Source organism: Papilio machaon, chromosome 28 (genome assembly GCF_912999745.1).
Source record: "Papilio machaon chromosome 28, ilPapMach1.1, whole genome shotgun sequence".
In the NCBI taxonomy this organism is placed as follows: Eukaryota; Metazoa; Arthropoda; class Insecta; order Lepidoptera; family Papilionidae; genus Papilio; species Papilio machaon.
In genome coordinates, this window is record NC_060013.1 from 3076803 (window position 1) to 3298512 (window position 221710).

A 221710-nucleotide genomic window follows, 5' to 3' on the forward strand; every position below is an offset into this window, starting at 1 on the left:
TTTTATTATTATTATTTGTGCTATAATGAAAACTAAATGTAGAATTTAAAATAGATTTGAAGTGAATATTGACAAATAATAATAGAAAATTACGCATAATTATTATTTATTATAAACGTGTAAAATTTAGGGTGACCATAAATTTTAATATAAAAAGTATTTATTAAGAATAGATTTTTCATAAGACTTAAGATGAATTAAATTTACTTTGTCTATTTATTTTTATTTGACGCGTAATTCACTTGACATCTAGTAATGCCTCATCTCATGCTGTCGTTTTCCGTTGCTAATCTTGTATCGGTCTCACAAAGAAACTACGAGAAGCGATTTTCAATAGATATGGAAGATTGGCAGGTTAATGTCGGATAAAGTACGTGTCTGATATGAATTACTTGAAATAAAAAACTACTTGACCTCGTATGACCTGAAATATGTCTAATAATTTTTACTTACATTTCTTCTGAGAATTATAAGTAAAATTATTAGAACAGATCTTTATCAACGCTATAGAACTCAAAGGAATGATTGTTAGAATATTTGTCTATTTGTCTGTGAGTTTGTACACGCTAATCTTAGAAACGGCTTCGCCGATTTAGGCGCAGTTTTCACTAAAATATTGTGGTAAGCAATATTTAACAGTAACTATTGTTTCATATCAAATAGTGTTATTAGTGATAGGTTATATGAGAAATTGACATTATAAGAGATTTTGCTTTCTATTGTAAGATGTTCTGTCATTTTTTGACAGAACTTAAAGACTGTAACAGTAGATTTTTACTAACGATTATTTGTAACTAGCTGTCGCCCTTGAATCCGTCAGCATGAAATTAATAAATCTTAATTAGTAGCCTATTTGTTCTTACAGACTATGTTCTACATCTGACAAATTACATCAAGATCCATTAAGTCATTCCGGAGATACCTTCCAACAAACATACAATCATTTAAACTTTCGCATTTATATTAATAAGATAGTTGCCGCGTATAAAGTTAAATACTTATTAGATCCGTCATTAATTTGGTACAGTATGTTGCTATGGCCACACGATGCCCTCTATCCAGGACACATAAGCAGTGACCTTGGTGTAAACTCCGGGCAGACCGACTGTACCACAACCGCTGCCGAATGACGTCACACCAATAACTGTGTACATACAGTTTATGTGCGGATTCTTCACTTGTAGAGGTCCTCCACTGTCGCCCTGTATCAGTGGAAATACTGCGTGCATAATGTAACTTTTTTAAGATTAAAGATGCCATCTTTGTGTTGATGTATAGTGTTTGGTACATCAATAATCCAAAACAAGTGTAGACTGTTTATTAATATTTATATTGAAGTGTGAGCGTTGTAAAAGGTAAGGGGGTAATAAGAGGTGAAGTGTCGCAGAATATCAGGGGTAATTAAATTTCAGAGAGCGGTAAAAGGTGAAGGTTTATTAAATGTATAGTACAAGATGAGGTAGTAAATGGTGAGGGGTGGTAAAAAGCTATGAAAAAAAGAAAAAAGATCTTTACATCGGTTTATGGATTAAGAGTTAAAATTGATTCAAGTTTCAATATTGATTTTCTTAGATGAATTTGTGATTCAAGTTTTACAGATTCGATTACCAAATCAAGTATTTAATGTAAAAATTGTCTGGTTGCTATAGCAACGTGTCTGTCAAACTCACCTGACACGTATCTTTGGACTGATACTTGTCCCCGTAGCAGATCTGTGTGTTAGCGTCAAAGCCTCGCTCCAGTTTCCTCTGCGGACGATGTGAAGATGAACATTCCCGCTCCGAGAACTTGGTCAATGTTACCTTGAAAATGTTAACACAAAATTTTAAATAGAAATGACCACAATCTATATATCTATATATATAAAAGAAAGTCGTGTTAGTTACACTATTTATAACTCAAGAACGGCTGAATCGATTTGACTGAAAATTGGTGGGCAGGTAGCTTAGAACCAGGAAATGGACATAGGATAATTTTTACCCCGTTTTCTATTTTTTTTTATTCTGCGCGGACGGAGTCGCGGGTAAAAGCTAGTATATATAAAAGAAAGTCGTGTTAGTTACACTATTTATAACTCAAGATAGGTCGAACTGATTTAGCTGAAAATTGATGGAGAGGTAGCTTAGAACTAGGAGACGGACATAGGAACTTTTTTATCTTGTGTGCATTTTTTTTATTCCGCGCGGACGGAGTCGCGGATAAAAGCTAGTTCGTTATAAAAAAACCGCTTTTAAATCAATTAAGTCAAACTTATGGATCATCTAATACCTTCTCTAGTAGATCAGAGTTGTCTCCCTTGTTGCGTGTGGCGCCCCAGCCCGTGGCAACTGCTTTCTCATCAGACACAGTGTCCACAGGAAGACATGCCGGCACCGCCTCATGACTTAACTTCATTCTGAAATTAATAATTATGCTAATTGCTAACACCCGCCATTCCAGGATAGTTAAAGTTGTGAGGTTGATGAAAGGATATAAGATGTGAGGTAAAAAAGATGTCAGAAAATAAAAGGTAAAGGGACTGTAAAGGCAAGGAGTGGTATAAAAATGTGAAAGACAAAATATGAGATGTAGAAGTTTAGAGGTGGTAATAGGTCAGGTGTTGCAATAGTTCGGGGGTAGTTAAATTTATGACCGCCAACCTTCGTTAGTCGGAAAGACACCACAAGAAGAAGAAGAAGAATTCTGAAGGGGTTAAAATGTGGGAGAGTTAAAAATGAAGGGTAATAAAAGATCATCATCATCATCAGTTCCCTATACGTCCCCACCGAGGGGCTCGGAGCCTACCCCAATTTAGGGGTGACTATGTCATATTCAACTATAGCCCAGTGCGAGTTGACTTCACACAGCTCGGATCCAGCGAACTACCGGCCCATTGCCATAACCCCTTTGTTCTCCAAGATAATGGAGTCTTGCATTAATTGCCAGCTTATGAGGTACCTGGAGGAGCACCAGCTCATAAGCGATCGCCAGTACGGTTTCCGTCAACGTCGCTCTGCTGGTGATCTTTTAGCGTACCTCACTCACAGATGGGCTGAAGCCATTGAGAACAAAGGGGAGGCCCTAGCGGTCAGCTTGGACGTAGCGAAGGCCTTCGATCGGGTGTGGCATAAAGGGCTTCTTTCGAAGCTTTCTTCCTATGGGCTTCCCGAGAGACTATTGGCCTGGATTGCCAGCTTTTTGGAGGGTCGGAGCATCAGAGTCGTTGTAGACGGTGCATGCTCAGACCCTAAACCAATTAATGCTGGCGTACCACAGGGCTGTGTACTGTCGCCCACTCTCTTTCTTCTGCATATCAATGACTTGTTACATCATAGTAACGTCCATTGTTATGCAGACGATAGTACGGGCGACGCTTTGTACACGGCCCGAGCTAATGTTTCTCGGGATAGCGTCATCGAGTACCGGAATAAACTTGTGTCCGAACTGGAGACCCTTCTGGGTAATATCTCTGATTGGGGGCGACAAAACCTTGTCGAATTCAACCCCAAAAAGACACAAGTTTGCGCGTTTTCCGCCAAAAAAGAACCCTTTGTCGTCAACCTTAGCTTTGAGAACACTCCCCTGGTTGCCTCAGCCAACATTGGTATCCTCGGCGTTGACATATCGAGTGACGTCCAATTCCGTGGTCATCTGGAAGGGAAGGCCAAGCTGGCCTCTAAGAAGCTTGGTGTCCTAGGGAGAGCGAAGCAGTATTTCACGCCAGCCCATCGCTTACAGTTATACAAAGCGCAGGTTCGGCCACATATGGAATACTGCTCGCATCTCTGGGCTGGAGCTCCTAAATACCAGCTTCTTCCTTTTGATCGCGTGCAACGACGTGCCACTCGAATCGTCAATGACCGGGGTCTTACCGACTGGCTTGACTCACTGGCTTTGCGAAGGGACGTCAGTTCCCTTTGTATCTTCTACCGCCTTTACCACGGGGAGTGTTCCGAAGAATTGTTTGGAACCATACCTGCCGCCGAGTTCCGTCATCGCACGAGTCGACAGAGCGCCAAATTTCATCGCTACCATCTCGATGGGTGGCATTCCACAACGACGAGGTTTTCACGAAACTTTTTACCTCGCACAGCCGCGTTGTGGAATACTCTGTCCTCGGCGGTATTTCCAAACAGTTACGACTTAGGGACCTTCAAGAAAAGAGCGTATACCTTCCTTAAAGGCCGGCAACGCATCTGCGATTCTTCTGGCGTTGCGGATGTCCATGGGCGTCGGATCAAATAATTCTCGGTCCGTTGCTCGTTTGCCCCCTTCTCCTATAAAAAAAAAAAAAAAAAAAAAAAACATATCATTGAATTTCTTCTCAGATATGTGCAGCATCACGATGTTTTCCTTCACTGTAAGAATGTCAGATAAATGTACATATGTAAATCGAAAAACACATTGGTACATGGCGGGATTCGAACCCAGGATCTGCAGATTGCAAGTCAAGTGCTTAACCCCTGAGCCATCGACGCTCTTATAATAAAAGATATGTGGTAATAAATGGTGACGGGAAGTAAAGTGGTGTCCAGATAATGTAGCACTATACTCACTCTATTGCAGTCTTCAGTAGTGCGATATCATTATATTTGGATGGTGATTTATATTCTGGATGTTTAATTATATTTTGTATCTTGTAGAGTTGGCTGTTGTCAAGTTGTCTCTTATCTAGAACTCCTAAACGTGCATAACTTACAAGTCTGAAACAATATTGCGTAGTTAAATATAAAAAATCCTACAGAATCTATGAGAAAAAGAGTCGAATTCTTGCTGAAACCCTCATTTAAGTTCATCTACGTCAGATGAAAGTAGCAACCTTATCCTTGTATCCACCAAAGTTGATGTACCTTTAGCTTTGACACACATTTTATGACACTTCTTTGCACATCTTTATGGGTTTAAGTATACATACACGCGATTTGAAGAAGTACAATGTCCAGCGGTGAGAATGTACCATTCACTGATGAGGGTACCGCCGCAATCCCACGTCGCTTCTGCTGGACTACTTCCGAAGCCGAGTAGAACCTGTATTGGATACATCTTTGGAACCTGTTCTTATTGTCACACGTAGACATGCGTGCGTTTATTGGGACAGATACTTAAATACTCTGAAGACGGTAGTAACGAGTCTGCTGCAACCGCAACAACAGCAAGGCGACACATAGCAAGTAATTGTTGTACGCATCGATTAATATTTTATGACTAACCTAGCTAAAAAAAACTTATTAAGTAGTCTATGTTTTCTTTAAGACTTTGTTCTATATCTGTGCTAGATTTTATCCATATCCGTTGAGCCGTTTCCGAGATATCTTGTAACAAACATCCATCCATCTGAACATTCACATCTATCTATATATATAAAAGAAAGTCGTGTTAGTTACACTATTTATAACTCAAGATCGGTCGAACTGATTTAGTTGAAAATTGATGGGGAGGTAGCTTAGAACTAGGAGACGGACATAGGAACTTTTTTATCTTGTGTGCATTTTTTTTTATTCCGCGCGGACGGAGTCGCGGGTAAAAGCTAGTTTATAACATTAATAAGATTTGCAGTTTTAACTCGACATTCGCGTTCCATTATTCAATGACCAAACTCCAAATGGTTTACCATATGAGGAAACTCTCTCTTAGCAGCATCTGATCCACCAACAATGAGAGCGTCGGTGTTATGATGACAGCGACGAGCGCGCACCATGCCCGAGTACCCTGACCCCTTAACACACGGGTATACCAACTGCTCCTGGTAGTCTATGCATTCTGAAAGAGGACGAGTTTCATAGAAAAGTGAGGCAGCAATCGCTGTTTACTTAAGTCTGAAACTAGCAGCTATTTTCTAGTTAGTGTACTACTAAATAGTGTTTTATGTTTTTCTGTTTGCTGTGGCTGTAAATGATTTTGGTTAATTTTTAATTTTAATTAATTAAAAAGCACTCATAACGCACAATGCAACTATTTACGAAAATTTAATATTGTTACTTTTTTTTCATCATCAACCTGCCCTTATCCCTATGTAGGGTCGGCACAGTATGTACTCCTCCATACATCTCTATCAGCCGTCATATCTGAATTTACCCCCTTCTTACGAATATCCTCTTTCACACAATCCATCCATACTTTCTTTGGTCTTCCTCTACCTTTATAGCCATCCACATTCAATCTCATTACTTTTTTGTTTATATGATTACTTAATATTGTTACTTTTTTTAATTATTAAAAATGATGTTAAGTTACGTACTATCCCAAGCTTTTCTGCCAGTTTTGCGCGAAGTTAACTCTGGTGACACAGCAGGACATCCATTTTGATTAACTTGAGGAGTTGTCCTGCAATATTAAATATACTAAGTAGTAAGTCCCACTAGATAAAACAGACTACAATCTTACTAATATTATAAATGCGAATGTTTGGATGAATGGATATTTGTTTGAAGGTATCTCCGGAACGGCTTAACGGATCTCGATGAAATTCGACATAGATGTAGATCATAATTTGGAAGAATACATAGGCTATTTATTATGTTTTTTAAAGCCTCACGGACGAAGTTGCGGGCGTCAGCTAGTATGTTTATAAAGAAGTGTTACTGTAGTCGAAAACCCTTGTAATATAATAAAAATTCTACCCTATTTGTGTTTTGAATGACAGACTATTAAACATACCATATATTTCCTTCGATTTTTTTTTAAAAGGAATATAAAATGTCATCGTTTACGCAACTCGCTGCTACTAGGTATCGTAGGTGTTATTTTGTAAGAAGAGGTGTGGTTTGTCTCGTTGCAAAGAACAAGTCAATATTTTTCTAAGTGGAACACCGCGAAGGCATCTGACTGTATATGAGTGCAGTAGACACTCACTTTAAGTTTATTATTTTATAACATACCGTTGTGTTGCTATTGTTCTGTCAGTGGTTGTCGGTTGGTATCGAGAGATGGCGCAGCAAACCAATCTCTTTCTACGTCCATTCGGACAATCCTGGTTTCAAAAACGAAAACATCAAGTACTCGACAAATGGAAATATTACAAAGAGAACAATTTAGAAACTAAAAAGATTACCCTGTGAGTTTCCACTGTCGAACTGTTTGGATAAAAACATATTGTCCTATCGCATTGTATTTATAAAATTAAAGACAAGAATATCTTTTAACACGAGCGTTACGGCACTAGTATTCCACATTTTTATTTAGTTAACTTTTTTGTAATTCCACGAATTTAATAAATAAAAAAACAATAATAAGACAACTAATAGATTTACCGGTAAATTTACAGATGATTGACATTTTCTTGGAGTCGTACAAACGCCTTTGTACTCATTATAGTAACATTGAGAACCTGTAAATAAAACAAAAAGTAAATTAAATACCCGCGGGTTGACGGAGCATTACCCTGTTAAACAAATAAAAAATAAAGTCATTTGAATTAATAGCAAAGTAAAAATTTTATACCCTGGAAAATAATGTCTCGAAAATATTTGCCAACGAGTACCTAAATGTTGTGGTCGGTCATCAACGTTATATTGAGAGTCGAAATAAAACTCACCTTCAGAAAATTGCGCCTTAATACGTACAATAAAACACATAAAAAATAAACAAATAAAAACTCTACTTAACATTACGCAATTAAGCATAAAGCACAAAATAAGAAAAACAAAATACGGTACACTAAAAAAAGATACTGTGAAATTTATGGTTGCCCTAACGAGTCAAAAAGTGGTGTAAAAATTAAATGTGGATTTAAAAATAGAATGCGTATTCCGGCGCCGATACATCAAAAACAATAACTAACAAATTTTTACGTTTCTTTTAATTATAAATGAAGATTAATCTACATTTTTATCAATTTGTATTCAATATGTTTAATTACTAAAACCATTAGATTGTTCCCTTTACACTGCAGTTTTATAACACGTAAACAAATTACGAACTTCGTAGAAATAACGGCAGAGATATTTACAAAATAAATATGTATAAAATATTATCAATTGTTTTATTTATTAATGTTAAAGCTAATATATTGTTGGTTGTCTTAACATCGACAGTTATTTAAAATTTATTGAGAAAATTGTGACGTAAGAACATTAAATTGTCTGTGAAATCAATAAAATGTCGTATATTTTTTAATATTACTTATTGTTCTAGAATTTACTATGTAATAAATATTAAATTGAATGTAAGGATTAAAATGACAATGGAAAGATAATTTAATATTCTTTATAATGTTTTTAGTAAATTAAACTGAATAAAATATTTTTGACAATGTCTTAGGGAAAGTAAAGCGAGCGATAAAACAAAGCTGTAAGTCAGTTCTTTACCGTTACTTTATTTTTTATATTGATTTAGACCAGTGTTTCCCAACCTTTTTGGATCCATGTCCCATTTTCAAGATGAACATGACTATTGCCCCCTTAAAAATTTTGTTTAGAAATAAATTTCTCTCGAGGCCTAAATTTACAATGTTAGAGAAATAATTAAATACTACTTTTGGCTGACTAGACCAATTTCATATAAAATTTTTAAACACGAAAACACATATAAATAGTTTAAATGTAACGGATTTTTGTCTCTAAAAAGTTTTTATGTACTTTTTTACTCTAAATTTTAGAAGGTGTCATGTGTGCATGGCTACTTCGTCCTGATTGGTAGCAATTGGTACAACCAAATGTCTTTATTGGGTATTTCTTAAACTTTTCATCTTTTTATTTTACTAATATTATAAATGCGAAAGTTCGGATGTATGAATGTAATAGAGATCTCAATGAATTTTGTCACAGATGTAGAACATAGTCTGGTAGAACGCAAAGGCTATTTACTAAGTTTGTTTGTTCGCGCGAACGAAGTCGCTGGCAAAAGCTATTCAAAGTATAAAACAGAAGAGAAATAAAACAAAAATTTGATGGTTAATGAATAATTTTTATTTGAAAATAACTGAAAAACAAACATATGCTCCAAACATATATTTTCTAGGATAAACTTACAATAAAATAAATCTTAGAATTATACAAACTAAATTGGAGAAAATCACATTTTTTACAGCCTACGAATTTGTACAACTGACATTTAACAGTGTTGCAAGGATTAAATGCTGAAAAAAACTACTAAATTGGTAGATATCTTTGATTATATGTTAAGAATAAATTTAAATAGTGGAGAAATTCTAAGGATTTTTAGTTTTTATTAGTTAATTATTTAGACAACCTTCTGCAGGTATTCATCAAAGAGATACAAGGCAAGGGAAAGATCTTGTCCGTTATTGGCTAAGATGAACTTCTTGAGGTCAGCAGTGTGGCCGGCAAGGTTCCTGATGGTGTCAGCTTGCTTCTCAACAAACTCCTCTTCCAAGTATTGAGCGATCTGGAGACAAAAGGCATAGATTATAAAATTCACTTCTAATTTAAGAACAGGATTGTTGCCATCGGTGCAGTGGGAATTTATATAAGCTGACAAGGTTTATAAATAGCAACCCTAAAAAATTTATGTCTATGGTATCCCTTTGTTCAAGTCTTTAACGTCGTTTGATAAACGATGAAATGAGTTAAAAAAATTACTTGTTCAAGCTATTCATGTGGACAAAACTGGAAAACAAAGCAATGCTAAATAACAAACAGTTTGACAGAGATTTATTGTTTACTGTTAATCAATATTGCCATATAAAATTTTTTAATTTCTACTATTTTCAATATATTTCAAAAATACCATACCTCAGGATCATGTGTATGAGGGCTGTTCCTTGTAGCTTCACGGTGAATGTAGAAGGCTCTTTCAGCGAGCTCCTTCTGTGTGTCCAGAGCTTTAGCAAGAGACTCCAACTCGTGCAGTTCTACTGTGTAGTTCTTGTCTGTCTTCTCTTCTTGTGTGCTGCGACGGGCAAAGTCCATTGTGTCACCTGTTAAATACGTCTTACGTTGAATCTCCACTGTCATTTAATAATATTGCTATCTTTATCATTTTATTATGGAAAAAAAAGGAATAGAAATAATGTTCATATACAAGACGACATATTTAAATTAACTATCAACTGATAAACTCAATAAAGAGATTTTCCAATGCTACATGAATAAAAACGTAAATTATGTCAGTTTTTCAAGGAAAATGTAATTTGTTTCGAGTTATTTTTATGGTAACACTTTTTTAAATTTGCTTTTTTTTACTTTTTTAGGCTTACTTACGAATTACTTTATTGTTATCTGGACTAAATATTTGTTTAAACCCTCACCTCTCTTGGTAATATGCTTGATAAGTTCAATGCTCTTCTCCCAAGCTTCATCGGACAACTTTCTGAACAGTTTACTGAAGCCAGCGCGATTTGTCTGGTAGTTATTATAGTAGGAAGCTGATAGAAGATACTCGTATGATCTTTCTAGATGGAGATTAGCGTACGCCTGCATCTCAGTTGCGACGTTGCCGTGCCGGCCGTAGTTACCAAATACCGCATTACACCTAGGTAGAGCTGGTAGGAATTGGTAGAAAATTAATAAATATTTCTAAAATGGTTACAATAAAAATTTTAACTTTAAAATATGTCCGAGTTATGTGAAAATAAAAAATAAATTACAACCACGATAACTCATTGAATTAAATGGTAGAAATTATAAGCTTTCACATGGCAATACTGAGTGCCAAAGATTCCTTTTATTCCTTTTTTTTTTGGAGGTTGTTATTGTCATTGGCTTTGATTATTTTTATATTTATATCTGTGTTTTCACATGATGCATTATTATCATAGTCAAATGATTGACAGATTATATTGCAATCGATTGAAATTTCTAACATCATCATCAGGTCACTATATGTCCCCAACGAGGGGCTCGGAGCCTACCCTAAGTTAGGGGTGACTAGGTCATAGTCAACCACGCTGGTACAGTGCGGGTTTGTTGACTTTACACATATTTATGTTGATGTTTTCCTTCACCATAAGAACGTCGAATAAATGGACATTTATGTAAATCGAAAAAAAAACATTGGAATATAGCGGGCTTCGAACCCAGGACCTGCAGATTGCAAGTCAAGTGCTTAACACCTGAGCCACCAATGTATAAAAATAACGATGAAAACAATGATTCAACTCTTTTTAATGTAGATTGGATGGATTGATGTCTTTAAACAAATATTGATACTTACCAAGGCTGTTAGAAGCTTGTCCACAATCCATAGAGACATCCTGGTAGCAGGTGTCAGCAGCGAACGCGCCAGACGCGAGCATGCACGCGAGCAAGAACGCAAACATCTTCATTGTTCTATAACAATTGTAATAACATAAATCAACCAATCACATGAAAAGAGTTACACTTTTAAAAATATATAAGACTAGCTGTCGCCCGCGATTTCGTCTGCGCGAATTAAAAAAAACGTAATAATTAGCCTATGTGTTCCTCCAGATTATGTTCTACATCTGTGCCTAATTTCATCAAAATATGTTGAGCCGTTTCGGAGATATCTTCTAACAAACATCGATTTTCATACAAACATTCACAAAGAAGTAAGATAAGATAGAATTTTATTTTGGATCAGTTGCAATAAGAGGTTCGAAGTTACATATGTAACTACAATTCTTTCTTAATATGAAAATAAAGTAACCAGGCTAGTTATTTGAACATTTTAAATTCTATAAGAGGGATGACTTGTTCTATAGAAAAAAATCTGTAATGCTGCCTCTATTTGAAGTAATTGCTAGATTAAAACAAAATTTTTAACAACCATTGCTTTTACTTCTATAAAAGTAATTTAAATTATGTTGAAAGCAGTATGTTATAAAAAATAAAGATATGTAATGTAAAACCTACATTGTCAGATTTATCATATTACAATAGCCATTTGGAATTATTTAAGCTTGTATTTGTTATTTAATTAATACCTAAACCCTTCTTAGATGTATAGTGCCATAATTTAATTTTGACAAAAGAAATGGAAATTAAAAAAAAAAAAACAAATGAACATAATTACAAAGAACAGCGATTTATCTTCTTAATTGATTTACAAAAGGATTACTGGCAATTGAAACAATTAAAAAAGATTTAAAAAAATAATCTATGATAAGAAAAAACGTAGAGCACTTTTGAAGACAGACACATCAAGTTTATTTTTTTCTCGTTAATAATCAACAAAGAAAACAATGTTTATGCATATTAAAATGAATATCATAAAGTCTAGAACAATCAATCTTGGCATAATACCTAAATCCAAAAATACCCGCAATTAATAAAGTCGCAGTAATAATCAATACGCTATTTATTAGTAGAAGTTTTTGTACAATTTGACACAACGGAAGCATTGGTAATAAAAAACCTAACTCACCAGAATTATTTAACAAATGCAGAGAAAGACGAAAAAGTAGTTCCGTCGAAAGAGCAGCCTTTACACACACTGGCGCAGAAGGCGACTTTCAACACAAAGAGCTCGATTAAACTGATAAATATCCCGAGACGGGACAAAATCAAATGTATTATTTATCACTTATTTTTCCGCGTAGTCGATGAGTGACAGTGTGCGCGATTACAAAGGTAAAGTATTATTGTCGTGTCGTCATCTGAAGTTGGTGATTTTAAGTTAGTGTAGCCAGTTTTCATTTAATATTTTCCATTTTATTCTAGAAATTATCAAAAAAATCTCTTTTACCGCAAATAAAACAATACGTACTTACTTATTCACGAACAATAAAGTCGAATGTGTATTAAATTGTAGTAAACACTTAACGTTAATACTTTTAACAAGAGCGAAGTGCTTCCTTTAAAGTACGGTAAAACTTTGTGATGGTATCTCTAAATCCCTGCCCCGCACCGATTCCCTCTACCAACGACCTATCAATGACGTATATCCCTCCTTGTCATCAAAAATTCAAGGTTTTGTGTTCCAAACCATTACGACATATTTCATCAAATTCGCTGATTTTAAGTATTTTATACGACTAGAAAGCAAAACGCATTTACAAAAGCCTTATCTCAGCCACTCAATTGTCATATGAAGGTGGATAACTTGCAAATAAGCAATTTGAGAACAAAAATATTCCACGCACTCGGAACACAAAACCTTGTCCGGGCTTTGCTTCATCATCTATCTCATTCCCGCATCGTATGTCATTTACTCCGAAGCGCCTGTCAACACGACATGCTTTTGTTATCGCTGCGTAGTGAATATTATTCTCGTATAATCTAAACCTTCTGCAGGAATAGCCCTTGTTTTTCATTTATTAGTGTTAAGAGAAGTCGCCTTCTGCACCAGTGAGTGTAAAGGCTAGACTTTCACAAGGTTTCGTACGTTGCGGTTCTGCTGAAAATCTTTTTCTGTCGTCAAAGTATCTGTGATTTTTTGTAGATTTAAAATGAAGGCTGTAATTTTCGCCGTCGTTGCCCTACTGGCTGTTTGCATCCCCATCTCTGCGAAACAATGTAAGTATTCTATTTTTAAAATTTTCTTTTTCTTTTTTGTCTATTGCGTATGGAACGGTGTCGAAGATCGAAGCGGATGACTTTGATTTCAAACAAAATTTTAATACCTTTGTCTTAAAGTCGACTTTGCCTTGTTTCTATTGATTTTGTTTTACCCTCATTTGTTTGGGTTATGATATATCGGAAGGGAACCCTATAATCATTATGTAATAACCAATGACAAAGCAATATTACAAACTTTTTAATTTTTTTTTTAATTTCATAATCTTTAAATAAATACGGATATTGTACATTACTCTGTGCAAATCACCTTGTTCTAATAGCTGTCCAAAAATATACATATTTTTAGAGATCTTAATCAGATTATGAGTGTTTTTTTTTATTTTAACCTTATTTAAGTTCTTTGTTCATCTCACTAAATAAAGTTTAAATATTCAACTAGTGAGCTATGGTTTCTTTTATAGTTAAACAAAACTTCATCAATAAGATTAATTACACAACAATGAACAAATGTTTTTAAAAATGAGAGCTAAAAATAAAATTTATAGTCATATTAATTGTTAGTGTTATTTAATATCACACATGTTTTTTTTTATATTACTGATATGATTAGCAAATAACATCAAAACAAGGAAGTATTTAAATTACAGATAAGCAAATCTAAAAAAAAACTCAGAAAGAGACTAAAGATACATGAGTTTAAATACTATAGATAGTCTTTCATACAATTTTAACATATGATTTTCTAAATGTAATTTTTACTGTAAATTAATATACTGAGGGAATTTCTACAAACAAAGGGCCTTTAAAAGGCTTTTTGGCCTCACTTTTGTGCTCTGGATTAAGTATCTATTGCTAATAACTGCTTGAGATCCATTTCAAATCGTTGACAGAAATTTAAAAATAATAAATGCCCATAGTTAATGATATTTAAAAGTAACAGAGTTATTTGAGTACAGTAGGACTGTCATAAAAAAAAATATTATCTCAAAATTTTCAAAGTGAAGAAATGGGATAACAAATGTTTGTGTAAATATATGTTACTCTAATGAGGGTAGATTATAAAGTTTTTCATATCATATCTTTATTAAGTAATCTTACTTATATTATAAATGTGAAATTTTAAATGGATGGATATTTGTATGTATCTCTAAAATAGCACAACAGATCTTGATGAAATTTGTCATAGATGTAGAACATAGTGTGGAAGAAAACATAGGCTAATAATTAAGTTTTTTTAATTCCGCGCTGAGTCGCGGTCAACAGCTATATAATTTTATAATGTTGTCATAAAATTATTTAATACAGATTTTATTTAATTTATATATGTTTAAAAAGCCAAGTATTTCACATAACAAAAAATATATCATTTAATTTTAAAGTATCAGGTAGTTACTTGAATGGTATTATTTATAGCAGTTGTTGACGACTTCGTACGTTCGGAATTTAAAAATAAATCTATTAATTAGTATAACCTATGCCTATGTCACCTGTGGATAATGTACCTTCCCAACACTGAAAGAATTTTTCAAATCTATTCAGTAGTTTCGGAGCATATTCAATGCAAAGAAACAATCAAATCCTCTCAATTTCCTCTTTATAGTATTAGTTTAGTTCATACATTCATAGTACAAGTTGAATATTTAATTAATTTTATATATTATACAAATAAAAGCAGACATTGTAAAGTGGAGATGAAAATATAGTTGACTAGCTGTTCTTCCAGACTATGTTCTACATCATCATCAGCTCACTATATGTTCCCACTGAGGAGCTTGGAACCTACCACAAGTTAGTAGTGACTAGGCCATAGTAAACCATGCTGGCCCAGTGCGGGTTGGTTAACTTCACACATATAGTTGCATCACGATGTTTTCCTTCACAGTAAGAACGTCGGATAAATGTACATATGTAAATCGACAATCGAAAAACACATTGGTACATGGCGGGATTCGAATCTAGTATCTGCTGATTGCAAATCAAGTGTTTAACCACTGACCAACCGACGCTCATCAGATAGTATGTTCTACATCTGTGCCAAATTTCATCTAAGTCAGTTGAGCTGTTCTGGTGATACCTTATATCAAATATCCATGCATTCATCCAAACATTTGCATTTATATTAGTAAGATAATTACGATATGTTCTTCACATACTAAAAAACCAGTTATGCTTTAGGGAAATAACCTAAGTTTATGTAAGTAGGAAAATGAAATCAAAATAATGTCATACATGGGTAAAGTCCCTTCACTGAATGTTACATACTTGGGGAGGTACCAGAAATGTAACAAATACTAGTATTAAAACTAGTTCTATCAACCTTCAAAACTAAAAGGTAATAAATTGTACTTTGAAATATTAAATTTGACTGACAGCGGATATAAAAATATAAATATTTGTAGCTTATGTGTTATTCCATGCTGTAATTTCTCTCCATATTCCAAATTTCATCCAGCTGTTGTGGAGTTACATGATAAAAATCCATCCAAATTTTCGCATTTATAATACATATATTAGTAAGATTCTTGGCAGATTTGTTAATACAATTAAGCTTTAAAGTAAGATGTCAGGCTTATAACAGTTAAATTAATTTCAACCCATTATGTAGTCTGTATTAAATTTTGTCACTGTTTTTGTTAGGGAATTAGAGAGATGGCAATGTCGTTGATATAAAATGCAAGACTCGCTGTAAAAAATAATAGAAATCATTACGAAATAAAGTACTAATTTTTAACCTTAAAATGTCTACTTCATATCATTTTCGTCTTCAATAACATAGAAACAATTGACAAAAGCCGATAAAAAATACGTGTCCTTTTATCATCCACTTGAGATGTCTCTTCAGGTTGCAGATAAAAAAAGATCAATTGATGTTTATGTTGAGTAATTTTTTTTCTCTCTGATAAACAAGACAAAGGCTTTCAATCTTTACAGCCAGGATAAAGAACTTCTTTGTTTGCTTAATATTTAAAAGATTGTAATTCACAAAAACTTTATGCCAATAGAACTGGATAAAAAGTAATAAATTAACATAATAAAGTAAAAGATAGGCAGAACACTTGTAATCGAAAGGAATAGGCAGTAATTCCAGAAGACAGAGATTTGGTACAGATTTCTCGTTCTTTGTATATATTTGTCTTGTTCTACTAATACATTCTCTTTCTACCATATGATTCATCGTTACATTATCATTTATTTTCCATCTTTGTTAATTTTATTTACAGCTAAAAGTATTGATTTTAGCAACATGCCTAGAAATATATTTATATGTACATAAATAATTGGAACAATAGATTAAAAATTAAACAATGTGTGCAGTGCGATGTTGCGTCGTCGAGTTGGCGGCCATTTTGTTTTGCACATTGACCCTTGGCAGTGTAAATAAACATGATACATTTTAATCATTGTAATGTCGACGTATTGGCATCAATAACTAATTACATTTTAACGATTGCAACAACTAATTATATTCGTTGAAATCGAAAACGAAGGCATAACTAACAAATGAGAAAATATTGAAAGGTTTTAAATCTGTTATATTAAAAATAAAACAGATTAAAAACCTTTCTTAGTATTCCGTCGTCAACTTTTTTTTAATCTTTCGACTGAGAGTTTTTTTTTATTCTTGGAAATATCAACGAAAAAAGAACACCTACGTTTTAACATTCCATGAACAGGTTTTTGACGCTTAGATTTTTTTTCACAAAAAGGATATTTCAAGCTTCATAAGATTTGACGCAGTTTTTTTTTATTTCCCTGCTATTCCCCAGGCAATGTAAACCCGGTGAACATTCCAAAGGGCTGGATAACAATGCAGCAGAGCTGTCGCGGCAGCATGCGGCGTCAGATTCAGACTGAAGTTGGCGCATCGCTGCAGTATCTGGCTATGGGAGCCCACTTCTCTAGGGATGGTGTAAGTGACATTATCACTCTTTATAATAGAAAGTCGTAAACGACCAAGCAGCTAAAATAGTGACAGCTACCTGAAGATAAATCAAAAAGATGTTGATGCGTCGCCTTGACAGAGGAGAGGACAACGAAAAACAGGACATCTTCCCATCCATTCTATATTAGGAATAAAATATAAGGAATAAAATATAGGAAGGGTAAAAGCTGTAGAATTTATTCTTTAACATACGCATATGACAAAGCGCGAATATTACTAATTGAACGAATTCAATTTTTAAATTGATATAAATTTTCGTTTTGGTGGTGGGCTAGCTTTCGCCAGCGTGTTTAAATGACAAAGCTAAGGCCTAGTCACCTCTAATGTGGGTAAGCTCCGAGCCACTCAATGGTGACATATATGTGGGGAATAGGATTAAAATACTTTGGATGCAATGACACCTTTATTTCAACTTAACACAACTTTAATAAAATGATTGAGCACAACTATAAACAACATACCCAAAGACCGCCATACCAACGAGAAAGAGATTGTTCATAGAGTATGTCTGTCAACACGTCAAAGAGAAAAAGTATTGTGAAAATTGTTTAATACCTAATTTAAAGTCACACATATATGAGCGACACAATTTTCACCTTTCCAGATTAATAGGCCAGGTTTCGCGAAGTTATTCTTCGACGCGGCGTCCGAGGAAAGGGAGCATGCGATGAAGTTAATCGATTACTTGCTAATGAGAGGTGAATTGGAAACTGACGTCACTTCGCTGATACAGATTAGGGTGAGTTAATTTTATGACTGGCTGTACTTTAATGCTTTCATGTCAAAACCTTGAATTTATACGTGTTTTTCGTCTTTGAAACTATCAAGTTCACACATTAAAAAATGTCTGCGGTTACTTGCAAGAGTTAATCGAGCTTTCTATCTTATTTATACCTTAATATTTTTTTTTCTGTCGTAGGCCCCTGAACGTAAATCATGGGAGAGTGGTGTGGACGCGCTGGAGCACGCTCTGAAGATGGAGACCGAGGTGACGAAGAGCATTCGCTCTGTCATCATTGCCTGCGAGTCCGATCCCAAGTTCAACGACTACCATGTAAGTTAATTGCAAACATAGACAAACTTGTCTTTTTGTAACCAAAGTTTTTTTTAAACCATAGATAATGAAATCTTTTTTTGATAAAGACAAACAAAGGAATGATCACCATTTTTATGGAATTTTTGCTAGCTTTGAAGGAAATTATTTTGTCAAATTACAAAAGGTTAAAAACTTCCCACCCTATTCATTCAAGGAAAAGATGGGAAAGGGAAGTGGATTTGATGGAGGAGGGGATGCATAGCAGGAGGATATATCCTCTTTCTGTGCATCCTCTGACGACTAAAAGTTGGCAACGCATATGCAATTACGGATATCTATGGGCAGCGATCGCTTTTTAAGCGTATTCAGGTGGCCGTTTGCTCGTTTGCCACCTTATGATATAAAAAAAACCATTAAATTGCTCGCATAGTTTTATAACTGAAATACAGCGAATTTAGAAATAATTTTCTTTTGAAATCGCTACCAAATAACAAGATATTTTTTTGGATATATTCTGGAGAGACTTGCCTACTGAGTGGGTACCCTTATGACTTATGACACTCGGATGAAGAATACAAATCAAATTACACAAATAAAAATCGGTTCAGTCATAATGGAGTTATGAATGTTTTTTTTATTATATCATAATTGGCAAACAAGCAAACTGCCACCTGGATTCGCCGAAATAGCGAGGCGACCGTTGCCCATAGACATCCACAAATGCAGATGTGTTGCCTACCTTTAATTAACGGAGAAGAGGATGCACAGAAAGAGGATATTTCTCCTTCCTATGCGTCTCCTCTTCCGACAAATCCACTTCCTCTTCCCATCCTTTCCTATAAAGAAAAGGATGGGAAGGGAAAGAGGACTAAAATTATGCCTCCTGTACCACACTCATCAGACTGTATATGGAATTACTTCCACTTGACGTCTGTCTTCTGTGTGGTTGTGGTATTTCACTGAACGAGGACAATTCGTGCATCCAACAAATATTGTTGTTGCGGGATCTATTACTGTTAAATGTTTCATTACACCATCCTATGTCACTCGGGTATTATAGATTTAAAATATAACTAGCTTTATTATTAATTAAATTACACAGCTTGTGGACTACCTGACTGGTGAATTCTTGGAAGAGCAATACAAGGGCCAGAGAGACCTCGCGGGCAAAGCGTCTACACTCAAGAAGATGCTCGACCGTCACTCCTCACTTGGAGAATTCCTTTTCGATAAGAAACTCCTTGGAATGGATATTTAAAAAAATATATTATCTAAGATAAAAATTAAATTCATCATTTAATAAAAAATGTTTTTTTATATTCTTGCAACACCATTTGTCTATGTTTAGAAAACTCAATATCTTTAATACCTTTGCCTTTTCATCTCTAAAAAAAATTAAAAACAACGCATACATTTTCAATTAGTATGAAACGCATTTAGACATTGTAATGTACAAAAAAACAATTAATTAGACTTGTAAGTAGTGTTTAACTCCACTATTATGTGATATGAATAAGTAATGTAGAAAGTAGCCATCTTTTTTCAATGTCAATTTTGGCGCGTCTTTATCTGTCAGTTAAAGACGCTTATATTTATTGTTATAAAAATTATCCCCAAACTTTTGTAGTTATTTCGGATTGAGTTTTTGTTTATCTTTTTTTCTTATAATAAATTATAATCATGTAATATTGTGGTTTTATTTTTAATGATAATAAAAAAATTCCTCATAACCTATAAAAAGTTTTCTTATGTAGTAACACATATTTAAAGAACCATAGATAAATAAGCACAAAAGAGAGACGAAAGAAACCCCCGAAAAACATTTTGTTGGGATAATTGTCCTAAGTTTTGTCAGAACACAAAATAACTTTTGAAAAATCGACTCACGAACGTCAAATTTGTATGAAAAGCACTCCATTTATAGGTTATCCTATATCTATAGAAGAAATCACCATATCCAATATAGCGTTTGAATAAAAAATAATAAATTGATTGAATAATTATACTTGTTAATTAGATATCAAATAAATCTTTAACAGCTTTCCTATTCAACTTAACACCTTCGACTTTAGGTAGATTATCAACGAATTTTATACCACCGTCCATACTGATCGATGTCAACTGAAAATAAAAAATCTTACTAATATTATTAACCTAGAGGAGGGCGTCAAGGGGCCCAAAAAATGGGGGCGTTGAAAAATAATTGATTTTCAAAGGGGGCAGTAAAAGAAATAGTATTAGTATAAATATTAGTAGTAATAGTATGGATGGATGGATGGATGTTTGAAGGTATCTCTGGAACGGCTCAACGGATCTTGATGAAATTTGGCATAGATGAAGAACATCGTCTGGAAGAACACATAGGCTACTTATTAAGTTTTTTTAAATTCGCGGACACAATCGCGGGCGACACCTAGTAAAATAAAAAATATCTTGTCATATCCTTGTGAAATTTTAACAGGAGGACTCTAGTAAGTAATTTATTGCTGTTTATAAAGTCTGATATGTTTTTAGTATGATATACCTGTTCAGTCACAAAGGTCATAAGTTCCTCTGCAGTGACGTCATCCGCTATTACCGCTGCGGCGGGAACTTCGCCATATTGTCTATGCTCAATTGCTACCACACAAGCTTCTCTAACTCCTGGATACTGTAGGAGTACTGCTTCTATCTCATTTGGAGACATCTGGATTATAATAGAAACATGTCTGTTCCAAGGAAATTTTTAACAGTCGCTGCACGAAAGTGCAATACAGCCACCCTGTGTGCCAGAGGACAAAGATTGGAAAGGGGATGTGTATTTGGCTGGGTAGGGTAACTTATAGGAAGAGGAAATACTTTTCCTATACGTTCCCTTTTTTGTTGATTAAAAGAAGGCAACATTTTAACTTGCAGATGTCTCCGCGCTTTCACTACCTTACAGGTGACCGCTTGTTTGTTTGCCAACGTACATATGAAAACTACGGTATATATTAACTACAGAAGTGACGTTTTGAACTCGAAAAAGCAAAGAGATTAAACTGTAATATCTTACTTCTTACTAATATTATAAATACGAAAGTTTGAATGTATGGATGGATGTTTGTTTGAAGTTATCTCCGGAACGGCTCAACGGATCTTGATGAAATGTGGCGTAGATGTAGAGCATATTCTGAAAGAACGCATAGGCTACTAATTAAGTTTATTTTTGTAATTGTTCTTAAAGGGATTCGAAGAAAAAAGCTAGTTAGTAATAAAACAACTACCGTGGCTCCTTTATACTTGATGATGTCTTTTATTCTATGAGTGATGTAGAAGTACAGATCTTCATCGTAGTATCCAATGTCGCCGGATTTAAAGAAACCTTCCCCATCTAAATAATTTCGTGATAAGTCCCCTAAATAACCTGTTAAAAATATTGTACCGTTAGTTCCTAATGTATAATTAAACTGTCTATCGCCCGCAACCCAGTCTGCGTCTGCGTGGAATTAAAAAAAAAACGTAATAAGTAGTCTATGTGTTCCTCCAGACTATTTTCTACATCTGTGCCAAATTACCAAGATCCGTTGAGTCGTTCCGGAGATACCTTCAAATAAACATCCATCCATCTAAACATTAACATTTATAATATAAATGTGAAAGTTTGGATGGATGGATGTTTATTTGCAGGTAATAGCTGAAAGGATCTGGATGAAATTTCACACAGATTCTTTTAAGATCTATAGATTACTGTCTGGAATAGATTCCATATAAAAAGCCAGTGTTACTAATATAAAAGTTTAGATGTATGGATGGATGGATGTTTGTTTGAAGATGTCTCCAGAACGGCTCAACAGATCTCGATAATAGGCATAGATGTAGAACCTAGTATGGAAGAACACATAGACTACTTATTTTTTTAAATTCCGCGCGGACAGAATTGCCGTCGACAGCTAGTATTATAATAAAGTAATGGTTCGATTTTTTTAAGAGGCTAAGCTAAGCTTTATTGTGAAATGAATCTGTCAAAAATTACACCAAAAGTACAGATTTCAACAAAATATTTTTATCAAAACTTTTCCTTCTCATAGTTATGTTCGGACACATTTTATTTTATTTCATATATTTTTTTTTTAATATTCACCTGGCATCAAAGATGGCGTCTTAAAGCATATTTCCCCTGTCTCATTCGGTCCTACAGGTTCACCTGTCTTAATATCTACCACCTAGAAATATTTTAACTATAAACGATAAAACAATGTTATGTTTCTGCTCAGAAAACCGATAGAAATGTTTTCTTTGTCTTGAAAGAAAATGAATGGGACAACAACATACACAGTGCCGGCGTTAGGGTAGGGCGGGGTTTAGCGACCGCCCAGGGCACAGTCTCACATAACCTTGTTAAATCCCATCCCTAAAGGCATAGTAAAAAATAGGATGCAGTAGACATCTCGCCCACTCCGACATAGGACTATATAACGTTGGCCGTTGGTTTATGAGACCAAAATCTCTGTATAACATGTCCTCATCCTTCTCCATCTTTGTTAAAACAGAGATAACAACATGTTTTAAAAGGGCACAAACCCTTTTGTCTCAGAGACACCAAGATAAAACAGTTATTTAAAATTAATATGTAATACAAGTGCAGTGGATTTGTCAACATCCGTTGTCAAATCTTTAAGTTAAACAATACGTTTTAAATTAAAATCTTCATAATGAATTAAAAAAAAACTAACTACGTTAAAATTATTAAAAATTACTAAACAAACTCTAATCTTACTTCATACGAATATTATAAATGCGAAAGATTAGATGGATGTTTGTTTGAAGGTATCTCAAGAACCGCTCAACGGATCTTGATGAAATTTGGCACAGATGTCGAACATAGTCTGGAACAACACATAGGCTACTTATTAAGTTTTTTTTTTATTTCCTTACGGACGGAGTCGCGGGCGACAACTAGTAAAATATAATTCCGAAAACGTACCTTAATAACAACTCCTGGGTTGACACAACCAACGCTCCCTGGTTTGGGACCTTTAGGTGTGTTTAAATCATCACACAAACAACCAGCTTCTGTCATACCGTACATTTGGGAGACTTGTTTGAGTTTTGGGAACCTATAGAAAAGTTTGTACTATTTATTTTTTTATTTTATTTAAAGTTTTAGCAGAGTTAAAATATAGCATATTGCTGCAATGTCGGGAGGTGCAACACGACCACAATTTAGGAAAGAATCGAAAGGGTAGGGGACATAAAAAGGGAAATATTGTCTTTCTGTATGTCCTTTAAAAGTAGGAAATGCAAAAGTAAGCATTGAAACAATAAAATAAAAAAATCATAGACAAGTGTTAAAAGTACTCTCAACGTAAAAACTAACTTACTTCTCCTTAGCAGTTTTCACTAAATCTGCATCTATCGGAGTGCTTGTAGACATCATACAAATTAATGAAGATACGTCATAATTTTTTAGGTTAGAATTGACGAGGTCTCTGATTGTGGTAGGAACAACTTGTATGAAGCTAACCTGTTAATTAAACACATTTATTTACATTACAATAATACATTATTCCTTTAGTAATATAGTCTATATACGACATAATGTTGTGAATGTTTTGAATGTTGTCTTTACAGTAATATCGTTAGCTTTTAGATATCCCCATTGAAGGGCAAATACGGTGCCACTTAACCCTAAGCACACATCGCATAAATTCCTTCCCGGGTATGTGCAGGTTGCAACGCAATGTCCACGATAAGAAAGATTTACCCTTCACTACATAAGCTATAGACGTTCTTACGGTGAAGGAAAACATCGTGATGCAACCTGCACATATCTGAGAAGAAATTCAATGATATGTGTGAAGTCAACCAACCCGCACTTGGCCAGCGTGGTTGACTATGGCCTAGTCACCCCGAACTTGGGGTAGGCTCCGAGCCCCTCGGTGGGGACGTATAGTGAGCTGATGATGATGATGATGACATAACCTATGTAATAATTTTACGTAAATTCTAACCTTGTAATCCTGAATTGCTTGTAAATAGTCAGTGATCTGATCTCTTGTGTAGACCACAGTAGCACCTACCAGCAATGTCCCAATTGTGTGATTTAGTCCGTATGTATAATACCATTCTCTTGTACTCAGCATCATTGTTTTTGTGAATCGACTGTGGAAAGAATTCTACTTAATAATTAAAAAATCAAAAATGTACTCTAATACTGAAGGGCGACCGCACGAGGCACTGGATAAAAGGGCACAAGGCTGCGAATTACACACACTCACGTAACTCCAATCCCGCAAAAGACATGGTAAAAAAAGCACCGTAGAAATCTCGCCCAGGGCGCTGGTAGCCCTTAATCCGGCTCTGCATTCTCGTCGATTTCTGTTGCTCTTAATATCGCTCTTTCTTAGTATCCAACTAATTTTGACGATATGAGTCCTTAGACGACCCAAAACGGTATTAAATCATAGTACAAACAGATGATAAATATAACTATTTTTATATATATTTGGCTAATACACAGTTATATAAACCCATCGTGGGTTTGTCCAGACACTTTGTTACTACGCTATGAAATGTAACACAAGATAAGCTTAGATTTTTTTTAACAGCAACTGAGATCGCGCCTAAACTTTAGATTACGTAGCGTCAAGTTGGCGGCTGCAATTTATATGGCGAACAGAGTTATATTTAAGGACTTACTAGCCAAAGTTAAAAGCCTTTGCCCATTTTTTAAATAAAACTATCAAAGTTACGTCATATGTAATGGAAAATCTAACCTAAAATAAGATTATATTTATTCAATAACTAAAAATCAACGAGTTTCCGCAACTTTTAACTTTGGCTAGTAAGTCCTTAGATATAGCTCTGTTCGCCATAAAAGTTACAGCCACCACATTGACGGTACGTAATCTAAAGTTTAACCGAGATCGCTCATATATGTTACTAGCTGTCACCCGCGACTCCGTCCGCGCGCAGTTAAAAAAAAATGGGGGGGGGGGGGGTTATGATAAATAGATGTTGGCCGATTCTCAGACCTACTGAATATGCTCAAAAATTTCATGAGAATCGGTCAAGCCGTTTCGGAGGAGTATGGCAACGAAAACTGTGACACGAGAATTTTATATATTAGATATAAAGGGTGCACATCGGTTTTAGAATTGTTTAGTTAGGGTATGACTAAGATGAATGTGGTAATCACCTGTTACAAAGTCCATGTTGATGACAAAGAATGTAATTAAGGTGGGTAAGTGGTACGGCTTTTGGTTGTCCCGTCGTGCCGGAGGAATACAATATCAATGCTGTATCACACCAACCGTTTACTGGTGTTGCTAAAAAATCTTTAAAAAAACAATTAAAATGGTACTATATATCTTACTAATATTATAAATGCGAATGTTTAGATGGATGGACGGATGGATGGATGTTTGTTTGAACGTATCTCCGGAACGGCGGAACGGATCTTGATGAAATTTCGCAAAGATATAGAATATAGTCTAGAAGAATACATAGGCTACTTATTAATTTTTCTTTTTAGTTCCGCGCGGATGGAGTCGCGGGCGACAGCTAGTATATATGTGTAACAAATCGTGTCGAAATGTGACGCGTTAATTTTTGTAATCCTACTGCGGTCAAATAATCAATTTAAATAGAATTAGGACAAATAAAATAAAATGTTGTTTGTATTTGTAAAAGTACCTTCCAATGGTGCATGCTCCGTCAGAAAGTCCTTAAAGAGTGTAACTCCAACCAAAGGCTTTTCTCCATACACAATAATTTTCTTCAATGTTGCCACAGACTTGAAAGTTTCGTCGTGTATTTTATATACAGTAGACGAACAAAATATTATTCTAGGCCTTGACATATTTATACGATAGAGAATTGAAGCTGGAAGAATTATGTAGTTCAGTTTTTTATTAACTAAAATAAAATCTGTACTATCGCTTATAATCTAAATTTTAAAAATTAAATTCAATGACATATCAAAGCATGGAAACAATCCAAATTTTTTAAGGTGGTAAACTAGGAAGTAGGCAATTTATTTCGCTTAAATAACGAATTGCCGCTACACATAGACATCAAGTTAAAAAGTTACAGATGTGTTGATTTAAATGGAGAGGAGAGGTGACTTATAGAAACAGGATTTTTTTTTTATATTGAAAAAGTTAGCGCTTGACCACGATCTTATTATTATTAGGATATTTCCTTGTTCCATACATTCCCTCCATCAAATCAATTAACCCTTTCCATTCTTTCCCAATAATGAAGGGAAAGAGGACTAGATAACGTGGAAATACTTCGCAGTAGATAATTACTATCTGTGCAGTCGTGATGAGACATACTGCTACGGATCACTATTTAATTACAAATTAATTTAATTTACTAAAATATCTAATTTTATTTCTCTTACCATTCTTACAACTTATATCGGCAGTAGTGAATGTAGCTCCAATGCACAATACTCCTATCATTGTTGGTATAAACTCCATTCTTTTTTCGGAGCAAATACAGATCACATCTCCTTTTCCCACTCCTATGCGAGATAGGGATAATGCTATATCCACTGACATCTGAGCCATCTCTCCGTAAGACATTTCAGCGCCAGAATATGCATCTAACTGCGGTAACAAGTGATTAATTTTAAAACTGCTACCTCCCTTCCCCGATTCCGCACCTCTTCTGTCATATCAGAAGTGCCCTTCCTGGTGACGTCCCGTCCCGTGAAAATCTTGTAAACACGGGTGCGCCCGGCCCGCGAGTTGATTTTTCGGTAGCGCTTATTTTTTGTGACCGTAATAAACTTTACTGACCGCAGAAACAAATTACCCTCCGTCGAGAAAAAAAATACTTACCAAAGCAATCTCTTCCTTAAATAATTTAAACTTCTCCAACATTAGAATACCGAAGTGAACATGAGCCGGCACCATCGTCGCATTTGAGCCGTACACATATTTTTTATTTCGTAGCATTATTTTTTTATATTAACCTTCAACAAGGAATACCATAGACAACAAAAAAAAAATTAAAAATAATACTGTCAAACGTATAAATGGCGCTGCTTTCACACGTAGATAAAATGAAAACCGTACATAAAATGTAACTGATAACTTTTGAAGGGACTTATATAATATCCGAAAGTAATATATTAAATAAAGCAATAAAACAAAAACTTTGTTTTAACATCTGATTACATATTAGTGTTATTATACAGATGTCCGGGAAATATGTTTACAACGGAATACCACGGAAACCTTGGTTGAAAATATGATTCAACCCAAAGTTGGATAGTTAAGACATAGTTAAATATCTCTGAAAGTTATTTAATATATTTTATTCATATTATAACTATGGCCTTTATATGTCAAACTATAACTTTTTATGCGACAAATCTGTATATATAAAAGAAAGTAGTGTTAGTTACACTATTTATAACTCAAGATCGGTCGAACTGATTTGACTGAAAATTGGTGGGCAGGTAGCTTAGAACCAGGAAACGGATATAAGATAATTTTTACCCCGTTTTCAATTTTTTATTCCGCGCGGACGGAGTCGCGGGTAAAAGCTAGTATCTATATATATATATATATATATATATATATATATATATATATATATATATATATATATATATATATATATATATATAAAAGAAAGTCGTGTTAGTTACACTATTTAGTATTTATAACTCAAGAACGGCTGAATCGATTTGACTGAAAATTGGTGGGCAGGTAGCTTAGAATCAGGAAACGGACATAGGATAATTTTTACCCCGTTTTCTATTTTTTATTCAGTGCGGACGGAGTCTCGGGTAAAAGCTAGTTTGTTATAAAATCAACAGGTGGCGCGAAAACGCGAGTACCAATAAAATATTTAATAATATTTTTGCAACGGTCTGTATAATGTAAATTTTTTTACGTTTTCAGTAAGTAAAATTATAGAAGATTTTTGGTTTCCTCTAAAATTTATTTTCCGAACAGTTTTCACGTTTATTTTGTGTATTTAAACAGGTGGAAGAAATGTGATTTTTCTTTGTTTCCGTTAGTGTAATAAATTTAATTTTAATTATTAAAACTCTATGCCAATGTGTACATTGTTCAGGTTAAATACACACGACCCCACTGAGGGGCTCTGGATCTAGACAAATTAAGTGACTAACGCAGTGCGGGTTGACTTCATACATATCTTTGAATTTCTTCCCACATATGCAGGCATCACGATGTTCACGCTTCATAAGTCGATGTATTTCCACTATCTTTAAGACCAGCTGCTTTGTGAACACGAGTAAATTAAATGTATTTCTGCTGTTTGGATAATAAAAACAATATTTGAATAATAGAATTTATATTTTATATTTTAAATACATTGATATATTAATAAAAAAATTATAACAAATCTTTTTTGCATTAATCGTAAATTATAACAAAAGAATAATACAATTTGTACAATATTTTTCGTCGGTGTATAGACAAATGTAGTCAAAGAATTAAACATCCCACTTAGGATCGAAATTCGTACAGTACTTTTCAGATATCTTGGCCGCTGTAAACTTAAGGTGTGTTGAGGCGTAGTCGGGATGATGGGGAGGGTACTGCGCAGCGCGAACATGACCTTGAGCCGCTAAGATATTTGAAGAGAACCATACAAGCTGTCACCATAAGATTTATAGTTTAGCACATATTGTGCGACAAGCTTATCTGGGCCGGTATAAAGCGGTTTGTGGAAGTAGGCTTTATATATATATTTTGATAAAAGCAACCGCGATAGCAGCGCCCCTCTTACCGTTTCAGTGTGCCTAGTACGAATATATGTGACAACCGCTATGGTAACGATATCGATTTTTTTTTTATTTATATTTGTGTAGCGCCAATTTCGACACAATTGATGATGACGATACGAAGGCGATTGTCGCAAATATTCGTGTTAGGTCCACTGATAGGGTTGCCAGGTCGCCAAAACTACTAGCTGGACAGACCAGCCAGTTTGACCGGACATTTGGGTATAAAGGTCGGACACCCTATATTATTTAGGATTTTATCTCAGTATTAATAGGTTAGTACACTCTCGTTTGGGAAATGTGAAAAGCCTAACAAAAGCCGGACAACCGTTTATTTTGACCGGACACGCAATCAAAAAGTCTACAATGTCCGGCTTTATCCGGACGCCTGGCAACGCTATCCACTGATATCCTTATTTGACTACATTATTTTATAAATAATATTATATTTCTTTGAATAAAAAGTATGCATAATTTGAAAAAAAAAAAAACAATTTGATATAAACAATTTTTTTAAACAGCTTTCTTTTGCTTAGACTATGACGCATAAGACAGACAAGTCAAATGAGTGTTAAATAAAAAAAATATAAAAGCATAATTTCTGAAATGTACATCGTAAATAGGCCCTTATTTTTTATTAAAAACAAAAGTTGATATTTGCACAAAAATCCCGAAAATATAATACAACTTGAACACAATAATATTCGAACTCAATTAAAATATAATTCAATCCACCAATAAAATAAAGTACACAAATAAACGTCAAATTAAATATGGCGGCCATTACTGTATTAGGCTTACTATAGCTTAGTGAGTTAAAGTGAAATAACATTGTGATAATAATCTTACATAGTTTTTGAAAAACATTTTTACATCAATATAATTTCGTAATTTACTAGTTGTTTACACAAATGTGTATACAGTTTATCTTTATCAAAAACATTTCATGTTTGGTTTGGAATTAAACACATAGCCCATTATTCATACAAACTACAAGAATTTCATATAAGATATGACTTTTTTAAATCATGACATCATCTATCTCTATCGTGTTATTGTTATTAACCATAGATACATCTAATATATAAAATTCTCGTGTCACAGTTTTCGTTCCCGTACTCCTCCGAAACGACTTGACCGATTCTCATGAAATTTTGTGAACATATTGAGTAGGTCTGAGAATCGGCCAACATCTATTTTTCATTTTTTTTTGAACTGCACGCGGACGGAGTCGCGGGCGACAGCTAGTAATCTATAGAATATAGATGGAGTGTTTCTATTGACCGCTATAAATGGACTGGCTATAAGACGTAGTATTTTGTGACGATTTGATTTTCATTTTGGCGCTGATGGTAGCGTTTTGTAGCGGTGGTGTGGATTCAAACTATTAATATAGATAGAATTAACTGTCACGTAACATGAACTTACTTTTAAATCGAATAGAAATCAGTGAATGTTTCTCATACAAGTTTTACGTATAATAAAGAGTCGATTTTCCAAATATCATTTTGTACTGTAAATGACAACACTGAGGGAGTTTACTCCAACAATAAGACCTTTTTTCACCTCACTATTGTGCTCCGAATTAGGTTTTAATATTACTAATAATATAAATGCCAATGTATGGATGTTTATTAGAAAATATCTCCAGAACGACTGCATGAATCTCTATGTAATCTATATATATAAAAGAAAGTCGTGTTAGTTACACTATTTATAACTCAAGAACGGCTGAATCGATTTGACTGAAAATTGGTGGGCAGGTAGCTTAGAACTAGGAAACGGACATAGGATAATTTTTACCCCGTTTTCTATTTTTTATTCCGCGCGGACGGAGTCGCGGGTAAAAGCTAGTTTGATATAAATGCAAAACACAATCTGGAAGATTACATGAATGAATCCTGGAAATATGTAAGTTCCTGTAGGATATATTTTATTTACATATTTACTAAATAACTTCGCTACAGATATAGAACATAGAATCGAGTTATTTTATATACATTTAAACTTTTTTTTTTATAATTATGTTCACTTAAACACCTGTAGTAGGTGCTTCTATTCTACATATAACAAGAGCTCTACCTGTGCACATATCATCCTCAACTCTCGTATCATCTATTTTTCTATCATGTACTTTGAGATGACCTTTCAACGTGCATTTCTGTGTAAAAGCCCTTCCACATATAGGACATATAAAACGTTTATCATTATTATGAATTCTCATATGTTCCCTTAATGTTTTCAATCTTTGATATGATTTCTGACAAATATGACATATATGTATTCTTTCGCCATCATGCTTTATCATATGCATCTTTAATGCATTCTTTGTATAAAATGCCAGATCGCATTTATCACATTTATGATTCCTTTCGTTCAAATGATCCCTTCTTACATGACTAGATAAATGTCCCGGTGTTATATAACTTTGTGTGCAAGCTTTGCATTTATATCTTTTCAACTCTTCATTATGTACTTCAGCTAAATGTTTTTGTCTTGTATAAAATGATGATAAAGATATATTGCAACGTTTACATGCATATCTAAGACCAGATTTGTGTTCTTTTGATACGTGATTCTCCCTTTTGGTCACTCTATCGAACACAGCATCACAATATCTACATGGGAAGTCGCCATATTCATGTGTTCTCATATGACCACGTAATCTCGCTTGTGATGCGAAACTTTTGCCACAATTCTCGCAAATATGATTCGGATAATGTACATTCATATGTGTATTTAAATTGACGAAATTTAAAAATCTTTTATTACATATCGGACAATCTAATTGATCTTTTTCCAATTTAAATGGCAACTTACTCCATCTGTTCGATTTTAAACGTGTACATACATCTATATGTTCTCTTAATTCATTGTAATCAGATATATCTGTTTTACATAATTTACATCTTAATTTGTTTGAATTTTTATAAAACGTTTGTAGTTTCGATGAGCTTATCTTTTTAAAAGCTATATGTATATTTGAAATATTATGTTCTGATACATGTTCTTTTATATCATCTAATGTTGTCGATTTCTTTGGACAAATTACACATGAAAATGTTTTATCTTTATATATTTTGAATGGGAATAAACCAGATTTCAACATACATTCAGTTTCTGTTGTATCTGAGTTATTTTTTATTGAATAAAGTTTCTTTTTGTGTGTTAAAGTTTTACGTCGCGTCCTTTTAGGTATATATTCATCGGAGTCTTCACCTTTTATTAACATTTCTACATCTGAAATATAATCAATTTAAATATAAACTACAGTCGAACCTGAATAAACGTGAATCTAAGAGATTACGATATTTTTCTTGCTTATGGAAGTCCATCAGGATCGACTAATGACTCTTGGTTACCTGATTACACCAACCAAGTAGAGTTGCAAGACAATAACCTCGATCGAGCGCTCAACCCCCACTTCTCCGCACTGTATCCCACTCACACTCGGCGACCATTCACCACTCTATGCATATACGTCAATTTTTCCCTCGAATTTTTGCTTGCACGTTTACTTTAGTAATATATATCTATAGGGTATAAACTGCACTGATTATCTCGCCGCAATTTTAATAGTGTATAATATAAACTCTCACTTGGTCACAGCACTGTCTAGACCAGTGTTTCCCAAAGTGAGCGATAACGCCCCCTTGGAGGCGTTTGAAACCTAGGAGGGGGCGATAACAGGCCCAAAAAATGGGGGTCATTGAAATTAATTAAAATATTGAAATTGTGGTTTTTAAGTTTTAGGGCTGAATAAAAATTAGTGGCGCTCTGAAATATAATTGATTTTCAAAGGGGGCGGTGAAAGAAATAAGTTTGACAATCACTGGTCTAGACTCATTTTGCTGTCTTGCCACTCTACTCGGTATGTGTAATCAAGCTATTTTAGAGATCTCTCACTTATTCAGGTTCGACTGTATACATAAAAATATTTCTATGTTTGCCTGTTTATGTCCAGATTTGTACAGTGTACAGATTTTGCTGAAACTTTGGTAGGAATATCTGAGGACGCCAGATAATGTTTTTGCACTAAACAATATATGACAAATAAAGAAAAAATTTACTTTTAATATGTGATTTTGAATTATCATAGTTCCGTTCAGACATTGCGAATAAAATTGTGCTTCATACAATTGAAAAAAAGGTCTTTTATATTAAGAGCAAAAGTAAAAAAATACACAAAAAGTTAAATTAAACCTTGTTTCAATCATATAAAGCTGAATTTTATTTGCGATTAAAATTAACTCTGTGACTTAGATTATAAAATCTGTCAAGTGGATTTAAAACAACACACTTCCCTAAAGGGGTAGGTAGAGATCTCTACCATACATTTGTGATCCTGACACACCCCTCTCTACTCATCCACATTCATACATCTTCACATACATAAATATTAAAAACACAAAGGTAACATAAATATTAAATATATAATTTTATATATAAATACTTAAATACATACCTGTCTCATCAGGCATTAGTTCTTCCAACTCTTGTTTCACATCACATACTGTATCCAAGGAATCTAATAATAAAAAGAAAATGCATATTAAAAAACAAACATAAACAATTAAGCATCTATCCTATTAGATGACGCTTGTGATTGTCAGCACGGAATTTAAAAAAAAAAACAAAGTAAGTAAGTCTATGCGTTCTTATAGACTATGTTCTACATCTGTGACAAATTTCATCAAGATCCATTTAGTTGTTCCAGAGATAACTTCAAACAAACATCATACATTTACATTACACACATAAACATTTACATCTATATCTATATATATAAAAGAAAGTCGTGTTAGTTACACTATTTATAACTCAAGATCGGTCGAACTGATTTAGCTGAAAATTGATGGGGAGGTAGCTTAGAACTGGGAGACGGACATAGGAACTTCTTTATTTTGTATGTATTTTTTTTATTCCGCGTGGACGGAGATGTGGGTAAAAGCTAGTTTATAATATTAGTAAGATTTGAAATTAAATTATATTTAATGTAAATAAATAAACGTAGTTTCATCGGCCTTTTACTATACATATAAAGGCACTTTTTCAGTTAGTTTTTGAAAATCTTACTAATATTATAAATGCGAATGTTTAGATGGATATTTGTTTGAAGGTAACTCCGGAACAACTCAACGGATCTTGATGAAACTTGTCACAAATGTAGAACATAGTCTGGAAGAACACATAGACTACATATTCCGCTTTTTTTTAATTCCGCGCGGATGGAGTTGCGGGCAACAGCTAAAGATGATTATAAATGCGAAAGATTAGATGGATGTTTGTTTGAAGGTATCTCCAAAACGGCTCAACGGATCTCAATGATATCTTTCTATCTTACTAATATTCCTTTATATTTACCGTTGGTTTCTAAGATCAAAACTTCTATAAAACATCGTCATCTCTGTCATTATCTTTGACAAAACCAGAGATAGCAATATATTTTAAATGGACATTATGGTCTCCGAAATCCACAATTATTAACAAAATTGACACTTACCCAAATGATTATCTGAATCATTGTCATCCACTTCTTTTATCAAATCTTCAATAACCAGTTCCTCTTTTACACCGGTCAGTTTTTGTTCTGGAATATAATTATATATTATCACATCTCCTACGAAGACTACAGTAAATACAATTTTACGATTAACCCAGTGTTTTATATTTTGGAACGAAGTTCCTTATCGCGCGTTGTGAAAGGGGGCTAGACGGAAAAAATTCTTACGAAAAGTTGTCACGACACTTTTTTTATAGTAACCATTGCAACGACGTGACAATATATAACGAAAATTCATAGAAATAAAATGTACTTCTTGTGAAGACTTAAGTTTTTTATTTATAGAATAAACATTGGTTCCTTCACTAATTAATCGAAAGGAACTTCGTTCCATCCGGGTGTCCCTTGACACCTCTCAAGTTTTTTTTTAAATTATCTCGTTCAATACTTATTTCTGTGTTTTTTTAAATATTACAAGGTGGCAAACGAGTAAGCGGCCACATGAATTCGCCGAAACAGCGAAGCGACCGCTGCCCATAGACATTCGCAATTGCAGATGCGTTGCCTACCCTCAATCGAAGGAGGAGACGCACAAAAAGAGAATATTTAGCCTTCCTATGCATCTCCTCCTTCATCAAATCCACCTCCCCTTCCCATCCTTTCCTTATTATAAAAGGGGGTAGGAAGGGAAAGAGGACTAAAATTAGGCCTCGTGCATGTACACTATGAGCACATGTACCTCATACATGGCGGGATTTGAACCCAGGACCTGCAGATTGCAAGTCAAGTGCTTAACCCCTGAGCCACCGATGCTCTTTAGTATTTACAATTCAACCTTAGTACATGTGGCTTTTAATTTATAATAACAATTGAAATTTATATGCAGGATGCACTCACATAATATAAAACCAAGCGACAAACAGCCTAATGGTCATGAATTCGGATCTTCTGATGGTTAGTTTGAATCCGGTCATTGGCCTATTGTAGTAAACCATATCCTAGCACAAGCTTGGAGCTTATTTGGAATGGTTACATCAAATGTGTGCAAAAATCTTATATATAAAATTCTCGTGTCACGGGATTTGAAATTGAACTCCTCCGAAACTGCTTGACCGATTCTCATGAAATTTTGTGAGCATATTCAGTAGGTCTGAGAATCGGCCAACATCTATTTTTCATAACCCCCCCCATTTAGTTTTTTTTAACTGCGCGCGGACGGAGTCGCGGGCGACAGCTAGTATTATTGTAACTGTGTTTATACTTGTAAAGTGTAACTTATGTGTAAAATTGTGTGTTAATCCAATAAATTATTGTTATTATTTACAGGACGGATCATCATGGCAATCATTGGGGTAGGTCTATGCCCAGCAATAGGCGTTACGAGGCTGAATGGATGGATGAATTATTATTTTAATAGATATTTCAATTCAGTTATTTAAGTTCAATTATTTATCTTGCAATCTCATAAGGATACAGTCAGTCAGTTTTTTCAATATTTCTCTAAACAAATTATTACTTTTATCAAGATAAATATGGTCACTTACTTTGCAGTTTTACAGTAGCTTCTAATGATTTCAATGATGTCTCAACCTTCTCTCTAAACTTCATGAAATGCAGTAACTCATCAATACAGGAATAACAGATAAGCCGCTTTGTATCTTCTAGATCTACTGAAAGTACCTGAAAATATAATTTTTATTGGAACAAAGTTCCTTATCGCGCGTTGTGAAAGGGGGCTAGATGGAAAAAATTCTTACGAAAAGTTGTCACGACACTTTTTGCTATAGTAAGTATGTTAACGACGAATGAGCGCTACTTCACCATGGCAACGACGTGACAATATATAACGAAAATTCATAGAAATAAAATGTACTTCTTGTGAAGACTTAAGTTTTTTATTCATAGAATAAACATTGGTTCCTTCACTAATTAATTGAAAGGAACTTCGTTCCATCCGGGTGTCCCAACACACCTCTCAAGTTTTTTTTAATTCACTGACAAATCAATGATTTTTGATGACTATTTTATTACTTAGGCTAATAAGGGTTACTAATGACTACTAAACTACCAAAGAAATATCAAAAACATGCAATTTGCAAAGTCTATGATTTCTACAATACTTTATTACTGACTCAATTGGCCTAATGGGATTTTTTTCCCGTCAAAATCGAGATTGAAGCAACACCCGACTAAAATAATAAACGTTGACGAAATTCTCGCGTTACCAATTTAATATAACGATAACTGGCAGTTAAGAAAATTAGTTGACAATTAAAAAAAAATTAAACAATAGTCATTGTTAGCTCTAGCTAGTTTATGTTAAAGGTTATAATATATACTTACATCTATACAGAAACATTTTAACAGCATTTCAATGTATGTTTCAGCTATTCCATCATGTTCGTATTTTATTAGCATACTTTTAACTACTCCATCGTGCAAGCAAAGGTTACAGATGCCCAGTAACGGTAGAGGCTCTACCATTATATCTGTGTTATCATCCATATTATCTAAGTTAGTTTATTTACAAGACAATAATTATCTCATTGTAAACTAAATATATATAAGGGAACACTTATGAATAATAAAAACATCGAATTCAGAAATCTTATGATCTGTCAATGTCAAAATTATCAAATTACACGAATAGGGATGTGCTACTAATTTTTTTCGGATTGACGATGTTTGAATCGATTTTTCATCAATAAATATTAATAAATGGAATTAAAAATGCACTCTACTTATTTATTTAAATGCAAAATAAATGTGTTTTGTATGTTCAGAAAATTATCTTCCATTTAGGAATCTTTATTTATATCGTCTTGGTGCTGAGTCAGGCAGGTAGACTCATAAAAAGTAATAGATGTAAAAGCGAAATTTTAGATGGATGTTTATTAGAAAATACCACCAGAACGATTAAAGCAATTAAGCAAAAATTTAGCACAGATGTAGAAAATAGTCTGAAAGAACACATAAGCTACTAATTTTTTTTTAAGTCTGCTCGGACCGAGTTGCGGGCTACAGCCAGTGGGAAAATAAAACCAAAAACTCTTCAATAATCTCATTTCATTATATTGTAAAACTTAATAAATTAAATATTACAAATACGAACTTACAAATAGTAAGCTTACTTGTTGAGTATATAAAATTAATAAATTACATGAGTCATAAATATATTGTACTTCTACATTATAATAAGAATTATACTAATCAAATCGGTACATTGTAAAAATACTTGTCTGTTTGTTTCAACTAAATTAAAAAAAAAACTACTAAACAGATTTTGAAAATTCCTTTACTATAAAAAAGCTCTTTCATCAGTGAATAATATAGGCTATTGCCTGGTTTCATTATGCCAGTACATGGACACTAGGACCGGATTAGCTTAGACTGTTTTAGCTCACTGGCTTTGTATGCCAGCGCTGTATTGTACTCGCAAGTAAACCAGGCATAAATGATATTTGTTTATATTTAGATGACATAAAACTATTACTTAATGATCTCTATAAATGGAAAGACGATTATTTGAAAATAAAATTTTTACTTCGGTCCGATTTAAACGCGTCTGTTGATGTCACGTTACGTTACAATTCTATCAATATTATTAGTTCTAATCCTCCGCTAAAATGACAATCAAATAGTCCCAAAATATTACGTCTTATAGCCAGACCATTTATAGAGGTCAGTATTTAACAATATAACTGTTTACTCCTTGTGACAACACAGATAATTTCATTTAAAAAAATTCTAGAAAAGTTTTCTTGTTTTGTCAGATTTCTAATTTTCACAAATTAATCTGTAACTGAATGCTTCGTATATCAATGATAGTGTATTGTTTATTTCAAATCACGTTCTAAAGTTCGTAAACAATATAAATCTCACGTTACAGTTACTTATCTTAATTATTCTTAACTTCGAGAGTCGCTGCGCAATCAATTTTAGATGTAACAAAATGCAAGGGGAACGCAACCTCTCCTTGTGTAAATACAAAGCCTACATCCCCACATATAACCCAAATGAGGTTAGCTTGGGTTTATCGTCCCCTATGCATGCTGGACACAGCGGGGAAAGTACTGGAGAGAATAATCCACAACAGAATGGAAGCCGCAATCGGAAACGCCATCCACAACAACCAGTATGGTTTTAGAAGAGCCCGCTCTACCCTGGACGCGGTAGAACGAGTAGTAAACATCGCCAAAAACGCCACCAGGGGCCATCGCTGGAAAGGTGGGGATAAAAAGTACTGTCTGATGGTAGCACTCGATATCCACCGGCTAGATGGCACAATATCTGCAAGGCAATGGATAGATTTGAAGTGCCACGGCCAGTCCCACGGCAAAAGAAGAGGATGTCGGCAAGTAATTCCGTTCGATTGTATAGGGTTCCTATATGGGCGAACGCACTAAGCAACAAAATAAATAGGAAAAAGATAGAATCAGTGTAATCGGGTTAATTCCATGAGAATCATCAGCGCGTTTAGCACTGTATCGTTAGATGCAGCTTGTGTAATCGCCGGCGCTATACCCGTGCATCTACTTGTAGAGGAGAGAAAACTGTTGTTTGGCAGAAGAAGCGATCCGAGCGCAACGCGAAGAAAATCACGAGATATAGCCAGAAGACAGATGAGGCCTCTGGATGAGGATGAAGGGCCTCTGGGCTCACAAGTAGAAAAATGGATAAACAAAAATGGATGCTACCGTGCTACACCGTTTTGAGCACGATATTCTCCCGGATTGCCCACACGGATGCGGCGTACTAAAGGATGCAGAGCACGTGTTCTTTGCCTGCTCAGCCTACTCCTCAGAGCGCGAAGAACTCCGGAACAGTATCGGACCTACTGCGGTCGCAAATTTTTTGATATCAAGCTTGCAACAGAAGAAGCATGGAATAAAGTTAGCGAATACGCTACCTCAATACTAAAGAAAGTACGGCGGGTTGAGCAAATACGGCGAAGAGCCAATGCAAAGGACTCAAGGAGCTAAAAAGCGCAGAGAGCTGGAAGGAAAAGCATGACTGCTGAGACCACCCCTCCGATGTAATACCTGAAGGTAGTCCCGGAGGAGATACCAAAAAAGTCCGTTGAGAGGGTGGTTTTACTCGGTAACGGGACTCATGTTAGGTTAGGTGAACACTTAATCAGCCTAAGCCCGACACACCAGGCATATAGCTCCCATGTCTGACGGTGCCCTAAGGCATTTTATACCTCTATAAAAAAATGGGGTTGGAGAAAGGAGTCCCCGTGGAATAGTTAATGAGTGAGCTTGTTGAATCTATGGAACTTCCCCTCAAACTGTGATGAGGTGCTCAAAGCCCGAAGGTTGAACAGAAAAACATTTATGAAAATGTCATAATAACTCAATCTATTGTCCTGAAGTTTAGGGGTAAAATCTTTCCATCTAAGGTCTACTCTTACCACATATCCTTACCTGTCGAGACCTATAAACTCCCTTTCATAGATTAGAGCTGGGCCGCCGTCGCCTCGTATGCACACGAAGTGATGGTGGCCAAAAGAGAAGCCCTGCGGGTACGAGAACGCGCCAGCGAAACGCTGCCGCCCCGCACGGCCCTTCAACCAATTTGAGGTGGCCACGCGCGGCAGGCCGGGGGGCCTGCTGCGCCGAATGTGGCGGATGCCCTCTCTCGTGTGTTCCGAGGGATGGCATCATAGGGTGATGGGAGGGGGTGTTACATCCGGCCCCTCCCTACACGTGTCGAGCCCCTACCAAGGGGCTCCCCTAGCCGGGTCGTGGATAAACTAACGTAGATGCCACGGCCCGGTCAGGCGAAGGAGAACACCGCGGGGTTTAGTGGGTAGTCCGGCCTTATAAGGCCGGGAGTCCCACACGAAAACGTCCCTGCTGCCCCCGCAGACCTATAAACTCCCTACCATACAATGCCTAAACTGCAACTGATCTGCAGATCCAAGCCCAGATGTTATAAGTGCTCCCAATCCCATACAGGGGACTCTTGTGAAATAGGTAAGAAACTAGGTACAAGTCACCATTGCTCAGGCAAACATTTTGCCAACGAAAAGGTCTACCCTAAATCCACAAGACAGCAATCAAATCGAAGTAGTTATGTCCCAAAACAATATACCTTACATGAAAGCGGCAGCTTACGACAAAAAGTAAAAAGTCTGACAGACGACAGCAGACTTGAGGCGCTACTTAGAGTTAACAATTTTTCTGGTTTATTCTTCATGTAATCTTAATTGTAATGAATTGTATGGAGATTCATAAATCTAATTTATATATGTATATTATACATATATATTTTAATACATTCACTAAATCACTCACAAAACTATCACTCGAACAATATATACAAAATTATTGTGATGTTAACTTCAACTATATGTCTATAGTTGTATCCAAACTTAATGTCGGCTCGCAATTTCTAAAGAGACAACACAATTTTAGCTATCGGTGGGACACAACAATAGGTCTTAGCCATATTGAGTGTCTAAGTGTCTTTGAAAATCAGTCTGACACTGATATAATCCACCGCCGGAGCCCTCTGCTTCTTTTTATAACAGACTAGCTTTTACCCGCGACTCCGTCCGCGCGGAATAAAAAAATAGAAAACGGGGTAAAAATGATCCTATATCCGTTTCCTGATTCTAAGCTATCTGCCCACCAATTTTCAGTCAAATCGATTCAACCGTTCTTGAGTTATAAATAGTGTAACTAACACGACTTTCTTTTATATATATAGATCTGCACACCATTATGTTATTCTCCACCCGCAATAGGTCCAAGACATTCTCTAGCTCCGAGCCGAGCAACAATAAAGTTTGAATCTTGTAATACTTAATAATGTTAGAAATAACATCCCTCAATATCACATTCGGGATGATGACTCTTTATATGTGATTTCAAACTTGCATTCTGTATGAACGCTTGGCCACATATATGACATCTGTATCTTCTGTCATTTGTATGCGTTCGTATGTGATACTGCAAAGACTTCAATCTGGGATAACTCTTCTCACAATACTCACAGCGGAAATTTCTTTCACCTGTGTGAGTTGCCATATGTTCTTTCAACCTTGATGGCAAATAAAACCTTTGATCGCAATATTCACATTGATGTTTTAACACTTTCTGATGATTCCTACGCTGATGTTCAGTCAATGTCTTCTGTCTATTATAAACTTTATCACATAAATTGCACGGATATGTTCTCTTTTGTCCGTGAGCTTCAGTTAAATGTTTATTTTTAAGTGCATACGACATAAAACATTCATCACACCTCGGACATCTTATTATAGCTTTCTTCTTATGTACTATATCGACATGCATATCTTTATAATGATTCGATTTAAACACTTTACCGCACACTTCACATGTATGTCTCTCATCGTCCTTATGCCGTTTCAAATGTGCATCCAAACGTGGCTTCTCAAGGAAACAAACACCGCATACATCACATGTATAATTACTAAAATGTTCCACCATATGCGTATTTAATGAATTAAAATCTTCAAACACATCACTGCACATAACACAAACTAAATCGTTCCACGTTAACTTGTATAATAACATTTTATCTGGCGCTTCGAAATATATCTTCTTACCGTGAACTTGATCTATATGTTGTTTAAACATACCTAAATCATCGATTTTCACCGAACATAATTTACAATCGATTCTAGTTATATCGATTTTGGGCATTTTCTTATAACCCATTAGTAATTGGAATGGTTTCGTATCATGGGATACTGTATGTTCACGTAAATCTTCAGGTTTTGGATAATAATCCTTGCAGTAGAAACAATAATAGTTATTCCGTCTGTTTTTGAATGGACAGACGTATGAATATTGTATGATTGTTAATAAATTTTCCTCAGACATACAATCTAGATCTCTATCGTAGGTATTTTTCTTTTCCACTGGTGGTTTTTTATTCTTTATCGATTGCTTTGAACTTGTACCTGAAAATTTGAAATTTGAAACATATTAGTAACTTAAAAAAAAAAGATTTATGGCAAAAAAATATAATTTTGTATGTAAATTTGTAACCTTCTGTAGCGTAAACGACTGAACTGATTATGACGAGTGTCATTCGAGTGACATTATTCCCCTAAGTGTCTATGGGTATTTTGGTCTTTATATATTTAACTAAAAATATTACAAGTGCAAAAGTTTGGATGCATGGATGGATGTTTATTAGAAGGTATCTCCAGAACCTCTTAATAGATATTGATAAAATTTGACATAGATGTAGAACATAGTCTGGAAAAACACATAGGCTACTTATTAAGTTTTTTTTATTTCAGTGGGGACGGAGTCATCGGTAATAGGTAGTATAGATTTTATAATATAATAACATAAATATCTCTTACCAGCTTTTTGTTTCTTGATTCCCTTCTGTTTCTTCTTCTGTGCACCATTTGCTTTATCCTTCTTCTTTCGAGTTCCATTCTTCTTTCTCAAGATTGGTTTGTCAGAATCCGATGATGAGACAGAATAATCACTGTCATCATCCATCGGTTCATCTTCTGATGCTATTGATGTTTTCTCATTGTCTTCCTTTTTTGGTTTAACATCTGTAATAACAAATACTTTCACTACTTGTAGTCAACGAAAAAAACTACATCTCCATCTTTAATAATAATAATAAAAAAATGTAATAATTATGAAAAATCGTAATCAATTTTCTACAAATTTTTAACACAATCTACCCCAAATACAACCATTATATTTACAATAATTTTCTCCCATTTTTTTTTAATATGGAATTTGGGGACATCCACTATATCGAAATTTCTTATTTATATGTGTAAAAAAAGTCTGAAAATATTCATTCACATTACTTGCACAGGCTGGGTCAACCGGTGTAATACCACGACTACACAGGCATTATGTGGAAGAAATTCTGCATTTCGTCCGATGAGTGTACATGCAAGAGGCTTAATTTTAATCCACTTTCTACTCCTTACTTTCCACTGAGAGGTGAATTTGATAGAGGAGGGAATGCATAAGAAAGGGAAATATCTTTGTTCATTTACTTCTCCATCTATTAAAGATAGGCAACACATTTGCAATTGAGGATGTTTATGGGCAGCAGTCCTATTCTGGTGAATCAGATGGCCACTTGTTCCATTGCCACCTTATGATATAAAAAAACAAGATATATACAGCATTCAGTGGATCTATTATGTTTTAGTTGAAATAAATGTTTTATACCTTCTATATCATCTGCGGAGTATTCATCAGCCATGCTATCATCCTGAGGCTCCGGACCTATTGAGTTATGTTCACTGACATCATCTTTTGGCTCCGCTTTCAATTCCACGCCATCTAATGCAACATCTTTTTTCGTCTCTGCAATTATGTTAATATTCTCATCCCTTTCATTCATATTGACAAAACAGAGATAGTTATGTATTTCATAGTGGCATTATATAACTAACTAGCTTTTACCCGCGACTCCGTCCGCGCGGAATAAAAAAAATGCATGCAAGATAAAAAAGTTCCTATGTCCGTCTCCTAGTTCTAAGCTACCTCCCCATAAATTTTCAGCTAAATCAGTTCCACCGATCTTGAGTTATAAATAGTGTAACTAACACAACTTTCTTTTATATTTATAGATATAAAAAACAGAAAATATTTCTTTGTACCAGACAAACTTAAAAACTACACAGTTTATAGGAGTTAAGAAAGGTAAGGTTCAGAAAATTCTATCATCATGGTATACCACAGCCAATAAATCTATAAAAATACATTGTCTACACCTTTTACATAAATAAAAAAAAAAACTAAATATATTTGCAGTCAAACCTCCATACGCAAGAAACCTTTACTAGCAAAAAAAATAAATTTGGTCCCTTAGACACTGGCTTATCTACTCTGGTTCGATTGTATATACAAGTGTATCAGCATTAAGAATTTACAGGAGACCAAAGTTTTATATATATATTTAAATTAATTCTTACCATCTTTATCTTCAAGCTTAGCATTTAGGAATAGTTCTTCACACTGCAACACTTGATGTCTAAATGCACAAGCATCTCTTAGTCTTACAACGCAAGTAGCACAAACCCCAGCATCTTTCATGTCTTCATCTATATGTGACAACTGGAATAATAAAGAAAAAAATCTAGTTTGAACACCAAAACTATAAATTTACGTTTAGGATACAGTAACTCGTAAACAAATTCGTCTTGCTCAAAGTTTTTTTTTTTAAGGCAAAGACATGAGAAATAAATGTAACTAATTTGAATAAATAAATTTTAATAAATATTCTGCTAAGTTTTTAATTCATTGTTAAGTATTAATTTGGTGAGGGTTTACATTTATGAATATTTAAGTATGTAAAAGAAATACTAACAACAATTCCAAAGCAATCCATAACCATATCTGCGTATACTTCTTTCTTTTCCATCCAAGTGTACTCAGCAGTCAACAATCTACATTTTTTTATAGCTCGACAGAATCGGCACAGAGCTGGATCTATTATGGGTCCGTTATTTTTCACTGTAGCCATTGTGATATTAATATATATGACAATATTTCATTCACAAGTTGTTAACAAATTTCATCAGGAACACATAATTCCAGTTTGTTGGTAAAACAATTTAAAGACGAAGACAACACACAACCATAGGGAGGAGGGCTCGCCATACAAATTGACATGTTGGTGTGTTTGGCAAAGAGTATAAGTCTATGTGGGTGACCAGCAAAGAGCCTTTAAACAATATTTTTTTACTCTTTTCAAATAATTTCTCTTTTATCAAAGGAATTGTCAAATTAATCATCATAAAATCGTTTGTAGATATTAGTGCATTTATATGTCCATTTAAAGGTTTGAAAATATGTAAAACTTTTACATATTTTTTTTACGGAACCGACAGGTTTCCTGCCGGCCAAGAAAACCTTGTTTGACTATATTTTCTCTTTGCGCGTAAGAAATGTCAAAATTTAAATATGGCGCTTGTTTGTTGTCATTTGTTGCTTCTCTTACGTTGTTGTATTGAAAATTTTATTTGAAATCAATAAAAAAATAGTTTTTGTTAATTAACAATCATGGAAACGAATACTGTAACTTTTATGTTCTTGGCTAGATGTAAATGCTGTCTTAACGAAGGTGAATTACAAAACTTGTGGGAGCCATACGTATTTGATGGAGAAACGGAAATATACGGGGAAATGTTAGCAGAATGTTTTTCGCTATCAGTAAGTAATATTACAATTAAAAAACAACATGAACTAATATAATATTGATGATTGCTAAATAAAAAAAAAACTTTGAATTTTTATTGGACAAACATAACCTCAATTTTATTTTATAGCCACAAGCTGAAGACCATTTGCAAAGTATAGACATGATATGTAATTCTTGCATTAAGAGGTTAAGAGATGCTCTCAGTTTCAGAAGAGAAGTAATAGCGAGCGCACAAGTGCTAAAAGAGCATCAGGATAAGAGTAAGTTTTTTTTGTTTAATGCCTGGCTTAAAATAAAAAATGGTAACAGTAGTAGACAACAGGGAATAAGCCAGCTCACCCTGAGAAATACCACAACCATTGTCGTGAACTACATTTCTCTGTATGCTGTAGTCACGAATTGTCTACTGTGAATATACGTACCTACACACGCATGTGCACACGTATCTGAATCTAAGTACCTACGTACTTCGTCGATCTAACTCTAAATCGGGCTGCACCCGTCACTGAATCGAGATACCTACGTATCCCGTCGATAATAACTCTAAATCGGAATGCATCCATCACTGAATCGAGATACCTACGTATCCCGTCGATAATAACTCTCTGAATCGAGCTGCACCAGTCACTTCATCGAGATACCTACGCATCTCGTCGATCTCTATGTAAGATGAACATTCTCAAACAAGGGTTTTAAACCCCGCACATGTCTATCTAAAATAAACATCTTAGAGCAAGGGTTTTACAACCCCCCAATGGCCTCCACCACCCCTTACAGCCATCCCTGTCCACACGGTCTGAATAACTCTGATTAATATGAACAAACAACTCACCGCAGTGATACTTACACGACGCAGTAACATCGCATATAAACTGTACTTCTGATATTTATGGCAATTGTTTAATCGCTTACCAACTGGTTCTCTGAATCATCTCTTACCAACTGTAACTCTGAATCAAAACTGAATCTCAATCTCTGTGTGTCCTTTTATATTATTCAGCCAAAGTGAGTAAAACATTACCCTCCACAATCAAAATATTCTGAAGTTGACAGGAGCAAAAATGTTGCTAGTTCAAATACTTAGTTTTTTACCGAACTAATTCGCGTGCGTTCGCGACACTCCCGCCCCTAGGCAAGGGACAACAACATGAATTAATGTTAAAGCGTAATAAAACAATGTTTACAATCACAGGAGTTTCTTACTGACTTTCTAATTTGACTACTAACTTTGTTCATCAAGAACCAATTCTATTAAAATGCTTACACAACAGCTCACCCTCATGGCTGTTGTGAAATTAATTCCACTAAAAATGTCCATACAACAGCACACTATGTCTTGAATTAACCAACACTTGTCAAGATTTGACCTTTGAACTTTGAATTCTTGTCTAACATTTTTGAACATACAAATATTCAACATTATTGTTCTGACATCTTAATGGATTTACTAGATTTTACATTTGTGCTAAATCTACTGGCCTGGTAAACATGCTTTTCAATATCAACATAAAGTAGCAAATGATAAAGAAACAGATTTCTAGAAATAAACATACTTCTTGAAATCATCTCTATAGTCATAATAATGGCAAGGTTATCCCTGAAACCCTTTTATCAAGCAACCAATATTATGGGTACTGGCAACAAGTGTAACAACATAAACAATTATGTAAATCTTGATATTTCTTCTCCAGTGCAAGGTGTGCAAATGCACATTAAATGTAATGTAAACTACATTCTATAACCACACAGTTGACTTAACAACAGATTGATATAAAGCAGTACAAATTACCAAAGAATGTAATTTTGTCTGATGATAATTTCAATGTACCTGAAAAGCTTTCATTACTTATAGGAGCTGATGTATATTTTACCATACTTTTGAATGGTAATATTAAATTGTATAATGGCCCTGTCTTACAAAATACACTCTTGGATATGTGGTGGGAGACACTGTCTCTAATAACTCATCAAGTAAAATGAAGTTTAGTGTCAAATTTTGCTATTTGTAATCCTGAAAAACTAGAAAACATTACAATTACAATTTTATTTTTAATATATAAATTACATGTCATACAAGTAAAAGCTATAATATCTATTATACAACAGTTTTGGTTGAATGAAAAAGTGCCAGAGGTATCAATGTGTAATCTGGAATAAATACCAGCAAAAGATATTTCTTTTAAACACAAACTAAAACATCATCATTAGGTGACTATACTCATTACACATGTACATTAAACTGTGACCTGTATCTTTACAAATTGGTTAAAGATATTCATTTGTACTTTAAGGCTATGATTTCCTAATAAGTAGTTATAGGTATAAAAATGGATTGAGCTCACCATGTTTCCTATGTTATAGTCATCGTCTGATAGTCATCAACATGATTTCTGGTTTCCTGCTTATTAAGGAGACTTACATGACAGGAGCATCGTTTCAAGTTCAGTTGCTATTTACTCACAATTCTTCAACCAAAGGTATTTCCTTGGAGTCGCTCAACATCTTTAAACATGTCTCTCATGTTTAGGGGTAACTAAAACCTGTACAACTGAGCTGAATATTACAACAATTCCAATCTTAAAGAAACAGCTATAGTAGATTGAGATAGAACCCACAAGGTCCTACCCCATTTCTGATTTACAATGAAATTCCAAAAGTATTCAAAAAATACATTCTAACAGTGGAACATCTTTAACAACTTCACAAAATTTTACACAAAAGCACATCTTCATGGCTTATTAAACTAATTCTAAAATTGTCATATAGTAGCACATCTACATGATTGTTGGAAGGTCTGTTCCTTGGTCCTGTTTGGTCTGTCTGTTCTGAAATTGTTCATATGAAAGGTCACCTATATGACTGTTAACTGTCTATACAATGGCACACCTACATGGCTGTTAACTGTCTGTCTAACAGCACATCTACATTGCTGATAACTGTCCGTCCAACAGTACACTTACTTGGCTGTTAACTGTCTATACAACAACACACCTCCATTGCTGTTAACTGTCTGACCAACAGCACATCTACATGGCTGATAACTGTCTATACAACGGCACACTTACATTGCTGTTGTGACATTAAATTAAAACAATATCAAGGATAACCAACTCTGTTAATGATTATTTCAAACTGATTGAATTGATATCTGTAAATTAAAACAATATAATAGATAGCTAACTCTGTAAATGATTATATCAAACTGATTTAATTGACATCTGTTCCTGGGTTCCATCTGAAAGATACCCGGCGCCTCCACCATGTCGTGAACTACATTTCTCTGTATGCTGTAGTCACGAATTGTCTACTGTGAATATACGTACCTACACACGCATGTGCACACGTATCTGAATCTAAGTACCTACGTACTTCGTCGATCTAACTCTAAATCGGGCTGCACCCGTCACTGAATCGAGATACCTACGTATCCCGTCGATAATAACTCTAAATCGGAATGCATCCATCACTGAATCGAGATACCTACGTATCCCGTCGATAATAACTCTCTGAATCGAGCTGCACCAGTCACTTCATCGAGATACCTACGCATCTCGTCGATCTCTATGTAAGATGAACATTCTCAAACAAGGGTTTTAAACCCCGCACATGTCTATCTAAAATAAACATCTTAGAGCAAGGGTTTTACAACCCCCCAATGGCCTCCACCACCCCTTACAGCCATCCCTGTCCACACGGTCTGAATAACTCTGATTAATATGAACAAACAACTCACCGCAATGATACTTACACGACGCAGTAACATCGCATATAAACTGTACTTCTGATATTTATGGCAATTGTTTAATCGCTTACCAACTGGTTCTCTGAATCATCTCTTACCAACTGTAACTCTGAATCAAAACTGAATCTCAATCTCTGTGTGTCCTTTTATATTATTCAGCCAAAGTGAGTAAAACATTACCCTCCACAATCAAAATATTCTGAAGTTGACAGGAGCAAAAATGTTGCTAGTTCAAATACTTAGTTTTTTACCGAACTAATTCGCGTGCGTTCGCGACAACCATATTGAAGACAGACGTAAAGTTGAAGCAATTCCACATATCATCTGATGAGTGTGCTTGCCGGAGGCCTAATTTAAATTCTCTTTCCCTTCTCCCCCTTTTCTATGAGGAGAGGATGGAAAGGGGATGAGGATTAGACGGAGGCGGCGATGCGTAGTAAGGGGAAATATTCTCTTTCTATTTGTCCCCTCCTTCATCAACTATATGTAGGCAGTGATCGCCTATTTCTGTGAATTCATACAATATTTGCTAATTATTTATAACTTTTTTATTTTAGTGTTACTACACACAACTGAAAAAGAAGATGAGGTACAATCAGAGAAAGAAACAGATTATCAAAATATTGAATATTTGGACATCACAGAAGTTAGTAAAGACCAGTCAAGTGATGATAATTCCAGAATTGGTATGTTTTTTTTAATTACAATTCGACCACCTCATGTTGTTAATAATTTAACAGTTGCTGCGACTTCGTCCTCCTGGAATTAAAAAAAAACTTTACTAATATTACAAATGTCAATGTTTGAAGGTATCTCCAGAATGGCTGCATGGACGTAGCTCAAATTAAGTATAGATGTAGAACATAGTCTTCAAGAACACGTAGACTACTAATAAAGTTTTTTTTTAATTTCACGCAGATGGAGTCGCAAATTTCATCAAAATCCATTTAGACGGTCCGGAGATGCCATCAAACAAACATCCATCAGCTTGCCTTAAAAAAATAGTCTATTGCTTTCAGATGAATCGCTAAATCCGAACAGAAAAATGTTCAAAAAAGAAGCTAGGAAATGGCCAAAAAAGCTACCGAAAGAATATAGGAATAAAACATACAAACAGTATAGTGTTGCCGCACTAAAATTGGCTATTGATGCTGTATTAGACGATAGAATGACAATTGCCCAAGCTTCTCAAACATATGGTGTACCACGGAAGACGGTGACTGCAAAGATTCATGCAGCCAGGAACAAAAAGGAGGGTATGTTTAAAAAATATTTATTAACATCTTACCATTTTAGATGCACATTTTCTTTCATGATAATTAGACCTCCATTGAAAAACGTATCTAAAAATACAGATTTTTCATTAAAATGTCTAGTGGTTAAGGCACATAGAGCATTTTATAAATGCATTGTCACCTTATATATAAAATTCTTGTCACAATGTTAGTTACCATACTCCTCGGAAACATCATCATCAGCTCACTATATGTCACCACCGAGGGGCTCAAGGCTTACCCTGAGTTAGGGGTAACTAGGCCCCTTTCAATGGCCAAGTGCATGTTGACACATATCTTTGAATTTCTTCTCAGATATGTGCTGGTTGCATCAAGATGTTTTCCTTTTCCATAAAAACGTCGGATAAATTGACATATGTGAATCATAAAACACATTGGTACATGGCGGGTTTCGAACCCAGGACCTGCAGATTGCAAGTCAAGTGCTTAACCACTACTAAGCCACAGACGCTGTTTTGAAACGGCTTGACCGATTTCATGAAATTTTATATGCATATTTAGTAGGTCTGAGAATCAGCTACTATCTATTTTTCATACCTCTATAAAGGTTTTTTTAACTTTTTTTTGAACGTAGTCGCGTGCGACAGCTCTCGACTCAGTCCGCGCGACATTAAAAAAAACTTAATAAGTAGTCTATGTGTTTTTCCAGATTATGTACTACATCTGTGTCAAATTTCATCAAGATCCGTTGAGCCGTTCCGGAGATACCTTCTAACAAATACCCATCTAAACATTCGCATTTATAATATTAGTAAGATGTTATTTATTTTATTACAAATTATGTTTTATTAATTTTCTTTCAGAAAAGGATGAAGAGCCAAATAAATTATACGAAAAAGAGAAACACGACAAACTTATAGAAGAAATAAAAACGATATTAACCTACACAAACGCTGTACCATATAAATCGAAAGCTTCCAGATATTACTGTGTGTATTGTTCAAATGGTACAGGCTTTGAAGACGGTCAAGATTTAAGAACACACACAAGAACGAAACATGTAGCTGAAAGAACGGCAGGAATAGACCAAATTATGAGACCACAATGGATGAATGAAGTCATCAAATTGGATATACATTGTCTACATTGCACCATTTGCTTGACTTCAATACCAAATTGGAATGATATGTTCCGACATCTTGATGAAGTGCATCAAATTGTCTTAGACGAAGCATATACAAGAGTTATACCTTATATACTAAATAGGGAGTTGAATTGTGCATTGTGTAGTGAATCTTTTACAAGTTATCATTATCTTGATGGTCATATGAATACACATTATAGTAATTATATTTGTTACGAATGTGGTGATATATTTTTAGCAGCCAGTCGGTTAAATAAACATATTGAAATACATCAATTGGGTGAATATCCATGTCCTGGTTGCGGTAAAGTGTTTAAATCGAAGAAATATATGAGGAAACACTTTGATTATATACATAATATTGAAAAAAAGATAAAATGTTATTATTGTCCCGAAAGATTTTTTGCTACATTTGAAAGACATCAACATAACCTCAAAATGCATAAAGAACAAGTGAAAATAATGACATGTGAAGTTTGCGGGAAGACATTTGATTGGCCACCATATTATACGACTCATATGAGACGGATACATCGCACTGAAAAGAATTACAAATGCAATGATTGCGGTAAAATGTTTCTCACGAAATATGAATTGAATAATCATAGAGTGAAACATAAAAATGAAAAGAATTATGTCTGTGATGTTTGTTCGAAACAATTTAAAAGCAAACCTGGTTTATCGAAGCATTATCAAGTGTCTCATGTTTAAAATTACTTTACATGTGTCAATAAAGTTTTGTGTTTATTAATAACTTTATGGAGTTCTATTTTGACAGCATAGACTCTTTGTTGAAGTTAGATTATTCATTAAAAACTTGTTTCGTTGGTTGTGGGGTATTTTTTTTCAAGTTAAGTGTAGTGTGAGTTCATTTTAACGTAAAGATGAGACGGGATGCCCCCGATAAAGGAACAGATCAGGCAATTTCAAGAAAAGCAAGGTATAAAAAGACCAGCAGAAGATACAAGAGCAGACTCTAAGAAAACATCCCCCTTCCGGTTAAATCCAGTCTATTTTTACCAAATCCGGTTTCGAAAATGAAGTGTATAGTGAAAGTGATAAGGGTCCATATACAGTGTTCGTCTTCCGTAAAGAAACAGATCCTCCATCTGGTTCCTCTTTAAAAACTTTAAGAGTAGCACAGCTCTTGCACAAGCATAATGTCTCCGGTATTGTTGAAGGTGGTATTAAGGAAACTGGCAAAGAAAAAATCGGTTACTTTTAATAAACCAGAAAATGATAATGCTTTCCTGAAAATGCTTGCAAATGCTTTCCCATCCTCGAGAATTGCAATTTGGTTGGCCATATCTCATGGTTCCCCATCTTCCACTTAGGTGTTGTTCGGAATATACCCACAGAGTGGACACTGGAAGAGTTTTTATCTGGAATTTCTACACCTCCCAATTTTGGAGAAGTAATTAGAGCTAGAAGGCTCAGTTTCAAGTCAAGGAGAGAAGAATCTGGAACATGGGTCCCCTGTACTACAGTTGTTTTAACATTACTGGCCTTCCTGATATGTCCAATGCTTGCCTTCCAGTGCCATTGTATCATCTTCCCACAATTCAATGCCACAACTGCTGTAGATTTGGTCATATTGCCAAACAGTGTAGCTCAAAGCCTCGCTGCTTCTGATGCGCTTAGCCCCATTCAGGAGAGAGCTGTTCTATTTCCGATTCTACTTCAACCTGTTTCCTTTGCCATGGTGGCAGACATATGGCCACTGATTCTAAATGCCCTGGACATTCCAGACAGAAGTCTATCAAGATGCTTATTTCAGAGGAAAATCTCTTATTTAGAGGCATCTAAAAGATTTCCTGTAGTTAGGCCCCTTTATGCAGATATTGCTGCAATTTCTACTTCGGTTTCACACCAAATTTCTGCTTTCTCTCCTCTCAAAGCCACATTAAGCCTTAAGATCCTACAACAAAACTGTGTTTCTCCCCTCCCCTCAGACCTAAACCGGTGTTGAGCTACTATTATGATTTTGTCTCACACAATTCTATTATCCAAACACCAAAATCCTGTCAATCCAATGGCTGTGCTCTAGATTCTTGCTCTGACTCCCCCCCTGTCCCTACACCTAATGATAACCTTGTCGAATTACTACTTTGCTAATTAATTAACATGTTTTCAAAATTGTCAGACCACTACCGTCCAATGTCTGCCCTTGCAGATAAGCTTTTTGCTATCCTAGCTAGAAATATCCAGCAAATTCCCCCCTCAAATTCTCCAATGGAATTGTAGAAGTATCTGCCGTAAAATACGAAATTTGTCATCTTATAGGCCAATATTAAGCCATTATTTTTCTATCTCAGAGACGTGGCAGGCGGGTTGAGCCCTTTTGATCAGTAGATCTATTACTTTTTCCCAGATTAACATCTCCCCCTCATAACCCAGGATTACATATTGTAGCAGTTAAAGTTTTAAATGTTTCTATTATTTCAGTTTATATCCCTCATCCCAGTATAAATCTTATTGCCGAACTACAATCCATCCTGCCATCCATCCCCGGTCCATTCATAATGTTAGGTGATTTTAATTGCCATCACTCTATGTCTGGATCCCACTACAATGATCCTTATCATCATTATCATCATCATTGATATATCTGATGGATGATATTGGCCTTTGTGTTCTTAACGATGGATCGCCTACACAGTTTACAGTTTCCCCCCCTACAGAATATTAGTATACCAGATGTTTCTTTGGCATCCCCTACACTGGTCCCCAATTTAACTTGTTCTGTCCTTCCTAACACGTTTGGAAGCGACCAGTTTCCCATTCTGATTTCCATTCTTCAATCTTCCATTCTAAATTTATCATTCAATCTTCTTCGAAAACATCACACTTCCCACGCAAATTGGAATATGTTTTCTGATACAATTAATAAAGAAATTTCCTCCCTTCCGATAACCAATAGCCTATTGGTCCTCCTCCATGGTGTGTTTCAGAATGTACAGAAAGTATCCGTCTTCATAAAAAAGCCTATTATAGGTATGCATCCAATTTTACAATGGAGAACTTTCTGATTTTAAAAAAGATCACTGCCCGCACTCGTAGAATATTGGCTACGAAAAAGCGCTTGGGATAGCAGATATTCTGCAAATTTCTCTCCCCTCGCTCGTCTCCCTCTTTAGTATGGAAAAAAATCAGGGCTTATCGAATGTCAGTTTTCGATTCTAATATATCTTCCAATGATTAAAGCACATGGTTAGAAATCTTTTTTAATAATTTGGGCCCTCCCTTTGTTCCAGAATTTGGCAATTTCCCCACTCCTCATCCTCCTTCTTCCGAGAGGATGAATGATCCTTTTTCCGTATCGGAGCTCGGAAAATCTTCTTAAAAACAGATTGGAATGGCTTCTCGAAAACCGCAATGTACTGCTCAACAACCAATTCGGTTTTAGAAAAGGCAAAGGTTGTTTGGATAGTTTAAGCAAACTTATAATATTTACTGATGCTTCAAAATCATCTCCCGATAGTGCTGTAGGGGCAGCAGTTTAGTTTCCTCAATTTTTACGACAGAAGCAATAGCGCTGTTAGAAGCCATCTCTTTTGTTGAATCGCACAAACTAAACAAAACTATATTTTCGGACTCACTAAGCTGCCTTAGAGACATTTTAAAAAGTCCCTTCCGTGCTCGTGATAATTTTAACATCACTTAAAATTAAACAAATGCCACTGTTCTGGTATTGAAATTGTCTTGGCTTAGATACCCAGTCACTCGGGTATTAGTGGTAATGAGACAGTGAACTCATGTGCAAAGGCCGCTGTCCAATCTGGTTGCGACACCTTTAGATCTTGCTTCACCCGAGACTTGCGTATCTCTGCTAAGTCGTCTTTACTAAACACTTGGAATAATACCTGGCAAAGATCTAGCCAATCTAAAGATAAATTCTTTGGGTCGATTCAACCTTTTCTTCTCTCCAAACTTTGGTATCTCAAATATACAATATTAATAAAGATACAATTTCAGGAATATCCTGATTACGACTGGGCTTTGTTGCTACACCAGTTTTCCTGGCCAAAATTCGCATTTGTGACCATTCCTTATGTGAGTGTGGTATGGGTGAGGGATCCTTAGAGAATTTTTTTTAATTGTCCAAAACTTAAAATTCATTTGTATGACATACTTCCTTCCCGAATTCCCAGACCCGTTAATATCCTATTTTTGCTAACCCTAGTTCACTCACACCTGGTTAAGGTTTTATTTAAATTCTTAAATACTAATAATATTAAACTATAAGTCACCGTATATACTGGATATCTTAATTTTTAAGTTACTTTCTAACAATTTTGTTGTCCTTTTTCAGTCTCTAAAATGATCAGCTACCGGTAATTTGTCAGAGCATACCCGTTATCTTAATCGTCTCTTGCTATTTGATATTAAGATCACATACATTTTATATTTTCATTTATCTTCAACCTTGACGTTGGTGAAATCATCTAAAAAACGACGGGGTCCACTATTAATTAAAAGAAGTAAAACAGAATAAATGGAAAATAAAGGATTTTTAATGGCATTATTTCGTTTGATTAATTCACGTAGATGTAAAAAGCTGCAATGTCGATAGAGATAGTGGCGCCCTCAAAACAGTTTTTTTTTTTCATTTTGTTGGCCAGGCTTTAAAGGGTCCCACACATTAACAGACCGCCGCGCTGGCCGATATTAGTTTGTCAGTTAATCGCAATAGACCACACACACAGTTTTTGAACTGACGACTTATACCAACTATGAGTTCGTGGCCGCTTGCCCTATACAGCCTGTACCGTACCTATTTCGAGTTCCGCATCTGAGCCGTGTATGATATTAGCGTATGCTCGCGTGATCGAATCCCATTGATTCGATATAATTATCGAATCGATCATATTCCATTGCATCGATTCACCAAAGTTTGGGATCTGTGATCGTTTTGTGAATCCTTAACCTGAACTGAAATTTGACAGCTAGGCAGTATGGTCAAAAGACTATAGCCTGCGCCATGGGCAAAAAAATGAAATTTGACAGATGTTTGACAGTTTTATTACAGGTTTGTTTGTTGATATTATTAGAAAAACGAAAAATATAACTTAAGTAGTAAATATTAAATAAAAAAAATGGAAAAAAGACATGGAACATGTCGTTTCTGCGTAGAAATAGGGGAACATCAAGATCTATTTACAGAATACTGGTCGAATGGTAACAAAGAAATTTACATGGATACAATAATGGATTGTTTCAACATTTACGTGAGTAAACAATATAATAAAATACATAAAATAATATCTACCATGTTATATACACAGCTAGTTACACTGCGACCTTTTGTTGCATAAATGAATTTAAATTATTTGGAATCATTCGTATAACTTCGTAAACTATTTTTATTTTCTTCCAGTTATCAACCGACACTTCACTGAGTACTCTGATCTGTTCGTCATGTGTACAACTGCTAAGAAACGCTAATAACTTTCGTACGATGATTGTAAAGTCGGAACAAAAACTTTTAAATTCAATTACTGACAAAGAAACTGTGTTCATAAATGGTAAATCTGGTATTTTACAATACTATAAAGTAACAAACGAGTAATTTACAGATTTCGTTAAAGTAGTTTAGTGACTCGCCCATAGACAATTGTAAAAAGTTAAAATGTAGCATATGCATTAACAACTAAGAATAACAGTTAGAAAGGGGATTAAAATCTGACCTCAGGGACCAATTTTTAGATCAGTTGTCCCTCAAGGTTTCATACAATATCTACTATAATGTTTTCTAAAAGAAATATTTGTGTTTAGTTCCAGCAAATTCCCATCAATTAGAAGATGTTGAGGACATAAAGACTGAGGACCTGATTGATGTGAAAGTGGAGAACGAGGGTGAGGAGTCTATGGACTTTGATTCTGAATATTTTGTAGACAACATTGAAGATGTTTGTGGTAAGAATTTGTTTATCTTCATAATATATAGTCAAAGGTACCTTTAATTTGTAAACACTTCTTTTTTTTTTCTCTTTTTTTTTTATAGGGACTTTGGTTCATATGAACATGTCAGTCCCATAGGAAACAACTTACAATATAATTACACATAAATTTACAAGAAAATAACAACAACAAAAAAAAAGAAAATAATGATAACAAGAAAAAGTATTTACAATTTTATAAGGCCTTCAACACCATGCTGCGGACTCCGTCTGCTAGGTCCGACAATGGTTGGGCCAAGGCACACAGAAGTTTGCCAACATTGAGTCTTGACAAATTGTGCTTTCTAAATAATTCTTTTCTCTCCTCCTCATTCAAGATACACTCAGTAAGCATGTGTTGCACATCTTGGATCATGGCGCAAGATTCACAGTTAGGTGATTGAATTATTTTCATCAGTAAAGCAAACTTGGTACACGGTATATGTCCAGAACGAAGGCGAAGAGTTAATAAACACTTCTTGAAATGGTTTAAGACAAACAAATGGCAGGTTTAAAACCTGAAACCATTTGATTGTATGTCCATACTTCTAACCTAACATATAAACCTTCGTACATCTATATATATAAAAGAAAGTGGTGTTAGTTACACTATTTATAACTCAAGATAGGTCGAACTGATTTAGCTGAAAATTGATGGGCAGGTAGCTTAGAACTAGGAGACGGACATAGGAACTTTTTTTATCTTGTGTGCATTTTTTATTCCGCGCGGACGAAGTCGCGGGTAAAAGCTAGTTTGTATAATATTAGTAAATAATTTCTATTTTATTTTTAGACATATCAACAAAAGATGATGCACCAGAGGAACCTTTAGACCCTGAAGCAGCTTTATTGGCCAGATTCCCAAGACGCAGTCTAAAACTACCCACAAGAGAATCATTGAAAATTGCATGCCCTGCATTCTTCAAACATCTTGAAATGTTGAAAGGTATGGTTACATTATAATAGAGCTGTGATAATCTGACAAACGTTATTCAGGGTAGTGGCAATCTATAAACTTTTTTGGATTATACAGTACTGCCTAAATCCACTATAGACCAGTTTTTATTTACTAAAGAATAATGTAATCTCTTTTTATTTTCTTCTATACAAACCTAGCTAAATATTTCACATCTAGTTTTTGCACGTGATTCCGTCCCTGCAGAATTTAAAAAAAAAAATAAGCCTATGTATTCTTCCAAACTATGTTCTACAACTATGCTAAATTTAATTTAGGTTCATTCTGGAAGTACATTCTAACAGGCATCCATACATCTCAACTTTCACATCTTATCTATCTATATATATAAAAGAAAGTCGTGTTAGTTACACTATTTATAACTCAAGAACGGCTGAATCGATTTGACTGAAAATTGGTGGGCAGGTAGCTTAGAACCAGGAAACGGACATAGGATAATTTTTACCCCGTTTTCTATTTTTTATTCCGCGCGGACGGAGTCGCGGGTAAAAGCTAGTTTATAATATTAGTAAGATTTGACTTTCTCAGTTTATGAACTGTCCGGAAATGTCAAGAGGGGGAATCCAAGTCCAAGACTAATAGGAGATGGTAATGGATCGAGGAATGTGGAGATTTTTATTATCAGAGACTAACATACCCTACAGATCACTGTATTACTGCGTCATTCGAGATATAAATGTTACGTCAGATTGAGAGATAAGATCTTACACTGTTTTTTTAACTGATTTCTAACTTTTTTTTTTAGATAAAATAGTATTACCGAGAATGATAGCAAAACTTCTTGAATCCGATGATCATCCACCACCAGTGAAGAAAAGAAAACTCTATATATCAGAGAAAATGGGTCATATATTAAACGCAGCTGTTTTATTAGAAAACAGTAATGCAACACCTTTCAAAAACAGAAATTGTTCCGGATACCCATGTTATTATTGTCGAAAACTATTCGAAAATTTGGACAAATTACGTGAACATTTGACACAACACAAGAAAAAAGAAATTAAAAAAATACTTTCTACTTATGGGGCGGAATATTTTGTGGTGTACGTTGATGTGACGGACTTAAAGTGTACAATATGTGATGAAAAAGTGTCAAATTTGAACGATTTAAAATCTCATTTAATTAAAGTGCATAAAAAAAACTATTACAGTGAATATACAGACCGTGTTATTCCGTTCAAATTATCACCAAACAATATATTCGAGTGTCAAGTTTGTGGTTTCAATTTTGAGACCTTCGGTTCAATAGAACGGCACATGAACATACATTATAGGAATTATGTATGTGAAGAGTGCGGTTCCGGCTTTATAACTAAATATAGATTAAGAGTTCATACAAAATCTTTACATGAAGCTGGAAACTATCCTTGCGATATATGTAAAAAAGTTTACACAACAGCACAGAAGCAGAAAAACCATGTTGCAGCTGTTCATATGAATTTAAAAAGATTCAAATGTCCAAAATGTCCGGAAAGGTTCTCCGAATACTTTAAAAGGCATAAGCATTTGGTTGAAACACACGGTATGACACCTTTGAAGTACAAATGCAACGTTTGTGACAAATCTTTTGACAGAAGGTATTCATTATCACGTCATTTGAAGAGAGACCATTTGGAAGAACGGGATTTTCATTGTGACATATGTCCTTATACTTGTTTTACGAATAACGAATTAAGAGTTCACATGATAAAGCATAACGGTGAAAGAATATATGAATGTACGGTTTGTAAAAAGTCTTATGCGAGGAAAAAGACTTTGAAAGAACATATGAGGATACATAATAATGATAGAAGGTTCGCTTGTGCTGTTTGCGGACAGGCTTTTGTACAAAAGTGTAGTTTGAAAGGACATATAAAGACACACCATTTAGAATATAGTATGCAATGATAGCACTGGATTGGCTCACTGGCGCCAGTTAGTGTTTAAATTATAACAGTTGTGTGCTAGTGTTTATTTGAGCGCTACTGGCTTATTGTACTGGTATAAATGTAGCATGTCGAATGTTGTGTAGGTTTAAATGTATTTAACTATATTAAACTAACATATAATACAAAAAAATGGGTAGAATGCTTGGAAATAAACAACTTTTTCTTTGTTCCGATTTAAATGCATCTGTTGATGTACTGATAGTTAATTCTATAGTCGAATAAGGATATTTAAACAGGTGAAGAAGTAGTTACTATCGCAGTTAGTTCTGTCATATATAAAACCTACTTATACATAAAATAAAAAATGACGACAGCTACTGTAAAAAATCTTGTGACAGTTTTTTTGACATTGACAGGAAGCATTAAAATCAGCGTATTATTCGTACTTACACATTATAGATATTTTGTAAGTTATGTTATATTTTTTGCACAATAAACGGGTTAAAGGACAATGTCTTTTATTTCTTAATACAGTATTATAAAATAGAGCAGAGGACATAAGATTCTAGTTCAGATAAGCTTTAACATTATTTTTAATTTCATTGAATTTAAAAAAAAAAACACTTAATAGCGCCATCTATCGCTTATTTAATACAACAAGATTCTTTTCTTTACGATAGATGTCGCTTGTAATATTTTATAAATTCAAAGTCGCGATGTTGAAAATCTTTCACAGGCAATGAGGTTCGCGGGCTGCCGATTCGAAATCATACTTACCTGGCGTAGGGGCTACCGTGATCACGAAGGCGGTTCCCCCAGGGCGAGGCCCCTCCATTGCACTGCGGTTGGGTTGACCCCTGCGATTATCCCTAATGCGGATAACTCGGACGCGTAATTTTTGGTAGTGGGGACTGCGTACGCGCCGTCCCCCATAAAAACTTAGTAATTATTGAGAGAAAAGCAGAAAATGATTGATTCTTTTCATGCATAAATGTGTTTTGTTAACTCTTTACAATAAACCTAAAGATGTTTCTTGTGATCTCGTCTTCGTCTGTTTTAAAAATAGATATCTAGAACAGAGCTCTGGAAACTTAAATAGATTTATGGCAAAATATATTGTGATCTCTGTTTTGTCAAAGATAATGGAAGCCACGGTTAGAATTCGACTGCAGTGATATCTTACTAATATTATACATGCAAATGTTTAGATGGATGGATGAATGTTTGAAGGTCTTCCAACATCCATCCATCTTCGGAATGACTCCATAGACTTGATGAAATTTGGCAAAGATGTAGAACATAGTCTAGATAGACATAGGCTCACTTAAGTTTTTTTTTTAATTCCGCGCAAACAGAGTCGTGGACAACAGCTAGTTTTGTCTTTATTGAAAATGGGAATTTGTAGGATAACAATGTATTAAAACAAGTGTACTTCAATGGAGTTCCACTGTAATCTACAAAGCAAAACAAAGTTAGGTAGGTAGAAGTCCTAAGTGCTTTGCATTCACACTGCATGAGTAACACAACAAAGAAACAAATTGCACTTGCAGGTCCTTAGTTATTGAAACATTGAATCTGCATTGCATTTGGTCTAAACCAATTTTCTAATGTTCTCAAATATCTGCAGTAAGTGTATACCAACAATTGTCAATTGAAATAAACAAGGCATTAGAAGACATGTGTTATTGACATCCTTTGCTCCCTCTCAAATAATCATTATACATATCAAAATTAAATGAAAAACAAATATTATATCACATTTTTATTAAAAAAAAAATTGCTATAATTAAGTTCAATTCAGCTAGAGTTAGTGAGGAATTTAAATTAATATGATACTTTTGGAAATTAATCACAAACCAAGAAATAAAAAAAATTACAGCTAATTTTAACAATATTATAGTTTTTCCAGTAAATCCATGTATGCACCTTTAATTAAATCTTCATTTTTAACACCTAGTTTATTCTGCAAGTCTTTAGCAATTGCCTCTCCTTCCTCTATGGTCTGTTCTGCTTCTAAAACTACTTCCAATTCCATAAAATTTCCCAGATCTTGAACATTATCTATATGTATTCTTGTTTGTCCAACTAAATATAGTTTACTGAAAAATAAAATAATGTGCAGTTGAAAAACAGTAGAGTACTTAAACTTACTTCACACATCTTGTGATTCAATTACATAATAAATTTATTTTGTATGAATGAACAAACTTTTTTAACATATTAACTAAACAATTGTTTTCAAATTTCAAACTTTCATATTTCAAATATTCATTTGAAAGAGTACAGCATTTCACTTTTTTTAATTTACTATTAAACAAATAATAATTTGATGAAATTTACTTACCGTTCTTTAATAACACGACCGCGTATCCCGAGACATTTCTGCAAAATGTTATCCAATTCTTCAGCTTTTTTATTCTCATCCGCTGAAAACTCCAATAGATCGTAGTTACTTAGTTTTGGACCTCCTTCATCATCTCTACTGTATCTAACCAGAACTGCGGAAGAGTCAGGAAATCTCCTTAATTTGAGACGACCGTCGTTAACTTTGTAAAAAACATCATCTTGTTTTATAACAACACAAGGACCTCCGCTTAATTCTTCGGCTTTTTTACAAATCTCTTCTACGTTTTGTACTTTCGCTTTAATTTCAATATTTCGCATTGTAATTACTAAAAATTTAACCAAAGAGCATATAAAAGGTTGGTTTAACGAAATTATACTTAATGCTTATATTGCTTTTATATTAGGCGGGTAAAAAGTTAAAAAGACATGTTGCAAAGTAGTGTAGTGTTGTAACTATAGTGATGTTCGTATCTGATGTATTTGATATTTAAATCGGTATTTTGTAATTTTTATTTTACTGTAATATTTGTTTATTGAGATTCATAATTATCTCAGTGAAAGATGAGATGAAATAAAAAAATTTATTTAAAATCGATATAATTAAATCGATTTGACTAACTTTGCCTGTTTCGTCCTTTACAAATTTTGTTATCTAACCATCTGTCATTTTAATTTATTATGAAAAAAAAACAAAACATTGATTGTGTACTGATTACTACTAATCTACTGGATCTTAAATTAACTTTTTCAACAGTTTTTAAATGAAAATGAATTTAGATTACACAAACACGTGTATTTCGCAGCCTAATATATGCCGATGCTGTCTTGCGGCCAGTGGAACTTGCGGCATGACAATTCCTTATTTTTCTGATACTGGAGTTAAAGAAATTTATCTTGATAAGTTACAAGAAACGTTTGGAATTTCAGTAAGTATACATCTACATAGTCCTTAATTGTTTGTAGCCAAAATCTTAATGCATTTTTCTTTCTTTCTTTTAATTACCTAAAACAATCTTTTCAAATATGTACTGTGAAAGCTTTGATAGAAAGCCTTACATAGATATTACGACTCAAAGTACAGCTAATTGAGTTAAATAGATAATGACAGTGTTAGTAAGTTCATAGCATGAATTCTCAAGTTAATGCGAGACTCGGGCAGAGAACTGATATGCGAGGTATGCATCACCCAGCTGAGACTGGCCAGCAGTTTCAAGAAGCAGGTATTGGATGCTGAGAGGCAGTTTAATCTCTACCTAAGTAAAACAGGTACATTGAAATATTTATATGTGTACCTTTCTATCATAGACTCTTAAATACCTAACCCGGAGCTAGTGTTGCCAGGCGTCCGGATAAAGTTGGATATAGGTAGGCTTTTTGACTGCGTGTCGGGCCAAAATAAACGGTTGTCCGGCTTTTGTTAGGCCTTTTACATTTCCCAAACAAGAGTGTACCTATTAATACTGAGACAAAATCCTAAATAATATAGTGTGTCAGACCTTTCTACCCAAATGTCGGGCCAAACTGGCTGGACTGTCTGGCTAGTAGGTTTGGCGACCTGGCAACCCTACCCGGAGCAGAAAGGTGAGGCCTAAGTTACCTCCAGAAGCCTTGTGAGTTACAATACAAAATATTTGGAAAACTCTATTAGATGTCAAACTTAAACTTATATGAAATACTCCAACTATAGGTTGTAAATCTATAATAAACACATTTGAAACTAAGTATACTATATCCAGGTACATAGTTTTGGAACGAAGTTCCTTATCGCGCGTGGTGAAAGGGGGCTAGACGGAAAAAATTCTTACGAAAAGTTGTCACAACACTTTTTGCTTTAGTAAGCTATTGTAAGGTGTGCGGCGTCGCATGTTTCTCTCTCTCTCTCTCTCTCTCTCTTATAGAAACAAGCCAGATATTTTTATTTCTATTTCGCATTGAACAGTGTGGTGTCGCGACTTAAAAAAAAAAAAAAATAATTTTAAATTCCTTCACTAATTAATCGAAAGGAACTTCGTTCCATTCGGGTGTCCCTTGACACCTCTCAAGTTTTATTTATTAATGTCTTTCTTCATTCACTTCTTAGTCTTGTTTTCAGATGAAATTATAAAAAATAAGCCAACAATAAAAGAAAAAGAGATAAAGAAAGATGTGGATTCCAACAAAACAGGTTAGCAGTTTAAAATTTTTGAGTACAATTGAACTTGAATAAGCGAGTCATTGTCTGGTCCTGTAGTAGAAAAAATATCCTACTTATACCTTAGACCAGGGATTCCCAAAGGAGTCAATATCGACCCCCTGGCGTTGGAATTGAACTTAAAGCATTGCTAATTCTCACTCTGTCTTCTATTGACCTAAGTCAGAATAAAAAATAATAATAATAACAATAATTTATCTTAAAAGTAGATAATTTAGCCATGTGGAGGTCTGTGGAAACAGTTCATTTTGGAAAAGAGGGTCACTTGTCCAAAATAGTTTGGGAATCCCTGCCTTAGACTCTTACTTATCCAGGTTCGACTGTAGTTTCATGTGCTAATATATTTGTTAATTTTTATTCTTACCATGAGTTACCCCTTGTGTAATAACTATATAAAAATATTGTTTTTTTTACGACAATGATGGCAAAATCAATTTTTTTTCGGTGTTTTTTATTGTCTGTGCATGTCATTTATATTTATCACATTTTATTTACGTTACCTGTTATTAATAGCATTTAGAAATTATCCAGTCTTGTCCTTTACAGAAACCACAAAATCTGAAAACTGCAAAACAAAATCACCTATACAAAATACTGAACCATATTCCAAAATGAATGACATAAGAAAAAGAGTTAAAAAGAAAAGTAGAGTATTCAAGACATTTGTGGAAAGTGAGAATGGAGAAATTACAGATCCTGGATACAACTCTGATATTCCTATATCTGAATTAGTAAAAATTACTCCACAAGAAAAAATAGTTGATGATGTTGCAAGTTCTGAAAAGGCTGTAAAGAATAACAAAAATAATGATAACATTGATGGTAAATATAGTTAACTAGCTTTTACCCGCGACTCCGTCAGCGCGGAATAAAAAAAAATGCACACAAGATAAAAAAGTTCCTATGTCCGTCTCCTAGTTCTAAGCTACTTCCCCATCAATTTTCAACTAAATCAGTTCGACCTATCTTGAGTTATAAATAGTGTAACTAACACCACTTTCTTTTATATATATAGATTAATACTACATTTAAAACTAATTGCCTAAATTAAATTGAGATATGAGTTTCGTGTATAACAGCCATTATGCTGTGTCATTTTTTTAGTACCTTTTGCCTGGTACTTCATGTCAACAGAATTAAAAACTTGTTATATAACCTATGTGTTCTTCCAAACTACTACTAAATCTATAACCAAACTTCATCCAGATCTAGGCACTCATTTTGTAGATACCTTCTAACAAACATCCATCCATCCAATTCACATTTTTAATTTTATAGTATGTTTTTTTTTTAATTTTTATGATATGTAATAGATAAATCAAAAAGATTTAGCAAAGAATGTACAGTTTGGTGATAATTTATCGGTTTTCAATCTTCAATTAATATTATAAATGCAAATGTTTAGATGTATGTTTGTTTGAAGGCATCTCCGGAACAACTCAACGGATTTTGATGAAATTTGCCACAGATGTAGAACATAGATTGAAAGAAAACATAGGCTACTTATTTTTTTAAATTCCGCGCTGATGTTTATAAAGTACATGAAGGTAGATAGAAACTAATTTATTTATCTTTTTTTTCAGTATATAAATTGAAAAATAAAAAGATATCAGAACGAAAACGCATCATTTTAACATGTGGCATTATATTAAAAGATACAACTGCTTGCCCGTTCAGACATCACAAGAGCTGGTTCCAATGTTTCTTCTGTCTTCAAGACTTTATGGATATAAATACATTAAAAAAGCACACATTTGACAACCATAAAGATATTGATATGGAATTAAAAAAAATAAAATGCTTCCCAAGGTCACTACAAATTGACATATCCAAACTCCAATGCCGCCATTGTTGTCTGACATTGACAGATGTCAATTCTATGCGACGCCATCTTGTCGAAGTGCATAATAAATTTATTTATACGGAATACGTAGTTGACTACAAAGTAGATTCAAGTCCGTACACATGTCATATATGTAATCGTGAATTTCACGTTTTCAGAACATTAACAACACATTTAAACGAACATTATCCAAATTATATATGCGATGTTTGTGGTAAAACATTTTTAAATACAAAACGTCTTAAAGTACATAAACGCATACACGAAAATGGTATTTATCCTTGCAAAGAATGCGGTAAAGTTTTAAAAACTAAAATATCTATATTAAATCATATGGAAAGTCATTCTAAACGTATAATAAAATGTCAAATATGTTACAAACCGATGAAACATTATAATGCAAGAATAAAACATATGTCCGAAGAACACAATATAATTAATAACTTCAAATGTCATATATGTAATCGGGAATATAAAATAAAGCATTATTTAACTACACATATAAGACAGACACATGGACATAAAAATAAAAAATGTACGGAATGTGATATGGCATTTATAACAAATCACGGTTTGAAAAAACACATGTTGAAACATACGGGTGAGAAACCGTACATTTGTACTGTTTGTTGCAAATCTTATGCAAGAAGTTATACGCTGAAGGAACATATGCGAGCACATAACTCTGATAAACAGATATGTACGTAACATGTTCAACAAATACGAGGTCTAAAAGACCCCGTGTTATTTTACAGGGTTTTAAGAGCCTCGTAATTTATTTTACGAGGCTTTTAAGACCCTGTAATTATGGATTTGATAATTTACATATATTTCATAATAAATATTTTTATTATATTTGATGTTTTATTCGTACTATGACCAAATTATATGGTTTTAGACCTTATGTAGTTGATAGGGTTGTCACCCAACATACATAATTATAATTTTTATTTAGTTCGACTTTTATATTCTTGTCAGGTAAAAATAAATACGTAATCTATGGATATCTCTTTTATTTCTTAATTTCTATACTTAAGGTTGTCACACAATTTCCAGGGTTGTCACAACATTTTTCATTTAATATTATCTCAAAATATTGCATTTAGGGTTGTCACTTTTTAAAAATAGGGTTGTCACATACCATCATACAAAGTATTTAGTGTTGCCACTTTATTCTGAATCGCTGGAATCAGTTTGTGGAGCATCATCCACGTCTACAGTAAACTTGTACTCCTGATCAGCGCCAAGATATGAGTCTGACATGAAGTATAACGTATAAGTATGTCTGCCGGGTGCTCCGCTCACAAAGTCCAGACGCAGCCGGGCGGAGCGCCCTAGCGAGACACGTTTGATGGACAGCAAGCTATTACTTTTAGGCTCTCCGATGACAACCCACCAACCTTCTTCACGTTTCTGTAAATATATAAGATAAAAACATCTGTTTATTTGTTTTTAATGATTTGAGCGAGTATATTTGTAGAAAAATCTTACAAAAAATTATGAAAATCCTCAAGATTATCTATATCTATACCAATTTAATAAAAGAAGAAAGATTTGTATCTTATATATAAAATTCTCGTGTGACGGGGTTCGAACTTGAACTCCTCCGAAGCGGCTTGATCGATTCTCATGAAATTTTGTGAGCATATTCAGTAGGTCTGAGAATCGGACAACATCTATTTTCATAACCCCCCCCCCCCATTTAGTTTTTTTTTAACTGCGCGCGGACGGAGTCGCGGGCGACAGCTAGTTTTTCTATAAATTAATCTTACTAATATTATAAATGCGAAAGTTTGGATGGATGTATGTTGAAAGTAATCTCCAGAACGGCTCAACAGATCTTAATGTAATTTGTCACATATAGAACATAGTCTGGAAGAACACATAGACTACTAATAAAGTTAATTTATTATTTCCGGACGGAGTCGTAGGCAACAGCTAATAATATAATTAACTCAAAATTACTGGACCGATTTAATGATTTTTTATGCCTTTAAATAGTTACACTAATCACTGATTGAAGGCTATATTTAATACTAGAATTTTCTAATAAGCCCAGATTATATCTTGGGAAAAAGATAGTATATAAAAAAAACTGTAGATTTCACTGCTTAAAAAGAAATATGACAGTATTGGGGAAAAAAAGTTTTAATTTTTATAAAAAACTAGCTGTCGCCCGCGACTCCGTCCGCGCGCAGTTAAAAAAAAAATGAAAAATAGATTTTGTCCGATTCTCAGACCTACTGAATATGCTCACAAAATTTCATGAGAATCGGTCAAGCCGTTTCTGAGTACGGGAACGAAAACTGTGACACGAAAATTTTATATATATATAAAAAATTAAATGAATAAAAAAACTAGTCTTTTACAAACCTGCGGGAAGAATGGTGCAATAACAGGTCCTACAATCTCGTCTTCTCTCTCCAGCGACACTTCAACAACTATCGGCTTGCCTACGCGTAGACGACGTTCGTTCTTTACCTAAAAAACAAATTTAATGTTGGTTTCTGAGAACACAAATCTCTTTATAAAACATATTTGTCATCTCTGTGCTTTACAAAACAGAAAAAAACAATATAAACGTGGATTTAAGTCTTAGAAACACAGTGTTATACTACAGATATTAAATTTTAAGGATGTTATAAAATGGTCTAGAGTTTAGACAAATTTCATTACCAAGTATCAAAATACTAAAGACTGATAATATTAAAATTATATGAAAATAAAATAATTCAGATTAATTTCTGTTTCTTAGCTATTTAAGTTGTCATATTGTTAAAAGTATAGAATAATTTACAATTTTTCAAAGTAATTTGCAATTTCCGGAAAAGCTAGAAACAAATAATTACTTTTTGCAATTACTTTTTAAAGTCCAATCAATAATAAAGAAAATAAAAAAGGAAATATTATAAAGAGAAAAGATTTGTTTGTTTGTTTGCATTGAATATGCTTTGAAATTACTGAACAGATTTAAAAAATTCTTTCACTGTTAAGAAGCTACACTTTCCAAATTCCACACGAACAAAGTTAAGAGCGAAAACCAGTTAATTATAAAGTTAAATAACACAGTATTTAATATGTTCATCATCTCTAGCTCTCACTGAGTGGCTCGGAGTCTATCCTAAGTTAGATGTGACTATGTCATAGTCAACTATAGCTCAGTGCGAGTTGACTTCACACATATCATTGAATTTCTTCTCAGATATGTGCAGCATCACGATGTTTTCCTTCACAGTAAGATGGTCACATAAATGTACATACGTATATAAATTGTATATAGAAAAAACACATTGGTACATGTCGGGATTTGAACCCAGGACCTGCCGATTGCAAGTCAAGTACTTAACCCCTGAACCACCGACTCTCAATTAACCTAAATATATTACCTCATAAGTAAGTTCAACATTAGGATATCGGTTACAGAATCTTGCTACATCTGCCATCTCAGTCGGGGAGAGCTGCAACAACTTGGCTCTAGCGTTGTCTTCTAATTCCATCACATCAAAGACAGTCTCCACACCCTGGAATTAGACCAAAATTAGTTGGTAATATATTTAATAATTAAATAAAAAAAACAATAGTTTATATTTTATACATTTTAGTTTTTTCCCTTCCCATCTTTTTATTATTAGGAAAGGATAAAAAGGGGAAGTTGATATGGCGGAAGAGGGGACGAATAGGAAGGAGAAATATGAAGGATGGTCCACGCATCTCCATTAGCGAGGTTATGGGCAACAGGCGCATCGCTATTTGGGCGAATTCAGGTGGCCATTTTCGAATTTAGGACAGTGGGGGGTCTGACTTAAGTTAGTTCTCCCCACAGTAACTATTTCTGAAGATATACCTTTTCTGAGCATCTCTGCACCATCTCCTGAGTGAAGTGAGGCAGTTGACGTAAATATGAGTCCTTTGCCCACATCGCTTGTGTCACCATCTGGGCCAGCTCCATGGCGGCAACACCTGGTGACAACCATCCGCTACTGGACACCACGTCCACGCACGCTTGGATGAGACGGATCGCCTGAAATATATCAAGTCAGTTTATAATAAGACTAGTCTAGTCTTACTAATATTATAAATGTGAATGTTTAGATGGATGTTTGTTTGAAGATATCTCCGGAACAGCTCAATATATCTTGATGAAATTTGTCACAGATGTAGAACATAGTCTGAAAGAACACACAGGCTACTAATTAAGTTTTTTTTTAATTTCACGCCTACGGAATCGCGATCGACAGCTAGTATATAAATAAATAAATATAAATTGATAAGTTGATAATTACTGATCAAGGTGATTTGACTTATTTTTAGTGAAACGGCATTAAGAAAAAAAAAAGAAAAATTTAAAATATAGAAAAAAGAACATATTCTTAATGTCACTGTATTTTTAGTTGTCTTTTCTATTCGGAGGCCTAATTTTAGTCCTGAAAAGGATGGGAAAGGGAAGTGGATTTGGCGGAAGAGGGGACGCATAGGAAGAAGAAATATCCTCTTTCTGAGCGTCCCCTTCTCTGTTAACTAAAGGTAGGCAACGCATCTGCATTTGCGGATATCTAAGGGCAACGGTCGCCTCGCTATTTCAGCGAATTCAGGTGGCCGTTTGCTATTTTGCCATCTTTAGCCAAAAAAAAAATCATGTTTCTTAATATACACTTCTACAAAAAGTTAATTTTATTTTAAATGTGTTTATCATATACATTATATTAATAAGGTTTAAGCCTCAATTATCGTATAATATAAGGAGATTCCACCTACTTCAAATTTAATAATAACAAGCTATCTCTTGAGTTAAGCATTTTTCCTATTGGACCAAATAAATTCTTGAAAAAAAAAAAAAGATTCTATGAATTAAATCAATCGAAATGGGTAAAAAAAAAAATACCTTAGTAAGTACAATAGCTGTATCAGCTTGTAATTCAGCTGGAAGCTGCATACGTGAGAGATGAGCTTGAAGTAACACGTGAGCTTTAACATGAGGGTCGTTATAACGTACTGTGGCTCCGGGAGCCGCGCCCGCACCAGCTGCAGGTTTGTGCGGCACTCTGAGGGTTAAAATACATACATGTATTTTCATTTTCATACATTTACTTTCTGAATGGAGGATTAAACGATATTTTATACATTTTTCTCAATATAATGTAAAACAATAAATATAAAAAAAAAATTAAAAAAATCTAAATACGTTGGCAGCGGAGCCTTGGGCCCAAGCTACCGGCGGTTAGGCCTCCAGAGACAGAAACCTCCTCACAATACGTGCCGTGCTCAGGAGTACCGCCTTCCTAGAGAGTAGAGTCTCTCTAGGTGGTGATCGAGGCTCTTCGCAATTAGTCCGTTCACGGATAGCACTATCGGTACGATAATTGTTGACTCCATATGCCACATGGCTGTAATCTCGTGCGCGAGATCCAAATATTTAGACATCTTGTCTGTCTCTGCCTTCACGAGATTACTTCAACAATTATCGTACGCAGATCGATCTATTATCACGATATCAGGCTTATTGGCCACAATAGTCCTGTCCGTGATAAGAAGTGTAGAAATTAAACACAAAAGACATACAAGTGGAAACAATTCCGCCTACAATCTGATGAATGTGGCACCGGAGGAGTCATTTTAGTTTTCTTTCTTACAAGGAAAGGACATAGGAATAGTTTATGAGTTGTAGACGTCAGCAACAACAGCATCAATTTCACAAATCTCGTTCAGTGAAATACCACAACCTCACAGAAGACAGACGTCAAGTGGAAGTAATTCCAAGTACAGTCTGATGAGTGTGGTGCCAGAGGACTAAATTTAGCCCTCTTTCCTTTCCCACTCTTTTCTTATAAGGAAAGGATGGGAAGGAGATGTGGATTTGATGGAGGAGATGCATAGGAAGGTTATATATTCTCTTTTTGTGCGTCTTCTTCATCGATTGAGGGTAGGCAACGCATCTGCAATTGCGAATGTCTATGGGCAGCGGTCGCTTCGCCATTTCAGCGAATTCGCCACTTACTCGTTTGCCACCATTATTGTGCGTCTCCTCCTCCGTCTATTAAATTTCAAATGTCTATGGGCAGTAGTCGCTTCGCCATTTCGGCGAATTCATGTCGCCACTTACTCGTTTGCCACCAATTATTGTGCGTCTCCCCGTCTATTAAATTTCAAATGTCTATGGGCAGTAGTCGCTTCGCCATTTCGGCGAATTCATGTCGCCACTTGCTCGTTTGCCACCAATTATTGTGCGTCTCCTCCTCCGTCTATTAAATTTCAAATGTCTATGGGCAGCGGTCACTTCGAAAATTCGCTGATATAAAAATATAATTGAGTGACATAAGTTGGTCAGTTTACAATATAACAGTACTAACTTGGCAGCCAATGTCTTGATGATGTTCTCCTCTCGATGCCGGATGCAGAGGTCCGAGTACTCCGCGGCCGAGGATATGATCTCCAGAAGTCCTCGTATCTTTGTCTTACTTGTGAGTGACAAACTGAACAGTTCTGTGGACAGATTTTGTAATTTTTTAAAAACAACAAAGTTATTTACGAACACTTCATTATTCGAAACGTATTATGTACTTTTTTTTTTTTTACTACTTTCTGCCCGTGACTTCGTCTGTGCGGAATTTAAAACATAACAATTAGTCTATGTGTTCTTCCAGATTATATTCTACATCCGTGACAAATTTCATCAAGATTCGTTGAGCCGTTTTAGAGATCTAACATCCATCCATACATCTAAACTTTCGCATTTATAATATAAGTAAGATTAGTTTTTTTGAGCTTTATATAAATTCCTTAAAGTTACTTAAAATTATATTCACATTTTATACAATTATTATAAACCCGCGACTCCAGCCGCGCGGAATAAAAAATAGAAAAAGGGGTAAAAATTATCCTATGTTAGTCTCCTAGTTCTAAGCTACCTCCCCATCAATTTTCAGTCAAATCGATTCAGCCGTTCTTGAGTTATAAATAGTGTAACTAACACTGACTTTCTTTTATATATATATAAATAATAAATTGGCAAGGCCCACTTTGGGTCACTGCGTCACCCTAGTTAGTTAGTTAAATAATAAATTATAATCTTGAACCCTGACGAATAAAAGCCTCCTCCAACATTGTCCAGTGTTCCCTATCATTTGACATTTCACAAATATATTAAACTTTTGAAATTTAATTTATAATCCCTGCCACGTAAATTTTAAAGTCTTTACGCAAAAACGGTTGACAATTTGACGGCATTTTAAAACTGTAGATCGACTGCACACTGCCATAATTCATAATTTATCAGTGGCATACTAACATGTCAATAGTGGTACAATAAAATGTGTTTAAAATCAGTCGATATAAGTATTTTCATAATAAGACCGACTTTAAACTGTCATAAATCACAATTTGTCATTGATATTCTGACTTATATATAGTTGTACAATTCAATGCCTTTAAAATCAATCGATATACAAAATTTTCAAAATTAGACCGTCTTTACACTACCATAATTCACAAACTGCCATGGACATACTGTCTTGTCTGTCCTATATTGGTACAATCCAATATCTATAAAATCAATCTATTTTACAATTTGTCGGAATTAGACCGACTTTACACTGCCATAAATCACAATTTATCAGTGACATATCTATAGCTCAAAATAGTATTACAATTTAATATCTATAAAATCAATCCTTTTAAAAAAAATCAAAATTAGACCGACTTGAAACTGCCATAATTAACAATGAACCAATAACATACCTATAGTAGTATAATTGATGTAGTAGTAAGACGCGATCATGCCGAGGTTTAGCGGACGGACGTCCATCTCATCTTCAATAGCAATGCATTTAGATTGCTCCAGTTCTGATAGAGTTGTTTCTACCAACTCAGATAGATGATCAGAAAGATGTCTGTAAAAAAAAAAAAACAAATTAATATCTACTAGAAACATCATCATCATCATCATCATCAACCAGTCCATATCCATAACAATACGAACATAGGATAGTTAGTAATAAGTTTTTTTTTTTTTTATAATTAATGTAATCCTTCGGTTGTGACAAACATAATTAGCTTTTAAATAAAGCAACTTTTTTATATTCATAGTTAATAATTTGAAAATTGTTATATATTTTTTGTCATCATTCTATCTAAAATCTAAACAATTTAAAAAATAGTATGAAATTAGAATCGTCTTTCATTGATGAAAGACTAAAAAATAAGTAATTGACATAATATAATTAAAAAAAAATTATGAATTGCAATAGTTCCTGTTAAAGTCCAAAATTTATCCAAAATCTGTGATCGTATTGTCTTCTAATTTTAGTAAAAAAAAACTTATAGATATGATTATTTTTGTTACCTATGTGTGACTCCTTGCAAGTTATAGTAATTAGGATTCTGTGTCAATCGCCTGTAGAGGAAGGTCCAGGTGAGATAGTCAACGGCGTCCTGCTTGTTCTCTATGGTCTTTGTCACTATCTCAGCGTTCATGTGATCGTGTAGTCTATGGTCTAAGTGACTCTGTGGAAAGTATTTTTATAGGAATATAATTATGATTCAAATAAAAATGCAGTAATTGAAAGAATATTGAGGTCAAAAAATCGTTATAGTTGAATATAAGATTATAAATGAAAAATATATTAGTTTGTTTCATCAAATTATATTATAAACTAAAGATTGCCCGTGTCTTTGTTTGCGTGGAATTAAAAAAAATATCCCATAATATTCCCGCTTACATCAGCTATATTCCCGTAAAAGTACCATTAAAATCGGTCCAACCGTTCTGTAGATTACCAGTAACAAACACGGCCTTGCATACAACAAAAGACATACAGATAATAATGTAGGTCTATGGTTTCTGAATTAAAAATAATGTTAGATGGATAAGATTGAGATGCATGAACGATTGGTTAAAACGAGATGGATGTATGAGAACGAAAGGGAGCGACTCACTCTGAGGGAAGTAAGAAAAAGATGAAGATGTGGACGGCAAGTGTTTATCTATATATATAAAAGAAAGTTGTGCTAGTTGCACTATTTATAACTCAAGAACGACTGAATCGATTTGACTGAAAATTGGTGGGCAGGTAGCTTAGAACCAGGAAACGGACATAGGATAATTTTTACCCCGTTTTCAATTTTTTTCCGCGCGGATGGAGTCGCGGGTAAAAGCTAGTAGTTAATAAATTAGTAAGTGAAGAAGAAATCTTTCATTTCTGCCCTCCATTAAGAGCACATTAAAAAGGTAGTGGAAATATGACATTATTTTTTCAATGACTAGACCGACTACACAATGCCCAAATTCCAAATCTATCAGTAACATAAAGAAATACTGACCTCTAGCGGTAAACAATCATTTAATAACTTAGTGAAGAATGTCTTGTGATGTGCAGCACACATTAACACTGCAACAGCTCTGTCATCTTCCAGAGGTCGACACGCGCGTCCCAACATCTGTAGCACTGTTGTTATCGGATATTGCTCGTAGGAATGCAATTTGCCATTGTATCTGTTAAAGACAACAAACAAAAAAAAACTAGATTTAAAAAAATACATATACCACTTTGACATGCAACACCTGTCATTGTAGTTTTATATAATACTAATATTATAAATGCGAATGTTTATATGGATGGATGGATGTATGGATGTATGGATGGGTGGATGAATGGATGAATGGATAGATGGATGGATGGACGGTTGGATGGATGGATAGATGGATGGACGGACGGATGGATGGAAGGATGGAAGGATGGATGGATGGATGGACGATCGGACGGACAGACGGACGGATCTTCGATACGGCTCTATGGATCTTGATGAAATTTATCACAGATGTAGAACATAGTCTGGAATAACACATATTTTACTTATCAAGTTATTTTTTTTAATTCCGCACGGACAGTTTCGCTGGCGTCAGCTAGTTCTAAATAATTTTTCGTTACAAATGAACAATTAAATACAAATCAGTAGATATTAATAGTAATTTCAATTAAATTACATGTCTGAGTGAGAAATAATCACTGAAACACTAGCAAAATAAAGAAAACAAATATAAATCAAGATAAATAATTGAGTTCGACAGTTCATTGTTAACCCTTTGACAACTTACACATGTGTATCAGCTACGATCACAGTATGCACATGGGCCGCAAAAGCCCAGGCCAGCTCCGCAGCTACTACACACAGCTGAGCAGCTCCAGATTCCAGCAGCTGCTGCACTAGACGTCTATCGGAAGGTTCTACACCCTCATGTAAGTATGCTACTCCAGCTGACAGCGTTTCTTTTAGCATCTGGTGATAAAAAAAAATATTATTGAGCAGCTGTAGGTCAGGGGTTAAGCAGTTGACTTGTAATCTGCAAGATACTGGGTTTGAATCCCGATTTACATATGTAAATTCTTACAGTGAAGGAAAATATCTTGATGGTGTACATATTTGAGAAGAAATTCAATGATATGTGTGAAGTCAACTCGCACTTGACTATAGTTGACTAAGACCTAGTCACATCTAACTTAATTGACACACACAGAGAATGATCATAAAAAAATGGGAATTAGTATTATGTTTTTTTTAGATATAAAACTGAAATAACAGTAAAAAAAAAGTAATAAACAAGATGTAGAACTTTTTTTTATATTACAAGCTGGAAAACGAACAACTGGCGACATGAATTCGCCGAAATGGCGAAGCGACCGCTGCCCATAGACATTCGCAATTGTAGATGCGTTGCCTACTCTCAATCGACGAAGGAGGCACAAAACGAGAATATTTAACCTTCCTATGTATCTCCTCCTTCAAATCCACATCTCCTTCCCATCCTTTCCTAATAAGAAAAAGGTGGGAAGGGAAAGATGACTAAAATTAGGTCTCCTTGTTAACAATCTTTTCAACTATTATAAACTTCGAACTCTAAATTAAAATCAGTGAGTCAGTGACAAAGAATGTGTATGTATCTTACTAATATTATAAATGCGAATATTTGGATGGATGGATGTTAGAAGGTATCATTAGAACTGCTTAGGATCTTGATGAAATTTGTCACAGATGTAGAACATAGTCTGGAAGAACACATAGGCTACTTATTAAGTTTTATTTTTAATTCCACACAAACAGACTCGCAGATGACAGCTAGTTATGTATATAAAGCTAGAGTTATTACCAAAAAGGTTTATTGTGTTTGTGACAAAAAAAAGAAAAATGCCATAAAAAGTGTTATTGACAAAAGATTTAACTTATTACAGTCGAACCTTGATAAATAAGAAACCACCAGAAGCGAGAAACTCCAGTTAGAGAGAAATATATTGCTTTAACAACTCTCACCTTATCTTTGACTCTATCGAGGAATGGCTTCACCAGATCCTGTCTGGCTCTCAGGAACCTGCCAGTTCTTCCAGCAGCTGCTGCCAGCGCCAACAGATCAGCAGCTAGTAGTCTTGCATGTCGTCTTGAAGGTACAAATACTGCACATGGTCGTGTTCCCGCGAAACGACAAATGGCGTTGTATATCGGTTTCGTCATTGCTGCGAGACGAGACGCGGCGTGAGATATGTTGAAACCCTGTTGTTAATTAAAAATTAGTACAATCTATATATCTACTAGCTTTTACCCGCGACTCCGTCCGCGCGGAGTAAAAAATAGAAAATGGGGTAAAAATTATCCTATGTCCGTTTCCTGGTTCTAAGCTACCTGCCCACCAATTTTCAGTCAAATCGATTCAGCCGTTTTTTAGTTATAAATAGTGTAACTAACACGACTTTCTTTTATATATATAGATATAGATATATATAAAAGAAAGTGGTGTTAGTTACACTATTTAAAACTCAAGATCAGTCAAACTGGTTTAGATGAAAATTGATGAGGAGGTAGCTTAGAACTAGGAGACGGACATAGGGACTTTTTTTATCTTGTGTGCATTTTTTTTTATTCCGCGCGGACGGAGTCGCGGGTAAAAGTTAGTTCTTTGATAAAAAAAAGTGCATTATTATGCATATGAGCGTCAATGGCTCAGAAGTCAAACAGTTGACTTGTAATCTGCAGGTCCTGAGTTCCAATCTCGCCATTTACCAATGTATTTTTTTAATTTACATATATATCTATCCAACGTTCTTACAGTGAAGGAAAACATCAGTGATGCTGCACATATCTGAGAAGAAATTCAATGACATGTGTGAAGTCAACCCACACTGGGCTATACTCCGGGCTGGGTAGACTCCGAGCACCAAGTGAAGATGTATGAATAATAAACCAATATAAATAGAGCTATGACCTGTATATGCAGCTCTAGAGGTAGAGGTCTCACGCTCGGATGGAAATTGAAGGATGCATTAGAGTTGCAGCCGAGCCATTGCGACACATCACGAGCGTCTGCAAGCGGCAGAGATAACGCCACTATACGGATCGGACGACCTGGAATAGATTTAAAATCTTGGCTTAATTTTAGACAAAAAATAAAAAAAATGGTGTGTACATTTTATATTCTCTCTTTAATCGAATTAAATAATAAAAAAAGATCGATGGTATAACTTTTATTTTTGTCGATGACGATTGTCACTAATATTCGTAACAGTCAAAGCCAAAAATGACGAAAACCAAATTGGCACAAAATACCACGATCCATAGCCTGTCCATGTATAGAAGTAGGGGTATGTTCCGATATATACTGCGAGCACTGCACAGTGCTATCACTGTAGAAAAATTCGTTCTGTTATGGACTGCCAGTATACTGCCGCAGTACCCTAGGGAAATATATGACGTTATAAATCGCCGCCATATTCTACAGTGAGCACTGGCGTTTTCGAGGTAAGGTACTCGCAGTACTTTGATCACGTGATCAGTCAAAACCACCCGAGTGCCTGACATCTTATAAACAAAGCTACAGTTTAATCAGAAAATGTTAAAGTTCTGTAATTAGTTTGGATTAATAAATAAAACAATGGAAGAATTGCAAAAATTAACCTTATTACACTGTGTTGATAATGAAAAACATATTCTTTTTTATGAAGAAGTACTTATTTTTATTACATTATAAATTCAATTTATAGTTAATATTAATCAAAATATTTTTAATTTGACAGTACTCCAAAACAGTTTTTTTAATGTACTAGAAAACTTGAATACACTCATTTGAATGTCGCGTCAAAAAATGCGGCTGACAGTATACGAGATTGCGTTCCGTTTTAAATCGTAACCAGTATAACTGGCTATAAAGGAACGGCTTCACAGTATACTGAATTGACGTCACACTCTACAGTGGTCGCAGTGCATATCGGAACATACCCCTAATACATTGAGTTTAATTTTTTTTTTAAAAAGAGACAGAGGCAAAGGTCTGTGAATCGTAGAGCCAATAATTAAACTTTTAAAGGGTGATAGAGGTAAAGGAAGTTGAGTCATAGTGAAAATATTTTTTTAGGATGAGTGAGACAAAGGCAAGTAGCTAAAAATTATTGCAAAAAAAAATGTTTTTTTTTTATATGTCAAAATCTAGTAAGATTCGACACAGGCGAAACATCTACAGCTTCATTAATCTTTAAAATTTAAATTTTAAAAAGCCTTATCTTGTACTGACCTATCTGTGAGCTGATGTACCGCATCCTGGAGCAGACCACCTCAAGCACGGGTCCCTCCTCACCGCCCAGCAGCTGCAACGCATCCACTATCACCAGGGATACGTTCTGAACACTCTTGCGCACCTTCCATCTACATAAGGAACATAAATTAAATTAACTAGAAAAAAAAACATTTCTAAGAATAAACAATTTGTTTATTTATTAACAAAATTGATTCGTCAGTTCATCATCAGCTCACTATACATCCCCATTGAGGAGCTCTGAGTCTACCCTAAGTTAGATGTGACTAGGTCATAGTCAACTATAGCCAAGTACGGGTTGACTTCACATATATCTTTGAATTTCTTCACAGATGTTTGCGGCATTACTGATGTTTTCCTTCACAGTAAGAATGTCAAATAAATGTACATATGTAAATCGAAAAACACATTGGTACATGACGGGATTCGAACCCAGGACCTGCAGATTGCAAGTCAAGTGCTTAACCTCTGAGCCACCAAATCTCACCGACTTCGGTAACCAACCTTCTAGACAATACGTCCCACTTCTCCGCTGTGGTGATGATGATCTGACCCTTGTTCAGCAGTTTGTGGTCAGTCGCCGTCTCACCAGTAAGTTGTACCACCTGAAAAGGCGAGAGTTTTCTATTACCTTACTTAATATTATAAACTAGCTTTTACCCGCGACTCCGTCCGCGCGGAATATAAAATAGAAAACGGGGTAAAAATTTTCCTATGTCCATTTCCTGGTTCTAAGCTACCTGCCCTCCAATTTTCAGTCAAATCGATTCAGCCGTTCTTGAGTTATAAATAGTGTAACTAACACGACTTTCTTTTATATATATATAGATTTGAATGTTTGGATGGATGTTTGTTTGAAGATGTCCGGAACAACTCAACAGATCTTGATGAAATTTAGCACAGATGTAGAACATAGTCTGAAATAACACATAGACTACTTATTTAGTATCTTTTTTTAATTACACGCTAACAAAATCGCGGACATGAGCTAGTATAAAATAGCTTTTTTATATTGTTTCAATGATATCCTATATTGCGAAACAGGATAAGCGAGAATCAAAGCAACTGCGATATTTATCTCGTTTATAGAGGTTTCTTACTAACTGGAGTTTCTCGCTCATAAACGGTCTCTGTCAGGACAATATGTCTCTCGCTTATAGAGGTTAGACTATATTATCACCATACCATAAAAGAACTATGATAAAAAAACTGAATTTTTTACACTCCATTTGTATTAAAAAAGTTGTATTAAAACATATAAATAGGCTACCATTTAAAACCAGATAGAGGCATAAATGTTTTCAAATATCTCAACCGCTCTTTAGTTCACCCTTGTCTCTGCACAGAAAATGGGGTATTAAGCAACTCACCGATCACTTTGAGCCGCCAAGATATTTGAAAAGGGTTATAAAGAATTTTTTTAAATTAAACTTTACCAAAATAGCACATACATCTCCTTAACCTTAACCCACTTACGTAAGGTCAGTGCACCAGGTTTCCGTCCTCCAAATCAAGTCTTCCATCATCTCCACTGTCACCTCCTTCTTGATAATGTCACCTTTCACACAATCCATCTCTTCCTATGTCTACCTCTACCTGTGTACCTCCACACTCATACTTAACATTCTCTTTGTCACATGTGATTCTTCCCTCCTCATAACATGTTCGTACCACGATAACATTATACCAAAATATTAAACTTACCTTTAAATTAAACTTAGTACCAAACTTGTGATACCAATCAGCGAACACTATATCAGCTAGAGCGTCTTTAGGCAGAAGATAAACCGCACGCCCGCCCGCGTTACTCGACAACAGTCGTAGTAGTGCAAGTTCTGCTATCACTGATTTGCCCGACCCAGAGGGTGCGCCCACAAACACGTTGTCATCTGAATTGTACACCGCATTGAACACCTGTTGACAAAAGAGTTTTCAAATTTACCACCTAAATTCGCCGTAATAGCGAAACGACTACCCATAGACATCGGACTGAAGAGATGCACAGTAAAAGGATATCTCCCCTTCATATGCGTTCCCTCCTCCGTATAAAAAATGGTGGGAAGGTAAAGAGAACTACAATTGGTACTCTAACAAACTCATCAGATTATAGTTGAAATAAGTTCTCACTTGAGACGTGCTCTGTGAAGTCGTGGTATTGCAAGATGTTGCTGGCGTCTTTTGGTTGCTTAAGATGGGCTGCCAAAAGACGCAAACGTCATTTGGCTAACAAAATCGAATGAAACGGCCATTTGAATTCGCCAAAATAGCGAATCGACCGCTGTCTATAGATATACGCAATTACAGAAGCGTTGCCTCCTTTTAATCAACGGAGAAAGGGGACGTACAGAAAGAGGATATGTATATTCTCTTCCTAAGCCTCTCCTTGATTTTTAAATCCACTTCCCTTCCTTTCCTAATAAGGGAAAGATCTAAAATGAGTCCTCCGGCATCAAACTCATCAGACTGTACATGGTATTGCTTCCACTTGACATCTGTCTTACTGACCTGAGTCTGCACAGGATTGAATTGCGGGAATATATCACTGTATAAAGCTTCATAGTTATTATTTCTCAGCGCTGTGACAGGCAATGGCTGTAAGTCCAGCAGCTCCGTGGGAGGTAGATTCTTCTCAGGTAAGATGAGATGACGGAATGAGACCGGCAACTGTGTCTCAGCTCCTATCCAACTGGAAGGTAATAAAAAAGGATTCGTTAACTGTCGTATTTAGAATTGTTAGATTTGAAGGTTACGTTTAGTATAAACTATTTAAAAAAAAATTAAAAAAAATCTTAAATAGACTATGTATTCTTACAGACTATGTTCTAAATCTGTGCTAAATTTCATCAAGATCTGTTGAGCTGTTACGAAGATATTTAGAAACAAACATCCATCCATCCAAACATTCGCATTTATAATATTAGTAAGAGAAATTAATGATGACTATCCCATATAGAATGGAATAAAGATTAGACTAGAAGGTTATTTTTTCATCAATTTGGAATAACACTATATTGCAATTGGAAATAAATAAACTCACACTGGAACCCAAACAATACATTCCAGTATGGATTTATATATTTCATACTAGCTTTTACCCCCAACTCCGTCCGCGCATAAAAAAAATGCACACAAGATAAAAAAGTTCCTATGTCCGTCTCCTAGTTCTAAGCTACCTCCCCATCAATTTTCAGATAAACCAGTTCGACCGATCTTGAGTTATAAATAGTGTAACTAACACGACTTTCTTTTATATATATAGATTACAATAGTGAGTTTCTTTTTAATTATTTTTTTTAATATCCTTCATCACTTTTTTTATTCTAATTTCACACAACATGTTGCGATCAATGTAAACTCTCACCGGTCAGATACAACGCGCAGGAAGTATTGCGGAGGCAGCGGCTCGAATACAGGTACAAACAGTTTCACATGTTGCTCATCGCGGCAGTACTTGTGCTTCAGCAGGAAGTATTCGTGGTGCAGCACCACTTCGGAATCCACGTCTTCCACCAACACCCAGAAAGCCTCCGATTGACCATGAATCTGGAAATAGGTATAGTATTTTTCAAATATCTTATCGGCTCTGAACATCGCATGTGTCGCAACTTCGAGCCGATAAGATATTGAAATTTTTATTTATCTTTATATATAAATATTTATGTTTGGTTATCCACCGCTGCAACTGGCGTGCGGATAGTCGTGAGGGTTTTCGCGGAAGATCAGCGCTGAGTGTTCCAGAGAGGAGCACCCAGCATACAAAGCTGAGTGAGGACCCTATCCGGTCAGCATTGCAACGTTAATTATAAATGTTTCTTTATGCTAGTGTAATTTTAATTTTATTCTGTTTTATGTATTTATAATTATTTTGTAATATGTTAGTTTTTTATTGCGTTGTAATGGTGGGAAGGATTAAATGTTATTTTATTTTTTTATTTTATTTATTTTTATTTTTATTTGAAAAGACTTATACATGTCGCAGTCATATTGTATAATCCGCCGTATTACACATTACGGTTAGCTGTTATTAAAATCAGGGCCGTTTTAAAATGCGTCGGTACAACGACTAATTCGTAAAATAAGCAACATTTCGGTCAAAGTTTATAATAATCAGGCACTTTGTGACTTGGCATAGAAAATACTAAAGTACAATTTAATGAAATAATCATTTAGGGAGATCTTAGACAGTCGTATTAACATTTATTACATTATGGCTAGTCTAATATTGAATGTCGCGTGGGGTCGAATACATTCCTGCGGATTTTTTATTCAGCCACATTAAATCCGGTTACTCGTTGAACCGCCGCATTAACAACGGCCCTGTTTTTGATAACAGCTAGCCGTAATGTAATACGGCGGATTATACAACAATAGTTGGAAATTTAAAAAAAAAAAAACGAGATATATAAGTGAAATATATACAGTTATAAAACATTAGCTGTGGTCGGAGCACGAATATTTGTAACAATCGCCAATTAGGTCAAAATTAATGAGATTTTTAGTGTACTCTACGCCCGATAGGGGGCGCTGCACAAATTTTTGTCTTTTGGCTAGGGTTGCCAGGTCGCCGAATCTACTAGCCGGACAGACCAGCTAGTTTGACCGGACATTTGTGTAGAAAGGTCGGACACTCTATATTATTTAGGATTTTATCTCAGCACTAAGGTACACTCTCGTTTGGGAAATGTAAAAAGCCTAACAAAAGTCGGAATACCGTTTATTTTGGCCGGACACGCAATCAAAAAGCCTACCTATGTCCGACTTTATCGGGACATAGGTAGGCTTTGTCAGAAATATTGGTACCAATCAAATTGAACCCGACATACGTTAGTTAATGTCTTTCTCTCTTTTACTCCAAACGAACCTTACATCTTTTATCTCTGTCATGTAACGAAATTTAACGCATGGTACTTTATATACAACATTATTTGACTATTTTTAATTTCTCCATACCTTCTCGTCCCACTGGAAGTCTGGTGTGATGGTCAGCTCCACCCTGAGGGTTGATCTGGTGATTGGCTGTATGTGAGTCGCCAGCTCCAGTCTGGGGAACTGGTGCACATATTTGTGTATCATCTTGCCCAGTTTGGGAGCTCTGACTAGTTCACCGATCTCGTTAGGTCCCAGTTCGTATAACTTCTCCCATGGGAAGTTTTTCTTTTCTAATTTCTTTATTACCTGTGGTGAAAATGTTTTTAAATTTATATTATCTTACTAATATTATAAATGTGAATGTTTGGATGGGAAGTTTTTTACAAGTTATCTTCGGAACGGCTGAACAGATCCTGATGAAATTTGGCACAGATATAGAACATAGTCTGGTAGAACACATAAGCTACTTATTAAGTTTTTTATTTAATTATTTCTCGCAGACGGAGTCGCGGGCGACAGCTAATTTTAAATATATGTAATAATTATTTTACAATTTAACAATTATTATTTGATTTAAAAACCGATGAAAATCTATGATTTTTCACAATTATCTTAGTAAACAAACAAAGTACAAAATAACCAGAATTTAATTTTCAAATTGATTTCAAACAACCAATGTTGCCTGAATTGGAAATAACAAGAGTTCGGGAGATAATTTGTTTTTAACGCAATAACGAAGTACTGCAGTGTTATTAAATTTATTAGTATGTATTTTTTTAATAATAACAAAAATGTATTATCCAAATAATAAATTACCTCTTCTGGCATTTTTCTGAATTGTCTCAACGGAGACATTGACTGCCACATACGACGATCAACCATTTTACAAAGGGCCAGAGTTTTATCCACTAATTGTGCCCAACCTTGAACAAACAATTACATATTACTAATATTATAAATGAGAATGTATGGATGGATGGAAATTTTTACATGGTATCTCCAAAACAGCCCAACAGACCTTGATGAAATTTGTTACAGATGTAGAACATAGTCTGGAAGAACACATAGGCTGCTTTTTATGTTTTTTTTTTAAATTCCGCGCGGACAGAGTCGCGGGCGACAGCTGCTAATCATTAATAAAGGTATAACTCGTGAATTTTGAATAACATTAAAAATCTGTGGCAGACATATATTGATATGTGAAAGTCTAGCAAGAAAATTTGCGAGAAAGTATTTTTAACATCATGGACTCTATCAGCCCTAAAGTACAGTGACAAATCTCATACAAATTAAGACAAAATATCTCAAATATTCATGTTAGACAATCTGATATACTTATTTGACTATGGATATAGGTAACAAAAAGAAAAAAAACATGCCAAGACAGCTATAGACAAGTATCCCAGTCAAGATAAGTCAAATTAAATTACGTCAGCTCACTAGCGCTATCCAATTAAAGTAAAAAAAGCATCACAAAATCCTTTTCATAATGTCCCCTGTCATGTAATTTCTTTCTTTTATGCTATTTCCTATAGCCATGTAGATTTTACATATTTTGCAATAGAAATAACCGCGACAGCAGCGCCTCTCACCGACAAAGATCCATCACTTTGACAATGAAAGGGTGGCGCTAGTGAGCTGACGTAATTTAGTTTGACTTATGCCCACCAATTATCCTTGTCTATAGCTGTCTTGTCATATTTTTTTCTTTTCTGTTACCTATATCTATAGTATGTATAAATTTAGTTTAACTTATACTCACTAGGAGGCTATAACATCGACAAGCGAAGTCGCTAATCAAAAAGTTAAAAAATATAAAACTTGAGAGGTGTGTTGGGACACCCGGATGGAACGAAGTTCCTTTAGATTAATTAGTGAAGGAACCAATGTTTATTCTATGAATAAAAAACTTAAGTCTTCACAAGAAGTACATTTTATTTCTATGAATTTTGTTATATATTGTCACGTCGTTGCCATGGTTACTACAGCAAAAAAGTGTCGTGACAACTTTTCGTAAGAATTTTTTCCGTCTAGCCCCCTTTCATAACGCGCGATAAGGAACTTCGTTCCAATATAAAAGTGACAATAACTTTTTTCCTATACATTTTGACACATTTTGTAGTAGCATTATATTGTCTAGACTTTACCTCTATGTAGTACAATTTCAAAGATGGCTCTGAGCAATCTACAAGCTGATTGTGTGACATAAACCATGTCCGCCATCAGAGCGAATCCTTCCAACTTCAATTGTGAAATATACGCTTGTAGTAAAACGTTGATTTTAGCTGACGGTTCTTCAATACTTTCTTTTATTGGAATCGGCACCTGTGGAAGTAACAAAGTAAGTACCAATATCATGTATTCGTGGGTTCGAATCCAGAATCCAATTATTCGACTGTGAACCAATTTAATCTTACTTAATATTATAAACTAGCTTTTACCCGCGACTCCGTCCGTGCGGAATAAAAAATAGAAAACGGGGTAAAAATTATCCTATGTCCGTTTCCTGGTTCTAAGCTACCTGCTCACCATTTTCAGTCAAATCGATTCAGCCGTTCTTGAGTTATAAATAGTGTAACTAACACGACTTCCTTTTATATATATAGAAGATGAGAAAGTTTAAATGGATGGATGTTTGTTAGATGGTATCTCTTGAACGTCTTGATGAAATTTTGGACAGATGTAGAATATAGTCGGGAAGAAAACATATGCTACTTATTTGTTTTTTTTTTTTTTAATTCCGCGCGGACGGTGTCGTGAGCGATTGTTATATCATATATGTCATTAGATCAAAACTGAACAAAAACCTTGTCACGGCGAAAAATTTTTTTTAAAGTTGTTAAAAATGGAGAGAAAAATTGCCCTTTATAGATGTCAGCATAATCAAGAGTGACAGAAACACTAAATATACCATAGATATACAAAAAAAAATACTTCATATACAAAATACTCTATGGACTGAAGTCATAGAAACGATATCCTTCAAATTACTCAAAAAAAAAATTTAATTTTAAAAGTAAGTAATCATTTCACTAATTATAAATGCAAAAGTTTAGATGGATGGATGGATAGATTGAAGTATAGATGGATGGATTTTTGTTAGAAGATATCTCCGGAACAGCTCAACATATCTTGAAGAAATTTGACACCAATTTAGAACAACACATTAGCTACTTTTTAAGTTTTTTCAGTCAGAGTCGCAGGCTACATCTAGTCTAATACATATAACCAACTTACCCTTTCCATCAACTTATGTAATTCCAATTTCTCCTCATCTCTTACAGCGATATGTTTGAATTCAGCTGACAATGAGAAGACTCGGAACAACTCTATCTCTCCCAATGTCGGTTTCAACAACTGATTGTAAGATTGCATCGTTTCATATGTACAGTAATAATGTGATGCAATACGACCGAGCTCTGTAGGTTGAAAATGTCCCGATTTACGTTCATATTTTATCAATCCGGCCCTGGAATTAAAAAAATATATAAATACACATTAATAGATGAATTCAAGGCCTTTATTTGTAGAAATCAACTCATACTACACCGGATTCCAATCAAAACCAAATCAAATTAAAATTTGTCTATGTTGGAACAGTGGAAGATCCCGCAACAACAATATTTGTTGGGTGCACGAATTGGCCTCGCTCAGTGAAATACCACAAACATACATAAGACAGGCGTCAAGTGGAAGTAATTCCAAGTACAGTCTGATGAGCGTGGTACCGGAGGCCTAATTTTAGTCCTCTTTCTCTTCCCATCCTTTTCTTTATAGGAAAGGATGGGAAGGGGAAGTAGATTTGTCGGAAGAGGGGGCGCATAGGAAGGAGAAATATCCTCTTTCTGTGCGTCCTCTTCTCCGTTGATTAAAGGTAGGCAATGCATCTGCATTTGCAGATGTCTATGGGCAACGGTCGCCTCGCTATTTCGGCGAATCCAGGTGGCCGTTTGCTCGTTTGCCACCTTATGATATAAAAAAAAATTACACCAAAACACATTAATTCCTAATTATTTTCCAGTAAAATACTTTTTCTTATATAATAATGTAACATTATCTACTCTAATTTTACAAAATAACTTTAGGTCACAATTTTCACAAAGTAATTAAATAAAAAAAAAAACATCTTTTGCACTTAGATGTTTTGTGTATTATGTTAATTATTTTCTCTCCCTTTTTTTATAAATTAAACGTTGGTTTCTGACACCACTGAACATCACACTGAAATCTCTATATATATATATTTTTTATAGGAGAAGGAGGCAAACGAGCAACGGACCTTCTAAAGTTATTTGATCCGTTGCCGGCCTTTAAGGAAGGTATACGCTTTTTTCTTGAAGGTCCCTAACTCGTAACTGTTTGGAAATACCGCTGAGGACAAAGTATTCCACAACACGTACATGCGTGGTATAAAGTTTCGTGAAAACCTCGTCATTGTGGAATGACATCCATCGAGATAAAACATATAGTATAACAATTAGTTTTAAATAGAAATTTTAGTCTGAGAAACCCACATTTAAACAATTTAATTATTTTTGACAACCATAGAGATGTTTATGATTTAATACAAATGAGTGCAGTTGAACTTTAATTAGTACTAACTTGTCAAGTAGTGATGCTGCCGTGTGTATCAGATCAGCTCGATGTAACTCCAGTAATGTATCTTCTTGCATCTTATCTGATGATATACCATACAAAGATGGTGCTCGCAACATACGAACATACAGATATGTGTAACCTGTAATACATACTAATATTATAAACTAGATTTTACCCGCGACTCCGTCCGCGTGGAATTAAAAAATAGAAAACGGGGTAAAAATTATCCTATGTCCTTTTCCTGGTTCTAAGCTACCTGCCCACCAATTTTCAGTCAAATCGATTCAGCCGTTCTTGAGTTATAAATAGTGTAACTAAAACGACTTTCTTTTATATATATAGATGTGAATGTTTGGATGGATGTTTGTTTGAAGTTATCTCCGGAACAACTCAATGGATCTTGATGAAATTTGGCATAGTTGTAGAACATAATCTGGAAAAACACATACTTATTAAGTTTTTTTTAATTCAAAGACAAAAGCTAGTACATGTGGAATGTAACCTATTTAATAGTTTATACACGACATATACGTTGTTTATACGCGTCGTATACGCGTTAAACTGACCTAGCCATGTGACGGCGTCGCGAACGCTCTGCACTGATCCGAGCACAATCTCAGCGTTGAGCATGTCCGGCAACTTGCTCACGAACTGCGACTCTATCGGCAGCTGTTGATTGAGTAACGACAGGTAGTACTGCAGCTCAGAATGATTCGTTATCAGGATACCTGCAATGATTAAATTACGTCTAATCTTACTAATATTATAAATGCAAATGTTTAAATGGACTTCGCCATTTCGGCGAATTCATGTGGCCGCTTGCTCGTTTGCCACCTTGTAATATATTTAAAAAAACTGCTCGACCAAGTAGCTGAAATACACAAGAGTGACATAGGGTTTTTTTTTTATTTCAATGTCTGAAGCAAACAAAATAGTAAGAAAGTTTCCTTACCCTCTCCCTTAGTATCGTACTGAGGTCTTCCAGCACGACCCAACATCTGCAGCACATCTAACGCACCCAGTTCACTCCAGCGACCCTTGTCCGGTGAATACACCTGGGTACCCTTCACTATCACAGTGTGTGCTGGTAAATTGACACCCCACGCGAGGGTAGCTGTTGACACCAACACCTGGAAAACGACAGAATACTTTTTGTAGCATTTTTGATGTGAAACATCTACAGGATCACTTGTAAACCGAATCGTTGGCGTGGCGACGCTTGCCGTGGCGACGGGTCGCCACGCTATACTAAGGTATACATGTATACATATTTATATTATTATTATCATGATTATCATCATCATCAACATCATCGTCATTATCATTATTATTATTAGTATTTATTTATTTAATTATAATATTTACTATTTTATGCATATTATTTGTACACACACGATGTTTCACATCTGCCATGACGGCTCACAATTTTTTCATACTACCTTCAAATATCAAGGTCATCGCCATGTCTTCTACACTCTTAACACTGTGCTCGACCATTCTTACAATTTCGAGCAGCCAAGATATTTGATTGACACTATACCTGTATATGTCTATCGGCGAATAAATCTTCAACCAACGTTCTGTCCACTCTGCTCATACCAGCATGATGTATCGCGAAGCCATACGGCAATAATTCCCTTAGCTCTGGATTCTTCACTTGCTCGGCTTCGGTACGCAGCACTTCAACACTCGCTGACCCCTCTCTGAGAACAATGTATTACGCATTAGAGGTCATTATAAACTGGACTTGTGAAAAAATGACCCCGCTCTGAGAAATCGAATATGAATTTTGACACTTCACTGGTCAATTTCTATCCTACTAATATTATAAACTAGCTTTTACCCGCGACTCCGTCCGCGCGGAATAAAAAATAAAAAACGGGGTAAAAATTATCCTATGTCCGTTTCCTGGTTCTAAGCTACCTGCCCACCAATTTTCAGTCAAATCGATTCAGCCGTTCTTGAGTTATAAATAGTGTAACTAACACGACTTTCTTTTATATATATAGATGTGAATGTTTCGATGAATGGATGGATGGATGGATGTTTGTTTGAATGTATCTCCGGAACGACTGAACTGGTCTTGATGAAATTTGTCACAGATGTAGAATATAATCTGAAAGAACACATAGACTACTTATTATGTTTTTTTAAATTCCGTGCGGACAGAGTCGCGGGCAACAGCTAGTAACTAATAATTACAATACAAATTCCCAAATATATCGATTTGTTAATTATTTCACTGTAAGTACAATTTGACGTGTCTTTACTATTTTTCTAGGCAAATTACAAACTGAAGTCATAAACGATTTTAGGGTGACAGATAAATTACATATAAAGTTCTTATGTTATATACATTACCATGATTTTAACTGTCATAACAATTTTTTTTTGTTTTTAAAAAAAAATGTGAGCCGTCATGGGACGCCTGGTAGATGTAAAACATCGTGTGTGTACAAGTAATATGCATAAAATATTAAATAAATAAATGAATGAATGAATGAATGAATGAAGGAAGGAAGGAAGGAATGAAGGAATGAATGAATGAAGGAAGGAAGGAATGAATGAAGGAATGAAGGAATGAATGTATGAATAATAAAAATAAATAGTATAGCTTGGCGACCCGTCGCCACGGCAAGCGTCGCCACGCCAACGATTCGGTTTACAAGTGATCCTATAGATGTTTCACATCAATAAATGAGCGATTGTGGCAACACTGTTGTTATACAGACAAGATTACAATGTAGACTCATAGTGTTGTTGTTATAAAAGACAGACAGACTCACCTCAGAAACTGTCCCAATGTATCTTTCTCTAAGCACATATCTCGAATCGCACGCGCAGTTTTTCCCGTCTCTTTTCGAGAATGCACAAACACCAGGATCTGATAAACAGACAAACTGATATATTAGTGGTCGTTTGTGACAACTTATGGTAGATGTTGACAACTCTTGGTCGTTAGTCGCTGCCTTGGGTCGGTGATGGCGAGTTTTGGTCGTTAATGGCAACTTATAGTCGATGTGTGGGCAACTTTTGGTTGTTAATGGCAACTTATAGTCGATGTGTGGGCAACTTTTGGTTGTTAATGGCAACTTATAGTCGATGTGGGCAACTTTTGGTCGTTAATGGCAACTTAGTCGATGTTGACAACTTTTGGTCATTGATGGCAAGTTTTGGTCGTTGTTGGCAACTTATGGTAGATGTTGACAACTTTTGGTCGTTAGTCGCTACTTTTGGTCGTTGTTGGCAACTTATGGTCGTTAATGACAACTTTTGGTCGTTGTTGGCAAACTTATGGTCGATGTTAGCAAGTAATGACACTCACCTGGTTCCTGCCAGCATGCTCCATTGTCTTTTCGTATACGATATCATTCATAACTTGGAACCTTTTTAGAGCTTTTTTCTCGGTCACTCCAATGTACTGTTGTTCCAGTGCTACTGGCCTGGAATTAAGATAACATGAACCGTTTAATATGACATTAGTCGAAGTGATTTCTTAAAAAATATTTAATATAGCTTTAGAATATTTGTAATACAACTGAATGAACAAATTAATATCCAAACATAATTGAAATTATTTACTGTATGTTTAAAAAGAAAATAGGCAAATCATTTCTTGTCTATGTGTGTTACCTGAAAGAGTTATCGAAATAAAATAGTCCTTTTTCAGGTCGCACGCGCAAGAAGGCCGCGACATCTGTGTAGTTAGGCAGCGTGGCGGACAGACCGACGAGACGTACCTGAAAAAGTTATATTTATTCAACACTGATATCACGTAATCTTTAACTTTAAAGTGACAGGATCTGTCAAGTGCATGCATTTCCTTCTATAAAAAAATAAAAACAAAAAAAAATCCCTATATTGCTTGTTTGTGTATTTACATGATATGCACATTGCACACACATCTGAATGTCATAATTTCACCGCCTAGCGAAAAATGGCAGAATTTATTTAACACAATGGCGTTTCTTTGCCTAGTCCTTTTCTCTATAGTCAAAGGTAGTATACAAATTTTATGTTATATATTGTCAAATATCAATGTTTGGATGTATGAATAAATGGATGGATGTTTGTTAGAAAGTATATACAAAACGACTGCATTGAATTTGCTGAAATTTGGCACAGATGTAGACCATAGTCTGGAAGAAAATATAGGTTACTTAACAAGCCTTTTTTAATTATGCCTAAACAAAGTCAAGGGCAAAAGCTTGTATGTTACATGTGAATGTTTCGGCAGTGTGAACACAAATATACCTCTTCCTGGGTATGCTCCACAGTACGTAAGGTCCGTGCCACCAGCGCCTCCAGTACAGGTCCTCTCTCATCATGCAGTAGATGTACTTCATCTATTATGATCAGACGTACTAGATTGGTGAATGATCTTTCACCACCTGGAAAACAAGATGTCAGTTATTTAAAAAAATACATAAATGTCCCTAACATCGAAGATTAAGTTAACTGATATAAGTGCCTGGAGATATATACCAGTCTTACTAATATTATATAAATGCGAATGTTTAGATGGATGTTTGTTTGAAGATATCTCCGGAACGGTTCAACGGATCTTCATGAAATTTGGCACAGACGTAGTACATAGTCTGGTATATGACATAACCTACTACGTAGTTAGGTTTTTTGACAACTAGTTTTCAAAAAAATATGCACATTGTTTAAGAGCAATTCAGTTTTAGAAGATGTCGCCACCAACGATAACGATACATAGAACTGGCACATATTGGCGCCGTTACTTATTTACGAAAAAATGTTTGAATAGAGTTCTCCACTCTTTCCCTTCCCACCCTTTTCCTATTAGGAAAAGATGGGAAGGGGAAGTGGATTTGGCGAAAGAGGGGATACAAAAGAAGGGGAAATATTCTCTTTCTGTGCGTCCCCTTCTCCGCTTATTAAAGGTAGGCAACGCGTCTGCATTTGCCGATGTCTATGGGCAACGGTCACCGCGCTATTTCGGCGAATTCAGGTGCACGTTTGCTCATTTGCCACTATTTGATATAAAAAAAAAGTGTTGTCTTTTCTTTATTTTCATTATTACTTCGTGTGTATGTTTTTCATCATGTTTTAACTGTAGTTTGTTTTGTATCGTTTTTACGTTTTGTAGTGTATTATTATATATTAAATAGTTGTGTATAAAAAATAAACTATATCTTTTATCAAGGTAAAGTGTCGTGTTTCACTGATGTCAGATGTCTTCGCTCTAATAAAAATCACTAAATAAGTATGGATTTTCACAAATCTATTTACGTGAATATTTTTAAATTGGAACACCTCATACACTTTAAACCAACTTTTAACCACTTTAAATCTTTTCTCCCTTGAGTAAAACTCACCTTTCCTAGTAATAATATCCCACTTCTCTGGAGTGCAGACAATCAGCTGTGTAGCATCAATCTGCTCCCTCGTCAGCTGATGGTCTCCGGTCAATTCTGACACTTTCATATTATACGCTGCAAGACGTTTACTGAAGTTACCCACCTGTGGACAATTTTCTCTTAATTATAAAATACGTCAGAAATTAAATAAAAATGTAGTCTATGTCAACTGAGGATAGTGTACCTTTCGAATAGTGAAAGAATTTTTCAAATCTGTTCAGTAGTTCCGGAACATATTCAATACATACAAACAAATCTTTTCTCTTTATAATATTAGTATTTTGTAAACTGACCTTTACTTTACACTGTAGCAAAATTATTGTTAGTTTCTGAGACTATATTCTACATTTAAAACAAAAGTTATCTCTGTTTTGACAAAGAAAATGACAGGGATGACAATATTATAAACTCTAGACTCCGTCCGCTCGGAATTAAAAAAAAAACTTTAGTCTATGTGTTCTTCCAGACTATGTTCTATATCTGTGCCAAATTTCATCAATATCCGTTGATTCATTCCGGAGATACCTTCAAACAAACATCCATTCATTCATCCAAAAATTCGCATTTATCTATATATATATAAAAGAAAGTCGTGTTAGTTACACTATTTATAACTCAAGAACGGCTGAATCGATTTGACTGAAAATTGGTGGGCAGGTAGCTTAGAACCAGGAAACGGACATAGGATAATTTTTACCCCGTTTTCTATTTTTTATTCCGCGCGGACGGAGTCGCGGGTAAAAGCTAGTTTATAATATTAGGAAGATGTGAATGTTTGTTTGAAGATATCATCGGAACGGCTAGACAGATCTTGATGAAATTTCTCACAGATTTAGAACTTAGTCTGAAAGAACACACAAGTTACTTATTACGTTTTATTTATTTCCGCACGGAAGTCGCGGGCGACAGCTATACGTTTCATACAGAGATTTTAGACTCAGAAACCAACGATTATTATTAAAGTGTACTTACCATTTCTTGCACCAACGACCGCATTGGTGCTACATAAATAATCTTGAAGTCTGCAACACTAACTGTGCCATCATCATTCACGTGTTTGCCAACTTCACGTAACGCGCACAACAACGCAACGTTCGTTTTACCAGCACCAGTCGGAGCACACACTAATAGGTTCTCGTCACTCTCTAACGCAGCTTTTGATATACGACTCTGTAAATAAATTGTTATAATAATTAAGCTATTTTTATAAAAAAAAACCAAAAAAAAATAGTAGCATATGTGTTCTACCAGACTATGTTCTACATTTGTGACAAATTTCATCGAGATCCATGCAGCCGTTTTGCTTTACTTTCAAATGACCGCTTACTCGTTTGTCACCATATTTTATATAATATCTTCTTACTAATATTATAAATGCAAAAGTTTAGATGGATGTTTGTTTGAAGTTATCTCCGGAATGACTCAACGGATCTTGATGAAATTTGTCACAGAAATATAACATAGTCTGAAAGAACGGATGGACGGAGTCGCAGACGACAGCTAGTCAATTATAATCTCACCTGTATTCTATTTAAAGTTTTAAATCCTTCAAACGCAGGTTGCACATACTTCGGCAACTTCTCCACGGCCACTAGAGTCTCATCCTGTTCAAATGGTTTTGGTTTTAACGCTGGTACATGGACTTCTTCGTAACCTGGAAGAAAATGTATGATGGAATTTCGTATCTATATATAATATGACATCGTTGAGGTTTTAAAATACAATTCATTACTTTAAAAAAAAACATGATTGACTGAGTGTACACTAGACTATGACACTCTGGGAAAGGATACCAAATGACACCTCATACGTCAAAATCCGTTCAGTCATTTACCTTACAGAAGGTTACAAAGTAATTTACATACATACAAACTTATATATCGATGGATCCTACAAACAAGAGTCAATGTGCAAATTGACAACTTTACAAGAGGCTCTCAAAGTATACCATATAGGAAAAATGACCGCATGAGCCCTTTTATTTAGCAAAAAAAAACATGTTTACACCTATAAATGTGTATCTGTGTTTAGTGCATGTTAACTAAACTAAGAGGTAAATTCATTCATTCAAAATCATCGCCTATAACACAAAAATGGCGATGAGAAATCGAGACGCGGCGATCGTAGAAGGTCTCCTAAAAATGAGAAACACTATATCCGTCGCCACAGTTTAAATATATAAAAAAAAATATAATATAAGTAATAGTATAAATAATTTAACTAGTAAGTTTAGTATAGTAAATGGTTAATTATAATTAAGTTAAATGATATGTATTTATAAGTAAGCAGGAACAAACAATGTAGCACAGGGCATATTAATTAAAAAAAAATAATAATAATAACATAACTAAAACCTGTGCAGAAAAGAGTACGGACCAAGCGTCTGTAGATGTAAAAAAAAAAAAAAAAAATTGACATTGACTAGACGCCTACAAGCTTTAAAGGTTACCAGTAACCGAAAATTTAAATTCTTCCCAAAGTCATCCGAGATGCAACTCCAAGTAATTCATTAGGAACTTATGAATAGACCCAATCAGGTAATAATGATAAAGCAACAACCCGAGCTGAGACTGCTGAGGGAGCTGTCTGTCTAGTTGTCTAGAATCCGACCACCTCAAGTCCGGTGAAACTGTAAATGCCTTATCAAGACAAATAGTGACTACTCAGTCACAAAAAAATGATGAACTGAATTCTTGACATATACAAACATGAAAATGGCAACATTAAACTGTATAGCTGCCGCTCCCTCAGTTAAAGTGTGTCAAGATGACAGTTCACATATTCCACTACTGTAAGATCCTTGTCAAATTGTATTGTATTACAAGAAAATTGTGACATTTTGATATTGACAAGGTGGCACTACCGAGCTTTCACCTTTTATCTTATTTTTTCAAATATCTTTGTTGGTATCTTACCTTTCCTTTGCTTTCTAAAAGATCCGGGTGGTAATTGACATCGTTTGTTAGCCATGAAGTGTGAGCCAGCTGCAAACACCAGCTCGTCCAGTGCCAACACTTTCCTCGAGCCTGACACTTGACCACCACCTTCTGTAGTCTCTGTTTCCGTCTTCTGACGTTTACGTGGTGCTTCCGATTGCTGCGCCATCTGTTAATAGCAAGAGGAATCATACAAATTATGAGCTTTAAAAGTTATATATACATCAATCTATGAAAAAGTGCAAAGTGCGGTTTCCAACAACAAAAAGAAAGTTCCGTAAATATTAACGGCTCCTACGTAAACTATCGTAAGTCACAATTTTGCGATTTTCCTCCTATTTTATGTTTTTTTAAATTAATTTGACATTTACTAATTTCTGTGTAGATTTAAAAGTAGGTATTAGACAGATATTCACCTCCTCATCTCCCTTGCCAGTTTCTAGCTGTGCCAGAATCTTCTGTAGATGCGGCTGTCGGGACATCTCCTCGCGGATGCTCATCCTCTCATTCTCAGATTGTGATGATGCCAGCTTCGTGCAATATAGGACTGGAATATTAACATTTTTGTAAGTAAAAAAAAAATTGTGCATATAAATTAATTTTATAAGCAAAAAATAAATTATCTACTAATTTTATGACACTCGGTCAGATGTTATTTTTTAGCTTTTTTTACCTTCAAAAAGGAGGTGATCAATTCGACTGTACTTTTTTTATTATAACAGTTTATAAACAGTCAAATCTAGATAAGCGAGAGTCAAAGGAACCGGGATATTTTTCTCGCTTATAAAGGTTTCTCTCTTACTTCGAGATTTCTCGCTTTTCAAGGTTCAATTTATATATTTTAAAATGACTTCTCATATTCATAATAACAATAAAATCTTCAAAGATAAAAAAACTTACTTGTATATCTATATTTATTGAGTACTTTAACAAAGTCAAAGCAATCATAACCCAATAAAAGCACTAGTCTGTTTTCAAGATCTCTGTCATCTGCCGCCTCAGCGAGTGCCTTCATCACCTGAAAAAAAAAAAAATATTAATAAGTCTAAATATTCTAACTTTTCTACAACATTAATTCATGGATAATTTAACATAACATTAATTAGACACGATTAATAAAAAATCTTCATTCAATCTATTTCGTGTTTAATTAAAAAAAAATCAGAGTTACATCACTTCTCCCAAGGATCCTAGTCCCAATGCATTCCTTTAGGAGTCACAGTTGCTCTTAATAAATAAAAGGGATTAAGGTGGTCAAGTCACCCAAAACACTATAATTTGAAGATTACTCCGAAGCACAAAGTCTCACCTCGCTGGACTTAGCCTGTGACAACATGGCATCGGGGAAGTGTCTAGAGAGTCGACGCTGCAGCCAGTAGGCATCAATATCCATTGGATGGAGTGTGGCATCTCGTCGCTTCTGTGTCTGTTCCTCGGATAGCTAAAAAATACAAGATTTATGACGACATTCATGTTGTTATTACTCGTTACAACTATAATTAATATCTAATATAGCAGATTTTTTTAATTTTTAAATAAATACAAACATTTTTTTTGCAATTCAAAAGCTACATTACAACTGAGTAACATAGACATATTAATCAGTATAATTTAATTTTTGATTCCGCACAGACAAAGTAGCGGACAAAAGTTAGTATATAATATTTTAACTCACATTAGCATGTATACTGTTCTTCTTTCCTTCAGTATCACTATCATCTTCTGCACTACTCTCTTTCCCCTGCTCATTGTCTGTACCTTCCCCTTCCTCTTTATCATCATCTCTCACCTGAAAAACAAAAATATATTAAATAAACCTTTATAATAAAAAATTAAGCGAAACACAGAAAAAAACTATTCAACTTTTGTCTACATGTAAGATACTAGCTATCGCCCGCGACTCTATTCTCGCGGAATTTAAATAAAACATAATAAGTAACCTATGTGTTCTTCCAGATTATGTTCTACATCAGAGTTAAAATTCATCAAGATCCACTGAGCCGTTTCGGATATACCTTCAAACATCCATCCAAACATTTGCATTTAAAATACCTTTTGCCACGTTTTTAATCTTTTTGTTTAATTTTAGTTCATAAGTCTCTTTTGTGTGGCAATAAACGCTTATTCTATTCTATTCTAAATATTAGTAAGATATGAATGAATACCATAAAGTGGGTTCACTATAAAACCAATATAATATGTAAATCAAAATTAATATTCACCTCTCCATATGCATCTTCATCATCTTCTTCCGAGGATTCTTCAAACTGTACATTAATTCCATATGTCTCATCAATCTCGGTATTACCCTCCGCTGATGTTACATTAAAATCAGTAATCTTCTTGCCAAGATTCACCAATAAGGCAAACCGTTCATCTGCTAAAGCACCAATCAGTGCTTCTATCTCTTTTTTTCTTTCCGGATCTTTCAGTTTGTCATTCTTGAGTACCATTAGGACCTGGAAAGGTAATAATTGTCATACAGATGCCTATTTAATTGTCTACAAAAAGACATTACTGTTAGTGATGCAACGGATGTCTGTTTCTGTTTCCGCAATTTTAGATTCGAACCCAGGACCTGCAGATTGCAAGTCAAGTGCCTAACCCCTGAGCCAGCGACTCCTAATAATTATATCTATTTTTTATCTAGATTTAGTGTATTTGATACTTAATAAAGAAATACATTAGTAATTTTTTTTTCATATTATTTACACTTCTGTTTCTCCATCCGTTTAGATTTAAGTTGAAATTTTTTTTAACATACTATAAGGTGGCATTTGAGCAAGCAGTTATCTTAATTCGCCGAAATGGTTAAGCTACCCTAGCCCACAGACATCCACAATTGTAGATGTGTTGTCTACTTTTAATCAACAGGTGTAGTATGCACAAGGCGTTCCCCACTTCAAAAAAAAACTAACAAATTACCCACCTCATCACAAGCCCCACACAGCAGTCCTCTAGGTTGATCACCGAGTGTACTCTGCATGAACGACAGTAATAATTCATATGCATGCCTCGTGTGCTGTGTCCGAGGACGGTACAGCACGCCCGGTGTGTCATCAGCCCATGCTGCACGCGATGTCTTCGATTTTGATAGTTCATATGTAGCTTCGTCACGTTTCTGACGTCTGGAACGTTATAATGTTTACTTACAAATTATTGATTTTTAAAGTAAGCTTATTATTTTAGAAGATGGAAAACATGCAGGCCAGATGTATTATTGTTTAAAAGACAGAAGAGATAATTGAACCTTCCCATTTATCTCTTCCCCTGCTTAATCTACTGAACTGCACTGCAAAGAGGACTCAAATTGAACTCTGATACACACTGGTAAGATGAAACATGAAGATAATGCCATTTGAAATGTGTCTTCTTTGTCTACAATGATTCAAACTATTTTTATTTTCAATCTTTATATATCTATAGGGTATCTATATCACTTACTTAGCTTTCCTCTCTTCAGCTTTGTCTGGCTTGGTGCGTTGTGCTCGGTCGCCCATCCTTGTCCCACCGAGCTTGCCAGACAAGGACAGCACCTCGCCTGTCGCCTCATCTCGTCCACGACGCTCTATCAGACGTACATCAGCTTGGAGTACGAGATTTGAATTCTAGAAAATATTATAGATTAGTCTTAGTCAATTTTTTTGGTTTCGATATTTTAAAAAAAAGTCTAGACTTTAGGGGATCAATGTATCATAAAGTCTAATAAAATGCGTGTCAAATTTAGCGTTCAACAATCCTGTATAATTTACAATAGGAATTGCACCACAACAACGTAATCAACAAAACACTTACCGCCTTATATTCATATTGCAACTGTCTGGCAGCTGCGTCCGCCATGGTAAATTATTTTTTAACTTACTCCCCAATTCTCACCTATACACAAACAAATAACAATTACAAAATGCTACAAATTGAATTGAGGTTATGCGTAGCGGTTAAAAAGGAGCCATTTTTTATTTTGGCCAATATTTGTCAACTTGCCCACAGAGTATAACCAAGTGTTGTTATACTTAAAAATATTTAGTAGGAAAAATGTAAATGTTCGAACATATCAAATTTTTTAAATAACTTTAATAATATTGATACTATCCACTTTTAAAGATCACTTTGTGATTTAGAGTCCTTTGTAAAGATGTTCGGAGTATTTTGTGTTTTGTGTCAATTTCGAATGTCCCACTTTATTTATTGTAATGTTGGCATATTGTACAAACAAATAGATAATGAAAATGTAAGCATAAGAGCATAAACATAAACAGGCAGAATTAAAATTTTATAAAACAGATGTTATTATCAGCATTTAGGGAATTGGTAATTTCTTGTTTTGTATTAATTTTTCATATATCATAGTGCACAATGCCTTTACTTTGTTTGTGATTATAATTATTTCAAGAAAAGGTTAAAATATGTGCATGAATATGAAATTTAAACCTTACTAGTCCTTTCATAATATTACGAATGCGAAAGTAACTCTGTTTCGCTTTCATTTCAAAACTACTGATCCGATTTAAATAAATAGAGCCTGAGCTGATATACCCTACTCTTTAATGTGAGAATAGGGTTGAAAAGTTGTATAGAAGTATCGTCACCTTTACAGTTAAAAGCTTAAAACGTATTTTTTAGGCTGTTAACTTGATATAAATAAATATGACTACGACATTCAAAGTTTGTAAAAGTTTTATCTCAATGGCGCATAATAACAATTGGGAATGAGGGATGAAAATTTATATGGAAATATGTAAACTTAATATGAATATTTTGTAATTTAAATATGTTTTGTTGTAATTTTTATAAGTTTAAGTAAAATAATTAAAACGCTACGCGAAGACAGTATTTGACGCGGTGAATTTAAGTCCCCAAACGTAACCATTCCACTTTCAAGGTTTCAAAGTCACGTGGTTTAGCTTACATCACAGTTCATTCACATTTGGATCAGCTGCGAGGTTACCGTTTCGTTGTTTGTGGTAACAAAAACAGTGGGTTTGCGCGTGTGCGCCGAATGATTCATTCGTCTTTAGCTGAAAACATGCACAATATCTTTGTATATAATAATCTAATTGACACCGGTGATAGACAACTCAACATTTTTACAATACTTTTTTCGCAAAATTTTGCTTTCTTATCTCTAATCTCAATAACGAGGATCCTAGTCCGGATATGCAGAATACGTATAAACAAAATCCAACTTTCTAAATATTTTATATCAGTTTCCATTGTCGATACAATCTAATACAAACATATTGTCACTTTTTTTTGTAGTTTTTGACAAAACCGCGATGACGATTTGTTTCAATACAAGTGTCACTGTAACCGAACTCTACGATTAATTATTTCCACATGTGTAATATGCAACGATCTAGCATATTATTTTAAATATAAACGCAAAATAATTGAATCGGTCATTTCAAAAACCACTTAAGTCAACATTTTTTCCAACATGCTTTTTTTACAGAAAATGGTTTTTCAAAGGTAGATTATCAGTATTTTCCCATACGTGGTCACTCCTTCTTACCAAATGACCGTGATTTTGGAGTCATAAAAAAAAAAAGTTCGGAAGCATGATCGTATCTACGTCCCAAGAGAATACATTGATTTGGTTTCGAACTCTAGCTCAACATTCACAGTTATAGAGCTAAAAACTGAAGATGTTTTAGAATATAAGAAATGGTGGCCAAATTTGTACAAAAAAAAAATGTTTGTCAACTGAATCTTATGGAAAAAAAGTCCCAAAGGACCAGAAAAAGTCTTTTGCACCTTCGACATACATGAGTTTTTCATATGATTCAGATCGAAAAGGAACTATCATAGCCGAGGAATATATTGATGGATTGATTGAACATTCATTCTCATTATTGAAGAAAATAACAACTTCTGTTTCACTTCCATCAACGAAAGCCTATAATTTGAAAGTGCCCATCAATAAAAATAAAATAGACGATTTAAAACTAGTTCAAGATAGCATTCCGGAAGAGCATATGCCATTTTATAACAACATTTTTAGCCAACTGCAAATGTTGAAGATAATCCAGATGAGAATGATGGAGAATATGACTATGTACCATAAAGATATTAAAACATGACAAATTAATACATGTGAAATATTAATAAGATTATTTTTAAGTGTAATTCTTAATTACAAGCAATAAAAAATATGATTACTACAATTTTTTTGGTTAAATTATATACCACTAAACCTATTTCTCGCTAAAACAACATAAGTCAAGAACTGTTTATCAGGTTTTTTTCATTATTTCTATTAATAAAGCGAAAAGATTATACGCTATTTTAATTTTTTACCCCTCGAATACTAAATTAACCATAAAGAAGCTCTTCAAAACTCATTTGTTTGTGTATGAAACAGTTTTTATTGATTTCTGAAAAATTATAATTTTGTGACTTATGAGGTTTTTGAAATGACCGATTCAATTGACAAAGTTATAAACTTAAAGAGATTGATATTTATACAAGTTTGAGAACATCTTACTAATATTATAAATGCGAAAGTTTATATGGATAGATGGATGGATGGATGTTTGAAGGTATCAACGGAACGACTCAACAGATCTTGATGAAATTTGGCACAGATGGAGAACATAGTCTGAAAGAACATATAGGCTACTTATTTTCTTTTTCAACTCCGCGCGGACGGAGTCGCGGGCGACAGCTTGTAAACTACTAAATCTAAAATAAACATACACTATAACATCGTTTACAAAATTATTGCGTAGGCAACAAAAGTGAAAATGTAATTTTTTTTATTGGTATCCTAGATGTTCTTTATCGAAGTTAGCGAAAGGTAATTTTTTGTACTGTACCAGAATTTCTGGTTTCGTTTACTATTGATTTTTATGTTGAAGCGATGAGAAACTAAGAAATGCTTGCATCTCTTTCCTAAATACCTATGTGTGAGTGAGTGACGCACTTTGTCGTGTTGAAATATTAACACCACACATCACTAAAATACAGTACGCCCCGAACGTCGCTCCGGCATCTTGTCGATTTCGATAGTGACATTTCGGATAACAAGTGTCAAAGTGTTGTGTTTTTAAACCTTAAAATGGCGACCCCATCAAACGGGAGCGGTAATTTAGTGGAAGAATTCGAGGAGGCTTTTCAGGTGATAATAGTCTTAATAATACATATATAAAAATTTATAAATTTTCGTCTTAAATAACCTTACAAAATAGAATACATTACAATTTATTTTGTGAGCTGTCAAAATAACGTAAAGGAATACCAACATAACGATAATAAAAATCATAGAGTTTCACATCAGCGTTACCGTAGTAGTAGAAGCTTCATAAGTTGAACCCGAAATTGAACACGAAAAATAGTCGGGCTGTGTGTGTACGTGACCCAAATCCACTTATGCGGCTTCTACGGTGTCTAGAGTTTTTGATTGCAAGCGCATCTCATTCATGTCGGCCATTTTAATGATAATGTTTTCAATTAATTATTTGACTTTATTCTCGTGTGTATTTATGTAATAATCAGATCAAAACGTAAACGCGATCATATTATAAATATTCAAAGACAATCTAACGTAATGTTGTGAGAAATATTCGTGTTTCTCGCATGATGAAATATTGTTGACTTTATGTGAGTTTGTTATTAAAAACTACGATGTCTGTGACCAGTGACGATGTATCGGGTGGGTCCGGTAGTGGGATATCTATCCAAGTGTTTCGGCCCACGTGGGATGAGTTTAAAGACTTTAATAAATACGTTCAGTACATGGAATCGAAGGGGGCACACAAGGCTGGTCTTGCTAAAGTAATACCACCGCCGGAATGGGTGCCGAGGAAAAATGGATACGATTTAGACGAGCTCAACATCACAATACCGTCGCCTATATGTCAAGTGGTCACCGGAAAGCAAGGTTTGTTTCAACAAATTAATATACAGAAGAAGTCAATGACAGTGAAACAGTTTGCGGTTATGGCCAACTCCGCGAAATATTGCACACCTCGGCACACGAATTACGACGATCTGGAGAGGAAATACTGGAAGAATGTTACCTATGTGGCACCTATATATGGCGCTGATGTAAATGGCAGTATCACAGATCCAGAGGTTAAAGAATGGAATATAAATCACCTAGGAACCATCTTAGACTTCGTAAACTCCGATTATGGTATAGAAATAGATGGTGTTAATACTGCTTATCTGTATTTCGGAATGTGGAAGACGACATTTGCGTGGCACACTGAAGATATGGATTTATATTCAATTAACTACTTACACTTTGGAGAGCCTAAAACTTGGTATGCTATACCACCGGAACATGGGAAACGGTTTGAAAGAATAGCATCCGGTTTCTTCCCGACGTCAGCTAAAACTTGCCAAGCATTCCTACGTCACAAAATGACATTAATATCACCACAAATCTTAAAGCAATATGCCGTTCCTGTTAATAAAGTAACACAAAAAGCTGGTGAAATCATGATAACATTTCCATATGGCTACCATGCTGGTTTCAACCATGGATTTAACTGTGCGGAATCTACAAACTTTGCGGCTCCCCGTTGGGTTGAATATGGTAAAAGAGCACTGCAGTGTACTTGCAGTAATGATATGGTAAAGATTTCAATGGATACATTTGTAAAACGTTTCCAACCTGACCGTTATGAGTTATGGCTGAAAGGAGAAGATGTTGGTTGTCACCCGGAACAGCCAGAGAAGATGGTGCCAGCCCCCCATCCCTCGGGTCAAGATATTCTCTGCAATAAAAACAATACTGAACTTCCCGAATCATTCATTGAAGCAGAGATTGAGGGACTGAAGAAGAAAAAGAGACATCCACTGCATTTAAAAAGAGCTATGGCAAGCAAGAGTATTTCGGAAGGTGCCATTGCTGTATCCATCCTGGGTCATGATGTTATGGATGATGACGAGATGACTATGGCTGAGGGTGACCTTGACATGATGACTTCAATGAAGAGACAAATGATGCCGCTGTCGCCAAATGATACTCAACTTGATGCTCTTGAAGATATTTGGTTAAAAGGTGATGAGATGGAACCCTCAGAAGCTCAGCAACCTGATGTTGGGTACATGGACTCTGATAAAGACTCTGATTATGAAGACCCAAGTGTAAAAAGGATTACAAAACCTAGAAAAAAAAGAAAGGAAAGCATAAAGAAGGAACCTAAAGAGAAAGTAAAAGAAGGGGATGAAGAAACCATCACTAAGTCCAAGAAAACACCACCAGTAAATAGGACTCAAAAGAGAAAAATTAATACTAAAAAGCTATCCGAAGAGCAACTGCAGGACATGGCAGCTGTGATTTCAAACTGGGAATCACCACCACATGAAGATGAGTCTACTAAAACAACCAAAACAGAACCTGTTTCTAACCCAATATTGAAAAGTTTACTTAACAAAGACAGCTCAAGCCCATCGAAAGATAAGAAAGAACCCAAAAAACGAAAATCATCATTAAAAGATACAGAACAAGTGGAAAAACAGAAGCACGAAAAGGCAAAGAAAGAAAAGAAGAAAGAGGACATTGTCAAGAAAGAGACTTCAACAGACAACAAGACCGAAAAGAAACCAAGAAAACCACGGACTCCGAAAAAGAAAGTTATAGTTGAATATAACAATGCTCCAGAAACATTTATACCAAGTCAGACAGCCACACGAGTTTTGGATCTTGATACAAAGGAAGCAAAAGATACTAAAGAAACAAAAAAGACTGACAGAGATTCCTCCATGGCATCTAGTTCAAAAAGCCCAGTCATACCAAAGTCATCCTTGCCTACAGAAATTTACTCTGGTCTATGCGTCAGTGCGAAACCGCGTCAAACAACAATTTCACCTATCAACAAGAATCCAACCGCATTCCAAGGAGAATTTCATAAATTTATGGTCACTGCAAAACTTAAACCGGAACCGTTACCCTTACCTACAATGCGCATACCTAAGAAAAAGCCACCGAAAACCAAATACACAGAACCAACACGAACTGTTCCAACTCCAGTATTAACAGAACCACCAATCCCTAAATGTCAATACAATGATGACATTTTTGTTAACAGACCATTAGATTTTAGAATGAATTCGATCCCACCAGGACCTCAGAATGTACCTACTCGTGCTGAACCAATAGTTCAACCCCAGTTTAGAGATGAATATTCCGCTCAGCACACACTCTTACAAAATGTACAACCAAACTATGGTGACAATTCAAATTATTACAGGAGTCCGTACCAAACACCATGGTTCGGTTATAGGAAATAAATTACTTTACAGTATTCTCTTAGTATAATATATTTAACGGCACAGTTTTCTTTTAATTAAATATAATTTTAAACAATTTAAGCATCACAAATTTTTTATTACAATTGTAAGAAGATTGAAGGATTTCTTAAATTTACATAGACACTTAGAGGTAATTTTATAGGTTTTATCGTGTTTATTTAATAATCAGTTATATTCAACAACTCAATTATGTATATAAGTGTTTAAAAATTAGTTTTAAACATCAGAAATATTAAGTAAATAGGATAGAATTTGTAAAATCTCAACTATGGGGAATTTTATTTCTTATCGACTTTAAGATTTGTATTGGTGTTTTGATTGTGGTAGTATGTCTTTTGCGGTTATGAAAGAATTTTTATCACTGTCTTTTAAATGTGCATGTGTATGAGCAGCTGTCTCTTCTCTGTTTCGGTTGCCACTTACTCTTTTGCCAACATATACATAAAAATGTATTGAAATTATAATAAGTGCATGTAAATATTCCTACTTTCAGAATAAATTGAGCCGCAGATTTAAAAAAATAATTATTGGTTAAGAATTTTAGTCAAAAATTTTATTGTCCAATTAAATCATCAAGAATTGTATATATTTATTTTTATTCATTATAATTTTAATTTACTAATTAAAATGTGACTGTTTGATTGTAAGTTTCATTTCATAAATAAATATAATTAGTAAAATGGTTATATATTTATTATTTTTAACTGTACTAATCTAGTCTGAAAAAATTCTGTCCTCCGTCTTTAACAAACTGAAAATTCTAATTAATAGAAAGGCTAGAACTCAGAGCCATAAAAAATATTAATAAAAACATTAACCTCTTTATTAGTTGGGTAAAAAAAAGAATGCAATACAACAATCTACAAAGTTAAAAATATAGAATTTTGGAAATTACAGTCTTATTTCTGATCTACATAATATCTTGTATGTAAAATTACATAGAATTTTTTTTTCCTTGAAGCCCTAAGAAATGCATCAAACAATATATATATAGTGGATATAGGGTTGCCAGGTCGCCAAACCTACTAGCCGGACAGAACAGCCAGTTTGGTCGGACATTAGGGGTAGAAAGGTCGGACACCTGTATTATTTAGGATTTTGTCTCAGTATTAATTAGTACACTCGTTTGGGAAATGTAAAAAGCCGGACATCCGTTTATTTTGACCAGACACGTAATCAAAAAGCTTACCTATGTCCGACTTTATCCGGATGCCTGGCAACGCTAAGTGGATACAAAGAAGCAATTTAGTAACACTGGATAAAAATTAGAATTATAAAATGTACGAGTGTTTGAAACTCGTGATAGGTAGTCGTTTCTAAACTTAATATTTTACAAATATAGCATATTTATTTTAATTTAGGGTTATTTTGATTACTTTGAAGTTATATTTACAGTGCAAATGTACTTATTCCTTATTAATCCATTACTGAATACTCTAAAGAGGAATGTAGACAGTTGTAGACGCCAGCAATATTTTTTACACGAATGGGCCTCTCCCAGTGAAATATCAGGAACATACAGAAGACAAGCGTCAAGTGGAAGCAATTCCACGTACAGTCTGATGAGTGTGGTGCCGGAGGTATAATTTTAGTCCTCTTTCTGTACGTCCCCTTATCTGTCAATAAAAGGTATAGGTACTGGTCGCCTTGCTATTTCGGCGAATTCAGGTAGCCTCTTGCTCGGTTGCCATCTAATTAAAAATATATATAATTTTTATAAAATAAAATAAGGTCAAATGTCGACGTAACGTCTTTTGTGGTCATACGATTTTGTCTAAGTTTATGGCAAAAATAAGCAAATCTAGAATTGTATTTATAAATGTTGAAGTGGTAAACTAATCTTACAATATTATTATATTAGGAGATTATTGAATATTTATTGTTAAATAAAACAAACTGATTTTATTTCAGTCAGTTTAAAACTACATAGTACCTTGTGTAATTATAATTTTATTGATACATTTTGTTATGAGCGACATAAAAAGGCATTGCATTTTTGAAGTGTTGTAATTTTTAACAGTATTTTAGATTATAAATAAAAGTTTGGTAAAAATAATTTCTTTGTTTACATAACCTATAAAATCCTTTTGTAAAAAACAAGTCCTTTTTCCTTTCAAAATTATACAGTTCAGGAATTTGAAACGTTTTGCATTATTTTTATAGTAAGTAGACTATCGCTAGTAAACTAACTACGACCCTTCTTGAAATGATGTGGTAAAAAGATGGAGAGCGCTTTAGTAAGTACCTATAAACTCAACTCTTGAAGGCACCTACGTCATATTTAGAATGAAATATTGAATGAAATCAACTTGTTTGAATCCATTCATTTTTGAATAGTGTCACAGTACGTTTTACTCTTCCATACATATCTAATATCTATTAGTTGTCATATTTGAATTTACTAACCTCTTACGCATATCCCCTTTCACATTATCCATCCATACTTTCTTAGATCTTTCTCCTTTTTTGGAGCAACCCAAATTCAACCTCATTACTTCTTTATGTGATCATAACCTTAATAAAAATGCTGAGAGACAATGATCATGCCTTGCTCACCTTTTATTTCTCAATTTCACGATCACTGACCCAACTTGTTCCAATCCTTTGCTGTAACACTTAAATAATTTCCAATAACCACCTGCAGGCTTGTCTGAACGTGCTGACGAAGCAGGAGGTTTCGCCATGCGTGGAGAAGGAGGAGGTGAAAGTGGAGGTGGAAAGGTTTATAGACCACGCCCGACAGATGGAAGCGTTCTTTTTACAGAAGAGGTAATACTTTAGCAATGTAAGATGGTACAATAAAATTTATTTATACTATATTTGTCCGGTTTTCAAGGAAAACATAAAAATAGTATGTTTTTCTTTTATTATATCTTTACGTTTTTTCTTAAAAATATTATCTTTTTATTCGCCTTTGCTACAAAATATATATTTTTATACAATGGCGTCTTGACTCTAATTTAATTGACATTTGCAAGTTAGACCTGGTGTGTTCATCTTGTAGGTATTGTGGAAATATCTTGTCTACTATTTCTTTCTTTCCCATAAACCATTTGTTCTCCAACTACTCTGTTAACATCTAACAAGCATCAACTGAACCGGTGTAGGCCTTTCAGTGGATACTAAACAGTTTTCTGGTTTCGTCCAGGTTCCTGCTGTCAGCGATGAAGCCAGAACTCCTTGTGAAAGAAGACAACAACGAACTGAAATGCGAGTTGCAGCGCAAGGATGAGTTGTTACGTCGACACTATGATAAAGTTACGCAATGGCACGGATTGCTTGCTGATTTACAGGTTATTTCGTTGTTCCTGTCGCTAGATGGCGTTGTATATTTCTTGAAACATGCCATTGATGTTTCTTGAAGTTTATAAAACTAAAGAATAATTAATAAGACAGTTTATTTTTAATGGAGGATGTAGCAAAATAATTCTCAGCAAATTCATGATAGCTTTAGAATTGAGAACATAGTCTTTGGGAATGGGATAAGGCACAAATCACAGTTTTCTAACATCTTATGCTATCTATAGCTGATAATATAATTTTCTTTAGATTTCTTAATTTACTGTTACGCTGATTCTTTTATTATTCTTAAAGCTTCTTTTCATACAAATTTATACACAAAAGTAATGTGAATTCTTGTTCTTCTACACTTGTTTACTATATAGGGTCACACTGTGTACAACAAGTGTCAACAGCAGAGCGCACCGCCCGCGCTCCAACAAGCCGCCTCTCCCATGCCGCAGCCATGCGCCGTGCAACAAAGTGTTCAGGTCAGTGAATTTATCAGCCAATTTAGATGATGTAAACTCATGAAATTTAAGGTTACAGCGGGACGTAAGTGGATGCTGAATCAGAACACTACATTGCGCGCTTTACTCTACTAATAGTGAATCATGCACTGACAACGGCGAGCGGTTATGAAGTTTGAATCTTGTTGTACTGGTATAGTCCGGTCGCGGAGCACGAAGAATTTCGTACAATGACCTCTTTACCTACTGACAGAGGTTACAAACGTTAGTGCGGTTTACATGAATTATTTGAAGGAGAAAGAAAATTTACCAACTTATAAAATATAGTTATTATTATTATATAAATTATTTATTTAGATTTAATTATACAAGTAATAAAAATCTAGACAAGTATCTGATAATAAAAAATCAAAAATCAGAATCCGATTCCTCTGTTTCGGAGTAACTGTTTTCCGAAGACGTCTCGCCTGTCACATTTATTACACAAGAATCAACAGTTTTGTCAACATTATCATCTAGTCTAGCTAATTTCGATTCCTCTTATTAAAAATTAAACTTATAGTCTCCAATAAAAGGTTTACAATCCCTGAGGACGGCGACCTTTGTTTCTGTGCGAGCGAGACTCATTGTGTTTACGCGGGAGTGACAGAGACAGGTAATGCGAGTTCAATGTACGAAATTCTTCGTGCTCCGCGACTGGACTATAGTTAGTGTCAAACTTTTACGGAATAAGATGGCGTTGTTAATTCATTCGAGTTCATATCGGGTTCTATAGATATGAGTGGATTTCTCGTATAAAAGCCGTTGTGCACAGGCGCAGCAGATGGCGGCGGCGCAGCAAGCGGCGCTGCAACAGCAGGCTTTGCAACAGCAGCAGGTACCGCGTCCCCCGCACCCGCCCGCATACCCCGCCGGGCCCCAGCGCCGGTAGCCCACCTCCCACACTAGAATGTCTATGCCTTCATGCCTAACACTTATGCAGACTTTAGTATTTTTCAAATATCTTGTCAACTTAAAAAAATCTCTGAGTTGCACAATGCCCTCTCATAGCATCCTTGTCCACCACGCTACTATATTGTCTTCTGCTCAACGACTCGTACGATGTTCAGAGCCGATAAGATATTTGAAAATATCTATACATTCTAACGGTCAAAATGTTTTATGTCAAACTGATTTTAAATCAATTTGTAAAGTAATTAAATTTCTGGACGTTCCTCAACAATGGACTATTGATTTTGACTGTTAGCCGCTGCATACGTATTGGACTTGCTGTAAAAAAAATAGGTCTATGGATATTTTTTTTTTAACAGCAAATCCGCCTGTGTATACTATGTAAGATTAATTATTATGTATTTTTAATTATAATGTAATTAAATATGTATACCTTTTTTTGTTTTTTTAAGTATTTTCATGTAAATTTAAAAAAAAATTTTTTTTTTCGAATTTTTGATTTGTCGTTTAGTTTTTGTAGTTTTATAATCTACATTATGCAGCTTTTTCCCGCGCTAGAGCTTGTAAAATTAATAGTAGTGTCAGTTTTATTTTCGTAGTGTTTGTTAACATGATTTTTTTTGTAACAAATTAAGTAATTTAATATTAAATAATATTAATTACGTATTATTATTACGTACTGAAATGTGATAATTATACAAAGGTATATAAATAGAAGTAAATTATATGAATACGGTGTAACAGGAAAATTTGATATAAACTAACTAATAAAATAGATGTCTATTCAAAACATTAGTATAGTTCGTAAAGTAAGCCTTTTTTATTACATTTAGATCTCGTCAGAAAAGTAAGGTTATGTTTTTTATTACATTAAAATAAATCTTTCGTTAATTGATATATGGCTGATGCGGGAACTGATTAATTTTGAATTAAACTGAATATATTTTCACATTGAATTTATAAAAAAAAAAACGAAAAAGATAAATTTTGTTAATAAAAAAAAGTACAAGATGTAAAAAAAAACGTCAAAACGAACAGATGTCAAAAAGGAGATATTAATTTGGAATTTTTCAATCGATTTGCTTTGTATTAAAATTATGTAGTTATTTTGGTAGTTTAACAATTTTAATTTGTAATACTTTTTAAGGGCACTATTATTTTTATTTGAAATATAATAAATCACTTTTAAGTTTATACTAGCGTTTTATTTTTATTTTTTGCACCGTTGTTTTTTTTATTAGATTTTACGCATGAAATATGAAAGAGGTAAGTTTGTTAATTTTTTTTAACATCAATAATTATGGTATGTGACATATAAAAAAAAATCTATTATATGTACTTTTCATAATATGACGACTGATAGGTAAATTACAAATATAAATGAAGATATTATTATTTAACAATCATCATATGAATGATTTAGGAGGCTTAGTTATTTATTTGACGTTCTTAGTGAAGGAAAACGTCGCAACCTGCACATCTGAGAAGAAATTCAAAGATATATATGAAAACCCGCACTGGGCTATGGTTGATTATGTCCTAGTTACACCTAACTTGGGATACGCGTCGAGACCTTCTGAGATATCTGATGTAAAGTGAAAGATAATGGCAAGTTATTACTTCATAGCGACAGAATTTCACCGCGTTGTTTTTATAGAAGTTTGTTATTCGTTTCTTATTATATTAAAATATTAGTTGTATATATGTCCTAGGTCCGAGTCTATAAGACCTTAGGGTAAATGTAATTATTGTCGTCGTATTAATCTGATAATGCCGGTGAGAGTTTGTTTGGTATAACAGATGCAGAGCAGCCTTGCACAGGGCATGTTTCTAGCGGGCGGTCGGGGGGCGTACGCGGGCGCAGCGCTGCAGGGACCTCTCGCTTACTTGGAGAAGACCGCTACCAATATAGGTAGGTGTTTTCTTTTAGACGAAAAAGAACTGTTTTTATGTTAGGACTGTATGAAGTTTAAACTGCTTGACGGATTTTGTAGAGTGAGGTTTCGTTTGTATATTCTCGTGAGTGCCAATAGTGTACAGTTAGTTTATTTTTTTTATTTAATACTTGTTATAAAGCTCATAATTTGTTTTTCAGACATGGTGGGTTTGGGCGACGGGCGAAGGTGACGCGGCCGCGGGCGGGGCAGGGGCCGCGGTCGGGGCAGAGGCCGAGGTAAATATACAACAGATTTCAATTGGTTATCATAAAACATTGTACAATCGAAAATTTTATGCAAAAAATTAGCGCCTAATTAAACATAATAGCAAATTGGTAAAAATATTTTTTTGTGTCAAGGTCGTGGCGCGTCCCCTGAATATGGGGGCAGCATGACGCCCCCATAGCGCCAACCTCTCCCGGCGACAGCGCGTGCGACCTACGACCCTACAGACCAGGTCGACTACTCGCAATACTTCCTAGAACTAGACCAAAGTCTGCAGTACCAGAGGGCCCATAGTACTGACCCTTGCGAGTGCGACCTAGGCCTAGCCAGTACTAGTACGAGTACTGGAACGCACGGCTGCTCGTCACAGTGGAGATAAAATGCAACCAGAGACAATTATGTAGTTTTAATCGTTTAATCTTTATCCCGTTTATGGTTCGTTGTTTATATGTATCGCTGAAAGAGATCTGTAGTGATCGATTTTGACAGCTGTCAAATTGCAATAGAATCATGAATGTGTGTTATAAAAAAGTGTTGAAATACTTCGCGAAAGCGAAATCTCTGCCTTTTGTGTGAAATTATGAGTTTATTTTAAAATGGTCGAATTTTTTAATTCATTATATCTTAAGAATTTACATTTTTAACTATAAAAGTCTAAAAATGTAATATGTAAATAGGTTTTACATACACACATATTGCATATTATTATCTCTGTCGTTGTCAAAGAAAGTAAAAGGGATGTTAATATGTCAAGTGTCACTGTGAAAATCGCTATCGAATTGTCACCGACAAAATTTGTACAGAGCATAAAGTACACTAAACATATCCTAACTTGACATAATTGACGATGCGAAAGCGATTTTCACAAATATTCGTACTAGACCCCACTGGTATTAATTTCACAAAATAAGAACGCAACTTAATGTATGTTCGTAAGTTTTTTTTGCAATAGTACACCAATATATGTAGTTTTTTTTAAATATCTTTTAAAGCTTTAATCGCTCTTGTCTTTATTCAGATATATTCCGATTTCTAGACATAAAATTTAGTAACTTCTATAACAAAATTATTTCTTATTATAACATTAATATTTAAAGTAGACTATTAATATTCTAGACATTTCCAGCACTAATAATTGCATCACAACTTTTGGACGAAAATTTGCACTGTTTATATTGGAACTTATAGACAGATAAAGTTATCTCACCCGGTGGGCATAAATCAAACTAAATTATGACAGCTCACTAGCGCGTTCCTAATATAAAAAGGTCATTTTTGTACTGTAGCTGTACAAAAATGACCTTTTTTTATTTTTTTTTATGCCATTTTCTATTCTCCAACATATATTCTGACAGAACTAAATGCGATAGCAGCGCCTCACATCGGGTCAGATATCTTTGTTTGATTTAATTCTAAAACACTATAGGTTATGTATATTTAGATTAACTATTGGTCTCTCATTGGTTTTAAATGGCTTTAAGGTTAACGCGTATTGCTCCGGCGACTGCTGCGGCGTTCATTCTCCGCCGCTTCAACGCTGAAGGGGATATAGGTATAAAATTAGTATACTTTAGTCTCGTTTGCATGAGTCTAGAAGCTAGACACTCGTCTTTCATGTTTGCAAACGAGATCGACATGTTTTGCACATATTTATCCCCTTCCTTGAGGTAGCAAGTGAACGTCGCGGCGTTCTCATATTTAACCGTTGGTCAGGAATGGACCCTTATGCACTTCTTCTCCATAATGTATTTACCTCACGTATTAATATAATGTTGAATCCAATATAAATTTTTTGTATTTGTAGTAATAGTAAAAAGCTTAAAACTGAAGTTTAAATTGGTCTTTTATTTATACCTTTACCTTTGAAAGCAGTAGTGGCGTTAGGTTAGGGGGCGATCGCCCAGGGCGCCGGGTATAAGGGGTGCCACATACGCCAGAATAGGATACAAAGGGCCACCTGCTGTACCCACTAAGATCTTTGGAAGATTTAATCCGACACAACAAAAAGAGACGCTGCAAAAATCTCGCTCGCTTGCACTTTTGAAAGTTAATTTTTTTTCGACATTGAGACGACAAATCTTTTTGAATCTATGTAAATAACTTAGTATATTTTTTAAAGAAGATAGTAAATAAAGTAAAGAAGATAGTAAGTATCGAGCAGTAAACTGATGCCTACAAAATTGTAAAAAACTACAACGAGCTTTTTAATTGTTTTTATTTACAGATGTAGAACATAGTCTGGAAGAACACTTAGGCTACTTATTAAGTTTTTTTTTAATTCCGCGCGGACGTAATCACGCGCGACAGCTAGTATTTATTTAAATTAAAATTACTATTTTTTCAAGGATAAAGGAAATAAAAAACAGACACATAATGCCAAGCGTACAATAATTTAATATCCCATTAAAATAAAATAGGCGAATACATAATTATACTTAATAATCTACAATAATTATCGATTTCCATATAAAATAAACAACACAGACTAAATATCACGCACAGATTATTAACGCGACATCTTCTTGTCTATAGTTTTAAAGGCGTTCGAAATAAAATGCGATCAATGCTACCAACATTAATAATTAAGTTATCAAAGTGACATTTAACAGTTGGTAATTCTGAACTATTAATGTCTTATTTATTTTAAAGTTAATACATACATTTTAAGACAAAATACAGTGTTAATCTTCATAACAAGAACTTTAAGATGAAAAAATACCTTTCCCTTCTTTTTTAACCCTCAAATACTCTGTATTTGGAATTATTTTAACTTTGTTACTAACAAACAAAATGTTACGCATTTAAGTGCATGACCTAAACCTTGATAAATTGTATTTAAAAATGAGACCAAGTTGAAATTAGTCGAATTCCTCAAAATAGAAGTAATAAAATCGAACTTAAATCGAAGACACAATAACTGTGGGTTTCTAAGACTAAAAACTCCATTTAAAACTAATTGTTTTCTCTCTTTTGTCAAAGATAATGACAGGGATATGTTTTATATAGAGAATGTAGTCTCAGAAACCAACAGTTAGACGAAGTTTCTTGTATTTCCTTAAACATTAAAGTTATAAAGATTTCACTGTATTGATAAAAATTAACATTTTCTTAAGAAAACTTGATATTTTTAACTATATTATAAAAACCAAGTAATATTTGTTTTTACATTATTTGTGACTGTATTTCAGAAGAGGGGAAAAAAAAAACAAAAATTATTGTCTTTGTACATTGTAAGAGATTTATATTAATCAGCTCATCACAATAGGCCGTAACACTAGTTAAGACTACAAAAAATAAAACACAAAAAATTGTCTATAGTTCTAAAAAATGAGATTACCATAATCGATTTTTAAAGCAACATCGAAATACAAAAAAATCACTATTTAAATGGACTAGTATCGTTTTTAAGTAACACATAAATCGTCACCCCCATTGAATAATTCTGTAATGTACTCTTACCGGGTTCCTACTTTTCCGTTGAATTCGACATCTAAAGGTCTTATTACATGTTGTTAATTTTTTTTATATTTTTCTTAATGTTAATTACGGAGATATAAAGTCATTATTGAAACAGATTTTTTTTTCCGGTATAATTTTTCCTTCATAGCACAGAATACACCCGGAATATATGAATAAAAATTAAATACAATGTAGGTATAAAAATTATCTTTGTTTTGTTATCTAAAAGATTCTTGTACAATAATTATTGATGAAGTTATTAAAGAAATACGGTTATTTGCTTCTCCTGAAAATTTTTTCCTATTACGGGGTTATTCGGTGGGGGCGTCGAAATGGTATAAAAAATTGTAACTAAATTCGAAAAAGTACCTTCGTTTAGATTAAAAATATTAAAGCATTATTTATGGTTTAAGTTTGTTCATAATAAATTAGCAAAGCATCAAAACATCACTCAAAAAAAAAACATATACACACAAAATATACCTTTATACATATATATATATATATAATATAAAGATGGATTATTTCATACAAATTTGATGTCTAATTGAGAGTTGATTTTTCAAATGTCAATTTTTATTGCAAATTACAACACTCAGGAAAAATAACCTCAACAAGGCTAAAGGACACTGATATCCAATGCCATAAATAAAAAAAAACTCAACAAAAGGTCTCCGGAGGTCTTTTTTTTGCCTTATTTTTGTTGTTCCCATTATTTTGTCTATAGGTTTAATAACCTAGAATTATTTCTTTAAAGTTATGACGTTGAAAATGGCGGGAAATATATTTTTTTAATCTATTAATATGTAATTAAAATAAAATAATTTAAATAAATCACGAATTTATAATTTGATTTTATAAATTAATAATTTAAAATGGCAAGTATTTTTTTTTTACAATTATTAAAAAATCTGTTGAATTTCTATACCGATATGAAATTGAATAAAATTGAAGCGACACTTCATAATGATTTAATGTTATTTTTTTAAATATCCATATAAATAAATACATATTTATTCATATTTTATATATCTTTAATTAAATATATTTCTATATTTATATAGAAATTGTATGAAAAATTTATCATTACATACATTTTCAACATACAGTGCAGGCTACACCTAAATAACAGTGCGTCTCTTTCTAAACTCTCAAGAGAGAGAGAGACAAAGGTATTATCGTAAGTACGTATTAGAAATGGGAATTAAACAACATTAAGTGTTGCCAAACAAAAAAAAATGGACGACATTTATATTTGTTGGTGCATAATATTTAACAATTTGATACATCATTTAAATCGGTTAAAGCGACTTAACACTTAAACATATACAAAAATGTTATAAATATCGGTTATTTTGACTGAATCTTTCCATTTTTTTTCGTTTAAATTAGGTTTTTTTTTTTTTAGTAAAATGAATAGATTATTTAAAAAAATCATTACGAAATATGTCGTAGGATTCTGATTATATTTTAATATTAAATGTTGGTTTCTGAGTTCAAAATCTCTGCATAAAACATATAATTATCTCTCATTTGGTCTCAGAAACCAAAGGTAAGTGATTTAAAGTTTTTTTTAACGACTATCGATTTTTTTTTAATTAAATTATTGTTAAAAACGTACTCATATGGAAACATAATAATTCTATAATACTGTATGTAAGCTTATTTAACTGTATTATTTATACAAAACACGTATATTATATTAATAAATTAAAAAAAAAAATCACACAATTTTATAGACATTTAGTTGCAAAGTAATTACTTTATATTTAATTAAATTTTTGGAAGTTTTTTTTTCTTTAGTGAAAGTGGCAACTTTGGTCTGTTAGAATGGCAACACTCTTACTTGAGAAGTTTCTCCTGCTCATCAGGTTTATCTCCATTCTTATCTGGTGATGCTCTCGCGAATGATGACCTGGTTAGGGGCGACGCTGACACTGGCATTGGATTTGGTGACACCTATGGGGGGAGGGGGGGAGTAACAGTTTTTATGTATGTGTGTTTGTATTTTTGTAAGGTGTCATTATTAAGTATTCTTTACTTAAATATCAGTTAGTCTTGTTTTTTTTTGTATTTCAACAAACAAATATTAGAAAGCTACGGAATTATCTAAAACTACTTGTTACCTGACGTGAAGGTGTCTTATGTTCACCGCTTATACTGATATCTTCATCAACAGACTGCAGCAGCTGGAAAATACACGTTATTGCATTGTAATAAAGTTCATAATCCTTTGCTTAAGATATAATACTACAGTATTAGAGGTATTTCATATCGTTCACAATATGAATACAAAAACTTATAGCCACAAGTATATCTGAACCTGTGGGAAAGTCAAAATAAATTATAATAGCACACTAGCGCCCTCCTCACAATGTCAAAAAAGTGTCATAATAAAGAAAGAAGAATGACTAGGCCAGTGAGAAGTGTTACTATCGAGTGGTTCTGCCAGAAAATAAATAAAACCTAAATAGATCCAGAAGACAGGTGTCAAGTGTAAGTAATTCCGGGTACAGTCTAATAAGTGTGGTGCGGGAGGCTTAATTTTAGTCCACTGTCCCTTCTCATTCCTTATTAGGAAAAGATGGGAAGGGGACATGGATTTGATGGAGGTGGGAATGCATAGGAAGGGGAATATCCTCTTTCTGTGCGTCCCCTCTGTTGATTAGGGGTAGGTAACGCATCTGCGCTGCGGTCACTTCGCTATTTTGGCGAAATCAGGTGGTATCTCATTCGTATACCACCTTATGATATAATAAAAGGACAGAAAATGTCGCCAAAAAAATTGACATGACAGCTACAGTACGAAAAAGATTTCGTGACACGTTTTTGACATTGACAGGGGGGCGCTAGTGAGATATTATAATTTAGTATGACTTATGTCCACCGGGTCAGATATCGTTGTCATTTTATAGTTGTTACGTCATGTTTTTTATATTTTTTATCCCTTACCTAGATTTTAAATATTTTGTGACGGAATCAACTGAGATAGTATTGCGTCTCTCATCTAGTCAGACATCTTTTTTTCACTATATGAGTTAAATGATATATCTTATGGTGACAGGTGACTATACAACATACAAAAGAAGACAACCTAATAAATAATTACACAATATCTACGAAGTATACTGAATTATCTCACATTCAAGTTAAATCCTTTTTCTCTAAAATGCGTATAATCTTTGACAGCTGCGTCAAAACCAATTGTTCATTTTCCCGCCTTCTCTCATCTCTTTCGTTATCTGTCTTGTCTATGTCATTTCGCGTTGAATCGATTTTTATCGATGTCAAATCGATATTATTCGATTTTTTTAGCTTCACTTGTTCAGTATCGATTGAATTGTTTTTTTTCAACTGTGAATCTATATTGGTAATCGATTTTGTCGATTGACATCCAGTATCGATATCGGGAATCGATTTGTCGCCGATATTATCGCTGCTCGATGATAGATTATGTATAATTAATAGAGATGAATCTGTACGGAACGTGGTTCGTTTCTTTTTACCACTTTGGTTTGAGTCTAGAGTAGTAGTAAAAAGATAGTGACTTTATGGTTTTACTTTTTTTTAAATAATTTATGTACGACAAAACATACTATATGAAATTAAGTAAGAATTGGTATTTGGTATATACTACTTGTAACTTTCACCTACAATAATGTTGATGAAATCTTAACTAATTATTGAATTTATAGCCTAACCAAGAATATAAAAATCCTGACTTGAAGACGTTTCAATCGGCTTTTTATCACTTTTTAATGAGCGTAAGGTAATTAGTGAGATTTTTTATATTTCTGGTCAAGCTGTAACACTAATTTATCGTTTATTATCTTACAATTATCACCAGTAACTGGTTTTATCCAGAAATTGTTCTTCAAACATTCCGCACAGTTATTCGCGTCCAAATTATTTGCCAAATCGTTGGACGAACTTGTGACGTCATCGTGTGTATTATCCAAGAAATCCGCAACTGATTTGGTCAGAGTTCGCCAACATTCGGCTTTTGTGCTCGTATTGGCCAACGATTGATTTATGTTCGACCAACATTCCGGTTTGTTCAAATATTGGTTGGAACGGTTATGGTACGTATCCTCGTTCACGTTGTCCAATGAAACGTATTTAGATTTAGGTATTTGCATTAACTCTATCCTATTATTTGCCATATTCGACTGCAAACATATTATCTATGCTTTAAATGAAGTGACACCGAAGAAAAATAAAATATCTATGATTTATAAACGTCAAATTTCAAATGTGACAGCTGTCAGAACTCTATATATCGGTAGTTTTTAAGTTTTATAGTCTTTTTACTACACTGTAGACTAAAATAGTCGTTGTAATACTCCTAAGTCATTTTCTACCGCAAAAGTATATTTTTGTCATATTACTACACAAATACTGAAATTAAATAAAAATCAACCTTATTACTATTGCAAGTAGGTCCAATATCGTCTTTAAACATATCAAGGCTACGAGATCGCAGCAAACGACCATGTACTGATGTATTACCATTCCAAGTTGCCTAAGAAAAATATCAGTAATAAGGTATATTTTAAGATAAAAATTACGTTCAAGTCGTGTTATTTCAGAAAACCCTACTAATTATAGTCGAACTTGAATAATGGATGAGAAAGGGGAGTGGAAAGTATGTATGGATTGTGTGAAAGAGGATATTCGTAAGAAGGGGGTGAATTCAGATATGACAGCTGATAGAGATGTATGGAGGAGTACATACTGTGCCGACCCTCCATAGGGATAAGGGCAGGTTGATGATGATGAGGCGTGGATTTGACAGAGTAGGAGACTTTTAAAGATATCATAGGAAGAGAATATTTTTCTGTGCATCCCCTCCCCTGTCTATCTGCAGTCGCTTTTTAGGCGGATTCAGGTGACCGCTTGCTTTTGCCACCTTATGATATAAAAAAAACCTAGATAATTGAGAACCATAGACACATATAGGTCTCTAATCAAAACTTCTAACTTATAGAGGTTAGTTGGGACCAGAAAATAACGAAATAGAAAGATTCATCGCTTATCCTGGTTCGACTGTAATCATTGCAGATTTGTTAAAGTAACTCTTTTTTCAAACTTAAAACTTCTTTTAACAATTTCAACTGTACTAAGGGAACACTTAAGTGAGGAGTAAATAGATCCTGATTGTGTTTCTTACCTTATCCACCTCTGTATCGAATTGTTCATTAGTTGCACCTTTTGAAAGTGCTCCTTTCTCCATAAGTGTAGCTCTTTTTGCAGCTAAATATAGAGAACTGAAAATATACAAGAATATATATAAACAATAATCCTTACTAATATTATAAACTAGCTTTTACCAGCGACTCCGTCCGGAATAAAAAATAGAAATCGGGGTAAAAATTATCCTATGTCCGTTTCCTGGTTCTAAGCTACCTGCCCACCAATTTTCAGTCAAATCGATTCAGCCGTTCTTGAGTTATAAATAGTGTAACTAACACGACTTTCTTTTATATATATATAGATAAGATAAGATGCGAATGTTTGGATGTATGGATGAATGTTATAAAGTATCTCTAAAACGGCTTAACAGATCTTGATGAAATTTGTCACAGATAGAACTTAATCTGGAAGAACACATAGGCTATTAAAGAAGTTTTTTTTATTTCCGCACAGACGGAGTCGTGTGTGAAAGCTAGTATTTCAATAAGTTTAAATAAAATAATTAGCCTAAATAATTCGAATTGTACACGAAGACAGTATTTCACACGGACGAAGTCACGATCACATTAATTGTAAACTTTGCCACCCCCAAAGCGGTCAAGATTTTGGCTATAGTTTAATTACTATGGCTTCGAGACCTACAAAACTATTTTAGACCCCCCTCAGGGGGTTAGAACCCACAATTTGAAACACTACGTCCGCATTACGTTTTTTTCATACTAACATTTCGAGTAATTAAAGGTTAAATTGATGATTTTTAATTTTTTGTATTAAAATCTACCTCTTTGTTTAGTTAACATGCACTAAACATAAATAGAGCTGCGCAACGCGCGCTGCGCGCAACTGCGCCCCATATGGCAGTCTAAGAAGCTTACGCACCGAGTGAAGACTAAAATATTTCGATCTAATGTAAAATCCGTACTGCTATATGGATGCGAAACCTGGAAGGTGACAAAAGCTTCAACACAGCGGGTCCAAGTCTTCATCAATCGCTGCCTCCGTCAGATCCTAGGAATCTTCTGGCCAGATACGATCCGCAACGAAGAACTCCTTGCACGTTGCAGAGAACAGCCGATTGGTCAACAAATAAGACGCCGCAAGTGGTTATGGATTGGCCACACGCTTCGTCGGGATCCCAGTCATATTCCCAGGGAGGCCCTGGAGTGGATCCCGCTAGGAACAAGAAGACGTGGTCGCCCTAAACAAACCTGGCGGCGCTCAGTGGCAGCCGACATGAAGACAGTCGGGCTGACATGGCTCGAGACCAAACGCAGAGCCCAAGATAGAGTGAGCTGGCGACGTACTGTGGACGCCCTCTGCCCCACTACGGGGACATAGGACTTTAAGTCACTAAACATAAATACACATTTACAAGTGTAAATGTATTTTTGCTAAAGTTAAAGTGCCAATGCGGTCTATTTTTTTATATGGTTGAAACTTTAAGAACGTCTCCTGTAAAGTAAATTCGTAGGAACCATCAATATATTAAGGACCCCTCAGGGGGTCACAACTCACAATTTATAGTCAATTTAAAATATCTATTTTTTTAACTTACCGTTTAACAGTAAGGTAATATAGTTCAGTTATAGCCCGTACAGAGTAATCCGGTACAAATGTATGTCGCAGCATGGAATCCATATTGATGTTCTGCAGAGACCCCATAGCTGATGGTGTTGGGGACTCCGCTAAAACACCAGATATAGTTATTTTGTTTATCTACTTTAATCGACGGGGGAAGGGATGCATAGGAAAGTGGGCGTTCATAAATTACGTGAGGTGTTTTTTTGAAATTCCAGACCCTCCCCTCCCCCTTTGGTGAGATGACGTGAGATTTTATTCAACCCCCTCCCCCCATCATCATCATGTACAATCAGGATTAAATGGACCAAAATAGTATAACTTTTTATTTGCTTTATTCAGAAAAAGAATTACGTGATATTTGCCGAGACCCCCCCCCCTCCCTCCAACGTAAGATTTGACTCGACCCCATAAACATCTCACGTATTTTATGAACGCCCCCAAAGTAAAATATCATTTCCTGTACGCCCCCCCCTTTTCTCTCTTAATCTATATAAAGAATTACATTGATAATTTTCGGATGTCTATTGATAGTGGTAATTTCGCTATTTTGGCGAAATCAAGTGACCGCTTGACCAATTGATAAAACTGACAGTACTTTTAAGACCCTCAACTTTTATTATTATAAAAAAAAAAACTTTTAACGGATCATAAGAAGTCAGCATCATCAGGTCACTATACATCCCCACTCTCTGTGCTCGGAGTCTACACTAAGTTAGATGTGACTAGGTCATAGTCAACTATAGTCAAGTGCGAGTTGACTTCACACATATCATTGAATTTCTTCACAGATATGTGCAGCATCACTGATTTATTCCTTCAACGTAAGAATTTACATATGTAAATCGGGATTCGAACCCAGTACCTTGCAGATTACAAATCAACTACTTAACCCCTGAGCCAGGCTCTCTTCCATTAGAAGTACATTTGGAATATCTGAAATAAACTTACCCACACCAATATTCTGTGTGAGAGCCTGAACACCGAAGTATGTGAAAGGTCCAGCTTCAAACACGAGGTTCTCGCGACCTACTGTCACTTCTACACGACCTTCCAGTATCAAAACGAAGTAATCCACCTAGACCACAAAGAATGACGTCATAAATATTCCTGTTTGAATATTACCAGAGATGGTAATAATGTAAGAAATGAAACTTACAGGTTTCCCTTGTTGAAAGACATAAGTACAAGCGTCCCTTTTGCTTTTATTCTTCACTTTAATATGTTGAATAACATCTTGTTTTAACAAACGACGTAACACAGTCTCTGATACTGTGTCAGGTCGGAATGCGTCTACACCTACAATAAAACATATATATAAAATAAATATATACATATATATATCTTACTAGCTTTTATCCGCGACTCCGTCCGTGCGCAGTTAAAAAAAAAACTAAATGGGGGGGGGGGGGGGGGGAATAATATATGTTGTCCGATTCTCAGACCTACTGAATATGCTCACAAAATTTCATCGAGAATCAGTCAAGCCGTTTCGGAGGAGTTCAAGTTCGAACACCGTGACACGAGAATCTTATATATATAAAAGAAAGTCGTGTTAGTTACACTATTTATAACTCAAGATCGGTCGAACTGATTTGACTGAAAATTGGTGGGAAGGTAGCTTAGAACCAGGAAACGGACATAGGATAATTTTTAACCCGTTTTCTATTTTTTATTCCGCGCGGACGGAGTCGCGGGTAAAAGCAAGTTATTTATGTCACAAGGTGGCAAACGAGCTAACGGCCACCTGAAAACGGGAAAAGCGAAGCGACCGCTGCCCATAGACATCCGCAATTACAGATTTAATTACAGAACCTTTAATTGGCAGAGTAGGGGACGTACATAAAGAGGATATAACCTCTTCCTATGCGTCTCCTTCTACATCATACTCTCCCTTCCCATCCTTTCCTAATAATAAAATTTACTACTTTAAACAGTGGTAGACACCAACAACATCTGGTACATGACCACACAGAAGACATACATCAAGTGGAAGTAATTCTAAGTACAGTCTGATGAGTGTGGTGCCGGAGGACTAATTTAAGCCCACTTTCCCTAACCATCCTTTTCTTACAAGAAAATGCTGTGATCTCTGTGAATGATCTCTAAGGCCGAGGTCGCTTCGCTATAAAGGCGAATTAAGATGTCCGCTTGCTCGTTTACCACCTAAATTATAACCTAAGTGTCAGTAGTCTTCTGTGTAGTGTTGAACAAGTTACTGTCACTAGTGTCATCTTTTTCTATCTTATTAGTATTACTTATGTGTGAGCGAATAAGTTATACTGACTGATGTTTAGAAGTTGAAACGAGCTGTGTTAGTTCTTGTGATCGTTATGTCTATCTCTGTTTATTTTGTTAGTGTAATGTACGTGTGAGTGAATAAGTTATACTGACTGGTGCTCAGAAACTGGAATGTAGCGAGTGTGAGCTGCGGAGAGATGTGTATTCGTTGGTTCTCGTGTTTCTCCGCGAATGCAGCGAAGTCCTGCAACTTGTTCTGCGGCCGGTTGCGGCGACGCTTCGTGCGATTGTCCACTGAAAGGTACAGGAAATGGTCCTTCGAGTCGGGATACTTTTGTTTTATTACATATTATTTTGAAAAATAAAACATATTTCTGAACATTATATTTTTAGGTCTATCTCTTTTTTTGTATATCAGTTCGCAAGGCTGTGTTTGTTCCGGGTAATCTCCGGAAAGTCTAGACCAGTGTTTCCCAAAGCGGGCGATAACGCCCCCTTGGGAGCGTTTGAAACCTAGGAGGGTGCGATAAGGGGCCCAAAAAATGGGGGACATTGAAATTAATTAAAGTAATGAAATTGTGGTTTTTAAGTTTAAGGGCTGAATAAAAATTAGGGGCGCTCTGAAATATAATTGATTTTCAAAGGGGGCGGTGAAAGAAATAAGTTTGACAATCACTGGTCTAGACCGATTTTGATGAGACTTTGATGGGAAGGTAGCTGATGCTCGCGGGTATGTTATAGGCTACTTTTTATGCTGACAAAGTCTAGGACGATCTTAACGGTTTATAAATATATGTTAAAAATTAACAAGTAGTACTAGTTTTAACTTGCGATATTTCTATTTAAATTACTAATCACTCCCATATTTCTTAAGAATTAAATTGCTTTAAAATATAACTTATCCGTCTTTTTACATATTTGTCGATTAACGTTAATCTTGTGCTTTAACTCTTAAAGTATGAATAATAGAGATTTCAATTGCAAAAAATTTAAATTCAAACATTAATTTTTGATAGTTTAAGCGTAGAGCGTTGGTGGTACAGGGGTTAAGTACTTGACTTAAAATCTGCAGGTCCTGGGTTGGAATCCCACCATGTACCAATGTGTTTTTCGATTCTCGATTAACACATGTACATTTATATGACATTCTTACGTTGAAGGAAAACATCAGTGATGCCGCAAATATCTGAGAAGAAATTCAATGATATGTGTGAAGTAAACCCGCACTGGGCTATAGTTGACTATGACATAGTCACACCTAACTTGGGGTAGGTTCCAAACTTCTCAGTGGGGACATATATTGAGCAGATGATGAAGGATAGCATACAAAAAAAAGTTGGTCCTTCAAGCCGGATACTTACTGAAAACATCAGTTTCATCGACAATTTCCGCTTGAATCATTTCTTCGATGACATCTTCAAGTGTCACAAGACCAATGGTCTCATAGAACGGATCACCTTCACCTTCGTTATTGATACGATGAACAAACGCCATATGTCCTTTATGGCCTAAGTTGTAAGAAAAATATTTATATATATCTGTTAATTAAAAAAAACGCAAACTCTAATTATACCCCTATGACTATGACACTCGGGCTTCATGACACAAAGGAAATTGACATATTTGACATCTATCTATTTTAGCTTCATAGTGAAGTAAGCTGTTTAAAAACATCGATTAAAGTGAATTAATCGATCCTGGCTTCAATCGAATTAATTTGTATGACAAATAAATGATTTTCGTTTGATTTTTTTGTCACATTCATGATGTTTAAAAAGAAAAAGAGTTCACTGACGCAACATTGTAACAACGTTGTATTAAAATCTTACTAATATTATAAATACGAAAGTTTAGATGTATGGATGGATATTTGTTTCAAAGGATATTTGATTAAATTTGTCACAGATGTACAACATAGTCTGGAAGAAGACATAGGCTACTTTTTTAAGTTTTTTTTTTTATTCCGCGCTGACGGAATCGCGAGCTACATCTCGTTATTTAAATAAACATGTCATCGAAATTTGAGAAAAGGTAAGCAATTGTGAAGTCTCATTAAAAAGAAAAGGGGAAGCATCGAAAGGGGATATTTCTCTTCTATGCGTCCCCTGTTCCGCTAAATCCAATTTCCCTTCCCATCATTTTCTAACAAGAAAAGGTTGGGAAGGGAAAAAAGTTGTTGATTGGTTGGTTTTCTACATTTACCTTCTTTGAATTGTTTAAACATGACATCCAGGGTGACATCTTCGAAGACGAAGTTGCAAGGGTTCTGGTAGTACTGGCAGAGCGTCTTCAGCGGTGTGTTATCATCAGGGTCCACGAACGCCAGGTCTTTGATGAACAGCACCGTCACTACATTGACTCTGCTACCTTCGTATACCGGAATACGCGAGTAACCTGGTGAAGATACAAACCATCCTTGTTAATACAATGCTTAAATTATGCTATTTGTAAAGTAAACGAGTAATGAGTAAACTGAGAAGACTGTGAGTAGACGCAGAAGACCATAAGTAGACCTAGTAGAGCGTGAGTAGACTAACCTGATTTAATAATTTCCGACATAGTCTCAAAGTCCAGGATCGAAGTGATTGGCAGCATGAACGCATCTTCTAGCTTCGTCATCACATCGGAGACTGTCTTCTTGCGTAGCTCCAAAGCACCAGAGATGATGTTAACTTCGTCCTTGTCAAGGTCGTTGACATCAGTTGTTACCTTTGGGAGAAAGAATATTGTAAGTAACTTTATGTTTTTTTTTTAAATAATAGAGGATGTAAGGGGTAATCGGTCATCTGTATTCTTTAATACATATATTCCAGTTTTAGAGTCGAAATTAGACAAAAAAAATATTCAAATCTGATAATGGACTTCTTTACAATGTTATACAATATTTGTTATAAAGTTTCTGCTTTTAAAAAAAACTATTTTAATGTAAAAAAAATTCATTTTTTTGGGATTTAAGTCAATTGCAAACACATTAATTTGTGCTCTAATATAAATAGCGCTCAGCCTTAACCTAATTTAAGTAATAAAGTTGTTTACTTTTTAAATATATTAAAAAATAAATAGTTAAAATAAAATTTAAAATTGCATATTTAAATAATTGACATATACATTATCCAACTCTACCCCTTACACCCTAAAATTTATATAACTACAAACTTTTTATTACGCCAATTCGTCACACGGATGCATACAAAGAATTTGGAATAGATCGGACGGAAGGGGGTCAAATCGACCCCACACAACGTCCAGCATCCCAGCATGCATTACACGTGGTTAATAAATATATCCACTTACCATATGCTAAATATCCATGAGAGACAGAGATAAAAAATATTAATAAATATATTTAATTAAATTTAAATAATGTATATTTTTTATCCCAGCTCGAAGGACCAAATTGAAACTTTAATATTAGAAATAGTAATTATTTGACAATACATTATCAATTTTAACACATTGTTGATTGGTCACGAGTTATCTCGTGTTTTTATGGCCGAACGTTGCTGACCAGCCACGATTTTTTTTTTGCATCGCTGTTGTTTTCGCTGTTGGCGAGCATACAGTGCAATTGTTAGTCATTATAACACAAGCTGTTTCTCTCGCCTCTAAAACCCGCCAAATCTTTTATTGTAAAAAATAATAATAATAAAAAAAAAATAATGAAGAATCTTTCAATTAATTATACGCGGATTCTTTATCTGATTGAATTTCAGTAAAATTGCCGGTCAACAATATGTTAACTAAAAAACTGTCAAATTTGCAAATGATGCTAAAAGTAAGCATATACAATACTTCTATATTCGTATTTCATAGAACGCAATCCTATACAGGTGTGAATTTTGGCATCTGATTAAAGTAGGGTAGCCATGTGTAAAGTAACTTCAAACATGTTCAAAGTTGCTTCTGCTAAACAATTGACAGCTCATCGCGAAGTACTAATGATCTTGTGAGTCGATGAGACGCGAGCTAACTGCTGACTCGCAACTCACAACTCATAGCAGGTACAAATTAAACTGATCTGTGAGCCGGTACACTGATCTGCTTCACATACGTGAGTCGTAAACTGATCTGCAGGTCATATATTTTAGTTGATTTTAGTTGATTACCTACTACTGAGGGGTTTTTCATTTTAATTGCAGGGTTCTGTTACTGTCTTACCTCTGTACATATTGCCATTTCGTTCATTCCCTTTGATATAACAGAGATAGCAATATGTATAACAAGTGCCACTGCTGTCAAATTTTACTTTTTTAAATAAAATAAACCCATTTTCAATTAGTTTTCTAAGAGGTATTTTCCGTAATATTTAAGTTAGATTAGAGTTTGTTATTAGAGGTAACAAAACAAGAGATATATAGGCAAAGATCATGCACATGCCAAAGAGTATGCATATTACAACACTAGATATCACAGTAAAGTAAATTAATTCAATAAATTCATTTAAAACTAGTGTAAGAGAGCGTCGGTGGCACAGGGGTTAAGCACTTGACTTGCAATCTGCAGGTCCTGGGTTCGAATCCCGCCATGTATCAATGTGTTTTTCGATTTACATATGTACATTTATCCGACGTTCTCACGTTGAATTAAAACATCGCGATGCTGCACATATCTGAGAAGAAATTCAATGATATGTGTGAAGTCAACTCGCACTGGGCTATGGTTGACTATGACATAGTCACATCTAACTTAGGGTAGGCTCCGAGCCCCTCAGTGGGGACGTTTAGTGTCCTGATGATGATTTAAAAATAGACTAGATAAAAATGCGTCACCAAGTTAGACACACGAGTCAGACAAATAATGTGTCAATAATAATATTTATTCCTACGTTCAAAAAATGTATGGTCACCATACATAATAACATTTTAATATGAAATTAATTATATCCTTGTCAACAGTCTTAGCATAGTGTAGTCTGCCAAAATTTCATAGGCTACATACGAACATCTACGCAATATGTATATAGAGAATCGAATTCGAACCTACAAAGTTGTTATTTAAAATACTTTTCTTTTGTTATTTATAGAAGTACGTAACTGGCACACCTTTTCTTGTATCTTACTAATATTATAAACTAGCTTTTATCCGCGACTCCGTTCGCGCGGAATAAAAAATAGAAAACAGGGTAAAAATCATCCTATGTCCGTTTCCTGGTTCTAAGCTCTCTGCCCACCAATTTTCAGTCAAATCAGTTCGACCGATCTTGAGTTATAAATAGTGTAACTAACACGACTTTCTTTTATATATATAGATGTGAATGTTTAGATGGATGTTTGTTTGAAGCTATCTCAGCAACGGCTCAACAGATCTTGATTAAATTTGAATTAGATACAGATTTAAATCTGAAAAACGTTATAGGCTAATTCATTTTTAACTCCATCTGAATGAAATCGCAGGCAAAAGCTAGTATAACAAAAACGTGTTCAAATAGTCTCTTACCTTGACAAGTTCCTTTAGACGTTCTCGATTATAAACGCTGCCTATCTCTTCGCCTAGGAAATAGTCTAAGAGCTTGCTAACTGGATACGCCATAGGTGCAGTAAGAGCCATCACCGCCTAAAAAAGTTAACACCTTAACAATCTTACTAATATTATAAATGCGAATGTTTAGATGGATGTTTGTTTGAAAGTATCTTCGGAACAGCTCAACGGATCTTGATGAAATTTGGCACAGATGTAGAACATAGTTTGGAAGAACACATAGACTACTAAGTTGTTTTTAATCCCGCGCGGACAGCGTCACGGGCGACACCTAGTATACAACAAAGTTTTAAAATGATTTGAAACCTGATTTTGTATACATTTTTTATAGTCAAATTAGCAAACACTATTTTTTATTCATTCCATAACTTTTTTTTATCTTTTTACTTTTTTTACTTCCTTTAATAAATCAAATTATAAAAAGATTAAAGTAAGGAATAATATGTGAACTGATAACTGTTCATTTTCATCAAATGTTGACTTTTTAATTACCTTCTAAATCCATATTATAGGTAAAATCTTTAATCAAACTAACACTTATGTATGGATAATAGTAAAAAAAACCTACCTTAGTAATCATAATGGTCTTCGCACCAATCATTAATCCATGTCTTGAACAAATCGCCTGCGGAGTTATCTCACCCAATAATACAATAGCAAGCGTAGACAATATCACGGCAAAAAGACCAGAAGTCAAACCATCAAGAAGAATGGTAAAAGTAGAATTAACAGCAACATTACCTAAAAGTATACTACAAAGGAGGTAATTCCCATGATCTCTAACTGGCATTATAGCTCTAGAATATTTCCTCTCCTTATCAGTGCCTGTATTAGAAATTATCTTCAATTCCGTCCTATCTAAAGACATCAATCCTAAGTTTAAACCTGAGAATAGAGCTGAGAATCCTAGACAAATCACGATAAGAGTCAATGTTGCCCATAAAGGTAACAAATTATTATGTGTAGCCAACATTGTCCATGTATCGAAACCCATATGTACGTATTTCTCTTCATCTTCATCAGGACTTCTTGCTCCGAACTTTAAATTCTTTGCACAAACGTATAATTTTGGACCATTTATTGGTTGTGGGGCGATCAATTCGAAGAGTGCTGTGTGCGGGAATAAAGAGTCTTCTTTCACCTGGAAATTATTACAAAAAAAAAAATCGTTATGACGTAATGGTCACAAACTAAAAAACCATAGACGTAATATAGTTTTTTTTAAATATCTTTTAACGTCTAACATTCTAATCATTACATATCAGTAGAAATGAAAAAATTACATTTGCACAATTTTGACAACGCTAAAGCGATATGTAAATGAAGTTTCTGTCAAACGTCACCGGACAATCATAAATGTGAGTTAAGCCGTTCTTAATTAATCTTACTATTATTATAAATGCGAATGTTTGAACTTTCGTTTGAAGGTATCTCCAGAACGACTCAACGGATCATGATGAAATTTGACACATGTGTAGACCATAGACAGAGTCGCAGGCGACAGCTCACACAAAAATTAAAATTATTGTCATTTCTAAAAAAAAAAATTATGTTTACGTGGACTTTTAAAAGCATTTTTTAATACATACCATATACTCTCCTTTAACTAGAAACTTGCACGGCTGGCCGTAATCCAGTGGATCATGAGTAAAGGCTATTACGGTCCTTCGAGTCAGACCTTGACCAAAAAGTCTAAGAACAAGAAATATATTAATTAATACTTGCAATAAATTAAACAAATTTACAAATAAACCAAACTATATAATCATCCCGGAGAAGAAGAAGAAGAATACGAATTGAAGAAATTGAAGAAAAGAATACGAATAGAAGAATACGGATTGAATAATATCTCTTATTACAAAATGGATTACGCCGTTTACTTTTTAGGAGAACATAATAAAAAGGACGTATATCGATAGCTCCTACGAATAAGGGCCAATGTGCAAATTGACAACTTTTCAGGAGAAGCTATCAAAGTTTCAACCAAATATGAAAAGATGCCGAATATGCCCTTTTACATCAACAAATAACATGTTTAAACCTGTAAATGTGTATTTGTGTTTAGTGCATGTTAACTAAACTAAGAGGTAGCTTTTAACATAAAAAAGTAAAAATCATCAATTTGTTACTTTGGCCATTATACATAGAATCCATCGATATTATCTATCTTTGTTTTTGACACCAAAATCACTGTAAAAAACATATCATAAACAATATGTATTAAACGGAGTTTTTTGTCTCAGAAACTCACGATTAGTCCGGTAAAAAGGTAACTCGTACCTCAATGTAAATGCACTCCCCGCAAGCACGCTAGGTATACCTTCTTCAATTATAACTGGTTCCTTATCAGACGTTTCAATTCTCAACCCTTCAACAACAATTGGTACAGGATCAGCTTTGACAGTTGTAAAAAAAGGTATTTTAGAACTGGTTTGTCGCCTTTGCTGTCCATTTACATCATCATTTTTAATCTTATCATCTATTTTATCATCGAAAGGACCTATAATATCATCAGCAGTCTTTATCTCTTCAAAGCTATCTTTATTTTCTTTGTTTATAATTTCACGTCTATACCTATATCTTCCATTGGGTTTTCTTTTTATTTTATTATTGAATGGATCATCAAATTCAAATTCGTGCGGATCGAATGTTTCTACTTTAGCTGGATCTAGATCTATATCATTCAGTGGGATGTTATTATCATTCATTAGTACTTCAACGTCGTCTCTCTCTTTTCTAGTACGTTGTGTATTCGATAGATAATTTACATCTATATCATGCGATAGATCGACCCAATTTGTTTTAGCGTTTTCATTTTCAGTATTTTGATGAATCGTTTCGTTTTGTATTTTCTCATTTGATCTGTAACATAATTAAATAATTTACCTGTGTCAAAAGATTCCTGTCGATATACTTGTGTGCAACATATTTTTATCTGTTACAATATCTTTGTAAAAATAGAAAAAATAGACTTCAAAATGGGTTATTCCTAGTAATATATGGATTGGGTGAAAAGTGACAAGTGTGGACGGTTTCTGGAGTGTTGACAAAAAATAGACATACTTAATATTTGCGTGTCCGAGGCCTAATGTTAGGCCACGCTTCTCTTTTTAGCAAAGATGGGAAAGGAAGAGGATTTTGCGGAGGAAAGGTCACATAGCCTTCCTATGTGTGTGTGAAATATCCTGTTTCTGTACGTTCCCTACTCCGTTCTTTAAAGGTAGGCAACTCATCTGCAATTGCAGTTGTATATGTGCAGCGGTCGCTTCGCTATTTCGGAGAATTAAGGTGGCAGCTTGTTCATTTGCCACCTTATTATAAATATCTAATATATAAAATTCTCGTGTCACAGTTTTCGTTGCCATACTCCTCCGAAACGGCTTGACCGATTTTAATGAAATTTTTTGTGCTTATCCGGTATCTATGAGAATCGAACAACATCTATTTTTCATTACCCCCCCCCCTCATTTAGTTTTTTTTTTAACTGCGCGCGGACGGAGTCGCGGGCGACAGCTAGTCTAATATATAAAATTCTCGTGTCGCGGTGTTTGTGTTTAAACTCCTCCGAAACGGCTTGACCGATTCTCATGAAATTTTGTGTGCATATTGGGTAGGTCTGAGAAACGGACAACATCTATTTTTCATAACGCTATTAAGTTTTTTTTTTAAATGCGCGCGGACGGAGTCGCGGGCGACAGATAGTTTTTCTATATAATCCACAAATCGTATACTTTTTGTATAACATTAATTTCCCTTGTGAATCGCATGAGTATACCAATCCATTACGTATCAAAACAAAATGAATCCCTTCGTGTTCGTTGAGGTTTTTATATTAAAAAAAACAACAGAATAAATAACTATGAATTTCCTACTACCGAAGCGCACGTACAAAAATATTGTTGTCTCAGGTTTTATAAGCATCATGAGAGAGATAACAACACCTCACTTAATACTAATATTATGGATAGCCCCTTTTTAGACTTACCCTTTTAGACTTTACATATACTTATTTATCTCCCTGTCTTTATCTTATACGTAGGGTAACCGCACCAGTTTCGTCCTCGAAATCGATCATTCGTCATATCATTCTTAGTCATATCAACTTTCACACAACTCATCTCATCTTAGGCTTAGGGTAAGGGTTAGATGAGACCTTTGTAACCCCCTCCACATTCAATAGCGATTAATTTTATTTTCAGACTTCAGGACAGGAGGAGGTTCTCAATTCTGTTTTTTTTTTTTTAATAGGGCTTAATTTAATTGTGTAAGACATAACATTAACAATATTTACAGCATAGAAATGATAATTTATAGCTTTAGTGACCCTATGATAACAGCGGTGCATGTCCCGGATGCAGTTTTAGGGTTGCCAATTTTTTTTTAATCTTCCAAAAATATAGTGACAAAGTACCTACTTTTAAAAATTTCATGACATCACAATAATTAAAGTAATAAAACAAAATTCTTTTTTTTAAATCACTGTCCTAATATCTTATATATAAAATTCTCGTGTCACAGTTTTCGTTCCCGTACTCCTCCGAAACGGCTTGACCGATTCTCATGAAAGTTTGTGAGCATATTCAGTAGGTCTGAGAATCGGACAACATCTATTTTTCATTTTTTTTTTTACTGCGCGCGGACGGAGTCGCGGGCGACAGCTAGTCTGATATATAAAATTCTCGTGTCACAATGTTCGTTCCCGTACTCCTCAGAAACGGCTTGACCGATTCTCATGAAATTTTGTGACCATATTGAGTAGGTCTGAGAATCGGCCAACATCTATTTTTCATACCCCCCCCCCCATTTAGTTTTTTTTTAACTGCGCGCGGACGGAGTCGCGGGCGACAGCTAGTATGTTTACAACATTTGAAGCTTGATTTATTTTTTCAATGAATATCAAGAGTGGCAACCCTAAGCCCCTTCGTACACAAAGCAACGTAAATCTTCGAAAGTACTACTGTATGGTTGCATCGCGGGATTCTCCGCACACACAATGTTAAATCGTCGACGGGAGTCGTCTATTCTTCTTGACAAACAGGTTGCGAACGACTACCTTTGACGATAACAGATTGAAATGTCGGCAACGCGCGCTGTGTACCACCTATGACACTGTATTGCAATATTGTATAAGTCACTTAGCGGCTGAACTCGTCGGGTTGCGAAGATTTACGTCATCTTGTATACGTAGGGGCGAAATGATAACAAGTATTTACACAAGATGAATGACCCAAACAGATAGTATGTAAAAAAATAAAGCACTGCGCTTCATAAAAATACATAAAAATACTAGCAGTACCCGCGATTTCGTCCGCGCCGAATAAAAAAAAATCTAGCAATAAACATAGTCTATGTCACCGGGGATTATGCTTTCCGACAATGAAAGAATATTTCAAATCGTTTCATTAGTTTCGGAACCTCATCATCATCATCAACCTGCCCTTATCCCTATGGAGGGTCGGCACAGTATGTACTACTCCTCCATACATCTCTATTAGCCGTCATATCTGAATTTACCCCCTTCTTACGCATATCCTCTTTCACACAATCCATCCATACATTCTTTGGTCTTCCTCTACCTTTATAGCCATCCACATTCAATCTCATTACTTTTTTGTTTATATGATTATCATCCCTCCGCATAACATGTCCAAATCACGCTAACCTTCTGCTCCTCAATTTCTCAATAACTGGCGCTACTTTCAAACTTCCTCTGATATGCACATTCTTAACTTTATCTTTTCTTGTCACAACACACATCCATCTTAGCATACGCATCTCAGCTACATGCAATCTTCTTTCATCCGAACCTATTCAATACAAACAAACTAACAAGATGGATATTCATATGTTAAAAAACATTAAACATACTCGTAAATTTGTATATTGCAGGGATGATAAACCTTTACATATCCACACAGCAGACAGACGTGAAGTGGAATCAATTCCGCGTTTGGTCTCATGAGTGTGGTACCGGAGGCCGAATTTTAATCCTCTTTCCCTTCCCATCCTTTCCTATTAAGAAAAGGATGGGAAGGGGAAGTGGATTTGGCGGAGGAAGGGACGCATAGGAAGGAAAGATCCTCTTACTGTGCGTCCCCTTCTCCGTTAATTTAAGGTAGGCAACGTATCTGCATTTGCGGATGTCTATGGGCAACGGTCGCCAAGCTATTGCGGCGAATCCAGGTGGCCGTTTGTTATTTTGCCACCTTATGATATAAAAAAATCAACATGTCATTTTTTAAAGAATGGGATAATTCCATAGGATTCATTCGCGTTTGTCTGTTCGCCTACTTCACACTTTTTTATTGTGCATGTTTTTTGTGTATGTGGCCAAAATCTTGTGTCATAGTACACTTGCCAACGGTTGGCTATTCCTGTATATCGCATGTAGGTGTCTCGAAAGGAAATTCGCAATAGAAAAAGAATAGAATGGACAATAAGAAAAATTGTTCCAGAGTTTAATTATAAAACACAAACATCTGACGGACATAAAAAATATTTTATGACGTCATCGCTTTATTCAAATATCATAAAGGTGAGTATAGACTGGACTTGTAACAGAACAACGAGCTGCTTTATGATATGTTCTAACTAGCTGTCACCCGCGACTCCATCCGCGCGGAATTAAAAAAAAAACTTGATAAGTAGCCTATGTGTTCTTCTAGACTATGTTCTACATCAGTGCCAAATTTCATCAAGATCTGTTGAGGTTATTCCGGATATACTATCAAACAAACCTCCATTTATCCATCTAAACATTCGCATTTATAATATTAGTAAGATGCCTCATCCTTACACGAACCAGAGGTGCTTTGGAAACTGTGTTTTTGCCTATATTATACCATTCGTAAGAACGTTATATAGAAATGCTTAAGAAAATGGTCTAGGTCTAGTGAATTCACCTTAAGGGTACGTTCAGACAGAGCGAAACAAATCTTTTGTCACAAAAAAATTGAGCTTTGTACGATTAAGACAAAGTTTAATTTTACTTTTCACGACTTTTGTATCAACAGAAAGCGTAATAGACGTGATAAGTAAAATTGAACCTTTTTCCTATCAAATAAAGTTCAATTTTATTTGCGATAAAAATCTGCTCCGTTCTCCGCCCCGGTCTGTGTAATCGAACCCTAAAACTAACTCATAGTGGAAAACGTAATAAAATTGCTTCCGCCATTATAAAATGATTGATCGCGGAATGTGCTCTCTATTTCCATCGACCTTGCTTGGAATGTAAAGTTGTGTACACACTGACGACCTATTCAGACTGCACTAGCGGGTGCGGTGGCGGGCGCGGGCGCTCGGGTCTTGGCGTCTGCGTATTCACAGTGACGATCGAGCTAGGAGTGTCATTGCACATGTGATAGGTAATTCTCAAACTTTGCTACGTATTTAGAAGACATGGATGAAGATTTGTTTTTATTAATGGAAAATTCATACTTGAAATGGAAATTTCAATATATGAAGATTGGCACACACGATTTAAATAAAGGAAGAGAAAATTTTGGAGAATTTTATGTATTATACGCTGATTTATTACTATTAAATGTTGCAGATGTTTGCTTTGCCAAATAGCAGTGCGATGTTGTACTGCAGATATAAATTCTTCAGTATTGATATCCATGACGATTGACGACGCTTCGGCGGGTGAATCAAAATGGTTTAGAACCACACGCGTAGTCGCCTAACAGACGCTATATCACTGTGAACGATACGGGCGGACAGAGCCATTAGAAACTCCCGCGCCACCCGCGCCCGCGCCCGCCTCATGAAGACGCGCAGCTCGCGGGAGCACTGTGAACGCAAATGGCGTCTGCATACATTTTGATTTACACGCGCCCGCGCTAGCACCCGCGCCCGCCGGCACTCTGAAAGAGTACTGAGAATGTTAAACAATCTTACTAATATAAATGCGAATGTTTAGGATATATGTTTGTTAGAAGGTATCTCCGGAACGACTCAACAGATCTTGATGAAATTTGGCATAGATGTAGAACATAGTCGGACGGAGTCATGGGCCACAGCTAGTAATTACTAATTTGAGACTTTGTGTAGAGGATAAAATCTTAAACTTTTTTTTTTTCAAGAAAATTTTCAAATAAATATGCTAAAGTAAAATATATCTGTAAATTTTAACTGATATTGTAAACTAGCTGTCGCCCGCGACTCCGTCATTAAAAACAAACTTTATAACTAGCCTATATGTTCTTCCAGACTATATAATACAACCGTGCGAAAATTTATCAAGATCCGTTGAGGCGTTCTTGAGATACCATCAAACAATCATCCATCCATTCATTCATCCTAGGCTACTTTTCACTTCGCACGGGTTGCGGACCACAGCTAATCTATACATATAAAAGAAAGTCGTGTTAGTTACACTATTTATATCTCAAGAACGGCTGAATCGATTTGACTGAAAATTGGTGGGCAGGTACCTTAGAACCAGGAAACGGACATAGGATCATTTTTACCTCGTTTTCTATTTTTTATTCCGCGCGGACGGAGTCGCGGGTAAAAGCTAGTTTTAAATAAAACAACAGTTTTTTTTATAAAAAGGCTAATCATAAAACTGACAATTATCTTAAGTAAATACCTATTTATATTAATGAAAATTACGTCTGAAGCATCTTCCGCTACTATATGTTTTACGTATTCATATTTTCTTGCTACTCGTATAACTAAACAAATAGTCACGACCGACAGGTTGACTACCCCTGATGTAAATGTTAACCTTCTTTACCGTTTAACCTATATACGTCGTATAACCTAATTAGTTACGTAAAGATTATAAATTATATAAGCCGCTATATACACTTATGTAAGTTTAAACCATTGTTACAGTAGAAAAATGTAAATTTGTATGACTGGGCTAATTCAAGACGACTGGATTGATTCTATTTTATGTACAACTAGCTGTCGCCCGCGATTCCATCCGCGCGGATTAAAAAAAAGTATAAAAAGCCTATGTGTTCTTCCAGATTATGTTCTAAATCTGTGCCAAATTTCATCAAGATCCGTTTAGCCATTCCGGAGATAACTTTAAACAAACATCCATCTATTTAAACTTTCGCATTTATAATATTAAAAATGTATAAATAATAATAGTTCTGGAAGAACACATAGGCTACTTATTATGTTTTTTTTTTAATTCGGACGGAGGCGCTGACAACTGCTAGTTTTTAATAATCGTTAAACAAATCGCAATAATGATGTTATTTATAGAAATTAAAAACTTTGACAAATAACGAATACGGACTCTTGATGTTGGAGACATCTTAAGAGTTTTCAGTTTTTCTCCTAATTGAATCCTCTAACGGTGAAATTGGAATGCCGCCGCGACAAATGTATTAAAAAATACTTTCGTCTCTTCTTTCTTAAACAATGATCTTACTAATATTATAAATGGGAATGTTTGGATGGATGGGTGTTTGTTTGAAAGTATCTTCAGAACGGCTCAACGGATCTTGATGAAATTTCGCACAGTTGTAGAATATAGTATGGAAGAACACATAGGCTACTTATTACATTTTTTTTTAATTCCGCGCGGACGGAGTTGCGGGCGTCAGCTAGTGATTCATATAATTAATACGAGGTTTTTGACACTAAACCCATGGATCTTCTAGGACCGTTACTTTTATTGTAAGTCGATCTCCAAAGAGTTTACATATTTGTTACACAATTGACAATCTGCCAAATACACCAGACGGCGTCTTCATGTAAATACTGTTGTATAAATAATAAATGTTGGGACAAAAGCCAAAGATAACATAAGGTTCAGGACAAAAGAATGACTTTAGAAGTCCGAGAAACATTCTAACACGACTGATGATTCGACACAAAGTTTACGACAGATGGATGGATGTTTGTTAGAAGGTATCTCCGGAGCGGCTCAACGGCTCTTGATAAAATTTGGTACAGATGTAGAACATAGTCTGAAAGAACACATAGACTACTTATTACGTATTTCAATTCCTCGCGGACAGAGTCGCGGGTGACAGCTAGTGTGAGAACAAAAGTTAAATAGTAAATATCGATAGCTTTTTTTACAATAATTTTTGGAAAAAAAATGTTTATTACCAAAGATATTTATTAATGTTTATTACCAAAGATATCTCTTCACGCAAAATACGCGCTTGTCGTGGAGTTGCGGAGAACTGAGCCCCTACTACCAAAGATATTTTGTAATTCATAATTTTGTTCCGTAAATTTTAAGATGTACTTACTCTTTGTATATACTTATAATATAGAGAGGAAAGATTTGTTTGTTTGTATTGAATATGTTCCGAAACTACTGAAACGATATGAAAAATTATTTCACTGTTGAGAATCTACACACGTAAGCTACAATATTACAAAAATTTTCTTAATTCCTCGCCAACGAAGTCGCGGGCAACTGCTAGTTTAAAAATTTGAATCTTGTATTGAAACATAGTATCTGAGTTTTCACTGCGGACACACGTTTTTATACATTATCAACCCTTTATTTTTACAAAGAAGTTTATTTAATAAACATTAGAGTAATGTGTGTAAAATTTCATTTCATTCAGTGTTTGTCGTTTAATCGAACCTGGGTCATTGCCAGGTTTACGTCATTATGTAGTGTGAGATTTGTGTCAGTGGTATTTTGGGTCACCAGTACGTCATCAAGGTTACATAACTCGTCTTAGGAGAGGCCCAAAGGGCTTCGGATCGATTATGTTTCTCTGTCGGGATAAATAGGATATGTCGGAGGAATCAAGCAGGAACATAAGAGCAGGATCCTCGCGATACAGGCTACGCCTAGTGCGTGGGTACGGATCAATACTTATAAAAGCAACCCTTTTGTATCCATAAAGTTTCTTAGCTTAACTGTTCAATGTTAACTTAAACTAAATTTTTTGGATTGCAATAAATTATTTTTCATTTTTTTCAATCAAATGTTGAAGCAATAAATCAATCAACACATATTTAAATTCAAGTAGCCTATAACATGCCCGCGTGCATCAGCTATCTTCCAGTTAAAGTCCCGTCAAATCGGTCCAGCCGTTCAGCAGATTACCCGGCACAAAGTTACAGAAGTTTTTTTTTTTCATATGTTACATATATTTCATATATTACATTTCGATTCCATTAATACGTACAGACAGATTAGAAATTATTATCACTCAAAACATATTACAGAAAATAGATAAACCTCTTACTATATTAGTTAAAAATATCGGTTATAATGACCCAAACAGTAGATCTGTCTTATAAAAACACAATATTATACTATCGATTAATTATATCAAGTGTATCTGTTAGTTATATGGACTTGATTTTCGGTAGGTTATTACGAATTAATATAGCCTTTCCTTTGGATGCCATTACAACCGGTTTACTTGTGTATCATCCACGGTTAACGACTGAAAAATTGGCGATCGCTGCGATGTCGTATATTGGTATTTAACTATATAATCATCATTTGGATACAGTCACTCCAGTATCATATCTTACTAATATTATAAACTAGCTTTTACCCGCGACTCCGTCCGCGCGGAATAAAAAATAGAAAACGGGGTAAAAATTATCCTATGTCCTATTCCTGGTTCTAAGCTACCTGCCCACCAATTTTCAGCTAAATCAGTTCGACCGATCTTGAGTTATAAATAGTGTAACTAACACGACTTTCTTTTATATATATAGAAGATAGATATATAGATAGATGCGAATTTTTGGATGTATATACAGAATGGCTTAAAAGATCTTGATGAAATTTGTCACAGATGTAGTCTGAAAGAACACATAGATTAATATGTTTTTTTTATTCAGCGCGGACAGTCGGTGGCGACAGCTAGTCTTTGACTACGTCTAAAAGTGTCGGCGTCAGATAGACCTTCAGTTTTAACGAGCGTTTCATATTTTACTGTCAGATGTTTATGTACTTAACTATATCTATTTGAGTACCCTTCCAAGGCCCCAACAACCCAACCCTGGGCTTGTGCGTTTTATAATCTTTAAAATGTTCCATGCCACAAAGATTTTCTGAAAATCTTATTAACTAGATGTCGCCTGCGACTTTTTCCGCGCGGCATTACAAAAAAAAACTTAAGTAGCCTATCTGTTCTGCCAGACTATGATCTACATCTGTGCTAAATTTCATCAAGATCTGTTTAGCCGTTCCCAAGATATCTTCAAACAAACATCCATCCATATAAACATTCGCATTTATTACTAGCTGTCGCCCGCGATTCCGTCTGCGCACAGTGAAAAAAAACTTATAACAATCGGTCAAGCCGTTTTGGAGGAGTACTGTAACTAACATTGTGACATGGAAATCTATATATATAAAAGAAAGTGGTGTTAGTTACACTATTTATAACTCAAGAACGACTGAATCGACTTCACTAAAAATTGGTGGGCAGGTAGCTTAGAACCAGGAAAAGGACATAGGATAGTTTTTACCCCGTTTTCTATTTTTTATTCCGCGCGGACGGAGTCGCGGGTAAAAGCTAGTTTTATATAAAGGAAGCAAGATGCGAAGATTGTATAGATGGATGATGTTTATTAGATTAGATTTTGAAGTTTTTGAGACCAAAATCTCTGTATTTTATATATCATCCCTGTCATTATCTTTAAATAAAAAATAAAATAGACATAAAAATATGTTCAAAATAGGGATTTTGGTCTAAGGAACTCATGGTTATTGCCACAATGGTAAAATCATCAATTATAGGGACCCTTGGTCTAGATTTTGTATTTTAAATTCACATTAAAAAACTGCATAAGCAACCATTAAACAACCGATAGTATTGTACATATTATTCACATAACACTACAATAAACAAATCTTACTAATATTATAAACTAGCTTTTAGCCGCGACTCCGTCCGCGCGGAATAAAAAATAGAAAACGGGGTAAAAATTATCCGTTTCCTGGTTCTAAGCTACCTGCCCACCAATTTTCAGTCAAATCGATTCAGCCGTTCTTGAGTTATAAGTAGTGTAACTAACACGACTTTCTTTTATATATATAGATGCAAATATTTGGATGGATGGATGGATATTTGTTTGAAGGTATCTCCAGAACATGCATGGTTCTCAATGTAATTTGGCATAGATGTAGAGCATAGTCTGGAAGAATACAGGCTACTAATGAAGTTTTTTTTAATTCCGTGCAGACGGATTGGCAGGTGACAGCTAGTAAACAAATAAGTATATCTAATCAAAGAATGTTCTAGAAATTTCTTAATACATTATCTTGATTTTCATTTGTCTTTTTCATCAATTTAATTAATTTGAATGACGAAAACGGCATTGAGAATGCAAACTAAATCTAGCTTGGTGTAATCTCTAGTGGCTTTTTTATTTACAGAAAAAAAATATGGCCATGACATAATGTATATTATAGTTTGGCTTCAGTTTTATGATATGATATTTATGATAGACTACTAGCTGTCGCCCGCGACTCTGTCCGCGCGCAGTTAAAAAATGGGGGGGGGGGGGTATGAAAAATAGATGTTGGCCGATTCTCAGACCTACTGAATATGCTCACAAAGTTTCATGAGAATCGGTCGAGCCGTTTCGGAGGAGTATGGCAACTAAAACTGTGACACGAGAATTTTATATATTAGATTTATTCTGTTTAATTCAGTGATTCCCAATTGTTTATGTATTTTTTTAAATGAAGGAAAAAAAATACTTTGGAGCACCATCAGACATGAGAGCTACATGTCCATTGTATCAGACTCATGCTCTTTATTGTTCATCTATTCTGAGTCCCATACTGATTGAAACAACCATCTCCATGGACCTGTTGACCCCCACACAATCATCAGTGATTACTTCATGGGGTCAGCAGTGTGTTTTATCTCTTTAGTACATTATATTGGCTCAAAACATTTATTGTCTGCATGTATGTGTGAGTGTGTTTGTCTGGTTGATTTTTAGTGTGTGCGAAATAGATAATATATATTTTGTTTAATATCCATAATATGTTTAGTTTTGAGCATCCGAAATAGATATATATAGGTATAGATGTATGAATGTAGAAGGGAGAGGTGTATGAGGACCATGGCAACTGGAGGTCTCTGCCTACCCCTCTGGGTTAGAGGCGTGAGTTATGTTGATGGCGATAACCTCTATAAGCGAGAAACTCAGGTACTACAAAAGCTTGGACTCTCGCTTATCAAGGTTCGTATGTAATTAAGCCAAATAACAAAAAAAGATTTTTTTTTTGAATTGTTGGTATTGATGTAGTTTTCAAGTAACATTCGTGAAAAACAATTCCTATCACATACGTATTCAGAATCAATATTTACGGCGATAGACAATAGATAAACATTATTAATTTACTTACATCTTCGTTATATCCTTGGACGATACTACGTCGTTTTTAGGATCTAAAAACAATTTAGCACCTTGGTGGATGTATTTCCATCTCGAAAGAACATCTTTTTTCTGAGGATCTTGTAAACAGAAATATATTTTTCCGTTCAAATTTGGCACAACTATTTCCATGCGCGTATCCGTTTCGCTCGTCTCGATGTGTTTTATTTCATAATTAGGATATAATTCACCACAATCACTGCCCACAGAAGCTGAACCAGGAGTTAATCTCCAAGAATAATGACCGAGGAACTGAACACCGCGCACGTGTAATAAATAATTACAGATCGACTCTAAGCATTGTTTACTTTCCACTTCTAAATTAACTATCCATGGTTTTCCAACACTGGCCTCTTCGCTGTACACTTTTAAAATTAAATAAAATAATAAGCCACAAGTCCGCAACACTTTAGATACTGGTGCCATTTTTTTAAGCGAAGCTGAGAATAAACGAAGAAAACATGCAAGCGCAACGTATATTTACTTATACATCGACATGTTTCTAACGATTGACAGTTCGGCGGCAATTATTGCCGGAACTACGGCCTCTATGGTATGAAAGGAACAAATAAATGTTGTCACATCCGGTAGAAAACCAAAAAAAATTACGAAAAGCACAAATTAGTTTCCAGTAAGATACCGAGAAAAGTCTTAATTTTAATCTAAGTAAATACAATGCCACTACATAAATTATGCAATTATAGACTTTTTTAACACTTCAACATTCACTTACCTTGTTTGCATATTAAAAAAAGTGGGAACTTACCTTGTAAGCGAAGATAAGCACCATCATCAAAATAACACATTTTGTAATGGTTTTAGGTAATTAAAATTAATTAATTTAACGAATTGAGGTGTAAGATGTAAGGAATTCAAACCATAAAAGAAATTAAAGCATCTGTCATTATTCCTGTTGACAAAGCGTAAGACAGCTGTTTTTTGACAGCTTCCTTCACATGATTAATCTGTGCTTGACGGGCGTACGTCTTTTTCATCTGTGCAAATAAGAAAGAAAAGTCAAAAAACTGTGTGTTGGCTCGATTTAGGCGAATATTCATATTATCACGTAATTATACATTTTAATGAGACCTACATCAAACAAAGAGTCATGAAATTAGTCGAAATACATAAATAAATCTAGGCAATATAGTTAAACGGTGAAGTTTCTTTGTCAAACGTCTATTGGATCGCCATGAGAATTAGTCTGAAATAGATAAAAATTTTGTATGGATATTTTGAAAATGGAGGTGAGGGAGGCAGGAGATGGGGCTGCGGCTGGAGAATTTGAACAGGTGCCTTCGAAGCGATACAGCTGGGCAGAAGTCCGACAGGCAGTTCATGATCTGAGAAAAGAGTTGTCTTCACTATCAACCATGGTACCCATGGCGATCTCCTTTCGAAAATTAAGCAATGGGAAAACAAGAGTGTATTTTTTGAGGACTCCTCATAACGGCTGGGAAATTACACTTCTTTATACTGATATCACCCATTCTTCACAACCCAATAACACCAGGTTGGTACTGGTAATTTTATAGCTCTTTATTAAAGCTCAAACCAAAACAAAACCTCAGGTTTTGTTTTTAACATATGAAAAGTTGACTGTATTCTGCCAGTGTCATTAAAAAAAATATGTACATTTTTTATAAATAAACTTATCAATCTCATATCTAATCTTTTGTTGTTATTTTTTTCAAATTTCTTTTACTTAACAGTTTTGCCCATAATATTAGCTGATGAAAATTTTATTTAGTACTAGCTGTCGCCCACGACTGTCATTGCAGAATTAAAAACAACAGTTAATTAGTAGCCTATGTGTTCTTCCAGACTATGTTCTATATCTGTGCCAAATTTCATCAAGATCTGTCGACCTGTTCCCAAGATACCTTCATACAAACATCCATCCATCTATCCATTGATTAAATATTAAATAAGATTAATTATTAACTTTCATTTATATAAATAATAAAACTGCATACCTAAGTCTAACTCCACTGTAAAGCTATTAAAAAGGTGTTGAGGATGTTGGTGACCTCTTATACCACTGCTATCATACTAATGTATATGCAAATGTTTGGAGTTATGTATGGATGTTTGTTAGAAGGTATCTGATGTGGAGCATAGTCTGGAAGGGCACATAGGCTACAATTTTTTTTAAATCCCCTCGGATGAAACTAAAAAGTTTAAAGCTAGTTTATTTATAAAAGATTACTAACAATATGTTTCCACAAAGAAACCCATTTAAAATAGATTCAAAATGTTAGTTATTTTTTTCTTTCAAATTATGTACTCAAGTCAGTCCAAGTAACAATTTTAATTGTTAAACAATAGATCTATCATAGTATTAATTGGCTCGTAATTTATTTTTAATTAGTCTATTATGATTTAATTATCTGTTAAACTATTTTTTATATTTTGGGTCAATGCTACAGATAATATAAATATTTATGTAACAATTGAACTTGGATAAGCGAGAAAACTTTTGTAAGCGAGAGTTATTGTCCAGTCATGATGAATAACACAGATGTGTAGTGAAAGCAAATTCTTTTTGTGTGATAAGTGTGCTTTATTTTAGTCACCTTTACCTTCCCACTATTTGCTTATAAGCAATGGATGGGAAGAAGAAATGGATTTGACGTAGGGGGGCCCGCATAAGAACGGGATATTTGCTCTTTCTGTGCGTCCCCTCCTCCACCGATTGTAGGCAGATTCAGGTGGCCACTTGCTCATTTGCCACCTTATGATACATTAAAAAAATTGCGTATGGTACAAGTTATGTAAATTCGTAAAATTTAATTTTCAGATTAGATTGGAAGCCATTAATCGAGTCTAATATAGCGCTCGGTGTTAGTTCCGGCAAATGGTCTCGGGAAGAACAGTTGTTGTGGGAGAGACAGCGTGTTGCTGCTTGGGGTATTGCGTCGTATGAATTACATCAACCTACCGGCCGCGTCCTCTTCCCTTGCGCATCTTCATTATTTGTAGCGGAAGAAGGAACTAATCAGGTAATTGTGGTTCAGGGTAGGGATGGATAGTAACATAGATTTATTATAGATTTTGTTGTCTAGGACCCCCTGGAATTTACTGAAGAGACATTAGGGGTGCATGTTTGGGGAATATTTGTTTCAAATATACCAGCAGAGGCCTATACTCAGAAAGGGGTCGAAATATTGGAATAAAAAGGCTAAATAAATACTAGCAAAGAAATTAGTATAATTCTTAAAGGTTTTGGAATCTGCTTTAGGGGGTGGCATCTGTAGTAAAATATTTTTATTTTCTGATTGGAATTACTTAAATTGCAAAAGTGAAAAAATTATATGTTGAAACGCATATAGAAAAAAATTATTCAATCCATCATTTTTTTACAGAACATTTAATTATCAATTCCCGTTCCAGTCACCACCTCTAGTCCCACGCTCGCTGAGCACTGGCGGAGGCGCAGCCCTAACTCCGGCGATGTGCCCCCGCGCGCCCTCTCTAGTCGCTCACGCAGCTCGTGGCGACATCTGGCTAGCGGGTGGAGGGCTACAGCGACCGACGCGTCTGACTTACGCTTGTAAAGGTCATGAGCCGGATAGGTGAGCATTCTATCTTCAGCTCATATACACCTAGACCTACAGATTACAAGTAAATACCTACATAACCAGATCTCATCGCTTATTATTTTTTTTTTAGCTGTTTTTGATCATCGTTAGGCTTATTTTCATCTGAAATTCATCATATCTTTGTATACCAGGTTAGCAGATGATCCCAAACAAGCAGGTGTGCCGTGTTACGTCACTCAGGAGGAGTTCTCCCGCTACACAGGCTTCTGGTGGCAGCCCAAATGTGATGGTAAGAACATATGACTCATACAAATTACATACAACATCTTACTTATCTCATAACTGCAAATGTTTAGATGGATGGATGTATGTTTGAAAGTATCTCTGGAACAGCTCAACGGATCTTGATGAAATTTGGCACAAATGTATAAGATAGTCTGGAAGAACACATAGGCTACTTACTAAGTATTTTTTAGTTTCGCGCAGACGGAATCGCGGGCAATAGCTATATATATAATTATAAATACTGGAACTACTTGAAACGAGTATTTAGAAACATCTTTTAGTAAAAATAAGTAGTAAAAAATGGATTCTAGATAAGCGAGAGTCATTGTAGAGTCCCGATGCCTTTACAGCGAGAAACTCGGGTAAGAAAGAAACCTCTGTAAGCGAGAAAAATGTCCTTTGGACTCTTGATTTCTCATCAGAACATCTTACATATGTTTTACCAAGTAGTTTAGACTATTGATTTTATTTTAGGTATGTGTTTTTTTTTAACATGTATCTCGCTCTAATAGGAAAGTAATCAGTTAAAAGTAGTAGGGGAGCCCAAGCGGGGATTTCGGGATTTCCTAAAGCACGGCAGATTAATATACAGGGGGATACCTTGTACCCGGTTAAGTACCTCCACAAAACATGTGGCCCATGTATAAGGCCGAACCGTTTTTCTAATTTTTTTTTGTCAAATCAGACGAATCCCTCTACATAATCGTCAGATTATGAGACAGTACGTTTAGAACATAAAGATAAACCATATATATCTTAATCTGACGCGCTTGAGTATTTCAAAATGGCGAATTTTTTTGCACATTATAAAAATGACCGCGAGTTTGCGTCCCATCGAAATCGTCAGATTAGTGAATAAGAGCTTTTTTTGGTGCACTTAACACTCCCTTAGAAAATCTGACGCGCTCGATAAAAAATTTTTTTTTTACATTTTTAAAAATCTATAGCCGCTTCCCCCACTGATGTAAAGGTATATATCATATAACATTTTTTTCTTCTTATCATCTAAGCTTTGCATCCCAATAGGTCTCTACGATGCTCGAGTAAATCCCCATTTAGCCTCGTGGGCTCCCCTACTAAAGCTAAACTTTCAAAAGTCACATTTGGTTGTATGGGTTTTTGTATTAATAATGTTTTTTTATATATTTTAAATATATTTCTTTCCAGATGATGTATTCAGGATAGTTTATGAGGAAGTAGATGAGAGTGAAGTGAAGATATTCAGTTTTCCTTCATCGCAGAGTGTCAGCGGTGAAGTTGAAGAGTTTAGGTATGTACATTCTAGTTAGAAGTATTTTACACGTTTTTTGGTATTGGGGGGGGGGGAATCTTAAAAAATATACTCTGTTCCTGAGGGGAAACAAGGTTACATGGGGTTTTACCCACTAAAACCCCCTCGGTGACCATCCTCTAGTGCAGGGATCCCCAAACTATTTTCGACAAGTGACCTCTTTTCCCAAATGAACTGTTACCTCAGACCTCCACATGGTCAAATTACCTACTTTTAAGATCAATTATTATTATTATTAATTCTGACTTAGGTTAAAAGAAGAAGACAGAGTGAGAATTAGCAATGCTTTAACTGGGTAATCTTTTATCCACTTTGGTAGTCCCTGCTCCAGTGTCACTGGTAGGGCTTCGGGATCTCCGATGGAACGTACCGGTGCAGGAGTATTTTATATCTAGAAAATCTAGATTTATATCTAAAAAAAAACAAGCCAAAGCAAAAAGAAAAAAAAACTTTTATAAAAAGTTTCGTTGTATATATATAAATCTCCTTTCAGATTTCCTCGAGCTGGTACACCCAATGCTAAGTCCACACTCAAGCTGGTGACCTTCAGACTGCAGAAGACGACACCTACCACCGTGCTGGATTATTACCAAGAGGGCGCTGCTGAGACACATTGTATGTATACTAAATTTGACCCACAGTTTCACAAATATATTTAAGGAGGTAAGAGAGGCGCCACTATCGCGGTTAGTTCTGTCAGAAAATACGTGAAAATTATACATTTTTTTTATTTTAATACCAAAAGGTGGAAAACGAGCAAACGGCCACCTGAATTCGCTAAAATAGCGAGGCGACCGTTGCCCATAGACATCCGCAAATGCAGACGCGTTGCCTACCTTTAATCAACGGAGAAGAGGACGCACAGAAAGAGAATATTTTCCTTCCTTTGCGTCCCCTCTTCCGCCAAATCTACTTCCCCTTCCCATCATTTTCTAATAGGAAAACGATGGGAAGGGAAAGATGACTAAAATTAGTCCTCCGGTACCACACTCATCAGACTGTAGTTGGAATTACTTCCACTTGACACCTGTCTTCTGTGAGGTCGTGGTATTTCACTGAATGAGGTCAATTCGTGCACACAACAAATATTGTTGTTGCGGAATCTACCACTGTTAAAAATAGAAAATTACATAGAAGAAAGAATCATAACAAGATGGCTACAGTACAAGATTTTTAGGATATTTTGACATTGACAGTGTGGCGCTAGTGAGTCATTTAGTTTGACTTATATCCACTGGGTCAGTTAGATTTGTGTAAAGTTAAAAGGTGACGGAGGCGCTGCTATAACCTTTAGTACTGTTAAAATATATAAAACCTACTTTGGCACTGATAATGCCATAAAAAAATAAGACTAAATACAAGACAGCGTAAAACAAAGATTTTTTGGATTATTTTGATATTGATTGAGTGGCGCTAGTGTGCTGCAGTAATTTAGTTCGACTTATGTCCACTTTAGATAACTTTGTCTATTGTATATATTGTAAGATATTTGGTGCAAAAGTATTTTAAAAGAATTAAACTAACAGCGAAATAATGAATTTAACTCTACTTCATAATAATCCTCGCTGTAGTATAAACTCAAACCGAACGTAAGTAAACAAAAATGTCAGACGTTCCGCATGACGGATGGAAAGAGACTGCCTCAAGCAGCAGCGCATGCGTCCTTATAAAACCTTTTGTGAGACTACCCTCAACAGTCCTAACAATATATATTAAAACTCGACATTGCAATGTCAAATAATGACTCCATTACTGTGGGTTTCTGAGACTTAAATCTCTGTTTAATTTTTTTTTCTGTTATGTCCAAGATAATAACAGGGATGATGATATGTTTTACGCATAGATTGTGGTCTCAGAATTTAGTCATGTCATAAACTTGATCACTAGTTTTTCTATTTTTTTTTTAGGTTTTTGTAAAATACAAAAATTGTCAGACATCCTAAGAACATCGTACAAAAGGTTCATCAATTTAGGTACAAATAAAGCACAAAAATTTATTTTGATTCTAAAAAAAAAATCCGATGAACTTCTATCCCATGACATTTTTTATATCTCTATTGTCAAAGCAAAAAAAAAATGTTTTTTTTGCAGCATCAGCGGAAGGTATTACTGATTGTATGGAGGCGACTGATATCCGATGGTATGAGATGAGACAGCCATTGAAAGAAGTCTTCCCCTGGTTTGAATACCTCGCCAGAGTCGGTTGGACGCCATGCGGGAACTTGTAAGTATGCCTAGAGTATTCTAGTCTATTACTAGAATACCAGTAGACCAATAGGTAGTCTATTTCTTTGTATAAAACATATCATCTCTGTCATTATCTTTGACAAAACTAGAGATAACAATATATTTTAAATTAAAGATTATGGTCTCAGAAACCAACGGTAAAACATCCTAAACCCATAGACCGAAGAGACCCATAGACAAATAGAGCAATAGACCAGATCTAAATATTTTAAATGATGGCTAAGTAGAAAATTTATTTAATACTAGCTGTGCCCGCGACTTCGTCCGCGTGAAATACTATTTTGGGTAGCATTTTTTTTGAGCTAATTATTTTATTTAACCAACGTGCTATGCTTTGATGTATGTAGAAGAACATAGAAAGAGGTGTGCCCGGACCGCGCCACATGTAGGTCCTGAGTCTCTGCCTACCCCTCTGGGTTACGGGTCGAGAATTATGTTGTTGTTGTTTTTTTTACTTAAACTTATAAAAAATGCCAAAAAATATTAAACTTACAAAATATTCACATAAACATCTTCCCATACAAACTTTCATTCCCTATTCCGATTTGTTACATTGCAACCTTGAGGGTAAAACTTTTACAAATTTCAAATGTCATATTTATTTATATCAAATCAGCAGCCTAAAAAATAAGTTTAAAGCTTCTAACTGTAAAAATAACGATACTTCCATACAAATTTCCACCCACACTTTCAGCCTCTTATAACCCTTTTTTCGCGTTAAAAAGTAGGATTTGTCCTTCCTCAGGCTCTAGACTAAATATTAGTAAGGGTAACATCAAAACATGTTAAGCAAAACATTCACCAAAACCTTACATATTGCCTAACAAAATTTCATCCCCTATTGTTATTTAGCACTCTTGGGGGCAAAATTTTTACAAAAATTTAATTTCCTATTTATTTATATAGAATTAGCCTTGAAAATAAGTTTCAAGCTTCCAACTGTAAAAATGACGATAATTCCATACAAACTTTCACCCCCACGTTCAACCCCTTGCAAACCCTTTTTCGCGTTAAAATGTGCCCTATGTCCTTCCTCAGGCTCTAGACTAAATATTGGTAAGGGTAATAGCAAAACATATTAAAGAAAACATTCAACAAAACCTTACATATTGCCAAATAAAATTTCATCCCCTATTGTTATTTAGCACCCTTGGGGGTAAAATTTTACAAAAATTTAATTTCATATTTATCTTTATCAAATTACCAGCCTTGAAAATAAGTTTCAACCTTCTACCTGTAAAAATGACGATAATTCCATACAAACTTTCACCCCCACTTTCAACCCCTTCAAACCCCCTTTTCGCGTTAAAATGTAGACTACGTCTTTCCTCAGGCTCTAGACTAAATATTGGTAAGGGTTACAGCAAAGCATATTAAACAAAACATTCACCAAAACCGAATATGTTGCCAAACAAAATTTCATCCCCTATTGTTATTTAGCACCCTTGGGGGTAAAATTTTTCCAAAAATTTAATTTCATATTTATCTTTATCAAATTAGCCTTGAAAATAAGTTTCAATCTTCTACCTGTAAAAATGACGATAATTCCATACAAACTTTCACGCCCACTTTCAACCCCTTACAACCCCTTTTTCGCGTTAAAACGTAGCCTATGTCCATCCTCAGGCTCTAGACTATCTGTGTACAAAATTTCATTTAAATCGGTTCAGTAGTTTTTGCGTGAAAGCGAGACAGACAGACAGACAGACAGAGTTACTTTCGCATTTATAATATTAGTAAGGAATTAGTAAGGATTAGCAACCTCAAAAATAAGTTTCAAGCTTCTAACTGTAAAAATGACGATACTTTCATACAAATTTCCACCCTAACTTTCAACCTCTTACAAACCCTTTTTCGCGTTGTAAAGTAGTCTTTATCCTTTCTCGGGCTCTAAACTAAATATTTGTAACGGTAACAGCAAAACATATTGAACAAAACATTCAACAAAATCTAAAATATTCCCAAACAAAATTTCATCCCTAATTGTTATTTAGCACCCTTAAGAGTAAACTTTTTTCAAATATTGAATATTAATTTCTTTATATCAAATTAGCAGCCTCAAAAATAAGTTTCAAGCTTCTAACTGTAAAAAAAGACGATACTTCCATACAATTTTCCACCCCCTCTTTCAACCCCTTACAACCCCCTTTTCGCGTTAAAATGTAGCCTACGTCTTTCCTCAGGCTCTAGACTTTTTGGCAAGGATAACAGCAAAACATATTGAACAAAACATTCACCAAAACCGAGCATATTGCCAATCAAAATTTCATCCCCTATTGTTATTTAGCACCCTTGGGGGTAAATTTTTTACAAAAATTTAATTTCATATTTATTTATATAGAATTAGCAACCTCAAAAATAAGTTTCAAGCTTCCAACTGTAAAAATGACGATAATTCCATACAAACTTTCACCCCCACGTTCAACCCCTTGCAAACCCTTTTTCGCGTTAAAATGTGCCCTATGTCCTTCCTCAGGCTCTAGACTAAATATTGGTAAGGGTAATAGCAAAACATATTAAAGAAAACATTCAACAAAACCTCACATATTGCCAAATAAAATTTCATCCCCTATTGTTATTTAGCACCCTTGGGGGTAAAATTTTACAAAAATTTAATTTCATATTTATCTTTATCAAATTACCAGCCTTGAAAATAAGTTTCAACCTTCTACCTGTAAAAATGACGATAATTCCATACAAACTTTCACCCCCACTTTCAACCCCTTCAAACCCCCTTTTCGCGTTAAAATGTAGACTACGTCTTTCCTCAGGCTCTAGACTAAATATTGGTAAGGGTTACAGCAAAGCATATTAAACAAAACATTCACCAAAACCGAATATGTTGCCAAACAAAATTTCATCCCCTATTGTTATTTAGCACCCTTGGGGGTAAAAATTTTCCAAAAATTTAATTTCATATTTATCTTTATCAAATTAGCCTTGAAAATAAGTTTCAATCTTCTACCTGTAAAAATGACGATAATTCCATACAAACTTTCACCCCCACTTTCAACCCCTTACAACCCCTTTTTCGCGTTAAAACGTAGCCTATGTCCATCCTCAGGCTGTAGACTATCTGTGTACAAAACTTCATTTAAATCGGTTCAGTAGTTTTTGCGTGAAAGCGAGACAGACAGACAGAGTTACTTTCGCATTTATAATATTAGTAAGGATTACGCTCTTATTTGTTTATTGAAGAGAGAGTTACAAATAAAGACAATTGCACACTATTTTTATATTAAAAAAACTAAATTAGTTACAACGCCATCTATTGAAAGTTCTTTGATAAATATGTATTAGTTACAACGCCATCTATCGTAAGTTACCTTTACACATAGTAAGACTAGCTGGCCTTTTAAAAAACTTAATAATTAGCCTACGTTTTCTTCCTGACTATGATCTACATTTATGCTAAATTTCATCAAGATCTATTGAACCATCCATCCATCCAAATATTCACATTTATAATATTAGTTAGATTATTTGATTTATCCGTAGCGTGTGGGTCCAACTCCTGGATAGAGAGCAGCAACGTCTGGAGCTGGTGCTGATACCGCTCAGTGAGTTCAGTTCACCCACAGGATATGAGGATGCGGATGTGTCACCCACAACTTCAGGACATGGGAATGAAGAAAGGAGAGAGGTCAGTACAAGATAAACTGTTTCCATCTTCCTGTCATTTTTCTTATGTATTTTTAACATGTATTCTTCCATAAAATTAACTGTAAACTTAATTAGCCTATGTGTTCTTCCAGACTATGTTCTATATCTGTACCAAATTTCATCAAGATCTGTTGAACCGTTCCGGAGATATCTTCAAACAAACATTCATCCATCCATCGAAACATTCACATCTATATCCTATATATATAAAAGAAAGTTGTGTTAGTTACACTATTTATAACTCAAGATCGGTCAAACTGATTTAGCTGAAAATTGGTGGGCAGGTAGCTTAGAAGCAGGAATAGGACATAGGATAATTTTTACCCCGTTTTCTATTTTTTATTCCGCGCGGACGGAGTCGCGGGTAAAAGCTAGTTTATAATATTAATAAAATTATAATTTTTAAAAACAAATAATCCGTTACTCTAGCAACAAATCCAAGTCCTGATATCGGAAACAGCACCTGACGCTTGGATCAATGTCCACGATATACTGTACTTCTTGCCCAGCGCTGATGATCAGATCAGCTTCATCTGGGCATCAGAGGAGACTGGCTACCTTCATCTTTACATGGTCACCTGCGCTCTGCAACTCACCAATACTGAAAAGACAAGATGTAAGGCTAGATCTTAATGCCTCATTCAAGGTCACATGAATATATGACCTGGAATATAGAAAACTTCAAGCAATTTACTTCACTTTAATACCAAGTCATCATCAGCTTAAACATCCCCACTCTCTTTACTCGGAGTCTACACTAAGTTAAATGTGACTATGTCATAGTCAACTATAGCCCAGTGCGAGTTGACTTCACACATATCATTGAATTTCTTCTCAGATATGTGCAGCATCACTGATGTTTTCCTTTAACGTAAGAATGTCGGATAAATGTACATATGTAAATCGAAAATCGAAAAACACATTCGTACATGGCGGGATTCGAACTCAGGAACTGCAGATTGCAAGTCAAGTGCTTAACCCCTGAGTCACCGACACTCTTAATACCAAATGATTGTCAAATTATTTGAAAAAAAAAAAATTATGGCCGACTTCAAAAAGAAGGAGGTTATCAATTCGACTGTATTTTTTTGCATCTTAGAATACCAAATTACTTTTTAAATGATATGGCAACTATTTTATCTTTCTAACAATATTATAGTTGCCATAAAAAAGAAAATTCTATAGTTTTTCCGCAAAATGGCCGAGGTTATCTATTTTCCTGGTTCAATTATGAATTTCAGCGGTGATGGAAATGATAACTGATGATGAGTCAAATGCTGTTGGACCTAATATTATTAGTAAAGAGGCCATCACCAGCGGAGAATGGGAGGTGATGGATAGAAAGATTTGGGTGAGGAATAGTTACTTTATTATTTATTTATTTATTTTTATTTAATTCTTATACAAAATTAATTGAACCTGTTAAAGTAATTTCAGTTAAATTGACAACCAATTTCTTCCCTCGAGTCAAACTTGTTATTTATTTATTTATTTTTTTTCTTGTAAATGTAACCTTTAATTTTAATTTAATTGATATTTGTCTTGTTAACTAATTTTTGATAATTGTTTTTTTTATAATTTATCTGGAAAAATAAATAATTCACTTTATTATTAAAGCAGTATTAAATTTTAGATCATATCAAAGCCAGTGGTTTCCAAAATTTTTTTCTTTCTCTTAGCCTTTTTTTTATTTTGAGGTTCCATTTGGATCATCTAAGGTCTGAATACCCTGGTTATTTATAATATGGAGTGATAAACAAGCAAAAGGCCACGGGAATTCGCCAAAATGGCGAAGTAACCGCTACTTATAAACATCCGTATTTCTAGATGTTGCCTTTTATATTCACAGAGAGAGGATAATCTGTCTTTCTCTGTCAAATCCACTTCCCCTTCCTTTGCTTGTACTGAAAAGGAAGGGAAGGTAAAATTAAGCTTACGCACATATTAATTTGTCTATAATTTCAGGTAGATGAAGCTCGGCAATTGGTGTACTTTGTGGGGCTGAAGGAGACACCCTTGGAGCGACATTTATATGTCGCCCCCCTGCGCCCCGCAGCACCCCTCACACTACTTACCACCCCCGGACACTCCCACACTGTGGACATTGATAATGTAAGTTCCCACTGGTGATGAAACAAGTTACAAATATTAAATCTGCCAGAATTTAAAAAAAAAATTCAGAATTAAAAAAAAATTAAGCACATTATTTAAAAAAAAAGTAGCCTATAACATGCCTGAGTGTTTCGGCTAATTTCTCATCAAAGTCCGGTTGAAATCGGTCTAGACGATCCGGAGTTTACCGGGAACAAATTCGGCTTTGCGAACTGACATTCAGACAGACAAAAAAAAATTAAAATTTGTTTTTCGTTATTAGTAACTCATATATGATATTGCATATGTATAATTCAATTTTATTAATATAAACTAGCTGTAGCATGCGACTTCGTTTACGCAGAATAAAAAAAAAACTTAATATCTTATGTGTTCTTTCAGATTATGTTCTACATTTATACCAAATTCATCAAAATCTGTTGAGCAATTCCGTAACTTGTAACATCCATCCATCCATACATTCGCATTTATAATATTAGTAAGATTAACTTTTTTTTTTATATATCCATACAAATTGATATACACAGGAATGTACAACAGCTGTTATAACAACATCCAATATAAGTAACGTGCCAAGTACGAGAGTGTATCGCATCTCGCACTCTGACCGCACCGCGCTGATAGTGCAGGGCACGCTCATGGAGAAGATCACATGCGGTCAGTATTACATACATACATACATACATGCATACATACATACATACATACATTCATACATACTTTTAGACAATATCCATAATGATCGTTTGAAGCGAATGCGCGTTAAAGTTCCCAAAACAAAGTGTCAGATAGTTGTAGTGAGGGACGTAAGCGTTGATATTTTTGTAAGTCTAGTGTTGAGCTGCTCACCGGCACTGTGTCCATTTTCTGTCTACGAATACATACATACATACATGTAGAGGGTGTCTCGTATTAAAACTTCGTTCTATCGTTGGTAATTTTCTTTTATTTTTATTTATTTCCTACTGCCATATGTCGTCGATCGTCCTTCAGTCATTCCATCTTCCGTCGTACTATATTATATTCTCATCTAATTTTAAAAGAATGTCAAGTAATAAATAAAGAAAAATACAAAAGAGATCCTACATACATACATACATACATATATTCATACATACATACAACAGTGTTAGACGCCAGCAATAACATTTGTTGCAAAAATGAGCATACAGAAGACAGTCTGATGATTGTGGTGTCGAAGGACTAATTTTAGTCCTCTTTCCCTTCCCACCCCTTTTTTTATAAGGAAAGAATGGAAGGGGAAATGGTTTTGACGGAGGAGACGACGTGTAAAAGGGGGATATATTCTATTTCTGTGCGTCCCCTATGTTGATTAAAGGTAGGCAACGCGTCTGCAATTGCGGATGTCTATAGGCAGCGGTCGCTTCGCTATTTCGGCGAATTCAGGTGACAGCTAGCCCGTTTGCCACTTTATAACTAACTGTCGCCCGCGACTCCGTCCCCGCGGAATTAAAAAAAAACTTAATAAGTAGCCTATGTGTTCTTCCAGACTATGTTCTATATTTAGGCCAATTTTCATCTAGATCTGTTGAGTTGTTCCGCAGATAACAAACATACATCCATTTAAACTTTCTCATTTATAATATTAGTAAGATTAATTGGCGAAGGAAAACATCAGTGATGCTGCACATATCTGAGAAGAAATTCAATGATATGTGTGAAGTCAACTCGCACTGTGCTATAGTTGACTATGACATAGTCACATCTAACTTAGGGTAGACTCCGAGCACAGAGAGTGGGGATGTACAGTGAGCTGATGATGATGAAGATTACTTGCTTCATGTTTAATTTTGTTATTAGAATCATCATCAGAGAGTCGCACCTTCAACGGTACTTGGGACAGTCGGGGTGATGGTGATGAAGACGGTGATAGTACTTTATTAGTCAGAGGTAATTGTTAAATATTTATTAAGTAAACGTTATTTATACGAAAAGTATATCAAACTCTCATTTCTATTGTGTTATTAATAAGTAAAAGTCATTATTTTTTACCCGACTGATACTAGGGTAATATGCTTTGTGCTTTGGATATGGGTTTATATGTACTATCAGGGAATTTGTTGGTATTTCATATTAAAAGTGATAGTCGTTTTTAGTATGACTGTAAGTAAAAAAAGACAAATTTCTTTTCATTATTGAAATTTGCGCAATTCGATGCTATCGTATTGGTTATGTTTGTTTATTTGCACGGAACAAAGTTATCTTTTTCTAAATTCTGTAAGTGGAACATCGCGAAATTCTCTGACTGTACTTACGTACGTATTCATTTGTGACCTCATGTAGGGTAAACAACTGAACGGATTTTGACGTATAAGGTGTCATACGATTGGTTTAATTTTCTTCGGTTTTTTTTAGTTTATCTCTATTTTGTTTGTGAACAGAGCGCAGTCTGAGCGGTGTAAACGTACCGCCACCTCAGATCTTACAGACGCGTCTGTCGTGTGGCGCTGCTGCTTATTGTACGCTGTGGCGCTGCGCACGCGCCGGTCGGAGTCCCACCGTACTGCACGTGTATGGCGGTCCTGAAGTACAGACTGTCACTAATAGCTACAAGGTTCGTAACCCAGCGATTTTAATCGAGAAGACTAATGTATTATAGTTTTATAGAGTTTCTTACACAGGCACAAGTTGCCGATATTATCTGATATCGCCAAACAGTTGCTCACTACCTTTTTTTATCAAGATTGTCGTGAGAAAAGTCGTTGCGATTTTCAAGATGGTGGACCAAATCTATACAGTTGATATTTAGTCGCTATGCCTATACTCAATGAGTAGGCGACTCGTGTCGGCGACTCAACTTTGCTTACGCAGTTTAAAAGATTTACATTGCTTTGTGCAGGAAAGTACTTTTAACATCGAAAATATCACGTGATGTTTAAAAAAGGGAAGGGGGCTTCTGATATAAATCACAAAATATCACAAGTGGGAGGGGGGGAATATATCAAATGTTCAAATTCATATCAAATTTTCTGAATGACGATTTTTTTATTACTTTGTTGTAAAAAGTAAAAGAAATTTTAGCAAAAGCCAGAAGAGTTTTTGTCTAAAACCTAACCAAACATCGATATACCTAAAAAATGTGTGGCGTAACAAGAATGGATAGGATACGAAATGTGTATATTAGAGGAAGTCTGAAAGTAGCACCGGTAGTAGAAAAATTGACAAGTAAAATGTTAGCGTGGTATGGACATGTTATGAGGAGGGAAGAATCACATGTGACAAAGAGAATGTTAAGTATGAGTGTGGAAGTACACAGGTAGAGGTAGACATAGGAAGAGATGGATGGATTGTGTGAAAGGTGTCATCAAGAAGAGGGTGACAATGGAGATGATGAAGGACTTGATTTGGAAGACGGAAACCTACGTAAGTGGGATAAGGTCATGGAAATGTTTATGGATGGATAAATGGTATCCATTGCAGGGTATCAGACAGTTACGTATGCATATGCTGGCAGCACGAGGCTTTAACGTAGTGTCTGTGGATTCTCGTGGCTCCAAACATCGAGGTCGTGCATGGGAAGCTGCTATACGAGGCAAGATGGGACAAGTTGAACTTGATGATCAGGTAAGTACAGGTCATAGACTTCTAATAGGCTTCTGTAATTCTTATTCTTGATGACTCTGTTCAAGGAATTAAAAAAAACTTAATAAGTAGTCTATGTTTTCTTCTAGACTATGTTCTATATCTGTGACAAATTTCATCAAGATCCGTTGAACCGTTCTGGAGATACCTTCAAACAAACATCCATACATCTAAACATTAATAAAATACAAGTTTTTATGAAATGGGAAGGGGAAGTGGATTTGGCGTAAGAGACGTATAGGAAGTGAAATCATTTTTCTTTGCGTCTCCTCCTCTGTTGATTAAAGGTAGACAACGCTGCTATTGTCTATGGGCAGCGATTGCTTCGCTATTTCGGCGAATTCAATTGGGCGTTTGCTCATTTCTTTATTTACTCAGTTGTTTATGTAATTCTGATCCTTCGAGCAGAATGTTTATTTTGAAGAAAAACAATAAATTCAGAGTTTTAAAAAGAGAAAAATAGTTTTATATTTATTTCATAGGTTGAAGTACTACAATGGCTCGCTAAAGAGACCGGCTGTATAGACATGGAAAGGGTTGCCATACACGGATGGAGTTACGGTGAGCACTTGGTTTTTATAACTACCGTACTGTTTGACATTTATGCAATTTCTATATTAGCTTTCTTCTGAAAATTGATTTTTTTAGTGCCAATTCGAAGCTTTTTTCATCCCCTTGAGGGCTTTATGAGCACTTTGCCGCTAAACACTTATTTTTTCCATCCAGGTGGTTACCTTTCTCTGCTGGGTTTGGCGACTCGTCCCAACATCTTCAAGGTGTGTGTGGCGGGGGCTCCGGTGACCAGCTGGCGGCTTTACGACACGGCATACACGGAGCGCTACATGGGGCTGCCCGCACGAGCCCCGCACGCGTACAGCAGGGCCAGTGTGTTGGCACATGCACCATTCTTCCCTGAACGGTAATACAAGCAGATAACGTGGTAGACGAGCAACCATCTTGTATTCGCCGTAATAGCGAAGCGATTGTGTATTGCTTTAGTGTATTGTAAGCATTTTGGGTGCAGTTTTTCGCCAATAAACTGCTCTTGCAGTTTGGCGAAATTATTGTAGTGTAATTAATTTTGATGTACTGCATACATAAATAAATAAAATTAAAAAAAAGTAGAAAGAGAAGGGAAGAAAAGGGAATATTTCCCCTTATGCATTCTTTTGTTCGTAAAATCCACTTCCCTTTTCTGACCTTATAAGAATAGGATGGGAAAAGAAAGAATAGGAAATTAGATCTCCAAAATATAAGTTCCCTCTACGTTTTGTAGATTCTAGATTCTTTAAAAAAGTCTCTGCATCCGAAGAATATGGTTTTTTGAGTATAAGGAAAGTGTTTTTTTTTAAAATTACTTACAGCCCTTAGACATAATTTAAAAAACCACTAGAATACTAGTTAATTCGAACCCACGACCACTAATTTGATAATAATTAGGATGTTTTACTTTTACTCCATACATTTGATTAAGGTATCCTGCTCGAAGGACCATAGTTTAATTTTTTGTTTCCAGTGAAGGCAGACTGCTCATCATCCACGGGCTTGCTGATGAGAATGTACACTTCTGTCATACCGCGGCGTTGCTCGCTGAACTTGTGCGTCTTGGAAAACCTCATCGTGTTCAAGTCAGTGTACACTGAACAGTAACTTATAAACATCCGTAAATACAAATGCCTACCTTCAGAAAACAGAGAAGGGGAGGAAAGAAATAGAATACAGTCAAAACCGTTTATGGCGACATCGTTTAGAACAACATACCGGTTAAATTGACCAAAATCAAAGGTCCTGGCTGAATGTTATATACATATCTTTCCTATTAATACCTGTCACCGGTTGTTACAACTATCGGTTTTTACGACTCAATATGAGTAGTCCCTTCGATGTCGTTATAACAGATTTTGACTGTATTTCCAATATTTCCCTATTTTTTTTTTTTGTTTTTTTTTTTTTGTTTTTTTATATAATCACTTCTACAGACGCTTGGTCCGTACTCTTTTCTGCACAGGTTTTAGTTATCTTTTTTTTGTATTAATATCCCTGTGTTACATCGTTTGTTCCTGCTGAATATTTCCCCTTAGACGTCTCCTCCTCTGTCAAATCCACTTCCCATCTTTATAAGAGGACTGAAGTTAGTCCTCCGGCATCACACTTTAAGACTGTACTTGGAATTACTTCCATTTGACGTCTGTCTTCTGTATGATCATGTACCAGATCTTTTTGTTGGCGTCTACTTCTATTTTGTAACTGTATTTATTAATTAAACAGCCAAACAACCAGACAGAGTATTTCTGACACTCAGGGGAAAGATACCAACTAAATGACACCTCATTCGTTAAAATTGGTTCACTCGTTTACTTTACAGAAGGTTAAAATAGACTTTTTTTAGGTATACATTTCAATGGCTCCTATGAATAAGGGTCTATGTATAAATTGACAACTTTACAGGAGAGACTCTCAAAGTTTCAACCATATAGGAATAGGCCGCATAGGTCCTTTTACTTCAGCAAAAAATACAAATTTCATCCCTTAACTAATAACATCGAATAAGTTATTTTTATCAACTTTACATGAGACGGAAAAACCTGTCTATTTAAAAAAATCGCTAGTTTTTTTAGTAATTTCTTAATACGCTATTTAGCGCGGTTAAAAAATAATTATTTCTTTAGTTTGTGTCAATTTACTTTATTTAAACTTTTTTTTACTGTACTCCTTTATCTTTCGTTTATTATATGAGGAATGTTTAGACGCAGAATTAGCTCCATCTAATGGCATTAAAATGTAAAAATCGCTAATTTTCGATTTAAATAGTGTAAGATAAGGGACGATTTACATCTGTAAATGAGTATTTATGTTTAGTGCATGTAACTAAACTAAGAGGTAACTTTTAACATAAAAAAGTAAAAATTATCAATTTGTTACTTATGTCCATATACATAGGAGCCATCTATGTCATTCAATAATTATAATTTGACAAAAATCTAAAATCACGACAAAAAATGGTTGACGTATTAAGTTAAAATATATTTGAAACTGTCTTATTTTTTATGGTAAAGTCCTGTGTCTTTTTTCTGGTAATTTAAAATACAAGTTGATTACAGGTGTATCCAGGGGAGAGACATTCTCTGCGTTCGATGCACGCTGCAAAACATTACGAGGCGACGTTACTGCACTTCCTGCACGAGAACCTTTGAACTTTACCTGCAAATGTACTGCCCATGAAATAAATTAATTTGTTACTGCTAAGATTTTTTTTATTTATACCCTGCCATTGTCCTTTATAAAGCATAAAGTTCCTAACAGGAATATTTGCAAGAAAATAATCATTTAGACTAGCTGTTGTCTACGACTCCGTCCACGCGGAATTAAAAAAAAACAATTTAGTAAGTTATCTATGCATTCCTACAGACTATATTCTACATCTGTAATAAATTTCGCTCATTTCCATTTATACGTTTTGGAGAAAAGTAAAAACAAACATCCATCCATCCCTTGTTATAAAAACAAATCACGAATCATGACTTATTATTAAAGAGCTGTCGCCCGCAACTCTGACCGCACGGAATTAAAAAAAACATAATAATATGTGTTCTTCCAGACTATGTTCTATAACTATGCCAAATTTCATCAAGATCTGTTGAGTCGTTCTAGATCTAGACATTCGTATTTATAATATTAGTAAGATGTAACGGGTAATAATTCTGGTTTTACCCACGCACACGTTTCAGTATTGTTGGTTTTAACCAGAACATATTCAATGATTACTCTTCGCTTTTAATTTCTAGGTTTTTTTCTTAGTCATTGTTGATTTTAACAATATTAAACTAACACAACTTCATAATTTAAACTAACTATATTAAACTAGCTTTTACCCGCGACTCCGTCCGCGCGGAATAAAAAATAGAAAACGGAGTAAAAATTATCCTATGTCCGTTTCCTGGTTCTAAGCTACCTGCCCACCAATTTTCAGTCAAATCGATTCAGCCGTTCTTGAGTTATAAATGGTGTAACTAACACAACTTTCTTTTATATATATAGATATAAATATAGATTGAGAAAGACGATGTTGACAGTTGGTAAACTAAAGAAACCGTCCGCCTTCAAGAGCCAAATTGCTCTTAAAAAATCACGTACCTTCTTTCAACCACCACGATCAGTTGGGATCGAAGGCAAGCGTTAGTTAATTCTTCAAAATAAATGTTACTAATAGAATAAATGACAAAGTTTGGATGTATTGAAAGATGTTTATAAACTCTAAAACGGCTTACAGATGAGAAGAACGCATAGTTTATTTTTTTTAATTCCGCGGGAACAAAGTAGCGGGCAAAATCTAGTTTTTCATAAAGCTTACATCTAAAAAAAGATTTATGTCGGGAAACTTTATGGGGAATACCACATATTATTTGAAATAGTTATAAAAAGTAACATGATGTTTTTTTTTTCTGTTCAGAACCACTTGTATAGCGTAAAATTAGTAAATTAAGGAGTAATTATAAATACTTTTAAAAACTCTTTAAGTAATGGCCATTTTAAAAATTAAAAAAATATACGTCCAATTTCGTTTCCAGTAACATCAGGTTATTATTTTTTAATAAAAAAAAAAACTCCGAAGATTTACAATCAAAAATGGCGGGAAGATCATTCAACCTGTTTGACATTGTCATCATCACCTTGGAACTTGATGTTTGTAAGATAAACTTTTATAATTACATTTAAAAATAATTTAGCAAATTCACAGAAAACCGGACTGGCCAGTTGAATAGTGTTGTACTTTTTCATGTAAGCATCGAAATCGATAGATTTATCTCCTGTTAGAATGATCGAATTGAGGATTTCAAGGGAGATTTACCATTTTTTCTAAAGTAAAGAATTTTTACATCAAAACTCAGTAGCTTATAGAGTACTTTAAATATGTACATTTCATACAAACAGAAACATTTTTTTACGAATGTCAAAACAATTATTTTTTAAAGCTTCTTTTTAAAATTAACAACTCTTAGAATCTTTTTCCACTAGTGCAAATAGTTGTTATTTCAATGACCACTTTATGTCCCATTTTCATGTAAAACAAATAGTAAATACCACTGGACGCTAGTCTTTTAATGAAAAAGGGATCTTAATGTTCATTGAGACTACTTATTATGCTGATGTACTCTCCAAGCTATCAAAGATTGATAAATAGGTATCGAAAAACTCAACGACATTATCAAGTACATCTCTATCAGCATCATCAACTTTGGCCTCACACTCAGTCTGCGTTTAAACGCAACGCGTCCGTGACGTGTTTATAAAGTTGAATTAACATATTCAAATAAAAAGAACAAGACCTTAATAATAAGTAAATTATCAATTAAATCCTAGTGCTGTGCTTAAAATAGTGTTAAATATAGTTATAAGTGCAATTTACCTGCAAATACAGGGTACGTTTAATTTTTTTTTTTACTGTACGTTTAGCAATTAATTACCTATCTGCCTTGTTTTCCTTAAAGATTTTAATCGACATGAGATAAAAAAATAATAGATATATACGAGTTTTAGCTAGTAATTAATTATTTAAACAATAACAAAGATACATTCAGGTTTTCCTTGATTTGAAATATCATTGTCAATGTCGATTCTACTTTTATATAAAACTTCATCTTCGCAGCATTCGCGACTATTATACATTAGCGCAGGATAAAAAAAAATCTAGTAATAAAATTAATAATAAACCTACCTATAATGAAGCTTTTAAAGAGATAAGATTTTTTTGAAATCAAATCTGTAGTATTTGAAGTTTGTTTTTTACATACAAAAATGCAAATCATTTCTTTTTTATAATATTAATATATGTTATAAACATTATGTTATAGCAACACTGAATAATGTTTTAACAGTTACAGTTTACAGTATAACAGTCGCTTAATGTAAATTTATCGTCGAAAAACTATTATTAACATATTACAAAAAATGTATTATAAATAAATATACTCCCTTAGTGGCTCCTTAATCTGCTCTGAGTGCCGCAGTCGGTATATATTTAGTTTATACTAAAGGAAAAATAAAAAACAATGTATATTACTTCAGCATACATCAGCTATTTATTCGGAGATTATTCGGAACAACGCGGACTTGCGGACAGACAGACAAAACAAAAATTTTAAAAATTCCTTCTTCATTAAAAGTAAAAATAAGTAAAAAATAACACATACAGACACTCCAATTTATTCATTGTGTTTTTAGTCATTCTACATTAAATTGACTTTAATGATTATTAGATCACTCAGATTTTGACTCCAACCATACAAACAGACAGTTGTAGGGAATTTTCGTTTTAATAAGTACTGATTAGTTTGTGACGAAGATTTGACGTCTTCTAATGACTGGTGATTAAGGCGTTACAAAAACTAGTGGATTTTTTTTATCGCGGATATGGATTATGGATTTCAATCCAAACTATTAACGATAGACAAATTACAATTTACACGAAAACTGGTAAATTAAAAAAAAGCAATAAACTGTATAACACTAGCTAACCTTATTTTGAACTAGCTGTCGCCCGCGACTCAATTCGCTTGGAATTAAAAAAGTTAATAAGTAGCCTATGTGTTCTTTCATCAAGATCCGTTGAGCCGTTCTGGTGATACCTTCAAACAAACATCCATCCATTTAAACATTCACATTTATAATATTAGTAATATATCACTTCAATTTATCTCATAATTTTAACAACACAAATATTATGGTTAATAAAAAGTCTGAAATCGTAATGGCGGCCATTTTAGGAATTTTAGAGGCACGTCAATCTAGACTCAATCGAAACAAAGGATAATCTATTCACTTTGTGTACGATATGACGTCTTCTAATGATGAATATGATTCACTTATGAGGTAAAAACCTGTAGGTTTTTATATCGCACGGATATTTATCATTTAATTATAGTTTACAAATAAAAATATTATTGAGACGCGACATTGTGACGTCATGTCGTAATCATGAAGTAATCATATTTTATTTCTTTAACGGACAATGTTCATAAAATTTTATTTAACCGTTGAATTTTATTTACAGTTATAAATTTAATTAATTAAGTAGATATAATATGTTCTAGATCATTTATATAAGTCACATTAAAATGCTTCTCAACTTATTTTGGTACATAATTCTTCGTGGAGAATGGTTTCTATTTTTAAAATTGTGAGGTTTCTTTATGTGTACTAAGTATCTTGTATTTTAAAAGCAACCAGTCTTTTAAAAAAATATTTAAGTGCTATTGTATATTTCGCGCCAAAATGTTCTTGACCGGCTTGAATTTATTTTAAATTTTTTCCTTAATGCGTGAAAATGGTAAAGGTTGTACAGCCATAATGCAAACGTTTTCGATTTTGTTTATTGAAGTTTTTGATGTGAAACATCTATAGGATCACTTGTAAACCGAATTGTTGGCGTGGCGACGCTTGCCGTGGCGACGGGTCGCCACGCTATACTGAGGTATACATATATATATATTTATTATTATTATTATTTATTTAATTATAATATTTAATATTTTATGCATATTACTTGTACACACACGATGTTTCACATCTGCCAGGCGTCCCATGACGGCTCACATTTTTTTTCATCCACGCTTATTTTATTTTTACGAGTTTATTTTAAATTGAAATGAAATGTTAACAGCGCTAAATACGCATCATGTTAGTCACTTGATAACGCTAACATTTAAAAGTATCCAGACCATACGAATATTTTTAGAAGAAATTCCAGATAGATATAAAAAGAGATTAACGCCGAAATAATCTCGAAAACTCTTATCATTAACTAATAACTAATAGGTAAGTACGTACATCCCTTTTCAATCCAAGCAAGAGATGAAATTTTTTAACTTTTACACTCGTTTATAAGTAACCTAGCAGCAACTAGTTTTAGTTACCCTATCTTCGCTACAAAAATCTCGACCAGGGCACCAGAAATGCTAAAACCAGCACTAAATAAGTATGTATTACTAACTTGAGTAGGTTATGAGTTCATGACTGGGGATATATATATATAAACTGACGACGGAACATGTATTTGCTAAAGGAAGGAAAACAAATATCTACTTCTTACACAAGGTTTTCAGTAGACAAAGATCAAGGATTAATGTCACAACATATTTGATATTACTTCACAATTCCGTTTATGCGAAAGAATTATTGCAGATCTTTATTTGGTTATTTACTTTATACAATAATACTTGTACTACCATATTTTACGCTTTAACGTTCCAATATATAATGTGACAATACTGGAATGAATAAAGGTCAGCACTCATAGATATAAATATAAAGTATACGTAATTTAACCTCTGGGTTACGGACGTTTAAAATAATTAACAATTAATGATTACTTAAATAGTGGATTAGTTATTTTGTAGTATAAATTATAATTTCCTTTAAGTTAATCAGAGAAGATATTATTATTATTATTCTAATATCTATCTATATATATAAAAGAAAGTCGTGTTAATTACACTATTTATAACTCAAGAACGGCTGAATCGATTTTACTGAAAATTGGTGGGCAGGTAGCTTAGAACCAGGAAACGGACATAGGATAATTTTTACCCCGTTTTCTATTTTTTATTCCGCGCGGACGGAGTCGCGGGTAAAAGCTGGTATATATATAAAAGAAAGTCGTGTTAATTACACTATTTATAACTCAAGAACGGCTGAATCGATTTGACTGAAAATTGGTGGGCAGGTAGCTTAGAACCAGGAAACGGACATAGGATAATTTTTACCCCGTTTTCTATTTTTTATTCCGCGCGGACGGAGTCGCGGGTAAAAGCTGGTATATATATAAAAGAAAGTCGTGTTAATTACACTATTTATAACTCAAGAACGGCTGAATCGATTTGACTGAAAATTGGTGGGCAGGTAGCTTAGAACCAGGAAACGGACATAGGATAATTTTTACCCCGTTTTCTATTTTTTTTCCGCGCGGACGGAGTCGCGGGTAAAAGCTAGTTAGTAATATTATAAATGCGAATGTTTAGATGTTTGTTTGAAGTTATCTCCGGAACCGCTCAACGGGTCTTGATGAAATTTGTCACAGATGTAGATCATACTCGTAGTATGGAAGAACACATAGGCTACTTATTATGTTTTTTTTATTGCCGCGCGGACGGATTCCCGGACAACTAGTGTATAAATAAATTAACTAATTGATTGCAATATATTAAAGGTTAAGTATGTATATTTGTTTAATTTATAAAGTTTTAATTTAAGGTTTAATATTTGAATAATTAAAAGCAAATGTTAACAAAATATCGGTGGCTGCAAATCTTCACAAACTCTTTCATAGTTATTAAAAAAAAATTAGCCTATGTGTTCTTCCAGACTATGTTCTACATCTGTGCCAAATTTCATTAACATTCGTTGTACCGTTCCTGAGATACCTTCTAACAAACAACTATACGTCCATCTTAAGTTTCGCATTTATAATATTAGTAAGACATGATATGAAAACAAACAGTCGTCTCTATATTTGACATAACATTTTTCCGGAAGTGAATTTTTTTTGCGTCCGATAAAATTAAATATGTTGTGATACAAGGTCATATACCACGGAGTTCAAACAACGGGAAAAATCAAGTCGATTAATATAAGATTATATAAATGCAGATGATACTTATAATTAAAACTAGCTGTCGCCCGCGACTCTTCTGCGCTAAAAAAAACTTAATAAGTAGCCTATATGTTCTTCCAGACTATGTTCTACATTTGTGACAAATTACATAAATTTCTACGAACTGACATTACAGATATAATATCGTGACATGATTTAGAATTATATTATCTGTGATTTATATCCTGTTATATTATATATATTAACCGGTTTTCCTTCAATTTATTTCCGGTTCGTGCATTTGTGATTTTTAATAAAATGTTAGGTACTTGTGATGCAATGTACTAAAAGTTTATCACAAACAATAAGTTATGACTACTACATATTGTACCTTGGTTGCACTTTGTACCAATAATCTATATGAAGTCTTTCGACTGTCATCAGGGTTATCTGACATCTCCGAGCGGACGTGGACTTGCGGGTATTCCAATAAAATAACTGTTGTAATAATTATCACAATTATAACTATCGATGATACAATCAATGTCATTACTAAACTAATTTAGGATTGTTAAGATAGAATTGGATTTAAGTACAGTAACGTCCACCGAGCACGTGGTTGCGTGCGCACCTTATAACGATTCAAACCGAACTGACAGATTTGTCAAGATGGCCGCCCTACCAGTGCTCGATGTTCGTTATGGGTATTGACGGCGCCAACATATATAATACGAAATTAATGCAGTGTATGTATGTGCATATAGAAAAATATCCAAAATAAAATCGTATAACGTTTGTCAGACAAATGTTATAAAAATTGATTTTATAATGTTTGTCTGTCCACAAATCTGGATTAGTCCTGGATAATCTCCATAACGGTTGTGCCGAATTTGACGGCATTTAAAGGGAAGGTAGCTATTGAGGTATACAAGAGCTAGTTGATAAAATCCAATTCGAGGTTTTTGCAAAATAAATACGCATGTTAAGGTTTCTTAACTTTATACAAGATATTTCCACTGTTCCATCTGTTTAAAAATATTTTTGCCATCTTTTAGAAAAAAAATCTAAACATCTTGTGTTACACCAGATGAAAGATATAAATCGAATTCAATTTTTTAAATAGATTATATTGTTTATTATTTTGTTATCACTTTCATTCTTTTTTTTTAATATAACTAGTTGGCAAACGAGAAAGCGGTCACATGAATTCGCCGAAATGGCAAAGCGACCGCTGCCCATAGACATTCGCAATTGCAGATACGTTGCCTACTCTCAATCGACGAAGGAGGAGACGCACAAAAAGAGAATATTTAACCTTCCTATACATCTCCTCCATCAAATCCACCTCCCCTTCCCATCCTTTCCTTATAAGAAAAGGGTGGGAAGAGAAAGAGGACTAAGGCTAGGCCTCCGGCACCACACTCTTTTACAAAAAATAGAGACAACTATAGAACTAAACAAAACTATATTATAAATAGAAGCCTATGTATTCTACAGAAGATGCTGTTCTACTTTCTACTGCTGGGTTCGACCCTCGCATATCCGCAAGTGACGATAAAACCAGACGTCCTGATAGACGTGTTCGGAACACCGCCCACCACCAAGAAAATACCAGGACTTGAAGATGTAAGTGTGTCATTGTAAAATACCCCTATGACACTCAAGACAAGGATATTAAGCGAATTGACACCTCACTCGTTAAAATTGGTCCATTTGTTAAGGCTCTACGACATCACAATGATACTAACGTACAGACAAACTTGTAAACATAATAAGTTATAATATAAGTTATTATATATATACCTTAATATTGAAAAACCAAAAAATACGACTGACACGCTCTCATGAATGATATAATGTCATCTATTGGATGCGTTATAAAACAAAGATTTAATTTTTTTAAGTTGAAACCAAACAAATTGCAATGTTTTTAGAACTCTTTCTTTTTTAAGATTATATTTTAAAACATCACAATTTTTTTTTTAATTATTTCTCCAACTAAAGTCCTAATTTGAACATAAACAGAATTACAATTACACTGAATGTTACATACATATTACTGTCTCTATTTTGTCAAAGAGATTGTAAGAGATGACAATATGTCGACGGCAGAAAGCGGAAATGTATCTCAAAATATCTAGTTTTACACCAGAGCCAAAAAGCTATTTCAAAAAAATCACAACTCCTAAATTAATTAAGATAGGAAGTTGAACTTTGGAACGTATTTCTATCAATCTAAGCGTTATTTGATACCGTTAATTAGTATGTCCTAAAGTTACTAATCCATTGATTATTTTTACTAGTTACAGCAATTGAAGGGGCAACTTATTTGGGCCAATTTTCGAAATTTACATTTCCGCTTTCTGCCGTCGATGTATTTATAAAAATGTCACATTAATTCTACAGTTACAGTTTTCTTGATATCCCTACCAGATAACAGTACGACCTACCGACAGTACATCTACATTCGTCGACAGCAACGGCGATGCGTGCAAATGTGTACCCTATTACCTATGCGATACGAACTTGAATGCTGTGGATGCGTACAACGAGACTGTCACTGGAGCTTTCAAGCTGGATATCAGGTAGGATGACGTCATACAGATATATAAAAAACTAGCTTTTACCCGCGACTCCGTCTGCGCGGAATAAAAAAAATGCACACAAGATAAAAAAGTTCCTATGTCCGTCTCCTAGTTCTAAGCTACCTCCTCATCAATTTTCAGCTAAATCAGTTCGACCGATCTTGAGTTATAAATAGTGTAACTAACACGACTTTCTTTTATATATATAGATAATCTCAAAATGATTGTCTCTTTGTCTGTTCGCAAGACCGTGTTTGTACCAGTTTAACTCAGAAACGGCTGGACCGATATTGACGAGATTTTCACTAGAAGGTTTTTAATGTATGCTGGAGTGACATAGGATTATTTAATTTTAATAATGTAATCAGATTTTGAGCGTGAATCAGAGCGTCGGTGACACAGGGGTTAAACACATGACTTGCAATCTGCAGGTCCTGGGTTCGAATCCTGCCATGTACTAATGTGATTATCGATTTACTTACGTACATTTATGCGACGTTCTTACAGTGAAGGAAAACATTTTGATGCTGCACATATCTGAGAAGAAATTCAATGATATGTGTGAAGTCAACTCGCACTGGGCTATAGTTGACTATGATCTAGTCACATCTAACTTAGGGTAGACTTCGAGCACCGAGAGTGGGGATGTGTAGTGATGATGATGAATCCAGAATTTGTCAAAATAATGACGCATCACTGCAATGAAAGCGTCCCCCGAGCGGTTACAATCGAAGACAGATATTCGAACAAAAGAAACATATTGATATGAAATTTTAATAGATTCGGAGTTGATGAGTGTCAGGAGAGTGTGGAGCGGTGCTGCAAGGACCCGAAGCCTCCGCAGCCGCCTCCAGTGCCCGACTCCAAGAACCTACGGGGCTGTGGCTACAGGAACCGAAATGGAATTGACTTCAGTATCACTGGTGGTTCCGTAAGTTTAGATAAATTTCAGTTAATCCTTTTTTTAAATAGTTGTTTACGGTCACTTGATTTTGCTAAATAGCGAAGTGATACCTGCCCATAGACATCCACAAGAAGTTAAAAGGTTACGGATGCGTTGCCTTCGTTTAATGGACATTGAATCCGCACTATATTTTCCTGGTTTACAGCTGAGAGCTGAGAGCTTCGGTAGCTCAGAGGTTAAGCAATTGACTTGCAATCTGCAGGTCCTGGGTTCGAATCCCGCTAAGTACCAATATGTTTTTCGATTTACATATGTACATTGTGAGGCAACCTGCACATATTTAAAAAGAAATTCAATGATTGTGTGCACTGGGCCAGCATGGTTGTCTATGGCCTAGTTACTCCTAACTTGGCGTAGGTTCCGAGCTGATGATGATGGTATTTTCCTGGTAAATCCATCTTTTCCTCCTGAATTGTAATCCAATGGGGGTAATAGATGTCTAAGTATACACCCCCTTTGAATAATCTAACATTCTTTGTAGTTTTGTACAATCGCGTTGACAATTATTAAGGAGCTTAGACTCATTGACACACTCAAACAGAACGCAACAAAAATGTAACATTGTTTCACCACTGTCATAGTTTTTACTTAAAATTTTCACAGATACCTATCAGTTATTTCCGTTTTGTTGTTGAAGTAGGAATTAATTTTTTTTTGTTGTTTTACACTATAACACTTTTATTTCTGATTGTACAGATGACAATAAATTGACATTATACAGCGTGTTAACTTATTCATATGGGGATTACCCCCTTTGGACTTGGATATTTGGACATAACCCCTAGGGGGTATAAATCTAGGTTAATAGATAGACTATTTCTATTTTCCTTACAATGAAGAGGACTAAAAGGCCTTCAGAATTGATTAAATTCACTTGTGAAAACTAATAGAAAGAAAAAAAGGCTTGCAGAACCTTTCAGATATCTCAAGGTTTCTTATCTTGTAGGGCGCGGAGGCACAGTTTGGGGAGTTTCCGTGGGTGGTAGCACTCTTGGATGCTGTGAATGGGCGTTACGCAGGTGTCGGTGTTCTCATACACCCACAAGTTGTGATGACAGGCGCCCACATCGCATACAAGTATGTTGTTGGTAAATTAGGCTTTATGTTATTACGAAATCGGTCTAGATTTAAAATTATCACTTATTTGTATACAGCAGTAAAAGTTTTATACAATTTAATCTCTTTTATAAATTTTCTTAGTGAAATTCGTCAAATTTTCTGTTAAAATTGAAAGGTTTTTTTTGAAGTATAAACAATAATAGATGTGTCATGTAAATATTGTCTGTGGTAACGTTTATTTTGCTTTATCTATGGTTACTTTTATGATGTGACGCACCCTAAATACATACAAAATGGACTACTTGACTTTTACATTTATAACATGGTCTTCTAGATTCCAGCCTGGTTCATTAAAGATCAGAGCTGGTGAATGGGACACGCAGACGAACAAGGAACGTCTGCCATCACAGGAGAGGATAGTCCAGGACATGTTCATACATCCAGGTATGAATAATTTCAATACAAAGCCGCTAAGAGAGTTAACAGATAAACGTCAAAATCCATACATGGCGGCCATTTCTGATATTTTATTTTTTTAGTTTTATCTGACAGGTACAAGGAGTTTGGAAGTCACCAGCCATTTAGGCTAGGTCTACAAGGGGAGGGGGGACAGCTAGCAACTTTTCAGTTATGTGTGTATTTTTCTAGAATTCCATTCGAAGAGCCTACGTAATGATTTAGCTCTCCTCCTGCTGAAGGAGCCAGTGGATCTGGCTGACCACATCAACGTCATCTGTCTCCCGACACAGGATGAGTTGTTTGAGACCAGCAAAGATTGCGTTGCTAACGGCTGGGGTAAAGACAGCTTTGGTAAGTGACATCAATTATCAACAGCTTCGATATAAAATTGAAGTTAAGTATAGTCCAATCGCGGAGGAGGAAGAATTTCGTACATTGAACTGTCATTACCTGTCTCTGTCACTCCCGCGTAAAAACAATGAGTCTCGCTCGCACAGATACAATGGCCGCCGTCCCCAGGGATTGTAAACCTTTTTCTGGAGACTATACTGTTTGTGTTTGACTTTTACTATTTGTTCTTGTTTGCATAATGTGGTTTTGGTTGGCCTTGAGGCACGACAAAAAGTCCTTGTTTTGCTTGACCTTGACTTTACTTGTAATATAAAATCTAAATAAATAATTTATATAATAATAATAATAACTATATTTCATAAGTTGGTGAATTTTCTTTCTCCTTCAAAGAATTCATGTAAACCGCACTAAATACAAAAATGTTTGTAACCTCTGTCAGTAGGTAAAGAGGTCATTGCACGAAATTCTTCGTGCTCCGCGACTGGACTTTAGACATGTCTAACTCTTTACATGGCGGCCATTTTGTGACTTTTTCAGTTATTTTGTGAAAATTGTTTTATAAAGTTGAAATTGTAAAATATAAATAGCTAATGTTATACTAAAGAATTTTACAAGAATTTTTTTTTGGAATTTACGAGTTATAATGTAATTTATATTTTATCTATAGTATACTTATTAAAGCCACTTTCAGTCGTTAAATGGTCACTTATTAATCTCCTTAGTGTAGAATTAGTATGAAAAAATTAATATCAATAAAACAATAAATCATTAACTGTAACAAAACAGAGGCGGCCATCTTATTTTCTAGTAACCATTTTTTGAAGGATCTAAAAATATTATCAACCATTTTGTAACACCGGCCATTTTGAATAATCACGAATAAAATGCTCCTGACATTTATTTTAACATATTTAAAAACAAAAGACACATTTTCTAACTGTTTCGAAGAAAAATCTTACTTTTTAATATCCACCAATAGGTCAAAAAGGTCGTTACGCTGTTATCTTGAAGCGTGTTGAAGTGAACATGGTTCAACATGACAGTTGTGCCGCCATACTTAAAACTACCCGACTCGGGTACAACTTCAGATTGCACGACAGTTTTCTGTGCGCCGGCGGAGAGGAGGGCAAAGATACATGTCAGGTTTGTGTCATCTTTTATTGTCATCTATCTATATGTATAAAAGAAAGTCGTGTTAGTTACACTATTTATAACTCAAGATCGGTCGAACTGATTTAGGTGAAAATTGATGGAGAGGTAGCTTAGAACTAGGAGACGGACATAGGAACTTTTTTGTCTTGTGTGCATTTTTATATTCCGCGCGGACGGAGTCGCGGGTAAAAGTAGTTTTTAATAGAAAGGTTTATTCGAAAGAAAGCGTTAAAATGGCCACAATTTTTAAATGTTTCTTTTAATAGTAAGATTATTATTTTAATGCAAATATTTGCCAACGTATCATGTGACAACAAAATCTTAGTACGTAATAATATTTTTTCTTTTAAAAGGATATAATTTTAAACTTAATACAGGAAATGTTTTGTAAGATGCGAGCAAAGTCGTACATAAAGACAAGTTATAATAAAAAATAATCGTTTAATATACTTTTCGAGCGTTGTTTTTAGGCTAACCAAAAAAATCGATTTTTTAAGTATAAAACAGTTAATTTACCGCCCATTTTGGGTAATGTAATATATTATGTTGTGTAAAAACAAAAAAATCACATTGTTTTTTTATCTAAAAGTGTAAAAATATAGCAAGAGTATATACGAGAACAACTAATTGACATAGACAAAAAATGTCTTATTGTGATACATTAGTTTTTGTTCCGACTAGCGTTGCCAGGCGTCCGGATAAAGCCGGACATAGGTAGGCTTTTTGATTGCGTGTCCGGCTTTTGTTAGGCTTTTTACATTTCCCAAACGAGAGTGTACCTATTAATACTGAGACAAAATCCTAAATAATATAGTGTCCGACCTTTCTACACAAATGTCCGGCCAAACTGGCTGGTCTGTCCGGCTAGTAGGTTTGGCGACCTGGCAACCCTAGTTCCGACGCTCCTCAATTGTATAACATCTGTAGATAAAACGATAATGAGTTCGTTGGATTCATATTTTTCTCTTTGAGACACTGATTTTTATGTTTTTTTTTATTTATTTTTATGTTCCAGGGTGATGGCGGAGCACCTTTAGCTTGTCCTATAGGTGATGACAGATATAAACTGACAGGTCTAGTCGCGTGGGGTATCGGTTGCGGGGAGAAGGGAGTTCCCGCTGTTTACGTCAATGTGTCAAAATATCGCGCTCTTATTGACAGCAAGATGGCGGAGTGGGGCTTCAATACGAGTGCCAATGATGTTTGAAATGTAACATATTTTTAGATTTAAACAAATAAAACAACTTATACTTATAATTATAAAAAGAAACTTAACTTTAATAAATAAAAAATTAAACATTTTATTTATAACGTATTTTTATTTCTAAATAAATATTTTTTTAACACTAGGAACAAGTCTTATCTTTGACACTTAAACAAAAAGGAATGTATCAATAATACTCGAAGACTTGAAGCAAGTGCTTTTTTTAACATACAGTATTATATATTATACATCTATTTAATTTTTAAAGTAGGTAACACAGTACTGCAGTTAGCTTTCTCTAACTCCGCTTGCAGTTGTTTAAGACGCGCTTTGGCTAGAGTCAAATTAGCATTGGTCGCTCGCATACTCTCCTGAAAATGTTCATATAAAATAACTACACAGGTTTCAAAATCACCACTTACGTGGGATTGCCTTAGATTTTTCATCTACAGATATATAGACGTGTGTAAATCAGTTCTGAACCGATTCAAAAGTTCAAGTCACAGACTCGAACCATTGAGCTATAGCTCAATAACTAAATTGACAGCTCATTATAATTACGAGCCAGAAGTTGCCTGGTGACGTGCAACTCACAGCTCCAAACGTAAATCGTAACTAAGCAGACAAAAATTGAGCTGATCTGTGAGTCAGTTCTGCTTCACACACGTGGTGAGCTGATCTGCAGATCATCAATTTTAGTTGAGTTATCATGACTCGATTTATCTTTCGTCAGCTCAACATTAAATTTTCAAGTTCTCGCCAACTTTTTACTTTTTTCTGTACCACTGCTACTTTCATCCTCCCACAAATATACTATCATATTTTATCCATTCGTATTATTTTATTACTATGACCATCACTAGAAGGGGCGAATTCGTTACGAGTTTCTAGGCTATAAAAAAAAACCCTTCCAATCATCACATGAATCCTTACTGACTAAATTCGTTTCTCTCTTTATAGACACAACGAAATCGCTGCGAATCCGTCCCTTCTGGACAACGCCTAAATACCTTACTAATATTAAAAAGGTGAACGTTTAAATGGGTGAATGGATGTTTGTTTGAAGGTATCTCCAAAACGACTGCATGGATCTCGATGTAATTTGGCATAGAAATAGAGCATAACTGGAACACATAGCCTACTTATATATTTTTTTTTATTTCCGCGCGAACGGAGACGCGGACGACAGCTATTATTATAATAATTACGAAACTAACTTGAACTGAAAGCAACATCTTGTCAGTTGTGGTCAATTTCTCCACAGATATATCAGTTGTATGTCTTAATAGACCTTCCAATGTGGCCCGGAGTGATACATTGCATTCCCCTAAATAGAAAGGACATAGAAAAACTAGTTATTAATGTAAACATTATCTATAACTAATTTCTATCCAACACTGAAATTAAATAAAGATATGTAATACAAGGCGGCCATTGTGATATTTCAGTTGTTTTTTTTTTAAATATAAAGTGGCAAACAACCGAATGGCTATGTAAATTCGCCGAAATTGCTAGGAATCGCTGCCCATAGACATCTGCATTCCATTCACTTTCACTTCCTCTTCCCACACTTTCCTTATAAGAAAAAGGTGGGAAGGGAAAGAAGATAAAAATTAGTCCAATTTATGTGGAATTGCTTCCACTTGACGCCTGTCTTCTGTGTGGTTGTGGCATTGCACTAAGCAAGCCGGCAAATCTGTTATTCTTTTTCACTTTCTAGCTGGTTTGTATAAATTGTGAGATAAAGTAAATTTATTTTGATTTATATGGGTATTCATAAATGTCCTCACGCAACTCTAAGCCTATAAAAGTTAGAGATGACAAGACCATAGTTAAGCAATGCTGACCCACTGCTGGTTGATTTTAAAAATTCCAGAAATGCCAGAAATATTTTGGAATTAGTTTTTTTGCAATCCTGAGCTTATCTATATATATATAAAAGAAAGTCGTGTTAGTTACACTATTTATAACTCAAGATAGGTTGAACTGATTTAGCTGAAAATTGATGGGGAGGTAGCTTAGAACTAGGAGACGGACATAGGAACTTTTTTATCTTGTGTGCATTTTTTTTTATTCCGCGCGGACGAAGTCGTGGTTAAAAGCTAGTAGTTTATGTTTTTTACTGGAACAAGGTAAGTAATACATACACAACTTCTGATGCAGTAGTGAGTTATACATCTTTGTAGGTGTCTGCGGTGACATAGAGACATGCAGTGGTGAATCTAACTCAGTATCACTTGGTGATGGTAACTTTGATTCTGAAATGTCAAACAATTTTTTACATTGTATCCATCTTCAAATTGAGCTGCTTTGTGCAGTGCCTTCTACACTGACTACACTTTTTTAATTATACTAATATTATAACTGTGAATGTTTAGTTGGATGTTTGTTTGAAGATATGTTCAGAACAGCTCAACGGATCTTGATGATATTTGAAACAGATGTAGAACATAGTCTGGAAGAACACAAGGCTACTTATTATGTTTTTTAATTCCGCGCAGACGGAGCCAGTTGCGACAGCTAGTACACTATGATTTTATGTCATGGTTGAAGTGTATTTAGGACCATTTATAAAAAATTAAAACTTGTAACAGATTGTTAATCTAAAATAGACTATAACTAGCTAGACTGGAATCAGAAATCCAGATATAAATAGTCAATTGTTTGTATTGAAAAGTGTCTGGTGAAATTTGAAGATCCCTTGTCAATAAATATCTATTTAGTGTATTATCTGGAAAAATTTTCTTTAACAAGACATTTTAAGGTAGCACAGTTTAGACTGTGGGTTCAAACATACTTTATCATTTTGTAAGGTAGCAAACAAGTAAGTGGCTACCTAAATTCGCCAAAATAGCGAAGATACTGCTGCCCATAGACAACCACATTTGCGGAAGCGTATCCTTTAACCAACAGTGGAAAGAATGCACAGTTAAAGGTTATTTTCCCTTCCTATGTGTCCTCTGCACTGCCAAATCTACCTCTTCCTATCCCAACCTTACAAGAGAAGGTTAGTTTGTTCTTTTATATACCATAAATATTTTATATACTCGCCATCGTCAGACTCTGGAGCCTCTCCGCTGATCACAAAAGCTTTGGAAGTAGATAAAATGGAGTCCTAGACAAAAATTGAACATATTAAAGGAGCTTTTTAAAAACACAAGAGTTCTGTATCAAGGAATGTTTTTTTTAACTTTTGTTAATAAAAATTTTAAAATTTAATCCTATTACACAAGATACCAAAGTAGATATCAGGAGAGTCTCTTATGTTACTTACAGGTGATTTGGCTATTTCTATTTCCGAGTCCGACTCTGAAGCTTCACCATCCACTACATGTGCGGATTTCGACATGTTTTATAGATACGATATTAAGATTTACTAATATTCCTTCGAGGAATTTGTTTACTTTTACAATCTGTCAATGTCAACCTGCCAACTGTCACTTTCTTTAGAATTGATTTTTAAAAATTTATTCCTAGACAAAGGTTTTGTGATCGCACGTACGTCTTGACAAAGCGTGTGTCAAAACTATTTTTTTAGTATTAAAAACCACTAATAGAATTTATAATAAGGTATTAATTTACTATTATTAATTGTATATTTTTAATTTAAAAATCACACTTTGAGCAATGTGAAAATGTATGTATAATTATGTAATTTTAGTAATTTAGAACTTTTAGCTTAGAAATTATTTTATTAAAATTTTATGACAGTTTTTCACTATTAACTAACTCATTCATTCTTCTTTCCGTATAATTATCTTTCATTCTAGTATCATCTGTTCTGGATTCTTCACCGAGAAAATAAAACAATTTAAAACATGAAGAACTGACTTTACTATCAGATGTAACGTGGACGTTTTGACACAGCGATAAATTGTATTTATTTACATAATAAATTACACGCTTCACAATCTTTTAACGTCTTAAGAATAAAAATGACAAATCTATACATGCAATGGGCTTCATATTAAAGTATCCAAAAGATTCATTTAAACATTCTTCCATTGGCAAAATACTTTGACAAAGTTTTGTTTTTCAGGAATAATGAAAGCAATGACATGTTGGGTTACGAGCATTTCAGCAGCGGAAATTGAATACTTTTTTAAAACATTATAATGCAATATTTCTTGTTAATTTTGCAGTTTTATCTAATTTTGTATTTAATCAACAATTTTTAACTATTTAATTTTGTTACTATACGTTTTTTTCTATTTTTCATCCTATATTAAACACGCAGTCTATTTCTATTTTATCTATGAACTATTAATTTTACTAAGACAATGGGTTATTTGAAGTTACTTAAAATTATCATTACATAACCGGCTTTATTATGGTATTTTATAAAAGCCTGTTTTTAAAATCCTTCATATCAAACGCATTTAATAATTCGTATATGTACAGACAAGGTAATCCGCGTTGTTACACTTACAGAATCCGACTTTTTTCATACAGGCACATTAATAAGCCTCCTGTTGGTGATTCAAAACGTGACAATTAAAAAGTGAAAATGTTCAAATGAAAATAGCTTTTATGGTTCACCGCCAGATACCTCGACTGTACAGTCAAATCTCCTTATTCGTGAATCCGTAATAGTGATTTTACTGTACGCGCGCAAAATAATTGTAGGGTAATTCCGTGTTCACGTCACCCGCGAATGAGGAGATTTTATTATTTCCTGTTTCTACATTTTTTTCCTTTTTAAAATGATTTAGTACTTTTTTCTAGCCCTTACAGTATTGTTAAGAACTTTACATTAAAAACGATATTTAATTTCGTTACACATCTAGATTTAAACAGATTAAATTTAAAAAATGTTACAAGACAATCACGGTAGGATTTATCCTTTGGTTCTGAGATTCTAATCCCTTTATAAAACAGATTATTTATGTTATGTCAAAGATGATGACATTATGTTTTATACAGGAATTTTGGTCTCAGAAACCAACAGTTAATAGTATGACAATTAAATTATTCTTTATGTACTTGAAAATTGGAGAATTGTAACAAATAATTATATTTTTAATAACAAACAGAGATCAAGTGAACACTAATTTGATTAATTTTATTTTTTATTGATCGTTGGCAGAATGGTTAGTATGTTATGTTTAATTCCTTCAACAAAAGAATATATAATTTGTCTTTGGATAACATTGTTTATTTTGACTTTAATTATTTCATATTGGTAAATATAAACGTAATTTAATAAAGATAACAAAAACATTTAAATTTATTAATATTTCTGAGATATGCTAATAATCGTTAAACATTTAAAGATGAAACGCCTACAATAAAGTAATCCTTAAGAACTAAATCCAACATTCATCAATCAAAAATATCTGAAAAATCAACTGTTTATAAAATGTATTAACATAATTAACGTAATTATATTTTTTATCTATAAATTATACAATTATATTAAGAATTAAAAAGATAACAGTTTGAATCTTACCAACCTAGTACACAAAACGGTTTACTAATATATGGTCGCGTCGTATTTATAAAAAAAAAATAATGTCATTTTCAAATATCATGTCGGCTCAAGGTCATGTACGCGCTGCGCAATGCCCTCCCGCTACTCGCTACACTAAACATAGTGTTCTGCGCAATGTCTTCGCAAGTAGCGTTGCCAGGCGTCTGGATAAAGCCGGACATAGGTAGGCTTTTTGATTGCGTGTCCGGATTTTATTAGGCTTTTTACATTTCCCAAACGAAAGTGTACCTATTAATACTGAGACAAAATCCTAAATAATATAGTGTCCGACCTTTCTACACAAATGTCCGGCCAAACTGGCTGATCTGTCCGGCTAGTTGGTTTGGCGACCTGGCAACCCTACTCGCAAGGAGTTACTAGCCGTCAAGATATCTAAAAACTAAAATACCATTTGTTCGTCATTTTACAATATAACTAGGGACATTTACTATTTTATTGTAACTGATGCAACAACTATCAAAAACATTTAGAATCTATCTCACTCGCACATCCCACAAATGACTATTAGCCATCTCCTTAATAACTTACTAATTCATAAGATATTAACATTTAAACTATGAACATTAGATAAGGAATAAGCTTTTGAAATACTTATTTACCTTTGTCTGTTTTCTTTAGATTACCCCAAAAAAGAAAAACAGACAAATTATTTTTTTTTTGCATGTTTTGACAGCTGTCAAAATATGCATTAGCAGCCATTTTGAAATGTTTATACACTAATTAACAGGGATTGAAATTGATTTAAACAATATTAAGCATGTAATAATAAAAAGAAAGTCCATTTTGTCAAATAATTTTTATACGAACGAGTACATAAATATTTTGTGATTATAGATTATATTATTTTTAAAAACTATGACAAAGGATCTCCTGGAAAGGATTCTGCTTAATCCACTATATTTCTAGACATATAACCTATAGTTATAGTGTTTTAAAAAAGTTTGACATATAACGGAGCATCAATTTTTGAAATGTTATTTTTGTATTTTAAATTAAAACATTGTGAAACAAGATATGGCTTCGGGAAGCCTTTTAGCTTCACTTTTATGCTCCGGATTAGGTATTTATAGATTAAATATGTTTTTAGCACTTAAATAACAAATGTTTTTTAATTAATATTTTATGGCCTGGATACTAGTCTTTTTGGCCGAAAATAAGAAAAGTATTTCTATAATATATTTTAAAGTTCTACATAAAGTATTATTTCGCTAAAACTGTCAAAATAAATAAACTATGATATGATTTAAACGATTGCTTATAGTTTTTTTTTTAATTAATTAAATTGACAAAGTTAACATATTTATAAAGCCAATAATTGGTTTTTTAAAAGTTAAAATATACTTTATTAATGAATTTAACATAGATGTTTGGAAATATCAGCCTAATGCGGATAACTGACAACCATAATATTTTATCTATGGTCAAGAATAATTTAATTTTTTTTAATCTGTAAAATTGTCTTAAATAAGTATGCCAAGAAATATTTTTCAAATACAAGAATTAATAGACTGGAATAATATTAAGTATAAATTTTTTCGATTATTTCATAAAAATGCTTAAAAATTAACAAAAATAATGACATTTTTCACTGTCAATTAACGGCCCAAAAGGCGAGTTGTTTTTTATAGTGGTCAAGATATTGAATTTAATGCACTCTTTACGTTTATATTATTATATAACCTAAAAATGTATTAAAATGTGAAGAAATAAATAATCTGTGCATATTACATATGAATATGACATTGTCAAATGTTGGCATATCAGGATTCGGTGCACAAAATTACGTAAAAATTATAAGATCCTCAAAAATTCTTCTTAAGCACATCCAAAATTTTTATATTGTTGATTGGTGTCCGTCCAAATAACTTATAACGTACTCGCTTTCAATAAAGCGGCAAATACCCTGTTTTGATTTTAGAAAAGAAAAGAAGTCAGTGCAAGTGGATCCCAGTACGTAAATCGGAACGTAAAAAAGTCTAGAGCGACCGACCAAACTTGGTAATTGCTCTTATTTTCTCTTATCTTATTCTCTTTATATTTAGGATAAGAGTTGTTATATCACTTTTAATATCTTTTTAAAATGCAATAAGATCACAGCTGTCGCTGTTTTTGATACAATTCTTCATTATTTCTTTCAAATCTTTCTGCTTTTCCAAATTATTATACTCATTACGACCATAGATTAAAAACATACTATAAATATTTAGTTACTCTATAATATCGATATTTAACACCCACCTTCTATTTAAAAATTTCCGGGGGCATTTTAAAAAGTTATCCGCCTTTTTTTTTTTCCAACAGACGCTATTTATCATTTATATATCAACTATCTTGTTCTATCTTCACATTTAAAAAATCAAATGACATTAAAAATAAACAAACTTCTTTTACATAATCCGGTACTGGCACAAAACAATTAAAAAAAAAATCATGTTGAAAAAAAGTAACAGCTGACAGTATGTTTATTTCCCGCGCTTTCTTGACGTACATATAACCTAGAAATGGAAAAACATGACGCTCTTGATCTTTGGCATGAGCACGCGCCGGTAGAAGTGGTCGAATGCGGCGAGACATCGCGCGCATTCCGCCAGTGCGGCCGCAGCGCGCCACGCCGCGCCCGCACGCTCGCGGCCGCAGCGACAATACGCCGCGCGCTTCACTACACTCCTTTTAAAAATAAACAATGCTTTTATAATAATTAATTATAACAAAGTGAGTAGGAATATTTACAGTCTCAATAATCTAACTGAGAGATTCTCAAAGTTTCTCTCTTCTTCAACTATCAAGATTATTCGTACATCATTCGATTATCATCGGGACAAGGAAATCACTGGTTAATAAAATATAATAAACAATACTTATTCCAAGACATGTTTTAAAGAAGTAAGTCTATTTATTTACAGCAGTCTTTCTCAAAGTGGGCGATAACGAAACTGATAATGAAACTGGTTTGGCCCAAAAAATGGGGCGCATTGAAATTAATTAAAGTAATGAAATTGTGGTTTTTAAGTTTTAGGGCTGAATGAAAATTAGGGGGCTCTGAAATATAATTGATTTTCATAGGGGGCGGTGAAAGAAAATAAGTTTGACAATCACTGCCTTCTATTCACCTAAGTCAGAATTTATAATAATAATTGATCTAGTAGATAATTTGGCCATGGGGGGTCTGAGGTAACAGTTCATTTTGGTAAAGGGGGTCACTTGTCCAAAATAGTTTGGGGGATCCCTGTTCTAGAAGGTTCTTTAGGTACTCTTACCTGGCAGAAACGCGCGTGTGCGCTGGGTCGGTCTGGCGTCATAGCCCCGTGTCAAACATCTGCAGTGAGCGCGTGATGACGTCATCCTTGAGGCACGACTCCAGGAACTCCTCGATTGTGATCACGCCGTCCTGGTTCAGGTCCAGCTTCCTGAACACCCTGTCCACCTGAGAAAATATATTTCGTTACACGAGTGAGATGAAAGATATACGATTAAGTAGAAAGAAAGAGAAAAAGCTATCGTAAAGAAATTTGATGATTTATGAAGCTAAAATCTTGATTTATCTTACTGCTTACTAGTATTATAATTGCGAATGTTTAAATGGATGGATGTTTGTTAGAAGGTATCTCTCCAAAACGGCTCAACGGATCGTGCTGAAATTTGGCATAGATGTAAAACATAGTCTGGAAGAACACATAGGCTACTAATTAAGCTTTTTCTTAATTCCGCGCGGGCGAAGCAGCAAGTGAAAGGTCAGCTGAGCTCCTATTTTCAAGTCAGAATTTCAGCAGATGTATTACCAGCATTACTCTGGTTACTTCATTCCAATTTATCATGAAATGTTCTTATTTGTCAAATACTATCCCCCAGTCTTCTAAATCAACAAATACAAGCATATTCACCTGTTCATTAGCTTTAGCATCATCCAGTCTGGCAGCAGGTGATCCAGGCGGTGCACGTCTGCCCAACAGCTCGTGCACGGCCACCACAACTTCAGCCAGTTCCTGTCGTGTGATCGCCCCGTCACCGTCCACGTCGTAAAGCCTGAACGCCCAGCGTAGACGCTCGTATACTGAACCTCGGAGCAGAGTGGATAGTGTAACGAGAAGCTCCTGAAATATAGTTAAAAAAATGATTTTAGGTTAAATTACAATTGTCTTCCCCTTCCCAGCCTGTTGTGGAAGTGGGAGTAGAAGGGGAAATATTAACTTTCTGTGCATTAAGGGGGTAAGGTAACTTTTAACAAATTTCGCAGGTCTGTAAGCAACGGCAGTTCGCTCGTGCCACCTTTTACTATAAAAAGGGTATAAAGAATGCCATGCAAACTTTATGACGGCCATAATCTCTAAAAATCACAAAGATAATACTCTTTTATTAAGAAAAACCATCTGTTATTATCGGAATATCGTCTTATTTACTTGCAAGTTCATTCATCTTAATTATTTGTTCACAAGTTAATCTTTGTGTTATGTACAGGAAAGTAAATATACCAGCAAAGTTCCAGAGCCATCTGTCGGGGAAGTACCGTCCGTAGTTAATTGGAAGTTGGAACACAGGAAATGAACTGGTAACTTAGGGTTGCCACATCAAATCTAATATCGTAGCCGAAAATTATCGTAGAAATTTTCACTCAATTGTAATATGAAGGTTACTAATGTATTAAATAAATATTGTTGATTATCATCAGGTAAAAATTTCTTGCTTTTTATCGTTCGTGTTGTGTTTTTTTAATTATTGGTTGGTTAACTTTGATTTTTATATTTCGTTAATAAGATTGCACATGCAACGGATAAGTAATTTAAATCATTTAAAAAATAAATACAATTGAATTAATAAAACATATTTTTATCATGGATGAGTCAACCCTAACAATCCAAGCTGGAATGATTCTAGATACTAGATCGTGGAATTAATTGTACCGCTCCGTGTGCAGTTTAATTAACATACACTACAACTAGACCACAATAACATCAGAGGTATATCACCTTCACAATAGGAACCTTAAAGTTATAGACTACGGCTGATAGTAATGTTCTGAACACGCAAAAAAAATTATAAAAACTTGAGAGGTGTCAAGGGACACCCGGATGGAACGAAGTTCCTTTCAATTAATTAGTGAAGGAACCAATGTTTATTCTATGAATAAAAAACTTAAGTCTTCACAAGTAGTACATTTTATTTCTATGAATTTTCGTTATATATTGTCACGTCGTTGCCATGGTGAAGTAGCGCTCATTCGTCGTTAACATACTTACTATAGCAAAAAGTGTCGTGACAACTTTTCGTAAGATTTTTTTCCGTCTAGCCCCCTTTCACAACGCGGACACAAATTACTGCGGACTATGCCTATGATGCTCAGGAGAAGAATATTATTGGAATTCACTACACTCGTCAAAATCGGTTCATTTGTTATACTCACTGATTTCTATAAATCGATAAGTTACTGCTTGAAAATGACAGCTTTTGTTTCGTTTCGAATTAAACGTGCCTGTTGATATTGACAGTTAATTCTATCATAATTATTAGTACGAATTCTCGCCACCGCTACAAAACAGCGTCAGCGCCAAAATGGCGTAATTCAAATAGTCACAAAATATTACGTTTTATAGCCTGTCCATTTATAGAAGTTAGTGTTTAGGCTACAGGTCACAATGGAGTCGACATATATGTAACCTTACCATTAATCTTTCTAATATTATAAATGCGAATATTTAGATGGATGGATGGATGTTTGTTTGAAGGTATATCCATAACGACTCAACTAATATCGATGAAATTTGAGACATAGTCTGGAAAAACACACAAGTTATATATTATGTTTTTATTAATTACGCGCGGATGGAGTCTCGGGCGACATTTAATTATCCACCAAAGGCAATCGGGTAAAAAATATTTTTTCTTTTCGTATTTTCTAAGTAAAACACTATATGTCTTCCCTGATAGGACGAAAATGTATATAAAGGTGATGACGTAATTTAAAAAGACATGTTAAAGACATTGTTCAACTTTTTAATTATTAATAAAGGAAGGAGACTCTAAAGTGATGCGACCGAAAGTTGTTCGTGTCTGCAAGAAATTTGACAAACTTTTAGACGACTCTCTCTTCGTCTTATAAAATTATGGGAAAAATTTCCCTTGTTTAATGATAAAATAAAAAAAAATTATAAAAAAAATTACGATAGGAAAAAGCATGGCAGTAAGAACACAGTGCAACGCGTACTGATAAAAAAAAAACTTGAGAGGTGTGTTGGGACACCCGGATGGAACGAAGTTCCTTTCGATTAATTAGTGAAGGAACCAATGTTTATTCTATGAATAAAAAACTTAAGTCTTCACAAGAAGTACATTTTATTTCTATGAATTTTCGTTATATATTGTCACGTCGTTGCCATGGTGAAGTAGCGCTCATTCGTCGTTAACATACTTACTATAGCAAAAAATGTCGTGACAACTTTTCGTAAGAATTTTTTCCGTCTAGCCCCCTTTCACAACCCGCGATAAGGAACTTCGTTCCAATCGTTCATAAAATTAAATACCTCCAGTCTCAACGGCACAGTTTTATTTGAACAGTCGGATGTGTAAAACTGTAGTTTAACTGATACACACACGTACTTTTTAAATATTAAGTTAAAGCTGGGCAAATAAAACTGAAGGTGTATATCCGGCTTAGGCAAGTATACGTCATGTCAATCCAGTCGAGTTAATTTCACTGTCAAGTGGTTTGGCTGTTTGCCAGATTCGAAAGGATTCCAGCGCACCTAGACAAAGTAATTTTTGATTAGCGAAATTGCTATTAGATAAGTCAAAACCTGTCAAAATGTATAAACACGTATAGTCCGTCAAAGTTATCTGACCTGATGATGTAATTTTCATAGTTCACTAGTGTCTCCTTGCTAATGTCAAAAGGAGCACAAGATCGTTTCTGTACTTACTGTTATGTTTTTTTATATCACTTACCTAAATTTAATAGATGCCTAAATTTTACACATTTTCTGACAGAACTCACCCCGATAGCAGCGTCTTTTACCGGGTCAGAAAAGCTTGTCGCACTATTTCTATATGTCTCTAATGCAACGACACATATTGTCATCCCTCACATTATCTTGAATAAAACAGAGACAATAATATGTGTTATATATAGCCGTCGATACCAACACAGTAACAAGGACGTGACACATTGAAAGTTAATGTCAATTCCAAAGATTTTTAATTTTGGATAGGAGGCAGAAGATACTCGCTTAAACTGTTTAACAGTTTTTTTTTTAAGTATAGTATAAATTTATAAGCTTCTAGTATATCTAAAACAACCGCAAAAGTATTTGAAGTACATTTATATCGTAGATACAATAACACACAACTCAATTAAATTTATCTAATTAACAATGTTGGCAGCGCTCGGCAGATTTCAATTTCGATATGGCAGCATTGGCAAACAAATTGTCGCCGGTTCGGATACTTATAGCAGTAGATGAGTCTTCTAATACTTGCGTTCAAGCAAGAACATTTGAACTGGCATGTTTTTTTTTTAATTATTGGTGTTTTTACTACCAACAATTTATTACTATGTTTTAACTACTATAGAGTTTAATTATTTAAGTATTCCTCACTTTTCCGACTAGTACACAATTACTCTAAAGTTTTTTTTTGTTAATTCCATGGAGTAGACAGATTTAGCAATTTTCTTTTCTAACTTCCGAAACAAATCTAACGGTCTGCATAAACTCTTTCAGATTTTGATAGTTACAATAAATTAAAAAACTCAACAAAATGTAATCATTGCAATCCGTCCCTACATTTGGAAACTTGCCAACACGAAACTTTGTCCCGACGCCATATTACCTACGACGAATTAACTCTTAAAGTATAAAAATCTTCAAAGCCATCACAAAGAAATAACATTTCGCATTCTATTGTGTTGAAAATGGACAAAAAAATTACTATAAAAGCAACATTTTAATATTTGTATGTTTCATAAACATAGATTTGTGTAACTATAGATGAGGAGTATTATACAAATTGGTGTTTAATCGAGAGACGATTTTCGAAATGTCATTAATAAGCTTTACGAAAATGTATACCAGTGTAATGAAAAATTTTCCCAGATTTGGCAAAATGCAGTGTATAAAAATTAAAAGTAAAATATACTAAACTACTTGTTAAATTATTATTATTTTATTATATTGTTATCAAATTGTTTATTTTGGTTTTCAAGACTAATATTTTAAACATTATCAAACTAAGAAATAAACAAAAACATAAGAAAAAAGGTTTATCGATTTACTTTTCATGTAAATTGCGTTATGTAAATGACAACATTGAGGAAAAATACTATAAAAAGGATTACGGAAGCCTTTTTTCTCGTCTCTTTTGAGCCCCGTATTAGGTATCTATAGATTATATGAATATAAATAGTTCTTAAACTTTTTTTAAGAAATTATGAATTTAATTGAAAATACATTATATCGGCCCAGTAGTTTTTGAATTCGGAGATCACCCGAAACAAATACAGCCTTGCAGACAGAAATATAGATAATTTTATTGTGTGTAGATTATTTTGATTGCACGAAAAAGTTACCAAGTCCATAGTTAACGTGGTAGACGGCAAAGTTAAATGTTAATGTTTTTGTTTTTATCGTAGTGGCTTGTTTTCGTGCTCGCCGAAATTTCACAAACCAAATAACTAGCGGGAATATTAGTTTTGAATGCGTCATACAACATCTAATTTTATTACAATACACTAGCAACCAGACTCAGTGGAATATGTGGGCATAAATATAGCATATAGCTAATTTGCTTATAGGCATAGGGTCCCGGTGCGAGGCAGAGGGCCCTTTGAGTTTCTTTGGAGGTCCCGGGACCCCCGAAATCTCATATAATCGTGTATATTTCCCAAAAGTCAAGATATCTTTTGCATATTTCTCCAACGATACCAAAAAATGTAATTCTCTCATAGCTTTTCAGTTTTAAATAATACAGAAGCGACATTTAAAAACGGGTAAAGCTTTATCGTTTTCTCTCAACTTCCATAAAAATTTAACGAAAAACTTTGGTGGTAACAGATAAAAGTCCGAGTACACAACTTTACATCAAAAGTTTGAACGAGATTTTATTTATTTTTCTTTAAACTCTTTAAAGGCTTCAGATAACCAGTAGCAGTAGCTATTAAAATTTATTTATTTAAAATGTATATAAAAAGGTTTTATATTTTTTTTAATCGTAGCTTGTTTTCGGTTAAGCGTAACTTTTCTCATAAAAAAAATAATAATCACTCTTGGAAAAAAGACAGAAATATGTAAATATTTTCTTTGATTTTCTTTAATTCTCATGTAAAAACTCCAATTTTAAATGTTGGCAAGATATGTGAAATGCTTGCATTATACCGCGCGTTCGGATATTTGTCATAGCATTGAAAAATGAGCGCATAATGTTCTAAGCATGTGAGTAATGTAAACATGTTGCCAGTTTTGGCCATTATGCGTGAAATAATGGAATATATTTCCTCACAGAATCCAAAGACAATTATTGATTTGTTAGTGTAAATATTTTCATTTTTAACACACAGACGTTTCATATTAACAGTTTTGTTTTAAATATTTCATGTAATTTCACTGTGACCTGTAGACTGAACGACCAATTTTAACGAAGAAGATGTAATTCGATAAGTATTCCTATAAAGTAACAATCGGTCAGTTTTTTTTTGGTTATTAAATCAATAAATAGTGTTTTAGTAAAAAATTGTGGTCGTACTCACTCTAAAGCTGATTGCCCCGCTGCAGTTAACATCGAACGCTTTGAAGACATAGTGCGCGTACAGTGCTGAATCTTGAAGTAACAAATAATTACATTTATCCTCAATAAAGACATGTACTAAAAAGGTTTAATACCTTTTGTTTTCTATCTCAATTGCTCATAGGATTATTTAATTGTTAAGAGTTTAAAAAATATTTTAATAACATACTGTATATGTAGTACTTACTTCCATGTGGAAAGAATTTGGCATAAATGTCTTTGAATGACTCTTCGTGAACCACACCTTCTGGACACTCCTGAAATAGAAAAAATGAACATTAAAGTCCATTCTTAAATAACAATTTTCGCAAACGAAATCACAAAACAAGTTTGGGGTGACTAGGTCATAGTCAACCATAGCCAGTGTGGGTTGATTGACTTCACACATATCATTGAATTTCTTCTCAGATATGTGGAGGTTGCATCACGATGTTTTCCTTGACCATAAGAACGTCGGATGAATGTACATATGTAAATCGAGAATCGAAAAACACATTGGTGCATGGCGGGATTCGAACCCAGGTCCTGCAGATTGTAAGTTTCTTAAAAATATATCGCCTATAAAAGTTTAGACGGTTAAAATATGGCGTTTCGCGCGCGACCTTAGAATGGCACTAAAATGTGGCGTCCCAATTATCGCACGAATGATTCTACACCGCTACTGAAGTATTTTGATTAAGAAATAAAGAAAAATAAGCTCAGTATAGGAAAGTAACTGAAATTTAAAGAGATTACATATTGCTTTCGTAATTTTCTTGCAATTGACAACAATTCTAGTGAAAATAAACTTACTTCCTGAACCGTTTTGTTTAGTATTTTGACTAGTCTATCTTTTAATTTCCACTACAGAAAGACTTTTATAAAAAACTTTATATTGGTACGAGTACATATATTGGATTGCAAAGGATTAAATAACAATTTGTTTGCGTACGGATGTTTCGGTACCAATAAAATATATAATAAAAGATATACAGTGTTTGTTTAAATTTATCCACGCTTCAGTTGTTTCCTAATTGCCAATGATTTCAAGTAAAAATCATAAAATTTAATTTTAGAGAACGATATTTAATATATTCAAGACAAGAACATACTAAAATCGAAGTACAATTGTAATGGTCATAAACAAAACAAAATGCGCATTTCCAAAACAACGTAGTAACGCCACGCCAGGTCGCGTGCGGCGAGTGTTGGTGAAGCGGCCTTGTAGGCCAGGGTTGCCAGTGTCAACGTCAAAATTTGCATGGTTTAGAGATAACCGGGTATTAATTTACATTTACTGCAGTAAATTCCATTTAAAGTTTATGTTTGAAAATACCTACGTGTTACATAAGTATGCTCTTTATTTTTATTGTAGCTTTTAGTGGTTGAGGAATTACTTAAAATGGTCCAGTAAATTTAGAAGTGACAAATTACATACATTTTTTTTTCTCTTTATAACATTATATAAAACATTTAAAAATGACATGCAAGATATTTCTAGCAGACAACCATATTTAAAATTGTAAATAGGCCGAAATGGCGCGAAGACTTTATACCTATAATTCGAATTGAGGTTAACTCAAATTAGTTTTTTGATGTCCGATAAAAGATTACATGAGTAATTTACGATTCTCTTTTCGAATTTTAATTGCGAATATTTAGAGATTATGTTTGTTGGACACGAAATGCTCATTAAAATGTATTAAAAACTAAAATAATTCATTTTTAATCTTTGTATCATAGATTAAGTCATTAAATAAAAAAAATATATAATTTATTTAGTTTTTTTTAAATCAACACAAGGCGAATGAAATTAAAAATAATAGAAGGTAGAAAGACTCCGCAGGGTGGACCACTTGGTGAGGATGAGAAAAGAATTGAGCGATCTCTTGTGTCAGATGCCAAGACCCACTTTAAGTCGCTGCGCCATCGGAGTAAATAAGGCAAAGGTGATCAATATTTCTTATAATTGTTGTGGAAGTAATTAGGTACTAATGGTAACTGTAAATGCGTTCTCAGCCACCGTTGAATATTAAAACAGATGGTTTTACCTACATTGTTCTTGTTTCTTTCAAGTGAGAAGGTAATCTTTACAGCTATTTTAAAACGTCGTCATTATGTCCGTAGAATTCTGTGATGGAGTTATTAAAGTGACAATTAAGTTCTTGCATTTTGAGGTTAAGTTTTATAGTATAATACAAGCGACACAAAACATGACAAAATGGTTAATATTAGGTCCTTACATATGAAATTGGCGTTTTGTATGGGAGGAACAAAAAGTCGAATATTTTTTAATATAATATATTTAATTAATCAAAGTATGAACCATTATTTTCTATGCACTTTTGCCATCTCATAGGTAGTTCATTGATCCCTTTACTAAAAAAAACCAGTCGGACGGGAATCAATAAAATCTTTGAAGGCAATTTGGACTGCCCCATCGGAGTTGAATTTTTTCCCTTGCAAGAAGTTATCCAAATTTCGAAAAAAATGGTAATCTGTTGGAGCAAGGTCCGGGGAGTACGGAGGATGTCTTAGACTTTCCAATTGAAGCTCTTCTAATTTAGTAGCCGTCTGTTGCGCAGTGTGTGGTCTAGCGTTGTCGTGAAGCAGCAGTTGCGTGGAGCGATTGACCAGCCTAGGTTGTTTAGCCGCTAGCTTTTCCATCATGGTTTGCAATTGCTGACAATAGACATCAGCCGTAATAGTCTGGCCAGATTTGAGAAAACTGTAATGAACAATACCGGCACTAGTCCACCAAACGCTTACAGGTAACTTTTTGGGGTTAATTTTCGCTTGGGCAGGATTTGGCTGGCTGGCCAGGATCCAACCATTGCGCTGAGCGCTTCCGATTATCGTAAAGAACCCATTTTTCATCACAGGTAATGATTCGGTTTAAAATACCTTCATTATTGTGCCGGTTTAGTAATGTAACGCAACAGTCGACGCGCGTTTGCCGGTTTGCTTCAGTCAATTCGTGAGGTACCCACCTTTCAAGCTTTTTAATCTTCCCAATTTGCTTCAAGTGAATTAAAATAGTTTTATCACTAACATCGCAGCCTACAGCTAACTCGGACGTGGTTTGCGATGAATCCGCTTCCACAATAGCCTTCAACTCTTCATTATCAACTTGAGTCTCAGGCCGTCCACGGGGCTTGTTCTGCAGATCGAAATTTCCAGAACGAAAACGTTGGAACCAAAAACGAACTGTGTTTTCTTTTGCAACACGACCGCCATACACATCATTCACCCTTCGAGTCGTTTCCGCAGCACTAGTGCCACGGCGGAACTCGTACTCGTAAATAATGCAATATTTTAAGTTTTCCATTTTGTAAAATGAGTGACGCAAACAGAAAAAACAGAAGAAAAAAAAAACAAATGAATGACGGTCATGGAACCACAAATACATGAGTCTATAGCTGTACAAATTTGAATTTGGAATTCCTTACCAAAGAGGAGAAATTCGTGATTAAAGTGGCCAGTACGAAAAACGCCAATTTCATATGTAAGGACCTAATATTTACAATACTGGCTCATAAAAGCTACGCGGTTAATAGTAAAAGCCGTGTAAAGTCCATTCAACTTTTTATTTAGAACTAGCTTTTACCCGCGACTCCGTCCGCGCAGAATAAAAAAAAAAAAAGAAAACGGGGTAAAAATTATCCTATGTCCTATTCCTGGTTCTAAGCTACCTGCTCACCAATTTTCAGTCAAATCGATTCAGCCGTTCTTGATTTATAAGTGGTGTAACTAACACAACTTTCTTTTATATATATAGATAGACAGATAATCATCAAGGCACGTTACAACATTAAACTGAACGCAAATAAACCTTGCATAACGCATTTCAAAGATGGCCGACATACAGCTGTCAGTTTGACATGAGAAGCGCGCGCCCAGAGTTATTTCGGCGGGAACGGTCATCGACACGTTCACCTACTAACCTTTTCATTGTGAATTATTTCACTCTATCATTTTCACACCTCCATTTAATATAGGCCGGAGTATATTGTTCGAATATAATTTTACGGTCTACCTCAAACAAGTCGACATTTTTGTTTTAAAGTGAAAATGTAGCGTTACATATTCCATCTCAATCACGATTTTAAATATGTTAAAAATAATTTCTAATAAGAATACATACAAATCAATTTGTTTTATACAAACCAAACACTCGACCTTCAAAAACTTAATACTGAGCACAAATGTCAGGCGAAAAATAAAACCTCCGGAGGCCTTTACTGGGGATATGCGTCGCGCAAAGTGCTGGCGTTAAGGTAGGGCGCGATTGGGCGACCGCCCATAGCGTTGGACAGACAGGGGTGCCATAGATCTGCGAATTACACAGTCTCATATAATTCTGTCACCCCCCTGGTAAAAAAGAGGGCGAGATTAGAGCTAATACTGTTACTGGTCACGCACACTAATAAAACTACAAACAAAAATCTTGTATGAAATGTCAATCATTGCTTAAAAATCTATGCATTCCAACTTTTTATAAAACGAAAATCGTTGCATATTTTGAAAATCACTTTTCTCCACAAAACGTAACCTCCAAAAATCTTCACATATTCGCGCCATCTTACATTAATGGTCGTAAATCGCGCCATTCCCTCGACATTCATAAAAACGTCGCTCGGAATCTCGCTTAGACATTCACAAAGGAATACGGTATACATCTACAATACTAGGTGTTCCCACTGGGAAATACAACGCGCTTTGAAATGGAAAATAAAGGTAAATTTCTTGATAAGCGTTGGTTGGAAATGTTATAGATTAAAAATATTCTCCGGACATGGATTTCTTTTTAAATCATTACTGTGGTAGAATCTACATCAGCTTCGTCAAATGTTACCACGGCCACACAGAATACAAGTGTCAAGTTAAAATAATTCCGCGATTCTGATTAGTGTATGTTGAACACCAAATTCTAATCCTCTTCCACTTTCTACTTTTTTAATAAGAAATAATTGGGATAGTGAAATGGTTGTGGCGGGGTAGGGGATGAATAGGCAAGGGAAATATCCTCCACCTGTACGTCCCCAGTTCATTATTGTATGTATCTGCAAACATTATCATCGCTAGTTAAATGAAATCTGGTGGTCTTTTGTTCGTTTGTCACAGGATTGTAAAAAAAATCGCCACCAACTTTCCTTTTTCATATATAAATCTCTATCAGTCGTCATATCTGAATTTATACTTTTGTACGTATCGACATTCATTTATAAAAAAAATATATATTTTAAAATAGGAACGCTATAAGTACATCACTTGGACCACACCCGATCACACCTCTAGGCATGTAACAAGTGCCAGCTAACACTTCAACTTTCTATGAAGCTGATTTAATCCACTTCTCAGTCACCTCAGCTAAATAAAAATTGCTAGCAAAAGTAAAAATATTACGATATGAAAAAACAAAATATTTCTAGCGTTAAAAGCTTAATAAGCAGTTAAATAAGCACTTAATTGAATATAATAAATAAAGGAAAAGGAGTTTTTTAAAACAGTTTATTATCTGTTTAAGTTTCAGAACCTATCCGATAATTTAGTGCTTCGAGACTATGCAACAATCGATTCGATTTTTGCATCGATCAGTATTAGATCCGATGGTAAATCGATATGAGTGTGCAGTGGATCGGATCGAATATGACCTTACCGTTACCGTTACCTGGAAATACCTACAAATTTTTAAGTTCAACCGAAAATAATTATTATTAATATTAATATCGTATTCATTAAATACAAAGTAAGATTAGATTGTTTAAACTTTCGTGACACATAATAATTAATTAAGAAAGGCTTAACTCACGTGTCATAGTCCGGTGACAGCACTGACTAGTTTCGGAACCGTCGGGAGTCCGAAACTAGTCGGTGTCGACTAGATGATCACACTTGAGTTAAGCCGTTCTTAATTTATTAATTACAAAGTACAGTTACTTCACTTAGATAAGTTTTTACAATTTGTTATTCCATTTTTATTTCAATTAGTCAATAATTTCGTTATAATTATTTGTGATTATTGACGTTATTATTACGGACGTTAGAATTGAATCGGTCATTTCAAAAACCACTTAAGTCAACATTTTTTCCAACATGCTTTTTTTACAGAAAATGGTTTTTCAAAGGTAGATGTGTATTCTGGGTGAAAACAACTTAAGTCAAAACATTCCTTCCTCTTTTAATAATACCGATTGATTGAACATTCATTCTCATTATTGAAGAAAATAACAACTTCTGTTTCACTTCCATCAACGAAAGCCTATAATTTGAAAGTGCCCATCAATAAAAATAAAATAGACGATTTAAAACTAGTTCAAGATAGCATTCCGGAAGAGCATATGCCATTTTATAACAACATTTTTAGTCCAGATGAGAATGATGGAGAATATGACTATGTACCATAAAGATATTAAAACATGACAAATTAATACATGTGAAATATTAATAAGATTATTTTTAAGTGTAATTCTTAATTACAAGCAATAAAAAATATGATTACTACAATTTTTTTGGTTAAATTATATACCACTAAACCTATTTCTCGCTAAAACAACATAAGTCAAGAACTGTTTATCAGGTTTTTTTCATTATTTCTATTAATAAAGCGAAAAGATTATACGCTATTTTAATTTTTTACCCCTCGAATACTAAATTAACCATAAAGAAGCTCTTCAAAACTCATTTGTTTGTGTATGAAACAGTTTTTATTGATTTCTGAAAAATTATAATTTTGTGACTTATGAGGTTTTTGAAATGACCGATTCAATTAAAAGAATGACAAATTTTAATACATTTGTTTGGATCATTTTAATTTATGTTTTAAATTCATGATCTGATACTGGAATTCATGAAAAAAATCCTATCCAATCAATATCGATACGTCGCAGTGTTTTACGATCCATAATATCGATAAAAAGTCCCATGGAAAAGGAGTGTCCCTAGCAGTGCCGAAAGACTTGTACAATAACATTCTATTAAATACGTTTCTTTTATAAAAAATTAAATAAAATGCGAAGATCATAATTTATTTAGTTGTTTTTATTTTCACGTCGAAGCCAAGTAACTAACCTAACCTCAAAAAACGTGTTTATAAAATGAGTGGACCTAAAATCTTTATAACGCGCTTGTGTTCGCAAATAACAAGATTACCAGTTAATTGGTTGAGGTTGAGATTTAGAAGATGTAAGGTTTCCGGACGTCATACTTGACAGTCGAAGCTTATTTAATTTTCTATAATTTTAGCGTGCATTTCCAGTGATGGAACATACATAATACTATATATAAAGTAAGTATATTACATACATATATATTACTATATACTTTTTCTTACTACGGATAGATGGATTTGTTAGAAGGTATCTGCAGAACGGGTCAACGGATCTTGATGAAATTTTTCATAGATGTAAAACATAGTCTGGAAAATAAGAGAACGTTTTAACCTACCAACTTAAAAAGGTAGTTTTTCGTCGCGGCGTCATTCAATAAATATGAACGCTGTCGAATCTCCCCCTTAGTGGTACAGTCATTCAGGTTTTTTTTTTAACTAACAATATAACTTTTGAATGTAGGTAAAAGCGAAGCGTTTTTCCCCTTGACTAGTATAATAATTTTAATTAAATCTTTATTACAGTTAATTTCTTACTGCCTATATAAAACGTTGGAACAGTTTGTGCCACCGACTGCGTCACTTCCCGACACTTGTTACGCAAGGCCTCATGGAGCCCTGGCGAGTAATGTGTTTGGTACAAGTTCTGAATGACAAGCGAGACATTAACAACAATATCATAGTTCGCTGAGTTGCCAATGTAAAGTATACTTCGAAGAAGCTTAAAGCTGATAATCTTAAATGAATAGTGATTGGTGAAACGCTGAATTCGTCGAAATTATTTTACTGAAACTTTATCTTAAATTTATTTTTTATTCGAATTTTCAAAACTTTATATGTTTGACTTCTACTCAAGTTCAGTAGAACTGAAATAATATCTATTAAAAAATTTATGCCTGTCTTACATAATATGGCAATATAAGATACTTATTTTTCTTTAAAAGTAAGTCATATGTTTTCTTTTTTTTTTAATTTTCTCAATTACTAATTTTAAATAAAAAGGTAAACTCGTTTATCGCTTATAAATTGTACCACACTCATCATTTCTGAGTGGCACTCGTCGTCAGTGCCAGCTCCGATGTCAAACGACCGCTTACCTCGCTACACAAACGCCATCTAGCGATTACAGTCAGCCAGATTTCCAAAATTAAAACGTTACACCATTTCTTGGTTCCCAAAAACTTGTTTTTATTACCTAATCAGTGTGTTAGCTTTATTTTATAACTAGCTGTCGCCCACGACCATACGCGCGGAATTAATAAAAAACATAATAAGTAGCCTATGTGTTCTTCCAGACTATGATCTACATCTATGCCAAATTTCTATGAGATCCATTAAGCCATCCATACAAACATTTGCATTTATAATATTAGTAAGATTTCATTTTCAAAATATCAAAATTAAAGTGTTTAAACCGTAGACCATTTTTTTAATAGTCTAAGGAACGAGAATGTAAGTATTTTTTACTATTAAATATTTATATATATTTTACCTCAATGGTGAAGCAGATAAAGAAATTCCCTTTTAAATAATTTCAAGGTGAACACACTATCTGTAAAGTTACGAAGCCAACATCGACGCCAAGGCAACAGGAAATGCAGCAAATCTAGGTCTCCCTAACGCCGGCGAGGCCTCAAATATTCATGCATATTCTAGATTTTCACAGAACTCACTCACCGTTTTAAAACCTCTATACATAACTCTGATTTCTTGTTTTGAAAATTTTGTCTGTCTGCATAACTCTTCCAATGCAACGGGTATCGGTTTCGGCGTCCTGCTAGGTTCTAGTTCGTACGCATGTTCTTCGACTGGTGATTCCGGAGGAGTGGCCATCGTAACTTATTATTTTTAGCGCAACACTATTAATCACAACATTATATAACAACACTATTTCTAATCCACATTTATCACTGACGCTTATTTTTAATCTGTGTTAATATTTTGGCGCGTTGTATTAACACTTCAATTTGACAGTTCGAGGCCATAGATTTTTGGCGGGAGATTACTTCATTTGTATTATGAATGTTACATGGATGGCTAAAAGGCAGGAATCAGAATCTGAAACAAGAGATAAAAATAAATGTTTAAATCAATGTTCAAGTATTTAACGAGCTGTAAAGAAAAAATAAGACTTCAAGAGCTTGGTCTGGATTATATCTTAGGTGTCAGATTAGCGTTTGCTGATTCAATTTCAATTCAAAACTTAAATATTTTAGTTTGGTAACACTGTCTATTAAATTAGTATAACAAGAGAAATATAATTGGAAAATAAACCATCTGTAATACATTGCAAGGAGATTTTTAATCTGGAATATTTTTTAACTAGTAAAAAGAAGTTGTGAATATTTTTTAATTTATACGCCTTCGAGCTATTGAACTAGATCAATACTAGGAATCCAATAGTAACATTTTTGGAAGCGGAAGAAAGACTAAGTGTAATTTTAAGAAAATATTTTCACCCATCAATGATAATATTAATTCTATGTAAACTAATTCAATTGAAGCGTCAAATCGCGCGGTATTTGGCCGGCCGCCATCATGCTTTGCGCAGGTTTGGCGCCAAACGATCCCGCCACGGTAACGCCCGGTGATAATTTTGGCATTTGACACATCGTTAAAAATTTTACACCATCTTTGAATAATAATATTTTACAAGATAGGTGTTTGTACATTAACACAAATTAGATTTTTAAATACTTTTTAATTACACGGTCGTAAAAGTTAAAATTGTTAATTTTCATTTCGTAAGATGTTTGCTTTTTAATCGTATTCCGTACATTCGTAATGGTTTAGAAAATAACTCACGCTCGTAACTTACAGTGGTATGCAGAAATGACGGATTGACGTACTCCTAGCATACCTTTCTCATTCCACATTCATACATGCACTCATAATCCACACATGCTCTTTGCTTTCGGGTTTAGATTGTAGCATTTATTTATTTATTTTCTATAAGAGAAGGGGGCAAACGAACAGCGGGAACACCAAGGTGTTCATCGACGCCCATGGACATCTGCAATACCAGAGGAATCTCAGATACGATGCCGGCCTTTGAGATGGTGATACGCTCGCTTCTTGAAGGACCCTAAGTCGTAGCGGTTTGGAAATACCGCCGAGGACAGACCATTTCACAACGCGGCAGTACGCGGTAGAAAGCTACGCGAAACCGCACGGTTGGGGATCGAGCCATCGAGATGGTATGGATGGAACTTGGCGGTCTGTCGTGTCGTCCGGTGACGGAACTCGGCGACAGGAATTGTTCCAAATAATTCTTCTGAGCACTGCCCGTGGTAGATGTGGTAAAAAATGCAGAGGGAACTAATGTCCCTTCGCAACGCCAGATTGTCGAGCCGATCAGTAAGAACTCGACGACGATTCGAATCGCTCTTCGTTGTATGCGGTCAAATGGAAGAAGCTTTATTACTAAAACTCTAATGTTATGGCTATTATTAAATGGGTCTACATCTAGAAATTAACTAAGGTTCCTTTACTTCCTTTTACTGTTTCAAATTTACCCCAAATATCTCTGTGATATCTAAATTTAATTTAATTCAAGATGTCCTCTTGTAAGAATATATTCCAATATTATAGTTTTTGCTTATCCAAGCATTTTATAACAATCACTTGACACTTTTCATCCCCTCAAGATAATAACAAAACCTCTTGACTTAACCTAACTTAAGACCTGTATATTTTTATAATATTTTAGATTATTCGGCTTTTTATAACACACGTTTTTTCTTAAATTATAATTTCGTTTCGAAAAGTTAACTTTGATCCGTAAAAGAATTTAATTTAATTTTCAAAATGTCAATTTGTAGTAATATGAAGTCTACTACATTAAGCGAGGTCTGGCAGAAAAAAAAAATTAAAAAAACAACCTGTCAGAAAATAATTGAAACATTTTAGAACAAAACTAGTCTTTGTTTAACCTAATTATGATTTATGTTCAAAAGAAAAGATGTTATTACATGTTTTTTTTTTTAACATTTTTAATTACCTACCAGTTTTAAAATTAAAATAAAAAACCGGAACATTTAATTATAGCCAGCCAGTGACAATTCGTTTTGAACAGAAATGTAAAATAGCGCTATTTTATCTGTTATTTTATTGCTTATACTATCCAAAACCAAATATAACACATATTGAAAATGCTCACCCAAATCCTATGACCTAAATTTCGGCAACATATATATGCAAATGTTGGATCATTTCTATGCAAAACTAACAGACAAAACTACGCTTTGACGCCCCGTTTTATTAGCCAATTGTGTTGTTCTCTAGTAATACAACATGGCATAAGCATTTTGGTCATCCAATAAACCTGACTAATGTTAATTTTTATCGAAATTTCTTTAGTAAATCAGTAAAACACGTTACTTTGTCAATAAACACGTTCGATACGAAATTTCCGATTTTACGCTGTATTTTTTACTAGGTGGCAATGTAAAACAGAAAAAAATTATTTTGTTGTTTATATTGTATAAATGTCATTGCGGACTTTTATAAGTAGAATGGGGGAAAGACATTACAAACCTTTTTCGTGTGTGTTGTTATTTTTTAGGATAATTTGTCAATATTGATTTGATAGAAGATTAGAAGTACTTAGGTTACGTTTGTAGTTATCAATTTAAGCGAGGAACTTTTAGATTTTTTCACAACACCTTGCAAACAAAATTACAACTTCATTGCTAGATCTTAGTGACTTTCAAATTAGTACTAAATCGTGGTCTGTTTTAAATCAAAATGCGAAAATCTTCTTCTAATATTTGAAGGATGGCGTCTAATGAGGGTTTATTACATTGTACACAGTAGGTCGACCGGAAGATTATAAAAAAAACAACTTCCGCATAACATGACGCGCAGAGGCTTTTGACTATAAACAGTTGTTTAGTGATGTACTTAATACACAAATATCGATAAACAATACCACGATAGCACAAATCTGTGATAATACTGAATGAGTGTATACTTGATACTTATGGAAAGGAAGTGACGCATAGAAAGGGGAAATCAACTGTGCGTCCCCTCCTCCGTCGATTAAAGGTCGCTTCGCTATTTCAGCGAACTGAGGTGACCGCTTGCTCGTTCCATCGAAAACTACTAGTTACATATTAATGAAATGAAGCAAGATGGACAGTATCGCTAACTTTATTATGCAGACAACGAAACGAAAGAACCTTCGCACTTCAAAATTTATTTTTAACTTTTTTATTTACAATGAAACGAACATACATAAAAATCCACATAAGTAATAATCGTAAAAGCGTACATACATACACACCTGTAAAAACAATAAACTTGTAGTAGCCGACCAAAAATAAAAATTTCAATATTTTTATGCGCGGAATGAAAACATTTGCTAATCTTTTTGTCATAATTACTATCGATATATTTTTGTATCAGAACATCACTAGTTCGTGTTAATTACCAACGATGTATAACGATCAATACTTATCAAGATACAATCAGACGTGACGTGAGGTCACGTTATCGCCTATAAAACATACGTTTGCACAACACTAAAAGGTACGACAGAATTATTTGACCCGGTGGGTAAAAGTGAAATTATAGTTCAACTTAACAATAGTACAGTATAGCATCTTGCTGCATTATCCCGCTGAATCAGTACAACACAAATAACAGAAGACACCAAAACTGACAACTGTACCAGCCTTGCCAGTTGTGCCGGAGGACATAATCTAGTCTTCAAATAGTCCATCATTTTTAGACTGAACAAACAGACTTTGTCGGATTGAAGCTTCAGCTCTTATCTTGTTTTTAAATTTAATTCGATGCAATTTCGCGTTTCATTGCCAGAGACCTAACTTTAGTCCACATTCCCTTCCCACCCTATACTTATAAGGAATTGATCGGAAGAGGAAGTGAATTTGGCTGAAGAGGGGACGTATAGGAAGGAGAAATATCCTCCTCCGTTGATTAAAGGTAGACACTGCGTCTGCAATAGCAGATGTCTATGGACAGCGGTCACTTCGCTATTTCGGCGAATTCACTTGGCCACTTTCTATTTTGTCACCTTATAATACAAAAAAGAAAATTTTCAACAACTTCATAACATACATCGTTAGCTAAGTATGCAACAAAATCAATACTTCATTAAATTATTCACAGACAACCGTCAATGAACACTGCTTGCTACTTCCCAGTAGAGTTCTTAAAGAAATTTTGAAACACAATTCACATTTCAAACGGATGCATATTATTTTATCAACAAGAGTTAAAATTTACAAAACATTTTCATGTATCTGTTTCTCAAAGTAATAACCAATGTTGTACTTATGCATTATAAATCTGAATTAAAAGTCTAAACGCCAAGATGATTACACCAGAATCTCAAATAATAACAGGTAATAACGGCATTTTACGTACAAATAATGTTAACACATCCTTGTAGCTACATTCGAACTATTATCGTAATTTATTTTCTTTAGCCGTAGTAAATCAAGATGGCACGCGTAATGTGCACTAACTCAAGACAAATAAACATTTCCCGCGCAACCTAACCTCAAATAGACGACGTACGTAACACAAATACAATTGTTTAGTCTGTAAACGTATTGTTTTGACGGCCTAGTAGCGTCATTGGCCTTTTTTTAATTTATTTTTATCGAGTTTAAATAAAAGACTATTGTTATACAAGTGTTTATTCGAAATATGTGGGAGGAATATTATGTAAGCCGAATGCCATATAATTAAAAAAGAAAAATAATTTATCTATTTTAAAATTGTTTTAGAATCGGTCACTACACAAAGAAATCGCAAAAATCCAACAATATCATTGAAGTAGCAGTTTTCGAACGACACTCGTGCAATATTTCGTTGTCACTTTGACAGATGGTCCGAGCGCGCTCGTAACTCTTTTGGCGCCAAAACGACGAGCGCGAAACACGTCGTCAAATTGTTTGTGAACAGTTTCAGGTCAATTTTTATAGATTAAGCTATAGCAAATAAATTTAATATTGTAATAGTTAACGTTGTATAACGAGTCATTAATTAGTTTTTAATTCTGAATTTAGGAATCGTTGGAACAAAAAAGTGGGTTGATTTAATATACATTCTCGTCCGCTTCTGGATAATTTATGTTGGCAGAACTGTAAAACAAAATTTAACACCTCACTTCAATGTTGCTCTAGCCTAGCAAAAGTTGTTAATCTATTTTACCGACAGATAAAATACATTGTCTATGGTATTCGGTGGTTGTTTACAGCCGTAGCTATACGTATATTAAATCTGTCGTAAACTGGGTTTTCTCTTTTCTTATCTTTGAGTAAATAAAAGAGCAAAAAACCAACGAGCATGTACACGTAAATGTTTGAATGTGGAAGCAGCGAGAGATTTATGTTAGAACTGAATTAGCTCGAAGTCTGTGGTCTCCTATGGTTATGATAGTAAGTTGTGTTGTTGTTTTAATTATAAATATTTTAAATGGCTAACTATTTCCATAAATATACAATTTGGCCAGTAAGTGAAAAATTAATTTAGTATTCAACATGACAACACTCAAACGCTCTCCCAGTTTTACCTGTATAAAGCTTTTAAAATGTATAAAGGCTCTCAGCTTGCGGCCATTTTGCTTTCAAAAAGCGCGCGACCGCGTATCCTCCATTTTGTGTAATTGAATTAAAAATTTTAAAAAATAAAACTGAAGCAATTTTGTGTTGGTATTACTTTTATCTTTGTGTCATTTTAAAAAGTGATTTAATATTTTAGTTAAGCAATACAAATAAGATTATGTTAAGCTTCTCAGTTTTCATAGTTTAGGCGTTGAATTTAAACAAGATGTCAGCACGCAATATTATAATAAACTAACTAGTCTGGCCATAAATACTGTTACATAAAAACATTTATTTTTTTCAACTTTATAATTATTTTTAAATTTGAACACGTATATTATTTTAAAAACTTAATTCGTTTTTGCGCCATTTCACATATTTTTTTGTGTTCATTATCAAATTACAATATGGAATGGGGTATTAAAGAAAATAGGATTGCAGTGATCGCCTTGCACAAAGTGGGTATGGAGCCGTCGATCATATTCCAGACACTTCAAAAGCTTGGTATCAGCTGTATGTTCGTATATCGTTACTATTAACAGGTACAGCATCACTTCGTCTGTCGAAGACCAGAAAAGATCGGGGCGGCCGCGTCTTGTTAGAACTACAAAGGCTGTTAATGCTGTTAAAGCCAAAATTCGTCGAAACCCCATTAGGAAGCAAAAAATCTTATCGCGAGAAATGAAGATTCCCGCTAGAACTCTGTCGCGTACTATAAAACAAGACCTGAAGCTCGGTGCTTATCGCCGATATACAGGACATGCCCTAAATCAATATTTACAATTAAAGAGAGTGGATCGATCAAAACGCCTTCTGTCGCGATACGCAGGAGAAAGGCACAGAAATATCCTCTTTATCGATGAAAAAATTTTCACGATTGAAGAACACTACAATAAGCAAAATGATATTGTGTACGCTCACAGTCCTAAAGAAGCTGCTCAAGTTGTCGGAAAGGTAAAACGTGGTCATCATCCTGCATCAGTGATGGTTTGGTGGGGCGTGTCTTATCAAGGAGTCACAAAACTACATTTTTGTGGAAAAGGAGTGAAAACTTCAACCAATGTATATCAAGATACAGTCTTGGATCATGCAGTGAAACCTCTCAGCAATACAATTATTAAAAATATACCGTGGACTTTCCAGCAGGACTCTGCACCTGGTCACAAGGCACGAACTACCCAAGGCTGGCTTGAAACCAACGTTCCGGACTTTATAAGAGTTGAAGACTGGCCCTCATCTAGCCCAGACCTCAACACTTTAGACTTCAAATTATGGTCAGTTTTAGAGGACATGGCCTGCTCTAAACGACACGGCAGCATTGAGTCTCTTAAAAAATCTTTGGAGCAAGCAGTGGCGAAATTTCCCTTGGATACAGTGCGTAAATCCATAGATTCGTGGCCAAACAGATTAAAGGCCTGTATAAAAACTAAAGATGGCCATTTCGCATAGTTTTATTTTTTTATTTTTTGCTGAAACCTTAATAAATATGTAGGTACAAATTTTATTAATATTACATTACTTCATTTTAAAAAAAATGCATTTTCATTTGTAACAGAACTTATGGCTGGACTAAGTATATCCCGCTTTTCATAGACAACCTTTGTCTATGCGTATACTTTATAAATTTGACATTGTGCAGACTTTACGTGACCTCCAAACATTTAACGTGACAGCCTTTTTAACTTGCGAAAAAAAAATATACCTAAGAAAAGCTGATGCATAGATTATTAATAATAAAGCTTTGTGTAAGTAAAGTGTGACATGAGTCATGAAGTTTTATTTCATTTTACGACAAAAAAAATTGACGTACATACATTTTTTTCCAATTTTATTTAATTTTTCGAACAAGTAATAAAATAAAACAAAGTCACTTCGATTTTCTTCAATATGTCATTTTCATAGTTATAGAAGACTAGCTGTCGCCCGCGACTCCGTCCGCGTGGAATTCAAACAACATAATAAGTAGCCTATGTGTTCTTTCGGACTGTCTATGCCAAAGTTAATTGAGATCCGTTGATCCGTTCTGGAGATACCTTCAAACATACAACCATCCAAACAATCGCATTAATTATATTAGTAAGAAGTTAGATGGAATGTTTTCCATACAAGTTTGACGTCTTTGTAGTTACTATAATGTACTAATAAGTTACATATCTATGGTTTTTGTATAAGTCTTTCGAGACCACTCCCAATTCTCCACAGATTAAAAAAAAACAGCGATATTTTCAATGACAAATTCTCGAATTCGAAGGTCCAGTTTTGGCAACATCTTAATTCTGCCATAATTAAGTCTTAAGAAGTTTAAATTGTTCCTAACATGGACCCTTTTCATTTGATTCGCTAATGTCGACTCTATTACAAACTACTAAATACTAAATTCGTAAAACGATCTAGAATTCCATACAAAATAGTTTGCATAACAACTTGTGTACTCACTTGTTTTCATGTAAATTTAAGCGATTTTGAACCTTATTCTTATGTCATAAGATGGCAAACGAGCAAGCAGCCACCTGAATTCGCCGAAAATGCGAAGTAACAGAATCTTTACTCTTCCCTATCCTGTCCATATAAGAACATGGAAGGGAAGGGAAAGGCCTTAAGCACGCACACTCATCAGATTGGTACGCGAAATTGCTTCCACTTGACGCCTGTCTTCTGTGTGGACTTGGTTGACCAGACTATTCCTGCAATACATAATGTCGCTGGCATCTACCACTGTTTTAATTTTAACGCAATTGTTGCCAAATATAAAATATATTAAAAGCTAGCTGTCGCCCGCTACTCAGTCCGCGCAGAATCAAAAAAACGTAATTAGAAGCCTGCGTTCTTTCAGACTATGTTCTACATCTGTCCCAAAATTCATTGAGTCGTTTCGGAGATACCCTCAAACATCCATTCATCTAAACATTCGCATTTATAACATTAGTATGCCTCTATATATATTATTATGTATCTTTGTGCCTTGTTATATATTTATGAATATTGTTTAAAACCTTATATAATATATAAAGTAAGTTTTAAAATGCAAAACAAAGAATAACTCAATAATCGGACTGTTCAGATAAAACTGAACGTGTGTACCAAACATTCGACGTATTTTAAATATAAAGCCATCTCTATATTTCTATTGATTATTTAATCAAATCATATATAATCGTAAAACCATTAAACAAACATTAAAATAGTAAATAAGTTTAAACAACGGCACATTATAATTTCAAAGCCTCGAATACTGGTCTTTTGCAAATGGCCGTTAATGACGTTTTTTATTTTCCTTCGCAACAATTTGGTCGCTGTTTTTGGTTTAAATGACCACAGATAACGTATATCATTAGCTTTATTATATGAAAACGAGAGAAACATTACAGAAATATTATTTTTAACAAATTCGGTGGCAGTTTGGTTAAAAATACTCTCCTAAAACATAGATAACGTGCATTTCTATATAAAAAAAACTACTAACAATCTATGTGCTCGTATGTTATTGAATCAGTGCCAAGGCTTGTATCATGATATACACTTGAAATACAATATTTTAAATTCAATTGCCTGCTAAATATCTTTGTGGCAGACCAAAGACCAATACGCCTGATAAAAAAAACCTTAAAATCAATACAGTAATGGACAAAATGGACCGTTACCATAGACCCCCATGACCAAATTACCTACTTTTAAGATCAATTATTATTATTATTCATTCTGACTTAGGTCAATAGAAGAAGACAGAGTAACAATTCTTCTTCGTCGCTGCAGTCTTTTCTGACTGGTCGTGGTCATCAGGTATCGGTGACCCACTGTACTAAGCGCCGCCACTCCTCCCTACTCTCTGCCTTTTTTGTACATTCGTGCAGGGGGACAGCTACAGCCGCTCTAATCTCATGGGCGATCTTCCCCGTGGTCTGGTGCCCTCCAATTTCCCCTGCACCACCAAGAGATCGCAATAAAATCAACATGCATACATTTTTATGTGATAATTTTATTTTTTAAATCATACATTCGTGCGAAAAAATATTACACATCTGTGTCCTGAGTCAATCGGGTAAAGCAGTACTTATTGGTTATTATTTGTATCGTTGAAAATGAACATCAAATTATAGTTTTACTTCATAATTTTACTGCAATAACACATTTAATGTTATACGGAAGCGACACGTAATAACATCCGCCGCACACTAGCGCCACGCATAATGTTGCAAGTAAATTAAATTTGCATATGGATGTAGAAAATGTAATAATCTATTGTCCGACCATACCTGGTTAAACAACAATATATTCAATAGGAAATTTGAATTATTTAATGCAATTATTGTCTATCTATTTTTAGTTAGTATTAATTAAAAACGTTTGGAGCGAATGGCGCGCTTTTTGTTACCAAAGAAAGTGTCAAATAAATTTAGTGAGGGGACGTAAGCATTGATATTTTTGTAGGTCTAGTGTTGCGCCGATACACCAGCAAAGTATCGGTTTTCTTCTTAACACTATGAACGAAAAATGTCCTTGGCAAAATATTAGAATAATGTATTTTTGTGGTAGACGGAAAGGCTAATTTATCATAAATTAACGAATAATAAACGAATCAACGTAAGACTTCAAGAACATGGTAATCGTCCATATCTTACTTCTTACCAATATTATAAATACGAATGTTAAGATGGATGGATTATTGATTTACCACTAGCTACCACTAGTGGTAAATCAATGGATGGATGGATGGATGTTTGTTTGAAGGTATCTCAGAAATGGCTCAACGGATCTTGACGAAATTTGGCACAGATGTAGAAAATAATCTGGAAGAAAACATTGGCTACCTTTAAAGTTTTTTTTTAATTCCGCGCGGACGGAAACTCGGGCGACAGCTAGTTTTTATATAACGTCAAATAAAACCCCATATTCCTATCTCTAAAAGGCTTTATCATCAGCAAAGACATTTATTGGCCATTTTAAACATAATTCTTAAGGTATCCAAGCAATAGAAATGATTTATAAATGAATTCTAGAATGTTCTTTTAACATAAAACCTTGATAATAGAGATGTTATATAACCTATATATATTAGCACAAAAGTGAAGCTACATTTTATTCCAAAGTATGCCCTAACAAGTGTGTCCGTAATATTTTATTTTTTATTATTTATTTCTGACCTGTATTCAAGGTCCTTTGGCCGTATACATCAGTGTGTCCGTAAAATTCTTCAGTGTTGTCATAATTGTTATGACATTTTCATAAAATAAAACATCGTTTCTGGTCAAAATAGATGAAATTAAGGGATGAAGTTATGTTTATTGTAATCTATTATATTTTTATTAACAGATTTTTGAGCCATATGACCTTGAATATATTTTTTCCAAATGCGAATACGTTGTGTAGTTTTCTGTGTTCTGAACTTTCTTAACAAATTTCAGCTTGCGAATTATTGTAGGTTCAATATTTAAAAGGAACAGAATACAGGCTGTATTGGGGCCTATTTGCATATTTATTGTTAAAAAAAACGTTGTAACGAAATTTAAAAACGTATAGTTACTCGTATGAAAATGCAAAGTGTTGCAAAAATAAGTGGCAGAGTTTAAAGACGTATTAAACGACTGATCTCTATAAAATTATAGGTTTGGAAATTAGCTTCTACATCGTTCCGAATTAAACACGCCTATGGAAGTTCCTGACAATTAATTATATCTCTATTATTAGTTCGAATCTTCACCACCGCTATCAAACCCAACTGTCAGCGTCAAAATGGCGAAAATCAAATAGGCACAAAATACCTCAGTGTATAACCTATCCATTTAATAGAGGTCACTGTGTTAAACGAACTCATATCGCCAAAATATACAAAAGAAAAGCGCTGTTAGAAGTACTCATCACTACATTCATAAACCTTGTACAACGTAGCATTACCTTTCTTAAAATTTTAAATGGCCGCAAGTCAAAAAAGTCTTTGCCCAAGGAGAATGTTTAAAATGAATTTCTGAATAGAAAGTTGATTGCACTTTTTAATCTACATTCAACTTTATAATTCATTGTGGTGAATATGCTTTGAAATAAGGCCGAAAATATTAAAATAGTTTTTATCTTACTAATATTATAAATGCGAAAATTTCGATGGATAGATGTTTGTTTGTCTACGGAACAGCTCAACATAGTAGAGTAGAACATAGAACATAGTCTGGAAAGACACATACGCTACTAATTAAGTGTTATTTTTAATACCGCAGGGATGGAGTCGCTGGTGACAGCTAGTAGTTAAATATTTAAAAAAGTTACTGCAGCTTCAATGATTAATGGTGAAAGATTATGTTTGGATATGATTGTATAAAAGTACTAAATTGCATGGTTACTTCGGTGCCGGAAACTTAATTTTAGTCCCCATTACCTTACCACCCTATTCTTGTAAAGGACGGGGAAGGGAGTTTGATTATGCGGCGGGGACGCATTCATTGGGAGAGGAAGTAACCTCTTTCTGTGTCTACAGATGCCTATGATCTATATGTAGCGGTCGAGTCGCAATTTTGAAAATTTAGGTTACTACTTACTTTTTTGCCACCACAATAAAATAAAAAAACATTTTCCCCTCATAGTATCAGAATAAATTAATTAAGAACAGCTAACTCATGATCGTCCGGTGACGGCACCGACTAGTTTCGGAAATTCGTCGGGGGTCCATCTTCAGTGCGAAACGGTACGCGACCACGATCACAAAATAAACACTCGCCCTGAAGATGGACTCCCGAGTGCGACAATATGCTTGACCAAGAACATATTTACGCTAACATTGAAGATGAGTGGAGACGTCAATGATTTGATGACATATTTTCATTTTGCGGACTTTTTTGATTCCAATTGATTAAAAAATGTAGGCTATTGTGATGGCGGGTCACTCGTTAAAATATTCAAGCCAGTGTTTTCTATGCGTAAGGAATGGAGAGATGGTTTTAATATAAATTCAGGCAAAACAAACATAGAGGTTGTATTGTTTTAGGAGCAGACATGTTGTTACAGGCCGTTGGAATTTTATTACAGTACGCTGGATAAATTAAAAAAAGAAAATTTTTGTTTTTAAATCGTATAAATTGTGCAATGTAATATGCAAAAACACTTGTACAAAAAAAACTTTTAGCATCTTTTTTATCCTACTCTAAAAAAAGAGAACAAAATAGACTTTAGAAATGTTTTAACAGTAGCTCCTTGAGGTATACTGATAGGAACAATATTTTTGGTGCTCATGTCCGTATAGTGATATGTATTAACTGACCTCTATGAAATGGACAGGTTATAAGCCGTGGCATTTTGTGCCTATTCGATTTTTGTCATTTTCGCGTTGATAATTGTGGTTGTGGTGAGGATTGGAACTAATCATAGAGATAGAAACTATCAGGAACTTCGACCGGCGCTTTTAGTGCGTGTATTTCATAGTTTAATTAATTTTTAAGGATGAGGTGGCATTAAATTCGTATTCTTCTAAGAATTATTTTAAGGGTGGTTTTTTCGCAAGATTCTGCGATGGCGGAAAATAATATCGAGGGTACAGAAGTAGAAGGAGAAATGTGGCAGCAACCCTAAAAACAGGAAAGAGGTCTACAAGGAGTTAAGGAGTCTAGGAGAAAAGTTTAGATATAATTGGTACAGTAGGTGATATGTATCAACCAATATTATGTATATTATGTACATATTGTCTGAAAATAGTCTGCCGCACTGAAAATAATCCTTTACATTTTTATCACAAAAATGTTTTTGATGTTATGAGTTTACTAATCCCGCGGGATTTTGTGACCTTTTCAAAATGTTTGGGACATTGTAAACGTTCCCGGATGCACGATAAGAAGTCATCCCTTATTAATAAGAGTGAATAGCGTCGTTTGACAACTCTACCTTTAGTAATGGGACGAGGATTTCAATCATTTTTATTTAAGTAGCTGTTTTCAGCCACGTTCTGTATAGAATTTTAATTATATTGTCATAGAGTAGGTATGGGTATAAAATATGGTACTCTTCTAATAATCTGAGACCTCAATATGCAAGGAATCGTCAAAAAATTTAACTAAAAATCATGAGCACGAATGTAGATAAATATTATAATTTTTTTAATTCCGAAATTCATAAACTAAAAATTGTTATTTTTCCATTGATAGTTAGTCTAAAAGAAAAGGCAGACGCGACACCTTACAAAAAAATCTTTAATCTCAGTCCCAATGAGTGAATTTCAGCTTTAAAACATTATACCAAACCACTTTAGTCATCATCAATACATCAATCAATACATAGTATAAAACAAAGTCGCTTTCGCTGTATGTCCGTATGTATGCTTAGATCTTTAAAACTACGCAACGGATTTTGACGCGGTTTTTTTTAATAGATAGAGTGATTCTTAAGGAAGGTTTGTATGTATAATAAATGCATAATATAGTAGAGAAACACTGATAAATTTAAAGTTTTCTAATGTGATGTCGTAAATAAGCACGTTTTTTTGCGCTTATATTGCAAACGCTGGCTGAACCCTACGAGATAGACCAAAATAATGTACTACAGTATTGTTCACCTTTAAAAGTTCAACAAAAAAGTCCGCGATGGTATATGTCTATCTCTTAGGGATAACCCAGCATAACCATTTTTATTCTTTTACGAAGTGATTTTAAACAATACAGCATTAATCCTTATCCATTTAAGTACCTTAAATAAATTGTGCATTTATTCTGTAGTAGGTATATTTTGCATTGCACCCGTGCGAAGCCGGGGCGGGTCGCTAGTGTTGTATAATTTTTTCGTAATAGAATCCCTATTATATTTTTATTGCTTATACACTAGAGACGTATGTATTAAAGATTCTTTTTATCGCTTTTATTTTTGCTTTATTAATTGAAACAAGTAAATTAAAAAAGCATTTAAAATTAATGAAAATATTATTTTTAAAAATTAATGAAGAAATAATAAATGAATTAATTTATAGAACGTTAATGATTTACGTAATAATTAAGAGAATGTTAATAAAAAATCTTATATAATAATTATTGATATAAAAAAAAACATATAAAAATAAAAATGGTTACGAGCTTTAAGCCAACATTGAATGTCAATTGTTTTACGTACATATATTATTACATGATTGTTCTATTTTCAAAAATGTAAAAAAAACTTTTTTTTTTTTGTTCTTTTCATATTTTTATTTTACATATGTAAATTAATATTATCATAATAAATGTAAAATATACTCACATATAAACAGGGGCAAGCAGTCAAAGAACAATTAGAAATCACTGATTTGTCACATTCTTTAAGCTTTTAATTTTAAAGAGGGAAAGTATCGTTCGGTAGCATTTTTTTTAAATTATCAATTTATTAAAACATCGGGTGGGCGCCGTTCATCAACCTATCCTTTTTCCGTGCACCTCTCTCACTCTAATCAGATCCTAGAAGTAGTCCGGGATTTTGAACGTATATTTATCACTTTTATTAGCATTTATGTAACCGGATCGATGTATTTGCACGGTGTTTATTCATGGCAGTATTGAAGAGGACATTTTAAGTGCTTCGCGTCGTATTACATTTGTTTAGTACAGAGGCGTTGACGATAAATCAATATTGCCTCGCACACAACCGCGTCTGCCCGGGCTCGAGCGATCACTGAAAATGTCCAGCTATACGTTGGCCAAATATAGACCAATCCTGAAACGTTGTATGAAAACTGAACATTTGTAGAGTTCGCCAAACATTGGAATATCTGTAATTTTTCTTTACACTGCAAATTAAATTTACTTATTTTGTTACATATTTGAAAATAATATTTTTATGTAATTTATTTTATTATAATTATGGGATCGTAAGTATTAGATATATTACAAAGATTTTCATCGTAAGGATTGGCATATTTGTAGACAAATATGGGAGTTGCAGTA

At 34.5% G+C, this 221710-nt stretch overlaps 17 protein-coding genes, 2 long non-coding RNA genes and 1 other non-coding gene across 20 annotated transcripts; 9 read left to right on the forward strand and 11 right to left on the reverse strand.

Annotated features, from left to right (window-relative positions):
* Positions 1–1034: 1034 nt before the first annotated feature.
* LOC106708122 (serine protease snake) lies at positions 1035–5917 on the reverse strand. The gene is made up of 7 exons (XM_045684873.1): positions 5914–5917; positions 5591–5739; positions 4895–5007; positions 4536–4682; positions 2269–2395; positions 1671–1802; positions 1035–1202 (listed from the first exon to the last, which is right to left on the reverse strand). The coding sequence occupies exons 1-7, from the start codon at positions 5915–5917 to the stop codon at positions 1035–1037; spliced, it is 840 nt and encodes a 279-aa protein (XP_045540829.1).
* A 308-nt stretch (positions 5918–6225) lies between these two features.
* Positions 6226–7301, reverse strand: LOC106708143. Its single transcript, XR_006756533.1, has 3 exons — positions 7230–7301; positions 6858–6949; positions 6226–6303 (listed from the first exon to the last, which is right to left on the reverse strand). It is a non-coding gene; the product is annotated as an uncharacterized LOC106708143 (long non-coding RNA).
* Positions 7302–9018: 1717 nt separating this feature from the next.
* On the reverse strand, positions 9019–12468 carry LOC106708135 (ferritin, lower subunit). The gene is made up of 5 exons (XM_014499602.2): positions 12265–12468; positions 11092–11207; positions 10187–10420; positions 9672–9856; positions 9019–9324 (listed from the first exon to the last, which is right to left on the reverse strand). The coding sequence occupies exons 2-5, from the start codon at positions 11201–11203 to the stop codon at positions 9160–9162; spliced, it is 696 nt and encodes a 231-aa protein (XP_014355088.2). The 5' UTR covers positions 11204–11207; positions 12265–12468; the 3' UTR covers positions 9019–9159.
* A 570-nt stretch (positions 12469–13038) lies between these two features.
* LOC106708136 (ferritin subunit) lies at positions 13039–20023 on the forward strand. Its single transcript, XM_014499603.2, has 5 exons — positions 13039–13355; positions 17126–17268; positions 17906–18040; positions 18221–18355; positions 19440–20023. The coding sequence occupies exons 1-5, from the start codon at positions 13289–13291 to the stop codon at positions 19593–19595; spliced, it is 636 nt and encodes a 211-aa protein (XP_014355089.2). The 5' UTR covers positions 13039–13288; the 3' UTR covers positions 19596–20023.
* Positions 20024–20350: 327 nt separating this feature from the next.
* Positions 20351–27222, reverse strand: LOC106708124 (4-coumarate--CoA ligase 1). The gene is made up of 10 exons (XM_045684875.1): positions 27148–27222; positions 26706–26913; positions 25497–25641; positions 24310–24460; positions 23680–23822; positions 23283–23415; positions 22440–22521; positions 21583–21794; positions 20862–21023; positions 20351–20458 (listed from the first exon to the last, which is right to left on the reverse strand). The coding sequence occupies exons 1-10, from the start codon at positions 27220–27222 to the stop codon at positions 20351–20353; spliced, it is 1419 nt and encodes a 472-aa protein (XP_045540831.1).
* A 3872-nt stretch (positions 27223–31094) lies between these two features.
* Positions 31095–37188, reverse strand: LOC106708126 (zinc finger protein 43). Its single transcript, XM_045684876.1, has 5 exons — positions 36916–37188; positions 36117–36252; positions 34573–34659; positions 33535–33597; positions 31095–32309 (listed from the first exon to the last, which is right to left on the reverse strand). The coding sequence occupies exons 1-5, from the start codon at positions 37075–37077 to the stop codon at positions 31102–31104; spliced, it is 1656 nt and encodes a 551-aa protein (XP_045540832.1). The 5' UTR covers positions 37078–37188; the 3' UTR covers positions 31095–31101.
* Positions 37189–41262: 4074 nt separating this feature from the next.
* Positions 41263–45220, reverse strand: LOC106708127 (zinc finger protein 25). Its single transcript, XM_014499594.2, has 5 exons — positions 44905–45220; positions 44510–44651; positions 43761–43898; positions 42917–43120; positions 41263–42505 (listed from the first exon to the last, which is right to left on the reverse strand). The coding sequence occupies exons 1-5, from the start codon at positions 45058–45060 to the stop codon at positions 41391–41393; spliced, it is 1755 nt and encodes a 584-aa protein (XP_014355080.2). The 5' UTR covers positions 45061–45220; the 3' UTR covers positions 41263–41390.
* Positions 45221–45538: 318 nt separating this feature from the next.
* Positions 45539–52600, forward strand: LOC106708144 (zinc finger protein 43). Its single transcript, XM_014499618.2, has 5 exons — positions 45539–45749; positions 45866–45998; positions 50038–50166; positions 50500–50736; positions 51579–52600. Exons 1-5 carry the CDS (start codon positions 45600–45602, stop codon positions 52568–52570), a joined length of 1641 nt encoding a protein of 546 aa, XP_014355104.2. The 5' UTR covers positions 45539–45599; the 3' UTR covers positions 52571–52600.
* Positions 52601–56899: 4299 nt separating this feature from the next.
* Positions 56900–60908, forward strand: LOC106708138 (zinc finger protein 320). Its single transcript, XM_014499604.2, has 5 exons — positions 56900–57087; positions 57237–57384; positions 57635–57775; positions 58592–58744; positions 59520–60908. Exons 1-5 carry the CDS (start codon positions 56956–56958, stop codon positions 60659–60661), a joined length of 1716 nt encoding a protein of 571 aa, XP_014355090.2. The 5' UTR covers positions 56900–56955; the 3' UTR covers positions 60662–60908.
* A 503-nt stretch (positions 60909–61411) lies between these two features.
* LOC123722691 lies at positions 61412–61573 on the forward strand. Its single transcript, XR_006756545.1, has one exon. It is a non-coding gene; the product is annotated as a U1 spliceosomal RNA (small nuclear RNA).
* A 949-nt stretch (positions 61574–62522) lies between these two features.
* LOC106708140 lies at positions 62523–63398 on the reverse strand. The gene is made up of 2 exons (XM_014499616.2): positions 62987–63398; positions 62523–62741 (listed from the first exon to the last, which is right to left on the reverse strand). The coding sequence occupies exons 1-2, from the start codon at positions 63304–63306 to the stop codon at positions 62537–62539; spliced, it is 525 nt and encodes a 174-aa protein (XP_014355102.2). The 5' UTR covers positions 63307–63398; the 3' UTR covers positions 62523–62536.
* A 537-nt stretch (positions 63399–63935) lies between these two features.
* On the forward strand, positions 63936–67750 carry LOC106708139 (zinc finger protein 568). The gene is made up of 4 exons (XM_045684877.1): positions 63936–64298; positions 65026–65152; positions 65726–66001; positions 66763–67750. The coding sequence occupies exons 1-4, from the start codon at positions 64131–64133 to the stop codon at positions 67728–67730; spliced, it is 1539 nt and encodes a 512-aa protein (XP_045540833.1). The 5' UTR covers positions 63936–64130; the 3' UTR covers positions 67731–67750.
* Positions 67751–68071: 321 nt separating this feature from the next.
* LOC106709639 (putative U5 small nuclear ribonucleoprotein 200 kDa helicase) lies at positions 68072–102369 on the reverse strand. Its single transcript, XM_045685156.1, has 41 exons — positions 102179–102369; positions 101828–101991; positions 101313–101511; positions 100606–100842; positions 100059–100172; positions 99693–99824; positions 99284–99401; positions 98800–98930; positions 98363–98552; positions 96968–97101; positions 96420–96617; positions 95406–95550; positions 94315–94451; positions 93694–93800; positions 93386–93503; positions 92847–92944; positions 91601–91763; positions 91013–91190; positions 90627–90788; positions 90064–90199; positions 88699–88930; positions 87609–87786; positions 86278–86384; positions 85543–85767; positions 83954–84135; positions 83098–83278; positions 82297–82506; positions 81097–81197; positions 80572–80702; positions 79270–79409; positions 78324–78560; positions 77113–77294; positions 76338–76509; positions 75361–75521; positions 74757–74908; positions 73370–73502; positions 71905–72064; positions 70867–71043; positions 70409–70543; positions 69396–69503; positions 68072–68435 (listed from the first exon to the last, which is right to left on the reverse strand). The coding sequence occupies exons 1-41, from the start codon at positions 102221–102223 to the stop codon at positions 68193–68195; spliced, it is 6453 nt and encodes a 2150-aa protein (XP_045541112.1). The 5' UTR covers positions 102224–102369; the 3' UTR covers positions 68072–68192.
* A 3156-nt stretch (positions 102370–105525) lies between these two features.
* LOC106709641 lies at positions 105526–113660 on the forward strand. The gene is made up of 5 exons (XM_045684878.1): positions 105526–108613; positions 111288–111412; positions 111792–111936; positions 112309–112413; positions 113207–113660. The coding sequence occupies exons 1-5, from the start codon at positions 106007–106009 to the stop codon at positions 113321–113323; spliced, it is 3099 nt and encodes a 1032-aa protein (XP_045540834.1). The 5' UTR covers positions 105526–106006; the 3' UTR covers positions 113324–113660.
* Positions 113661–115155: 1495 nt separating this feature from the next.
* LOC106709657 lies at positions 115156–115891 on the forward strand. Its single transcript, XR_001356952.2, has 3 exons — positions 115156–115255; positions 115439–115516; positions 115640–115891. It is a non-coding gene; the product is annotated as an uncharacterized LOC106709657 (long non-coding RNA).
* A 4825-nt stretch (positions 115892–120716) lies between these two features.
* On the reverse strand, positions 120717–148330 carry LOC106709642 (unextended protein). The gene is made up of 15 exons (XM_045685154.1): positions 147772–148330; positions 135735–136316; positions 135044–135146; positions 134023–134595; positions 133413–133529; positions 130514–130685; positions 130179–130370; positions 129338–129484; positions 128130–128270; positions 126895–127034; positions 126687–126813; positions 125713–125842; positions 124135–124231; positions 121091–121153; positions 120717–120923 (listed from the first exon to the last, which is right to left on the reverse strand). Exons 1-15 carry the CDS (start codon positions 148224–148226, stop codon positions 120807–120809), a joined length of 3156 nt encoding a protein of 1051 aa, XP_045541110.1. The 5' UTR covers positions 148227–148330; the 3' UTR covers positions 120717–120806.
* Positions 148331–148764: 434 nt separating this feature from the next.
* LOC106709659 (dipeptidyl peptidase 9) lies at positions 148765–167783 on the forward strand. The gene is made up of 19 exons (XM_045685161.1): positions 148765–149313; positions 150601–150802; positions 151194–151375; positions 151534–151631; positions 152795–152897; positions 153412–153533; positions 155010–155142; positions 158664–158808; positions 159258–159444; positions 160070–160179; positions 160794–160940; positions 161468–161597; positions 162762–162851; positions 163343–163515; positions 164382–164525; positions 165026–165104; positions 165270–165462; positions 166060–166171; positions 167645–167783. The coding sequence occupies exons 1-19, from the start codon at positions 149027–149029 to the stop codon at positions 167735–167737; spliced, it is 2730 nt and encodes a 909-aa protein (XP_045541117.1). The 5' UTR covers positions 148765–149026; the 3' UTR covers positions 167738–167783.
* Positions 167784–169811: 2028 nt separating this feature from the next.
* Positions 169812–181938, forward strand: LOC106709644 (phenoloxidase-activating factor 2). Its single transcript, XM_045685010.1, has 9 exons — positions 169812–169963; positions 175630–175758; positions 176566–176717; positions 177498–177648; positions 178628–178758; positions 179075–179184; positions 179389–179550; positions 180530–180693; positions 181718–181938. Exons 2-9 carry the CDS (start codon positions 175633–175635, stop codon positions 181907–181909), a joined length of 1188 nt encoding a protein of 395 aa, XP_045540966.1. The 5' UTR covers positions 169812–169963; positions 175630–175632; the 3' UTR covers positions 181910–181938.
* A 194-nt stretch (positions 181939–182132) lies between these two features.
* On the reverse strand, positions 182133–185270 carry LOC123722639. The gene is made up of 5 exons (XM_045685078.1): positions 185181–185270; positions 184958–185021; positions 184054–184164; positions 183124–183233; positions 182133–182277 (listed from the first exon to the last, which is right to left on the reverse strand). The coding sequence occupies exons 1-5, from the start codon at positions 185253–185255 to the stop codon at positions 182158–182160; spliced, it is 480 nt and encodes a 159-aa protein (XP_045541034.1). The 5' UTR covers positions 185256–185270; the 3' UTR covers positions 182133–182157.
* Positions 185271–190659: 5389 nt separating this feature from the next.
* LOC106709653 (Kv channel-interacting protein 1) lies at positions 190660–221427 on the reverse strand. Its single transcript, XM_045685021.1, has 6 exons — positions 221031–221427; positions 205930–206310; positions 197353–197422; positions 197128–197198; positions 191279–191488; positions 190660–190821 (listed from the first exon to the last, which is right to left on the reverse strand). The coding sequence occupies exons 2-6, from the start codon at positions 206083–206085 to the stop codon at positions 190693–190695; spliced, it is 636 nt and encodes a 211-aa protein (XP_045540977.1). The 5' UTR covers positions 206086–206310; positions 221031–221427; the 3' UTR covers positions 190660–190692.
* Between the last annotated feature and the right edge of the window lie 283 nt (positions 221428–221710).

Excerpts from the sequence above, each read along its gene's own strand:
- LOC106708127 (XM_014499594.2), bottom strand. The coding sequence starts at position 45,060 with ATGGCTACAGTGAAAAATAACGGACCCATAATAGATCCAGCTCTGTGC. Across the intron at positions 44,652-44,904 it reads TGGATTGCTTTGGAATTGTT|TTGTCACATATAGATGAAGA; the intron begins GTTAGTATTTCT and ends TTATTATTCCAG. Across the intron at positions 43,121-43,760 it reads CTCCGCAGATGATATAGAAG|ATGTTAAACCAAAAAAGGAA; the intron begins GTATAAAACATT and ends TTGTTATTACAG.
- LOC106709639 (XM_045685156.1), bottom strand. The coding sequence starts at position 102,223 with ATGGCGGACGCAGCTGCCAGACAGTTGCAATATGAATATAAGGCG. Across the intron at positions 84,136-85,542 it reads ACTTCCAGTGGGACGAGAAG|ATTCATGGTCAATCGGAGGC; the intron begins GTATGGAGAAAT and ends ACCTATTTCCAG. Across the intron at positions 80,703-81,096 it reads TGGGACGTATTGTCTAGAAG|ATGGAAGGTGCGCAAGAGTG; the intron begins GTTGGTTACCGA and ends TTCCTTATGTAG.
- LOC106708135 (XM_014499602.2), bottom strand. The coding sequence starts at position 11,203 with ATGAAGATGTTTGCGTTCTTGCTCGCGTGCATGCTCGCGTCTGGCGCG. Across the intron at positions 10,421-11,091 it reads ACAAGCTTCTAACAGCCTTG|CTCTACCTAGGTGTAATGCG; the intron begins GTAAGTATCAAT and ends AATTCCTACCAG. Across the intron at positions 9,325-9,671 it reads CTCATACACATGATCCTGAG|ATCGCTCAATACTTGGAAGA; the intron begins GTATGGTATTTT and ends TTTTGTCTCCAG.
- LOC106708144 (XM_014499618.2), top strand. The coding sequence starts at position 45,600 with ATGGAAACGAATACTGTAACTTTTATGTTCTTGGCTAGATGTAAATGC. Across the intron at positions 45,999-50,037 it reads AAAAGAGCATCAGGATAAGA|TGTTACTACACACAACTGAA; the intron begins GTAAGTTTTTTT and ends TTTTTATTTTAG. Across the intron at positions 50,167-50,499 it reads TGATGATAATTCCAGAATTG|ATGAATCGCTAAATCCGAAC; the intron begins GTATGTTTTTTT and ends TATTGCTTTCAG.
- LOC106708136 (XM_014499603.2), top strand. The coding sequence starts at position 13,289 with ATGAAGGCTGTAATTTTCGCCGTCGTTGCCCTACTGGCTGTTTGCATC. Across the intron at positions 17,269-17,905 it reads CCCACTTCTCTAGGGATGGT|ATTAATAGGCCAGGTTTCGC; the intron begins GTAAGTGACATT and ends TCACCTTTCCAG. Across the intron at positions 18,356-19,439 it reads CCAAGTTCAACGACTACCAT|CTTGTGGACTACCTGACTGG; the intron begins GTAAGTTAATTG and ends TAAATTACACAG.
- LOC106708138 (XM_014499604.2), top strand. The coding sequence starts at position 56,956 with ATGGAAAAAAGACATGGAACATGTCGTTTCTGCGTAGAAATAGGGGAA. Across the intron at positions 57,088-57,236 it reads TGGATTGTTTCAACATTTAC|TTATCAACCGACACTTCACT; the intron begins GTGAGTAAACAA and ends ATTTTCTTCCAG. Across the intron at positions 58,745-59,519 it reads ACATCTTGAAATGTTGAAAG|ATAAAATAGTATTACCGAGA; the intron begins GTATGGTTACAT and ends TTTTTTTTTTAG.
- LOC106708124 (XM_045684875.1), bottom strand. The coding sequence starts at position 27,222 with ATGGTGCCGGCTCATGTTCACTTCGGTATTCTAATGTTGGAGAAGTTT. Across the intron at positions 22,522-23,282 it reads ACCCAGGAGTTGTTATTAAG|GTGGTAGATATTAAGACAGG; the intron begins GTACGTTTTCGG and ends AAATATTTCTAG. Across the intron at positions 21,024-21,582 it reads TCAAGTATAAAGGAGCCACG|ATGTCTCCAAATGAGATAGA; the intron begins GTAGTTGTTTTA and ends ATTATAATCCAG.
- LOC106708139 (XM_045684877.1), top strand. The coding sequence starts at position 64,131 with ATGCGAGACTCGGGCAGAGAACTGATATGCGAGGTATGCATCACCCAG. Across the intron at positions 64,299-65,025 it reads ACCTTTCTATCATAGACTCT|CTCAAGTTTTATTTATTAAT; the intron begins TAAATACCTAAC and ends CCCTTGACACCT. Across the intron at positions 65,153-65,725 it reads TGTGGATTCCAACAAAACAG|AAACCACAAAATCTGAAAAC; the intron begins GTTAGCAGTTTA and ends TGTCCTTTACAG.
- LOC106708140 (XM_014499616.2), bottom strand. The coding sequence starts at position 63,306 with ATGCGAAATATTGAAATTAAAGCGAAAGTACAAAACGTAGAAGAGATT. Across the intron at positions 62,742-62,986 it reads GGTCGTGTTATTAAAGAACG|TAAACTATATTTAGTTGGAC; the intron begins GTAAGTAAATTT and ends TTTATTTTTCAG.
- LOC106709659 (XM_045685161.1), top strand. The coding sequence starts at position 149,027 with ATGGATATTTTGAAAATGGAGGTGAGGGAGGCAGGAGATGGGGCTGCG. Across the intron at positions 151,376-151,533 it reads AAAGGTCATGAGCCGGATAG|GTTAGCAGATGATCCCAAAC; the intron begins GTGAGCATTCTA and ends TTTGTATACCAG. Across the intron at positions 152,898-153,411 it reads GGTGAAGTTGAAGAGTTTAG|ATTTCCTCGAGCTGGTACAC; the intron begins GTATGTACATTC and ends ATCTCCTTTCAG.
- LOC106709644 (XM_045685010.1), top strand. The coding sequence starts at position 175,633 with ATGCTGTTCTACTTTCTACTGCTGGGTTCGACCCTCGCATATCCGCAA. Across the intron at positions 176,718-177,497 it reads GCTTTCAAGCTGGATATCAG|ATTCGGAGTTGATGAGTGTC; the intron begins GTAGGATGACGT and ends AAATTTTAATAG. Across the intron at positions 179,551-180,529 it reads CTGGGGTAAAGACAGCTTTG|GTCAAAAAGGTCGTTACGCT; the intron begins GTAAGTGACATC and ends ATCCACCAATAG.
- LOC106709642 (XM_045685154.1), bottom strand. The coding sequence starts at position 148,226 with ATGGCACCAGTATCTAAAGTGTTGCGGACTTGTGGCTTATTATTTTAT. Across the intron at positions 130,686-133,412 it reads GTCTAAAGGAACTTGTCAAG|GTAACAACTGATGTCAACGA; the intron begins GTAAGAGACTAT and ends TTTCTCCCAAAG. Across the intron at positions 130,371-130,513 it reads GTCGGAAATTATTAAATCAG|GTTACTCGCGTATTCCGGTA; the intron begins GTTAGTCTACTC and ends TATCTTCACCAG.
- LOC106709641 (XM_045684878.1), top strand. The coding sequence starts at position 106,007 with ATGTCTGTGACCAGTGACGATGTATCGGGTGGGTCCGGTAGTGGGATA. Across the intron at positions 108,614-111,287 it reads AAACACCATGGTTCGGTTAT|GCTTGTCTGAACGTGCTGAC; the intron begins AGGAAATAAATT and ends AACCACCTGCAG. Across the intron at positions 111,937-112,308 it reads GATTGCTTGCTGATTTACAG|GGTCACACTGTGTACAACAA; the intron begins GTTATTTCGTTG and ends TTTACTATATAG.
- LOC123722639 (XM_045685078.1), bottom strand. The coding sequence starts at position 185,255 with ATGTCGAAATCCGCACATGTAGTGGATGGTGAAGCTTCAGAGTCGGAC. Across the intron at positions 185,022-185,180 it reads TAGAAATAGCCAAATCACCT|GACTCCATTTTATCTACTTC; the intron begins GTAAGTAACATA and ends ATTTTTGTCTAG. Across the intron at positions 184,165-184,957 it reads GGCTCCAGAGTCTGACGATG|AATCAAAGTTACCATCACCA; the intron begins GCGAGTATATAA and ends TTGACATTTCAG.
- LOC106708126 (XM_045684876.1), bottom strand. The coding sequence starts at position 37,077 with ATGGATGATAACACAGATATAATGGTAGAGCCTCTACCGTTACTGGGC. Across the intron at positions 36,253-36,915 it reads TAAAATGTTTCTGTATAGAT|GTACTTTCAGTAGATCTAGA; the intron begins GTAAGTATATAT and ends TTATATTTTCAG. Across the intron at positions 34,660-36,116 it reads AGCTACTGTAAAACTGCAAA|AACAAAAACTGACCGGTGTA; the intron begins GTAAGTGACCAT and ends ATTATATTCCAG.
- LOC106709653 (XM_045685021.1), bottom strand. The coding sequence starts at position 206,085 with ATGGCCACTCCTCCGGAATCACCAGTCGAAGAACATGCGTACGAACTA. Across the intron at positions 197,423-205,929 it reads TGTATAGAGGTTTTAAAACG|GAGTGTCCAGAAGGTGTGGT; the intron begins GTGAGTGAGTTC and ends TTTCTATTTCAG. Across the intron at positions 190,822-191,278 it reads ATGCTAAAGCTAATGAACAG|GTGGACAGGGTGTTCAGGAA; the intron begins GTGAATATGCTT and ends ATATTTTCTCAG.
- LOC106708122 (XM_045684873.1), bottom strand. Across the intron at positions 4,683-4,894 it reads TGTACTTCTTCAAATCGCGT|ACTTGTAAGTTATGCACGTT; the intron begins GTATGTATACTT and ends ATATTGTTTCAG. Across the intron at positions 1,203-1,670 it reads AGTCCAAAGATACGTGTCAG|GGCGACAGTGGAGGACCTCT; the intron begins GTGAGTTTGACA and ends CCACTGATACAG.